General features: G+C 36.2%; 3 protein-coding genes and 1 long non-coding RNA gene across 14 annotated transcripts; 1 reads left to right on the forward strand and 3 right to left on the reverse strand.

Annotated features, from left to right (window-relative positions):
• Positions 1–7224: 7224 nt before the first annotated feature.
• CCDC18 (coiled-coil domain containing 18) lies at positions 7225–122458 on the reverse strand. 5 transcript variants are annotated; one of them, XM_019437954.2, is made up of 30 exons: positions 122330–122457; positions 121479–121659; positions 120131–120294; positions 119182–119311; positions 116064–116222; positions 109774–109880; positions 108466–108594; positions 96663–96759; positions 94750–94871; positions 93502–93793; positions 91401–91525; positions 90398–90558; positions 83797–84020; positions 80493–80603; positions 79772–79903; positions 72193–72327; positions 71951–72028; positions 67629–67745; positions 62024–62191; positions 59965–60107; positions 55149–55312; positions 54717–54930; positions 48182–48281; positions 42896–43012; positions 41516–41659; positions 39831–40034; positions 36526–36663; positions 34217–34417; positions 23885–24352; positions 7225–7563 (listed from the first exon to the last, which is right to left on the reverse strand). In XM_019437954.2, exons 3-30 carry the CDS (start codon positions 120262–120264, stop codon positions 7456–7458), a joined length of 4422 nt encoding a protein of 1473 aa, XP_019293499.2. In that variant the 5' UTR covers positions 120265–120294; positions 121479–121659; positions 122330–122457; the 3' UTR covers positions 7225–7455. The 5 variants fall into 5 exon arrangements, with proteins under 5 accessions (XP_019293499.2, XP_019293498.2, XP_019293495.2 ...); XM_019437953.2 differs by having other exon boundaries at positions 83797–84017; positions 119182–119356; XM_019437950.2 differs by having other exon boundaries at positions 119182–119356.
• Positions 122459–122717: 259 nt separating this feature from the next.
• Positions 122718–139794, forward strand: TMED5 (transmembrane p24 trafficking protein 5). Of its 2 annotated transcripts, XM_019437960.2 has the most exons (6): positions 122718–123139; positions 129329–129426; positions 135605–135788; position 137774; positions 137859–137912; positions 138512–138684. In XM_019437960.2, exons 1-6 carry the CDS (start codon positions 122951–122953, stop codon positions 138571–138573), a joined length of 588 nt encoding a protein of 195 aa, XP_019293505.1. In that variant the 5' UTR covers positions 122718–122950; the 3' UTR covers positions 138574–138684. The 2 variants fall into 2 exon arrangements, with proteins under 2 accessions (XP_019293505.1, XP_019293504.1); XM_019437959.2 differs by lacking the exons at position 137774; positions 137859–137912 and having other exon boundaries at positions 122734–123139; positions 138512–139794.
• Positions 139795–151230: 11436 nt separating this feature from the next.
• LOC128774173 (uncharacterized) lies at positions 151231–153939 on the reverse strand. The gene is made up of 2 exons (XR_008418597.1): positions 151808–153939; positions 151231–151439 (listed from the first exon to the last, which is right to left on the reverse strand). It is a non-coding gene; the product is annotated as an uncharacterized LOC128774173 (long non-coding RNA).
• Positions 153940–154965: 1026 nt separating this feature from the next.
• Positions 154966–232557, reverse strand: MTF2 (metal response element binding transcription factor 2). 6 transcript variants are annotated; one of them, XR_002076818.2, is made up of 16 exons: positions 232291–232557; positions 183351–183549; positions 183143–183224; positions 178372–178467; positions 178038–178138; positions 177499–177647; positions 175310–175405; positions 173904–173972; positions 172573–172696; positions 165425–165492; positions 163594–163764; positions 159629–159734; positions 159454–159506; positions 159238–159342; positions 157809–157881; positions 157509–157620 (listed from the first exon to the last, which is right to left on the reverse strand). XR_002076818.2 is itself a non-coding variant. In XM_019437946.2 (15 exons), the coding sequence occupies exons 1-15, from the start codon at positions 232293–232295 to the stop codon at positions 157263–157265; spliced, it is 1782 nt and encodes a 593-aa protein (XP_019293491.1). In that variant the 5' UTR covers positions 232296–232556; the 3' UTR covers positions 154966–157262. The 6 variants fall into 6 exon arrangements, 5 of the variants coding, with proteins under 5 accessions (XP_019293491.1, XP_019293494.1, XP_053748363.1 ...); XM_019437946.2 differs by lacking the exon at positions 157809–157881 and having other exon boundaries at positions 154966–157620; positions 232291–232556; XM_019437949.2 differs by lacking the exons at positions 157809–157881; positions 232291–232557 and having other exon boundaries at positions 154966–157620; positions 183351–183452; positions 183533–183545.
• Positions 232558–288358: the final 55801 nt, after the last annotated feature.

Genomic DNA, 288358 nt, shown 5'->3' on the forward strand with positions numbered 1-288358 from the left:
GGAGACAGAAAGGGACCCAAAATACAAGTAGACAGATTACCAAGAGGGAAATCTAGCTGTCACTGACTGAGATGACTGAGGTAAAGTGAGTGCAGATTTAGATTTTTATTTTCATTTATTTGTTTTTTAGGGTGACATCACAAATTTGATTTCCTTTTATTATCCCTTCCTATTATTTAATCTTTTCCCCTTCCTTCCTTTCTCTTTTTCTTTCTGTTCTTTTCCTCTTTTCTTTCTTTCTTTCTTTCTTTCTTTTTCTTTGTTTCTGTTTCTTTCTTTCTCTGTCTTCCTCCCTCCCTCCCTCCCTCCCTCCCTCTTCTTTCCTTCCTTCCTTCCTTCCCTTTCCTTTCCTTTCCTCCCTCCTTTCTTTTCTTTCTTCTTTTCTCCCTTCTTTCCTTCCTCCCTCCCTCCCTCTCTCTCTTTTTAAAAATAATTATCAAGCTAGTTAACATACAGTGTACAGTGTATTCTTGACTTTGGGAGTAGATTCCCATGATTCATCACTCATGTACAGTACCCAGTGCTCATCCCAAAAAGTACCCTTCTCAATGCCCATCCCCATTTTCCCCATCCCCCTAACCCTGCACCCTCATTAACCCTCATTTTGTTCTCTGTATTTAAGAGTCTTTTGTGATTTGCCTCCCTCTCTATTTGCAACTTATTTTTCCTTTCCTTCCCCTATGGTCTTCTGTTAAGTTTCTCAAACTCCACATATGAGTGAAAACATATGATAGCTGTCTTTTTCTGACTGACTTCTTTCACTTAGCATAATACCCTCCAGTTCTATCCATGTAGTTGCAAATGGAAAGATTTCATTATTTTTCATCACTAATATTCCATTGTATATATACCACATCTTTATCCTTTCATCAGTTGATGGACATTTGGGCTCTTTACATACTTTGGCTATTGTTGATAGGACTGCTGTAAACATTGGGGTACATGTGCCCCTATGAATCAGCACTCCTGTATCCTTTGGATAAATTCATAGTCATGCTATTGCTGGGTTGTAGGGTAGTTCTATTTTTAATTTTTTGAGGAACCTCCACACTGTTTTCAAGAGCTGCCATACAAGTTTGCATTCCCACCAACAGTGCAGAAGGTTTCCCCTTTCTCCACATCCTCGCCAGCTTCTGTTGTTTCCTGAGTTGTTAATTTTAGCCACTCTGACTGGTGTGAGGTGGTATCTCAATGTGTTTTTTTTTTAATGTTTATTTATTTTTGACACAGATAGAGAGACAGAGTATGAGTGGGGGAAAGGCAGAGAGAGAGGGAGACTCAGAATCCGAAGCAGGTTCCAGGCTCTGCGCTGCCAGCACAGAGCCCGACGCGGGGCTCAAACTCACAGACTGTGAGATCATGACCCAAGCCAAAGTCGGAAGCTCAACCTACTGAGCCACCCAGGCTCCCCAATGTGGTTTTGATTTGTATTTCCCTAGTGAGGAGTGACATTGAGCATCTTTTCATGTGTCTTTGGGCCATCTAGATGTCTTCTTTAGAAAATTGTCTATTCATGTCTTCTGCCCATTTCTTCACTGGATTATTTGTTTTTTGGGTGTGGAGGTTGGTAAATTCTTTATAGATTTTGGATACTAACCTTTTATCTGATATGTCATTTGCAAATATCTTCTATTCCGATGATTGCCTTTTAGTTTTGTTAATAGTTTCCTTTGCTGTGCAGAAGCTTTTTATCTTAATGAAGTTGTAATACTTCATTTTTGCTTTCACTTCCCTTGCCTTTGGAGACATGTCAAGAAGTTGTTGCAGCCAAGGTCGAAGAGGTTGTTGCCTGTTTTTTTCTCTAGGATTTTGATGGTTTCCTGTCTCACCTGTAGGTGTTTCATCCATTTTGAATTTATTTTTGTGTATGGTGTAAGAAATTGGTCCAGTTTCATTCTTCTGCATGTTGCTGTCCAGTTCTCCCAGCACCATTTGCTAAAGAGACTCTGTTTTTTTGCATTGGATGCTCTTTCCTGCTTTGTCAAAGATTAGTTGGCCATACATTTGTGGGTCCAATTCTGGGTTCTCTATTCCACTGGTCTATGTGTCTGTTTTTGTGCCAATACCATACTGTCTTGATGATTACAACTTTGTAGTAGAGTAGAGGCTAACGTCTGGGATTGTGATGCCTCCCGGTTTGGTTTTCTTTTTCAATATTACTTTGGCTATTCTGGGTCTTTTGTGGTTCCATGCAAATTTTAGGATTGTTAGTTCTAGCTTTGAGAAGAATGCCAGTGCAATTTTGATTGGGATTGCATTGAATGTGTAGATGGCTTTGGGTAGTATTGACATTTTAACAATATTTGTTCTTCTAATCCATGAGTGTGGAATGTTTTTCCATTTCTTTGTGTCTTCTTCAGTTTCTTTCATAAGCTTACAATAGTTTTCAGCATACAGATCTTTTATCTCTTGGGTTAGTTTATTCCAAGGTGTCTTATGGTTCTTGGTGCAATTGTAAATGGGAATGATTCCTTCATAACTATTTCTGCTGCTTCATTATTGGTGTGTAGAAATGCAACTGATTTCTGTACATTGCTTTTGTATCCTGTATCTTTGCCGAATTCACATATCCATTCTAGCTTGTTTTTTGTTTTTGTTTTTGTTTTTGTGGAGCTTTTGTGTTTTCCATGTACAGCATCATGTCATCTGTGAAAAGTGGAAGTTTGACTTCTTTGCCAATTTGTATGCCTTTTATTTCATTTTGTTGTCTGATTCCTGAGGCTAGGACTTCCAATACTATGTTGAATAACAGTGGTGAAAGTGGACATTACTCTCATGTTCTGATATCAGGGAAAACCTCTCAGTTTTTCCCCACTGAGGATGATTTTAGCCCTGAACTTTTCATATGTGACTTTTATGATGTTAAAGTATGTTCCTTCTATCCCGACTTTCTTGAGGGTTTTTATTAAGAAAGGATTCTGTTTTTTGTCAATGCTTTTTCTGCATCTATTGAAGGATTGTATGGTTCTTATCCTTTCTTCTACTAACGCGATGTATCATGTTGATTGATTTACAAATATTGAACCAGCCCTGTAGCCTAGGAATGAATCCGACTTAATCATGGTGAATAATTCTTTTAATATACTGTTGAATTCAATTTGCTAGTATCTTGTTGAGAATTTTTGCATCCATGTTCATTAGGGACATTGGCCTGTAATTCCCTTTTTTAGTGGGGTCTTTGTCTGGTTTGGGAATCAAGGTAATGCTGGCTTCATAGAATGACTCCAGAAGCTTTCCTTCCATTTCTATTTTTTGGAATAACTTGAGACGAATAGGTATTAACTATGTTAATACCTATAATCAGAAGCATTATAGAAGCCATTTGGCCCAGGACTCTTATTTGTTGGGAGATTTTGGATAACCGTTCAACTTCTTCATTGGTTATGGGTCTGTTCAAATTTTCTATTTCTTCCCATTTGAGTTTTGGTAGTGTGTGGTGTCTAGGAATTTTTCCATTTTCTTCTAGATTGTCCAGTTTATTGGCATATAATTTTTCGTAGTATTCTCTAATAATTGTATTTCTGTGGTGTTGGTTGTGATGTCTTCTCTTTCATTCATGATTTTATCTATTTGGGTCCTCTCTCTTCTTTTTGAGAAGTCTGGCTAGGGGGTTATCAATTTTGTTTATTCTTTCAAAAAACCAGCACTTAGATTCATTGATCTGTTCTGTTTGTTTGTTTTGTTTTCTATGTTGTTTATTTCTGCTCTAATCTTTATTATTTCTCTTCTTCTGCTGTCTTTTGGCTTTCTTTGCCACTGTCTTTCTAGTTCCTTTAGGTGTGAGGTTAGGTTCTGTATTTGGGGTCTTTCTTGCTTTATGAGATAGGCCTGGATTGCAGTGTATTTGCTCTTAGGACTGCCTTTGCTGCATCCTATAGGGTTTTGACCGTCATGTTTTCATTTTCATTTGCTTTCATATATTTTTAAATCTCTTCAATTTCCTGGTTGACCCATTCATTTCTTAGTAGGATGTTCTTTAACCTCCATGTACTTGGAAGCTTTCTAAATTTTTTTCTTGTTGTTGATTTCAAGTTTCATAGCGTTGTGATCTGAAAATATGCATGGTATGATCTCAATCCTTTTATATTTGTTGAGGGCTGTTTTGTGACCCAGTATGTGATCTAGTTTGGAGAATGTTCCACGTGCACTCAAGAAGAATGTGTATTCTGCTGCTTTTGGATGAAAAGTTCTGAATATATGTTAAGTCCATCTGGTGCAGTGTCATTCAAGGCCATTGTTTCCTTATTTATTTTCTGCCTAGATCATCTGTCCATTGCTGTAATTGAAAATATTAAAGTCACCTACAAATACGATATTATTATAAGTAAGTTTGCTTATGTTTGTGATTAATTGATTTATATATTTGGGTGCTTTCATGTTGAAGGCATAAACATTTATAATTGTTAGCTCTTCCTGATGTATAGACCCCTTATTGATATAATGCCCTTCTTCATCTCTTGTTACAGCCTTTGTTTTAAAATCTAGTTTGTCTGACATAAGTATGGCTACTCCAGTTTTCTTCTGACATCCAGTAGCATTATAAATCATTCTGCATCCCCACTTTCAATCTGCAGGTGTCTTTAGGTCTAAAATTTCTCCTGTAGGCAGCATATTGATGGATCTTGGTTTTTTATCCATTCTGATACCCTGTCTTTTGATTGGGGCATTTAGTCCATTTACATTCAGAGTGATTACTGAAAGATATGGACCTAGTGTCATTGTGTTTTCTGTAGGTTTTGTGCTTGTGGTGATGTCTCTGGTCATTTGTAGTCTTTGCTGCTTTCCACTCAGAATCCTCCTTTGTATCTCCTGCATAGCTGGTTTAGTCATCATAAACTCCTTCAGTTTTCATTTTTCTGGGAAAGCCTTTATCTCTCTTTCTATTCTGAATGACAACCTTGCTGGGTAAAGGATTCTTGGCCGTGTATTTTTCCTATTCAGCACATGGAATATTTCCTGCCACTAGATTGAGTTTTTAAATGTATGGGCAGGGAATTGTAGAAGTTCTTTTCTGTTGGCAGCCATTCTCTAAGTTTTCATTTTAATTCCAGTTAGCATACAGTGTTATATTGTTGTAGACTTTGACTCTGGAGTTCTCTCTTGTCCAGCAAGAGAGTGGATGCAGAATTGAATATGAGAGAGGCTAATGTCTGGGAGAAGACAAGAACCCCGAGCAAGGGTCTTTTCTCCATATTTATTAGGATCAGAAGGCTTACATATGTGATGGATGTGCAGAAAGAGACAATAAGACAGTGATCATTAACTCATGTGTGTGAGAGAAAAGAGGTTTCAATGTGGTGTTAGGGGTTAGGGTCAAGACAAATCAAAATCTCAGTGCCAGCAGTTGGGGTTTACTGCAGGCACCAGGCACCATGTCTGTTGATCTTAACTTTTCTAGGTGCTAAGACAGAGTATGCTACCTCAGGGTTAACAAGGCATATTTCTTGCTAATTAGCTCTGCATGCTTTCGCCCTGTAGAAGCTTTCTGTTTTGTTTTACTTAATGATTAATCTTGGGTGCTTTTGCCCTGTTGTGGCGGCTTTCTGCCTCTACCTATTCTCAGATGCTTTCATCCTGTGTAAGTGGCTTTCCACTCTATGCTTCATTCTATCCTGGGTGCTTTTGCCCTTTGGCGGCTTTCTGCCCTAAACCTTGTTAACCCTTGGTGCAAGCTCAGAGAATTCTTAAATTTATTCCCCACATTATATTATGTCATAGGTTCTGGGTCTGGAGTTCCCTCTTGTCCAGCAAGAGAGTGGACACAGGATTAAAATGCAAGAGAGGCTAATGTCCGGGAGGAGACAAAAGCTCTGAGTAAGGGTCCTTGCTCAGTTTTTATTAGGATCAGAAGGCTTACAAGCGTGATGGACATGCACACAGAAACAATGAAACCATGAACATTAACTCATGGGTGTGGGGGAAAGGGGGTTTTTGAAGATACACAGTGTTAGGGATTTGGGTCAGTACAAAACTAAATCCTGGTACTGGGCAGATGGTTGTTTATAGCAGGCATGAGGTACCACCTCTGTTTACCTAAACTTGTCTAGGGGACAAGAAAGACAGAGCATACTACCTCAGGGTCAACAACGCACTTTTCTTTTGCTAATTAGCTCTACTCCAGGCAACTTGGTGCGGTCTATAGCGCTGTTTACCTGTTTACCTATTTTGGTCCTTCCTGTGAAAGCAGCTTTCTGCTATTGTACTAAGTTAGGGGGCGCTTCCGCCTTGAATACCTAATCTTGTAAGTTTTCATCCTAAGATTTCCTATTCCTATACCTTTGTCCTATACTGGGGACCTTTGCCCTGTTTACCTAATCTTGGATGCATTCATCCTGTGGCTATTTCTTTATGCCTTGTTAACCCACTGGTGCAAGCTTAGGGAATTCCTAAGCTTATTCCCCACAATATTAGTTTCAGGTGTACAATATAGTGATTCAACAGTTCTATGCAACATCCAGTGCTCAACACAAATGCTCTCCTTATTCCTCATCACCTATTTAACCCATCATCCTACCCACCTCCCCTCTGCTAACCATCACTTCTCTATAATTAAGTCTGTTTATTGATTTTTTTTCCCTCTATTTGTCCCTTTGCTGCTTTGTTTCTCAAATTCCACATATATCTGAAATCACGGTATTTGTCTTTCTCTGACTTATTTTGCTTACCATTGTACTCTCTAGTTCCGTTCATGTCATTGCAAATGGCAAAATTTCATTCTTTTATTTTTTTTTTAACGTTTATTTATTTTTGAGACAGAGAGAGACAGAGCATGAACGGGGGAGGGGCAGAGAGAGAGGGAGACACAGAATCGGAAGCAGGCTCCAGGCTCTGAGCCATCAGCCCAGAGCCCGACGCGGGGCTCGAACTCACGGACTGCGAGATCGTGACCTGAGCTGAAGTCGGACGCTTAACCGACTGAGCCACCCAGGTGCCCCGAAATTTCATTCTTCTAAATGGTTGAATAATATTCCATTGTATATATGTACACATCAACTTTATCCATTCACCAATTGATGGACACTTGGCAGTCATTCTCTTTGAAGCATGAGGTGAAATCATATGTTCACTATGTGTATCTGTGTGTGGGTGTTTTAACAGACTTATGAGAAGTAGTGAAGATTTGACCCAGATAGAAATAAATATTAATACCAAGAAGGATTTTTATGTAATGGTGTACAATCACAAATGTGTATGTTAAGATATTTTACAAAGAGATGTTCAAAATTCAGTGGGTTAAATAGATAGAATTTTATTTTTCTCTCATGTAATAGCCAAGGAGAATGCCCCAGATCACTTAGACACCTATGTTGCTTCTATTATTTTTGTTTTTGTTTTTGTTTTTGCCATTCCCAATGGTATTTTCTTCACATGCATGGTTGAAGTTGGGATGCAGGCAATTTTGGCTGTAGGGAAAGGGAAAGACCTCAGAAGAGCACATATGTAATACTTAAGTGTTCAAGACTGAAGGTGGTACACATCATTTTGCTTGTATTCTTCTGGTGAGAATTTACTCATTGGATATACTGGGAAATACAGTGACTGCCCATGGGCCCAGCTAAAACTCTGTAATTACAGGAAAAGGAAAATAATTTATTTTAGTGAAGAACCAGTAGTCCTCACCACAACATGGTTGTATGCTTTTCTCTAACAATATATGACTTAAATATAAGGAGAAAAAGGGCAGTTAATAAATTCAGTAGTTTTTCCATGTAACTAAAAGACCAAAAACTTCAGGATATTGGCAATGGAGTGATTTGAAGTGATACTCCATCATATCTAAGCTGAAGAAGAAAATGAATAATCACAGCAGCCAACAGTTAGCATTTACTGAGCACTTACTCTGTGCCAGGTATTATTCTAATGTACTGACTTGTTTAATACTCATAACGATTTGAGGTAGGTAACATTATTCTACTTTATAATTGAGGAAACAAATACACAGAGAGATTAAGTAATTTGCCTCAAGTGACAAAGTGAATTGGTGACAGAGCCAGGCTCTGAATGGCTGTTAAAAGCTATTTCTGCATCTTTTGAGACAACTGTGGTTTTTTTCCCTTTATTTTGCTTATTCTATGAATTACATTATTTTTAAGTAAGCCGGTCCAGACTTACTGGCATAAGAGTCATTCGGTAATTATGTAACCTTCTTATATCTCTGGGTTTTGCTTGCTAATATTTCATTGAGAATTTCTGTGTCTATGTCAGAGGTCCACAAACTTTAAAGGCCAAATAGTAAATATTTTAGACTTTGTGGCCTATCATATAGTCTTTGTCACAACTATTTAGTTCTGCCTCTATAATGTAAAAAAAGCCATAGGCAATATATAATTAAACTGTTTTCAATCACAGGGATAGGAAAGCCACATTTGGTTTGAGGGCTTATAATTTTCTGACCTACAGTCTACACTCACAAGGGTATCTTCTTTTCATGTACTGTTCTTGTTAAATTTTGGTATCATTGTTATGGTGGCCTCACAAAGTAATCTGCAAATTTTCCTCTCCTCCATTGTCAGAGTTTCAGGGGTTCTTAAGATTCCTTAATCATATTTTAAAATGTCTGTAGGATCTATTGTCATATCCAGCCCCTCTTTCATTCATTCAAAATATTGGTTATTTCTATTCTGTCTTGATAAGCCTTCCTAGATCAATGAATTTTATTATTTTCAATGAATCAACTTTTAGCTGTATTTTCTCTGCTTTTTTCCATATTACTGATTTTTGTTCATTTTTTCCCCTTCTATTTACTTTAGGTTTAATTTGCTCTTTTTTGTCCTCTAACTTCTTGAGGTGGTAATTTAGACCACTGATTTTAAACCCTTTTTCTTTACAGATTATTTATAAATTAATTACAAAGTGTTTAAAGCTATAAATTTCCCTCTAATTAAGCTGCTTTAGCTGCATCTCACAAATTTTAACTTTTGTGTCTTTATTACAAAAGAGAATACCTAAATTCTCTTTTTATACATTCTTTGACCCAAGAATTATGGGCAAGATTAATTTCCACATAATTTTCTAGATTTTCTAGATGTGTTGTTATGGAAATTTAAGAACCCTGTGGTCAGAGAGCATACTCTGTAGAATTTCAGTCTTCTGAAATTTATTGAGACCTAAGTTGTGGCCCAGCATATGATCTATCAACATTTCATGTACACTTGAAAGGAATGTGTAATTTGCAGCCGCTAGGAGTGGTATTCTTTAAATTCAGTTAAGTTAGTTGATGGTTTTGTTCAAGTATGTATCATTTTTTTTGTCTCTTATTCTTTAAGTTATTGGAAAATGGAGGTTAAACTCCGTGATTGTAGATTTTTCTGTTTCTCCCTTTAGTTTTGTTAGTTTTTACTACATGTGTTCTGAAGATTATTTGGTGTGCCTTTAGGAGTATGTCTTCCTACTGAAAGGGTCCTTTTACCATTATGAAACATCATTCTTTATCTTCACCAATACTTCTTTTTTTGAAGTCTGTCAGAAAGTGCCTGCTGTTTGCCTGGTGCTTTTTTTTTTTTTTTAAATCCTTTTTACTTTCAATCAGTATCGTCTTTGTATTTAAAGTGTGTCTCACTGTTTCTGGTCAGAAATCAGTCTTCTTTTGGATCTTTGCTTCTTAGACTTTTTTCTGTGTTTGCTTTCAAGATTTTCTTTGTTTCTTTAGTGTTCAGGAGTTTTCACTACTGTATACCTAAGTATGATGTTCTTTGTATTTATTCTGCTTAGGGTTTGCTGAACTTAGAGGGCCCATAGGTTGTCCATTTATTTTTCCACACCAAATTTGATACATTTTGTCATACTTTTCTAAAATTTTTTCCTGTCCTGTTTGCTCTTTACTTCTTTTTTAAAATTTATATTTATTGTAGAGAGAACGTGAGCAGGGGAGAGGGGCAGCGAGGGAGAGACAGAGAATCCCAAGCAGGCTCCACACTCAGTGTGGAGAAGGATGCAGGGCTCAATCCCACAACCTTGGGATCATGACCTGAGCTGAAATCAAGAGTTAGATGCTCAAATGACTGAGCCACTCAGATGCCCGTCTTTCTTTTCTTCTTAATAATGACTCACATTGTCTTGGTTGTTCTGTTAATACTTATTCAACCATGTTTCTCTGTTAGAGTTGACATTTTCTATTAATATGGTTTCAAGCTGATTTTCATTTCCAATAAACTGTTATAATTGTGGAGGACATGAGGGCAAGACCAATACCAATTATTCTATCATGGCTGGATGTATAAGATTTCTACTCAAAGTCCACATTCTCAACCACATTAGTAAATTACCTCTATGAGAGGATTCCATATTATAGAAAAAAACGTTAAATGGAAATATGTTCTTAATGTGGAAAAATATCAACAGGGATTAGAGAATGAGAGAGCTGAAAGAGATTGTTAGAGAGTGGGAGGTGAAACACATGATAACAAGATCCTACAGGTATGGATGGCTGAAATAGAATAGTCTAGTAATAGTCTGTATTTTGTAGAAAGGGAAAAGAATGACCTGATAGCCACCAGGTCATCTTTGATGGCAAGAACTAGGTGAATGATGATGGAAAATAAGCAAACACCTAACAAAAAAAGAAAAACAGGAAAGCAGGACAGGTAAATTTTGAGAAACTATCATGAGTTTGGTTTTGGATAAATTTAAGATTTTCTAAAAATTTTTTTTGATGTTTTATTTCTTTCTTTATTTTTTGAGAGTGAGAGACAGAGCATGAGCAGAGGAGGGACAGAAAGGGAGACACAGAATCCAAAGCAGGCTACAGGCTCTGAGCTTCAGCACAGAGCCTGACACAGGGCTCAAACCCACAAGCTGTGTGTGATCATGACCTGAGCTGAAGTTGGATGCTCAACTGCCTGAGCTACCCAGGCGGCCCTAAAGTTTTGTTAGGAGAAAAAAAAAAAAAAATCTATAGGATATCCAGGGAACTGTCTGAGTAGGCAATTGAAAATACAGATCTGTTGCAAGGAAAAGATGGAGATACAGATCTGGAAGTTATTACCATAAAGATTATTATTGAAGCAATAGTACTGGATGAACTAATCTAAGAAGAACAAATACCTGTAGAAGAGAGATCTAAGGTAGAAACTAACCTAGGGAATCCCAATATGTTATAGGTAGGCAGACAAGAATACTAAGAATGGATGTTCAAAGAAGTAAAAGGCAATATAAAGAGGCAATGTGCTTTAGCAGTTTAGGGCATGGACTCTTGAGTCAGTTCAAATCCCAGCTATTATACTTATAAAGCTACATGACCATGAGAAAAATTATTTAACCCATCCGTGCCTGTTTTCTATAAAATACAGTGATAAATACTGGCACCTTCCTAATGAGAAACGATCACAATAGCTCTAGAGGCTCATTCTGCCTCCAATCTCCTGTCCTCTCAAACTTTTAGTAGCAGAAAAGGCAGCTGGATCAACAAATTTGAGCTAGCTTAAGAGAGGAACAGAAAGGTTCCCCCTCTCTAACAAGGCTACTCCATCTACAAATAAGTTTCCATTAGTGCACAGCTACATAAATATTCCCTATCTCAGCCCAATAATAAATATGTAGACTCTTATGGAGGCAGGGTTCCTTTCCACTGGAACTTTGAACACAGTATATGCAGACTATGCCTAAGCTGTGTAGGACCAGAGAGTTTGAGGGATTGTGTGCCCTCTACTACTGCCCTCTCTGTAAACTTTTCCTCAATAAACTATCTTACATCTATCTCATGTGGTACTACAGTATTGTGTTGCATGACCTCCTTGAAAGATATTTCCTCATAGATTGTTGCTATCCTTTTTCTTCTTTACAAATATAATAATACTTGTAAAGTGTCTACAACATTGCCTGGCATATGCATAATAGTATGTATTATGTAAAGATCAGCTATTTGTTTCTAAAAGGAGAATCAGGAAAGACTGGCAGTGTTCTGGAGTCAAAGAGATAACAATACAAAATATCAAAATAAAGAATGAAAATAGGACACTGGGTATGGCAACAGAGTAGTAAAAGTCAGATTGTATTAGTTTAAGGATTGGGTTGGAAGTAAAGAGTAAAACAGTGAATACAAACTATTTTTTCTAAGAAATTTGGTGGCAAAAAAAAGATAAAGTACATTGGTTAGCACTTTTTTTGCTTGCAAGCGACAGAAATCCAATTTGAACTAGCTTTATAAAAGGGCTTACTATAAGAATATTTTGATGTCTCAATAATGTGGCTGAGTCTCAAAATCATGTGAAACCAAGATCTTCAGTTATTCTTTTTCTTGTTCCTTTTGGTAGGTTTGTTTCATTTTTCCTCCTCTTTTCTCCAGACTAGTTGCATTGCTGCTTTGGCCCACGTGGTAGGAAAGATGGCTATAAAGAGCTCGGGAGTCTTGTATTTTATCGTTCAGGCATGCAGTGGAATTTGTTTGCAGTTTCAGCTTCAAAATTCTTTTTTTTTTTAAATTTTATTTATTTTGAGAGAGAGGGAGAGAGACAGACAGACAGATAGGCAGACAGACAATGAACAGGGGAGGGGCAGAGAGAGAAAGGGAGACAGAGACTCCCAAGCAGGCTCTGCACTGTCAGAGCAAAGCCCACTGTGGGGCATGATCTCACAAAGTGTGAGATCATGACCTGAGACGAAATCAAGATTCAGAGGCTTAACCAAATGAGCCACCTAGGCGTTCCTCAGCTTCAAAATTCTTAAGGAAGGACCCTGACCCTGCTTAAACTAAGTAGCCAGGGATGAATGAATCAACAGTATCCAGGGATACATAAAGGAAATTGAGGGAGATTGGACCTGATGATCTCCTATGAAATAAGTGGCTAACTTATTTCTTTAGAGTATAGGAGATGTAGTAAAGGGGGTAGTTGAAAATATAAATATTAATATACCTGTCAAGACGAAGAGGAAGGAAGGTAGGAGGAAAAGGTTAAAGTTTGTCAAAAATAAGAGTCCAGCTCAGACTGGAAACTAAATTAATGAAGGTGTCAGATGTACAACGTGACTACACAGTAATGCTCACTAGTCCATGAACAAGAGTTCATAAGGCACATGGTAGAAACTTGGGGGAAAGGGAAATAAGGGTGCTGGCTAAAAAGACTGAATTAGTAATTTAACTCTTAGAGTCAAATCACTAGTAGGTAGAAGTAACAAGATAAACTTTATTCGATTCCTGACAATTACAAATTCTCAATTAGTGTTATTCAAGTGGTACTGTCAACGTTAATGGCTTTAATGTTTACCTGTTAGAATGTGTCCTTAGAAAAGAATATGGGTTAATTTTTTCTAACATTCTAAGGATAAAAATATTTGGTCTAATCTTGAGAGGTTTTTAAATTTGAGGGTTTAAATATGTCATCTTAATTTTGCTCCATTATTTTTATTCTACCATAAAGCTGGCCGTGTATAAATAGGGTCACTAACCCCAACTCCATCTCACGAGACTTAGAAAATCAGTTTATTTGGAACACATTCTTGTGTCATTATGTTAAATAATTCCACTTGTAAAACAGGAATAATAATAGTATATACCTCATAAAATAAGATTATGTGAATTTAATGAGTTGACAAATAGAAAGTGCCTAGAATAGTGACTAATAAATGGCAAATACTCAACAAAAGCCAGTCTTATTAGTACAATTATGAACCTGTGGCAGAAGGACTTTTTAATTCATATTACTTATTTGGAAAATAAAGTTGATTAAGTGTCCAACTCTTGATCTCAGGGTCATTGATCTCAGGTCTTGATCTCAGGGTCATTAGTTCAAGCCCCACCTGGGCTCCACCCTGGATGTGGAGCCTATTAAATAAACAAATAAATAAATAAAACAAAAATAAAGTATTACTAGAACAATAAGCAAATAATATGGTAATCTAAATTGAAAATATAAATGACTTAATGTCCTTATTAAGCATTTTAGCAGTGATTTTTACATAAAAAACAAAGACAAGGAAAGTAGCAAGTTTAAACCAAAAATGAGTAATGAATTAACTTCCGCAAAAAGAAAAAGCTTTCGAAGAACTTTCTTTAAATATACTGAAATATAAATTTATTCAAAAGCAATAAAATAACAGCTTCTATGAAGTATGAGCTACATGTAATAAATACAGTACCAAAAATCTCATTTTTCATCATATCAACATCTTTTAATTACAACTTTTCTCCCTGGAATATTAAAAAAAAAAAAGATTAGTTTTTGAAATATTCTTATATTAATTTAGTATTAATGTCCACTATAATAATCAGGAACATAATTTAAAGCAAGAGTGGGAAATGCTTACTCAATTAAACATGAATCAGAAAAAGTAAAAAATGGACCACATGAAATGTAAAAAGCAAATAATTCTGGTTGGGGGGGCATTGGGAGGGAGTGCAAAGTTTAAATTGATTTAAAAAACAAAAACAGAGGACACAATAAAAATAAAATATTTAGACACTGGTGTCACATTATGGTTTGAGGGCACAGTAAGGAAGATAGAGGAAGGGCTGCATGAAAAAAGTCAGTGAAAAAGAGGGAAGAGAAAAAAAAGCAAAAAAGGAAAATGACAAGAGAAATATTTGCATCAAAAAAGAGCACAACATACAGAAGTAGAAAAATACTGGGAAAAGGCCCAGAAGATTCTAAAAATACAAGTCAAATACTCTTGTCACACCTTGGTCTTTACTTAGGCCAGGGATTTGAAAATGTTATTACGTCTCTAGTATTGCCTGTAATCTTGCTTCACCTTGCTTTTATCCATCCCTGTTTTCCCGATAGCTGACTTTCTCAATTTTTGTTTTTCATCTTATTGCATGGCATATGGACCATATTTGCAAATGACTTTTCCTTTTTGGAAATAAGATGATTATAAACAATACTTCTTACAACTTCATAATAAGCTGTGAATTACCTAATTAATCAGTATTCACAGCACAGTATTCCACTGTTCAGATCTAAAACAGGAGTTTTTAACTTGGTATCTGTGAACTCCTTGATAATATGTTCAAAATTTTGTGTATGTGTAATTTTTTGTGTGACTTATGAAGGTTTTGTCACCAGAAAACTGCTGTGCTAGAGGCTTTATGGTGAATGAACTGCCAACATAGTTAACTGTTAGGAAAATCAGTATTTGGGCTATAACATAAGTAAAAGAGATAACTAACACTTATTAAGTACTTCTCACATAGTCATTTCTAGTTTTTTTCTGCTGTATCAATGGACTTTAAAACTGCACTCTCTGGAGCACAGCTGGATTAAGGCCAACTGATGCCCTCAACACAACCCAACAATGATGCCCCGTCTCACCTTTTTATTGCTTAGAATAAAGAGCTTAAGGATTCTTCACACAAATCAGAGCATGACTTAAATGCCAGCTGGTGTTACTCTCTACAAAAGCGAAACTCACACCATAAGTCAGAAACAAATGTAATTTCTTGATGACACCTTCAAACCAAATTTAAACCTAAGGCACTCACTATACCAAAGAAAAAGATAGTTTAACAGTGCACACACATTAAACTGCAACATGGCAGATAAAGACAATTACAAAACAATCTACTACACTCAAGTGTGGCAGTGAAAGAGTTAAGGGCATGATAGCTAGGGCAAAACACTGTGGTACTCCCTTTCCCTTGGTGCCCTAATCTCAGGCTTATGTTCCTTAAAGATTAATCCAGGCCTGCTCTGAACTCTTTGCATAAGCAGACATGTAAGAGGGTGAGCAAGTAACTGGGCAAAGGTCAGCCACAATCCACTTTTAATCAGATAAATTAGCTTTGTATCTGATTGACATATTTGGGTTTCTTTATAACATTCTGTTTAACAGTTTCGTTGGCTTAAAAAAAGGTTAAAATTTCTGCTTTTATACCAGAGACAAATGCAGTGTTCTACTTTAGTGTGGGTGAGGTGAGCTAAGGACAAGAAATAGCCTGTAGATCAAGGTTCTACAACCCAATTTAAAATATGTCAAGTTTTACAAATTTTACACTTATTAATGCAATGTACATGTAAATGATCATGAAGTTAGACAATAAAACCATAGTAAGTCAAAGTTTCTTTCAATAGTAGCAGTCCTTGCTCTGAATTTTCTCACCTTCCATTAAAAGAAAAAAAAAAAAGGAGTCCCTACAGAGAAAGTATTGGGAAGATGTCTTCAGGTATCTTTCCCTTAAGTTTAAGGTATAACGACAAGTGATGGCCATCTAAGAACTGAGTAAAACCCACAGATGAGCATTTGTCAAGCATTTGTCCCAGCATGGGTCCCACAGAAGTACAGAATAGAGTTCTGAGCAACCCAAAGAACCAGCCCCTTCTTTTCAAGACAAAATTAAACCAACACAGGTAATGCAATTGAGTCTCATGAGCTATGAGGCCCAGGTGAGATTATGTTAAGGCTACCGACTATGGTTAATGCATTTAAAACTCAGTAGAGCATCACTAGCAATGAACAAAGCTATAATGTGAACAGAATTTAACTTTGGCTGGATTTTCTTAAAAAACTGGCTATAGTATTTTGCATATTTTATTTTATTAGTATTTTGCATGTTTTAATTTGGCTCTGAGCTTCCATTAAAACAGAATAGGCAAAATGAATTATTCAAAGGCATCTATTTATTCCAATGACCTATAGACTAAGATATTCTATCAATCAGTTGTATAGTAACTTTTAAGTCCTAACCTCTTAATCTCTAATTTACTAAGCAGTTGCAAGACCAAACTATGTAATTAAACAGTACTGAAGACAATAGAAACACAACTATGAAATTAGTATATCAACAGTGGTTAAGAACAAAGCCTCATCTATATAATGGGGATAATAATAGTACCCCCTAGCACCTAGCCACCAATTGGGTGGCTCAACTGATTAAGAGTCAGATTCTTGATTTTGGCTCAGCTGATGATCTCACAGTTCTGGAGTTTGAGCCCCATGTCCAGCATTGGGCTCCACACTGACAGTGTGGAGCCTGCTTGGGATTTTCTCTCTCCCTCTCTGCCCGTTCCCCCACTCTCTCTCTCAAAAATAAATAAATTTTTTTAAAAAATTAAAAAAATAATAGTACCCCCTACAATAGAAGAAGTGTTTGGTACTATTTGGGTAATAATAGTACCAATCAATAAAGATTAAATGAGCCAATTTATGTAAAGCAAATAGTACCTGCATATAGTACTAATGCTTGTGTATTACTATGATTACAATTTGTCACTGTACTAATCAAGTTTATTCTAAATAAATCAAGGTCTATTTGACCAGAAATAGACTGTTGCACATCTAGGACTCGAAGGGCCACTGGAGTGGAGCAGAGTTCTTAAAAAAGGAAGCAGTGTTTCCCACTAGGGAACATTATGAAAACTCATGACAGTTCTTTTTGGTTGTCACTATGATGGGAAGAAAGGGACATCGTCTTGCTGGCATGTAATAAGGACAAAAGATGCCAGATATACTTACTTGCAGGGCCATTTCAACCAACAAAACCATCTGCCTGGTAATCCTGCTAGACTTCCCTAGTCCATTTATATTTTCCCATTCTCCAAGATAACTATTTCATATACCTTTCCTGTTCTTAAACCTCCAATACCTTACCCTGCCATAACTCATAACCTCACTAAGAAAACCTTCACTAAGAAAATACAGGCAATCAATCAATAAAGAAATTGCTCCCTTCTCACCAAATCTTTCCATGTGTTTCTGTACGCATATATTTTGCTTTCTTTCCCACTACAGTGGATGAACTCTTATCCAAGGCCAATTCTTCTCTGCTGGAGTCTATCTCCTTCAGCCTACCTTAAGAATTTTACTCCTTCCACTCTGTGTCTTGAATTATCAGCTTCCCTGTCTACCAGATCATTCCCACCAGTCAAATGCTGTTTATCTCATATTCTAAAAGCAAACAAAACAAAAAACTCTTTCTTGACTATTTCCCTCATTTTACATCAAAAGAGTTGCCTGTTTTTGGTGTTTGCATTTCTTCTCCTATTCTCCGCTGATCACACTCTAATCAGGCTTTATCCCCACTATTACCATGAAGCTGTTCTCATAAATGTCATCAACAGCCTGCATTTTACCAAATATATCAACTATTATTCCTCACTTTATTTAGCAATGTTTGATATCAGTCTCTTTTCTGAAACATGTGATGTTATGTTTTCCTTATTTTTTCTCCTGTCTCACTGTTTAAATCTCAGCTTTATTGGATACTCAACTTCTTGAATGCTAAAAGTAACTTAGCTTTACTAAATTAGGCTTAATTTCGGGGCTTCTTTTTTCTACTCCCACTCATTCCCTTGACTTAACAAGCATTATGGCTTTAACAACCATCTACATGCTGAGCTAAAAATTTAACTTTAGTCTCATTAGCCCAATCATTCATTTGTCACCTTCAGTTCGACATCTAATAGAAACCTCAAATTTAATATATCTAAAGTCAAACTTTTGATCTAAGAGGTTTCCAAATCTGCTCATCAACTAGTATTCGCCAACTCAGTGAAAGCTCACTTACTCTGGCCAAAATCTTTGCAGTCTTCTGGACTCTTATTTCACTCAAAACCTACATTAAATCCTGTTGGCTCTACCTTCAGAATATATCCAGATATGGAACCATTCGCAACACTTCCACATCTATCCTCCTGCCTACCCCAAATTGTCTCTTGCCTGGATTATTACAAGATCCACCTATACAAGATCCACCTACAGATACAAGACTATCCGCCTAGATAGTCTCTGCTCTTGTTCCTTTATCATCCATTCTTCATAAAACAGCCAGAGTGACCCTTTAAAAACATAAATCAAATAACTGCCATTTCCCTATGCAGAACCCTCCAATGGTTTCCCATCACACTTCAAATAAAATCCAAAGTTCTTGCAGGAGCTACAAGACTATTAGAGCACCCTCACCCCCCACCTTACAACCCAACCCCTAACTAACATCATCTATCTCCTACTACTTTCCCTTTTGTTTACACCAAACCAGCAATATCCCTCCTAGCTGGTTTTTGTACATGCCAGACACGCTACCACCTCAGGACTTTAGTACCTGCTGTTCCCTTTCCTCCACTGCCCTTCCTCCAGATATTGGGATTTCTTACTTCCTACTTATTATAGGACTCTGATTAAATGTCACTTTAAAAAAAAAAAAAAGCTTATTTATTTTGAGAGAGCGAGTGAGCACGCAAGCGGGGAAGGGACAGAGGAGAGGGAGAGAATCCCAGGTAGGCTCCACGCCATCAACACAGAAGCCATAGTGGGGCTCAAATTCACGAACTGTGAGATCATGACCTGAGCCGAAATTAAGAGGTGGATGCTTAATCAACTGAGCCACCCAGGCGCCCCCAAATGTCACCTTCTTGAGAGGCCTTCCCTGACCACCTTATCTAAAACAGTACTCCCATCACATTGTATGCTCTTATTTCCACCTAGCATTAGAGCATGTATCTATTTACTTGTTTACTGAAAGTTTCCCCACAAAAATGTAAACTCTGTTTGGACAGGGTCTTGGCCAGTTTTGCTTATTTCTATAATTCCAGTGCCTGGTATATAATAGATGCTCAATAAATAATCAAATGGCTGAATAAAGGATATAAAGTAAACACAAATGTAGTTTTAAAAGGCTAGACGAAAACTAATTTCATCAGGCATTATACACAATTGCCTTGTTTACTATACCATCAGACTTGCTATATACTTGAGGTTTCATGTGAAAATTTTATTTTACCAATAAGAATATTATTTATATCGCTTTCTGCTTATAAGTAGTAAATTAAGCTCCTTTCAAAGTAGAGAAATGAAAAGAAGCTCTAATAGTTTTTGTCTTAGATCCATTCTAAAAATGCTTAAAAAAATTTTTAGGCCACCAATTCTATTTTGAAAGTGAAGCCAATGGGCATTTGAAAAAAGCTGGATTTCTCTGGAAGAGATTCTTTATTTCTATATGCAAGTTATAGATCAAATGCTTATAAAAATTTTGAGTGTCTGCAGGGTCTGTGTAGTAGGGATATAATTACCTATTCAGTATGATATACACAGAATAATGGAAGTAGATAAATTATGTAAATGAGATACTCTGCCACTGTGGAAGTCTATGACTAAAACAAAGGTCCCCTTAATAATTTTTACTAGAATGTTTCCAGAAGTCTAGAAACACAACTAATTTTGGAACTCCAAAAACATTTTCTAGTATTGCTGACCCTTGAATAACATGGGCTGACCTTTGAATAACACAGGTTTGAAATGCATAGGTCCACTTATATGGCTAATTTTTTTCAATAAATATATTGAAAAATTTTTTGGAGACATGCAACAATTTGAAAAAAACTTATGGAAGAGCCTCACAGCCTAGAAATATCAAAAAATTAAGAGAAAGGTATGTCATAAATGCATAAAACATATGAAGACACTAGTCTATTTTTCATTTACTACCATAACATACACACAAATCTATTATAAAAAGTTAAGGTTTATCAAAACGTATGCACACACAGATTGTATATGGTGCCATCTGCCGTTGAAATGTAAACAAATGTAAAGATGTGGTATTAAATAACTATAAAATTAAATGTAGTACTGTAATAATTTCGTAGCCACCACCTGTGGCTATTGTGGTGAGTTCAAGTGTTGTATTGCTTAAAACACTGTGTGACGTTTATCATCTCCATGTGAGCAGTTCATCTCTCCACTAAATTGTGTATCACAATAAAAAAGTGACCTCTTGCAGTTCTCACATATTTTTCATGGTGTTTAGTGCAATACCATACACTTTGAATAACATCACGGAACCCATATGAGGTGCAGCTAGTGATGTTGGAAGAGCTCCCAAGAAGCAGAGAAAAGTCATGACATTACAAGATAAAATTGAACTGCTTGGTATGCACTGGAGACTGAAGTCTGCAGCTGTGGCTGCCTGCCATTTCAAGATAAATGAATCCAGTGTAAGGACCATTGTGAAAAAAGAAAAGGAAATTTGTGAAACCATAGCTGCAGTTACGCTAGCAGGTATGAAAACCTTGTACTTTTTATCTTGTGTTTTTGAAAATGCAACTTTTATTTGAGTGTAAGATTGCTCTAAGAAAGACATGCCTGTAGACTCTACTATGATTTGAGAAAAAGCAAAGTCATTATATGACAACATAGGACAAAGGAAAGATAAGGATCTAAAGCTGGAGAATTTAATGTCAGCAAAGGATGGTTTGTTAATTTTAGAAATAGGTTTTGCTGAAAAAATGTTGAGGTACAGCCACAGCAATTTCTTACTTGACACATCTCCAAAGGCAAGAAAATTAAAAGCAAAAATGAACTATTGAAACCTCACCAAGATAAAAAGCATCTGCGCTGCAAAGGAAACAATCAACAAAACTAAAAGGCAACTGATGGAATGGGAAAAGATATTTGCAAATGACGTATCGGATAAAGGCCTAGTATCCAAAACCTATAAAGAACTCACCAAACTCCACACCCAAAAAAACCCAAACAATCCAGTGAAGAAATGGGCAGAAGACACGAATAGACACTTTTCTAAAGAAGACATCTAGATGGCCCAAAGACGCATGAAAAGATGCTCAATGTCACTCCTCATCAGGGAAATACAAATCAAAACCACACTGAGATACCACCTCATGCTGGTCAGAGTGGCTAAAATGAACAACTCAGGAGACTATAGATGCTGGAGAGGATGTGGAGAAAAGGGAACCCTCTTGCACTGTTGGTGGGAATGCCAACTGGTGCAGCAGCTCTGGAAAACTGTGGAGGTTCCCCCAAAAATTAAAAATAGAACTACCCTATGACCCAGTAATAGGACTGCTAGGAATTTGCCCAAGGGATACAGGAGTGCTGATGCATAGGGGCACTTGTACCCCAATGTTTATAGCAGTGCTTTCAACAATTGCCAAATTATGGAAAGAGCCCAAATGTCCATCAATTGACGAATGGATAAAGAAGATGTGTTTTATATATACAATGGACTACTGCTTGGAAATGAGAAAGAATGAAATCTGGCCATTTGCAGCAATGTGGATGGAACTGGAGGGTATTATGCTAAGTGAAATAAGTCAGGCAGAGAAAGATACCATATGTTTTCACTCATATGTGGATCTTGGGAAACAACAGAAGACCATGGCAGAGAGGAAGGGGGGGAAGAAAAAGTTACAGAAAGGGAGGGAGGCAGGCAAACCATAAGAGATTCTTGGATACTGAGAACAAACTGAGGGTTGATGGGGGGTTGGGGGAGAAGGGAAAGTGGGTGATGGGCATTGAGGAAGGCACTTGTTGGGATGAGCACTGGGTGTTGTATGGAAACCAACTTGACAAATTATATTAAAAAAATTTTTTAAATTTGCAATTCAAGAAAATCCTAATTTAAACTCTATGGTAAACCTGTAACATCAACTATTAAAGAGTACATTGTTTAAAAAAAAAAATGTTGAGCTAACAGAGAAGCAGCTTCTGCTGACCAAGAAACAGCAGACAGTTCCCAGACACCATTACGAAAATCACTGAGGAGAAAGGGTATCTGCCTGAATGGGTTTTTAATACAGACAAAAATGCCTCCAAAGACATTTAGTTTTATGACCTAGACCTTCTAGGGTATGGACACTGAAATTAAAGCAAATGGTTGAAGAACAATTGGTATTGTCTAAAATATTTTGAAAGAAATGCAAAAGCAAAAAAAAAAAAAAAAAAAATCACCCAGAAATGCTGATGTATTTTCATGAAGTTACACGAAATGTGCCTGCCTCTCCTGCCTCCCCTTCCACCTCCTCCACCCCTCTGCCTCTGCCATCCTTCAGACAGCAATAATAATAATGGCTGCATAGTTAATAAATCGAACTGTTGTGTATGTGTATTTTCATGTTAAATAATAATGTATGACAAGAACTGTGAGAGATGTTTCTGTGTCATCATCACCATCATCTAAGTACTGACCATGTAGAACATCATGTGCAAGATGTATATGGAAGTAGGCAAACTATCCTTACATAGGTATAAGGTAAGTAGTATTTAATATAAACTTAATAATGTGGTAGTTTTCTGTTTTATAACTTTGCTTTCAAATAACATTCCCATAGGGTGTGTCCCTCTCTCTAGTAAATGAAGAAGGTGCAGAGCAGCCCATCATCACAGGTAAGTAGTTTTTAAAAAAAATAGAACACTGTTTCCAACAGTATATAATGAATATGGCTAGAATGAAATTTTATAATGATTCATTAGTGTGGAGGCTAGGCTACCATAAAGCATTCATATTGCTTCTGCTTCCTTATCAATGTATGAATTATTAACCTATAAATAAAGATGAATTTTTTTCATATTATCTTTTCATTTTTTATATTTAGTGTTAGTTATACATATATAACACCAACAGTGTTTTGTATAAGACAATATTGATGTGGGTACTGACAGATAATTCATCTTGTAAAACATGATATAACTTACATTATCAGTAAATACAATACAGTACTATAAATGTATTTTCCCTTATGATTTTCTTAACATTTTCTCTAGCTTTATTGTATACATATAACATACAAAATATGTGTTAAACTGTTTAGGTTATGAGTAAGGCTTCCAGTAAACCAGCTATTACCAGTTAAGTTTGGGGGGAGTCAAAAGTTATATATGAATTTTTAGCTGCACTGGGGTGTCAGTGCCCCTAACCCCTGCACTGTTCAAGGGTCAAGTTTATTCTAGAGTTCAAAATACTTTCCTAATATGAAATAGACTTAGTACTTTAATGAAATATAAAGATTATATTTAATCATATGTATAGGCTATTTTAATCAAAATTAATTTTCAATGCTAAATTTTCAACCCTACTTACAATGGAATTTTTTGAACTTTCAGTATTTACGTATCACTTAATGGCATGCTTCATTTAAATACATGGATTTTTTTTTACAAACAATAAAATGATATTCATTGGAGACAAATTATTATAACTTCTAATGAAAGACATACATACCTGAGGTATACCAGCACCTGTTTGCATAGAAGACTTTTTTAATAGTCTCACTTCTTTGTTTATATATCTTAGCATTCCACTAAGAGTACTGAAGTCATTACTTTCAGAACTATCATCTTCTATGTCATATGTGAGAGGTTTAAATGAGTCTGGCTGGGTATAAGTCAGATCCTTCTGGCTTTCTTCTAATGTTGACGACTGTTCTAATTGCATTTTTTTTAAGTCTTGTAGTAATTCTTCAGAAAGATCTTCATTACTACCAGTTTTGACACTAAGGTCACTGGCACTAATTGAGCGACGTAGTTTTCTACACTTGAAAAAAGCTGCATGAGAATGTTTAGCAAATTTTGGATCTTGAATGGCAGGCATAATTTCTGTTGCAGATGTAAGCAGGGCTGGTAGAAACTTGATGTCTTCTGCCCTTTCACGTCCAGAAATTTTGGCTTGTAATCTGGTTAATTCTGATTCCTGTAGAAAAATACGTACACAGTAGGTGTTCAATACATTTTTGTTAAATGAATAAATTACTTAAATGATCTCTAAGAATCTATGATTTTTTAAGTCAACCTTCTGCCCAGAACACAAATTCCTTTCATAACAAACCATGAGAGTTTTCCAAACTCTGTTTAAACCCTTCATTTTGGGAAAATTACCTATGCTCACTTGAAATATGTTAAAACTACACTAAGAAACTCCATGAAAACTAGATTTTCCTTATACAAATGTTATAGTAACAGTATAGGGAACAGACACACAGTAACAGGGAAAATATAAAGGAAAAGGAATCCAATTGTATCACTAAAGAAAGCAGCAAACTGTGAGAAGAGAGGGACAGAAAAGAACTACAATAACAAAATGGTGCTAAGTACATACTTATCAATAATTACTTTGAATGTAAATGGAATAAATGCTCCAATCAAAAGCCAGAGTGAAGACTGACACAGAATGGATAAAAAAGCAAGACCTATCTGTATAAGCTGCCTAAAAGATACTCATTTCAGACCAAACAACACATAAAGGTTGAAAGTGAAGGGAGGGAAAAGCATTTATAATGCAAATGTAAATGAAAAGAAAGCCAGGGGAGCAATACTTCTATGGGAAAAGACAGACTGTAAAACAATGACCATAACAAGAGACAAACAAAGGACACTACATAATCATAAAGGAAACAATCCAACAAGAAGATATAACAACTGTAAGTATTTATGTACCCAATGTGATAGCACCCAAATCCATAAAGTAGTTACTAACAAGCATAAAGGTAGTAACTGATAGTAATATAGTAAAAGACTTAAATTTTTTTTTTAATATTTTATTTATTTTTGAAAGAGAGAGAGAAACGGTGCGAGTGGGGGAGGGGGCGGGGAGAGAGGGAGACAGAATCCAAAGCAGGATTCAGGCTCTGAGCTGGCAGCACAGAGCCCAAAATGGGGCTCGAACCCACAAATGGTGAGATCATGACCTGAGCCGAAGTCAGACACTCAACCAAATGAGCCACCCAGGAACCCCAGTAGAGGACTTTAATACCCACTTACATCAATGGATAGATCATTCAAACAGAAAATCAACAAGGAAGCTAGTTTTGAATGATACAGTGGACCAGGTGGATCTAAGATATATTCAGAACATCCCATTCTAAAATAGGATACACAATTTTTTTTTTAATTTTTTAATGTTTATTTATTTTTGAGAGAGAGAGACAGAGCATGAGTGGGGAGGGGCAGAGAGGAGACACAGAATCTAAAGCAGGCTCCAGGCTCTGAGCTGTCACTACAGAGCTTAATGTGGGGCTCGAACCCATGAACCATGAGATTATGACCTGAGCCGACATAGACACTTAACTGACTGAGCCACCCAGGTGCTCCAGGATGCATTCTTTTAGGTGCACAGGGAGCATTCTCCAGAATAGATCACATTAGGCCACAAAACAAGTCTCAAAAGATTGAAAATGACTGAAGTCATACCATGGATCTTTTCTGAACACAATGCTATGAAACTAGAAGTCAAACCATAAGAAAATCTGGAAAGAACACAAATACATGGAGGTTAAATAACATGCTATTAAACAATGAATGGGGGAACCAAGAAATCCAGAAGAAATTCTAAAAAAATGGGGAAAAATGAAAACGAAAACACAGTGGTCCAAAATCTTTGGGATACAGCAAAAGCAGTTCTCAAAATGAAGTTATAGCAATAAGGGCTTACCTCAAGAAGCAAGAAAAATCTCAAATAAACAATCTGCTTACATCTAAAGGAGCTAGAAAAAAAAAGAACAAAACCCAAAGCCAACAGAAGGAAGAAAATAATAAAGATTAAAACAGAAATAAATAGAAACAAAAAAAATTGGAAGTGATCAATGAAACAGGAGCTGGTTCTTTGAAAAGATCAACAAAATTGATAAACCTTTCAACAGACCAATAAAAAAAAAATTGAGAGGGAGAGAGAGGATTCAAATAAACAACATCAGAAATGAAAGAGAAGAAAGAACAGCTGACACCATAGAAATACAAAGGATTATAAGAGAATATTATGAAAAATCATATGCCAACAAACTGGACAACCTAGAAGAAATGGAGAACTTCCTAGAAACACATAACCTCCCAAAACTCAATCTATAAGAAATAGAAAATTTGAGCAGACTGATTACCAGTAATCCAATAACTCCAAAAGTCCAGGACAAGATGGCTTCACAGGTGAATTCCACCAAACATTTAAAGAAGAGTTAACACCTCTTCTTCTCAAACTATTCCAAAAAATACAAAAGGAAGGAAAACTTCCAAATTCATTCTATGAAGCCAGCACTACCCTGATACCAAAACCAGACAAAGACACTACAACAAAAGAGAAATATAGGTCCATATCAATGATGAACTTAAGATGCAAAAATCCTCAACAAAATATTAAATACAAACTGAATCTAACAATACATTAAAAAAAAGCATTCACCACGATAAAGTTGGATTTATTCCAGGGATGCAAGGGTGGTTTGTTATTCACAAATCAATGTGATACATATCAACTCTAGAAAGGATAAGAACCATATGATCATTTCAAGAGACAAGGAAAAAGCATTTGACAAAGTACAACATCCATTCATGACAGAAACTCTTAACAAAGTAGGTTTAGAGGGAACATAGCTCAACATAATAAGGGCGATACATCAAAAACTCAAAGCTAACATCATACTCCATGGTGAAAAACTGCCAACGTGTCCCCTAAGACCAGGAACAAGACAAGATGTCCACTCTCAACACCTTTATTCAACACAGTATTGGAAGTCATAGTCATAGTAATGAGATGAGGAATAAAAGTCATCCAAATTAGTAAGAAAGAAGTAACTTTAACTATTTGCACATAACAAGATACTATATGTAGAAAACGTTAAAGACCATGAAAAACCTACTAAAATTGCTAAATGAATTCAGTAAGGTCATAGAATACAAAAGTCAATATTCAGGAATCCACTGCATTGCTACACTACTAATAAAGTAGCAGAAAGAGAAATTAAGAGAACAGTTCCACTTAGAATTGTACGAAAAATAATGAAATGCCTAGGAATAAACTTATCCAAGGAGGTAAAAGACCTGGACTCTGAAAACTATAAATACTGATGAAAGAAAATGAAAATGACACAAAGAAATGGAAATATATTCCATACTCATGGATTAAAAGAATAACTATTGCTAAAATGTCCACACAATCCAAAGATATCTACAGATTTTATGCAATCCTATGAAAATATCAACAGCATTTTTCACTGAACTACAACAAATAATCCTAAAATTTGTATGGAATCAGTAAAGACCTTGAAGAGCCAAAGAAATATGGAAAAAGAACAATAAAACTGGAAGTCTCATAATCTCAGATTTCAAGACACACTACAAAGCTGTAGTATTCAAAACAAGTATGGTACTGGCACACACACACACACACACACACACACACACACACAAACCAAACCCATAGATCAAGTGAACAGAACAGAGAGCCCAGAAATATATCCAAGGTGCCTGGGTAGCTCAGTTGGTTAAGTATCTGATTCTTGGTTTCAGCTCAGGTCATGATCTCGTGGTTCGTGGGCTTGAGCCCAGCTTCGGGCTCCACGCTGGGCATGGAGCCTGCTTTAGGGATTCTCACTCTCAATCTCTCTACTCCTCCCCTGCTCACACTGTCTCTGGAAGGAAGGAAAGCAGGAAGGCAGGCAGAAATATACCCACAATTATATGGTCAATTAATCTTCAGATGAAAGAGGCAAGAATATGCAATGGGAAAAAGACAGTCTCTTCAACACACAGTGCTGGGATAACTGGACAGCTACATGCAGAAGAATGAAATTGGACTACTTTATAATACCATACACAAATATAAACTTAAAATGGATTAAAGACCTAAATGTGAAACCATAAAAATTCTAGAGGAGAGCACAGGCAGTAATCTTATGACATCAGTTGTGGCACTATTTTTCTAGATATGTCTCCTGAGGCAAGGGAAACAAAAGCAAAAATAAACTATTGGAACCTCATCAAAATAATAAGCTTCTGCACAGTTAAGGAAACAATCAACAAAACTAAAGGGCAACCTATGAGATGGGAGAAGATACTTACAAATGATATATCTGACAAAGGGTTAGTATCCAAAATATATAAAGAACTTATACAACACCAAAAAAACAAATAATCCAATTTAAAAATGGGTGGAAGACATTAACAGACATTTCTCCAAAGAGGACATAGAGATGGCTAACAGACACACTGAAAGATGCTCAACATAAATAACCATCAGGGAAATGCAAATCAAAACCACAATGCAGTATCAGCTCACAATTATGAGAGTGGCTAAAATCAACAGCACAGTAAACAAGTGTTGGCAAGGATGTGGAGAAAAAGGAACCCTCTTGCATTGTTTTTAGGAATGCAAACCAGTGCAGCCACTGTGGAAACAATATGGAGGTTCCTCAAAAAGCCAAAAATAGAACTACACTATGATCCAGCAACTGCACTACTGGGTATTTATCCAAGAATACAAAAACATTAATTCAAAGGGATATATGAACCCCTCTGTTTATTGGAGCATTATTTAAAATAGCCAAAATAAGGAAGCAGCCCAAATGTCCATTGACAGATTAATGGATAAAGATGTGGTATATAGGGGCGCCTGGGTGGCGCAGTCAGCTAAGCGTCTGACTTCAGCCAGGTCACGATCTCGCGGTCCGTGAGTTCGAGCCCCGCGTCAGGCTCTGGGCTGATGGCTTGGAGCCTGGAGCCTGTTTCCGATTCTGTGTCTCCCTCTCTCTGCCCCTCCCCCGTTCATGCTCTGTCTCTCTCTGTCCCAAAAATAAAAAACAAACAAACAAACAAAAAAAAACGTTGAAAAAAAAAAAAAAGATGTGGTATATATTTACAATGGAATACTATTCAGCCATAAATAAGAATGAGATCTTGCCATTTGCAGTGACATAAATGGAGCTAAAGAGTATAATGCTAAGTGAAATAAGTCAGTTAGACAAAGATAAATACCATATGATTACACTCATGTGGAATTTAAGAAACAAACAAGGGGTGCCTGGGTGGCTCAGTTAGTTAAGTGTCCGACTCTTGATTTTGACTCCGGTCATGATCTCATGCTTTGTAAGATCAAGTCCCCATCTGCTGACAGTGCAGAGCCTGCTTGGGATTCTCTCTCTCCCTCTCTCTTTGCACCCGCCCCCCACTCATGCATGTGCAAGCTCTTTCTCTCTCAAAATAAGTAAACGTTTTTTAAAAAAAGAAACTAACAAATAAAATGAGCGAAGGAAAAAAAACAGAAGAGACAGAGATAAACCCAGAAAGACTCTTAACTACAGAGAACAAACTGATGGTTACCAGAGGGGAGGTGGGTGGGTAGATAGGTAAAATAGGTGATGGTGATTAAATATGCTCATCACTTGTAATGAGCACAGGGTAATGAATGGAAGTGTTGAATCACTACATTGTATACCTGAAACTAATATGACACTGTATGTTAACTATACTGGAATTTAAAATAAAATTAAAAAAACATTAAAAATAAAAAATATAAAAATATATATATTCCATGTAAATGGATATCAAAATCCTAGAGTAGCTCTACTCACATCAGAAAAAACAATATTTAAGCCAAAACTGTAACAAGAGACAAAGAATGTCATTATGTAATGATAAAAGGGTCAATCTGAAAGAATATATTACATAAATATTTATGGTCCTAAAAAACATAGAAGCACCTAAATATATAAAGCTAATATTGACAGACCTGAAGGGAGAAAAAGACAGAAATATAATAATAGTAGAAGACTTAAATACCCCATTGTCATCAATGGATAGATAGATCAAGGCAGAAAAATCAATAAGGAAAAACGACTTGAACTACACATAACACCAAATGGACTTAACAGACATTTGTAGAACATTCCATACAAGGCCTATACACATTCTTCTCAAACATACAAGGAACATTCTCCAAGGGAGACCATGTGGTAGGCCACAATACAAGTCTTACAAGAAAATTGACAATTTACAATTATGTCAGGATTAAAAAAATATGCTACTGAATAGCCAAGAGGCCAGAAAAATTAGAAAAAATTATGTTGAGACAAATGAAAATGGAAATACAACATACCAAAAATTATGGGATACAAAATATGGTATCCCATATGGGATACAGAAAAAATATTTTTAAGAGGTAAGTTAATAGTAATAAACATCTACATTAGGAAACAAGATCTCAAATAACCTAACTTCACACTTTAAGGAAATAGAAAAATAACAAATTAAAGCCCAAAATTAAGAAAAGGGGAAATAACAAAGATCAGAGCAGAAATAGAAACTAAAAAGACAACAGAAAAGATCAATGAAACTGAAAAGAGAGGGCTTTTAAAGTGGTAAAAAATATATATACAAATCTTTAGCTAGATTTACCAAGAAAAAAAGGCCCAAATTAATAAAATTTGAAATGAAAGAGGAGACATTTCAACTGCTACCAGAGAAACACAAAGGATCATTAGAGACTGATACAAAGACTTATATACCAACAAACTGGACAACCTAGAAGAAACAAATTCTACCAAGACAATATGAAGAGAATATCTGAACAAACCAATTAATAGTAAGGAAATTGGATCAGTAATCAAAAACTTCCAAAGAAACAAAAGTCCAGGACCAGATGACTTCACTGGCGGATTCTATCAAACATTAAGGAAGAATTAATTCCAACCCTTCTTAAACTCTTCTAAAAAACAGAAGAGGGAACCCTTCCAAACTCATTTTATGAAGCCAGTGTTACCCTGATGGGAAGCCACAAGAAAAGTGGCCAGTATGCTTGATGAACATAGATACAAAATTCCTCAACAAAATAGCAGAAAAGCCAAATTCCACAATACATTATTAAAAGGATCATACACCATGATCACATGGGATTAATTCCATAGATGCAAGAATGGTTCACTATTTACAAAAAAAATAAAATATAAATCAGTGTGATACACCACATTAACAAAATGAAGGATAAAAATCTTTAAATCATCTCAGTAGATGCAGAGAAAGCATCTGACACAATTCAACATCCTGTAAGACCAGCAGCAAGAAAAGAATACCCACTCACCACTTTTATTCTACACAGTACTGGAAGTCCTACCCAGAGCAATTAGTCAAGAAAAAGACACAAAAGTACCCAAGTTGGAAAGAAGTAAAGCTGTCTATATTTGTAGATGACATGATAATATATACAGAAAACACTAAAAACTATCAAAAAATTGTTAGAATAAATGAATTCAGTGAAGTTGCAGGATACAAAATAAATATACTACCCAAAGCAATCTACAGATTCAATTCAATCCCCATTAAAATTCCATCAAAAAGGCATTATTCAAAGAAATATCAACAAACAATCCTAAAATCTGTATGAAACCGAAAAAGACCCCAAATATCTAAAGTAATCTTCAGAAAAAAGAAGGAAGCCGGAAGCATCACATTATCTCATTACAAACTACAGTAATAAAAACAATGTGGTACTGGTACAGAAATGGACACATAGATCAAGGAACAGACCAGATAGTCCAGGAATAAGTCCATGCATATATAGCAAATTAATTTGTGACAAAGAAGCCAAGAATATACAATGGGGAAAGGATAGTATCTGTATAAATGGTGCTGGGAAAACTGGACAGATAGAAAACGATGAAACTGTATCACTATCTTATACCATACACAAAAATCAACTCTACATGGATGAAAGACTTAAATTTATGATCTGAAACCATAAATCTTCCAGAAGAAAACAGAGGGCTAAGGCACCTGACATCAAGTTGGCAATAAATTTTTGGATATGACATAAAAGCAAGGGCACTGAAGGATGTGGAGAAACAGGAACCCTCTTGCACTGTTGGTGGGAATGCAAATTGGTGCAGCCGCTCTGGAAAGCAGTGTGGAGGTTCCTCAGAAAATTAAAAATAGACCTACCCTATGACCCAGCAATAGCACTGCTAGGAATTTATCCAAGGGATACAGGAGTACTGATGCATAGGGGCACCTGTACCCCAATGTTTATAGCGGCACTCTCAACAATAGCCAAATTATGGAAAGAGCCTAAATGTCCATCAACTGATGAATGGATAAAGAAATTGTGGTTTATATACACAATGGAATACTACGTGGCAATGAGAAAAAATGAAATATGGCCTTTTGTAGCAACATGGATGGAACTGGAGAGTGTGATGCTAAGTGACATAAGCCATACAGAGAAAGACAGATACCATATGGTTTCACTCTTATGTGGATCCTGAGAAACATAACAGAAACCCATGGGGGAGGGGAAGGAAAAAAAAAAAAAAAAAAAAAAAAGAGGTTAGAGTGGGAGAGAGCCAAAGCATTAGAGACTGTTAAAAACTGAGAACAAACTGAGGGTTGATGGGGGGTGGGAGGGAGGGCAGGGTGGGTGATGGGTATTGAGGAGGGCACCTTTTGGGATGAGCACTGGGTGTTGTATGGAAACCAATTTGACAGTAAATTTCATATATTAAAAAATAAAAAAAATAAAAAAAATAAAAAAAATAAAAAAAAAAGCAAGGGCACTGAAATCAAATATAAGCAACTAAAAAGCTTCTGCACAGCAGTGTAAACTATCAATAAAATGAAAAGGCAGCCTACAGAATGGGAGAAAATATTTGCAAATCATGTATGTGAATGCCTGAGATAAAGAAAGAACTCCTATAACTCAAACCCAAACAATCCAAATTAAAAATCGGCAGAGAAACTGAACACATTTTTCCAAAGAACACATACAAATAGGCAAAGGGTATGTGAAAAGGTGCTCAACATCACTAGTCATCAGGGAAATGCAAATCGAAACCACAATGAGATATTACATCATACTTGTCTGAATGGCTAGTATCAAAACAAAACAAAACAAACCCAAGAGATAACAAGTATTGGTGTGGGTGTGCAGATAGGGAACCCTTGTCCACTGTTGGTGGAATGTAAATTGCACAGCCACTATGGAAAACAGTATGGAGGTTCCTCAAAAATTAAAAACAGAAATACCACATGATCCTGCAACACCAGTTTGGGGTATATACTCAAAAGGAATTAATACAGGATATCAAAAAGATACATGTATTCCCAAGTTCAGTGATGGCATTATTTCCAACAGCCAAGATAAGCAAAAAACCAAAGTGTTTATCAATAGATAAATGTATAAAGAAGATATGGTATCTATATACATACAATGAATATTATTCAGCCATGAGAAAGGACGTCTTGCTATTTGTGACAACATGAAAAGACCCTGAGAGCATTATGTTAAGTGAAATAAAACAGAGAAAGACAAATAGTTCATGGAATCATTTTATATGTACAGTTAAAAAAAAAAAGTCAAATTCATAAAAACAGCAGGTAGAAAAGGGTTTGCTGGGCAGTGAGGGAAAGAGAGGTTAGTAAAACAGTAAAACCTTTTAGCTAAAAGACAATAAGGTTTGAAGACATAATGCATAACATGTTGACTACAGTTGGTAATACTGTATTATATGACTGAAATTTGCTAGGAGAGTAGAACATAAATGTTCTTACCAAAAAAAATAGAAATAAATTTTTAAAAATTTAAGTTTGTGTTTGAACATTTATAAATTATTTCTCCTATAGTAATCTGATAATCATCATATTCATAATCCCTACATCCAATGTCTTCTAAATAAGATGCTTTTTATTCAAACTGGTCAGCATTTGGTCATATTTTCCTTTATAAACTACAAGGATGGGGAAAATAAGTCATAAATTCACTTTTTCATTGATGTGTTTTATGTACTTTTATACGTTTACTTACTTTAATAAGTAATGCTTCATTTGTAGCTTCAATTACTTCATTCCTGTCTTGGACTTGTTGATGCAAGTTGCTTACGGTATCCTGAGCTTCTTCTAATTCCAGTTTTGCCTTCTCTAACTGTTCATTTAGTTGCTGAACAGAAGTCTTTTGAGAGTCAGCAGAAATCTTCCACTTTGCATGGTTCTCTTGATGTGAAATCATCTACACAGCCCCAAAATTGAAAAAGAAAAGAATTAAGTAGGGTAGAGTTGGTTTCAAATTCTAATACTTTCCACTTCCACTTATACTAAAGTAAATTCTGTTTATAGGAACAAACATCTGATTTCTCAACAAATACCCCATGAGAGGAAAAAAGGGGGAGAAGAAACCTATAGTCTTAAATTTACCTAAGAACAGTGAACCAAAGACCATGGTCTGTTTTTTGATCCTGATTTGAACCAATTAACTATATAGACATTTTTGAGACAACTGGGAAAATCTGAACAATGAGCGGGTATTTGATAATATTAACGGATGATTGTCAATTTTTAGGTGTGATAATAGTATTGTGGCTAGGTTTCTTAAAAATAGACCTTATCTTTTAGAGACACCTATTGAAATGTTTATTGATGAAATAATGATGTCTGAGATTTGCTTCAAAAGAGAATGAGATGTGGAGGAAAGGGAGTGAGGTTAAAGATACAGTGATCATATTTCCCAGTTTGCTTAGGACTGACTGAGTTTTATGCCTGGTGTCCTGGTGTAGTTGCACCCCTTTTCATTCTCAAAAGTGTTCCCTTTTAAAAAGAAATGGTCAATATACTTATAGATGAAATCGCATTAGCCACAAGTTGATAATTGCTAAAGTTGAATAATAAATATAGGAGGATTTATACCATTCTTTCAAAATTTTCCAAAATAAAAACTTAAAAAAAATCTAATTCTTATCAAAAATATCAGGGGTTTTGCAATTAAATGATTTTGTGACAATTCTGAAACCTGTAATATTTTAAATGCTGTTAAAAATTATTGATCCTTTATACTGGTACTTTAATGACATACTCCTTCATTTTTATAATCAAACAACATATATGCTTTAAAAATAAATCTCTGTCAAGTGTCAAAGAGAATGAAAACATTACAAATTCTTATTTTTATATCATACGTATAAAACATTAGTAGCAAATATTAAATAGCAATAGTAGAACCAATTTTTACAATTCATTTTTTGTATTCCCTGCTTATAATTAATTTCAGAGGGCTTACAAAACTTAAAGTAAAAAACTGGATAATAAATAAAAGTAGAACAGAGACCACATAATAAAAGTGTAAAGAGTAGTTGCTGGTAAACAGTTGAGCTGGACTAGTTATTACCGAAGGTCACTTAGTTGAGTAACTAATATTTATTAAATAATTATGCTGAATCCAACAGGATTCCATTTGTCTCTAAAGACCAAGGGTTGGAATCCCTTAGCCTGGGACTAGATTCAGTTTGCAAATGTGTTTTGTTTGGCAGACACCATGTTTTTAAAGAGATCTGAATCTAAACCCTTTAAGCAAGACGTGGCGACTTCAAGCTCCACCAATCCCTCACAAAGATGGTCCCAAACTCCTCTGAAAGGAGTTTAATATGAATGTATTTGTAATCCTTGTTATATAGAAAAATGCTTTACTAGAACTCCGTAAGTTATTTAGGTCTAAAATACACATTTTGTATATCCTCAAATGTAGTTTTTAAATAGACAAGAAATGCTATTCTAATTGATAACAGTGCTCATTTGTATAAAGGTTCAGGACATACTAGTAGATAAAAAGTATGAGGTTCTAATTTTGCCTTTCTAATTTACTATCACAACAAATGTTGGACATTGCAAAGCATTACAGATTCATATCACATGAAACTGCTTATGTTGTTTGCTAAATATCTCCAGTTTGCTTTTTCCAGTTAGTTTTGGCAAGTGCTATATTATAACTGATTATGATGAAGATGATGATGAGACAGGCTCTGGTCTAAGAACTTTAACTATATTCATTTAATCCTCAACACAGTTCTATGAGGTACATTACATTATTATACCCATTTCAGAGAGGTTAATTGCTCAAGGTCACGTAAGTGCTAAGTGATGAGCTAAGATTTGGAACCAGGCTGCCTGGCTAAAGAACTTAAGCTCTTAACTCCACAGTGTATGTGAAGTTATATTAAGCTACCAGAAATGAAGACCACAATGAATTATTCTATAATGAATACTCAGAAGTTAGACTTCTACTTTTGTTCAGATAGGTCAACCCACTTTAGCAGACAATACTAGAACGAATTACATCTTCTTTACCTCCAGATGATAAGCTTCTTTGAGAGAGTCTACTTCTGCTGACAATTTCTTGATTTCTGCTTGCATTCTTGCTTCTAAATGAGCTTCACGTACTTGAGAAGCCCCTAATTCTTCAGCTAAATGGTTTCCATGAGCTTCCTTAAAAATGACATATTAAGGAAAAGTTATTTAACTTGTTTATTTGGTTATTAAAACTAAACCAATAGTGTGTACCTGTGGAAGTACTTCACTCTTTTATAATACTATATAAACACTCAGATACAAAGTTAACTTATTAAATGGTATACTTTAAAATCTAGACATTTAAGAGACTATAAATGGGACTGTATTAGTGTATTGTTTATCATAATGTAATAGAAGTTCACTAACCAGTGTATTCTGTAAAGCAAATTAATAACCACAGCATGCTGAACTTTGGCAGGTAACAGTTTACTCTAAGGTCTGCCTATGCATTTTGTTCACCAGATGCACTGTTTGCTTATCAAGAGTCAGTTGTGTACTTATCCAAACCTATTTATGCTAGTTTTGCTTAGGATTCTAATTATGCAATTTTAATATATATTATGTATGAACACTGAGGAAATACACAAGCAAAAAGAAAGTTTTTATTTAAAAGAAAGTTCTATGCTTTGAGACAGGTCAATGAATGAGTCACAAACATTTTTTACCCAATTAGAAGCAGTCAAAATAGTTGTAAAATATTATGGGAAACTCCACGTAAAATATGAGATGTTATACTCTAACTGCTTTACAAATGTCTTTTAATTCTTCTTCTCCTTTAAAGAAACCAAAATTGGAAACAATAGATGATCAAATAGGAATATGGTTAATGAAAAATGGCTAGGTGGAATTCTAAGCAAAGACCCTGCCCACACATAAAAAAAAAAAAGATTTTGTCCTAACTTAAAAGATCTACAATATCTAAAAGAATATATATTTAGAGTTCTGAGTTGAAGTATTTTAAACTGTCAATTTAACAAATCAAAACTACAATGAGATATCACCTCACACCTGTCAAAATGGCTAAAACCGACAACACAGGAAACAACAGATGTTCGGGAGGATACAGAGTAAAGGGAAACCCTCTTGTACTGTTGATGGGAATGCAAACTGGTACAGCCACTCTGGAAAACAGTATGGAGGTTCCTTAAAAAGTTAAAAATAGAACTACCCTATGATCCAGCAATTGCACTACTAGGTATTTATCCAAAGGATAAAAAAAATTTCAAAAAAAATTTTTTAATGTTTATATTTGAGAGAGAGAGAGTGAGCGAGCACAAGAGGCAGAGTGGCAGAGAGAGGGAGACACAGAGCCTGATGCAGGGCTCAAATCCAACAACAGTGAGATCATGACTTGAGCCAAAGTTGGATGCTCAACCGACTGAGCCACCCAGGAGCCCCTAAAAATATTAATTCAAATGGATACATGCATCCTGATGTTTATAGCAGCATTATCAACAATAGGTAAATTATGGGAAGAGCCCAAATGTCCACCAACTGATGAACTGATTAAAAAAGAAGTGGCATATCGGGTGCCTGCGTGGCTCAGTCATTTAAGCATCTGACTCTTGGTTTTGGCTCAAGTCATGATTTCACAGTTTGTGGGTTCGAGCCCCACATCAGGCTTTGCACCGGCCATGTGGAGCCTGCTTGGGATTTTCTCCCTCTCTCTTTGCCCCTCCCCTGCTCTGTCTCTGTCTCTCTCAAATTAAGTAAATAAAAACTTTTAAAAAAGTGGTGGTACACACACACACACAGTGGAATATTACTCAGCCATCAGAAAGAATGAAATCTTGCCACTTGCAGTGATGTGGATGGAGCTAGAAAGCATCATGCTAAGTAAGTCACAGAAAGACAAACACCATATGATTTCACTCAAATGTGGAATTTAAATAATAAACAAATACGGGAGGGAAAAAAGAGAAGCAAACCAAGAAACAGACTCTTAACTATAGACAAGAAACTGATGGCTACCAGAGGGAAGGTAGGCAGGGGAATGGGTGAAAAAGGTGATGGGGATGAAGGAGGGCACTTGTGATGAGCACTGGGTGTTGTATGTAAGTGATGAATCACTAAATTCTACACCTGAGACTAATATTACACTGTATGTTAACTAGCTGGAATTAAAAAAAACAAAAAAAAAACAAAAAAAAAAAACTTGAAAAATAAAATAAAAACTTGAAAAGAAACTGTCATTTTAAATAATTCCCCACTTTCATTCACTTTTTTGATTAACTGAGCTTACCTTATCACATCAAATCAATTGTACTATAGATACTACAGATAAAGACAAAGATGAGATAAAAGTAGAGAGCTCCCCTTTTCCTAGGAGACTCCCAAATGCCCAACATATTCTAATAAAAATTCCTTATATATTCTTTATTAGTCCAACCAGAAATGTGAATAAAAACATTAAGTTTACCAAAATTAAATGTAAAGACACTTTAATGTAATTCCTGTATTAGTAACCATAATAAAAAGCATAAAACAGGAACATTACTGAAATACCAATAAACACATTTTTCTCAAAGTCTAAGTAATTAACCCAAGCATAACAATCCAAGTATTAAAAAAAATTTTTTTTTTAATGTTTGTTTATTTTTGAGAGAGAGACAGAGTGAGAGTGGGGGAGGGGCGAGAGAGAGGAAGACACAGAATCCGAAGCAGGCTCCAGGCTCTGAGCTGTCAGCACAGAGTCCATTGCAGGGCTCAAACTCACCTACTGTGAGATCATGACCTGAGCTGAAGTTGGACACTTAACTGAATGAGCTACCCAGGCGCCCTCCAAGTATTCTTAAGCAAAGTTATTAACCTTCTACCAAATACAATTTATATTATAGTTCTTGTTATTAAAAGCACTTTCTCTCCATAAGGATTCTGAACTATAGGTTTCATAACAGTTATAAATTTAGATTGTCAGTTTCACTTATAAGAGTGGCTACAAATGTAAAAATTTTACTCAAAAAAGATTAGCTTTATTATTATTTTTTCAAATGATAGCTTAAACTCACTTGAAAATCTAAAAATACTTTGTAACTCAATTTATTGAAAACTAGTTTGGCTAAAACTCAGTTCTGAATCCTAGTTATATTACAAAGCTATGCTAAATATAACATTTTCCTTAAAATATTAGTAAAATACACATAAAATTTATCACTTTAACCAGTTTTAAGTGTCAAATTCAGTAGCATTAAGTACATTCAGTGTGTGCAACACAGTTACTATAATCTACAACTTAAAAAAAAGTAAATGTTAAAATTTTTTAAGATTTTTAGTAAGGTAAAATTATTTAGAATAGGGATTACTTTTTCTTTAGAGAGTTGCTTTACTTCCTCCAATTCACTTGAGAGCCTTTCTACTTCTCTCTGTGCTTGGACTTGTTGACGACGAGCCTCCACCAATTCTGTATGAGAATTCTGCATCTGCTCCCGAGTTAACCTCAATTCTTGCTCCAAATCTATGGCATCCTTGTACTGAGTTGCAATATACTGTTCCTGCTCTTTCATAACCTGAAATACACAAGATATTTGTAGCTTTCAAAATGAAATGATACAGATAACCTATTTCTTACTCTGATTTCTCTTTTAATAAGTGATTTCCCCATCCCAACTTGATCTCTATAAAATTTAACACACAATGAATATCAGTTTCTATGAAATTGATACTTAGAAAATGTTTTTCTTCCTTTTTCTTTTTTTAAAAAATTGTTTATTTATATATTTTTGAGAGAGACAGAGATAGCGCGAGTGGGGGAGAGGCAGATAGAGAGGGAGAGAGAGAATCCCAAGCAGACTCCACATCAGCCTGACAATGGGGGGCTTAAACCCACGAAACCATGAGATCATGACCTGAGCCGAATCTAAGAGTCGGATGCTTAACTGACTTAGCCACCCAGGTGCCTCTTCCTTTTTAATTATAAGAAAATGACAAAATACTATTAATAAATCTGGGATAAATGGTATATTTTGCATGACTAATATGTAAGCTGTATAATCCTTAATCATTATGAATATAACATGGCAGAATACGCAATAATATAAAGAAAAAAAAAGAAACTAATATGTGATATCCATTTCACAGATGGAGAATATATTGGCATGAATAACCAAAACCCACCATTAATCCATATGGGTTAAGGTCTTTTCTGTAAAAGTATCTGTCTGCAGACAGATAAACACAATGAAGATCTATATATGAAGTTTTAAAGTTGAGTATACTATTTAAAGGCAAAAAAAAGTAACACCCATGAGAGCTCTTAGAAGCAAATTCAGTTTTGGGATGCCTGGGTGGCTTAGTCAGCTGAGTGTCTGACTTTGACTCAGGTCGTGATTTCATGGTTGGTGAGTTTGAGCCCTGCACCAAACTTGCTGCTGTCAGCACAGAGTCCACTTTGGATCCTCTGTCCCCCTCACTCTCCACCCCTCTCCCATTCATGCGCACGCTCTTTCTCTCAAAAATAAACAAACATTTAAAAAACAAACAAATAAATTAAAAGAAGCAAATTCACTTTTTAAAAAGGCAAGTGGGTGGAATTCACCATTCAGCACACATCGAACTTCACCTGGCAACGAACTCAATGTGTTTAGTCTCAATAATGTACAATTATTATCTGTTCATTCATTCGCTGGATGGAGTTCCTCAAGGATAAATGAGTGTATCTTGATATCTGTATCTCCAGCTCTACTACACAGTAGGTTCTCAATAAATATTTGTTGACCAAGTGAACACATACTGTGAATTCATTATGTGAGAGATACTATGACAATGCCTATAGGCAATATAAATAGGATGATGCCCTTGCCTATAATTGGAACATCAGAATAAATATTTAAAAAAGATCAAAGAAACTAGTATCTGACACAAATAATTAGCCCCAAAATACTTATGGCACAGCTTCTATATATTAAAACCAACCAGTTTAAAACATAAAGATTTATATCGCTCTTCAGATAATATTAGTATGTTTCTTAGGAAGAGATAATTTGCTTACACTTTCCATTTCTTTCATCTTTTGTTGTGTTCGTTCATTTTCTTTTTTCAGTTGACTTATCTCCTGTTCATTTTGTAGTGTTATAAACTCTTTTTCTCGAAGCTGTTCTTTGGCATTTTGCAATTTTTCATTCAAACTTTCTATCTGAATTTTAAAAAGAGTAATGTTAATGTAACTAAGGAAAAATAATTTTTACTTTATTTATTTAAAAAAAAATTTTTTTTTAACTCTTATTTATTTTTGAGACAGAGAGAGACAGAGCATGAATGGGGGAGGGTCAGAGAGAGAGGGAGACACAGAATCTGAAACAGGCTCCAGGCTCTGAGCCGTCAGCACAGAGCCTGACGCGGGGCTTGAACTCACGAACCGCGAGATCATGACCTGAGACGAAGTCGGACGCTTAACCCACTGAGCCACCCAGGCGCCCCCAGGAAAAATAATTTTGAAATCATAATTGCAATCCAAGTAAGTCAAGCTTTAAACACATAAATCCAAAGTAGCCAATATAAAAATGTGTTTTTCTTAATGCCATTATAACTTAGACATTAACATCAGGATTCTTGTGCTTAATAAGAAGCTTCTTTGTATACCTGAAACACACAAGAGATGGAAGTCTCAATCACATTTGTGTAAGAAAGGAAAATTAGGGTACATTAAAGCAACAAGTGTTATATGGTCTTACAAATAGTTTTATAGGTAATACGTTTAAGAGGTAAAAAACTCTAGTTAGTGAAAATAAAATCCCCTTCCCACTGTGTTCCTTCCTTAAAGGTAACCAAAGAAGAGAATTACTTGCAAATCCTTCCAGAGATATTTTATACATATTCAAACACGCACACATGAGGATAAATACGTGGACATACTGATACGAGAAAACCTGTATTTGAAATAACATTAAGAGGGTCATCGGGCTAGGGAGTGAGGAAAATGAGGAAATGTTGGTCAAAGTGTACAAGATTTCAGTCATGCAGGATGAGTAAGTTCTGTAAATCTAATGTACAGCACAGTGATTATAATTAGTAATACTGTATTTGTATACTTGAAATTTGCCAAGAGAATAGATATTGAGCATTCCCAACAAAAATAAATAATTATAATAACTGAGGTGATGGACATGTTAATTATTACACAGAGTATATGTATAGGAAAACATGTTGTATACCTCAAATATATGCAATTTTTGTCATATGTCAATAAAGCTGGGGAAAAAGTTAAAATGAGAAAAATGAATTAAAGTAGTATGTACAAAATAATTAAAATTATGTAGTATTTTTATTGTATGTATTCTACTTAAAAGCCACATTATGTGAACAACAGATGCTTACAGTTATGGAGTTATTTTTTAAAACAATTTAAAATATGTAATTTTAACTAATTTACCTGTTTGTTGCATTCTTTAAGTTCCAATTCTGATTTCTCAAGAGTACCCTCTAATTTAATTATTTTCTGCTCCATTTCTCCCCTGTGCTCACGAATAGTCATATCCAAATGTGTAACCTAAATACAAAAGTAGCCTGCATCAATAATTTATTTGTTTTTATTGCTAAGTAGCATTCTATGGTATTCCATGGTGGTACCATCATTTATTTAACCATTCACTTACTGATGGGCATTTCAATTATTTTCTATTTTGGGCTGTTACTAATAAAGGCACTGTGAACATTTGTGTATATAGGTTTTTTGTGAACACATGTTTTCATTTCTCTGAGACAAATGCCTAAGAATGTAACTGTTGGGTTGTAAGGTAAGAACATGTTTAGTACTGTAAAAAAACCTGCTATCTAGACTGTATCCAGAGAGGCTGTACCATTTTACATTACAACCAGCAATGAATAAGTGATCCAGTTTCTCTTCATTGTCACCAGCTTGGTGTTATCCCTACTTTTTATTTTAGCCATTTGGCAAAGAGTGTGGCGATATCACATTGTGATTTCAACAAAATGAACATCAATGTCTTTTCATGTCTTTGGCTTATTGTTTTTAAAATTTTTATGCTTATTTATTTCTTTTTTGAGAGAGGGAGGGGCAGAGAGAATCCCAAGCAGGTTCTGCACTGTCAGCGCAGAGACAGATGCAGGACTCAGACTCATGAAACCTGAGATCATGAGCTGAGCTGAAACCAAGAGTCGGACATTCAACTGACACCACCCAGGCACCGCAGGCTTATTTTTTAAAATTGGATTGTTTACTTTTTTACCACTGAGCTTTGAGATGAGAGTATATATCCTATGTATGAGTCCTTTGTCAGATATGTGATTTACAAATATTCTTTTCCTGTCTATTCCTTATCACCCTCTTAACAAGGTCTTCTGCAGAATAAATTTTTAATTTTGAAAAAAAAACATTAAACTATTACTCAATTATTCTAATGTGAAAAACTGTGTGCTTGGAATGTGTTTTAAAATTGTTTACATGGGGCGCCTGGGTGGCTCAGTCGGTTAAGCGTCTGACTTCGGCTCAGGTCATGATCTCACGGTCCGTGAGTTCGAGCCCCGCGTCGTGCTCTGTGCTGACAGCTCAGAGCCTGGAGCCTGCTTCAGATTCTGTGTCTCCCTCTCTCTCTGACCCTCCCCCGTTCATGCTCTGTCTCTCCCTGTCTCAAAAATAAATAAACATTAAAAAAAAAATTAAAAAAAAATTGTTTACAGTGGGGGGGGGCACGTGGATGGTTCAGTTCATTAAGCAACCAACTTCGGCTCAGGTCACGATCTCATGGTTTGTGAGATCGTGCCACACATCAGGCTTTTTGCTGATGGCTCAAAGCCTGGAGCCTGCTTCAGATTCTGTGTCTCCCACTCTCTTTATCCCTCCCCTGCTCATGCTCTCTCTCTCTCAAAATTAAATAAACATTAAAAAAATTTTTTTAACTCTTTATAGTGGGTGTAACTGAAACATAAACTCAGCTCAAATTATTTAAAAAAAAATTTTTTTTTAACGTTTATTTATTTTTGAGACAGAGAGAAACAGAGCATGAACGGGGGAGGGTCAGAGAGAGAGGGAGACACAGAATCTGAAACAGGCTCCAGGCTCCGAGCTGTCAGCACAGAGCCCGACGCGGGGCTTGAACTCACGGACCGGTGAGACCATGACCTGAGCTGAAGTCGGACGCCTAACCGACTGAGCCACCCAAGCGCCCCAATCAAATTTTTTTTAAAAATGAGAAAAATATTCATTGCTTATGAATACCGAATCTTGAGTTTCATATATATTATACAAACTTAAAAAAATTCAACTATGTTCATAAATGACAAATAAAATGATTTAGACTTCATTTTATGCGAGATAAAAGCTGCTAAATACAACATAACAAAAATTGTGGAATGCAGCAAAAGAAGTGCTTGGAGGAAAATGTAGAGCACTGAGTGCATATATTAGAAAAGAAGAAAGATCTAAAATCAATCATTTAAGTTTCCAATTTGGGAAACTAGGAAAAGCAGAGCAAATTAAATCCAAAGTAAGCAGAAGAAAAGAAATAATAAAAATTAAAGCAGACATCAGTAAAATTAGAATTAGGAAATCAACAGAGAAAATCAACAAAACCAAAAGCTGAGTTGTGAAAAGATCAATAAAATCAATATGCCTCCAGCCAGGATAACTAAGAAAAAAAGAAAGATGACACAAATTACTAATATCACAAATGAAAGAGAACACATTACTGTAACTCTCATGGACATTAAAAGGATAATAAGGAATATTACAACAACTCTCTGACCACAAATTTAATAAAAATAGATGAAACAGACCAATTACTTGGAAGACAGAATCTGCCAAAACTCAAACAAGAAGAGATAATCTGAATAAGCCTATATCTATTAAAGAAATTAATGATTAATAACTTTCCCATACAGAAAGCAGCAGGTCCTGGTGGGTTCACTGGTGAATTCTACTGAACATCTAAGAAAGAAATTATACCAATTTTCTACAGTCCGATTCAGAAGACAGAAGCAGAGGAAATAATTCTGAACTCATTCTATGAGGCCAGTATTACCCTAATACCCAAACCAGACAAAGACATTTTAACACACATTCAACACATGGTAAAAACCCTCAGTGAACTAGAAACGAAGGAAAATTTCATTAACTTAATAAAGAATATTTACAGAAAAACAACAGCTAGAATCATACTTAATGGTGAGAAATTCAAAGCCTTCCCACTAAGATCAGATACAAGGTGAGGATATTCATTCTCACTAATGCTTTTCACTATTGTTCTAGCAGTCCTAGCTAATGCAGTAAGATAAGAAAAAGAAATAAAAGATTTATATATATTAGCAAGGAATATAAAACTGTGTTTGTTTATAGATGACATAATCATCTAGGGAGAAAATCTGAAAGATTTGACAAAAAAATTCCTAGAACCAATAAGTGATTATAGCAGAGTTGTAGGATATAAGGAATACACAAAAGTCAATCACTTTCCTATTTGCTAGCAATGAACAAGAGGAATGTGAAACTAAAAACATAATATGATTTACATTAACACCCCCAAAAATAAAATACTTAGGTATAAATCTAGCAAAATATATACAAGGTCTATTAAGAGAAAACTACAAAACTCCAATGAAAGAAATCAAAGAATTAAATAAATAGACAGTCCATGTTCATGGATAGGAAGACTCAATATTGTCAAGATTCAAGATGTCAGTTCTTCGCAACTAAATCTATATATTCAGGGCAATTCCAATAAAAATTCTACCAAGTTATTTTGAAGATACTGACAAACTGATTCTAAAGCTTACATGGAGAGTAAACAGATCCCAAATATCCAACATAATATCAAAGAAGAACAAAGCTGGAAGACTGACATTACCTGACTTCACGACACTATAAACAGTCTGTGGTACTAGCAAAAAAACAAGTGAATAGATAATCATACAGAATAAAGTCCAGAAACTAACTCACATAAATATGTTAACTGATCTTTGACAAAGGAGCAAAGCCAATACAATGGAGAAAAGATAGTCTTTTCAACAAATGGTGCTGGAATAACTGGACAACCACATGGAAAAAATAAATAAATCTAGACCACACCATTCACAAAAATTAATTCAAAATGGATCACAGACCTAAATGTAATCTGCAAAACTATAAAAATTCTAAAAGATAACATAGGGAAAAACCTAGATGACCTTGGGTTTGGTGATGATTTTTAATATATGAAATCAATGGCACAATTCATGAAAGAAGCAATTAATCAGCTGGACTTCACTAAAATTTAAAAGTTCTGCTCTGTGAAAACCAATGCAAAAGATTGTGAACAAAAGCCACAATTATCAAGGACTAATATTCAAAATATACAAAGAACTCTTAAAATTCAACAATAAGAGAACTCAATTAAAAAATGGGACAAAGACCATAACAGACACCTCACCAAAGAAGATATACAAATAGAAAATAAGCACAGGAAAATATCCTCTACATCATACGTCATCTGAGAAATGTAAATTAATAAGGAGATACCACCACACACCTATTAGAATGGCCAAAATCCAAAACACTGACACAAAATGCTAGCAACAGGAATTGACGTTCATTGCTGATAACAATGCAAAATGGTACAAGCCACTTTGGAGCACAGTTTGGAAGTGTCTTATAAAACTAAACACACTCACCATATGGTCCATCAATCACACCCCTTGGTAATTACCAAAAGGAGTTGAAAACTTATGTCCATACAAAAACCTGCACACAGATGTTTATGGCAGCTTTATTTGTAATTGTCAAAACTTGAAAGCAACCAAGATGTCTTTCAGTAGGAAAGACATTCAGTGAATGGATAAGTAAACTATAGTACATATCTAGACAATGGAATATTATTCAGTGCTAAAAGCAGTGAGCTATCAAGCAATGAAAAGCTGTGGAGGAACCTTAAATAAATATTACTAAGTGAAAGAAGCCAATATGAAAAGACTATGTACTCTATGATTTCAACTATATGACTGGAAAAGGCAAAATGATGGAGACAATAAAAAGATCAGTGGCTGCTAGGGTCAGGGGAAGAGTAGGAAAGATGACTAGAGCACAGAGGATTTTTAGGGCAGTGAAAATACGCTGGATGATACCATAATGATGGATACATGTCATTAAACATTTGTACAAACCCATAGAATGTACAACACCAATAGTGAACTCTAATATAAATTATGGAGCTTGGGTAATTATAACGTGTATGTTCACCAACTATAACAAATGTACCATTCAGGTGGGAAATGTTGATAATGGGGAAGGCTGTGAATTTATGGAAGCAAGGGATATATGGGAAATCTCTGTGCCTTCTGCTCAATTTTCATTGTGAACCTGTAACTGTTATAAGAAACAAAGTCTTAAAAAAAGATGTTAAATAATGCCCTTTGAATATTTTTGTTTCTCCAACAAACACTAGCTGAGCAAGTAACTCCTTTAATCACATGTTCTTCTGATATGCAGCAATGTAAGAGATCAAAAGGTTTGGATACTAAGCTAATCCTCATTCTCAAAAAACTACTTCTATAAAAAAAGCAAGATGAAGAAAGAAAGATGACATTTTCTAATTTTAAAAATATTAATGTGCATAGAAAAACATATATGCTTAAAAATGTCTATTTTACCAAAAAGTGGTGACCTCTGAAACCCTGTGTGATTGTACTGTAACAGAAAATTTCATCAAATATAATTAAGAAAACCAACTTGAGCTGCTCTTTGCTTTAGTTCCCAATTTCTCTCCTTAAGTGCCTGGTCCATTTCAAGGAGTTCTTGCTTTTTATCTTCAATCTCCATCTTGCATTCTCTGCAATTTATCAAAGGAAAAAGATCAAAGCAAATAGTAGGAATATTATAGTTTTAAAAAATTAAGTCAATTGGGTTAACATTTCCTCTAAGTGACAAGTAATAAAATATATGCAATTATTTCTGATTGAAAGGGCTCAAATTAAAGAAATAATGTATAAAGAAAATGATTGATATCAATACAATTACTTTTAATAGAGTATTCTCAAAAGGCAAAAGTTAACTAAAATACTACTATTGTAGACAATTGAAGCTAAATGTTAAAGTACTCCCAGGGTGCAAGACTGAATCAGTATTAAGAATTTTAAAAATATGTCCATATTTTTCATTTATAGATCAAGGGAGCATTTGAAAGTCTTTTCTATATAATAGCTGTGAGTTTATTACAATTGAATGAGGCATTTATCTTGTGGTTGGTATCTCTGATATCTACAACTCAGTTCAGAAATACTTTTAATAAATTCTACCTCTCCTAAAACCTTATTTCTAATTTTATATTATAAATACTTACTACTGATACAACTTTAAGACTGCTACCACTCAGATCGGAGAATGCGAAGAATTTCTTTTTAATTTTTTTTAACATTTATTTATTTTTGAGAGAGAGAGAGAGAGAGCGAGCAGGGGAGGGGCAGAGAGAGAGGGAGACAGAGAAACCGAAGCAGGCTCTAGGCTCTGTCAGCACAGAGCCCAATGCAGGGCTTGAACTCACAAACCCTGAGATCATGACCCGAGCCAAAGTTGGAGGCCCAACTGACTGAGCCACCCAGGTGCCCCAAAGAATTTTAATCTGGAACTCTATGTTCTGATATGACAAAAGCTAAAAATGTTGATCTTGAAAATCATCATATGGTTTTCCAGTCTTAAATATAAACAATATTGAATAAAAGTACTGATTTTAAAAGCAGATTCAAAACTTCTTTAATGAGCCATTTACTATTCTCTTAAAAGTCTCAAGAGTTATGAAATATAAGGCTACATTAAGTTATTATGAAATAAATTCTAAAGATAATGCTGTTGTGTAAGTGAATAGGTGAGCTTCCAAAAATTCAGCTATTAGTTAAAATTTAAGATTTCATGGGGCACATGGGTGGCTTAGTTGGTTAAGCGTCCAACTCTTGGTTTCAGCTCAGGTCATGATCTCATGATTTGTGGGTTCGAGCCCTGTGTTGGGCTCTGCACGGACAGAGTGCAGCCTGCTTGTGTTTCTGTGTCTCCCTCTTTCTCTGCCTCTCTCCTGCCTGTACACATACTCACACTCTCTCTCTCCCTCTCAAAATAAATAAATAAAACTTAAAAAAAAAAAAAAAGAGATTTCATTTTTACTTTTTTAATTCATTTATTCATGTTACCATTTAGCAAATATTTACTGGAAGCTTCCTATGTATCAAGGCTCTATGTACGGTGAATTTAATAGTCAACAAGGTAGATGTCCTTCATCACATGGAGTATACATACTAATAGGTCAGGAAAGAAGACAGAGTATAAATAATGAACAACAAGAAAAATGTAAAGTGCTATGTCAGAGCACTAAATACAGTGATGTGATAGTGACTGGGTGGCTACTTGAGAGTAAGTGGTCAGAGAAGGGCCCTCTGAGGTAATGTGAAGGGCAAGAAGTTGGCCATTCAACCATTATTTCAGGCCAAAGAAACAGCTACAGCAAAGTCATAAGGTAGGAAATATGTACCGTTTTAAGTACAACAAGAAGGCCAGGAGCAAGGGGAACAGTATGAAATGAGGCCAGAGAAATAGGCAAGAACCTTATCATGTAGGGCTTTGTATTCCATGATAAGGAGCTTGGATTTTTTTGTTTAAACTGTTGTAAAATACATATAAGATTTACCATTTTAAAATACAGCATCCCTTCTTGATAAAAACCCTCAAGAAAGCAGGGATAGGGGATCACACCTCAAGATCATAAAAGCCATATGTGAAAGATCCGCTGCTAATATCATCCTCAATGGGCAAAAGCTGAGAGTTTTCCCCCTAAGGTCAGGAACAGGACAGGGATGTCCATTCTCACCACTGTTATTCAACATAGTATCGGAAGTCTTAGCCTCAGCAATCAGACAATACAAAGATATAAAAGGCATCCAAACTGGCCAGGAGGAGGTCAAACTTTCACTCTTTGCAGATGACATGATACTCTTTATGGAAAACCGAAAAGATGCCACCAAAAAACTGCTAGAACTGATCCACGAACTCAGCAAAGTGGTAAGATATAAAATCAATGTACAGTAATCGGTTACATTCCTATATACCAATAATTAATGAAGTAACAAAAAGAGAAATCAAGGAATTGATCCCATTTATAACCGCACCAAAAAGTATAAAATACCTAGGAATAAACATAACCAAAGAGGTTAAAAATCTATTCACTGAAAACTATAGAAAGCTTATGAAAGAAATTGAAGAAGACACAAAAAAATGAAAAAATATTCCATGCTCATGGATTGGAAGAACAAACATTGTTAAAATGTCGATACTACCCAAAGCAATCTAGTTATTAAATGCAATCCCTATCAAAATAACACCAGCATTCTTCACAGAGCGAGAACAAACAGCCCTAAAATTTATATGGAACCAGAAAAGACCCCGAATAGCCAAAGCAATCTTGAAAAAGAAAACCAAAGCTGGAGGCATCACAATCTCGGACTTCAAGACGTATTACAAAGCTGTAATCATCAAGACAGTTTGGTACTGGCACAAAACCAGACAGTCAGATCAATGGAACAGAACAGAGAACCCAGAAATGGACCCACAAACATAGGGCCAACTAATCTTTAACAAAGCAGGAAAGAATATCCAGTGGAATAAAGACAGTCTCTTCAGCAAGTGGTGCTGGGAAAACTAGACAGCGACATGCAGAAAAATGAACCTGGACCACTTTCTTACACCATACACAAAAATAAACTCAAAATGGATGAAAGACCTAAATGTAAGACAGGAAGCCATCAAAATCCTCAAGAAGAAAGCAGGTAAAAACTTCTTTGACCTTGGACGCAGCAACTTCTTACTCAATACGTCTCCGGAGGCAAGGGAGACAAAAGCAAAGATGAACTATTGGGACCTCATCAAAATAAAAAGCTTCTGCACAGTGAAGGAAACAATCAGCAAAACTAAAAGGCAACCGAATGAATGGGAGAAGATATTTGCAAACGACATATCAGATAAAGGATTAGCATCCAAAATCTATAAAGAACTTCTCTAACTCAACACCCAAAAAACAAATAATCCAGTAAAGAAATGGGCAAAAGACATGAATAGACACTTCTTCAAAGAAGACATCTAGATGGCTAACCGACACATGAAAAATCCTCATATCACTCATCATCGGGGAAATACAAATCAAAACCACGAGACAGCACCTCACACCTGTCAGACTGGCTAAAATTAACAACTCAGGCAACAACAGATATTGGCGAGGATGCTGAAAAAGAGCATCTCTTTTGCACTGCTGATGGGAATGCAAAGTGGTGCAGCCACTCTGGAAAACACTATGGAGGCTCCTCAAAAAATTAAAAATAGAACTACCCTACGACCCAGCAATTGCACTACTAGGTCTTTACCCAAGGGATTCAGGTGTGCTGTTTCAAAGGGGAACATGCACCCTAATGTTTATAGTAGTACTATCGACAATAGCCAAAGCATAGAAAGAGCCCAACTGCCCATCAACAGATGAATGGATAAAGAAGATGTGGTATATGTATACAATGGAGTATTACTTGGCAATCAAAAAGAATGAAATCTTGCCATTTGCAGCTACGTGGATGGAACTAGAGGGTATTATGCCAAGCAAAATTAGAGAAAGACAAATATCATATGACTTCACTCATATGAGGACTTTAAGATACCAAACAGATGAACATAAGGGAAGGGAAGCAAAAATAATATAAAAACAGGGAGGGGGACAAAACATAAAAGAGTCTTAAATATAGAGAACAAACAGAGGGTTGCTGGAGGGGTTGTGGGAGGGGGGATGGGCTAAGTGGGTAAGGGGTATTAAGGAATCTACTCCTGAAATCATTGTTGCACTATATGCTAAGTAACTGGGATGTAAATTAAACAATAAATAAATTAATTTAAAAAAAGATTTACTATTTTAGCCACTTTAAAGTGTATAGTTCAGTTATACTAAGTAAATTCACAATGTTGTGTAACCATCACCACTGTCTATTTCCAGTACTTGTTCATCACTCCAAATGCAAATCTAATACTCATCTGCAGTTACTTACCAGTGTCCCACCCCTAGTTCTAACAACCATTAATCGGCTTTCTATCCTTAGGGATTTTCTAATTCTGGATATTCCATATAAATGGAATCAGACAACATGTGTCTGCTTTATTTCAAGGTTCAAGATGAACCTGTTTTCAAGGTTCACCTCTGTTGTAACACACATCAGTACTTTATTCCCTTTCATGGCTGAATAATATTCCCTATATGGATATATCTATCACATTATTCATCCATTCAACTACTGAAGGATATTTGGGTTATTTCCACTTAGCAGCTATTGTGAATAGAGCTTCTATGAACATTGGTGCACAATTATTTTGAACATCTGTTTTTAATTCTTTTGGGGTATAACTAGGAGTGGGATTAATGATTTATATGGTAATTCTATGTTCAACTTATTGTGGAATTGACAAATTGTTCTCCACAGGCACTGTACCATTTTAGTTTCCAACAGCAATGTATGAGGTTCCAATTTCTCTAAATACTTGCTAACACTTATTATTTTCAGTTTTGTTTTGTTTTTGTTTGTTTTTATCATGGTCATTAGAGTGGGTGTGAAGCAGCATCTCACTGTAGTTTTGATTTACATTTCCCAAGGAGCATGGATTTTATTCTGAATATGTTGGGAAGCCATTAGAAATATTTAAATAGGGAAAGCAATTTAGTTGAGAAGCAATATAATCTGATTTATGTTTTAAATAATAAACTTAAATCCATTTGTATTGTTTTAAATCATAAACTTAAATGGATTGGGGGAGTGTCAGGAATTTAAGCTGGGAGACCATCAGGGAAGCCACAGCAACAGACCAGGTGAGAGATGATAGTTTGTGCTAAGGTGGTAATAGAAAAGAGGCCAAGAAATCAATGGATTTCAAAATATGTTTTAGAAATAAAGTTGACATGAATTCCTAATAGACTGGATGGGGAAAAAAACAGAGGCAAAGAGAGAGGAATAATCTTATAGATTTCTTACTTGAGCAATTGCATGATTCTTAGATGGAAGGTGAACAGAGTTATGAAGAAAAAAAGAGTTCTGTTTTGGCCAAGTTTACGATGCCCCTTAAAAAAACATTTGAGTGGAGGTAACAAGTCATAGATATTTGAGTCTAGAGTTTAGGGAAGAGATCATCACTAGGGTTTGGAAGTCTGACACACAGTATTTAAAGCTGTATGAAATTTCCTAAGAGTGATTTTGTGGATGGAAAAGAAAAGGGGGCCCTGCACTGAGTAACAGGATACATCTAAGTTCCTAGGTCATCTTGCTGCTCTCTATCCTGTCATCCCACTTTTCACAATGTGGTTTGTAATTCCATTTTCCTTTCCAGAATCTATTTCCCACACCTTGGTTCTGGTTTGGTTCTCCACTCCCACTCACCATAGATGTGTGCTGGAACAGTATTTTATGCTACTACTGTTAATCCAAGAACTCAGATTTTAGAGTTGGTCAGACTTGTGTTTAACACCCTTTTCTGGACCTCATTATCCAGACTGTATTTTACTTAATTCTCCCAAGCCTCAGTTTTCTCAAGTGCAAATAGGTGGTAATATGTGTATAATAAGTTTGTTGTAAAGAAATGAGTAAAGTCATAAAAGAAGTCCCTTGCATGATTCTGGCACAAAATAAGGGCTTAATACAAATAAAACATTGTTTTGTTTTTCTTTAATTTTTTTTAACGTTTATTTATTTTTGAGATAGGGAGAGAGACAGAGCGTGAGCAGGGGAGGGGCAGAGAGACAGAGATGAAGACACAGAATCTGAAGCAGGCTCCAGGCTCTGAGCTGTTAAGCACAGAGTCCAACGTGGGGCTTGAACTCACGAGCTATGAGATCATGACTTGAACTGAAGTTGGATGCTTAACCAACTGAGCCACCCAGGTGCCCCCAAAGAAAATATTGTTATTAATATTATTTTGCTACTAACCACTGCTGTACACTGGTCCAATAATTTTTTACCACTATTTAATATAGGAGAGGGTCAGAATAAAATGGTCCAAAGACCAAGGATGGAAATACTAGTCAAGAGGAATGGCTGAATTACTTAGATGGAGCATGGGACAGGCTGAATAGGATGAGCCAAGGGCAGGTGAGAATTTTAGACATTTATAATTAAACAAACTTTACTGTATGACACAAGGAGTTAGAGTAACAAAGTAAAACACTTGTAATTGTGCTATCATTTCTTACTATTTAACTCACCTAAGTTCAGCTGTGAGATCCTTTATAGTAGTGTATTTCTCCTCTAATGATAATTGAGCCTTCTGTAGTACATCTCTCAATTCCTGAAGTTGTCTTAAAGTGCTTTTTAATTCTCCATGAGCATTTTGTAGTTCAGACTCTAATGCTTCCCGTTTCTGCAAAGCCTCTGTTAGTTCAGTTTCAGTGTGGTGCTGTAATTTTTCTAACTCCTTCACTGTTAGGAAAGACGAATTTTAGAACTATATATAAGCCATTTGTTATAAAAATTTGTAAATAATTACAATTAAGAATATACAATTTTATTCATCTACAAGAGGCAGAATACTGACCACTCATTGTTCCTTCCAGTCCCACTATCACAAATTTTCACTTTATTCCACTTCTTTAAATATAAACATACAGGCAGCTAAGCTCAGCTAACCTGTTGCTTACCAGAATTTGTCTTCTTATCTAGTTCTGTCTTTGTCTGTTCTAAGATCATGTCTAACTGAGAGAGGTGCATTGCTTTATTTTCTCCATCTCGTTTTAGGTGCATTATTTCTTTTTCCATTTTAGATAGATCTTCTTTGTACTGATCCATCTCAAGTTTTACTTGCCTAATTAAAAACAAAAAATGAAACAAGTAATAAATGATCATTTGGAAAGCTGAATAACTGAAACCAATTGACTTGTCTCTGACTGAACAAAATCTTCAAGTTATATAAGGACAAATATCAGCAAAACATCTATCTAGTCACAATCTTAGGTCACATATTATTAAAAATGCTCCAACTAGAAATGTGTAATTCTGCCCCAGTTATGTACCACTAAATATGACTGTATTACCTGGTACTATTTAGCAAGACAAGCCTTCTTTCCAATCTAACTACAGTTAGCTTGTGTAAAGCTCTGTATATGCTGAGAACCTCCATGGATAGGTGTCTCATTCACCTGGAATTTTTGTTACTGCATCACAGAAAATAAGGAAGCCAACCCATCAAAATATTCACCATAATGACTATATTAGTCATAGGAGAACCAAGTCAGTCACTTTTATTCAGAGTTTTATTATTTTATGTTATCTTTTTTAAGGACTAGAGATTCTCAGACTAGTACAACATTCTTGCTTTACAGATGAGGAAACTGGAAGCTGAGTGAATTGTCTGGGATAAGACAAATAGTTATTAATAGTGAGAGAATCAGGTTTACTAACTTTCCGTCAGTCCTGAGCTTATTCCAACATGGAAGCTCCTCTACCTACAGACAAATCAACATAGTGAGAAAAAGTTTTAAGTCCATATTTTGCTCATTCCAAAATGATATTCACTCATTAAAAAACTGTTAATGCCGTCCTCAATGGTGGGCAGAACTGACGCTCCTTTAATCAACATTTTTTGTTGGGTGTTTCTTTAGGTCTTTGATATTTTGTAAATTGAGTTTGCAAACAAGAACATTTCTTTTGTAAATGCAACTTAGACAAATTTGGATTTGTTCAAAGGGTTTTTAGTCTGATGTCTGTGAGTAAACTTAAGGAAAACTATAAAACTCCTGAAACAATATGTAAAATTACATATACATATGTTTATCTGTATATAGAAAATAATTCATAGCTTTATCATATCCTCAAATATGTCCATGGTCCAAAAAGTTAAGGAGCTGATTAGATAAGTGCATAATTACCCGTTTTCATATCTAAAATTTCAGGTAAGTGATATTTAGCTCAACTAATTCATTTCTTATATTAGAGGAGATATAAAACATAATTAGAAAATAATAATTGAAAGAGGTTGGCATATAGTACCAACAGTGAGAGCTTGTCAGCAAAGAAGTTGGGGGAAAATTATATTAAAAAATACAAGAACTCAGGGCACCTGGGTGGCTCAGTCAGTTGAGCGACCGACTGCAGCTCAGGTCATGATCTCACGGTTTGAGTTCGAGCCCTGCGTCTGGCTCTGTGCTGACAGCTCAGAGCCTGGAACCTGCTTCGGATTCTGTGTCTCCCTCTCTCTCTGCCCCTCCCCAACTCACGCTCTGTCTCTCTCTGTCTCAGAAATAAATAAACATTAAAAAAAAAAAATACAAGAACCCAAAAAGCACAGTAGTCTATAGACATTTAATAAGAAACAGAACTCTATATTCTTCAAGATTTTGTTGAGGTGCTACTATATTTCAGCATGGTATAATAATTGATGTAGGCAACAATAACCCTGAGATACCCAGAGAAGTTAAAAATGACAAGAAAATATATATTTTGGAAAATTTCTACCAAAAAGTGTTTTTTGTTTTGTTTTAAAGTTTCAGTACTTGGTGAAGATAAATTCCACTCCTATTTATTTATCAACACCTACTCATTCTTCCTTGATGCTAGGTGAATGAAGGATTAGTATAATATAATAAATATTTAAGGGTTAAAAAATTTTAATTATAGGGGTGCCTGAGTGGCTCAGTCAGTTAAGCATCCAACTTTGGCTCAGCTCATGATCTCACAGTCTGTGAGTTCGAGCACTACATCAGGCTGTCTGCATGCAGCCTGCTTAGGATCTTGTGTCCCCCACTCAGTCTGCCCCTCCCCTGCTTGTGCTCTCTCACTCTTTCTCTCTCAAATATAAAAACATTAAAAATTTTTAATTATAAATAATCCAATACTAAAAAGTTTTCTCTTTCAAAATTTTACAACAGGCTTTAAATCCACCAGTTTTTCCAGAAATACTTCACCTTCTTGATTGAAAGCAATCAAGTCTGAGACTGGAAATAGACTTTGTATATTAAAGTTCTATAAATTGTAGCTCCAGAAGTGAAAGAAACAAGTGGTACCAGAGAAAACAAAACCCGAAACCCTTCTCTTCCATGAGAAGAAGATATCATGGAGCTAGGGTATTTCTTTCTTATGAAGTTTAATCATTTTGCTCATAAGCTTCCTATGAGTATTTAGGATTTACTTTTCTTACTAAATGTGCCTATTAGCTATAATCAAGAGGTTTTGTCTAAAAGCCAAAGGGTGAGGGTAAGAATAGGAACAAGAAATTGCTTCAATTTTCTCATTGAAAGAGAAAGCAAGATCATCAGTGAGGGCAGGGATTGGTAAGGGGTTGTTGAGAATTTTGAAAGAAAATGACTAAGTGTCTTCTACAAAGTCAGTAATGTTTTGATTGCTAGGCAGCATGTCCCTTGAAATTATGAATTTAAAGTAAGATTGGCCAGCGTGCTTATATTTTTCTCCAGTTTCTGTAAAGATGCAAGCATGGAGTAGTGTGAGTTGGAACAACTTAACGGTATATAGACAAAGGAGTGAGAGGTAAGAGTTGCAAGCAGATGCAAATCATTGATTCTAATGACCTAACTTGAATTTAAGCTGGGTAGAGAAAGGAGAGGACATCAGGGAATGAGACAGTGGTGGAACTAATGAATTAGAGATCTTGTGTAGATCAAAGGATCATTGAATTTGGGGTATTAAAGGGAATGAGGTGATAATATAGGTATAGATGCCTAATATCCCGATCATGGAAAAACTGCAGATAATGGAAATGACAAGATCTAGAGTAAATCATGTGAGGGAGTGGCTGAGGTATGATAGAGCTCAAGATCATTAGAGGAGAGGAATTTTTAAAATGAGATGCTAATGTGTCAGAAGGATCAGCTAATAGATATTGAAATCATCAAGAATAATGACACAATTGGTGTTGGAGGGAGCAACAATACATCAGGTGGCCTGTAGGTGTCAGCGACAGTGAGGGATAATATCTTGTCTGGTGACCAGAGGTTTACAGAGTTGGTATACACTATTCCATATCTCAACCCTGTGGTATAGGAACTGTAGGAACTATTGGAACTTTAGAGGGTTGCAGGACAAGAAACAAGGTCCTCAGGGAAGAGGCATATTTCTGTTAAAGCAAAGAAATGGGAAATACAGAGAATGTTTTTCAGGAAGGACTGTGAGTTTCAGAGGACAAGTAGAAGTCTCTCAGAAATTGGGATAAGTTGAGAGAAGGAAACAGTATACATGGTGAAGTTTTGGGAATTAGTATGAGATGACTGTTGAGCTGGAAATACACAGCTTCTTGTGGTGTGTAGCATAAGCAAGGATAAAGTTATGATGTAACTATTCAAGTAGACGCTGGTGGTGAGGCTATTTTGTGAATAGACACCAATCAATGGAAGAAAGTAAGTCTGAAACTGTGATCTTAGTCTTAAACAAAGGGCAATTCTCTTGACCCTGCTGAGAGAGTTGACATCTAGAAAAGCAAGTTGCAGGGCGCCTGGGTGGCTCAGTCGGTTGAGTGTCTGACTTCAGCTCAGGTCATGATCTCGCAGTCTGTGAGTTCGAGCCCCGTGTTGGGCTCTGTGCTGACAGCTTGGAGCCTGGAGCCTGCTTCTGATTCCGTGTCTCCCTCTCTCTCTGCCCCACTCCTGCTCCCTCTGTCTCCTTCTGCCTCAGAAATAAATAAACACTTTAAAAAAAAGAAAGAAAGAAAGAAGGAAGAAAGAAAGAAAGAAAAGCAAGTTGCTGCTCAATGCACAAAGGCCTGATCTTTACTTCTGTCAGTGGGGGAGAGGGAACCTGGGGACATGGGGTTTTAGTTCAAGTGGCTAAGTTAATTCTTGAGTCCTGTTGGTAGCATGGCAGGTTAATTATGAGTGTATTATTGATTATGTAAACTCTTATTGACAAAGTAGAAGAGGTCTGGGGAAGCTGGGGAATGCTTTCAGCTCATGGGTCCCTTTCTTAATTAACTATTGATTCCTAGGCCTGGTTCAGCCAAATTAAATTGGAATCCTTAGAGGTGAGACGTAGGCATCAGTACTTTTTAAAGCTCCTCAGATAATTTTAAAGTTCAGTCAAGGTTCAGAACTACTGTTGTATTTACTGTGTCCCAGAAACAATTAGATCCTGTGAAAGTTTTCAGTGAGTACATCTTTGCCTACAACTTTCAATAGTATTCACAATTTAATACAACACAACAGTTGTTGAGTGCCTATGAGATGTACTGAACTATGCTAATTGCTGTAGGGATGACCCTGAAAGAAACCAGAAATTATCCAGTCCTTAAGGAACTTATAATACAACAGGAGGATAAAGAACAGTAAACTGTGGTACAAAAGAAGCATAAAGAAGGATATAAAGGTACAAACAAAATGCTACAGGAACACAGACTGTGAAGAAATTAAATCCTTAAGCAAAAGCTTCACTGAACATTATGTGATATTGAAATTCAGATAACTATCGATGTTGAAACAGGGAGAGAAAGAAAAACTAACATATTCATTTTACCTGGCAGTACCAGTAAGCTCAATGACTTTTTGCCTTTTCAAATCGGCTTCATGCGTGGCTGCTTCACATTTCTCCTCCATTTTTCTCAACTTTTCAGCTGAACTTTCCCTTTGTTTTTGAAGCTCTTGTTCCAGTTTTGATACCTTGTAAAACAATTTTCATTAAGTATTTTAAGTTCAGTCACAGCTTAACATTCTTTGGAAGAAAAATATATATTTATATAAATATGTGGTCTAGCCTATAATTCAGTTTCAAGATGTATTATAAAACTCAAAGTACACACCAGGAAATAATGTTCTGGAAATAAAAAAGCAAAACTAAACTTTGTATATTAAAGATATTTCATTCATATTACATATTTATAGAAGTAGTCACATCATAACACTAAAATAGGATTTATAAGAATTGAACAAAATAATGGTTAATTTTCCTCTTTTCATTATCCCTATTTGAAATGTTTCTTCTCTTGTCAAACTATGTTGCTTTCCTTCTTCACAAATTGGCTCATTTGGTGAAAGATTTCTAGATTCTCAACTGCCATCAAATGTTATCACTTGAATTTGCTTCTATTCATTATTTCTTATGTTCCCGTACAGTGAAGGAGGTATTCTTCCTCCTATATAACTCAAATTGCTTCACTGGTGTTCTGGAATCACTTTCTCAGGAAACTATCCACTTTCTCAGGAACTCATACTCTTGACTATCTCTGCTCTCTCCTCTGGGCTTCTTTGTATTAATTAGCATTTAAACACGTTCAAGACATTCCCATCACAAAAAAAACTATCCTTCAGGGGCACCTGGGTGGCTCAGTCAGTTAAGCTTTCAACTCTTGATTTTGACTCAGGTCATGATCTCACAGTTCATGAGTTCAAGCCCCACACTAGGCTCTGCACTGACAGCCCAGATTCTGTCTCCCTCTCTGTCCTTCCCCCACTTGCTCTCTATCTCTCAAAATAAATAAAAATAAACTTTTAAAAATTATTTAAAAAAACTCTCCTTCATATCTCTACCTCCCTCCAACTACCACTGCTCTTTCTTTCCTCCTCTTCAAAGCCCAATTTCTCAGTTTTCCATGCTTACTGTATCATCTTCTCATTTCTCATTCATTCCTCAACCTGAAGAAATCATTTTTTTTTCAACCCAAAGCAATCTAGCCATTCTACAGAAACCGTGCAATGTCACTAATAACATCCATGTTGGTAATTCCAGTAGACATTTCTCAACCATTATTTTATTTGATCTTGATTTCAACGGCCCATGACACCAATTATCATTCCTTATTTCATGAAATACTTACTTTGGTTTCTATGTACCATATCTCACAGAGATCTATCTAAGTCAATCTTCTCACCCATCATTCTGTATTTTCTCCCTAATTAATTTCAGCCACTCCATGTTTTCAAAGAACATTTACAAAACTGCTCTTCAAATTAATATCTGGCTAATGATTTTAATATCCTCTCGGCTCTTCTAAAACCTCTCACCAAATAATTAAATACAAATTCTAAGTCATTAATATCCACACTTCCAACTCAAGTTCCAAGAATAAAATTAAAATAGTAGCCAGGTAAAAAGTAAAGGGAACCATTGAAAACCCACCCACTCTCTGTTTTATTAAATAGCCCATTCATAAGCAGAAAGAATCTAAAGATGAGTAATAATCTGAAAGGATCCAACATGGAATCTATGCATAGTGGAACATGAATGAAAGGTAGAAAGAGAATACTTTATACAGTGGAAAATTTACCCCAAATACTAGAGAAATTTTTAGATTTTTTAGAAATTTAGATCACATGTCCTGATCCAAAAACAAGGTTGAATAAAAAAGTCTAAATTATAACTAAGTTCTCTGGATGGCAAAAATGTGCCTATGCTATTAGAAATGCAGGTCAGAATACACAGAAATAGAACTTTATTCATCTTACAATATTAATACAGAATATTTCTTATAATATGAAATCCTTGACGTAAATAGCAACCAATAAAACAAAAAAGCTATTATCAATTTTTAAAATTTATATTTTATACAAGTAAAACCATTTTGGCCAATAATATATACCTGTTTTTCAAGTTTAGTTTGAATGTCTTCTAGCTCTCCATTTCTAATTGTCTCTTGTTGTAACATTTGCTGCTGCTGCTGAAGAGTATGCTGTAGAATAACATTCTGTTCAGCAGTCTCTTGAAGACTGTGATTTTTTATCTTTAGTTCTTTTTGTAAACAGTATACCTAACAAATATATACATTTTTCATTAAAATGGCATGTTTCAAATAGAAAGCAATATAATGTCAAAGCTGTGTTCCTTATTATCTTCACTTGTCATGTGGGACAATTATATTTAAGTTTGTTATATGGAAGGGCAGGTTCATTTTTCTGATGGGAAGATGTTAGAAGGGCCTGCTTATAGAGCCGGCTCTTGGCTGGTATCTGGGAATGTGGCTTTTCAAACATTCCCTAAGTGATGACATTGTTTTGCTTGGCTCTGGCACTGAATCATGCTTTCCTCCTGGGAGTTCGTAATTTTAATACTTGTGACTGTCCTAGGTGACCAGCCCCCCATAAAAAAAACCCTGAACTTTAAGTCACAAACAGGCTTCTCTGGGCAGAAACACTGCCCACATATTACCATATTTCACTGCTACAGAAAGGAGCATGTTTTATGTGATCTCTCCCAGAGAAGGCAGAGAACACAGAAAGGTATGGATTTTTCCATACTCTGTCTGATGAATCTTTTCTCCTTACTGATAATAAACTATAGCCATAAAAGACCTGCATAAATGTTAGGTGCTATTTATTTATTGTATTATCGTTGCTACTATTGCTGTTGTTTGTAAAATGGTATCTCAGCAAAGCACTCAAATATTCATGCTCCAAAAAATACATAAGGAAATGACAGTATCAACTAAGAAATTGTATTCATTTACTCCACATATTTAGGACTTGAATATGCTGGTCCCTAAAACTGCTTTAAAAGATACCTTTAAAATTATCTGGAAGTACCTATTAAGAAAGGAAAAAAAAATTGCTTTGTCCTAGTAATCCAAATCCAATAAATATGCCAAATTATTTTTAAAATCATACTAATAATACAGCATATTTTAATATGTTTATAATATTCCTTACCTGTTCTCAAAAGTAAGAGGTTTAATAAATGATGATTTATCAATCTGATTTCAAATGATGCAACCATTTAATATCATAATTTAAAAGACAGTAGCAAATATAATATTTTGCAAAATGAAATTAAGTGAAAAAATAGAATTACGTTTCATTGACATAATTATGAAAAACATGCAAGTAACTAGAAAACTGAAAACTTAAGTATTAGAAAGTAGATTGTAGGTAAACCTTTAAAAGATTTCTTATTGTTGCTTACCCAAAACTATTTTTAACATGAAGGAAAATAAAAACCATTCCTTTAAAGCAAAAAAATCTTTCCAGTAAGTATTCCAGAAGAAAGGAATTTTAAACTTCTAAGAAATAGTGGAGGAAAACAATGATTTGGTCCTTTTTTCTAATTATCCAGCAATTGAACATTCAGCAGCATGATGAAGGGCTTAGGGACCAATATTCTTTGTTCATGATAAGAAACTCTTAAATGTCACATTTCTTCATTATCTAATGATACTGTAAACTTGGAGAACCTTATGCAACTAACCAATTTCTTATTCTGTTATTATAGTTCTTTATTATGATAATCTACTTAATTTTGTCTGTATGAAAATAATTTATTTAGGGCAAACATGTATCAGTATCACCTGTTTGTTTTACTAGCTAGCTCCCGAGAAAACTGCAGATCACATTTAGTGCAGTAGTTTATTTTCTATAGAACTGATTTGCCTGCAAGAGAAGTTTAAATAGTATTTTTTCTAAAACATCCTGTCTTAGACTTCTTTTTCTGGTCAGAGAAAAAAGTGGACAAGATGTTAAGACAAGACAAAGGTAAGATAAGACAAAACAGAAGAAAAGAAGGTAAATCTTAACCAAAACGCCAAGAAAGCCATACCACATAATAACAATAAAAATTTATTTCAGTAATCTGGCCACTGGAAAAATAATTTCAATTAAAAATATTGAATATCTGTTAGTTTTATCACAAATATCAATTCACAAAAATCAACCTGCATCTACCCAACTTAAAGTGGCATTTTATTGTACTACCCTTTAATTTCCATTTGACTTTAAAATATAAGAAATAGTTTTTCATTATATTTTCTGCTACATTATGATATTCGGAGAATCAAGTATTCCTAAAGGATTCACTATTTTATAACTGGGGGCAAGAAGAAAGTAGAATTTATACTTTAAAATCTACTTTACAATGAACTTTATCTAGATTAATCTATATCCAAAGGAAAAACACTCACAATTATTACTTAAAAATAAAACATAACCCAGGGGCGCCTGGGTGGCTCAGTAGGTTCAGCTTCCAATTTAGGCTCAGGTCGTAATCTCATGGTTTGTGAGTTCAGTCCCCCCATTGGGTGGTGCTCTCTGTTGTCAATGCAGACCCCACTCTAGATCCTCTTTTCCTCTCTCTCTGCCCCTTGTCCACTCACGCTCTCTCTCAAAAACAGATAATTTTAAAAAAATAAATAAAACATAACCCAGAAAAGTTACTGATATGATATGATGATGCCAAATCCTCAAAATTTAAGTCCATCAATGTGAGTAAAAATATCAATAAAATAACTGATTTTATTTGAAGAAATGCTATATGCAAAAATGTTTAGACTTACTCACATCTGTTTTGTGTTTACTTTCTCCTATCATATTAACAGTGTAATTCTGCATCAACACATATTTTTACCACTTTGTAAAGCATTTTAATATGGAATTAAAATCTTTTCAAAATGATTTAGAACCCCAAATTACTATTATTTTAATCATAAATGTACTTACTTCAATATCTGGAAAACAGTATATACCTGAGACAAAAATCTCAGAGGAATTTTTATTATCTTTCTGTGGTGGATAATCAACATTTAGTTTTTACAACTGGCTAACTTCTTCTCAATATGCTCTAGAGCCACTCAATTATTCAGCTAGTGTGTGATTTAAAGATTACTGATTTAATCTACAGATTAAAAAGATCTAAAAGATTAAAACACCTTTATAACATCACTATTATTAACAGAATGGACGTACTGTGAACCAAATCCAATTTTCTAAAACCTAGCTATATATGATGAAAATCTCACAATTCTGATAAATTACAGCTGACTCTTGAACAATATGAGTTTGAACTGCATAGGTCCACTTATGCAGCTGTTTTACAGTAGAGTTCTGCAAATATATTTTCTCTTTCTTATGATTTTCTTAATCACATTTTCTTTTCTCTATCCTACTTTACTGTAAGAATACAGTATATAATACATATAACATAGAAAATCTGTGTTGATCCCATGTTTATGCTATGGTAAGGCTTCTGGTCAACAGTAGGCTATTTGTAGTTAAGTTTTTGGGAAGTCAAAGGTTATATGAGGATCTTCAACTACATGGAGAGGGGATCAGTGCCTCTAACTTCTGCATTGTTCAAGGACAACTGTAATTAACTGTAATATTAACTAGAATGACATTAAAATTTGCTCTAAAGACAAATAACTCAAAAGTAAATAAATGTATGGGGTGGTACTTAAAAAAAACAAAGTAAATAGTAATTGGATTTTTTCCATGTTTTTTATCAGAAGGACTGAACGATAACCTGTTAAGTAAGCCAATTCATGTGCACTGAGGTAATAATTTAGCAGCAATAAAAGGTGAAAATCTTTCTAACTTACTTACTTATTCCCTAGTATAGTTGTACATATTTTACTACTTCTGATTTCTAATTCAGTTTGGAGCCTAGGTTTATATTGCCAGCCATTTTGAAAATAATTCTGTTCATTTTAGATAACTGTCTATTATCCACCCTACTCACTGATTCGGTTTCTGAGAACACAAAGTCTAAAGCTCAACAAATCCCCTTGTTACAAACACTGCCTGTCTCCAGATTCCATCTCTGTCAAGTCCATTTACACTGAAGTATAATGAAGGCTATCGAATAAATGTCTAAATAATGTTTTAAAGAAGTTCACAGTAAAATAAAAATAAATATATCTTTAATAAAATAAAATATTTCTATTTTAAGAAGTCAAAGTATCTATAGTTTAGGCAATTCAAATTCCGTATACTGCAGTGGAGAAATACATGCCTGTCTGTCAAAGATGCTATAAAAGCCTTCATGGAGGGGCATGGAAGGAAGAAGGCAGGACCATATGAAATATGAAGATTTCCTTTTTTAACCTCTAAACTTATATAATTATGTGATACACCTAAGTGTGGAGTGCTGGTCAACTATATACCTGTTTTTAGATCTGTGTCTGCTTTCCCCCTGCTCTGCTCCATGTTTTGCAGGAAATTCCCCTCTGGGTAATAGAAACATTTAGCCAATGTGAGGGACCTGTAGCAGTTCTCTTCCTCTACAGTATCAGCTTTAACTAGACAGACTCCTTCTTTGTGGCCCTAGCTCACTAGGCAGTCCTACTTCTGTACTATAGTCCACCATTTCTGCCTGATATTCCTCTATCCCTGATGATGGTAGTAGGTCCTTTCTCTTTTCTTTTTTTTTAAATGTTTATTTATTTTAGAGAGCGAGACAGAGAGAGAAAGAGGGAGGGAGGGAGAGAGATGAGCATGAGCAGGGGAGGGGCAGATAGAGGAGATACAGAATCTGAAGCAAGCCCCAGGCTCTGGGCTGTCAGTGCAGAGCCTGACACGGGGGCTCGAACTCATGAACTGTGAGATCATGACCCAAGCTGAAGTCAGACGCTTAATGCTTAAATGACTGAGCCACCAAGGCGCCCCATAGTAGGTCCTTTCTTACGATAATCTCTGAGTCACTTTACCATGCTTTGTTTGCTTCTCCCCTCTTCCATGATATATGTATCTAATTCTCTGCATAAAATTCTATTTTAATGATACACAAAGGATTCTGTTTTTCTGGCTGAAACTGGCTGAATATATTCTAGTCAACTTTGATGAGAATTTGTTGGGGACGATTATGAACATGAATTTAAGGTTCAAAGCTTATCTTTAATTTATATTTTAAAATATAACTTATTTAAATTTGTATTATAAATTCTAACAAAGAAATAAAGGAATTCTTCACTAAGATTATCCCCTTGAGCAAACATTTAGTGAGTACATATTATGTTGAAAGCAAAGTGGTAGACACTGAGGATATAGAGATGAATAAGATAACTTGAATCATCTATCCAGTATCTTAAAAACTCATCTCAATAGAGAAAGTCGAATTTCTAAACCTAATTTTTAACCCTTTAGACAACCAGAAGTAGCAAAATCAAAATGGAAGAAAATTTGAAGAATTTTATAATTCTAAATCTAAAATAATATTTTAAAGTTAATCATTTTAGAGTTAATCTGTGATATTAATAATAATTTAATCTTATGATTCCCTAAAAATAGATAAAAGAATCAGCATTTTAAGGTGTCATATTTTGTGTTGCAGTGAATTGTTTCATAAAGAATATAAAATTGGGATTTACATTTTAATGGAAAGATTTTTTCATCAGCTACATAAAGACATACTTTTAAACAATCTTAAAAATATCTCAAAAAGAAATCACTTGGAAAATATGCTATTTAACAAAAATGTTAATTTACCTCTTCAGATTTCTTCTTTAGCTGTTTTTCAAACTTTTCCTTATTTCCTTCCAATTGATTCAAATGCAAGGCAAGTTCTTCCTTACACATTTCTAGTGCTGAATCTAGTTGTCTGACCTAAGCAGGAAAAAAGCAAAAAAAAAAAAAAAAAAAGGAAAAGGAAAGTCAACTAATATTAATATTAATGAGCGTTTATTATGTGCTCAATATTTTACAGATTTATCTCCTCATGTTACCTAACTGCTTCAAACAGTGAATACACAGTCCAGCTTAGAATACAAAATGCTATCACAGAAAAGATTTATGTAGAAAACTAATTTTTCATTACAAATTTAGGAAACCAGAGACTGGAATCCTGAAGAACATATAGAACATGAACAAGTAAAGAAGGGCATTCCAGGAAGAGGGAATATTTTCAGAGACAAGACAATGAAAGGAAATGGTGCGAAGTTGGTAGTTTAGGGTATGAAGAGAATCAATTTATGGGAGATTAGATTGGAAAGACAGACTGGGGCCAATTGTCAAAAACCTGTAAGCCAAACACCCTAAAATATTTAATATTTACCTAAAAAGGTAAGCAATATTTAAGCCTATTCTTTAAGCTCCTTTGATCAAGAAAAATAGTAAAATGAGCATACACTGGTGTACTGTGCTAATAATGCATTGGTGTGAATATTCTGAATATGCTGAAGTCACTAAGAAATAAAAATGCTTTTGTTAGCTAGGGAAAAAAAAGAAACTTAGGAGATGGCTGCATTTGCTCTAAATCTGAAAATATTTTCAAAAAGGCAGCAATGTAACTTAGTTCAAGCGTTGACACAGCTGCAGATGCTTTACACTGCCTTAAAGAGTAAATGGGCAAAGAGCAACCCACTTTCAATAATTTTTTTTCACAAAAATTAGTTCAAGGGCCACAATTTGCACATGTGCTCCACAGCCCATCTGTCAATAAGATTCTTCTTTTGCTCCTTTCTTGGTGTAATTTTGAGCTTCTCAGGAGTGTTTTTTTCCCCCTCTAATACCAACAGCATTCTTGTAAGTCATCTTGAAGGTGTAAAAATAATCTTAAGAAAAAGAGAAAAATGCCTCTTCTGGCAGATACTATTTATTCTACATCATGAAATTATCCTCACAACTCTTATTTCTAAATAGAGAATCTTGAAAGACAGTTTTTGAAGATTGTCCCTATAGCCTGTGAATATAACCATTAATAGCTAAAAAGTTTATAATTTTGAAAGATTATCCTTGTTAACAAATTGTTGCCCTAGTAATAATTTTTAAATTAACATTTGTTTTATGAAAGGTATAAATACTTATCGGTTTTCTTTCTGAAGCATGAGAACGAGCACTGGTACTTGTATCATCTCCCATATGCAGAGAAAAAATAAAATCTATGACTCTGCAAGAATATCATACCTGATAATTAACAGTGTAAAAACTAATTCTGGCAAGATTTATCACTAGATGTTAAAACCATTGGTTATAAGGTTGTTGAGGAGCAGGACATTCATACTGCCTGAAAGAATCACCCCACATTTTGTTTATTAATTATATAGGAAAAAACTGTGTCCTTAACATGGTGAGATCTGGCAATAATTAGCTTAAAAAACATGTCAGTATTGTCAATGCCAATAATGGGGTGGTCTGACATGTGCTTCCAGATAGGAAGCAATAGAAGAGCACAATATAACTCATGTGGTATTCTAGCTGACCTACACTTTTCAGAAGATTCAGTATCAGGAAGAATAGAAGGAGTAAGTGAGTTTAAGGAAATCTAAAGTGCCAGATGTAACATGTAATTATAATTGAATCCTAGATTGGAAAAAGAAAAAGAACAAGCTGAAGTAGTGTTTCTCAAGGTTTTAATGGGCATACAAATCACCTGGGCACCCTACTCAAATACAGATTAAGATTCAGTAGAAGGGCCAGGATTAGGGTAAGACAGGAGACATGTGTTCAAAATTTAAGGAGGCACTAACTCTCAGGGTCATGCCAAGCACCAGCCCTCCACTTACATAACCCTGAGAGTAAGCATCTCGTTAAGTTGTGCACCAGAAGCAACTCACTTGCTTCACCTTAGTCCCAATTCTGTTCAGGAGGTCTGGGGCACAGATGAAATTCTGTTCACAAGTTCCTAGGTGATGTTGATGCTGCTGGTCCATAGACCATGCTTTGAGTAGAAGGCTATAAAGAACAATTTTAAATAATCAGAAAAATTTCAGTACAGACTATGTGTTGAATGATGTTGCTGATTAATTTTTACTTTCTCTGGTATATAAAAGTGCTGTACAGATGTAGGAGAAAGTTTCTGCTCAGAGGAGATGCAAGTTTAAATATTAAGGTGGAAGAGGGAGACAGAGGATCTGAAACAGGCCCTGTGCTGATAGCATACAGCCAAATGCGGGGCTCAAACCCACAAACCACCAGATCACAACCTGAGCCGAAGTTGGATGCTCAACCGACTAAGCCACCCAGGCGCCCCTCTAGTCTAACTTTCTTAAACAAAAGCAGCTAAGTTCTTTTTTTGTTGTTTATTTTTTTTCCAGTTCTGACTTTCCTTGGGAAGAAAAAAAATTCCAGAGTGGAATATAAAAGCAATCAAGAGAAAACAAATAAACAAAATCCCTAAATCTAATAAGCACCTTCTCAATTTTTTATTTAACAGCAGGTAACATAATTGCTTTAATTTATTGGTTTCTTGTTACCTATTCAGAATTTTCCCATCAATCTTCTAGTTCTCATTAATCATACTCTCATAGGTGATATAACTTTAAATTGATTCTTATAACTTTCCTACACTACAGGTAGAAAATTCATAATTCTATGATTTCATTAGTTACCTTTGTATTTCCTTTGTTAAACAGTTGGATTGATTGCATTTTTCAAGAATGTACTGATTATAAGAATATAACCTTCAATTGGTTACTTTAAAAACAAAATCCAAAATTTTTTATGCAAAGAACAAATTAATGTATGTACAGGCACATGGCCAAAAGTCAAAAAAGGAAGGTAGTAATGATATAATCAGTAAGAAGAGAACTAGATTTCAAATATCCTATTGTTGCTACAAATATCCAGTATGTCAAATTTGGTATAGTGATAGGAACATTGCTTCTATATTTTTTCCTCATTTTGACATTTGCCCGAATAACATCAAACCTATTAAAGCTATTAAGGGAATAAAACCCAATATGATAATTTATTCTCTTATTGATTTTAATATCTGGTTATTAACATATGGAAATAAATTACTAGATGATTGGCTAGATGTGTTAGGTCATTTAATTAAAAACAGAAGTGGCAATACAGATTTTATTTAATGAAATTATTTCATGCTTACAACTTTTTCATGTTAATGATCTTAGAGGTTACTTTTACATGAGGAAATGAATGGATATGGCATTATATGTTACAAGTTTTGGAGAATACTATATGAAAGTTATGGATAAACATACTATTGTGTTTACATGGGCATACTGGGTCACAAAATGGATTAAAAACAGAATACTGGTCAAAAATAACACTGGATTTTTAAAATATCCTTTATATTCAAGCCATATATGACAGAATAACATCAGCATGTTTGGACCTATTTTTAACACTAAAAATGCAAAGGAAAAATACGGAATATATAGTAATTACTTACCAAACTTGGAATAACTGAGTATACGCTAAGCATTATATGTACTTCATTTCATTTACTTTTCACATGTGACCCTCTTCCAGAATACTGTTATCCGTATTTTACAGATGAAAAAGTTAAAGTTCAAAGAGCTTTAATAACCCAGCGAGGGTTAAAGTCAACTACTAAGCATTCAAAATCAAGTCAATTTAGCTCCAAAGCCCATGCTTTTAACCGTGAAGACAGACTAGTCAAAAACTGTATTTTATCTAAAAATTCAAATTTTATCCCCTAATTAATCTTGTAGCAGAACTGGTAAAAAAGAAGCAAAACTGGACTACTTGTAGATTGATCTCCCTTCACTTTCTCTGTTAATTCTTTACTGGTAATGTTAATGAGCAGTACTGTTAAAATAAGTACTGTTAATAATAAGTACTGTTACAAAAGTAATCTTTCTTAAGGCAAAAAAAAGGGGGGGGGGTGTTAGAGAATCCACAAACAGATTACCAACAATCAAATAATTAAGATCATAATTCACACTGAAGAAAATATATTTACAGAAACTAAGTTCACTGAGTCAGGTAAAATCTTTACCTGCTAATTTTTATCTGAATAATTTTTACAATTTATAGAGAAAAGTAAAAAAGCTTACAGGAATGTCTCCATTTAAGAATAAAGTTTAAAAATTTAGCATACTAGCCTTGATTGTTTCTTCAGATACTTGGTTCTGTAATGCTCTCAAAGCTTCATCTTTCTTAATGTTTTCCTTTTCCATTTCCTGAAAACACACAGATTGGTAGCAAAAATATAAGTACATGTATAAATATTTTAATTTTAGCATTACTATTGGGCTGTTAAGCAATTGATTTAATTAGAATTAAAGGCAGGTTACAGAAACAAAGTATTAGCTTTTAAAGAACACTTTTACAAAGATGATTTTACCCCTTTGCTTTCCGTCAAGAGTCTGTCTAGTGATTCAAGATGATGTTGTTTACATATTATATCTTGCTGCAAAATGGACATAGTCTTTTCTTGTTCTTTAAACTGTTGGTCTTTTTTCTCTAGTTGAGATTCAAGCTAAATGTAAAAACAGGATCTATTAATTTCATATAATTTTTTAAAAATTAAGAAACATTTTAAATATATAGAAAAGAATACAATATTCATATGTTAAATTACTACTGAAATTACATAGATTTTTGCATTTTGCCGAATTTCCTTCAGTTTCTCTCCCTTGAGAGAAGAAATGAAATCACATGGCCAGGTCTTATTCCTCATCAATACAGCTGATTTCCTCCCTCATCAATACAGTTGGCCTTTGACCAACGTGGCCTTTGAACTGCACAGGTTGACTTATATGAGGATTTTTTATAGTATAGGACTATAAATGCATTTTTCCTCTTCCTTATGATTTTCTTAATAACATTTTCTTTTCTCTGGCTTGATTGTTAAGAATACATTATACAATACCTGTAACCTACAAGATATGAGTTAGCTGACTATTTTGTTTTCAGTAAGGTTTCTGGTCAAGATTAGGCTGTTAGCAGTCAAGTTTTGTGGGAGTCAAAAGTTGAATCCACATTTTTGACTGTGCAGGGGGTTGGTGCCCCTAACCCCTATGTTATTGGAAGGTCAACTCTACTACTGAAATTGGTCTATCACTCTCTGGTATGTTTCTCACAAATGTTTTTTGTGCTTTTACTACATATGTAGGTCTATGAACAATATGTAATGTATTTCTGTTTTGAAAATTTACATAAACAATATCAATACTTCTGCAAGTTTTAGCAACTTGGTTTTTTCACTCAATATTGTTTAGCTAATTATCCCTGGATATTTATCCATGCATGCATATGTGGATCTAGTTCATTGTTTTTGTTTTTTTTTTAAGTTTATTTACTTTGAGAAAGATAAAGTGTGTGCACACAAGGTTGGGAGAAGCAGAGAGGGAGGGAGAGAGAATCCCAAGCAGAATCCGTGCTGTCAGTGCAGAGCCTGATGTAGGGCCTGATCCCATGAACCGTGAGATCCTGACCTAAGGTGAAATCAAGAGTTGAAAGCTTACCCAAGTGAGCCACCCAGGCACCCCTAGTTCATTGCTTTTTATAATGGTACAGTACTCCACTGTAACAACAAACTACAGCTTGTCTTCTACTCAAGAACAGTCTGATATTCTATTTTTCACCATCACAACAATGTTACAAAACATCCTGTGTACATGTCTCTTTATGTACATGTATTAGTTTCTTTAGAATAGACCACCTAGAAGTGGACTTTCCACATTTCCAATTTCATTAGATATTTCTCTTCAAAGTGCATCTAAATTTATGTTTTGATTAGAAATACATAAGATTCTTGGGGTGCCTGGGTGGCTCAGTCAGTTGAGTGTCCAACTTTGGCTGAGGTCATGATCTCATGGCTAGTGAGTTCCAGCCCCACATTGGGCTCTGTGCTGACAGATCAGAGACTGGAGCCTGCTTCGGATTCTGTCTGTCTGTCTTTTTCTCTCTCTCTGCCCCTCCCCCACTCACACAGTGTCTCTCCCTCTATCTCAAAAATACACAAACATTTAAAAAAATTTAAAAAAAAAGAAACATGTAAGATTCTCACTCCCACAACTTCATCAATAATTGGTGTTATCAAACTTTCAAAAGACTTTTGTGAAGACAAAATAGGAGATTACTGATATGTGTATATGAATATATGTGTATATTACACACACATGTAAAAAATTATGTATGTGATATATACATATATATATAAACACATGTACACATATATAATGAAAACATGGCAGAACAAAGCTAAATACAAAATATAAAAACCAAGGAACTGTGAAAACATTCAAATGAAAATAATCAAACAACAAATTAGAGGGAGAACAAATAAAGATGGAAGAAAAGTGAACAGAGCCTAAAGGACCAGTTGGGACACCATCAAGTGGACCTAAACACAGATCATGGGAGGAGAAGAAAGAGAAAAAGGGACATTAAGAATATTTGAAGAAATAATGACTGAAAATGTCTAAATTTAATGAAAGATATGGATATAAACATCCAAAAATCTCAACTCCAAGAAAGAGGAACTCGAAGGGAACACCAAGACACATTATAATCAAACTCTCAAAAGACAAAGAATCTAGAAAGCAGCAAGAGATAAGTGAATAATCACATATAAAGGATCCACAATAACCTTACAAGCAGATCTCATCAGAAACTTTGGAAGCCCAAAGACAATATGTTGATATATTGAAAAAAAAAGAAACCAAAAAACAAAATGTCCACCAAGAATCCTATTATCTGGCAAAACTGTCCTTTTGAGGCAGAAATTAAGACATCCCCAGAGAAATAAATGCTGAGGGAGTTTGTGACCACTAGATACACCTCACCAGAAATGCTCAAGGGAGTTCTACAAAGTGAAATGAAAGGACACTAGACAGTAATTCAAAGCCATATGGAGAAATAAAAAATCTCAATAAAGATAACTGCATGGGCAATTATAAAAGCTAGTATTACTCCAACAATGGTTTATAATTGCATTTTTTGTTTTCTATAGAATTTAAGAGACTAATATATTTAAAGAAAAAAAAACAATTAGGGATGAGCCTGGGTGGCTCAGTCATTAAGCATCTGACTCTTGATTTCAACTCAGTCATGATCTCACAGTTTGTGAGTGTGAGCCCCGTGTTAATTCTGTGCTGACAGTGCGGAGCCTCTCTCTCTCTCTCCCTCTGTATCTGCCCCTCCCCAGCTCATACTCTTTCTCTCTCAGAAATAAGCTTTAAAAAATTATAAAAAAGGATTAAAAAAATTAGTGTAAAAACTAGTATAAGTTTGACTTGTAATTACAACTCTTCTACATAATTTAAATTTTTTTTTTAACGTTTATTTATTTTTGAGACAGAGAGAGACAGAGCATGAACGGGGGAGGGTCAGAGAGAGGGAGACACAGAATCTGAAACAGGCTCCAGGCTCTGAGCTGTCAGCACAGAGCCCGACACGGGGCTCGAACTCACAGACAGTGAGATCATGACCTGAGCCGAAGTCGGCTGCTTAACCAACTGAGCCACCCAGGCGCCCCTCTTCTACGTAATTTAAAAGACTAATGCATTTGAAAGAATCATTAGCTTATGTTTTAGGGTACACAATATGTAAAGAAGTAATTCTGTGACATCGACAATAGAAAGAGGTGAAAATGGAGCTGTAAAAGAACTGAGTTTGTGTATGTTACTTAAGTCAGGCTGGTATAAATTCAAATTAGAATAATGTAACTTTAGATTGTTAAATGTAATACTCATGACAACCACACCAAAAAAATAGCAATACAAAATTCAAAAAAGGAAATAAGAAAAGAATTTTAAAATTTCACTACAAAAAAATCAACTAAATTCAAAAATATACAGTAATGTAGGAAAGAAAGGACAAAATAACTATAAAGCATATAGAAAACAAATAACATGATGACAAAAGTAAAACACCCCCTATCAGTATTTACTTTAAATGTAAATGGATTAAACTCTCCAATCAAAAGACAGAGACTGGCAGAATGGATAATAACACGATCCAACTACAGCTGACCCTTGAACAATATAGGGTTAGGAGGCCTGCTCTCCTGTGCAGTAAAAAATGTGTGTATAATTTCTGGGTGACTGGGTGGCTCAGTCAGTTGAGCGTCCAACTTCTGCTCAGGTCATGATCTCATAGCTTTTGAGTTCGAGCCCTGCATTGGGCTCCATGCTGGCAGTTCAGAGCCTGGAGCCTGCTCGGATTCTGTCTCCCTCTCTCTCTGCCACTCCCCTGCTTGCACTCTTGTCTCCGTCTCAAAAATAAACATTAAAAAAAAAAAAAATCTGTGTATAACTTTTGACTCCATAAAAATGTAACTACTAATAGCCTACTGTTAATCAAAGCCTTACCAATAACGTAAACAGTTGATTAACACATATTTTGTGTGTTACATGTATCTTACATGTATCTTACATGTTACATGTATTCTTAAAGTAAGCCAGGGAAAAATGTTCTTAAAAAAATCATAAGGAAGCGAAATACATTTACAGTACTGCTATAAAAAAATCCACAAATAAATGGATCCATGCAGTTCAAACTCATGTTGTTCAAGGGTCAACTGTATATGCTGTCTACAAGAGACTCACTTAAGATCCAAAGATGCAAACATGTTAGAAGTGAAAGGATGGAAAAAGATACTCCATGCAAATAATAAAAGAGAGCAGGAGTACCTACACAAATATCAGACAAAATAGACTTTAAATCAGAAAAGGTTATAAGAGACAAAGAAAGACATTACATATTACTAAAAGATTCAAAACAGAGTGAGATATAACAACTATAAAATTTATTCATGTAATGACAGATCATTAAAATATATGAGGCAAAAATTGACAGAATTGAAGGGAAAAACAGAGTTCTAAAAAAATAGTTGGACTTCAATACCCCACTCACAATAATAGAAGACCAGACAGAACATTAATCAGGAAACAGGCTTTAACACAATAAACTAGATCTAATAGACATATACAGAACACTCTACCCCAAACCAGAATATACATTCTCCTCAAGTGTGCAGGGGACATTTTGCAGGATAGACCGTGTTAGGCCACAAATTGAAGTCTCAACAAATTTAAAAGGACAGATATCATACAAAGTATATTCTCCAACCCACAACTAGTTGAAATTAGAAGTGAATAATGAAAGGAAAATTTAAAAAGTCACAAAATTGTGGCATTAATTAAACAGATTTTTAAACAACGAATGAGTCAAAGAATTCACAAGAGAAATTAGAAGACACTTAGGAGACAAATGAAAACAAAAACACAACTTGCCAAAACTTAAGAGACCCAGCAAAAGTAGTGCTAATGGGTAAATTTATAGCTATAAATGTTTACATTAAAAATCAAAAAAGATTTCAAGTCAATAACTTAACTTCAAAACATAAGGAATCAGAAAAAGAATAAACTAAACCCAAAGCTACTTGAAGGAAGGAAATAATAAAGATTACAGTAAAGATCAACAAAATGGAGAACAGAAAAAGAATAAAGAATATCAAAACGAAAAGTTGGTTCTTGGGAAAAGTAAACAAAGTTGACAAATCTTTAGCTGAGTAGATTAAAAAACAGAGAGTCCAAATTACCAAAATCAGAAACGAAAGTGGGGATGTTACTGCCAATTATACAGAAAGAAAAAAGATCATGAGAGAGTGTTATGAATAATTGTATGCCCACAAATAGAATAATCTAGATGAAATGGACAAATTCCTAGAAATACAAAACCTACAAAGACTACACCATGCAAAAATAGGTAATCTGAATGATCTATATCTGGTAAAGAGGTTAAATCAGTAATCAAAAATCTCCCAACAAAGAAAAGCCCTGAACCTGATAGTTTCAATGAATTATTTCACCAGTGAAAATTTAAAGAATACCAATCTTTCTCAAACCCTTCCAAAAAAATTAAGGAAGAGAGAACACTCCTTAACTAATTCTGATACCAGTTTTAACCTGATACCAAAACCAGACAAAGACACTAAAGGAAAACTACAGACCAATATCCCTTATAATGCCAAAATCAACATAATACTAATAATCCAAATTCAGCAGTGTAGTAAAAAAAAAAAAAAAATCCCACTATGATCAAGTGGGATTTATTCCTGGAATGCAAGCATGGTTCAACATACACAAATCAATCAACAGGGGCACCTGGGTGGTTCAGTTGGTTGGGCGTCCAACTGGATTTTGGCTCAGGTTCATAAGATCAAGCCCCACGTCAGACTCTGTGCAGAAGACAGCACGAGGGCTGCTCAGGATTCTCTCTCTCTCTCTCTGCCCCTGCCCTGCTCATTGCTCTCTCTCTCTCTCTGAGAATAAATAAATAAACATTTTTAAAAATCAATGTAATGTACCATAGCAAAAAAATGAAGGAAAAAACCCCACACATGATCATCTCAATTGATGCAGGAAAAAAGTTGACAAAACTCAAAACCCTTTCATGAGAAAAACATTCAACAAACTAGGAATAAAAGACAGCTACCTTAATATAATAAAAGCCATTTATGGAAAACCCACAGCGGGGCACCCCTGGGTGGTTCAGTCAGTTAAGTGTCCGACTTCGGCTCAGGTCATGATATCATAGGTCGTGAGTTGGAGCCCTGCGTGGGGCTCTGTGATGACAGCTAATAGCCTGAAGCCTGCTTTGGATTCTGTGTCTCTGTCTCTCTCTCTCTGCCCCTCCCCCATTCTTGCACCCCCCCCCCCCCACTCTCTCTCTCTCTCTCAAAAATAAACAAACACTAAAAAAAGAAAAAGGAAAACCCACAGCTAACATCCTACTCAATTGGTGAAAGACTGAAAGCTTTTCCTCTAAGATCAGGAAAAAAACAAGGATGTCCCCTCTCACTTCGTTTTTGTTTTTTTGTTTTTATTTTATTTTTTTAACATTTATTTAATATTGAGATACAGAGCATGAGCATGGGAGCTGCAAAAGGAGAGACACAGAATCTGAAGCAGGCTCTAGGCTCTGAGTTGTCAGCACAGAGCCCGACACAGGGCTCAAACTCACAAACCGTGAGGTTGTGATCTGAGCCGAAGTCTGACACAACCAACTGAGCCACCCAGGCACCCTGCCCCCTCTCACTTCTATTCAACACAGTACTAGAAATTCTGGCCATAGCAATCAGCGTCCATTGACAGATAAATGGATAAGCAAAATGTGGTATTTACATACAATAGAATATTATTCTTATAAAGGAAACAAATTCTGCAGTATGCCACAACATGGATGAACCTCTAGGATATTATGCTAAGTGAATTAAGCCAGTCACAAAAAGACAAACACTGTATGATTTCACTTATATGAGATACTTAGGGTAGTCAAAATCATAGGGACAGAAGAAAATAGAATGACAGTAGCTAGGGGGTGAAAGGAGGGGAAAATGGGAGTTACTGTTTTAATGGGTATAGAGTTCCAGTTCTGACATCATTGCACAGGTCCCTTAGGCTCTGATCCTTTTTCCTGTTTCTCAGACTGAGTAATGTCTGTTGCTCTTTGTTTCAAGCTCACATTTTTTTTCTCTTATTAGTTCCATTCTACTATTAAGTCCATCAAATAATGTATTTTTTACTTAGTCTTATGTTTTTGGTCTCACAGCTTCTTCTTTAACTTGTTCTTACTCTAATTTCAACTCAACGGTAAGAGCACTTCTACTCTCAACCAGTCTTCAAGCTATTTTTATGTCTAGTATACCAGAGTCTACAAAATCACTCTTAATTTAATCATGCCAAAAAATAATTATTAAAACTGAAATGGCAAGAGTACTATACAAGAAAGCATTGTAAAATGATCTAGAAGTAATGGGATGCTAATTCTACTACTTGCCACTTACTTTTCTAGGTCTTTGTTTCCTTATCTATCAAAAAAAAAAAAAAGTTGAGCTAGTAATGTTAAGGTTCTTTTCAGCATTCATATTCTAAACATACATTATGTCTACATGGAAAAACATAATATCTTACTCTTTCAATCTGCTTTTCCATTTCTTTATGCTGTTCAAGATGAATTTTCTTGGCCTTTTCAAAAGCTAAACAAATTTTCTCATGCTCTGTATTGATATTGGTTTCTAGACTTCTTATCTTTTCATTCTTTTCCTAGAAATATAAAAACACTTTAAAAGAATGTAACTGACATTGAGGAGAGCACCTGTTGGGATGAGCACTGGGTGTTGTATGGAAACCAATGTGACAATAAATTTCATATTAAAAAATAAAGACTAGGAAAGACAAAAAAAATGTGAATATAACTGAGAACAAGTTTTACATAAAAACACTTAAGTAAAGCATTAAATCTGTCGTACTCTATTTTTTTAAGAATCACAATAGTGAATATGTCAAACATCAAAAATATCTAAACATATACATAAGACAAAATGGTTATTTTAAAAAATTGTGCCAAAATGAAAACCTTCAACTATTTTAAAATATTGAAAAGCATATCAAAGAAGTTCATTATTTCCTTCACTTCCACTAGAATAAAAATAAGAAATTACAGATAACAACTTGCTATATATAAGCCTATTGACTTAAAAATATGGAAACAAAAAAATAATCAGAAGAATTTACTAGAATTTATGCTTTCCTATTTGGTATACTGTATAACAACGAAAATAAAACAAACATGCTGTCACAAATCGAGTGCATTAAAGTCACAGTGAATTTGTAACCACACAGTAATATTTACCATAAGCTCCTGTTCCAGTTCTGCATTTTTTGCAGCAATAGAGGAATAAGCAACTATTTTTTCTTCCAGCTGTTTCTCTAGAGTTAAAAGTTGAGAACATTTCTTTGTCATCTGAAAACACATTGAAATAAACAAATTATTTTTAAAAATTACTTTTGAATATAAGCGGCAATTTAGAAGAAAAATGGTGAAGGAAAGACCAGGGACTGTTCCATCTATGTAATACATAAGTTATTTAATTCTGAGTCCTATGTCCAAATAGGATTACATCCTAACCCATTTCTTAAAAGTAGCATTTAAGATTGAAATTAGTATAAAAAAATGTTAATAGTAGCTATTTCTGGTGGTAGAATTATTAATGGCATTTTCTTCTTTGTCCTTTCTGTATTTCAACAAGACTGTGCTAATTTTGTAATTTAAAAAGTTATTAATCTCAGTACTAGGATATTTTATTTCATTTTTTTAATTTACATCCAAGTTAGTTAGCATATAGTGCAACAATGATTTCAGGAGTAGATTCCTCAATACCTCTTACCCATTGAGACCATCATCCCTCCCACAATCCCTCCAGTAACCCTCTGTTTGTTCTCCATATTTAAGAATCTCTTATGTTTTTGTCCCCTTCCCTGTTTTTATATTATTTTTGTTTCCCTTCTCTTATGTTCATCTGTTTTGCATCTTAAAGTCCTCATGTGAGTGAAGTCATATGATATTTTTCTTCCTCTAATTGACTAATTTTGCTTAACATAATACCCTCTAGTTCCATCCATGTAGTTGCAAATGGCAAGATTTCATTCTTTTTGATTGCCGAGTAATACTCCATTGTATACATATACATACCACATTTTCTTTATCCATTCATCTGTCAATGGATACTTGAGCTCTTTCCATACTTTGGCTATTGTTGATAGTGCTGCTATAAACATTGGGGTGCATGTGCCCCTTCAAAACAGCATACCTGTATCCCTTAGGTAAATTCCTAGCAGTGCAGTTGCTAGGTCGTAGGGTAGTTCTATTTTTAATTTTTTGAGGAGCCTCCATAGTGTTTTCCAGAGTGGCTGCACCAGTTTGCATTCCCACCAGCAGTGCAAAAGAGATCCTCTTTCTCTACATTCTCATCAACATCTGTTGTTGACTGACTTGTTAATGTTAACCATTCTGACAGGTGTGAGGTGGTATCTCATTGTGGTTTTGCTTTGTATCTCCCTGATGATGAGTAATGTTGAGCATTTTTTCATGTTTGGTTGGCCACCTGGATGTCTTCTTTGGAGAAGTGTCTATTCATGTCGTTTGCCCATTTCTTCACTGGATTCTTTATTTTTTGGTGTTGAGTTTGATAAGTTCTTTATAGATTTTGGATACTAACCCTTTATCTAACCTTTATGTCGTTTGCAAATATCTCCTCCCATTCTGTCGGTTGCCTTTTAGTTTTGCTGATTGTTTCCTTCACTGTGCAGAAGCTTTTTATTTTGATGAGATCCCAATAGTTCATTTTTGCTTTTGTTTCCCTTGCCTCTGGAGACATGTTAAGAAGTTGCTGCGGTCAAGATCGAAGAGGTTTTTGCCTGCTTTCTCCTCGAGGATTTTGATGGCTTCCTGTCTTACATTTAGGTCTTTCATCCATTTTGAGTTTATTTTTGTGTATGGTTGTAAGAAAGTGGTCCACGTTCATTTTTCTGCATGTCGCTGTCCAGTTTCCCAGCACCACTGGCTGAAGAGACTGTCTTTATTCTATTGGATATTCTTTCCTGCTTTGTCAAAGATTAGTTGGCCATACATTTGTGGGTCCATTTCTGGGTTCTCTATTCTGTTCCATTGATCTGAGTGTCTGTTCTTGTGCCAGTACCATACTGTCTTGATGATTACAGCTTTGTAGTACAGCTTGAAGTCCAGGAGTGTGATGCCTCCAGCTCTGGTTTTCTTTTTCAAGATTTCTTTGGCTATTCGGGGTCTTTTCTGGTTCCATACAAATTTTAGGATTGTTTGTTCTAGCTCTGTGAAGAACGCCAGTGTTATTTTGCTAGGTATTGCATTCAATATGTAGATTACTTTGGGTAGTACTGACATTTTAACAATATTTGTTCTTCCAATTCATGAGCATAGAATATTTTTTCCACTTTTTTGTGTCTTCTTCAATTTCTTTCATAAGCTTTCTATAGTTTTCAGTTTATAGATTTTTCACCTGTTTGGTTATTTTTATTCCTAGGTATTTTTTGGTTTTTGGTGCAATTGTAAATGGGATCAATTCCTTGATTTCTCTTTTTGTTGCTTCATTGTTGATGTACAGGAATGCAACCGATTTCTGTGCATTGATTTTATATCTTGCCACTTTGCTGAATTCATGGATCAGTTCTAGCACTTGTTTGGTGGAATCTTTTGGGTTTTCCATACGGAGTACCACGTCATCTGTGAAGAGTTAAAGTATGACCTCCTCCTGGCTGATTTGGATGCCTTTTATTTCTTTGTGTTGTCTAACTGCTGAAGCTAAGACTTCCAATACTATGTTGAATAACAGCAGTGAGAACGGACATTCCTCTCTTGTTCTTGACCTTAGGGGGAAAGCTCTGTTTTTCCCCATTGACGATGATATTAGCACTGGGTACTAGGATATTTTCTAAGTAAGCTAATGGCTACAATTTAGATTTACATGGACTAAATCTACTGAATCAGAATCACTGGAATGGTACCCAAAAATCTACATGTTTAACCAGCTTCCTAGGTGATTCTGCTGTTTGCTAACAATCAAAATCCTCTATTATCACTCCTTTTCTTCCAATTATATAATCCAAGTTCTTTACTTATAAATGTGTATTAGCCATATTAACCTAAATGTTCATTTTTTTTTTTTTTTTTGGGAGAGAGAGAGAGAGAACAAGCACAGCAGGGGAGGGGCAGACAGACAGACAGACAGAATCCAAAGCAGGCTCCAGGCTCTGAGCTGTCAGCACAGAGCCTGATGTGGGGCTCAAATTCACGAGCCACAATATCATGACCTAAGCTGAAGTTGGATGCTTAACCTGAGTCACCCAGGTGCCCCTGGCCATATTAACTTATACTTGGAAGAAATAACAGACTGCAATACAATACAAGTTCCACCATATCTGAGACCTGTCAGCCACTAGAGAGTAATTTCTTACTTTTAACAGAAGGTTTCCCAATATAATTTTAAAAGAATTTATAACTGATGTGGTACCATTAATTCCTTTTGATGTATAAATCTGGACTTACACATACAACTTTTATAAAACTCTACCTTTTTTTTGTCTCCAAAGTTAGTACATATAAACAGCTAATTCAAGCTTACTTCACTTTCAAGTTTGCTGGAGTTTGAAGCTTTCTCCAGCAGCTCCTCTTGTATCAGCTGAAACTGACTAGTTCTGTGGGCCATGTTAACCTTCAAATCAGAATTCTCAGCTTCTATTTGCATCAACTTAGTACGTAGTTCTTCTATTCCAGAAGCAAGTCTTTGCCTTTCTCTTTCATATTGCTTGTTCACAGTATGTTGATTTTGGTCTTTTATTCTTTCTGCTGACAAACATAAAAGGAAAATTCCTCTGTATAAAACTTACAGAAAAAAACCCTATTTCAATGTTGAAAGATTTAATCATAAATAAAGTTTAATTTCTTATCTAAAGAATACTAAAGGGAACAGAGAATGAGATGTACTTTAAGGAAGAGGTAATGAAGGAACATGGCAAGTAACATACTTTGTATTATGAAGTACATAACAAAGTAGGAATAACTTCTGAGTCACTCACTTTTCCAGACTATTCCTTAATACCAAAAAGAGTCCTTCTCCACCTATAAAAATCCCTGTATTTCAGATAGAAAACATTGCAAAAAAAAAAAAAAAAACAAAAACCATTGTTTAAAAAAATCATTGTTAAAAAATCATTATTTCCTTAAACTGAAGTTAATCATAAAATTTCTCTAGAGCATATTTTTATTTATTGTATATAGATGCAAGTTCAAAAGTTGAAAACTGGGAATCCTTCCTACTCTAAACTAGCTCATGAGAATTCAGTGATGCTTTTTTAAAACTACTGAGGGTTATCAAAGGTAGTTGTTTGAATATATACTTTTCTCCATTATAAATATATAAACCTACTCCCACCTAAAAGTAACTGAGCTTTCAGGAGTGCTTTAAAGAGGGATAATATATATGACTGCATGAGAACACACAGAGGTATGGAAGTAAGTGGAGATGCACTATGCCTTCTTCGAGGGCAGCACAAGTAGCCATTTCCTATCAGTTCTCCATATCCCTAATATTTCACTTTCTAGGCTATCATTAGTTCTATACTCTTTGATGTAAGAGAACTTATGACATATTTATCAACATCTCTAATAATTAGCATTCACTCTGCTAATAACACCATCACTCTCTTCCCTATTCTCTCTAATCACTTTGATAGCTAATTCTCTCTGCTGTCATTCCTCCTGCAAGAAACCAATCATATTTGAAGACAGACAATGATAAATTAAAGATACATATATTAACCAGTAGGGCAACCACTAAGAAAGTAAAGAAGTATAGTTAACTAATCAATAGCGAAGATTTAAAAAAAATAGAATACTAAAATATAATTGATCTAAAAGAAGGCAGGAAAGATGAATAAAGGCCATTAGAATAAATAATAAACAAATACCAAGATGATAAACTTAAACCCAAAAAAGACCAATAGTTGCATTAAATGTGTCTAAACATTCCACTGAATGAGCAAAAAATGTTAGAATATAAAAGCAAGAACCAATTATATGCTCTCTATCAGAAACTCACTTTATCTATAAAAAATGCAGACTAAAAGGATGAAAAAAGTCATACCAGGAAAACTCTAATCAAACACAGCTGGAGTGATGATCAGAAAGAAAATTAAGAAAACAATCCCATTTATAATTAACCCAAAAAGAATAAAATATCTAAGAATAAATTTGAGGAGGGGAAAGATTTGTACGCTAAACACTGTAAGACACTGATGAAAGAAACTGAAGACACAAATTAATAGATAGTTCATGTTCATGGACTGGAAAAATTAATACTGTGAAAATCTCCATACTACCTAAATCTAAAGATTTAATTCAACCCCCATCAAAATCCCAATGGCATTTTTTTTTATAGAACAAAAGACCAATCCTAAAATTTATATGGAACCACAAAAGACCCCAAATAGCTAAAGTAATCTTGAGAAAGTAAAACAAAGCTGAAGGCGTCACACTTCCTAATTTCAAACTGTATTATAAAACCATAGTAATCAAAACAGTATGGTACTGGCATTAAAAACAGACATATGGTGTGCTTGGGTAGCTCAGTCAGTTGTCCAGCTCTTGATTTCAGCTCAGGTCATGACCTCACGGTTCGTGGGATCAAGCCCTGAATTGAGCTCTGCACTGACAGCATGCAGCCTGCTTGGGATTCTCTCTCTTTCCCTCTTTCTCTGCCCTTCCCCTCCTCATTCTCTCCCTGCCTCCCTCCCTCCCTCTCTCTCAAAATAAAGGTAAATTAATTTACAACAAAGGAGTCAAGAACATACATAGGGAAAGGACAGTCTTTTTAATAAACAGTGTTGGGTTAACTGAACAGCCATATGCAAAAGAATGAAACTAGACCACTATCTTAAGTAGACAAAAATCAACTTAAAATGGTTTAAGACTTGAATATTAAACCTAAAACATAAAACTTCTGGAAGAAAACATAAGTAAAAAGCTCTTAGATCTATCAGTCCTGGTGATGGTAATTTTTGGATTCAACACCAAAAGCAAAAGCAAAAAAGTAAAAATAAACAAGTGGGACTATATCAAAGTAAAAAGCTTCTGTACCGCAAAAGAAACCATCAACAAAATGAAAAGACAACCTACAGAATGGGAGAAAATATTTGTAAATCTATATCTGATAAGGGATTAATATCCAAAATACATAAAAACTCATATAACCCAATAGCAAAAAAAAAAAACACAAAAAAACCCAATTAAAAATGGGCAGAAGATCTAAATAAGACTTTTTTCCAAAGAAGATATACAAATGGCCAATAAACACATGAAAAGATGTTCAACACCACTAATCATCAAAGAAATGCAAATCATAATCACCATGAGGTATCACTTCACACCTACAAAAATGGCTATCATCAAAAAGATGAGAAATAAGCGTTGGTGAAGATGTGGAGAAAAGGGAACCCTTGTGCCCTGTTGGTGAACATGTAAACTGGTAGAGCCACTATGGAAAACAATATGGAATTGCCTTTAAAAATTAAAAATAGAGCTACCACATATGCAGTAATTCCACTTCTGAATATTTACCTGAAGGAAATGAAATCACTATCTGCACTCATATGTACACTGCAGCATTATTTACAATAGCCAAGTCACGGAAGTAATCTAAGCATCCACTGACAGATGCATGGATAAATACAAGGTAGCATACACACACACACACACACACACACACACACACACACACACAGAGAAATACTATTTAGCCATAAAAAGGACTTTTTTTTTTAATGTTTATTTACTTTTGAGAGATAGGCAGAGCATGAGCAGGGGAGGGGCAGAGAGAGACAGAGACACAGAATCTGAAGCAGGCTCCAGGCTCTGAGCTGTCAGCACAGGGCCCAACATGGGGCTCGAACTCACAAACCATGAGATCATGACCTGAGCCGAAGTCAGATGCTCAACCAAGTGAGCCACCCAGGCGCCCCAAAAAGACATCTTTTTACTTGTGACAATATGGATGAACCTTGAGGACATTAGGTTAAATGAAAAGCCAGGCAGAGAAAGACAAATACTGTATGATCTCACCTATATGTGAAATATAAAAACAAACAAACAAATGAAACAAATGAAACAAACAAATGTGGTCAAAAGGTACAAACTTTCAGTTATAAGATAAACAACTCCTGGGTATAGATATAATATACAGCATGGTAACTAGAGTCAATAATATTATATATTTGAAACTTGTTGAGAGTAGATCGTAAAAATTTTTTTTTACGTTTATTCATTTTTGAAAGACAGAGAGAGAGCACAAGCAGGGGTGGGGCGGAGAGGGTGGGGGTACGCAGAATCTGAAGCAGGTTCCAGGCTCTGAGCTGTCAGCACAGAGCCTGACGTGGGGTTCGAACTCACGAACCATGAAATCATGACCTGAGCCGAAGTCGGATGCTCAACTGAGTGAGCCACCCAGGTACCCTGAGAGTAGATTTTAAAAACTCTCATCCCTCCCCAAAATTTGTTACTTATCTGTGATGACGGATGTTACATAGACTTATTATTGTGGTTATCATTTCAAAATATACACATATATCACATCATTATGACATACACCTAAAACTAATATGATATTATATGTCAATTATATACCAATAAAAAATTAGCTCAAGTAACTATATTAACACATTTTTTTAAATGTCTGTTTATATTTGAGAGAGACAGAGAGAGACAGTGTGTGAGCAGGGGTAGAGGAGGGGCAGAGAGAGGGAGACACAGAACTCGAAGCAGGCTCTAGGCTCTGGGCTATCAGCTCAGAGCCCGACCCGGGGCTCAAACTCAATGGATCGTGAGATTATGACCTGCAGAAGTCGGGCACTTAACCGACTGAGCCACCCAGGTGCCCCAGTTAGAGTAACTATATTAATTTTAGGTAAAGCAGAGTTCAGACTCACAGAACTAAAAGGATAAATTAACAAACTCACATACATATCTGAAGATTTCAAGATTTTTTTCTCAGTAATTGAACAAGTACACAGAAAATCACTAGGGGGAAAGAAGACTCAAGCTTCTATAAATAAGTTTAATATGATTGAAGTTCACTCTACTCAATAGTCCCCAGAATACACAATTTTTTCAAATGCATTTAAAACAATCATCAAGATAGTCCATATGCTGGCCAATAAACTAAATCTCAAAACATTTTTAAGAACTGAAATCAGGTTCATTCATGAATTAGGTTATTAGAAACAACTTAATGTCCACTACTAATAACAAAAGGACACCTGGAAAATTCTAAATATTTGGAAATAAATACACACAAGAGATATTATAAGATATTTTGAAGTGAATAAAATGAAAATGCAATATATAAAAATTAGTGGGATGCAGGTATAGCATTGCCTAAAGAGAAGTATTTTATACCCTTAAATACTTATATAAGGTTTAAAATCAATAATCTAAGCTTTCATTTTAAGAAAAGTTAAAGACAGAATTGAACCCAAAGAAAATTAAGGAGTATAAGGGATCCTTAGGAAAATGGCTTTTTTTGTATTTGGTTTTCAGTATAATTAACATAGCGTGTTATGTTAGCTTCAGGTGTACAATATGGTAATACAACATTTCTACACATTACTCAGGGCTCATCATGATAAGTGCACTCTTAATACCCTTTTATCTATTTTACTCTTTCTTCCACCCACTTCCAGTCTAGCAGCCACCAGTTTGTTCTCCATATTTAAGAGAGATTTTTTGGTCTGTTTTTCATTGTTCATTTGGTTTGTTTCTTAAATTCCACATATGAATAAAATCATATGGTATTTGTCTTTCTCTGTCTGATATACTTTATTTAGCATTGTATCCTCTAGGTCCATTCATGCTGTTGCAAAAGGCAAAGTTTCATTTCTTTTTATGGGTGAGTAATATTCCAGTGTGTGTAATATTCCACACACACATATATACACACCACATCTTCTTTACCCATTCTTCTATCAGTGGAAACTTAGGTTGCTTCCATATCTTGGCTATTGTAAGTAATGCCACAATAAACATAGGAGTGCATGTATCTTTTGAATTAATATTTTTGTTTTCTTTGGGTAAATACCCAGTAGTGGAATTACTGGATCATATGGTGATTTTTAATTTTTTTTTAAATACAATTTATTGCCAAGTTAGCTAACATACAGTGTATATACAGTGTGCTTTTGGTTTTGTTTTTGAGGAAACTCCATACTGTTTTCCACAGTGGCTACACCAGTTTGCACTCCCACCAACAGTGCACAAGCGTTGCTTTTTCTCTACATCTTTAACAACACTTGTTATTCCTTGTGTTTTAGGTTTTAGCCATTCTGATAGGTATGAGGTGATGTCTTAGGGAGGTTTTGATTTGCATCTCCCTGATGATCAGTGATGTTGAACACTTTTTTAATGTGTCTGTTGGTCATTTGTAAGTCTTCTGATGGAAATGTTAGATATTTTAATTGTGGTGATAGTTACAAGGGTATAAACATGAAAAAATATACATTTGACAAAACATTTCAAACTCTGTTATTTTAAATGGATGTATCCTACTAGTAAATTTTACTTCAGTAAACTACATTTTTTGATGTTTTTTTAAATTTGTTTTTGAGAGAGAGGGAGGAGTAGAGAGGGAGACAGAGAATCTCAAGCAGGCTCTGTACTGTTAGCAGAGAACCCAACATGGGGCTCAAACTCACAAATCGTAAGGTCATGGCCTGAGCCAAAATCAAGAGTTGGACGCTACCTGACTGAGCCACCCAGGGGTAGCTTTATCATTTTTAAAGAATAATGCAAAGTTCAACAATTTTGAAATTCTTGCCATCTTACCAACCCATAACTAGTAATAACAGATTACTGATAATACAAACTAAACATATGATAATCCATTTCTCTAAAAAACTATCATAAACAACTTAGAATTAAAGAATTTGATTTAGGGGCGCCTGGGTGGCTCAGTCGATTGAGTGTCCGACTTTGGCTCAGGTCATAATCTCACGGTTCATGAGTTCGAGCCCCACGACGGGCTCTGTGCTGACAGCATTAGAGCCTGGAGCCTGCTTCGGATTCTGTGTCTCCCTTTCTCTCTGCTCCTCCCCCGCTCATGCTCCATCTCTCTCCTTCAAAAATCAATTAAAAAAAAAAAATTAAAAAAAATTAAAAAAAGAATTTAACACACTCACCTAATTGATTACCTCCTAGTTTTACCGGTTCTGTCTCTACACTATTTAATTTGCCACTTTCTTGTTTGTCATTACAAGCAATAAGATTCTGAGATAACTGATTCGCGGCCAGGTTTGCCTGAAGCTTTTGAATTTCTGCCTCCTTTATTGCAAGTTTAATCCTGGAACAAAACAAAATACACCAAAAACTATTAGAAAGATCTATATAAATATCTCCCACCATTTTTACCTTTCAAGTTGGCAAAAATTTTAAAACTCTGATATTAGTTAACTCTTGGGCAGGATGTAGAAATTCTTATATACCACTGATGGGAATGTAAACTGGAGCAGCTACTTTAAAAACTTGATAGTACCTAGTAAAAGTAATAATGTACACATGCTATAACCCAGCACTTTCACTTTTAGGAATATACACTAGAGACACTCTGGCATATTGTATAAGGCAACACATAAAGGTATGTACTTTGCAGCACTGTTTGTAACAAAAGAAAACTACAGTTCTAGGTGACACAGTTCTAGGACAGACTCTCATACAGCTATTAAAACTACCTACACTAATCCACCCATTGATTGGTAACTCTAACTACCCACCTCAACATGTATGAATTTAAAAAATAATTCTGAGTAAAAAAGCAAAATTGCAAACAATATAAGCATATATATTTTGCATGTATGTGTGAATGTAAACATACACAAAATGGATGGAAGAATACGTACCCAGTTCATGATGGTGTATTCTTAAGAGGAGAATGAGACTAGTGGGAAAGATCAATGGGTATTATCCACCCTGTAATGTTTTATGTTTTACTTAAACACATTTGAAAAAAATATCACAGAATGTTAAGAAGAATCAAGTCTTAGTTGTGGAAATACAGTTGTTTGTTTTAATACTCGATGAATTTTTCTATATATTTTTCATCTTCTCAATTAAGGATTTTAATTTAACTGCCAATTTAAAAAAAAACACTGTATTTGCTACAACTTCAGCATCTGAAAGCCATACCTCAATTCTGAAATCAACATTTTATTTGCCTCACAGCAGCCAATGTAATTGTCTTCCTTGTTTGACAAACTACTCATCTGGTGCTTAGAAAGAGATGATTTAAAACCAAACACTTCTCTTTTTAACTGCAAATTTAAAAAGAGACATACATAAACTTACAATATCTATGATGCAATTGTTTTATTCAGAACTCCAATTTTGAAAAATTGTGTGAATTTAATAGAAACAACCTAATGTCTGTCAATAGGATAAATGTAAAAATACTTTATGAAATACTGAGATAACAGAAAAATCACAATAGTTAAAATAAACCTGCATTATATAAAACATTATGGAGGTATCACATAATATAACATTATGTGAAAAACAACAGAGGCACATGTAGTATTTTCCAAAACACTTTAGCTATATTTTTAATTTTTTTTAATGTTTATTTATTTTTGAGAGTGAGGGAGAGTGAGGGGGAGGGAGAGGGAGAAGGAGAGAGAGAGAGAGAGAGAGAGCACACAAGTGAGGGAGGGGCAAAGAGAGAGAAAGAGACAGAGACAGAGAATCTGAAGCAGGCTCTGCACTGTCAGCACAAAGCCCGATGTAAGGCTCAAACCCACGAGCCCTGAGATTATGACCTGAGCTGAAGTCAGACGCTCAACCAACTGAGCCACCCAGGTGCCCTTGCTGTATTTTTAAAAATAAAATAAAATAGGTAAGAGTCAAAGAAATAAAATTGGTAAGTCTACCACCCATCCAAATATATTTGAAACCGGGGCATTTGGGTGGCACAGTTGGTTAGGCATCCAACTCTTGATCTCGGCTGGGATCTCACCACTTGTGAGTTCAAGCCCTGTGTCAGGCTCTGCGTTGATGGTGTGGAGCCTGCTTGGGATTCCGTCTCTCCTTCTCTCTGACCCTCCCTCATTTGTGTTCTCTCTCTCTCAAAATAAATAAACTTAAAATTAAAAAAATATATACATATATACATATTTGAAATCAGCCATGACACATTTATATAGTTTTCTCCTGATCTCACCTTTATTTTACAATTATCAATAACAGATTTCTGACATAGTTATACTTACCTTCTTTCTAATCTCACTTATATATATAGTTATATATGTAACTGAAAGAGAAATGATGGCCATCTGCTATCATAAAAACATTTTAATAAGTACACGAAAAGTTGCTCAACATTATTAGTCATTAGAATAATGTAAATTACAACCATAATGTGATACCACATCACACCCACTAAGATGGCTATAAATCTAAAAGACAGACAGTAACAAATGTTGGGTAGGTTGTAGAAAAACAGGAACTCTCAGACATTCCTGGTGAGAATGTAAAATGGTATAGCCACTTTGGAAAACAGTTCAGTACCACTTTACCATATGACCCAGCAATTCCATTCCTAGGTATGTACTCAAGAGAAATGAAACTACGTCCACACACAGACTTGTATGCAAATGTTCGTAGCAGTATTGTTCATAATAGTCCAAACATGGAAGCAACCCAAATATCTATCTACTTATTGGTGAATAGTTAAATAAAATGTGGTGTATCCATACAATTGAATAACATTCAAAATAAAGTGATATGGAGTACTGATATATATCACAATGAATGATCCTCAAAAATTTTTAGAAAGCTAAAGACCATATATTGTACAATTTCATTTATATGAAAAATCCAAAAAAGACAAATCTCTAGAGGCAGAAAATACATTAGTGGTTCCCTAGGGGTGAGTGTGGTAAAGGAATCTTCTGAATGGTAAACTGAAAACTGGACTGCAGTGATTGTTCCAAAACTTGTAAGTTTACTAAAAATCACTGAATGGTACAATTAAAATGGGTGAATTCTGTGGTATACAAATATTACTTGAATAAAGCTGTTTTTTAAAAATCCTGTGCCATTCTTACATAGGGCGTCTGAGAGACTAAGAAAGGGTAGGAGCAGAAAAAGAAAAGGGATGAGGTAGAAAAGAAATTCATTACTGAAAGTATAGATATGTAAAAAAAAACCATAAAGTAAAAGCTAATAAAGCAACCACAAAATGATGATCTCTTATAAAGCACTTGAGTAAAGTTTCCTTTTCATCCATACTTACTGGCAACTGGGACATAACTTTTTCCAGACTTCTCAGTTCCACCCTTGAACTCTCTATTTCTTGCTGACACAAATCCAGTCGCTCATTCTGTGCTGCAACACGGACCTTTAATTCTCGGTTTTCATTCATTAGAGAAAATTTTTCTCTAAGTACTTCCTCTTTGTCTTCTAACTCACTCTCTAGCTTCAGAATACTTTGTTTAGATTCAGTTAGTTGTGCCATAACTTCTGAATTTTTCACTGCCATGATCCTTAATTTTTCTTTTCCATTGTTATTTTCTTCTTTTAACTGCCTATGAAGAAAAAAACATAAAAATGAAAACAAAATATATATTTATTTTCAGTAAATCCTAGTTAATCTCACTTTTAAAATATTTTAAAGCAGGGGGTGGGGAGGGGAAAAATGGGTGACGGGCACTGAGGAGGGCACTTGTTGGGATGAGAACTGGGTGTTGTATATAAGCGATGAATCACAGGACTCTATCCCCAAAACCAAGAGCACACTGTATACACTATATGTTAGCCAACTTGACAATAAATTATATTAAAAAACAAACAAATAAAAACATTTTAAAATTTTCAAAAAATAAAATATTTTAAAGCTTTAATTCTGAAATAATAATACCTGCTCACATTTACTGAGTACCTACTTTCTGCATGCCAGGCACTCACAACTTTATGTGGGTAGCACGATTATCACTCTCTGTTTATAGATAAGGAAACTAAGGTATATAAAGATTATAAAACTTTCCCAGTGTCTCATAGTAAGGAGGAAGGCATTATCCATTCCTCCATTATCTTTGAAGCACTTGTGCTCCCTTTATAAAAGTATAAGACAGGAAATCTAACTCCCACATCCTAATTCAACATATTGCAACTTCAAGAAAATTTTAGGTTATATAAGGAAAAATCATGAACTATTAGCCACAACTCTAAAAGATAGTAATCAACCATTAACAGATTACTAGGCAGTAATATTTTCACATATGTTTGTGTTCATCTTCTCTAAATATATGCAAAGCAAATATGTTGATCATATCACTCTATATTTGCAAGTATATTAATATCAACACGTTTTATTCATTAAAAATCCTAACATTATACCCAGAAAACAATTGCAGTCATAAAACCTAGCTTTCTATGTAATTTAAGGCCACAATTACAATATACAAAATATTCTATTTTAAAACGTTTCAGTTCTTTCTCCATTTCCACACAAAACTCCTTTTTCCATAACAAGATACTGTACCTTAATTTTTCTTTCAGAATTTCAAGGTCACTTTTATATACACCACACTTTTCCTGCAGCCTTTTATTTTCTTTTTCACAGCTAATTAGATTTTTCTCTAATATTTCTTCTTCAACTTGAACCTAAAACAATAATTTGTTTTAAGTGAACATACTACTGTAGTCATAAATTTTAGGTGTTTCAAACTAAAAAGTAGTGACTTCAGAAATAAGCAGGAGAGTAGAGTAAGTATTTCACACGTTTAAGTCCCCAGCCTTGCAGTGAAAGGAGCAAAGTGACGGGCAGTAACAAAGGACGAGGAGGGGGATGCCACCACCTGTCCAGAAATGGTTGAGAGCCTATGACAGAGGGGCAATGGCACTATTACCCGACAGGAAGCATTCTGGCCTCACGGGAGCAAAGCAAGCAATTTATGCAGGGATGCTGCATGAAGTTAACTAAAGGCTAACTATGCTGCAAATATTATGGAGAAATAACTTTTGAAATTTTAGCCACAAGATACTCCCACTGAAATTACAGTCCAAATCTAAACCAGATAAAAATCAAGCACTCAGGTGAGAGTGGTGGGAGTGACAGAATAGGCAGATCTGCCTCTGTTATTACATCGACCTAACTAGAGGTACCTGCTGAGTGTGGTTTGAACTGATAATCCCAAGGAGAAATGTGAAAAAAAATCATCTTAACATTTTTCTCTTTCCTCTATAAAGTCCTCCCTCTCCCTGAACATATTACCCCTGCTAGGTATTCTATCTCCCCCGACAAATTACCTTATTAAAAATCCCTCCTACAAAATTTCATTCCCACAGGGATCTTCTCCAAGGCCTTCAAAACAGTGATCTGATTAATTTACACTTAAGAACAGTATCTGACGGGATTTTAAGAATTTTTCATTGAAATATAGTTGACAAACAATGTCACATTAGTTTCAGGTGTACAATACAGTGATTCAGCAACTCTATGCATTATGCTGTGCTCACAAGTGTAGCTATCATCTGACGCTACATATACTATTATAATACAATTGACTATATTCCCTGTGCTGTACCTTGGATGCCTGTGACTTCCACATGCCATAACTGGAAGTCTGTATCTCCCACTCCCCTTCACCAATTTTGCCCAACACCTCATCAGTTCTTTGTATTTATGGGTCTGTTTCTGCTTTTTGTTTGTTTATCTTTTAGAGTCCACATATAAGTGAAATCATATGGTATTTCTTTCTTATTAAACTTTTAATAATAATATTTCTCCTACCCTTCTACCTTTCTTTGAACAGAATCATTAACTTTCTCTTTTTCAATTACTATCTCAAGATGGAATTCTCTCATGTTAGTATCTATCAACCAGACCTCTCTTCTGAGCTCAATGTCTGAATACTCAACATGTGGCCTTCCTCCAAACAGATTTTATTATCCATATGACTTGAAAATATTAAGTGAATGTAATAAAGTCACTATACTACCATGTAGAATCTGTTAAAGGAATTTTCCCTTTGAGAGGAAGGAGTAAGATCCTCTCAGGGTGGTAGGTCCAGGGAGACAACTGAAGGCTATACAATCTACTCTGTCTTCATTTTCATGGAGGTGATAGGAACAAATTTTCTGCTTCTACTTCTACAGCTCCAACCTCTGCTCACTCACCTCATCTTTCTCCGTATTCTTTTCTTTCTCTGTATTTTGTTCTTCCCCTTGTCTCCATTCTTTTCCCACTTTGATAAAAAAGTTTCTGCTCATTATAAGATTATGAACACCAGCCTTAGCCAATATTTACAATTCTTTATTCCAATGATTTTATTACAAGGTCATAAAAATTATTCCCCACTTTAACTATAAACAAATACATTCTATTTATGTCTATTTTTATTTTTAGAATATGGACAGTTCCAAAAAAACTGAATTTGCACAACTGCTTCTTACCTTTTCCAGTTTTTCAGCCACTTTTTCTTTATAATGTTGGAAAGCTTTACTCAGCTCTTCAGCATTATATAGTGCTTCATTCCTTTGTCGTTCAGCTCTAAAATTTAAAAAGGGAGAATAAAAGTAAAGAAGGCTCTGCATTTAACTAGTGAAACTCCAAAGTAACCTATATTTTATTATAAGAAATAATTAGAGACAAGCAGTACTAGAAAAGAGTATTAAGCTTAAACTGCAAAATGAAGAATAGAGACTACAATAATTTCCTCACTGTATCAATATGAAAAATAAAATATAAAGCACCACATAAACGTTGAAACATACATACATTCTTATGTGTCAGCAATTTTTTTCTCTATCTGGAAAAGATCAGGGAAGCAGCCTAGGCTGTATAAACTCAAAAATCAGAATTTCAAAATATTACAGAATCAATCCATGGTCTCGTATATTAAAAATATTCGGTAAATCCTGTGACCTTTGCAAAGGGCAAGTAAATTTTCAAGAAGGTATTTCAAAAGACAGTAGTAACTTCCAAAAGATGTAAAAATCTGAACAACAAAATCTACCCACTATGAAGCACTGTCTTAGTTGACCCTGACCTTTCCTCATACTTTTCACACTGAGTTGAGACAATTGGGCCAATGTAGTCAATTTCATAGCTACCTCTAAAAATTATTCTATTATTTAAACCTCTTCTCATCATATTCATTCCAATGTAAGGGTAGTTAGTGACTCTACTCTTATCAAGAGTGAATTTCTCTACACTCTAGACCTCAGCTCTTCCCCTTTCAGGGACTTAACTCTATCTTCTATACTTTCAGTCTCTTCTCTACTGGTTTACAAATTCAGTGGAAGTATCTCTTACTTTCTAAATATATGTAGTACTTAAGTTTGGATAGCAACTGTGGATATCAAAGTGTCTATCTGGTTCCAAAGTTTTAGATAAATGGTAATGGTTTAAATATTTTCTTAAATGTTTATTCATTTTTGAGAGACAGAGTGCAAGTGGGGAGGGGCAGAAAGAGGAGACAGAATCCAAAGCATGCTCTGAACTGTTGGCAGAGCCCGACGCAGGGCTTGCCGATGTCGGACACTTAACCGACTGAGCCACCCACGTGCCCTGGTAAGAGTTTAAATAATAAGGGATTTATCTAAAAATCTAAGAGAATATATTCCATTACATAGTTTGCATAAATAGAGCTCAGAGGGCAAAGGATACCTGTATTTCTCACTTAAACAAAACCCTCCACTGATATGCTTTCCTCTCTCGTCCTTGCTTTTAAGACAAACTTATCCACTTTTACACTTACCTACTCTTCCTCACCACCAATTAAAAAAAAGTAAGACAGATTTTAGCCATACAGAAAAGTATACATAAACATCCATGTACTCCCAATCAAGCTTTAATGAATCTTCTTTTTTTTGTTTCATGTAGCATTTTTTACTTTAAGCAAACAAAACATTATAGACATTACAGAGCTGAGGTCCCTGTGTCCCTTCCAAATCCCATTCCCCTGACTTCTTCCAAAGGTAACCGCAGTCTTTTTTTTTTATTACAAAACATTTTGTATGTTCACATGTTCACCTAAACCCACAAGTAATACATCCCAGTTCACTTATTCCAAGAGGCACATTATTTTCATCATTTTAACACCTCTAAAATTGGTATGTATTTTATAATTAATGGTATATAATAGTTTCATGGTGAAATTTTTCTTACTGATTACCTAAATAATGATGCACCTTAAGATCTGTGTAATCTTATATTCAATAAAACATCATAGTTTCTTCCCATGTTTTTATACTTTATATGATCACCCTATATATATTTATAGCATCACACTATATATATCCTTCTGCAGATTGCTTTTATTCAGTATCATTCAAGATCTATGTTCATCTTTATGACTATAGTTCATTTAAAAAAATTTTTTTAAATGTTTATTTATTTTTGAGAGAGACAGAGACAGAATGTGAGTGGGTTAAGGGCAGAGAGAGAGGGAAACACAGAATCTGAAGCAGACTCCAAACTCTGAGCTGTCAGCACAGAGCTCGATGTAGGGCTCAAACTCACAAGCCATGAGATCATGACCTGAGCCGAAGTCGGATGCTCAACCGACCGAGCCACCCAGGCACCCCGACTATAGTTCATTTTTTAAAATCTAGGGCATACTATTCTATTGCATGAAAATAGTATAATTTATTTTGTACATTTTTTATTTGATAGACATTGAGGTTGTTTCCAGCTAATACAAACATGTTGCAGTGAATATCCCAGTGCACAGCTTCTTGGCAGTATGTGGGAGAGTTTCTTTAAAATAAACAAGAGCTCTGTGCTGACAGCTCAGACCCTGGAGCCTGTTTCGGATTCTGTATCTCCCTCTCTCTCTGACCCTCCCCCGTTCATGCTCTGTCTCTCTGTGTCTCAAAAATAAGTAAACATTAAAAAAAAATGTGTTTATGTGCTCGCTTCGGCAGCACATATACTAAAAAAAAAATGTGTTTAAATAAACAAGAGCTGAACTGCTAAATATTTTCCAAAAGGTATTTCCAAGTTGAAGGTACAAGGTAGGAGCACCTTTAGCTTTATGAAATCTTTTTTATTAGTTTTTTTTAAGTTTTTTTTGTTGTTGTTGTTGTTTTTAAAACAACAAGTTTTTGTTGTTGTTTTGTTGTTTGTTAGTTTTTTTTTAAGTTGTTTTTTTAAGTTGTTTGAGAGAGAAAGACAGAGCACAGTGGGTGAGGGGCACAGAGAGAGGGAGACACAAAATCTGAAGGCGTCTCCAGGCTCTGAGCTGTCAGCACAGAATCCAAGGCAGGGCTAGCAACTCACAAACTGAGAGATTATGACCTGAGCCAAAGTCAGACACTTAACTGACTGAGTCACCCAGGCATCCCTAGTTTATTTATTTTTTGAGAGAGACAGCAAGCACGTGAGCAACCGTGTGTGGGGGAGGGGCAGAGAGCAAGGGATACAGAGAATCCCAAGCAGGCTTCACACTGTCAATGCCCGCGGACATTTTGAACTCACAAAATATGAGATCATAAACTGAGCAGAAATCAAGCATCTTGGATGCTTAACCAACTGAGCCACCCAAGCACCCCTGAAACCTTTTTTTAAAAAGTGGTACAGCAGCAATATCAATTTACATTCCCAACCAAAAATGTGTGTAAGAGTTTCTGCTGTACTACTACACCTTCACCCAGGCTTAGAGAAAACAGTATATAATAATAAAATAACCTACTTCAGCCTCTCAACAATCTATAATGAAGTACCAAAAATGAGGCAGTCACAGGTTAAGTAACTTGTCTAAGATCTCATAGATTACAGGGAATATAACCTGTTTCCAAAAACTCTTAAGCATTTTGCACTACTACCTCTGGCATGGCATTCAATCTAGCAGGCCGTAACACTACAGTGTTTGGGTTTAAATTCTAACTGTACCACTTTCTGTGTGTTCTCAATCTCTCTCAAATTCAGTTTCCTCATCTGTAAAATGAGGATGTTATCAATATTCTATGATTGTTTGAAACGTAAACGAGTTATACACTTAAAGCACTTAGAAAAGTATTTCCATATAGTGAATGCTAAGTTATTATAATTATCACCAAATTAAAAACTTATGCCCATCTAATAGTGTTAAGTGATTGTATTTTTACAACCTCATTGTAATTTTTTTTTTTATTTTTTAACATTTATTCATTTTGAGAGACAGAGAGAGACAGAGTGCAAGTGGGGGTAGGGCAGAGAGAGAGGGAGAGACAGAATCCGAAGAAGGCTCCAGGCTCTCAGCTGTCAGCACAGCACCAATGTGTGGCCCGAACTCACCAACTGCGAGATCATGACCTGAGCCAAAGTCTGACACTTAACCATTCCATACAGTTTTTGAAGTTTTATTCAAGGTAACTTAATGCAGGAGAGGGGTGGTGGGGAGAGGAGATATCCACCAGCAAAAATTCACATAGCACTGCAGCTATTCTCCACAAAGTCCAGACCTTAGCCTATAGGTTTAATAAAGCAAGGGGACACATGGAGTGGAGTGGGAAGAGCACTGCAGTGAGATCAAAGGGTTTGTGTGTATTTCAAAAGATTGCATGCACCTGACAGCTAACCTTTAATCAGACCTTGAGGCACTACCTGTGTGTCAGAAAGGGAAAAGACTATGTTATTTCTTACAGATTCCTGGGAGGCCAAAGCAAGCCTCTCCTCATCCCTACCTTGATGGGCATTTCTAAAAGGTATGTATATTAATCTCCAAGGGTCCCAGAACACATAAGCCCCAAGAGAGGTAATCCAGTGAACATGAACAAGATGGAAGGCCAAAGATAGAGTCAGTATTGTCAGTACTCCTACAAGTTCAAAGCTGGGATCTAATTATTAAAATCAATAATTAATTCTCCCAGCCACAGTTTTTGAACTTCTTTGTTTTTTAAATTTCAAACAGGTACTCCTTAATGCAGATTCGCCAATTTTTGATATTTTGCCACAACTGCCCATGTCTCTCACTTGAGAGATTTTTTTGTACTGAACTACATTCTAGAGTAATTAGTAACCTTCACCTTTATTTTATTTTAATATTTTTTTAATGTTTATTCACTTTTTGAGAGACAGAGAAGAGTGTGAGCAGGACAGGAGCAGAGAGAGAGAGGGAGACACAGAATCTGATGCAGGCTCCAGGCTCTGAGCTGTCAGCACAGAGCCGAATGCGGGGCTTGAATTCACGAACCGTGAGATCATGACCTGAGCCAAAGTCAGACACTTAGCTGACTGAGCCACCCAGGTGTCCCAGTAACCTTCACCTTTAATACTTTAGTATGTATCCTAAGAACACAGATAATGCCTCATATAACCATAACTATCAAATTCAAGAAATCTGAAACTGTTACAACACTATTATCTAATGTACAATTCACATGTAAGCTTTATCAATTATTCCAATAATGTTCTTTACAGACCTTTTTTTTCCTTCTGATCTAGGATCACATACTGCTTTTAGTTATCATATATCTTTAGTTTCTTTAATCTGTAATATCTCAGCTGTTTGTTAAGTCTTTCATGACACTGACTTTTTTTTTTTACAATAATAGCTTAAATTTATTGAACATCTATTATGTGCCGCAGAGAGTTTTAGCTGCTTTACATACCTAATCAAAGAGTCACAACTCATTAAACTGGACATTATCCTTATCTTATCTGTAACTAGGACCCAGAAAGATTACACAATATGTTCAAGGCATGCCCTCATAGTTACTAAGTAGTAAACCTAATGTATGAATCTAAGAAGGAGGTGGACTTAACCACTGGACTACTGATACAAAATTAGATGTCAAACAAGATACATAAAAAACGTGCGTTTAGAATCATGCTATGCATGGGGTGCCTGGGTGGCTCAGTCAGTTAAGCATCCAGCTTCTACTCAGGTCATGATCTCACAGTTCGTGGGTTCGAGCCCTGCATTGGGCTCTGTGCTGACAGCTCAGAGCCTGGAGCCTGCTTCAGATTGTGTGTCTTCCTTTCTCTCTGCCCCTCCTGTGCTCATGTTCCGTCTCTGTCTCTCAAAAATAAATAAACATTTTTTAAAAAATCATGCTATGCAAATAATTTTTTTCTTATAGGGAAATATGGGCATTTTCTGTTTAGTAGATAGTAAAAACATACACACACACACACACACACACACACACACACACACACACACAGGTTACTCAAAGGTCTACTCTGACACTGCTATTGAAGAGTCACACGGATGAGATCTTCAACAGCCAGAAGCTGATGGTCAATTCTGTGTTTTCTGTGAACCCCCGGATTCAATGACTCTACCTTCTTTTACTTCTCAATGTGATCAAGTATATAACCCATGACTAATACTGGCATAAATGTGCAGCAGCCACTCAAGCTATTTGGAAGTTGCTTATCACTACAACATGATTTTCTCATCCTGCTTCCCCTCTCTTTTCTCAACTACCTACTATTTCTTAAGCCTATGTACTTCACCGTGAGAGAAACACATCAAACTAGGGTTCTCTTCTGCTCTCCAGATGATGTGTACCCAGTGAGAAATTCAGTAAATCAGTTAATAAATGCTGCTAAATATTTGCTTAACCTTGTCTGTTTCCTCATGAGGAGATTCAGGCTATTCATTCTGGGGAGCACACTCCTCCATAAATGACATAGTACCCCTCTTATTATATACCACATATAAAAACACATGATGGCAGTCTGTCCAAAACCTTGGTGGGTTTTTTGTTTTGTTTTGTTCTGTTTTGTTTTTTTGGGAGACTGAGAGAGAGAGAGAGAGAGAGAGCGCCAGAGAGAGAGAAGGAGGGAGAATCTTAAGCAGGCTCCATGCCCAGCTCGGAGCCTGACTTGGTACTGGATCCAACCACACTGGGATCACGACCTGAGCCAAAATCAAGAGTTAGACGCTTAATCGACTTAACCACCCAGGCATCCCCACCTTAACTTACTGATTCTTCCATTATTTCCTCTGATTCGTAATGCTACCTCTTACATATCAAGTTTCTACTGTGTGTATGTTTGCTAAAAAGGGTCTGTTCTATACCACTGATATTTTTTGGTTTATTCCTATACCAACATCACATTGACTTAATTCATATAACTTCAGAAGTCCTGGTGTCTATAGGCATGCTCTCCACCTTGGTCTACAGCTTCAAAATTGCCTCCTTTATTCTTGGACCTCGGCTCTTCTGTATAATATTTACAGTCAGTTCATTAAGTTTTACCAAAAATCTGTTGGGATATTGATGGGAATTATATCAAATGTATCAATTATTTTGGGAAAAAGTGACACTTTTATATTATGGTTCCTTTCAGAAAAATGGTATCTACTTCATTTTAGTATACATGCTGCCAAAGTGAGCACTGGGGTATACTTCATTAGGTAGATCTTCTTTTAAGACTTGCAACCAAATTTTATAATTTTCTCCACTGGATTAATCATGTCTTTTATTCTGATGTTTTGACATCTGGAACTTCACTCACCCTAGGAAGACTGGCCCTCCCTCCCAAGGTTAGCCAATTCTTAGAGACAGTAAACTACTCACCTGGAAGTGTACCTTTCATAAACAAGCTAATCAATCCAGAGCCTCCTCCTCCCTCCTCTGTTTGGCTCTTACACTCAGGACCAATAATCCCCTACCCTACTTACCTCAGGACCAGGTACCACACAACTCAGGACAGCCTTACACTATAGCCCGCTGAGATTATTCATACTAGCCAATCCTAAACCTGCCTTCCCTGCTTTCACTGTGCCTTCCCACACAAACCACAAAAACATCTCTTTTCCTCCCAAATCCCTCAGTCTCCTGATCAACCCTGATGCTTTACATGGCCTGTCATGTCTCCTGTTTCTAGGGATTTGTGACTATAAAAATTCCTTCTGCATGACAGTCATTTCCATGTCTGTGTGTCTCACCATACTTGATGAAAGCAAATCTGAGCACATTTTTAAATCTTCATTAAGACTGTACATATTTTCTGTATATTTTTTCTTATTTAATAGTTTTTATTTTAATGTTTTACTAAGTGCAGAAGTCTTAAGTGAATGAGTTTTTATATATGTATACATCCACAAAATTACTATCCAGATCAAATACAGAATATTCAAGTACCCAAAAGACTCCCTCCAACATTCTTTACTCAAAAAGGTAAACACTACTTGGAGTTTTTAATACCATATATTAAAGAATATATGAATCAAGAATTTTACCTATTCTTGATTTCTTACGGAAATGTACTATATTCTTTTGCACCTGGCTTCTTTTGCTTACATTATCTATGATATATATTCACTTATGTTGTTAATAGTTTTAGTTGCTCTTTTCCATGTGTATATGTTCCATAATGTGAATATAACACAATTTATTTATTCTATTAACATTTAGCAATTATGAATGAAGCTACTTTGAACACTCTTGCACCTATCCTTTGATAGATACAGGCATTCATTTCTGATGCAGTAAATGCTAGATCACAGGGTGACTTATGTTAGCTTTAGCAGATAATGGCAAAGTTTTCCAAAGTGTTTCTACCAATTTACACTCTTAGAAATATATGAGAATTGTAGGGGCTCCACAAGTTTGCCAAAACTTGATATTGTGAGTCATTTTCATTTTAGCCACTGTGGGCCATAATGGGCCTTTTTCCTTTTGTCATCACCCTTGTTTTGTTTATTACTTTCTTGTAGGAAAATCTTTAGCTATTGATTCAATATCTCTAATAGCTATATTTCCATTCAAGTTTTCAATTTATTAAGTTAGTTCTGTTAAATTATATTTTGTTGAGAAATCATTTATTGAGTCCAAATTTTCATATTTATCATCCTAAAATGGTTCATAGTATTTGGTCTTCTTTCTTTCTTTTTTTTTTTAATGTTTATTTCTTGAGAGAGAGAGAGAGAGAGAGAGAGACAGAATGTGAGTGGGGGAGGGGCAGAGAGAAAGGGAGACACAGAATCCAAAGCAGGCTCCAGGCTCCAAGCTGTCAGCACAGAACCCAACACCGGGCTCAAACCCACAACCAGAAACCATGAGGTCATGACCTGAGCTGAAGTTGGACACCCAACCGACTGAGTCACCCAGGCACCCCTTTCTTAAATCATAGCTAAATCTATACTTTAGAAGTCCTTTTCAATCCCAATATTGTTTTTTGTGCTTTGTCTCCTTGATTAATTTTGTCTGATGCCCATTAGTTTGGTCATTATGAAAAGAACCAGATTTAGATTTTGTTGATTTTCTCTATGGTTTCCTTGTTTTCTATTCGATCATTTAATCCTATATTATTTCAATACTTCTATTTCCTATTTTTCTTTTGATGATTTCTTCAACTGTCCTTTTCCTGACTACATAAATTGGATGTTTTAGCTCATTCATTTTCATGCATATATTAATTTCAATATATGCACAGGAGACTAAAAATTTCCCTCTAAGAATATCTTTGGTGTCAGCCCACAAGCTGTGGTATTTTTTATATCGCTCTGTTCTAAAAGTTTTTTTTTTTTAATTTTTTAAAAATGTTTATTTATTTTTGAGAAAGAGAGACAAGAGTGTGAGTGGCGGAGGGACAGACAAAGAAGGAGACACAGAATCCAAAGCAGGCTCCAGGCTCTGAGCTGTCAGCATAGAGCCCAATGCAGGGCTTGGACTCACGAACCATGAGATCATGACCTGAGCCAAAATTGGACACTTAACTGACCGAACCACTGAAGCGCCTCAAAAGTTTTCTAATTTTTGTCCTAATTTCTTCAATGGTCCGTAAGTAGCAAGAAAGCTGGCTTTAAATTTCTAAAAATACATGATTTGGGGGTGGATTACATTCTAACTTAATTGTACTATATAGTCTGAGAAGGTAATATATACAACATCAATCTTTTGGTGTTTGTTGAAACTCATACTTTCTGGCATAGTGAGGTAAAGATTATAAATGTTCTAGAAGTGCTTGAAAGAATATGACTTTTCAAACTGTTGGGTATAGGGTTCCATAAATACATACATTAGATCAAGATTACTAGTTGTCATTCAACTCTTCAATTTCTTGCTTTCATGTTACTAATCTAATAATTCCTAGTAAATGTGTAAGAATGTTACCTGTATGATTAAAGGTTTGCTCATTACCATGTGAAATTTTATTTTCTTTATATATTTCTGGGCTTGACTATTAGATACATGTAAGTTTAGAATCTTTACAGGCTCCTGGTTAGATATTATTTAAACCTTATATAAGAGTCTTCTTTTTAAACTTTATTTTAGAGAGAGAGAGAGAGAAAGCAAGCAGGGGAGAGTGCAGAGGGAGAGAGAGAGAGAGAGAGAAAGAAAGAAAGAGAGAGAGAGAATCGTAAGCAGGCTCTACACTCAGCACAGAGCCTGATGTGGAGCTTGATATGATGACCTGGGATTATGACCTGAGCTGAAATCAGGAGTCTGACACTCAACCAACTGGGCCACCCATATAAGAGTCATTTTTATGCTCAACATCACTCATCACCAGGGAAATACAAATCAAAACCACAATGAGATACCACCTCACACTGGTCAGAATGGCTAAAATTAACAACACAGGAAAACAACAGATGATGGTGAGGATGCAAAGAAAAAGGAACCCTTTTACATTTTTGGTGGTAATGCAAACTGGTGCAGCCACTCTGGAAAAAGTATGGAGGTTCCTCAAAAAGGAAAAAACTAGAACTATCCTATAACCCAGCAACTGCACTACTATACTTAGTATAGGTAAATACTTTTACCCAAAGTATACAAAAATACAGATTCAAAGGGGTACATGCACCCTGATGTTTAAAGCTGCATCAACAATAGCCAAACTATGGAAAGAGTCCAAATGTCCATTGACTGGATGTCCATTGACTTTATCCGTGAATGGATAAAGAAGAGGTGTATATACATACAATGGAAAATTACTCAGCCATCAAAGATAATGAAATCTTGCCATTAGCACTGATATAGATGGAGCTAGAGTGTATTATGGTAAGCAAAATAAGTCAAAGAAAAATACAATATGATTTCACTCATATTGTAATTGGAATTGAAGAAACAAAACAGATGAACACAGAAAAAAAAGGAGGTAAACCATACAACAGATATTTAAGTATAGAGAACAAACTGAGGGTTGATGGAGGGAGGTGGCGGGGGTGGGGGGTGGGAAATGGGTTAAAAGAGTGATGGGTATTAAGGAGGGCACCTGTGATGAGCACAAGGTATTGTATGTAAGTGATGAATCACTAAATTCTACTAAAAATGAGTATTACACTGTATGTTAACTGGAATTTAAATAAAAACTTGAAAGAAAAAAATTTTTTGAAGACAAAAATGGAGATTATGATTTTTTCCTGTGTAAAAAGCTGTTATAATTATATTATTATATTGGAAAATATTATTAAACTAAAAAATGTTAAATGTTTATTAGTTTAAATGTTAATTGACATTGATAGTTAAGGGTTCCTTAGTCAAGACTACCTACAAAACTTTATATTAAGACATGCTTTATACAAAATCAGGGCACCTGGGTGGCTGAGTTGGTTAAGTATCTGGCTCTTGATTTCAGCTCAGGTCATGATCTCAATGTTTGTAGGTTCAAGCCCTGTGCCAGCAGGCTACACATTGATAGTGCAGAGCCTGCTTGGGAGTCTCTCTCTCTCTCTGTCCCTCCCCAATTTAGGTATGTGTGCACGCTCTCTCTCTCAAAATAAACTTAAAGAAAAAAAAAAAAAAGAAGACATGCTTTATACTTTCTTTTACTCACGAACATATTTACTCACGAATTTTATTTAGGAAATAATTTCAGAAAAAAGTAAATATCATTACATTGATAATCATTATCAGACTTCTAATCCCAATCCAGAATGCCAGTAACATGAAATTTTTAATGAAAAATGAAAAACTATTAATAGACAAAAAGAACATTAAATTTTTCTACTGCTAAGTTTCTGAAATATTTTCATTTTAAAAATTAGCTACAGGGGTGCCTAGGTGGCTCAGTCAGTTAAGCATCCGACTCTCAATTTCTGCTCAGGTCATGATCTCACAGGTTGTGAGTTTCAGCCCTGCAACGGGCTCTGTGCTGACAGTGCAGAACCTGCCTGGGATATTCTCTCTTTCTTTCTTTCTCTCTCTCTCTCTCCCCCCCCCCCCCCCCCGCCCCTCTCCTGCTCACTCTCTCGCTCTCAAAAATAAATAAATAATTTAAAAACAGATAATAAAAATTAGCTACAATTTAAAAAAGGTAATATATTCTTTTTCCCCCTACAAAAACAATTATCTGCTTTAAAACACATACCTCTTTCCTTGTTTACTTTGTTCAAGTAAGTCTACCTTTAACTTTATACATTCCTCTTGGGACTTCTGCAAACTCTGCTCCTTTTCAATCACCATTTTCTGGCTCTGCTCTAATTTATCTTCTGCCTCTCTATAAAATAAAGGAAAATAGTTTTTAAAGGCTATTAAAGAGATTATTCCAGGTATGCAAGAATAGCTCAACATTAGGAATTCTATCAGCTTAAATTAGCAAGGTAAGAGAAACCAAGATTTAGTAAGAAAGAGAAAAGGCATATTTATCACTTACCAACTAAGAGTTTTTACAAGGAATAAAATGATACATATACAGTCAGATACTAGAAGCATAACCATACAGTTCAAAAATTAGGTAAGAATGACTATTATTACCACTATATCCAATGATTTTTCAGATAGTTACTAAAAGAAAAATGAAAAAGTACTAAATAGAAATTTTGAAAAGGAAAGACAATATTTTCTTTTTCTGCTAATATTATTAGCTGCCTGGAAAATCCAGGAGAATCAAAATGCAAAATTATTAGGGTAAAATAATATGACAACTAGTCCAATTACAAAATAATTATATTACACAAAGAGCAACAGCCTTCCTATATACCATCAATTAACAGAACATGAACAAATTCACAACAACCAAAAATATAAAATATCTAGGAATAAAATTACAACAACATGTGATACAAGGAAAATTACAAAATTCTGATGGTCACAAAAGATGACTTTAGTGTACATCAGAATAACCTGCAGGACTTACTAAAACACATATTACTGGATCCCACCTCTCACAGTTTGTGATTCAGTAAGTCTGAGACAGAACCTGAGATCTACAATTCTAACAACTTCCCAGAAGATGCTAATACTGCTGGTCCCAGAAATACACTTTGGGAATCATCAAAATGGAATGATGTGCTATTTACTATGCATATATTTCTCATTTTATTCAAAGCAAAAGGGGATAAATTATAAAGTGCCTGATTCCTTGTATTTTATTCTTAAACTCCCATTGAAGCACCAGTATATACTACTATATAGGGCAAGAAATGAATTAGTGCATATTCAATAAAAGCATGTAAATAAGCATCTCAGCTCATTTTATGTCTTTTTTTAGCCCCCGTAAAACACATGCATCTTGGAGCCAAGAGGAGTTATGATGGACCACAGAACAGATTCCACAGGTCCTAAGATAGTCTCTAAACCACTAGAAATTTATGGGGTGGGGAACAAGATTTCACAAGATACATCAAAAAGCACAAGTAGGAAGTAAAAACTTTAAAGCCATAAAAAGTATATTTACCTCAAAACTTTATCTTGGGCTGAAACTTCTGCTTCCAAATTTATAATGTGTTCTTCCAAGATAGGCACACTTGCTGCCTGTTGTTGAACAGATTCAAGCATAGAAACCTAGAACAAAAAAGTAACCTTTAGCACATTTTCTTTCACAAAATAATCTACTTGATCCTTTGTTTCTTTTTCTGTTTGCGAGGGTGTTCAATATAAAGCCCCAATCATCGATCAAATGTGAAGCTCACCCTATCTCTTCCTTTGATCAACATTTACATGGGTGTGTCATCATCACAAGCCAATATCAGCATGTAAGCTCCAGCCATTACCCTCAACTTAATATCCCAAGATAATTGATTAACTATTTGGGGGGGAATAAAGAATCTCTACTGAAACCAACCAGGAAAATAAATTTCACATAAACAGAAAATTCAATATAAAAGATAAAATTATAAAAAAGTAAATAAGAAAATACTTACTGAACCATTTTACAATTTAAGACCTAATTTTAGAATACATCTTACTAGAGAAAACTTAGAAAATACAAAAAGCAAAGTAATCCTACAACCTGGAAGATAAAAAGAATACAGCAGGGTGGGAATCTACAACCTAAATGGTATCTGGAAAGAATATCAATAAGGGACCTAATTATCCCTGAAAAAAGGAAGCATGAGGTCCAGGAAAGAAAACCCAGAATACAGCTAAAAATGTGCTGGTAAGTCAACCCTCCTTTTCCCATTCCTTTCAAAACACCAACAGTCCAGTGATAGCCTACCAGGAAGAGAGAGAAAATTGATTATCTAAGACACTGAACAGGAAAGGTTTAGGACTATGTAGAACGATGAGCAGGGATGAAGTAGTTATAAACAAGCTGGTTGACATAAAACAGTTTCCAACTTCCTACATCATCTCATTTAGGGCTATCCCACAGGTGGGAAATCAAAGGATTCTTTGCTGGAAAAATTCAACAGCTCCAAAGAAAAAGGCCTCACATACTGATTTTGGGCAAAAGAGGCTGGGTATCTCCCTAGAAAAGATCCACCTCCCCAGGCATCACCAACATATGAAGTGCATTGGACAATAAACTTCACCTTTGTACAGAGAGCTTCCAAAGCGCATTTAAGTGCCTTTCTCTTAAATATAAAAAGGTAAAACATGAACATCTGAAAAAAAGGCTTCTAACGTAAAAAGTCAAAGGCCACAACAAAAGAAAAAGGCAACTGGCAGCAAGCAAGGCAAGTATGCACACACACATAGAAACACACATTAAATCTTAAGAAAGCTAAGTGAAGATACTGCATCAGGATGTTCTTCCAACCACCCCCCCCCCAAAAAAAAGATTAAGAGAATATGGAAAAGCTCTGGAAAATGAAAAAAAAAAAATCTGACAGCTAAAGTAAGATTCAATAAAGGTGTAGATGATAGCTTTGAGGAAATTTGAAAAGTATCATAAGAAGACAAGGAGATGGGAAACATGAGAAAAGACCTTAAAAGATTCAGAGGACCAATTGAGGTAATCCAATATTCACCTAATAGGAAAAATAAAAGAGAACAGAAGGAAGAAAAGCAGATAGGTGTAAATGGGCCTTAACACACAAAGGTAGACAAATAAGGATAGTAGCAGACCTATCTACTGAAACTTGGCAGGCCAGAAAGGAATGGCATGAAATCTTCAATGTGATGAACAGGAAAAATATGCAGCCGAGAATCCTTTATCCAGCAAGTCTGTCATTCAGACTAGGAGAGATAAAGGTTTTCCCAAACAAACAAAACTTAAGGAATTCATTACCACTAAACCAGCCCTACAAGAGATTCTAAGGGGGACTCTGTGAGTGAAATGTTGCAAGGACCACAAAGTACCAGAGACATCACTACAAACATGAAACCTACAGATAACACAATGACACTAAACCCATATCTTTCAATAATAACACTAAATGTAAATGGACTAAAAGCTCCAACCAAAAGACATAGAGTATCAGAATGGATAAAAAAAACAAGACCCATCTATTTGCTGTCTACAAGAGACTGATTTTAGACCTGAGGACATCTTCAGATTGAAAGTGAGGAGATGGAGAACTATCTATCACGCTACTGGAAGTCAAAAGAAAGCTGGAGTAGCCATACTTGTATCAGGCAAACTAGACTTTAAATTAAAGGCTGTAACAAGAGATGAAGGGCAATATATAATTACAGTGTCTATCCATCAGGAAGAGCTAACAATTATAAATGTCTATGCACCAAATTCAGCAGCACACAAATATATAAAACAATTACTCACAAACATAAGCAACCTTATTGATAAGAATGTGGTAATTGCAGGGGACTTTAATATTCCACTTACAACGATGGATAGATCATCTGGACAGAGAATCAGTAAAGAAACAATGGCCCTGAACAATACATTGGACCAGATCGACTTGACAGATATTTAGAACTCTGCATCCCCAAACAACAGAATATACTTTCTTCTCAAGTACATGCAGAACATTCTAAGACAGATCACATACTGGGTCACAAAACAGCCCTTAATATGTATAAAAGAATTGAGATCATACCATGCACACTTTCAGACCACAATGCTATGAAACTTGAAATCAACCACAGGAAAAAGTCTGGAAAACCTCCAAAAGCATGGAGGTTAAAGAACACCCTACTAAAGAATAAACTGGTCAACCAGGCAATTAGAGAAGAAATTTAAAAATATATGGAAATAAATGAAAATACAACAATCCAAACACCTTGGGATGCAGCAAAGGCAGTCCTGAGAGGAAAATACATTGCAATCCAGGCCTATCTCAAGAAACAAGAAAAATCCCAAATACAAATTCTAACAGCACACCTAAAGGAACTAGAAGGAAAACAGCAAAGACACCCCAAACCCAGCAGAAGAAGAGAAATAATAAAGATCAGAGCAGAAATAAACAACATAGAACCTCCCAAAAAAAACCAAAAACAAAACAAAACAAAAAACAGTAGAGCAGATAAATGAAACCAAGAGTTGGTTTTTTGAAAAAATAAACAAAATTGATAAACCTCTAGCCAGGCTTCTCAGAAAGAAAAGAGAGAGGACCCAAATAGATAAAATCATGAATGAAAATTGAATTATTACAACCAATCCCTCAGAAATACAAGCAATTATCAGGGAATACTATGAAAAATTATATGCCAACAAAATGGACAACCTGGAAGAAATGGACAAATTCCTAAACTCCTACATACTTCCAAAACTCAAATGGAAAGAAATGGAAAATTTGAACAGACCCATAATCAGCTAAGAAATTGAAATCAGTTATCAAAAATCTCCCAACAAATAATCATGGACCAGATGGCTTCCCAGGAGAATTCTACCAGACATTTAAAGCGGAGTTAATACCTATCCTTCTCAAGCTGTTCCAAAAAACAGAAATGGAAGGAAAACTTCTGGACTCATTCTATGAAGCCAGCATGACCTCGATTCCTAAACTAGACAGAGACCCCACAAAAAAGGAGAATTACAGGCCAATATCCCTGATGAACATGGATGCAAAAATTCTCAACAAGATACTAGCAAGTCGAATTCAACAGCATACAAAAACAATCATTAAGCATGATCAAGTGGGATTCATTTCTGGGCTGCAGGGCTGGTTCAATATTTGCAAATCAATCAGTGTGATATATCACATTAATAAAAGAAAGGATAAGAACCATACAATCTTGTCAATAGATGCAGAAAAAGCAGTTGACAAAATACAGCATCCTTTCTTAATAAAAACCCTCGAGAAACTCAGGATAGAAGGAACAAATCTAAACACCATAAAAGCCATATATGACAACAGCTAAATCATCCTCAATGGGGAAAAACCAAGAGCTTTCCCCCTGAGATCAGGAACACGACAGGGATTTCCACCCTCACCGCTGTTGTTTAACATAGTGTTGGAAGTCCTAGCATCAGCAGTCAGACAACAAAATGAAATCAAAGGCATCAAAAGTAGCAAAGATGAAGTCAAACTTTCACAATTTGCAGACGACATGATACTCTACATGGAAAATCCAACAGACTCCACCAAAAGTCTGCTAGAACTGATACATGAATTCAGCAAAGTCACAGGGCACAAAATCAATGTACAGAAATTTTTATACACCAATAATGAAGCAAAAGAAAGAGAAATCAAGAAACGGATCCCATTCACAATTGCATCAAGAACCATAAAATGCGTAGGAATAAACCTAGCCAAAGATTTAAAATATATGTATGCTGAAAACTATAGAAAGCTTATGAAGGAAATTGAAGAAGACACAAAGAAATGGAAACACATTCCATGCTCATGGATTGGAAGAATATTGTTAAAATGTCTATACTACCCAAAGTAATCTACACATTCAATGCAATCCCAATCAAAATTGCACCAGCATTCCTCTCAAAGCTAGAACAAGCAATCCTAAGATTTGTATGGAACCACAAAAGACCCCGAATAGCCAAAGTAATACTGAACAAGAAAACCGAAACAGGAGACATCACAATCCCAGATTTTAATTTCTGCTACAAAGCTGTAATCATCAAGAAAGCACTGTATTGTCACAAAAACAGACACATAGACCAATGGAATGGAATAGAGACCACAGAATTGGACCAACAAATGTATGGCCAACTAATCTTTGACAAAGCTGGAAAGAGTATCCAATGGAAAAAAGACAGTCTCTTTAACAAATGGTGCTGGGAGAACTGGACAGCAACATGCAGAAAAATGAAACTAGACTACTTCCTTACACTATTCACAAAAATAAACTCAAAATGGATAAAGGACCTGAATGTGAGACAGGAAACCATCAAAACCCTAGAGGAGAAAGCAGGAAAAAACCTCTCTGACCTCAGCCGCAGGAATTTCTTACTTGACTCATCTCCAAAGGCAAGGGAATTAAAAACAAAAATGAACTACTGGGACCTCATCAAGATAAAAACTTCTGCACTGCAAAGGAAACAGTCAACAAAGCTAAAAGGCAACCAACAGAATGGGAAAAGATATTTGCAAATGACATATCGGATAAAGGCCTAGTATCCAAAATCTGTAAAGAACTCACCAAACTCCACACCCGAAAAACAAATAATCCAGTGAAGAAATGGGAAGAAGACATGAATAGACACTTTTCTAAAGAAGACATCCAGATGGCCCAAAGACACATGAAAAGATGCTCAATGTCACTCCTCATCAGGGAAACACAAATCAAAACCACACTAAGATACCACCTCATGCCAGTCCGAGTGGCTAAAATGAACAAATCAGGAGACTACAGATGCTGAAGAGGTTGGGGAAAAACGGGAACCCTCTTGCACTGTTGGTGGGAATGCAAACTGGTGCAGCTGCTCTGGAAAACAGTGTGGAGGTTCCTCAAAAAATTAAAAATAGATCTACCCTATGACCCAGCAATAGCATTGCTAGGAATTTACCCAAGGGATACAGGAGTACGGATGCATAGGGGCACTTGTACCCCAATGTTTATAGCAGCGCTTTCAATAATAGCCAAATTATGGAAAGAGCCCAAATGTCCATCAACTGACGAATGGATAAAGATGTGTTTTATCTATACAATAGACTACTACTTGGAAATGAGAAAGAATGAAATCTGGCCATTTGCAGCAACGTGGATGGAACTGGAGGGTATTATGCTAAGTGAAGTAAGTCAGGCAGAAAAGACAGTTACCATATGTTTTCACTCATATGTGGATCCTGAGAAACTTAACAGAGAACCATGGGGGAGGGGAAGGGAGGAAAAAAAAGTTACAGAGAGGGAGGGAAGAAACCATAAGAGACTCTTGGATACTGAGAACAAACGGAGGGTTGATGGGGGTTGGGGAGAGGGAAAGTGGTGATAGGCATTGAGGAGACCACCTGTTGGGATGAGCACTGGGTGTTGTATGGAAACCAATCCAACAATAAATTATATTTAATATAAAAAATAATAAAAATAAAAATAAACATTTAAAAATAAATAAAAATAAAAATTTTTAAATAAAAAATACAAAGGAAGATAAATAAGTTGTATTTCCTTCATACAAGAAATAAAACTACATAAATTGATAATCTTAAGATTTTAAGAAGCTATGACTTATGTAAATGTACACACTATACAAGCTACCCTAAATCATTTTCAGATATTAAATTCATATAAAATTGATTTCATAACATGTTGATACTATATTATCATAACAAAAGTTATTATACATAACACATTAAGGCAAAACATGGAATATTTTTCCAATTATAAATCTTAAAATGATTCCAGTTAATTTCTACTTGCATAGTCACACTTCAAGAAACATACTTTTGCTCTTGACTGTGTTAATTCAAAGTGGACAGATTCCATTTTAGTCATTAAAGAATGATTCTGTGAGACCAAACAAGCATTTTGTTGCCTAAGTTTGTTAAGTTTTTCTCGAAGACTTCTGATCTCCTGATCCATGGAGGTAGATGAAAAAGACATCTGAAAAATGAAAAAGAGCAAGCTATGTTGCATTATTTCATTATATGTAATTAATGGAAAACTGTAAACAATTATCAGTAAAATGTCTACATAGCTCAGAAAATGAGTTAAGATGTTTAGTAAGCGTGGTTGAGGACGTGTGGGACAGTAAGCGCTCTCCTCCACTGTGGTGAACACATACATAAATAAGTATAGTTTAGAAAACAATGGTACACTTTGGGAAAGTTCTTAGTATTACCAGTAAAGTTCAACATACTAAGACTCAACAATATTACCCCTGGGTATAAATTTAAAACTTTTGCAGCTGGGGGTGCCTGGGTGGCTCAGTAGGTTAAGTGGCCGACTTCGGCTCAGGTCTCACTGCTCTTGAGTTCCAGCCCTGCGTCAGGCTTTGTGCTGACACCTCAGAGCCTGGAGCCTGCTTTGGATTCTGTGTCTCCCTCTGTCTCTGCTCCTCCCCTACTCACAGTCTGTCTCTCTCAAAAATAAATAAACATTAAAAAAAATTTTTTTACACCTGAAAATATAAAAATATTCATACTAAATTTCCCCATAAGAGACAATAAATGGAAAAAAACCAAATGACTGTCAACAATAAAATGGAAAATGGATAAATTCTTTAAACCAACTCTTCATTTCGGCTAGGGTCATGATCCCAGGGTCATGGGATTGAGCCCTGTTTTGGGCGCTAGACCGAGCATGGAGCCTGCTTAAAATTCTCTCTCTCCCTCTGCCCTTCTCCCACCTTGTGCTCTCTCCCTCTAAAATAAAAAATAAATTAAAAAAATAAAAATAAAAAAGTAAACTATACACAAATTTTTATTATACTCTTAAATATATATTTTATAATAAATTAATTTTCTAGAAGGTTGAGGTTTTCAAGACATAATTTTTTTTTGAAAAAGTAATATACTTATGCAATCCAAAAGTCAAAACTATACAAAACATACAGAAGCCTCATTCCCATTTTTAGTAGATAGGTAACCATTTTTATAAGTTTCTTATTTATAAAACACCAATCACACAGCAAAAAAAAAAAAAAAAAAAAAAAAAATAGGGAACTGCTTATACAGTTATTAACTACAGAGTTACTAAGTTATGGTCTTAACTAAGCCCAGTCTTCTAGTGTTTCCACATTCATTTGCAAGCAATACAAATTACCCACTCCCACACTGACTTATGCAAAATGTAGCATTCTAATTAGGTCATTCTGTACCTTGCATTTTTTAAACTATATATCCTGCCAATCTCTCCACAATTAATATAGTTGGAAAGTCTATTCTTTTATTCTCTCCCCCACCTCAGCTGCAGTTTCCATTGCATGTTTATTCAACTAATCCCCTATTACTGGACACTTGAGGTATTTCTAATCTTCTGCTATAACAATGTTTCATTTTGTACTTATGCAGGCATACCTGTCAGGTATTTTTCTAGAAATGGGATTTCCACATCAAGAGTAAACGTATTTGTGATTTTGGGAAACATTACCGAATGCCCCTCCACAGGGGCTATATCATTTTGCATTCCTACCAGCAATGTATGAGAACACCTATCTCCTTCTAATTTCACCACAAAACACGGTATCAAACATCTGGATGTTTTAACAATCTGATAGGTTAAGAACTGGTACCTTAGTTTCACTGTGAATTCCTTTTATTATGAATGAGAATGAACACCTTTTTATTTGTTTGAAGATCATTTTAATTTCCTTTTTCACACATATCTATTGCCCATTTTTCTATCGGGTTATCTTTTCTTCTTTCTAGAAGCTCTTCCCATATTAAAGAGATTACCCCTTTGTCTTTAACAGGCATTACCAATATTTTCCCCCTCCAATTTATCATCTGTCTTTTGATTTTGCTTAAGGTAAAACACAATGATTTCAAATAAAGCATATATGTAACAAAACTGATCAGCAATTTGAGTTAGGATAGAGGTCAATTTTCCAGAATGTAAAAAAAAATTTTTTTGCCCCCAGAATTACATAATCTTTGTAGACATGGAATTTGAATTTATTTTCTAAATTGCTGGCTCACACTGCTTCATTAAGTAGCTTCCTTACAAAAAGAAAACCTCTTGGGGCACACTGGGTAGCTCAGTCAGTTAAACATCTGACTTTTGATTTCAGCTCAGGTCATGATCTCATGGTTCATGAGTTTGAGCCCCACATGGGGCTCCACGCTGACAGTGTGGAGCCTGCTTAGGATTCTTTCTCTTTCCCTCTCTCTCTGCCTCTCCCCCACTTGTGCGTGTGCATGTTCTCTCTCTCTCAAAATATCTAAATAAACTTAAAAAAAAAAGAAAAAACATCTCAATTGTTAGCTTTCTGAAGTGGGAAGACAAATTTTTATTCGAAAAGATGATGAAGTGCATATGCAACTGTATCTATATATGCATGCTGGCTGTGAGGCAATAGAGCATAGGAAGAGAGTGGAATGGGAGATTAAAGGGTTGAGTAAGGAAGAAAGGTAAACACAGTGAGATGGACAATATGATTGAATACGAAATATGGAGAGAGAGAGAGTTCCAGACTAGTAAAGATGTCGAAGAGCATCCACAAAATTCAGGGATAATGAAGAGAACAATACCATGTTATCATATAGCACCTGATTCAGGCTAAATATGGTAAATATACCTTAACCACTGAATAAATAACTGATTACCTATTCCGTACATGGGATAGTGCCAAAAATCACAGGAGTTACAATTTACTTAGGAAAGCAAGCCATTTAATTGCAAAAAGGTAATAAATATAGAAGTTTAAAAATAGAGCAACACACCAAAGCAACTATTTTCTTGTTAGGACACAAAAAGAACCATAACATTTAAATTCAATGAGTCTTAAGCATGATGATAAAAGACTATGGAAAACATAAGACATTTAAAGAAAAAACTTTAGATCTTTAGACAGATCTAAAACCAAAACTACTTTTATGTAGACAGGTCTAAAAACAATAACCTTATCTCTTGGTTTTTTTTCAAAATCAGTACGGCCACTGGGCATTTTACAAACTTTTTTATAAGGTGTGTGATTCAGAAGTCCAAGCTGGTTAGGCAGAGAAAGATCTTCCAGGATGAGTTTTTCAGACCTTGAGAGATTAGAGGTATAATCAGAATTTTCACTTGGACTAACACTAGAGAAAAAAGAAAAATACATTTTAATTCCTAGATGATTTAAGTATTCACTCCAATTTCTATACATCAAATAAGAAAACAGAAAGAAAAGCACCTGAAGTGCTGCTGGAAATCACATTCAGTTCTGAACTTAAGGCACTGTCACAACTAAATTTCTTAATAAAGTGTAATTAGTTTTAAACTAGAGGCTCTATACGCTAGAATTACTTAAGATTCAAAAAAAGAGTCAAAATAATAAAAGATTAACCCCGAAACATATATTTTATACTGAGTCCTAATATAGTAAAAGTATCAACTTAATGTACAAACACTTCCCTAATATTTCTGCTTTTTCCTGGATGAGCACTGGGTGTTGTATGGAAACCAATTTGACAATAAATTTCATATATTGAAAAAAAAACCAAAAAACCAAGGGTTACATTAAAAATTACAGAAAATTGGGGTGCCTGGGTGGATCAGTCGGTTAAGTGTCTGACTTCGGCTCAGGTCATGCTCTCGCAATCTGTGAGTTCCAGACCTGTGTCAGGCTCTGTGCTGACAACTTAGAGCCTGGAGCCTGCTTCAGATTCTGTGTCTCCCTCTCTCTCTGCCCCTCCCCTGCTCTTGCTCTGTCTCTCTCTCTCTCTCTCAAAAATAAATATTTTTTAAAAATTACAGAAAAATTATTTCCTATTGTAAATATTATTAGAAGCAAAATATATAATAATGAAATTCATACATTTTACATTCATAAAGTCATATTCTAAAGTCTACATATGATTTTACTTACTTACCTGGATAACTCTTCCCCTAAACTCTGCAAACTCCATTCCGTTATCTTCAGTTCATGTCTTAAAGAAGCAACATTTGCAAGCAAACTTTCTTCTTCATGGTCTTTATTACAGTAGTCTGATGAACTAGATTCCATTTCTTAAAAAATGAAATGAATTTCTTGTACCTTGATGGAAAGAATCTGTGGTGTCAGTCAAAATACTCTCACAATAATAGAATTTAACTCATTATTTTTCTGTTTTCTCAAATGATGTGCAATCTTTCATAGTAATTTAAAACAAAACAAAACAAAACCCCAGTAACAAGGAATTTCTCTGCACTGTAAAGCCATGCAAATGGAAAGTTCAACAGAATTTCAGTGAGTCAATTTTTTATTATATACCGGGTCTAGTTATTCTAGTCCCCCTTCTCCAAGCACATTTAATCTTTCTAACAATTGTGTGCATTAAGTACTTTTATTCTACGTTAAAGATGAACTAAGAATATGACAAATTAAATAATTTACTCAAGGTCATACAAACTGTCAATGGTAGAAACAAGATTTGAACCGAAGTCATCAGGATCCAAAGACCTTTTAATTATGTTGCACTGTAATTTCTAACTTATTATAAATCAATTTCAATATGAGCTGTTTGAACTTACATGCTCAAGTTACAAGGTCCGGAAACCTGATAAAAATGGTATCATTATAATCATTCATATTTTCTTAAAAGCAATTTATTACCAAGTAAAGTTTAACTCCTTCTCCTATTTAAAATGGTTATAAGGTTTAAAAAACACACACAGTCACATCACAACCATAAGGATCAAAATGGCATTTAGCAAGTTAACTCATAGAAATACATGAAGAAAAGCTTTTCTTTCTTCAACTGATGACGATCTCTGGAGTTGTGAAATTCTCTACTAAATAACCTTTGCAAATAAAAAATCGTAACTAAGGGCCACATTTTGTTATTAATAATTAATACATAAAATCATTGCTTCAAAGTATATATTAGTAACTAATATAATAAAAACTAAGGCTTTAAAATCTTTACTACTCCTGTAGATCTTTCTGCATCTTAAAATTACATTCTTCTTTCAAATCCCATTTACCTTTGTCATTGTAGCATCTCTCTCTCATTACCCTTCTAGAATTCTGACCACATCCCAAGCTCCAAAAGGCTAGGAGTCCTGTGTATTATGTTCAGGACTGTAAGGCACTTGCAGAAGTTCAGTATGTTCGGTGAATAAATGATGACTCCCTAATTGCCCTTCTTTCCTTTCATTGAGCCAAAATAGTTTGGTAAATTTACTTCCCACTCAAAATTTCTCAGATGTAAGGAGGAAGATTAAAAAGAAAACCCTCACCTTATTGTAAGAAACTGTGGCAGGAAATTAAATGAGACGCTATGTCATCGCAGAGAAGATGTTTCTTTTTTCCCCTTTCGTTTGCACAAATTTGTTTCTGCTTAAGTGAGAAGACTCTCCCATACAAAAGTCAGTGGATCAGGTCCCCATTGTGCTCTATCTTTTCAACATCTCTAGCCTCCTACAGGATGGTGAAGGAAAAAAGGGTACAGACAATTTGGGTAAATTCTAAAATGCCATTCAATATTACGTTTCAACTAAATCAGGTTTTGGGTCCAACATCTGTGTATTTTAATGTAACAATTCCCTAACACTTCAGTACCAACGAATATATTTGCTTTTTAACTTTTTTTCTTATTAGAGCATTTACTGTCAAAGATTTTTTTTCTTCCCTCCAACTTACAGTAGTTATAAAAGTCTATTCTCACACACGTGGCAAAGTATTTTTGGCCCTAATAACGTGTTTGTAGCTTTACGCACGCATACCCATCAACACCGAAGAACAAGGTGTTCTTTACAAACTTTGCAAGTAATAGGATGGGTTGTAGTCTTAAAAGATTCCTCATTTGGCAAGGAGATCAGAGATTTATGTTGTATTGTCCTGTTATCAACTACTCTCAATTTGACAGAATTAATCCTACATTCATCTGGAAGCAGCAGAGAAAAACTAACCCTAACCCTCCCCGATTTCTCAAGTAAAACACAACCCTGCAGAGCAGTCAGCGCAGTAAGGGTGAAAACGAAGCGCTTTCGAGGGTGCTGGGAGGGAAAGGAACGTAACTCCAGGTAGGCCTGTTTCTACCCTCCAAGGAGCAGTCACCACCCAAGCCGTAGTTGGGAGACAGACCCACCTGACAACAGCGCACACCGCGCTCTCATCCGCGTTCGGAAGCCTAAGACCCTCTACAGAGCTCGGGGCGTGTAAGCAACAAACACTTCACGCGGAGAACAAACGAACCACAGCCGCACGGAGTTCGAACCGCCGCGGGAGCCGTTGGGGACACGCCTCCCGGGCCTCAGACCCGCCCCCTGCGCAGGCTCTGCGTGAGGTGACGCCACGACGCGGGGTCGGTCGGGGATAGTGATCTGCGAGCGCATCCAAGCCCGCTCGCTCCTAACTACATTTCCCACAATTACTTCTAAGACGCCCATTGGTGTGGGGGAAGCCATGGGAACCTGCCGCTCGAGTGTGAGGCGGGGCGCGCTCACGCCGGGCTTGAGGGGGCCGAGGCCGAGGCGGGTGCGGAAAAGGACTGCTGGCCCCGCCCCTCGGTCCCTACCCTTTGGAGGCCGGTGTTTCCCGCTCTGAGGGATCCTGTGCCGCCGTCGTGGCCACCACCTGGGGTTGCTTCAGGCTTCAGGCTTCAGGTTTCCCTGCCAACCACGAGGAGTCCAGGGAGGAAAAGCGGAGCCTAGGTGCCAGTAACGCACACCTCCCGCGTCTCTTCTAGCCCAAGATCGCCCCGGCAGGGATGGGCGTCAAGATCTGGCTGCCCTTCCCGGTGCTCCTCCTGGCCATTCTGTACCCAGTGCTGCTGCCGGTGGCTGCCGCCTTCACTCCCTCCTTAGACAGCGACTTCACGTTTACCCTTCCGGCCGGCCAGAAGGAGTGTTTCTACCAGCCCATGCCCCTGAAGGCCTCGCTGGAGATTGAGTACCAAGTAAGTGCGGAGAGTGAGCCAGCCTCCTTTATCCTAGCTACACCGTCTTCGCCTCTCACCCTCTTAGAAACTTCTTGTGGACTGCCGGGGTGGTGAACAGGGGAGGGCCGCCTGGGTGGCCTGCCAGCTCGGCGCAGGCGCACGAGGCTTGGTTCTCCTGGGGCCGGGGACCGAGAAGTTAGGCGGGACCTGGAATTCACTACCCGCCTTCTCCTCTTTCCTCTGGTCGGAAAGAGGCCAATACTGGTGATCTCGGTGGTTTCCCTCTTTGTTTCATAATTCACCCATCGCCTTGCTAACCAGCACATGCTCCGAATACTGGGAATTTCGCAATACAGGACTGATAACACGTTCTTCTTCGTCATTGGAGGAGATGATGACACTTGTTTTGTTACCCCCACCACGCTCACCCAATTCCGGTATTATAAATGTTCACTGTCATTGCTTCAGCTAAGGATTTTTGAATTGTGAACATGTGATTATCACTAAATCCGATTTTGGAATATTTTGAAAGGAGCTATTGATGTATTTAAGGGTACATTTCCTTCTCAGATATTTATTTTTAAGCCAGGTAATATCTAATTGTATATTAAAACTTTATAACCTTTTGTTCAGTATTGTAAGCATTTCTCCCATTGTTTTCTTTTTAGTATCTGCATAATAATATGTAGGGATTTGCCTTAATTGATGTAGTCATCGTGGTAGAGGATAATTTCTTAGAAGAAATCTTGTTAGTTCAACACAGCTAATTTTGATGTTTCTAGATAGCACTGCAAAAAAAGATGCATTGGTGTGGTTCGCCTTTTAATTTTTCACAAATTACTTAATTTATAATAAGATGTTAATTTTTTTAAGTTGATGTAAAGAATCTTTTCAACAACAGTTACTGTCACGTATAGAGCAAAATAAAAAGTTATGTAGAACTTATATCGGAAGGAACTTTAGAATTAAATTATAGATACTTAAGGAAAGCAATAGCGCAGTATCTAAGGTTACATAGTGAGCAAAACTGAGACTAGAACGCAACATCTATTGATTACCAGTGTGGTTCAAAAGTTCATTTACCATGTGCCAGTAATTGGCGAGGGTCGGGGGTGGGGGGATGTGGGAGGAGTGTGGACGAGAAGACCCACGATGACACGGACAAAAAAAAAAAAAGTTCCTGTTTTCAGGGATCTTATTATTTAAGGGACACTGGCCAATAAATAGGTAATTTCAATAAAGTATTGTTAAGTGCTGTAGAGAAGAGCCACTTCTCTGGGGTTTCAGAAAAGAATTCTGGAGAAAATAAATTTGAATCTAAAAAGATGCTTAAGTGAGACAAGAATGCAAGGAAGGAGGGGCAATTCAGGAAAAGGAACAAAACGAATAGTATATGCATAGTATGTTTTGTTGGTGGGCAGTATGTGGACACAAGTGCTGGGTCTTTATTAGACTTTAAAACTGTAAAGTCTAGGGTGCAAGTAGAAGGAAAGAGATTGGAGGTGTCAGAAGGCTGGATGGATCAGGATCATGAATCTTAACCCAACGCGGGCCATGAAGCCATACAGGCATGGCTTTGCCCTTGTTCTGTACAAGGGCCATTGAAGATACAAGCAGCATGGTAACAGTCAAAACTGTTTTTCAGATAGGTCACTGGGTACAGTGTGGAAGATGGATTTAAGGAGGGCGAAATTAGAGGCAAGGAAACCAACGGGGGGTTAGTGAAATAATCCAGGTAAGAAAACAATTTGTCTTATTCAAAAATTCCTTAGTATTAATCCAGGTATTAGGGAGGAAATGTATATTAACTACTGACCTCTTGTGATTATCATATAAGACTTCTAGAGATAAAATGCCTGGTTTGAAATCTTGACTCTGTCACTTAGTACCTATGTGATTTTGAACAAGTTACTTAACCTCTCACTTGTAAAATAGAGATAATAGTAATTACCTCATAGAGTTGATTTGAAAAAAAATGTAAATAATTGTTCATAGGTCATTCCTGACACATAGTAAATAGGCACTGAATGTTAGTTTTTTTCTACATTTACACTTCCTGAGTTAAATAGCTAGCTTCATTTAGCTTTACACTTTCCATCTTTAGTCACTCTTAAAGGGACTGTTCCCCCACTGCATTCCCCCTAAACAATATAGTTGTTCTTGGGTAGGGGGGGGGAGGAAAATCATTTAATGTCTGTAGTCCTAGACAATGTTGGAGGACTTTCTAGGATAAGGGATAATCTTCAACTTTTTGTGTGCATTTTCCAACTCCATGATTAATATTCCAATAACAATAAGCTACTGCTTTTTGTTTTCATTTTTAAAATATCAGAGAACAGACATTGCAGACATTGCCTTTGGGTTACTGTGACATATTGAAAAATTTTAACCATTTCTTACTTTTCAAGGTTAAGAGGATACTTCTAAAATAATTGACCACACCCACATTATATTATTAAGTTCTTAAAAACTTTTTAATGATTTTTTTAAGCTTATTTATTTTATATAAAGTACCAGTGTGAGAGGGGGAGAGAGAGAATCCCAAGCAGGCTCTTCACTGTCAGCACGGAGCCCCACAAGGGGCTCAAACCCACAAACCGTGAGATCATGACCCCAGCCAAAGTCAGATGCTTAACTGAATAAGCCACCCAGGACACCCCAGTTCTTTAAAAAAAAAAAAAAAAAAATTATGTTTATTTATTTTTGAGAGAGAGAGAGACACAGAGTGTGAGCAGGGGACGGTCAGAGAAAAAGGGAGGCACAGAATCCAAAGCAGGCTCCAGGCTCTGAGCTGTCAGCACAGAACCCAACACGGGCCTCGAACTCACAAACTGTGAGATAATGGCCTGAGCCGACGTTGGCGGCTTAACCGACTGAGCCACCCAGGCGCCCCAAGGACACCCCAGTTCTTAAAATTTTTAAATGTCAATACACATATCTTATGACTAAAATAGATCATTCATTTAACTTTTTAAATCATTGCTGAGTGCTTAATTTGTGTGAGCACTATGCTAAGCGCTATGGATACAATGATGAGTAAAAAAATAGTGCATGTTCTCATACTCATACAATCTAGTGTGGAAACAGGAATCAAATTGTTACATAAGTGTAAATTGTAACTCTAATGAAGGTAAGTATATACAGCTATGAGAGTATTTAATGGGAGGACTTAATTTCATCTGGAAATTGAGAGAAGACATTCCAGCTTTTTCTTTTTCTTTCTTTTTCTTTCTTTCTTTCTCTCTTTGTTTCTTTCTTTCTTTCTTTTCTTTCTTTTTTTTTTTTGAGAGAGAGAGAGTGCGCGCACGCAAGTTGAGGAGGGGCAGAGAGAGAATGAGACACAGAATCCAAACAGGGCTCCAGGCTCTGAGCTGTCAGCACAGAGTCCCACCCGGGGCTTCAACGCAGGGCTCCACCCCACAAACCATGAGAGCATGACCTGAGCTGAAGTCGGATGCTTAACCAACTGAGCCACCCCGGCTCCTCCGGAGAAGACATTTTAGAAGTAGAGTTCAGATCTATAGAAAAATCAGTTTTATTAGGCATAAAAGGAGTGAGCGGAACAAGGCGATTGGTAAAAAGAATACATGTGCCACGTATTGAGGAAGAAAACAGAAGAAAGCCTTCCTTATAGGAACCGAATGACTGTTAAAGCAACAGCACAGACTAGGGAAAGTGGCACTAATCTTTCAGTGAAATCATCAGGAAGTTTAGTTTCAGATTATTATTTTTTTAAATAAATATTTTACATCTTAAAATTGTATTTTATGTATTTTTAAGTATATTCTGTATTCTTAAATATCATTTTAAACAATTTCATTAAGCCTGACAGTCACTACCAATAATCTCTTTTAAACTTTGTTTTACTGAAATCTTTGTTTAGTTTTGTTAGATCTCTTATTTTCTGATTTAATGGGTATCTTTTTTTAGTTTTTTAGAGGATGATTCTTTGAATAATTCTTTTAAAATACTTTAAGTCCTTGGACATCTAAAAATGTACTTACTTTTTGCTTTCACTTTATCAAATTTTTTTTTTAATTGGGATCATTCAAGACATGGCTTCATTATGGTTTTTTGCATCTAGTATTATAGATAAGAATTCTGATGCCAATCTCAATTTTAAAGTTTATTTATTTTTGAGAGAGAGAGTTAGCATGAGAGAACGAGTGTGAGAGGGTCAGACAGAGAGAATCCCAGGCAGCCTCTGTGTTGACGAGGGGCTCAGTCTCACAACCATCAGATCATGACCTGAGTGGAAATCAAGAGTTAGACGCTTAACAGAATGAGCCATCCAGGTGCCCCCATCCCCCAGTTCTTCTTATTTTGCAGTTCTCTACTACTTATCATTGGAAGTTTCTAGATTGTTCTTTTTAAATCCTTTGGGAAAGTCAGTAGGATTTTTACTCTTTTTTTCATTTATCCTGCTTCACCTCTATTAGTCCCTTCCAGTCTACAAAGATTTTTATCTTTTGAAGCAAAAATTTTTGTTCTGTTATTTAATGATTTCCTCCCTTCATTTCTCTTGGTTGTCTTCTTTGAAATGCTTGTTAGATATTTGAAATCTTTAGCTCTGTTCTTCATGAATGATCTTAAAATTTCCCTCATACTTTTCATCTCTATTTTTTCACCTTGTTCTGAGAATTCCGTGGTTCCTTCCAGTTTGCTGATTTTTAGTCTCTATCCATATTTATTCTGCTATCATAGCATTTGTTAAATAAATTTTGGCAACATTTTTTAATCTTTTTAAGAGCTTATTTTTCATACTAGGAACCTCATTTTTTATGGGTTACACATTCCTGAATTTCTCTGAGGATGTATATTCATATGAGGAAACATTTTAAAGTCTGTGTATATTAACTATTTTTTCAGAACTTAATCCTCTCAGAAAAACCAATAACATGAAAAATGGGGCATTGATTTCTTTTTTTTTTTTTTTAAGTTTATTTATTTTGAGAGAGAGATATTGAGAGTGCAAGATGGGGAGGGGCAGAGAGAGGGAGAAAGAATCCCATGCTGTCAGCACAGAGCCTGATGCGGGGCTCAAACCCACCAACTGGGAGATCATGACCTAAGCTGAAATCGAGTCAGATGCTTAACTGACTGAGCCACCCAGGTCCTCCGTGGGGCACTGATTTCAACAAATGTGTCTCTAGTCTGTTTCAGTGAGAATGTTGAGATTGATAGCTATTGGTTTCCAGTGTTGTTATGGAATATTTATATCATTATATATATTCTTCATTTTATTGGGATGTAAAGAAGAAAAAGAATTCTGTATATTTAGCTAGCCATTTGAAACTACTACTGTTGATCAGTAAGTAGAGCACAGGAATAGGTAATTTTTTATATCATTCCATTAAAGCCACCAGAAAAAATAATAAACAAAATAGAGTGAAATAAGAAAAAGATTAGCTATTGGAGGCAGATTGCTGAGTTCAAGTTTTGACCATGCCATTCATTTGCTGTATCACCTTGGGGAAATTATTTCTGTATGCCTCACTTTTTTGTTTGTTTGTTTTCTGTTTGTTGGGTTGATTGGTTCTTCTATTTATGTCTTGATGATAATAATAAGACCTGCTTCTTAGAATTGTTGTGAGGAAATTAAACCACATGAAGCACTTAAAACAATGTGTGGCATACACTCTAATTGTTAGCTATCATCGTCATCAGGACATTTTGGGATTGTAAAGGAACAGATTGTGTTCTTTGACCAGTAAACAAACAACCTAGTTGGAATATTCAGTTCATATTGGGGAATAATAGGTGAATACACTTAAGTCAGTTGGGGTCAGATCATGGAAGTTTTGAGTTCTGTGCTAAGAAATAGCTAATTATTATTTTATTGAAGATAAACAGAAAAGTTACATAAGTGTGCCCTAAATTACCTAGGTAAGGTCTATCATTTGAACTCCCTTCGTGTTTCTTTCCACTCTACAGGGCCTCTCAACCAAGGCACCATTTTAGGAAGATTATTTCAGTAATATTTATAAGGCCTAAATTTAGATGCTGGCAACATGAATTGGTAAGAAAGTTCCAAAAATGAATGGAATTGAATGGATGGTCTTTCTGCTCTTTCCTAGCCCTTACATGCATCTTGTTGACTTTCTTACCTCTCTAGGTTTAGAAAGAAAATCATTTCATCACATGATCTACTTCATATATTTTTTATTCTATATATAATGTGTTCTTCTCTTTTGTGCTTTTCTACAGGTCTTAGATGGAGCGGGATTAGATATTGATTTCCATCTTGCCTCTCCACAAGGAAGAACCTTAGTTTTTGAACAAAGAAAATCAGATGGAGTTCACACGTAAGTAGTAATCCCTTAGTTGAGTTTCTTGGGCTGAATAATACCAATGGGCTATCTGCAAGGCAGGGAAATTTAGCACATTTGATGATACTAAACATTAGTATTAAATGATTCCATATGAACATTTTAAGCAGTCTTTGAGAGTGGTCTAGTATAAACTAAAATGTCTTCCTTTAACTTTTTTCCCTTTTTTTAGGCATATTGTATTAATCCTAACTAATTTCTTTCTTTGCTTTGGTTAAATAGGATGAATGTGCCCTAGGTGTTGAATTCAGTCTGTTGTGGAATTTTAAACCTGTTTTTCTAGCTAGCACAACCTTTCCATTTTAAGTTACTGTTTAGGTATATAGTTTTGGGTTTGTTTTTTTTTTTTTATAGTTTTTAGGCTATAGTTTTTTTTTTAGCTGTTGGCTATATCATATTTGTCCACTGTTCCTTTGCTTAAAAAAACAAGTACAGTGATGCCTGGGTGGCTCAGTCAGTTAAGCATCCAGCTCTTATGATCTCACAGTCATGAGAACGAGCCCCTCATCAGGCTCTGCACTGGCAGCATGGAGCCTGCTTAAGATTCTGCCCCTCCCCTGCTTGTACTCAGTCTCTTCCTCTTTCTCTCAAAAAAAAAAAGTATAGTATGTCTTTGTACGTATGTGTTGTATATGTATGCCTCTTACTAAGGCCTCATTCTTCTTAGATAATTAGAAGATATGATAATAAAAGATCTGACCATAGGAAGCCAGAAAGGAAGAAAATAACTTGTTACAAATTTAGAGTTTAACAAAAGGCTATATATGCTCTCTTACATCTCACTTCTCTTTGTTCATATCTTGTGTGTTTCCCTCTTCCATTCTATTATTCTACTGCAGCACTTTGTTTACTCATTGCATTAAAACTAAATTGTGAGTTTGCAGTTAGAAGAAAAGCAAGTACAGTCTAATGTTTGCCATAAACTAGGCTTTGCATTTTATATGCTTCTAAATTAATCATTCTAGCTCATTATGAGAGATTCCTTGATTCCTCAATTCTCATTTTACAGACAAGGAGGCTCAGAGAAGTTAATTAAGTCTGCAGGGATACACATTTATTAAGAGGAAGCAGGATAGGGGCCCCTGGGTTGCTCAGTATGTTCAGCATCTGACACTCGATTTCGGTTCAGGTCATGATCTCACATTTCTCGTGGAATCAAGCCTGAAGTCTAGCTCTGTGATGGCAGTGCGTATCCTGCTTGGGATTCTCTCTCTCCCTCTCTGCCCCTTCCCTGTTCAAGTGCTGTATGCCCACACACTTGCAGGGCTCTCTCTCTCTCAAAATAAGTAAAAACTTAAAAAAATATATTAAGAAGTTAATATAACTAAAGATAAACTTTTGTTTAAATCTAATTTTTAGAAGGTAGGTTTGAAATTTGGTGTAGTGATTAAGAGTGAGTTGTACAGCCTGGTTTTAAATACTGGTTTCACTGTTCACTAGCTGTGTAACTTTCGTTAACTTACTCTAGTGCTCTATGCCTCAATTTCTTTTTTTTTTTTATTTTAACTTGTTTTACTTTTTATTTTTTTAAGTTTTCATCCAAATTAGCATATAGTGCAACAATGATTTCAGGAGTAGATTCTTTAGTGCCCCTTACCCATTTAGCCCATCCCCCTCCCACAACCCCTCGTGTAACCCTCAGTTTGTTCTCCATATTTATGAGTCTCTTCTGTTTTGTCCCCCTCCCTGTTTTTATATTATTTTTGTTTCCCTTATGTTCATGTTTTGTCTCTTAAAGTCCTCATGAATGAAGTCATACAATTTTTGTCTTTCTCTAATTTCACTTAGCATAATACCCTCCAGTTCCATCCACATAGTCGTAAATGGCAATATTTCATTCTTTTTGATTGCCGAGTAATACTCCAGTGTGTGTGTGTGTGTGTGTGTGTGTGTGTGTGTGTGTGTGTGTGTGTGTGTATCTCACATCTTCTTTATCCATTCATCCATCGATGAACATTTGGGCTCTTTTCATACTTTGGCTATTGTTGATAGTGCTGCTATAAACATGGGGTGCATGTGTCCCTTCGAAACAGCACACCTGTATCCCTTGGATAAATGCCTAGTAGTGCAATTGCTGGGTCATAGGGTAGTTCTATTTTTAGTTTTTTGAGGAATCTCCATACTGTTTTCCAGAGTGGCTGCACCAGCTTGCATTCCCATCAGTTTCTTTATTGCTAGAATGATCATGATAAATGTTAAGTTGGTAAAACGACAGAAAAAGTAATAACATGTACCTCAGAGGACTGTGGTGAATAAAAAAAAATTAATACATATAAAGTGCTTAGAACAGTGGCCTGGCATATCTAAAGAACTCAATAAATGTGAACTTTTATAAACTCAGTCTTTTCTCCCAATGGTTTAATGAGAGGTAATTCTGTACAAGAAAGCAAGATACCTTTTCTTCCTAACAGTTCATTTTAATTTATTCCTAAAGGAAAGGAGGAAATTGGAGGAAAAAAATGGCAGAAATTCTACATATTTTCTATAGTCTCAAATTTAAAGATAAGTTACACTTTTAGTTTCTGTTCATAACTATCAAAGAAAAAGCATAGTTCCCAGTTTATCAATCTAAACTGACTTTTTAAATTACTATTTCTGTATTAATGGTTTATACAAAGATTTTTCCTGAGCTCTGCATAGGTAAAGTGCCATTTTAAAAAGCATTTTAGAGGCACCTGGGTGGCTCAGTCAGTTGAGTGTCTGACTTTGGCTCAGGTCATGATCTCACAGTTTGTAGGTTCAAGCCCCACGTCAGGCTCTGTGCTGACAGCTCAGATCCTGGAGCCTGCTTCAGATTCTCTGTCTTCCTCTCCAGTTATACTCTTATGTCTCTCTCTCTTTCAAAAATAAAGATTTAAAAAATTTAAAAAATAAATCAGTTTTGGGGCGCCTGGGTGGCTCAGTTAAGCGGCCGACTTCGGCTCAGGTCATGATATCGCGGTCTGTGAGATGGAGCCCCGCGTCAGGCTCTGTGCTGACAGCTCAGAGCCTGGAGCCTGTTTCAGATTCTGTGTCTCCCTCTCTCTGACCCTCCCCCGTTCATGCTCTCTCTCTCTGTCTCAAAAATAAATAAACGTTAAAAAAAAAATAAAGCAGTTTAATAAAATTTAAAAATTTAATAAAAAATTAAAACTTTAAAATTTAGAAATATATATAAAAATCTAAAAATTAAATAAAAATAAAAAATAAGAGTATTGTTATTGAAAAGAGTATTATAGTTGAGATATTCTTCCCCCTCATTCATTCATAGACGTATTTAGTATTTACTATCAATTACCACATACACTGGTTAACAAAGACGAATAATTGGGGGCTCCTGGGTGGCTTAGTCGGTTGAGCGTCCGACTTCGGCCCAGGTCATGATCTCACAGCTCGTGAGTTTGAGCCCCGCGTCGGTCTCTGTGCTGACAGCTCAGAGTCTGGAGGCTGCTTTAGACTCTGTGTCTCCCTCACTCTCTGCCCCTAACCCACTCGCATTCTGTCTCTGTCTCTCTCAAAAATAAACATTAAAAAATTAAAAAAAAATACGAATAATTGTAATAGCTAGTACTTGCATAGTGCTATGTGCCAGAAATATTCTAAGCATTGTATAGTAGAAAGCAAGAATTGTTTGTTTTGGGTTTTTTTTGGAACACTGCTTTTTTTCTTTTATTAGAGTTTATTCATTTGTTTTGAGAGAGAGAAAGAGAGCACAAGTGGGAAAGGAACAGAGAGGAGAGAAAATTCCAAGCAGGCTTCTTGCCATCAGCACAGGGCCCAACATGGGGCTCAAACACACCAACCATGGGATCATGATCTGAGCTGAGATCAAGAGTCAGACACTTAACTGACAGCCACCCAGATGCCCAGAAAGCAAGAATTTGATCTATCCTGCCTCCTCTAATTTTTTTTTTTTTTTCCTCTAATTTTTTTTTAATGTTTACTCATTTTGAGAAAGAGAGAGCAGGGGGGAGGGGCAGAGAGACGGAGAGAGGATCCCAAGCAGGCTCCACACTGCTAGCACAGAGCCCATGAGATCATGACCTGAGCTGAAATCAAGAGTTGGACGCTCAACCAACTGAGCCACCCAGGTGCCCCTAGCTATATTAACTTTTTTAAGGCAACTAAAATAGCTGTTATGACACTGAAATAGTTTTTTTGTTAAATCCTTAAAACAAATACTGTCCTTCCAGAAGGCAGGGTTAGGAAAAATGTCTCCAGAGCTACAAACACCTTAAGTAACAGCTATTGGCTGGCACTTTTGGGAATGAGAAATTTTGTGTGTGTGTGTATGTATTTTTCTAGACAACTGAATTAATACCACCCTAACTTACATGAGAACTTACTAATTTTGGATGACTTATGTTCTTTATTCTAATTGGAAGGAAAATTAACTGCATTTCTTATTTGGTAATATTTTGTATCATTTGTAGTAATAAAGTTCCTTTCTACTAAAAGTAATTAACACAGATTTAGAAAGAGATTAGTATAGGAATGACTATAAAGTAGTAAACATCTTTTTTTTTCATACACATGCATAAGTTCATACATGTCAGTGCTTCTCAAACGTTTTTCATTTTTACCCTTGTCCCCATGCACCCTTTCTAGACTTTTATGCCTCATCATCCCGTGAAATTTTAGAACCAATTTTTTTACCTGTGTCTTTATCTGTACATGTAAAAAGAGTAGGTACAGAAAGCTTCCCCTTTTTATCCATTTCAGGGTTAAAAGTGGCTAAATAAAGTTGAGTTAAATAAAATAAAGACTAAACAAAATTAAGAGTTACACTAAAAAGTGATTAACATTGAATTATACTTTACAAATAGTCATAACATTTTTTTCCTTTTAAAATTGTTCCCCACTGTATTTGCCAGTATTCTTCAAGCTTCTTCCAAAGGTTAAATACATCCTCAAAGACAAAGGTTTGTCATGGCTGAGGAGATCGCAAAGAATGCAGACAGGCTCTGAACAGTATTACAGAAAAGAAAGATCAATTAACTCGAGAGTCAAAACCAAACTTCGTCTATGCGTATGACAGGCTTATGTGATCATAGGCAAGTATTTTATGTGAACCTTATTTTACTTACCTTGAAGAGGTCAATTATGCCTAACTTCCAAATATGATGGTAAGGATTAAAAGAGATAGAATATGTGAAAGCAGTGTGCATTTTTTATTGGGGGGTAGATAAGCATTTAGTATTTTTTATGTATAGTATATATGTTAAAATCCAGTCAAATTACTGAGTACTTATCTCTTATGCTTCAAGTTGGAAACAGGTGGAAGAGATGGGGACTGACTTAAAAAGAGGAGAACCACATGCTGTAGTGACAAGGCTATAGAGAATGATACACGTACCTCAGTTTAAGCAATCCATTGTATTGGAAATAAGAAAATTTCAGAATCATTTAAACCAACCTTCCATGAACCAGTCCCAACAAAAACTAAAACTCAGTTTCAGTGGTTTTTGTGGCCGGCACTAGTAAATGTCATTAGCCTATGCAGTATTTTTCTTGTTAAAGTTAAAAAAAAAAATAGGAAGCCACTTTGCTAAAGTAACTGTGCCCAGGCCAATTATCTTGAATGTGAAGCTAATGAGACCAAGATTAAAAGTATAAGTCAGATGTGAGTGGCATTTACACAGTAAAGGGTAATGCCACTGACAGTAAAGCTCTGGTTGTTGGCTACTGACCTCATCCTAACCTTTGTAAAGTATGTTATAAAAACATTCTTAATCTGTAGGAGGCCTGGAAGAAAAGCATTTGGAACAACCCATCACTACTTTTGAAAACAAAACTCACGTTAGAGTTATCTCAATTGAAGGGGAGGTTTGTGGTCTTATTTGCATACAAATTGACTCATAAGTTACTTTTAATAGTGTGTAAATATTAAAGATCATTTTGAGGTATCATGTATCTATGTTTTTAATCTTATCCTTTTCCAAAAATTAGGTCAAGACCTTTTACCATAATTTCCTGAGCCAATGCCAAGCACATGGATATTAACAAGTTACCTCTTTCCCAAGAAATTATAAATTATCTTTCAATACTAAGCTGTCAGCAAACTGTCCAATTACTAACATAAACCATGTTATTTCTTTTTCTATCTCTAGGAATTTTTTCTTTGATCCTAAATAGAAGTACAGATAACTGAAGACATACACTTTTTTTAACACAGGATAGAGACTGAAGACGGTGACTACATGTTCTGCTTTGATAATACATTCAGCACCATTTCTGAGAAGGTGATTTTCTTTGAATTAATCCTGGATAATATGGGAGAACAGATGCAAGAACAAGAGGACTGGAAGAAATATATTACTGGCACAGACATGTTGGATATGAAACTGGAAGATATCCTGGTCAGTATGATCTTTTAATAAATAAAAATTATCCACAGGCCTGACTATGTGATAGGCACAGAAATAAGCATTTTCTCTGCATCATCTCAGGTAATCTTTACTTATGAACTCTGAGGACTATTTATCTCCATCTTTCCAATGAGGAAATTGTGCTTTAGGGAGCTTAAGTAATCTTTCTTTCATATAACTAGAGAGGAGGGAAATAGAATTTGAACATAAGCTCTTAACTCTGAAACTCTCTTAGAATATTCACAAACAGAAGAATGTAATGATCTATAGTGTACTTGCACATAGAATAAAAGTGAGTAATTTGTAAACCCTTAAGATGTAGAGGCATTTTCCTCACAGCATGGTTTTTATAACATGAAATTTGATATTACTTGGTTAATTTGGGAACACTGTTTAAATTACTCAGACCAGGCCTAGCAGTCACCAGAAACTAGGACTACATTCAGGAGTAAAAACTCTTAGAATATGGCTTCTTTGTTTGAATTTCTTTATACTTTTATCATTAACATGCATAGTGAAATGTACATGTTACTATTTGTTAATAATAGTACTAGCGATAGGGGGAATAGGTCAGTACCTTCAGCCACAGATAGATGTAATCAAATCATAGAATTTACTGAGTGATATTTGTAAATAACATATATAGCTGTATGATAGAAACTCCTGCAGGAAAACTAACATGGTTTTGCAAATTGAAACTGTGTAACCTCTAATACTTTTATAACCTCTTTTTTTTCTTCTTATAATACGGTATTTTGATCACTTGAGGTTTATTAGGAAAGCAACTATCAAATTATAGAAGAGACCTATTATATGTAGATCAGTTAGCTTACGAAGTTGGAAAATTAAACAATCGTGTATGTGTGACTCTTAGTAACTGAGCTCTCAGAGCCTTGGTTTTCTCACTTGCCAAATGGAGAGAATACCTCTAGAGTTGTTGTGAGGATGAAATATGATCTAGCATGTATAGAAGTGCTTTAAATGGTGTCTGGTACAAAAAAATGTTAGTTTTCTTAGCTCTTCCACGAGTGTTACTAAGAATACAAACTGAAAGGATTAAGTTTGATTGGTATGAATTTTTACCATAACAGTTTTTTATCTCACCATTTCCCATAGATATATATTTAAAATCTCAATCATATTAACTTATTGTTCCATTTTTATTTTGCCAACAAGAACAGTAGTACTTACATTATTATTAGTACTTCACTGCATTCTCAGGAGATTGAATTCATTCACATGGTTAAACAAAATGACCAGCAAGTTCAGACTTAAATATGGTTTAAGTACTTGTAAGTCCTTTTTAAAGAAAAATAAAATGTCTTTCAGCTTTACTTCCCCAAAATTTAGTTTCATAACAGCAAACTTTAATAAATAATTTTGTGTTTGAGTATCATTTCTATAACATTGAAAAGAATTATGCATGATCTTTTTATTTGGGGATCTGAATTCTTTATTTTTCTAGACAATATTTGCATTACTAGGTTACCATTCTTTACAAATAGGCCTAAATGATAAATACTACACTTTGTAGTTTTGTAGGTTTAGCAGAAGAGTCTGAAATTTTGAGTATAGTTTTTGCTTAAATGAGGACCTTAAGCAAAATAACTATCCAGGAAAGTCTGTTTCTAGTATTTTCTTATTTTTGCCGTAAGTACAGTTGACTGTTGAACAATCTGCAATTGAACTGTGCCATCTACTTACACACAGATTTTCTTTAGTAAGTGGAATGTAGTACTGTATATGCATTTTCTCTTATGATTTTCTGAGTAACGTTTTCTTCTCTCTAGCTTACTTTATTATAAAAATACAGTATATAATACATATAACAAAAAGTGTGCTGATTGTTTAGGTTATCAGTAAGGCTTCTGGTCAACAGTTGGCTATTAGTGGTTAAGTTTTTAGGAAATCTAAAGATTTACATGGAATTTTAACTGTGCAGGGCATTGGCATCTCTAACCCCCATGTTGTTCAAGGGTCAACTATGACATCATTTCAAACCTCAATTTTATCTTCTATTCATATAGCCCTTTTATAGTTTTCAAATCACTTCTCACCAAGACCCTACTATAAAAATACGTTTTTCAGAAGATGTACAATTTAGAGTGCATCTTAGTAATAAGCTTTTACAAATGTGATCTTGGAACATTTTTTAAAAAATAGATTTGCTTATACTTTGGGATGTATAATATACATATCAAAAATTGGAATATTTTCTAATTTCACTACATTTTCTGAGATAAAAACACTGGGTGTTTTGCTAGACACTACACTGGGCCAGACTAACATTCAAAGAAGAAAATATAAACCCACAGTGCATTATATAAAGACAAATACCTGAACACTGTTATCAGTTAGGTTTTTTAAAAACTTAGTTTATTTTCTTATGGTTGTGAGGGCTGAGAAAGAGGTAATGTATGTAAAACCCCTGGTACTATACCATCCATTCAAATAGATTTTCACATTATTTATTTTCAATTTACAGTAGCTTTGCTCCTCTGTTAAATAACTATTTATAAAAAAATAATTTAAATAAACCAGGAGAACTGTTACATAAACTTACAGAGATCTTTAGGTAATCCAAGTAGCACCTGTCCCTTAATTGTTTGGATATAAAACTAATATGAATGTCAGGGTACTGTGAATCACATGTTTAAATTGGCTTAAATTTACTGAGCATTCTTTTATAGTAAAATTATTTTATTTATCTCCAGGAATCCATCAACAGTATCAAGGCCAGACTAAGCAAAAGCGGTCACATCCAGACTCTGCTTAGAGCATTTGAAGCTCGTGATCGAAATATCCAAGAAAGCAACTTTGATAGAGTCAATTTCTGGTCTATGGTTAACTTAGTGGTAATGGTGGTAGTGTCAGCCATTCAAGTTTATATGCTGAAGAGTCTATTTGAAGATAAGAGGAAAAGTAGAACTTAAAACTTTAAACTAGACTACTTAACATAAAAAAGAGAGATGGAAAAATGTAATATACCTTACAGTTAAAGTCCAAGACCATTAATAGTCTTTTCAAAAAAGATTTTCAGGTATTACCACAAGCGTGAAGCAAGTATAATTTTAATGTGAAAGGAAAGTCTTCACTTTCATCTGTGCAAGTAGTCTTATTGCTTCAGTTGTACTTAAATATATAACAAATATTTTGCAGAGTATAGGTATAATTGAATGAAGCCATATTAATAACAGCATTTTCCTAAGTTTGAAAAACTTTTGCAAATGTCATAGGTGATTTAAATAAATGAGCTTTGGGCCCAAATGCAACACCAAACAATGTTTTTAAAAGATTCTCTTACCTAGAAGTTTCTTTGTAAATTTGGCAAATACAAATTAATACAGGTTTTCAATATATTGAAGTTTCTTTGTAAATGTGGCAATTATAAATTAACTGTGTAAGTTTCCAGTATATTAAGTTATAAATCATCTGAGAATTACCTAATCATAGATTGGAATAATCTTTAGAAAACAAAAACTCAACTTTTCTTTTTACATATGTATCTCTCCTATAATGTAAATAGACACATAGCTGTGAAAAACAGATTTGTGAGACTTTTATAACCAAATATATTTCAATTTAAAATATTAACAAAAAGTATTAGTTTTATAGACTTAGCTTACAGTCCCCAAAGGCCAATATTTTCATAATTCTTAAATTGCTCAGTCATTATTAAAATTTGGAAAAATTTTCTCCTTGAAATGAAATAGCTCAGTCTCCATAGGGACACATTTTGTCTAGTCCTTAACTAAGATCTAGAATTTTGAAATTAAATGTGACAAAAAATACTTTTATATTACCTATCAGCAGTGTTATGTTAATTTTAACATGATTATTGACTTGGATAATACATTATTACCAACAGTTGTGAAGGAAAATATTGCTTTAAAAATCTGGGCCTAACATAAATAAAGATCTCTTCTTCTGAGTTCTTAAAATCAACAACAAAAAAAATAACAAAATCAATAAAGAAGAATTTGAGTAAGCTTGAGAACATCTGATCAAAATTAAGTTCACTTAAATAAACTAAGTATCTAGAATCTGATTGGTTCACTAATGACCAATTATTTAATGACCTAAATAATAATCAGACTAAATGCTAGTTAATTGTAGAAACTATACTTGGCCATGGCTTTTATTGTTTTACAGTTGTTTTATTGTTTTGAATTGTCTTTTATAAGTATTCAGGTATATTTTATGAAACAAACTCTACTGTAAGATTTAGCACTGGGTAAACATATTACAACTTTTATTATAACTTTCATTAAATTACTTTTCTGATCACTTTATTTATTGACATTCAAGTAAGGATTGAAAGCCTACAGAATCCCAAATTTAGAGTTGATATGTGAATAACTTTATATAAAGTCTCTGACATCCTTGCTTATTGGGTCTATGGAGTCTTACTCGTATACTAGTAATTTAGCTACATTAAGTAGAATTTTTAGGTTTTATCGATTTGTAATACTGGTTAAGACAAATATGAGTTAGAAACAATCAGCTTACAAGTTTGAATATAGCACCCCTCTGTACATTAGTACTGCTTGAATTCTTAAGCAATGATATCAAGAGAATGGTTTATTAATTTACAGTCAGAATGGTACAAAAAGATTTATTTCCCTCCTTCTTATGCCTTTGGGAGAACAAAGGTTAGATATCCGTACTCTGAAGCTTTTTAAAAATGAGGATTGATTACCTTAACTGACCCAAGGAAATGCTTTTATGTGTCCAGGAGTAGCACCTGAAATACAGGCAAAACAAGGGCCAATAATTGCCTATGAAGTCCCATTCCCCCCTTCTGTTAAACTCAAAATGAGAAGCAAACTTACCATACTATACCTAATAAAACAGTGCAGATATAAACTACTGCATCTTTTCTATAAAACTGTGATTAAGAATTCTACCTCTGGCTGGCTACCGTACTGTACTGATTCCTTACTTAACAATGAATTTGTTACATCATCTACGTATGATTCATGCCACTGATTTTAAACCTGTGATTCAGTAACTTCTTACCTTATAATGGCCTTATTTGGAAAACAAAGAATTTAGGAATACTGAGGACAATTTTATTTTTATAGGCACAAAATGAAGAGTGGGATTAAGAATGTTACTTGTATTAACCAAAAAAAGTATAATCAGTGAACAAAGAACTAAATTCTTTGGCATACAGATTATCTGCCTCGTGTGGTTTTTTAAATGTCAGTATTAAATTTTGAAATTAAAATTATGCTAAAATTAAGCTATCACATAATGGCTGATTTTGTCTTTGGTGTTTAGTTACATAAACTCTTAAAATACTGTAATATTTAAGGCCTAGAGTTTTATTCTCATTTGCATTTGGGTCATTAATGATATGCTATTCTTTCAAGGTATAGAAGGTAAAGAAGTGGTTGAAATAGGAAGGAAATAAATTACAAATTGAAATGTAATTTTGTTAAGTAGGTTTATCCTTCTTAAGCATTGTTATTATGTCTTAAAATTAACAAAAATTGAGTACCTATAATTGTATGCCTCCCTAAATAAAAATTCTTTATCTGAAATTTAAAAAATGATTCAGCATGTAATAGCTTTTCATCTGAAGTGTAATACATAATCATTGTTGCTCAAATTGCTTTATAGTTGTTAACAGCCTTATTAAAAGAGCAATGAATACTATGCTGAATATACATAATAAAAATTACAGTCAAAGGAAATTTTACTTATCTGTCATTGTCAATGCTAAGCCTTAAAACCTTCATTGATCTCATACTTGGCCTTGTGTGCTCTCCCTTCCATTTGAAAACCCATAGTTCTCTGCACTTCCTATTATATGTCATTCTGCCTTGCATTGGATTTCCATTTATATGTGTTCTTATTCATCTGTTGCCCAAACATGCATTGTAACTATAAGGTGCTCAAAATACAGAGGGGGGAAAAAAGAGCCAAAGGTCATCACTTCTGAAAGTTTGGAATGCTACATAAGCACCCAAGGTGCTTGTTCCACTCCTCTAACCCAACCCCAGAAATTGATTGCTTAGGTCTATAATAGGGCTCAAGAATCTTAATTTTTAACCAACACAACTTGGGATTGTGGTATCCATTATCCCTGGACCATTTGCTAACTGAGGGATCTTGAGAAATCAAACTTCCTTTGAGTCTATTTCTTTGTCTATAGAAACATTTTAGGTAGCATCTTAAATCTTGGTTAAAATCACATAAGAGTCCAATGCTTGGTGGAAATTAGTTTGTTATTGGTATTTCCTTACCATCCAGACAAGACACTCTTCCCCTCCAAGCTGATAGAATTCCTTAGGCACCTTTCTGCTTCTGCACTGCCATCACTTTCAGGTGTCTGGGTTTCTGGAAGGTTTGTGTCATTACAAACTAGAGCTAGACTACACTTTACTGTATGTCTGGGAAAAGGGCATAGAATAAAGAATCCACACCTAAGACGATGTTACATGAAAGATAGAACACTGAGATGGGACTCTGTATCCTGTATCTGAAAGAAAAAAGCAAGAAAATGCCAAGCAGGGAAAAATTTAGAGGTCTTCAATGACCATGAGTCAACAGCAAAATGAAGAATCTGTTACCAACACTCCCACTCCTGGAAGTTCTCAAGTGGCAATAATGATCAGATGTCAAAGGGTTCATTTCTACACTGGATAACAAGTGGAAGGAGGGACTAATAAACCTAATGTTTCTACCCTACCTTTACTTCAATTCCAAAAGGACTAGTACTGCTAGGGCAAAGCTGAAAGAAAAGGCAACAGCTTAAAAAGACACATTTTGTTCTATTTTGCTGGATTTTGCTTGGTATTCAAAACCAAATTGGAAACAAAAAAACAATACTGCTGACAATCACACTCCAAAGGAAATCACGTTTAGGTATAAATCTTAGCAAATCCTGTACAAGATCTGTATGCTGAAAATTATCAAAAGTTGATGAAAGATCAAAGACCCAAACAAGTAGAGAGATGTACCATGCTCCATGGATTGGAAGGCTCAAAACAGTAAAATGGTCAATTCTTCCCTAAATCTGTAAATTTAACATTCCTATCAAAATCCAGCAAGGTTTTTTTTGTAGACAGAGAGAAGCTTACTCTAAAACATATGGAAAGGCAAAAAACTAAGACCAGGATGAAAGGACTAAGATAATTTTTTAGAAAAATAAAGAAAAAATGAATCAAGAATTAAGTCTACAGTAATCAACACTGTGTGATACTGGTGGAGGGGTAGACACATAATGGAACAGAGATTCCAGAAATACACCAAACAAGTCCAACTGATTTTCAATAAAGATGCAAAAGCAATACAGAAAGACAGCCTTGTGAACAAATAGTGCTACAGCAATTGGAACAGACAGGTGAAAACATGAATTTAAATGTAAAAACCTATAAAGCTTTTCAAAAAACTGAGAAAATCTTCAGGACCTAGAGCTGGACAAAATTTTCACCCTTGACACCAAATGCATGACTCATATAAGGAAAAACTGATAAGCCAGACCTCATCAAAAGTAAAAACTTTTGCTACACTAAAGATCCTGTTGTGGGGTTGGAAAAAGTAAACTGCTCCCTATCTGAAAACAGACTAGATTATACAGCTGACCCTGTGCAGCCCAAACTCATCTTGTTCAAGGGTCAAATGCATAAAAACTTCTCAAAGCTAAAAAAAAAAAAAAAAAAAAAAAAAAAAAAAAATTGGTTATAAAGTGGGCAAACAACCTGAAGAAATATGTGGATGGCATCATTAGCCATTAGGGAAATTCAAGTTAAAATCATGAGGTATCACTACCCAAATGGCTAAAATAAATTACCAACAGCTGAAACTAATGTAACACTTTGTGTCAACTTTTGTTTTCTAAAAGTTACCAAATGCTGGCAAGGATGCAAGAAAAATTAGATCATTCATACACTGCTGGTGGGATATAAAATGGTAGTCACTAGAAAATATTTTAGCAGTTTCTTATAAAATTAAACATGCACTTACCATGCAACCCAGCATTTATACTCTTGAATACGTGAACCTCAGAAATAAAAATGTTCATATAAAAAGCTGTACACAAATTATATATATATAGCAGCTTCATATTTAACAACCTCAAACTAGAAATAACCTACATGCCCTTCAAAGAGTGAATGATTTAACTTTGCTACATCCATACCATGGGATAAAGGAACAACTATTGATACATATAACAATCCGGATGGACCTCAAGAGAATTATGGTTAGTGGAGCAAAAAAACAAACAATCTTAAAAGGTTACATACCTTATGATTGCTTTAAATGTAATATTCTTAAAAAAAAAAAAAATAGAGATGGAAAACAGATTAGTGGTTGCCAGGTGTTAGGAATGGAGGGAAGAAAGGGAATGTGGCTATAAAGGCAGTCTGTGGTGAAACAATTCTGTATCTCGATTGTGGTAGTTACCCAGATCTGTGTATGATAAAATAACATGCAACTATATAACCACACAAATGAATGCTTTTAAAATTGGTGAAATCTTGGGGCACCTGGGTGGCTCAGTCGGTTAAGCGTCCGACTTCAGCTCAGGTCACGATCTCGCGGTCCGTGAGTTTGAGCCCCATGTTGGGCTCTGTGCTGACTGCTCAGAGCCTGGAGCCTGTTTCATATTCTGTGTCTCCCTCTCTCTCTGACCCTCCCCCGTTCATGCTCTGTCTCTCTCTGTCTCAAAAATAAATAAACGTTTAAAAAAAATGTAAAAAAAAAAAATTGGTGAAATCTGAATAAACTCTGGATTGTAACATCAATTTTTTAGATTTGATACTGTATTATATCCAAGAAGTTACCATTAAGAGAAACTGAGGAGTACACAGGGACTCTGTGCCTGTGTGTGGGTGTGTGTCTGTGTGTGTGTAGCAATTTGTGAATATAGATTTCAAAATAAAAATTTAAAACAACAATGGCACAGATGAATATTATACCGGAAACAGACATTATTAGTGTGTTGGTATATGTACATATTTCTGAATGAAGCCGGAAATGAGTGAAATAACTTAATTCCTTTTAAAGAAAATCAAAATATTCTCAGTTAAAAACAGATTGTCATTTTAAGTATTACTTCAATTCGTAAGAATTATTAGTAGAAAGGGGAAACACCATATTATCTCAGGGAGCTTAAGAAACTGAACCAGATTGTTTTTACATGAAATATAAAAGAAAACTCAACCTTTTTCTTTTGGAATTCTATATTCTACAATACTGTCCACAGGTTATACTACAATAAAGTGGTGATCAGAATACCACCATGGGAAAACACCTATTTCCCAAATGTTGCAGAATAAGCATTCAGTGAATCTCAACAGAGAAGCTATCCTTGACTTTTTCAAATGCTGACTTTTCAGTGGACAATCAGGGCATACAGGTATAAAGGAAAATTCTGAACAAAGAATGATTGATTCCTTCACCCATAAAGGTCTTTTTGCTGTAAAGGATCTCAGAATTAAGGCATATATGGTACATATGACTGAAAAGCAACTTAAGTATAATACAAACTATTGTAAAATTCTTAAATGCCAAAGGGACATAAATTTAAAAACAAATGTGCTAGCAATTACTACTTCACTATCCTTTGGACATACAACAAAGGAGAAAAGGATGAACAAAGACCAATTTAGACAGGGCAACAGGGAAAGATGAGAAAACATGCAGACGGCCCATATCAAAGGAGTATTTGACTTCTGGCACCCAAGGGAAGATCAGGATGCAATACTTTTATATCCTCAAAGCACGTAATACAAGTTACAATTATCACAGTATTATAGAGCAAGGCTTAATATTTTAAAATAAGAAAAATTTGAGTATTAGTATGTCCCATACTTTGGATAACACAAAAGCAGAGAGTCTGCCCTTTAAGACTTAGTTGACAGTATAAATGGAGAGAAAGACTAGTATTCAGGACTCATTAACTATTCATTTTTCTAAGTCAGCTTTGTCATTCGTTGCTCCAGAGTTTAGCCAGATCCCTCAAACTCAGGTTGTGTCCTTATATGCTCTCTCTACATGTCTCTTTCAAAGCACTGACCACAATGTATCGTAATATACAAACCCCTGCTAGACTCATCCCTGAAGGCTGAGAATATGTCTGTTCTATCCACTGCACCCAGCACGATGCCTAGAACACAGTATTTGTTAGCGCAAAGATGAGGCCCAGTTTCTTAAGTGAAAAGTGAAGTTACAAAATAACATGAATGATCTTTGAGTAAAAATAAGTAAATAAAAAGTCTAGAAGTTTAAGGCCATATTTATATACCATTATCTCTGGACTGTAGAATGGAAGGATTTTCATAAAGTCTCCTATTGTACGAATTTTTTACTAAAATATTTTTATATCATAGTTAGAAAATAGTAAAACTTTTTTTTTGGGGGGGAGGGGGAACAACAGAGTTGATTAAAGATTTCCTCCCGTTTTTCTCATCTCTTACATCCACCCTTCTATATCAATGCCTTTTTCTTCTAAACCACACCTTCATTCTTTTAGGACTGCTTCACTAATTCTTTTTGGTTTAAACTGAGATACAACTTGGGTTAAACAGAAAAGCAATACTTGAGAAACAAATTAGCATTATTTACTCCAAGCCAGATTTAGATATGGAAAAGTAGTTTTCCCTCAGGTGAGAATAACTTCTATCACAGGAAAATCCACAATTGGAGACTACTGCAGGTTACTTATAAAAGAGATGAATTACTTGTTGATTGTGATATTTAATTAGTTTTCAAAGTTCCCTATTACTGGGCTATAACAAAATACTTGTCATTTTCTAAACCTAAATTTAAACTTCTCAATACCAAAGACAAAATAGTGTAATTTTTCAAAAAAGTCAATTTCAGTAACTTCTTGAAATATTTTAATGCTGTTTTTTAGTTTTAACCAATAAAATCACCTGATACTTTATCACTGAGTATCTTAGAAATATCTTTATTAGCATTAAATTTTTCAACAGTATTTGCCTCATTCGCTTTAAAAATCAAACTATTTGCACATTAGTTTTTTTTTCAATATTCTTTTCAGAAAATATTTCCTATTATGATTTTTATTACAAGCTGCTTTTTATGCAACACCACTTTGGAGCACAAAATGGACTTTTGAATCCACAAAATAGTGTCCACCTAGAAAAAGCCCCACAAAGTTGTCTCTTGGAAACACTTCTAAGTGCTTTTGCTTCAAAATAAAACAATGATTTCCCACTATAAATACAGGTATTACTTTCTTCAACAAAACACTTGTTCAGCTGACACCTTAAATCTCTCAACTAATTATTTCTTGACTATGACAGCATGTCATTGAAAATTTTCTACACCTGCCACACCACCACCATAAAGAAACTTGAGTGTCTTAGGTCTTTGCTTAAAAGAATGATGATGAGCAAGTTTTTAATAATAAAGAACATAATAAGCTTCTGGGAAATGCCCAGCAGAAGCAGTAGCAATGAACACTATTCTTGCTCAATAATACAGTCCTAGTCTACTTCTTTACTTCTAACGTTACTTCCAAGCATGAACTGTTTATTCCAACCAAGCTTATCTTCCTTCTTTACCGTTTTCTGAGCAGGCCTGCCCCTCTTCTGTTCCATTTAATAACATCATTAGCATCCCAGGTTCTCAAAACTTAAAAGACACCTTACTTGCTCAATCATCAACTGTCCCCTCAGCTCCCTAATCACACAGACATATTACTACCATTTCCACTGCTTCTGCTACCTCAGATTTACCTAGATGTAAATCTAGGCCTGGCACTCACGCATTTTCCTCTAAATCATCCTACATACCAAAGCCAAATTAATCTCACAAGACGCCATAGCATGGCAGTCCTATCACAGCAGGCCCATCAGAATCCCTGATCTTGTCCAGCCTCAACCACACCACGTACTTCCCTTTTCTGTGCATCAGCTTCATGACGTTGCTTCCACTTTCTGCACTCTGGAATGCGCTATTATTATTATGCTCCCTTCTCTACAGATTCCTAATATTCGTGTTCCAGTTTAAAGTCTTTCATTAAGTCTTCCCTAATAATAACCTTCTCTCAAATGTCCTCCACGGCCAGGCCCTAGACAAAAGTAATCTCTCCCTTCTCAAATCCTCTTGCCATTCTGACCCCTTTAAATAGCTAAACATACACATTCTTACATTCTCAGCAAAGAGAACACTAGGGGATGATAGTAACTATCTACCTCACATTTTCCTCCCAGTAGTCTCTTGGAAAACAACAGACACTAAATATCAAGAGATATGTTCAATCTCAACTCCAGGCCTATTCTTACTCTGCTCCTTCATTTTGAACTGAGCTTTTCTCTTCCTTTAGTCTGTATTTAAGCTAACCCATTCTTCAAAGTACATATATTGCAGTCCAAATCAATTTCATTTCTATGGTGATATAGCACCTATTTGGATACCAGCAGTCACGTTTTCCACTGTTGCTTAATTCTTATGTTTATGACCTACCTCAACACTGTGCCATTCTCTAAACTATAGCTCTTGAATTCACCCCTCAACCAAAGTCCATCTTGAATTTATTTAATGCTGTTTCTTATCCTATCCTATTTTTGCCAGTCAAACCCAATCCTCCTTCAAACCAAATCCAAATGACATTCTGTTCAATAAGAAGTCTTTCTCTAATGCTGCTTCAGGTTCCTACGGAACTTGGACAAATATTCCATAGTACTTAACACATCTCAACTTAAATTTAGTTATGTCTGTGCCCTTCATAATTTAAGAATTAAGACAGGGCTCCTAATATTTCACCTCTCTTCACAACAACTACTAGGTATTCAAAGAAGAGCTGTTGCATTTGAGTAAACAGCACAAAATGGTTTGAAACACAATTTTTAGTAACTGAACCATATACCATCCCAAAAAAAACCCTGTAATAGTGAAGTGGGTTGAATTGTTATATCTCCACCAACATCCAAGTCCTAACTCAAGTACCTGTCAATGGACCTTATTTAGAAACAGGGTGTTTGCAGATGTAATTAAGTTAAAGATCTTGAGATGACATGATCCTGGATTTAAGGTGGCCCCTTAATTCAATGACTGCTGTCTTTATAAAGAGAGATTTGACAAAGGGTAAAGCTATAAAATTGAAGGCAGGAAATGGAGTAATGTGTCTACAGCCAAGGATTGCTGGCTGCTACCAGAAGGAATCAACCTTGCCACCACCCTGATTTCATGCTCTAGCCTCTAGAACTGTGAGAGATAAACTCCTGTTGCTTTATGCTACCAAGCCTGTGGTAAATTGTTTTGACAGCCCTAGGAAACTAATACAAACACCTCCATAGTACAGCATTTTAAACATCCAGAAAACTTAAGGTTTTGTGGGGTTTTTTGTTTTCTTGTTTTTTTAATTTTCAAAGATAAGAGCAGGGGTGGCTCAGTAGGTTGAGCTCAGGTCTGACTCTTGATTTGGGTTGAGGTCATGAGCTCACGCTTCATGAACTCGAGGCCCATGTCAGGGTCTGTGCAGACAGTGCAAAGCCTGCTCGATATTCTATCTCCATTTCTCTCTGCTCCTCCTCTGCTTGCTCTCTCACTCTCTCAAAATAAATAAATGTTTTCTTTAAAAAAGAGAAGAGTAATAAGGAGATTCTTAGGAAATAAACAGATGATTTTATTTAACTAAAACTATACCTAAATTTATGAAATGATTTTATTTATAAATAAGTAGTGGCTTACCTTAAACTGAGTTCAGTGCTACTTCTCAATATAAAATGCCCTCCTTGTGTTAAGGATATAATTTTAAAAGATGTAAAACCAAAATTATACCCACTTGCTATAATAAAAAAAACCATGCTACTTCTAAGGCAAATAATCACAGTGAATAGATGAAATTCTGTTTTATCATGGTATTTTCACTGCAATATAAATCTTAATGGGGAAGGTTCGTATTTTCAGCCTAACTTGGTATTAAGTATGGATCAATATTTTGTTCATTCTCTATTAAAAAATTTAACCCAGCACTTCCTTTTTTAATTCTTATGCCATGTTTCTAAGTTTCCAACTTTTACTTTTTTAACTCAGTCTGCTTAAGGAACACAGGAATAATTTCAACGAGCCTAACCAAATAGAAAGCCCTCGGATTCCAAATCTATATACATACCTTATGTATTTTGCTAATTTTGCTTATCTAAGACACTAGCATTTTCCATTAGCAGATAAAATATTATAATAATAGGCCAACAAAACACACATTTTCTCTAGAAAAGGCCCCAAAATGTAAACTGTATCTTAAAGAATATGAGCCTTAGGACACCTGGGTGGATCATTGGGTAGTTAAGTGCCTGACTTTGGCTCAGGGCATGATCTCATGGTTAGTGAGTTCGAGCCCCACCTTGGGCTCTGTGCTGACAGCTCAGAGCCTGAAGCCTGCTTTGGATTCTGTGTCTCCCTCTCTCTCTCTGCCCTCCCCCCCCCTCCCCCCCCTCCCCCCCCCCCAGTGCTCTCATGCTCGCTCTCTCTCTCTAAAAAACATAAACATTAAAAAAAAAGAACATGAGCCTTTATATTACATACTACTTTTTAAGTAAAAACTGAATTTTAAAATATTTTCAAAGTTTGAAAATCATTTAAAAGTAATTTTTAAAAATTCAAGAACTTAATCCTACTATAACATTTGGAATTATACTTTCCACACAAAGACAATAACAAGCACAGGTAACTTAAAATTTTACACATTGTCCTAACTTTAGCCAAGATCATAAAAGAAACCAAATTTAGCCAACATACAAACATTATTTATATGAATTTAGTAAAACAACCATTTTCTTAGAAATTATGATCCCCCGCAGTCATTTTTAGCACTTAAAGTACTAAAAAGTTAAATTACTAATATCAACTCTTATACCCATTTAACTTATAAAGTCATGGAAATTAGCAGTTCATTATTGCTCTGACTGAAATACCATCTCCTCTCTATTCCTTTAAGCTACCTTTAGGACTATTAAATATGTGCATATAATGAAAACATGTCAATTTGATATTCTTATATGACAAGTCCACACTAGACAAGACACTCTTCCCTTTTCCGTAATGCAGATATGGCATGAGCCAATGAAATCTAACACCATACTGGAGAGGAAACGCCTACCGGCTCATCTATGACTTACAGAGGCACAATTTTGGTTCCTATGTCCCTGTTTGTCACGAAATGTCTTCCAGAATGTAAGAGCAGATTTATGACCAGTCTATTGATATTTTCTGTATTGTAATTTTGCTTTCATCTTACTCCAATTACTAGGTAATAGAAAACAATGGTACTACTTTTTCCAAGAAGTTTTTGCTGTCAACGTAATCTGAAGATCGATTGGAGAGGCACAAAATAATCAACCTACTCTAGCCTACATTGCAGCCTTATCTCACTCAGCTATCAGATTTCTAAAAATCCTATACACATTATAAAACTGGAAGAAAAATGAGAAAAATTTTGTGTAATGAATATTTTTTTAAAAAATGTTTAATGTTTATTTTTGAGGGAGACAGAGCATGAGTGGGGTGGGGCAGAGAGGGAGAGGGAGACACAATCTGAAACAGGCTCCAGGCTCTGAGCTGTCAGCACACAGCACAACGCGAGGCTTGAACTTGAGAATGGCGAGATCATGACCTAGGCTGAAGTTGGACACAACCGACTGAGCCATCCAGATGCCCCTGTGTAATAAATATTAAAAAAAAAAAAAAAAAAACAGCTACTTTTTCAGAGGAAATCACTCTCAAAAACTCACTCAAGAATCTAAAAAAAAAAAAAAAAAAAAAAAATCAGAACTGTAGGTAAATAAGGTTTAAATTTTTCCCGGGGTGCTTGGGTGGCTCAGTTGGTTGAGCGTTCAGCTCTTGATTTTGGCTTAGGTCATGATCTCATCATGGTCTGTGGCATAGAACCCTGCATCAGGCTCTGAGCTATCAACACAGATTGGGATTCCCTCTCTCTCCTCTCTGCCTCCCTGCAGCTCACATACATGCATGCATGCTCTCTTAGAAGTTTTTTTAAAAAATAAATAAAATAAAATTTTATTTACCTGGTTATCTCTTTGTTCCAAAAAACCTTGGTTAAATTATTTCCACTCTACAGCAAATTAAAATGTTTTGAAGCTACGTGGGAGAAAAGAAAGGAGAAAAGCTGTTCAATGCACTGTAAATAAATGAGGTTTCTTAACACGGGCACTGCCACAGAAGATACGTGTAAAGCAGACAAGTATAATAATAAAAGCACCACCTAGCCTAAGGTTTTATGAATAAGGACACATTCCCCTACCCAAATCTAAACACCTGAGAGTACCGCCATATTATAGCAACATACAATAAATGTTCACAATCTCTCAGTAATTAGAAAAAGGTTAACATACTAAAGATAGTGTTTTAAAAACATTAATTACTTAATACAGTCTAGAAAAATCTTTAATAAAGTAGCATTTTAAATATTTCTGGTCTCATTTAATGGTTTAAAAGTTGCTTATAAACTACAGTTTATAAAGAGGTATCAAGAATGAATTTCTAATGACATAATTCTTCACTGGAAAATTTACATCCAAAGATAAATAATAACACAGAAAGACTAAGATACTAGGTTATGCAAAATTATAATATAAAAAATATGGACTTGTTATAGATTTGCTCTTGCATTCTGGAAAAGATTTGGTGATAAAGGAATACAGGAACCAAACTATGCCTCCACAAATCTTGTATGAGCTAATAGGCTTTCCCTTCCAAAACCCTCTCCAATAAGCTTCATCTCCTTGAACTTCCATTTCTCCTCAAGGAAAAGTTTAACTTCAGAGCCATCTAAGCAAGCTTTATATATTTGCAAAAGAGACCCAAATTCTCAGAAAATCTTGTTTTTGTCTCAAATTCTATATAGGCAAAATTTCTTTACATTCCACTAATTCTGCATTCTAGGAAATCCTGTATAGGACAAATTTCCTTACATTCCACTAATAGCATTAGTTATAATATATAAGAGGTCAATTATCAGTCAAAACAACATTAATTATAATCCTTCACTAAGTATATATTCATTTATACTAGATGGTATTAACATTTAACTTAAATTTGCAACCTCACTGAGTAACTTTTAATGTAATTTACTTACATAAATTGCTATGTACCTAAAGTCACATATGCAAATTAACTTATAGAAAACATTATAACAGTAATCAAATTTTAAAAAGACATTCAAAAAGATTTCTCTGGCAAAAGTAAAACGTGAAAACTTGATTTCTTAAAAGAACGGTTTTTGGTGAGCTTACTGTTAACTTCTGCTTGATATGAAAAACATACTTTTGATTAGCTGCTAGATATTCATTCAGGTATCGTCAACATTTTTTCTTTTCAGCACTTGACATAATTAATGATGGGTTGACTAAACTTGGTAGAAATCAATCAAATGTAAACTAGTCTTACTTAATTTCCCAAACCTAGGCCCCACACAAAAGCACTAAGGATCAAACATCCACATCCACAAGGGAGTCAGTGGAAGCTAACAGGCAGGTGTACACTACGTCTCACACTATAACTTCAAGAGTAAACAAAGCCCTCCAACACAGTCATTTGCCACAGTTTTGTAGTACCAATCCAGCAGATATTTTTCATGTGTTACATGAACTCCGTGTCAGTGTCACTCCTGTGAAACGTAAGAAAACTCAATGAAAGTAATTAAATACTTAAGGAATAAGATTTTTGTGGGTAGAGTGGAGTTCTGAAGGGCCACAAACCATGACCTAAATTTCGTTTGCCTCCCATTAACCAATTCATGTTAGTTTTGAGACTGTATCACCTTCACTTGTGAAAGCGTGGAAAGAAAAAGAAAAAACTGAATATCTTTTGGTAAACACAAGGAACAAAAGTTAGACTAATGATTTTGAACAGGATATATTTTTGTTTTATCCAATAAATACATCTTATCATTTATGAAGATTTGGTTCATTTGTTTGCTTAAATCCAGTAGAATTTTCTTGAATGAGACATCACATTCCTTGAAGATGTTGCAAAAGTGAGGAATTATTACTAAGCATCCAATTTCAATACTCATTATCTCCAACAGAGAAAATGCCAGAGGAGTAAGCTACAAGGGATTTTGTTGGGTAGAAGTAAGCGAGGGGGAGAAAAATAAAGTGAGCTAGTTAATTTGCAATCTTATTCTAACTTTAAATATATAGATATTATAATATTTTGATCTAGCTATTACCCCAAGACATTTTGATATAACTTAAGAATTACAAATACTGTACTTATTCCCAATCTATTTGTTATTCAGAGACCCAATCAGTTTGTTTTCATAGCTTCTCCCAGCTCTAAATTTTTTTAAGTCTGACATGTGGTTTCTTAACTGCTAGTAATTAGAAAAGAATCCACGATTAGATAAAATTCTCACTTTACATTTTACTGTCAAGTTTTTATTTTCTTGAGGAAAGAAGATGACTGATCAACTACCACAGGAAAAACCAAAGGAGACTTTTGGGAGTGTATATTCACAGAAGTACTCAAATATAATTTAAACAGGAAATCTTCCCCACATTAAAGGGCATTTTTAAACTATTTCCCAAAGCTGTATGGACATCTTGCTTTGCCATCACATCCTCACTCAAACAACTCTAGAACATTATGCAACAGTCTGCTATAACTATGCAAGTCAGATCATGCTCCAACCAAAACCTAATGGCCCAAAAGAATTAGTTCTACCCCCAACACTGAGAACAGAAATCTTCTGAATATATACATAATAGAAACTAAACATGTACAGTTGGACATAACTTGCAAAATATAAGAGAGACCCTCAACTCACACATCAGTTAACATTCACTTGTTAAACATTTAGTAACAAAATATGACTAGCAACATCTGACTACATTAGAATTTATAGAATAACTCTGATAAGCTCATATTCTGATCTAGTTAGATCATATTAAAATCCATACTTATCATTTATTATCAGAGTATTTATAAAAATGTATTTGTTTTGAATAAAAATGTAATTAAAATGAGTAAGGCATACTATATTTATATCTTTTATCGCTATAGCCTAGGAGCAAAGCTTTTTAGGAAAAAAAAGAATCCTTTGATGTGAACCTTAACACCTTCTATATAAGGGGGGAAAAACATAGTTGAAAAGTCTGAATTTTCTTGAATTTTAAGGACAAGGCAGATAGAGGGAGATATATTGTCTTTCAAGTAGGAAGTATACAAGCTGGCTAAACAGTTTATTTTTTAAAGGATCCTTTTAGATGAACATGCAATAATTATTATTTGAGGGACAAGAGGAAAATGAAAGCCAAGTTTCATAAAGATTAATTCAAGTGAACATATTTACAGTGGAAGTGGAACAATCCTTAGCTCCCTGGCTAAATAAAAGCAGTCATCTACTGCATCAGTGTGTATTTTCAAGCAAATACAGAAGCAAAACTCATTAGCTCTTTAAAAAATACACACATTTAATGTTGGTCTGTTTTAATTCTAAGTAAAGCAATTCCAAAAATACAAACTGAACATCAGAGCCATGTGAACCACCATGATAAAATAAAACATTCACAATAATTACGTCTAAAGACAGTTCAGCTTAATAAATCATCTTCCATGTATACTAAAGAAAGAGTTACTAAAAATACTGCTGGTGTTCAGTTAGAATTAAAGGACTTTGGGGAAAATGAAATAATATGATACAGGTGGAGTGAATAAGGTTACACGGGATTTACATTTTCCATTACCCCTAGATATAAACAAACATTCAAAATCAACACAAACTCTGTGTGTTATTCAAAATATTGCAGCTGCAGGAAAGGCAACTTTAAATTAATAGCTAGGGGAAAATCAAGTTTTGGTGGAGGTAAACAGAAGTGACAGTTTTTAATTTGCACTTTTGTAAAGCTCATTTATACCTGGCCAACCAGGAACCAAATGCAGGACAACGAAGTTCTCTGCTTCTTTTGGCTATAATGTGACAAGAAAAGGTCATCTTTTGAAGATGTTTAAAGAAATAAAGCAACTTTCTTTATAAACAGTCAAATAATCAATCAATGGAATAAATAAGTACTAACCCACATTTTTACCGCTCTGTAACCACTACACTTTACATATTTTTCATTTTGGCGGCAAATTCCCCAATTTTTAGGCTAAAATCCACCAATCACTTTTAAGAGTAAAATGAACAGCCACCAAAATAAGAATATTCTTCTGTTTACTCTTTGGCTAAAAAAGAAAACAAACAAACAAAACAAAACAAAAAGAAACAGAAGACAACTCTAACACTGGTGATAAAAGAAACTGTTTTTTTACATGTAAAATAAAGTTATCAATTTAAATCTTGGTACATTTTATAAAAACAAGAGGTAATGTTGTAATAAAACAGCAGTAGCCTTGTCAGGCAACATACTGTTTGTTAACCCTGTGCAATAAAATACTTTGTTCATACTACACTTATTCAACATGACTAACAGTTACTACAGACATTTCAGGAATCTTCACGGGACTCCTATAGACTTACTGTTAAAACTGAGAGACATTTACAATCATAATGTGCCATGAAAACTTGAAAATGTTACTTCTAGTAGGAGATAATGTTCATATTATTTGAATTGGTTTTAGGTACTGAACAGCTGAGTTACAAGGACTGAAAGTGAAAAGCATTCTAAAAGCCCATGAACACTGTTGTTCACACCCTTCTTCAGAACACACTAAACTTTAAACTTGTTTGACACATTTCTCTTCATACATAGCAAGCAACAGCACCCAATAAAAGCCTGAGAAGAAATGCTGCTGTGTAAATACTGCAACTATTCCTGAAAAAAGAATTATGGGATATATACTCCAAAGCTGCCCATTCCCATAATTTGTATTGCATAGGTCACATAATCACACACATATATATACACACATGTGTACATATATGCACATGCAAAGAATATATTAAGACGACAATGAAGTCTAGTCACAGAGCAATTTACAGGCTCAATATATTTTTTACACTTTGCGTGAAAGAAAATTTCAATATTTTACAGTCTTTTAGTAGGCATTATATACACTGCACTTTATGAAATCTGAAAGGTATTGAAATAAATTTTTTCCAACATTTTGGTAACAAAACAGACAACGTTTCTCCATATACTTGTGCTATCTATCTACATGATCTGTTTGATCTGATAACCACTAATCACAAAAACTGACTCAATGGAATAATTAGAAAAATTATCTAACACCATGCATGGATTTGAATCATTTTTAATATCCTATCCTAGAAACATTCTACAAATCTTAAGATTTAAAAAATTAAGTCTCTGTTCTGATTTTTAAAAGATATCTTTTTTATGACAATATCCATAACATTGACAGGTACATGTTAAGGCTAGTATCATCTCCTTTTGTGAATTTTTTTGACTTTTTTTTTTTTTTTTAAGAAAGATAGTAAAAGCCAGACTCCTTTAGGACTTTGAACTGTACCTACAGAGAATGAGAGTGCAGTGAACATAATGTTCAGTCCTACAGTCAGGATGCAGTTGCTCCTTCCCATTCCACAAGATACTGCACCTTTCCATCAAGTGTCACCCGACGAGCCAGTACTCGGTATTTTTCACCACATGCTATTCTACCTGCAGCACCAAAATAACTGGTAATGGAGTTTTTTAGATGATTGAGTTGCAACTCCTGATCTGCTAAGTTATTCAAAATCTCTGTGTTGAGTTCATCAAATTGGTAATCTTCTTTGCCTTCATCATCTTTTACAATTTCTGAGTTCTGAGTCTGGAGTGCTCTTCTTGGAAGACGACCCCTTCTTCTCCGTAAATGTGGTATTGCAGCAGGCCAAGATCTTCCTGTACGAGTTCTTTTTCTGGAGTCAGATAATCTACGGAACGAAAAAAAAAAAAAAAAAGGCCATAATTGTCTACTGAGTTTATAAGGCATCCTTTGCCCAAACAATGTGTTCTCAGATTTTTTTTCTATCACACTACTCTAAGTATATACCCTTGGTGACATAAACATCAGCCAAACCAAAACAATACATGCTATTTTTATAAATGGATTATCACTCGCCTTCATTAGACTCCATCACCTTCTTGGGGCTGACCTTTGAAGAGCTTTTCTTCCTTAACAATGTATTATTAAGCTTAAAAGAATCAGAGGAAGTTTTTAATTACGAGGCCAATGAGACAAATTCTTACCAAGAAGAGGCCCTATTCATTAGTCAGATATTGTCAACAGTCTTATCATTAAAAAGAAGAAAGTTCATTCACTCATTCAATGCAGCAAATACTTAATAAGTACCTCCTATATATACAACATTGTTCCATGGGCTTAAATAGATGGTAAAACTAGAATAAATGTTCTCTTATTACCAGTTCTAGGCATAGTGAACTAATGTAATGAACTGGAATAAGCACAAAGTACAAATCAGGGTACCTTGAATCTACCTCTGTGATACTGGCCAAATTCAAATCTCTTATCCTCTGTATTCTCTTCTGTGAAGAGATTAAGTGAAGAGGTTGAACTAGATAATTTTTGAGGTCCTTTTCAGCTCAGGAATTCAATGATTTTATAATCTTTTAACAAGGGAGAATACAGCCTAAGTTAAATTCAAAGACTTTATAATCATACTGCCTGACTCAACATCCCAGTTCTGTTATGCTTGTTAATGACCATGCTTGTTTCTTAAAACCTGTTAGTTTCAGTTTCTTTATCTTTAAAATGGGAATAACAGATCTACGACTCAAAAGACTGTTTTAAGAATTTAAAAAGGCAATGTATGTGGAAAGTTTAGCACAATGCTTGGTGAAAGGCCAAACACAGTTCAATTATTCACAATCCATTAAAAAATGAGTTACATTTTAAGCTTTTTAATACTCTGAATTTTGTACAATTTACACAGCAGTTTTTGAAGTGTTAACAAAAATTAAACTAAGGGAAGTATAAAACTTGCAAGCTCATAGCTCTGACCCCAAGGAAACTAATTTTTCATTCCTGATACATCATGCTTTGGGAAAGGCATCATTCTGAAGAATTAGGTTAAATAAAATATTAGAGAAGTCTGCTACTGATAGAAATCCTGAGTTTAAAATCTTCTTAGTAACAAAAGGATTTACATGTCTGACTCAGATATTAAGAAAAAAAGTACTCCTAAAGATAAAAATTCCTAAAGATAAAAAATTTTAGATAAAAATATTATCTAAATATTAGAAGCATAAAAAGGTCTCAAGGAAAAGAGCACAGCCTATTAACACCAGTATACCTCTTCTGTGCACAGAGCAAAATCTCCTAATAAATTTTTAATGTTTGAGCTCTGAAAAGCAGAAATTTCAGATGAATATTAATAACAACCTAAAGAATTTACATATAGATGCTTCTCAAAAGCTGAAAGGCATATTTACATCACTTTCAATTGCTAAAAATTTATTTAATCATTACTTTACAAAGAAAAAGAATCTAGAAGAAAATCAGTTAAGAAATAAGAATATAAAATATCTACCCATAATGCCTGGAAATGCTAGACGAGGTAGTTTCTTTTGTACTGGAAGCACCCGTGAAATCCACATCTGAGGTATTGGATGAATGTGCAGTTCCCTCAGTTCTCCTAAGACAAAAGAATTTAAATGGTATAACGACTATATTACATAACAATAGAAATATTCATTTCCCCCCAAAAGAAAATTCCTAGAATAGGAGAAAATAACTTTCTATTTACCCTATAGAACAAGGTAAATCCAAGGTAGGATTCTCTGAAATTGATTCCTTATCCTGGAAAATAAAAAATAACATACTTAAAGCATGGCTCTAAAGTAAACTAAAAAGATACTCATTTCTCAGTTAATTTCAAGCATCCGTCCTCTTTGAGAGTATATACCAACACATCCTCTTACCAAAGGTGGCTCAGCAGTTTTCTGAATCATTTTTCTTGTATATGGGCCAGGTGGACGACCTACTGATTTTTTCTTTCCTTTTTTTTCTATGCCATTGCTTACTTCCCTGAAACATAAAATCATTATGTATTTAATCTCTGCATAAAGAAAAACAAAAAGACAATGGACAATATATACTGGCTTAGCTCCACTTATGTAATAATTAGGTTACACTTATTTTTATACTAATGGTAACAAAAACCAAAAAAATTAAATGTAAGTTGAATCTACCAATTTAGTCAAGTGCATACAGAGAACACATTCCAATTTAAATAAACATTTCTTGACTCAGATATTATTTACATATGAAAAGTTTAAGGAAAAAACTTTTCTCTTTATTACAATTGTGAAAAATATATACAACCTCAAAGTTAATAAACAAAAACAAAAACAGACTACTATACTGGAAGGAAGATTTCCAAATCCCCAAGAGTTCCATTATTTAGTCCAGGTTGTTACTATGTAGGCCCTTAAGGGAGTATTTTAAGAATTTACTACTAAAAGTAATTATGAATTTAGTCATTACCCACATGGAGCCAGGAAGTATCTATATTAAAATATAGTAGCTATAAATACAGGTTGCCTTTAGAAATAAATATATATATTCTTGAATGATATCAATCATAAAGAGAATGAAACCCAGGGTGGAAGAGTGTAGAAGGAATCCTTTATATTAGGCAGGGAGTCATTCAAAAGGTACAATTAGAAAGATCTAGAAAACCAGTTTTTGAGACATAAAAGCAAATATCAAGCAAGAAGGGGGAAAATAGCAAGTCAAGGACATCTCTAATTAATAGAAGGGAATAAGAAAAGGGCAAATATCAATATAGAGAACATCTACTTCATTCATTCAACAAACATTATCTACCATATAAAAAAAGGGGGGGGGGCTATAATAGAAATAGAAATAATATAAATAGAATAATAGAAATAATAGAAACAAAGATCTTCCCTGTACTAAGGGGTCCATAATACAGTCAGAAAGTGATAAAGATGCATACAAAAAGGCTGATAAAAAGAGTTAAGTGCTATAAGAAAGTTACCCAGGAAATTTAAATTTCCTGTGTTTTTACACAGACAAGGAATAACACCATAGAATAGGCTAGAAAGAGGTGAATGGAGCAAACTAGAAAAGAAACTACTCCAGACACCAAACTAAAGTTGGGCAATAAAGGTAGAAGTACAAGGAAGGAGAAAGTAGGGGAGCTAGAGGAATAAAGCATAACTAGAACTAAAATCAAAAGTCTCAAGGATAAAATAGATGGAAGTATAGTTGTTTTTTTTTTTTTAAGATGATCAACATTTATACAGGATCCCTGGATTAAACAAAGTATTTTCAGATTAAAAGGACCAATTCATACATAGGACCCAGAAGGAATAGAGAATGCCTTGAAAGAAAGTTGAACCATTTCCCGGTAGCATCAAATGAACTAGCTAACACAGATGGAGTGTCTTATTAATGTGATAGGAATGAGAAAATTTGTGTAAACCTTTTTCTAATCCATAATATGGGCAACTGATAGCAAAGGATTAATGATAAAATCTGAAAGTGATAGGAGTAAATACGCTTTGCTTTAGGGAAAAAAAACAACAACAACCTAAAAGCATTATCTACTTTATTACACATTCAAATGGATATGAAACACTGTTAACCCTGGGTTATTACTTTTTCTTACTCTCCAGGTACTCTCATACCTTTTATTTACTCCTTAAATTTCCCTCTCTGCACAACCCTCAGCCATCTTTATACCTCAATATTTCACTGAGAAAACAGAAGCTACCAAACAATAACTTCAGTCATCTTCCAAATGCCAAATCTACAGCAGAACTACTATCTGTACCTATTTTCACCCAATTTCAACAAAAGGGTTCTAGAAGTCCTCCTATCAAATATCAAAGGCCACTCCCATGTTTAAGTTCTAAATCCCTTCCCTTTTGGATTCTCAAGGACTTTACAATATTTTCAGTTACCTGTCCCTCTCTCCTGTACCAATCTCTTTTCCACTGGATCATTCCTAGTAGCACATAAAAACAGGTTCCAATTAATTTTCTATTTAAAAGTCATCACTTGAGTACTTCCTTTCCTCTTCAGCTTCCATTTGTCTACCTCTCTTCAAAGTAAAACTACTTCTGAGTGTTCTCACACAAACATTTTCCACTTTCTCCCTTCTTATTCAGAGTTCTTAATTTCCCATTTCCCCCTTTTCCTTTATTATCATTATTATTATATGAATCTGCCTATGTCCTTTATTTGTAGAAAAAGCCCAGTTTTGACATTTTAATTGAGCAGTGCTGGATTCAATCATACTTCAACCCATTTCAGTCTGACTTCTATCTTTACCTCTCCAAAAAAACCTGTTTTTGTCAAGGCCATTAATAACAGAATGTTATCTTATCCAACAATCATTTTCCTTTCACCTTAAATCCATCTCTCAACAGCATTCAATACTGTTTAATATGCTCATCTTTCTGAAACACCCCCCTTCTCTTGATTTTCAGGGCACTAAACTTTCCTAGTTTCCTCCTATCTCATTGATCATTCTTTTTTAGCCTCCTGTTTCTTTCACCTCTTCCAAATCTCTAAATGATAACAGGGCATTACTCTGGGCCTCATTCTCTCCCCCACCAACTCCTTGCTTCCTAGGTAATTTCATTCATTCTCATAGCCTTTAAATCAGCTTCCAAATTTGTATCATGTGTCCTAACCCTTCCTGAGCTCCTGACACACCCAGCTGTCTATATCTAACATCATCATCATTTAGATATTCCTTGTAAAAATCTCAAACTCAATTAGTATGACACAGAAGAAGCTTCGTTCACCTTGCCAAAATCTGTTCTTGTAGGTCTTGACACCAGACATCACCACCCACCAGCTGCTCAAGCCAGAAATCTGGGCTTTGTGTAACTTGATTTCTCCCTTTCTTTCATAAGTTTAAATCATTAGCTAACCTAATGAATTTTGCCTCCAATAGAAGTCTTAAATCTATTTTGTCTCCATTTGACTGAAACCACTACCCAGGCAATCTCTTACACCTAGATGACTGCAAGAGTCCTCATTTTTGTTTGCTTCTGTTCTTACCTCTATACCTATCCACTCTCCAAAAGCACACAAAGAAGTATTTTTAAAGGATAATTCAATCTGCTTACATCTTTAAATAGCTCCCCATGTTTCTTAAAAAACTCCTCAAAGACCTACACAACTCTACATGATCACGCCCCATCCAAACTTTCCAACACCTGATGCTAGTCTCTAGCCCTCATTCATACGTCACTAGTCTGTGAATTCCTAGAACATACCTCACATCCTTCATACTCATTATTTCCACCACCTGCAGTATTCTTCCCTTTGTTCTTTCACATTGGTAGGTTAGTCTCATTCTTTGAGTTTCAGCTTAAATATCATCTTAGATAGGTCTTTAAGATTCCTTCTTAAAAGTAAACCACTTCACCTCTAACCATCCCAGTACAGCCTAAATCCAAATGCTATGTCCTACATGGCACCAGAATGACCTGTAATTATTTATCACCTTTCTTCACCACTATACTGTAAACCCCATCAAGGCAGAAGGAAAGTCTGTTTTGTTTGTTATTGCATCCCCAGCACTTAGACAGTTAAGTTGCTTGATAAATGGAATTAATAAATGGATAAATGAATGAATGAAAAATGAACAAACGAACAAGCCAGTACTTAAGCTGTCTGCTAAACAAAACCAATAGGCTTATTCCTAGAAAGCCTAATATCTAAAATAAATAAATAAACATCTAACATTAACTCTTTGTACCTTGTCTAAGCAAGAAATTATAAACAGGAAAACAAATCAGGGTAACTGCCACTTATACTTTCATATATACTAATGAGACTAAATAACACATTTTTAGTTACAAATAAGCTAAAGAGAAAAACTAAGCCACAGATCAACTTTTACCTTGAATCAGATATAGGTTTGGATGCCTTTCTGCCTTTAATTTTAAATTCATGGGATGTTCCTTCAGGTTCTTTCTCTGCTTTGAAAGCCACATTTGGTGGCACAGGAGGAACACGAATTCGCAACCCAAACAAATGCTTCTTCTTCTTTATTTCTTTCCCAGACATAAACCTAAATTTTTAAAAAAATTAACTAAAAATTTAAAAACTGAACACATATACATGTCAGACCCTAACTCACAACTTTCAGATATAAAGCCTTTATAGATGAAAGTCCACCCAACACTACAAAACTCGCTCTTTCCCTTTGCTTTCCTGGATTCTCATCTGCTCCCAGAGTCAATCCACAGTAGGATACAATGGCGAAGGAGGTCGGGGGGAAGGATAGGATCAGAAGGAAGGGAGAAGAGCACACATCCACTTTTCTTTTTAAAACGTGGCATCTATGCTTCAGATTCTGTGTCTCTTTCTCTCTGTCTTTCCCCTGCTTGTGCTCTCTCTCTCTCAAAAATAAACAAACATTAAAAAATTTTTTTTAAATAATAAAACATGGCATCTAACTTTTTAAAGGAAGAAGAGTAGAGAGTGGTGTATTTTTAGTCCCAATATGTGTTTTCCATATTTCATTGTCCTGTTTAAAAGATCTCAAAAATGGTTTAGGAAAAGAAGAATTCTATTTCAGAGTGAATCTGTGAGGGGAGAAACCCTGGTCAGAAAGTAACAGGTGTTAGCACTGGAAAAGAGAACCCAATATGAGAGGTCCAGAAAATAAAAGGAGTGTCTAGTGTGTCATATTTAGAATTGGAAATAATCTGGAACAGAAAAATGTTATTTCGGTGTGGGTTTGGGCCTCTAAAACATGTGCTCCTAACTCTTTTCCAAAGTCCTTAAGGCTCCTTAATCCAAAACACCCCCACCTACCTTACTTCTACTATACCCTGCCTACCTTCCAGAACCACTACCAAACACTTGGAATGTTCTTCCACTTCCATGCATGTTTGAGAAAGGGAAGCTCCCATTTCTATCATAATAAGAACAGATGTATTTCTGGTACCCTAAACTGGATTACAGAATTCACATCCCATAAAGTATTTTTACCAGTACTGTAACTGCTCAGGCACTTTATGGCTTTTTAAATTGACCTAAAGATTTAGCTGCTAGTAATTGTAACATTTTTAAGGAGGAAATTCTGTCAAGTTCAAAAAAAGCAACTTGTTACAAACAAAAATTTTATAAGATTGCTGAACAGTTGGTAAGAGCCAGCATATACACTTAAAAAATTATTTCTATTGCAATTTTTAAATATTTTTAAGAAATGTAGATATGCTTTTTATTTCTTAAAAAAAGAAAGGTCTATACAAGGATATATCCAACAATAATCAATTATCAAAAAATTAAGACTACTAATACTATTTTTCTGCAACTGATGGCAATAACTTATCTTAAAACCATAGAAGATCTCAATCATTTTAAAACCAATATTTTCTATAATATTTTCCACTATCTTTTGCATTTTCCCACCAGCTAAGATATTATTTTATTTTCAGGGGACTGTATTATAAAAACAAGTCATTACTGAATATGTTTTTCAGTGGAACAAGCCAAAAGCCCCTGAGATATTGGTATGCCTGCCTCCCATCCACCATTCCCAGAGGATTGCTCTTCCCTTCTCCAACCCTTGAGAATCACTATTTTGCTCAACTGAAATTAAAATTTAAAAGTTTAAAATGGTTTGTACTAAACATCAACCCCACAATTCTTAAACAATGCCATTATTCCTTATACTTACTACAAGTCTCCCTCATAGGGATACATAAAATAAATCAACTTACATGGTCTTGTAATCATTTAATGCCTCCAGAACATGCTCATATCTTTCAGATTTTGGTGTGTCTGCCAGCTGTGAAGTATCAAGAAACAATTTAAAGCACTATAATTTCATTAGTTAGTAATATACAGGTGCTAGATAGAGGCAATGTGATACAGAAGAAAAGAGTACTGACTGATAGAAGATCTAAGTTCTAATTCCAGGTCCTCAGTGACTAGCTGCGTGATCTAAAGCTATTTAACCTCTTCTTGTTTTCTTATCTATAAAAAGAGGAGTAGGAGCGCCTGAGTGGCTCAATCAGTTAAGCGTCCAACTTCGGCTCAGGTCACGATCTCGCCGTTTGTGAGTTCGAGCCCCCCACTGGGTCCTGTGATGACAGCTCAGAGCCTGAAGCCTGCTTCAGATTCTATGTCTCCCTCTCTCTCTGCCCCTCCCCTGCTTGCTTTCTGTTTCTCTCTTGAAAATAAACATTAAACAAAAAAAAAAAATTTTATATATATATATAACAGAGGTATAAAAATCCTATTACGAGTAATTTTATAAATCAAATGACATGTCTGAAAAAAACTGTTAAAACACTACAAAAATGGGATTTTATTAGTTACTAAATTTATTTTAATTCTATAATCCGAGGAAATAATACATAGAATGAATGACTTTAATATCAACCATATATTGGTTCTAATAGATATTCTAATAGGTATCAATTGCTTCTAATAGATATTAGTAGGAAAAGAGGATAAAAAATGAGAAACATAACATTTTATTTCCCAATACTTCTAATATTAGCAGAAACCCATAATCTCTGTAATTTTGAAAAATTCTGTGAAACTGGGGGAGGGGAGTTATTTTCATAAAGGTTATATACTTTGGCCATCCCTAAAACCCAAAATGTCTCAGCAATTTATCATCAGAAATCATTTTAAAATCTAAATATTCAATTCTAGAAAATATTATTTTGTTTCAAAAGAGCTCCCTTAAAAGTCATTTCTGCATCTTCTTCCAAGTTTAAAGACGGGGGCCCAATAACAAAAAAAACTACATTATAGAAGGACCATTCTCAATTAAAGCCACAAAAACTAAAAAAAAAAATTCCAGAATATCATAGTTGACTTTTTACTACCAGTATGGTCTTTACCAATTTAAACTTCCAAACCTCAGAACTGCTTCAAGTAAAGAGAAAACGAATCTGCTAAATAGAATGTTGGAGGCAGAAGAGAGAGTCATCTACTCCAACTCCCTTTATTTTACAGATTAGTTAACAGATATAAAGGTTAAATGAAGTGCTCAAATTCACATGGCTGATTAGTGAGAGAGCCAGAATCTGAACCCAAGTGACAAAAGTCCACTCATTCAACATTCACTGAGAGCCCATACTGTGCTGATGCATTGGGTGCTTTTAGAAAAAAAAGAAAAGAAATGGGACAGTTTGGTGTTCATGCCTCTATACCATACCACTTCCTCTTATCGTAATTTCTGTAGTGTCCAATGATAGAGAATTTCTATTAAAGAAAAATAACAGAATCAGACCTTAAAGCTGGAAAGACACTTTAGATGTCCATCTAATTCAAGGTTCCATCAATACTGCAATCCCTTTTATAGTACTGACATTCATTCAACCTTGGTTTAAATATTACCATTGATGAAAGCTGCTGAGGCACCTATGAGGGAGCCCATTCCATAGGTGGACAACACCTTCCTTCCTGGAACTCTTCTATTCCCTCTTTTACAAGACAGTTCTTCAAATATTTGGCAGCAGCTTGTCATGTCTAAGTATAAGATTATGTCTAAGTGTAAGATTATGTTAAAAGTTTTTAGCAGCCACATCACATGATTATCTCATATTAAGCTCTGGGTAACTAATTTCATCCTCTTCCTCATCTCTACTTCACCACCCCAACTGTAAAATCTTATCAGATAAACTGATCAAATCAAGTGCTCCCTATCATATGCTACTTCTTCTGAACTGGATGTTTGTGTATTTAAGCCTTAAAAGCAAAACTTTGTGACTGCTGTTACTTTGATTTTGTTTTCAGGTCTGTGTTAGAGATCATCTTTCCTCTTGTTCTGTCATCCTTGAATTGGAAGGTAGACACAAAGACAGAACCCTGTGACTCTCCATTAGAATCTCCCTCAAGAATATTTCCAAGCCACTGACTGCTTTTGTTTCTATTAATCAATTAGTATCATATACGTTTAATTTTTAATTTTAACCACTTCGAATTTCATTATCTAATCTGAAATTGAGTTACACAATGTCTATAACATACCCATACCCATTTGACACACCAGTGTGGCTAACCATATCAAAAAAAGAAACATTATAGTAAAAGAGTGTTTTTCCTTATTGCTTTAAAAAATTTTTTTTGATGTTTATTTATTTTTGAGAGAGAGAGAGAGAGAGAGGCAGAGCGTGAGCAGGGGAGGAGCAGAGAGAGACAGAGAGAGAAAGAGAGAGAGAGAGGGAGGGAGGGAAGGAGACACAGAATATGAAGCTGGCTCCAGACTCAGCTGTCAGCACAGAGACCAATGCAGGACTAGAATTCACAATCCATGAGATCATGACCTGAGCTGAAGTTAGATGCTTAACCAACTAAGCCACCTAGGCACCCTGCCTTACTGCTTTTTAAATCCTCACAAACCACACATCTGAAAAATGTGCTTTATATTTATGCTGACAACAACAAAACTGACTAATTTCTCAAATCTACTTCTCTTTCACTTTTTGAAAAGCACAATGAATGAACTCTCTTCTTTGTTTTGGTACTCACTCTCTATGATGTCTCAGAAATTTTATCTGTAAGTTCCTTTAGCACTCTAAAACTATTTTGCATAGAACTATATATATTTCAACTTGCATTATGGGGTCATGGGATCCTTTTCTGGACGCCTGGGTGGCTCAGTTGATTGAGCGTCCAACTCTTGATTTCAGCTTGGGTCATGATTGTGAAATCTAGCCCCGTGGCTAGGCATGGAGCCTGCTTAAGATTCTCTCTCTCCCCCTCCTCCCTCCCTCTCTCTCTCTCCCTCTCTCTCTCTCAAAAAAAAAAGGGGGGGGGCAGAGATACATTTGTTTATTTTGAAGACTAATAAGTACAGATACTATAGTTTAAATCAAGTAATCTGTATTAAAAGAACATCATATTCCAGGTTTGCGATCTGTTCATGAGGTTTATAATATAAACATAGTAACCATTTTTGTTCCTTTTATCACAGACACTAACCTCATACTAGGCTTTAACTTTCAGGGTTGTAAATTTCTGTACAGACATAAATACTATTATGCATAGTTATAACTCTTCCCTTCGGTAAAATACATTTTCAATCACCAGTATTGAATTCCATGCTGCTTAGACTTAAGTATGTCAAACAGCTTAAGTAATTTGTTTGCCAACCTAGTTTTTTAAAATTTAAGACCACGGTTAACAGAAAAGTAGGCTGCCCTTACAGAACTAGGATTTTTGATCACATTAGGAATTAAAGACAAATAATAAGCAGATTCCAAAAGCTATGAATATCTCATTTTAACTCCCAAAAGCAATCCAGTACAATTCCTCATTCTAAATAAAAAAAGCCTTAAGCAACCTTTATTTGGGATCTCAAATATTGTATTACGTATTTTTACTCTCAAAGCAAACATTACAAAACAGTGGACTCTCAAATAGCTACATTCGGTCATATGATTGATAATCATTAAGGCACAAAGTCTCAAAGATGTATAAAAAATCACATTAAGGAAACATGATACAGAACTATCATTATGATCCAATATGTTCTAAAAGTTTCAGCTTCTCTTTTCAATCCTGAAATAACCAACTAAGGAAAAAACATGATACATAAATGTTAAATTTGCCTTTCAGTATAAAAGGATATACTCTCCCCCCAAAATTAATTCTTCTCCAAAAGAAGTTTGGTATTTTTGAAACTTCTTTTTGTTATAAAAGAAGTCATAGTTCCTTTATAACCACAACAACAACAAAAAGAAGTACAAAACACTCAACAGATATCACCGATTCAATTAAGACTGCTTCAGAACTGGCAACTGAAGAAAGTATTTATTAGGCTTCCAAAACAGCACAGAAATATTACTATGTGGCGAGAGTCATCATATGTAATATATAAAATTAAGTCCTAATTCAGCTCAGGAATGTCAAATATAAGTGCCTCCCTGTTACTAGTGTGTCCATATATATTCCTAAACAAAATGTCATACAAATCTCAATCAACTTCTCGAGTCATCACAAGTCTTTTTTCTTTTACCTAGATGGAGGAAGTAAAATTACAGCTATTTTTCTGTTTTGTTTCAATTTTGAGGAGAAACTTCTAGAGCAACTGTCAATATAACATAATCTAGAGTATGTATAAGAACTAATGTTCAAAATGACTCGAGTACTCAACCAACCATTTACTTAACATACAGTATTTTCTCATGTTTTAAAAGTAATTAATGCTATTTTATAAAAAGGTTTTTAACATAAATATAAACAAAAAGGAAGACTCAATTCGCAATTTGATTTCAGTTAACCAAAGATTTACTATTTTAATAATCCAGAATAATCCGTTATTTGTATTATTTTTGTTTCTATTATCACAAATATTTAATAAGGCAAACTAAATGAAAATTATTGAGTAAATGTTCAAGCTGGCATCAATGTTATGGTCTTGGCATCAATGTTATGGTCTCTATTATTAAAATTTCACTCTCAAAACCAATTATAATGACAGTATAAAGATCTAAAAGATTAACACAAAATTAAAGGCTGAACTTCCATCTGTATATACCGCAGGATGGAATGAGTAATCGAAGTCTGAATATTTTCTTTTTTTTAATGCAGAGAAAAAGCAACGAGAAATGATTAGAAAGCCACTTGTTAATAAATGTGATGGCTCCAAAAAATGTAAACACTCTTCAGAACAGTAAAACTTTTCTGTCGTCAAGTTTTATTAGAGTATACGGTTGTTCTTCTTAATTATTTTTGAAAGATTTTATTTTTAAGTATCTATACCCAACATGGGGCTCAAACTTACAACCTCAAGATCAAGAGTTGCATGCTCTAATGACTGAGGCAGCCAGTCACCCCCGTTTCCTCTTAATTTTTAAATTTTGCAAAGACTAAATTTTCCATATTCACAAAGAATAAGAAATCAAAATTTCTTATTTCTAAGACGTTACCCCGTAAAAGCTACAGAAAATGAGAACATGTATCTACTAATGAAATAAATTTTTTTTATGTGTCAGAACTGAACCACCTGAGCTAGAACTGAGATACCTGAAATTCATAAACTGAACTCATTTCTTAAAAATAGACTAGGGACACGTGGGTGGCTCAGTCGGTTAAGCATCCAACTCATGATTTCAGCTCAGGTCATGATCTCATGGTTGTTAGATCAAGCCAAGCTACAGGCTCCATGTTGAACATGGAGCCTGCTTGGGATTCTTTCTCTCTGTCAAATTAAAAAAAAAAAAAAAAAAAATTTAAATATGCTAATTGTGATTTTTACTCTCTATTTTCAGCCTCTTGAATAAAATCTATGTATCATTTTTTATTCTAATAAAAGCATCTGAAATAAAGTAACTTGAGTTTTTATGTGTGCCCACTGTCTACACGAAGTAACCACTACAGAATTTAATATGATACATAAAATGCACTAAGACTATAGATGTGTCTGCATAAGAAGTGCTGAAAAGAACCATGGCTAGAAAGAAAGCATTTTAAAAGAATGTATTAAAGCTTTACATATTAAGATGACTATAATGAACACTACAGCTGTTAGTGCCTTATACTTGTTTTTCTTTTATTACTAATCAGTTTATTAAAATTTATCAAATTTGTAAGTCACTCCTTTTCTCTCAAATTTCACCCAGAAAAAAGCATGTAACAGAAAACAGAGCATTATATTCCAACTTCTAATACTCAAAACATCTTGGCTCCATTGATTTAAATGGTATCTCTGATTTTTAAAATCTAAGCATTCTGCAGGTATTTGTTTCAATATTTTATGCAGCTAGCTGACCTACCAACTTTTAAATAAATGTGCATTATGCTCTCCTTTATGCCTCATAAAACCCCCCAAAACAACCCAAAAAACCCTGATATTCTACTTGTCATCAACCTTTTATAAACTGCCTCATGTCTAAAGTTACAAAGCAGAAATTCTTCCTAAACTTCAAGTTACTTTACACAATTTTTACCTCAAAAAGTAATGTGTGACTAAAATTTACACATCTAATTCCACATATTATAAAACAAGATTTTTATTTAAGCTAAGAGTAGTTAGTATCTATATCTATATGTGTATATAGATATAGATTTATTTTCTCTTAATTTGGCTTCATGCCCAGCACAGAGCCCAACATAGGGCTTGAACTCATGACCCTGAGCTGAGATCAAGAGTTGGACACTTAACCAACTGAGCCACCCAGGTGCCCCAATATCCTTATTTTAATAATTCTAAATAACTGCTAAAAACAAGGTAACTATTATTTTACTTTCTTCTTCATGCTTGCCTACTGTTTCAAAATCTTCTTCAATGAACATACGTTAACTTTTACACTGTTTTTTAAAAAGACTCTGTAAATCAGTATGAGTGGTTAGGCTTTGCAAATGAAAGGCAAAATGAGATGTCAGAATGAGGAGGATAATCTCCAACTCAGCTTTACCCTCTAATTCATTATTCTAACACTATTACTGGGTCCCCTCTCTCCCATTCCTGAAAGTCAAAGATATATAAGGGAGTACCAACAAGAGAGGAAAGAATGTTAGTTACATCTCTAAGTTTATAGAAACTTTAAAAAACCTTAAGTTTTTAAGGAGGAACCATTAGATACACAATAAGGATTTCTCCCTCCCTTATATCTTTACAATGATTCTCACTTCAGAAAAGAAAGAATCAAGTAATTTACTTCCTCCGTCTACATTTTTCCCTGAATAAACAGGCAACAGGAGGATGAGAGGGCTAGTCTTCATATCCTCAAAGTTATTTCTCCCTGAACTAAAAATAAAACTCTACTTTAGATGTGTGACTTATACATGTATCTTGGCTGCTTTTCACAAAAACAAAACAAAACAAAACAAAACAAAACAAAACAAAAACAAAACAAAACAAAAAAGATATCAAGTAGCTAACGAAGTTAGCCCTAAGACCACTTACCTCTCCAGGATGCAATCTATCCCAGTTTTCATTAATATATGTCATGAGCTCAAGTTCAGAATCAAAGTATTTCTTCTTGTGAATAACACTTAGGTTGTAAAGGCATAGGTGTGCTATATCTACCCTGGAATCCAAAAATAATCAAAATATACAAAAACATGCTTTTGATTATTGTTAAAAAATCGTATTTTTACAAATAAAAACAGCAATTAAAAAATCCAAAGTGAAGTATTTAGGTAAGCAGAGGGTCAATACCATAAATCATATTCACAATGTAATAAGTCATTACATACGAAAATAACAGGGAAACATTAAATATTTACTTATAGTGAGTAGTCAGTATAAAGTAAAAGATATCTGAATAATCTCTTTCATTCAAAGAGGCTGTAACTTTAAGAAAACTTACAATAAAAATTTTCCATTTCACTTACATATAAGCCATAGCAAAGATCATACTTTAACAGACTTTATCTGATTCATGAGTTAAATCTTATCTTTTCCTAAAATACATAAAGCATTCAATGAAAGTTTCTAAGTACTTACTATAAGCATTTTGTCAGTAAATCTCCAAAATTCATCACACTTTTCCCACGCCCAAAAATTACACTACAGCAGAAACTGGCATATTTGGTATAAGACCTCTCTCATCTGAAGTCCCAAAAGAATTAAAAACATAAATAAGAATTTTAGGGGCGCCTGGGTGGCTCAGTTGGTTAAGCGGTCGACTTCAGCTCAGGTCATGATCTCACGGTTTCTGAGTTCGAGCCCCGCGTCAGGCTCTGTGCTGACAGCTCAGAGCCTGGAGCCTGCTTCAGATTCTGTGTCTCCCTCACTCTGACCCTCCCCCGTTCATGCTCCGTCTCTCTCTGTCTCTAAATAAACGTTAAAAAAAAAAATTTTTTTTTAATAAAAAAAAATAAATAAGAATTTTAAAAATCTAAAAGATATGTACAGTTACATTTTATGGATCAGAAAATAAATGGCCTTATCATTTCAGCAATAAGACTAGACAATCTTTAGTGAAGATGACCTCAGGTTTAAGGATAAATAAAAGAACTAAAGCTAGGCATAAAGAAAAACAATTTTTATTTAAACCAAGTTAATATATACAGAGCATTTCACCCTATTAAGTTTAAGAATATGGCCCCTTCTGTGCTGACAGCTCAGAGCCTGGAGCCTGTTTCAGATTCTGTGTCTCCCTCTCTCTGACCCTCCCCCATTCATGCTCTGTCTCCCTCTGTCTCAAAAATAAATAAAGGTTAAAAAAAAATTAAAAAAAAAAAAAAGAACATGGCCCTTTTTTGTTCCTTAACAGAAATATCCATACTTACCACTGTAATGGTAGACGTTTGAGGTATTCTGGTCCAGAACTGCAGACAGAGCAAATAAACGTATAAAACCTAAGGAAAAAAGAAAAGTTGTATGCTAAGTAATCAAGGGTACACATATTCAACAATTAAAGCTAATATTCAGCAAGTACATATCCTACAATAGATGACTGATACACAAAGCAAAACCTAATTTGAATTAAGACACTGTGATTTAAAAAAATTCTTTTCCAGTAACAACAAATAATGAAATAGTTCATATATAGGAGGCAGAAGTATTTTTTTTTAAATTACAGAGGAGACATTCAGTTCACACACAGATTCATATACACATAGAGTTTTCTAATGGCTTGTGTGTAACATGAATTGTGATGACAGCCCTCACATACAATGTTGTATTCAATGCTCAAAACAATCTGGTAAAATAAAAGGAGAGAAGTTGATCTTCCTAAATTCTAAAAGATAGTAAGCAACATAAGTCAACATTTAAACCCAGGTTTTTTATGCCAAATTCAGAGCTCTGTCTTTCATTTTTCTTCCTAGAGCCATTCCATATTCTGCCATTCCATATTCTCCTAACCCAGAAAGCACATTAGGTCTGCTTTTGGAAATTCTTTAGAACACAGACGCATATTTTGTGTATCAAGGTTCTATGGCCTTTTCCAACTTTCGGTCACAGGATCCCTCTGAGGTTCTTTAAAGGAAGGTACCAATGGAAATAGTTTAGAGCATGTGGGACAAAAGGAGCAAATATAATCACTGATCAAATACTTCAAAGTGTTCCGGAATAACATCTAAAAGCACAAGAATTATGTGTATTTTAAAATTATGCATAATTTGGGCGCCTGGGTGGTTCACTCAGTTGAGAGTCCAACTCTTGATTTCAGCTCAGGTCATGATTCCAGGGTCATGAGATCGAGCCCCACATTGGGCTTTGCGCTGAGTGTGAAGCCTGCTTAAGATTTTCTCTCTCTCTCTCCCTCTGACCCCTCATGCGTGCTCCCCCTCTCTCTCTCAAAATAAGATAAAATCATGCATAATTTAAATATATTACTCAATATTTTCCCAGTAAGGTGACTCCTTCACAAATCACTGTTGTAATTCCTTTTAGAAATCTGAAACAGGGGTACCTGGGTGGCTCAGCTGGTTAAGGCATCTGACTCTTGATTTTGGCTCAGGTCATGATTTCACGATTTGTGGGTTCGGTCCTGACATAGGGTTCTGTGCTGACCCTGCAAAGCCTGCTTGGGGTCCCCCTCCCCCCATCCCTCCTCTGTTTGCACTCTGTCTCTCTCAAAATAAATATAGTTTAAAAAAATTATTTAAAAAAAAATCTGCAACAGCAAACATAACTACAGTACAAAAGCTAAAAAATATATCGATTGGTAAAGTTCAAGTGCCCTTCTCACCTGTCTCCAAATAGCATTGGCTTTTGAAGGCATTGCACACAAGCCTCATGAAACCACTGCTTACATTTGCAGCATTGTAGCATCTTTAAATACCAGCTATAAGAAAAAAGTTAAGATTAAAATTGCTATGTTTGCAGGTAAAGTTTTAAAACCAAAACCCAAAGTGGCATTATACAAAATACTGTTATGATTACACTATGGCATATCTGCTAAATTTAGTGTTAAATTTTTTCTTTCCCAAAAAGGTTACTGATTTCATCCCTCCTCTCTCTTTCATTCATGAGAACTTACGAACTCTTTAAAGATACATCTACTATTTCATCAATAAGTGCCTGGTTCCTACACTAGTAAAGAATCTCTGTCAAATAAAAAAACCTGAGATTTTTTTTTCACATCAACTCTCTACACCCTAAGAGAAAACAGTTTCAGAGGTTACTGATGTGTACAGCTGTTTGCCCCATAAACCAAACAGCCATAAGCAGCTTTATATCTTCACACTGTTTCCATTATTGTCCATTATAATGAAAAGGAATGGAATATAGCAACTTAATAAATTTGGCTAACATAATTACAAATCTAATCAAAGACTCTAACAGGTGTACAGGCTTTGTAACAGGTTTTGTTCAGTTTCAGATAGCTGAAGAAGCTAAAATTGAATCACTAGCTAAGGATATCCTTTTTTCAGTTAGTACATGGTTTTGCTATGGATATCCTTACGTGCCACCCAAATAATGCCTTTCTTCCAATAATTCTTTTGCTCAACAAGTGAGCCCCACATTAATTGTAAGCCATATTATACACAAAGGCAAGAAGACTGATACTAAGGTCATTCATTCATCAAAAGACTAATAAATACTAATTATGTTCCAAGTACTTAGCTAGATCCTCTATTAAAGTTAAGAGTGGCTAGCAGTGTCAAACATAGTTCATGTAGTCATGGTACTTAAAGAACAATGAATGATCCACCTTATAAAATGTCTATGATGATTTCCACCTATTTTGAGTAATACTTCAAATTAAATGGTAGGAATAAATGAATAAAGGAAAAGATCAATCTCTATGCCTCTTCACTGTATCTCTTTTATAAGTGATTAAGGAAACAAGACAATGTTTTTTAAATCTGCAAGCAACCAAAAGCTAAGAAATGTTATAAAAATGTCAAATCACAAATAAATAATTCCATCAAGAGATATGGCAGAATGAAGAACTAAAAATTCGTTAATTTACATATTCATTTATTCATGTTTCATCATTGAACAACTTATGTCCCAGTCATAAGTAAAGTAAACTTTATAGACATTTTCAGTACACAGATTTGAACAGATAATATTTTAATGAATCATGTCCCAGCATTCTCCTAAACAGCACCCTTGTCTTAAGAGAAACACTGAATCTGAGAGGAAGAAAGACACCAGAAACCAATAATTACAATTTAAAGAGTGAAATATAAAATGCTTCACTAGTGGTTTTTAAATGTAGTACAAATACATGATGCACAACTTGCCTTAATACGAGCTTGTACAAAAAAGAATTAGAGGTATTAGTTGACCACCACAAAACCAAAATGATCCCAAAAACATAATGGGACAATCTGAGAGGTAGTAAATACAATCTCTCCCTGCAACAACAGGAGCATCAGTTCTGAACTCTAAGAGCCCAATTATAATCTGTGAGCCTATTCCTGGAAACAATGCATTTTCTAATCATAACACCATATTTCAAGAGTAATACTCAAAAACTGGAGAACAACAAAGACAGAGGTTAGAAATCATGTCATAAAGAATGTCCGGTAGTAACGGAGAGTTTGACCTGGAAAAAAAAACACTACTGGTATGAGTCATGGTAGCAGGAAATATGATTGCTGGACTGAAATATTTTAAGAGTTACCTCCTAAGAAAGAGAAGATGTATTTGTTTAGTTACAAAGAGCAGAACTAGGAGCAGTGTTCAGAAGTTAAAGGTAAATTTGTAAACGTTCTTAGTTAGAACTATGATTCACTTATTTAGGTAACACTTAATGATAAAGATGAATATTACCTACAGCTTCTAATTTTCTCCCCTAATTTTCTTTATTGATACTTCCAAGCATTTACAATTCACTATCATTCCCACACCACAATCAATAACAAAAATAAAGTACATAATACAAACAGAAATCACTTAAAGGCCATGAAATTACTATTTACTTACTCTCCAGGGCCTCCACAGTAGCAATAACATTGTTGGACATTGGTCTTATGACCTGCATCCCATTCAAGGTCTGCCACACTGTAGGGTAATGTCTGCTTCATGACTTGCAATGCTTTGGCATTTGGTCCTTTCTTAAGCGCACCACCCCTCTATATTAGAGGGAAAAAGTTATTTAAACAAGTGCAGGATAAAATTCTAAACATAATTCTTTAACATAAAATGCTTTTGAAACTTCTGAAGAAATTTCCATTCTAAATTTCTTACCATCTCACAAACTGTTTGACTAGTAATAATCCTTATTTATTTTGTTGTTTTTCAAACTATTGCCCCAATTCCAAGACCACTCACTATCAGAAAATAAGTGCAAGGATAGTAGCAAGTCACTTAAGCATCATTAGTCAAACAATAAGCATCACCTCGTTCTACCCGGCACTGATTGCTCACTGCAGTCAAATAAACTTTCAACATACACAATCATTACGCTGAGAGTACCTTACAAATTCCATTTAGGGCTTTAGCCCAAAACACTTAAAAGATACCTTTGTTGTTGTTGCAAAAACACACTGTCGACAGAGCCATTTTTCATCTGAATCAATCACACTGGAATCAATATGAGGTGTGTGACACAACTGATGATATCCTTAATATCAAAAAAAGCATAAAGCAAATTCTATTTTATTAATAAATACTACAACACAATTTCAAGAAGGCATTTTAGTATTCTCTTCTCCATTAATATACTTATAACTGAATAAATTTATGATAACAGCTTCAAATTACCAATGTAAAAAGTACTTTTAATCATTAATCTTCAACAGGAGCATTAAGTATGTAATAAAACTTTTCCACAAGATTATAAGAAATCAATTTTACCTTGGCCACATTTATCACATATAACCATTTCATTGGGAGCTTCTGAATACTCTTCTTGACATATTGTACAGACCATTTCCCCACTTCCAGTGGCTCCTGCAATGTTTAAAATATGCATTAAAAGACAGTCATAATAAAGAAGTTATTTCATACAACACAACTACTTTTTATGACTCAGTAGATACCCCATATTGGCAGTGTTTACTCACTAGAACATAATGATTTCTACTCAAGGCAAAATACTCTCTACAAAAGGCTATCTCCCACCTTTAACTTAAGATGCCTAACTACCTACATTGATAATTTAACCTGCTTTTACAGCAGAGGGCATAATAAATTATGCGCTCTCAGGCAAGATCCCTTATCATTCACTTCTAACATTCCCACTCCCCTGGGGAACAAGGAGATGGGATGTTTTGTGGACATTAGAACTAATCTCCAGAATACGCATATACTTATATACATGTATTTGCTCACCCTACAATGTCTACCATCATGATACTGAAGAAAAAGGGCAAAGAAGATATGTCAATGACCTCTTTCTCTTTGGATGCAGAACATTTCTTTTTACTTACTAATTTATGAAAGAAGCTGAATCCCAATTATTTAATCTCCAGCTTCTAAAATCTAGAAATATGGTGTCCAATAAAGTATCCTAACAAAATCCCAGTGCAACAAAAGTTAAGGAGTTCCACAGTTATTAACTATATTTTTTGCCTGAATAGGTAAATTATTTCTTCTTTAGGCATTTTTACTCTAAAAACAATTTTATTCCACAAAATTTAGAAACAATTTTAACACTCTAACAGCATTATTCCCAATATTCTCTTCTTGTCAATTTCACAGTTAAACTACATGGTTTATTCACATGCCAACAATAATAAAAATTTACTATTTTCTATGGGCCAAGTACTGTTAGGCTCTTGACATATATTATGTTGTTTAATTCTACAACTTATTAGGTAAGTAAGCTATTTATAGAGAGGAATTGAGGCTCAGAAAGATAAAGTAACTAACCCAAAGACCCTGAGAAAGTATCAAGGCCAGGATTTAAATACAGATATGCCAGAGTCTATATTCTCTCCACTGTGAGAGGATTCCTTTCATCAGTATTCTGTAATATTTTTTCTATCAAAAGTATTGTTCACACTGCTGTTAATAACTTCTAATAGCTGCATAATATTCCACTGAGTGGAAAAAACCAAATTTACTTTATTACGACTCTACTCTTAGGTGTATGTTAGCAAATTGTTTGTTTGCATTTTTCCAGACTTATTTTACTGTCTTGTCCTCTCTCCCCACCTCTCCCAGGCTTTGTTTACTTCCTTCTACACTTGGCAGGACATGGCCTCCATAGCTTCCGAGTTTATGGCTCCGGTCAGGAGAGCAACCGGACTGAGCCTGACACCACTCAGTCCAAATCTGCCATTCCCTAGAAAAGGACCAAAGACTCCAGATTTTGTCTTAGATATATCAAATTTTCTGTTATTAAAATAAAAATAAAACTACAGTAAATATTTTCCGCCTACCTTTTTTAATTTTGAATCATTTCTTTTGAATAAACTGCTAGAACTGAGTCTGCAGTACTGAATAAAGAATATAAAGCATTCTTATGCATTCAATGCAACAGTTAAAGTCATACCCAAAATAAAAATGTACACTGCCATCAGTAGTTTATTATTTTCACAGAAACCATAATAGTGTTAGGTGTTAAAATTAAAAATCCTTTTAAAGTTACTTACTTTAACCTATCTCCCTTTTGTAATGCACATTTGAGACTAACATGACTGACTATACATTTTTCCTTATTTACATAAACTTTTTAAAAGAATCTTATTAGATGGGTGAAATTACTCCAATTTATTAAGTTATTTTGGGAGGCCTGGGTGACTCAGTCAGTTAAGTGTCTGACTCTGGATTTTGGCTATTATGATTTCACAGTTCATGAGTTTGAGCCGTGCGTTGGACTCTGCACTGACAGCACCAAGCTTGCTTGGGATTCTCTCTCTCCTTCTATCCCTGCCCCTGCTTTCTCCCTCAAAATAAACACATTTTTATTTAAATTATGAAGTTAGTTTGGTATATATCTATTATTAGCAAGTTTTTTGTAGGCAGAAAATTACTAAAGCTACTCTCCACATTGAATCTGCCATAATGCAGTTTTCAGATTCATTTGTTCATTCTACACTTGCTCCAATTACATTTGTGCTACTTTCTGGTTGCTATAAAGAGTTAAATAGCCAAGGAGCAATCCTTTTCTCATTTTAATTCTAAGGATAATAAAAAGAAACCAGGGAGCAAAAACAATCACAGACCATTAAACTGATATACAGATGTTGGACATGCACCTCCATCACTTTCACAACTTTTTATATGTACTACTGGCTTTCTTCTTCCTATCTGGAAGGAAGGAATGGATAGAGAGAGGGAGGGAGGGGGGAGGGATGGAAGAAAGAGACAGACAGAAAGACAAACAGCTCTATACTTAACCTGAAGGAACACTGAAAAATTGAAAGGGACACAGAAATAAGAGACAAGCATAAAACATGTTTCACTTTAGTGCACCTGGGTGGCTCGAGAGTCTTAACTTTGGCACAGGTCACGATCTCACGGTTTGTGAGTTCAAGTCCCACACCTATGCTGACAGCTCAGAGCCTGAAGCCTGCTTCGGATTCTGTCTCCCTCTCTCTCTGCCCCTCCCCCCTCGCGCTCTCTTTCTCTGAAAGTAAATAAACATTAAAAGCAACAACAAAAAACCCCACTTCAGGGGTGCCTGGGTGATTCAGTTGGTTAAGTGTCCGACTCTCAGTTTCAGCTCAGGTCATGATCTTGTGGTTTCATGAGTTTGAGCCCCGCTTCAGGCTCTACACTGACAGTGCTGAGCCTGCTTGAGATTCTCTCTCTCCCTCTCTCCGCCCCTCCCCCACTCACACTGTCTCTGTGTCTCTCAAAATAAATACATACATACATACATACCAATTTCAGTTCTACCATAGAGAAAGACCCATGTTTACAAACTAAGAAAGTAAAGATAATTAGGTATGTAGGGTAACAAGATCTGCTCATTATTACTACTGTTGGAGACTCCCTATTTTTCTCCTACCCATTTTCTCACTGACTCCTCAATTGTAGATGCAAAACATAATTTCAGTACTTTAATCAGTCCCAAGAACTGTAAAAAGTTTCTCTTGGAAAGACATCTTACTAGACTAAGAACTATTGAGTTCCCCACCTAAGCCCTGAGTACTAATTATGTAGATGGTAATTAGAACATTTCTAATTCCTTTACCAAAACTTTATTCTTTAAAAAAAATTAAGAATGAAATCAAGAAACAGAACACAGTAGCAGCACATGGGTGACTCAGTCAGTTAAGCATCCAAGTCTTAATTTCAGCTCAGGTCATGATCTCACGGTTCATGAGTTTGAGCCCCACATCAGCTCCACTTCAGCCCTTGTCCTCACTGACAGTGCAAAGCCTGCTTGGGATTCTCTCTCTGCCCCTCCCCACCCCCAAAATAAATAAACTTAAACACACACACACACACACACACACACACACACACACACACACACAGTAGTAACCTACCATAGAGTTGCACTTGAGACTCAAATTCAAAACCCAATCACTAAATATTTTAGAAAGGTATCCATCCTTTAGGGAAAGTAAATTTAGATCTCCTTTCTATGAGATATGAAACACAGGTCTTAGTGCGAGCCTATTAACTCAATAAAAAAAAAAGTGGGGCTTTAGTGTGCAGCTAAAATACTCAGATTTTAATATTCATATTTTTGTAAATCACTTTTCATGAGAGATACCTAAAAAATATCTTTAACAGATTCAAAGAGCGCACAGCAATTATAGGAATTATTACAATAACAAAATGGAAAACACTACAAGAAACCTACCTATAACCAAACCAAAGCATACCTGTATTCATTTTAATTTGCACGCAAATATAGCCTCATTTTCCTATCTAAACATAAAAACCATAAATGGTCATTTCAAGTCATTCTTATTAATGAGCATTTCTAATACTTTAAACCTGTTTAATATATGCTAATTTCCCCAAAAGCATATGGCAAATAGTATGTTCTCAATAAATATTAGCTCTCTACATTACTTTTTTTTTTTAATGTTTACATATTTTTGAGAGAGAGAGCGTGAGCAGGGAAGGGGCAGAGAGAGAGAAAGGAAGAGATACAGAATGCAAAGCAGGCTCCAGGCTCCAAGCTGTCAGCACACAGCCTGAGGTGGGGCTCAAACTTCCAAACTGTGAGATCATGAGCTGAGCTGAAGTTTGACACTTAAACTGACTGAGCCACCCAGGCAGCGCTCTCTACATTACTTTTACTAATAAAATCAAGTGGCAGTTAAGTTGAAGCCCAAAATGTTACTCATATTAGTGGCTAAAAATTTTTATTCAAAGCTATTAGACACACCCTAACAGTTTACAGATGTGCAATCATTGATGCATCTGTTCTTTAGCCTACCTCTACCCTAACAAGAATAATTCCTTTTCTTCCAGAGTCTGCGACATAGAGTATAACATCTTGAGAAGTATAAAGAATACATCTCCCCAAAAGTGATTGCCGTATCTTAATAGACTGTACTCAACAGAAAACACTTAGAAAATAATAAGCGAAAGAAAGAAAGAAAGAAAGAAAGAAAGAAAGAAAGAAAGAAAGAAAGAAAGAAAGAAAGAAAATTACAGGCTAAAGAAAATCAATTTTTCAGTGTAAATCACGTTCAAGAGAAATAGTAGCACCTGCCTGTTTGAATGTCCTTCCAGAGAACCCAGGATTTAGAACTGTCTTCAAATATGATGAAGCAGCTCTGTTTCAATATGTTTATCTGAAATGCAGAGGAATATTTATGGTGATTTGTTTTTAAGTCAAAAACATGAAGTTAAATTTAAATTCAAAATTATTAAAAGTTTACTGTAAAAAAAACAGTAAAAGATATATAAAGATAACTTGCCTTTTTGATAGTTCCAAGATAAAACAAGCCATCTGACCATCTAGCTAGGACATCCTGACCCTCTTCAAATTTACATGCTGGCTTTTTGACTTTATGTCCATCCTGTAAAGACAGCTTGGTCAAGGATGTTGGGGTCTTTTGGTTTCGACGTAAAGGAGACCGCTTGTGGACCAGTGAATTACCTGCCCCTGTAGAGTCTCTGTTTAGGAAATAAAAGACCACATACAAGATCAACTTACTTGTAGAGCTTATTTACAGACCAATGATATGTTCTATATATTAATCAAACACTTTTATTAAAAACCTTAAATTGAGGGAAATTATAACAAGTACCTCAAATCACAAATACTCTCCAGGAACCAATAAGTTTAAAAGGAATGATAGCTGTGTTCAATATTCATTCAGTGCCTATCCTTAGTGAGGCAAGGATTCAGCAATCACTCCGAGACCACACATATTCAAGGTACCGTGAAGTGGGTAGGCCATGGTCATGAGCAAAGGATGCCTTAAATCTCAACACTGGTTAAAATAAACTAAAAGAAGTTACATGGCACAATTTCATAAGCACTTGAAAAAGAATAAAAATGATTATGCCACATGTAGTTAAAACACACTAACCAGTGACTTTGGGGCAGCTGGGTATATTAAACTCACTGGCGGAGTAGTCATGACCTCCTTACAGGGAACCACTACTGAATTATGTCTTGTTTACTGATGCAAATGTGTCACAGACCTTCAAATATACAGACTATGAGTTTAAAAAAAAATGAGAACCACCAATTTCACAAAATCATACTCAAATGAGAGGTAACATCATTTACATTTTTTAAACAAAAGACCCCAAAATTATGTATTCCAAAATTACATTATAATTTATATTTTAGCTATTTCATAAACAGCATATCCACAGTATAACCACTATCAACTTTTCTCAAAGGTCACAAAGCAATATTTGTTTGGTTTCACTTTCTCAATTTAGAGGTTTTACTAGATGCATACATACAACAATGTATAAAACTAGACAGGCAATAATTCAAAACTAGATAGTATAAAAGTGAAGCAAAAATAAAACAAGTGGGGAAGAAAAAATATGTTTCAATACCCAGGAATTGGGACTACCTAATTTCAATACCTAAGAATATACAAATTCTAGGAAATTCTGTCATCAGCTATAATACAGATGAACCTTGAAGACATTATGCTAAACAAAATACGCCAAACAAAAAACAAATACCGTATAATCCCACTTATAAGATGTAACTAGTGGGGCACCTGAGTGGCTCAGTCGGTTAAGCGTCCGACTTCGTCTCAGGTCACAATCTCGCAGTTCGTGAGTTCGAGCCCCGCATCGGGCTCTGTGCTGACAGCTCAGAGCCTGGAGCCTGCTTTGGATTCTGTGTCTCCCTCTCTCTGCTCCTCCCCCACTCATGCTCGCTCTTGCTCTCTCTCTCAGAAATAAAGAAACTTTAAAAAAAAGATGTAAATAGAGTATCAAATTCAGAGAGACAGAGTAAAATGGTGGTTGCCTAAGGCTAGGAGGTCAGCATATGGAGTCAGTGTTAAAAAGGGTATATACAGAGTTTCAGTTTGAAAAATATACATTTTTTTCTTCAAGTTTTTATTTAAATTCCAATTATTTAAATACACAGTATAATCTTAGTTTCAGGTACAGAATTTAGTAATTCATCACTTAACATGTAACACCTAGTGCTTTACAAGTTCCCTCCATGATACCTATTATTTAACACATCCCCTCCCAGCTACTTGCCCTCCAGTAATGAAAGACACACTACATTTTAAAGATATCCAAAGGAATAAGATCTCCCCAAATTTGCTGAAAACCATTAATATACATATCCAAGAAGTTCAACAAGCTCCAAGTAGGACACATGCAAAGATCTACACTGGGATTTAACAGTAAAAATGCTGAAAGACAGAAAGAAAAATAACTCATTGTGTACAAGGTAACCCCAATAATATTAACTTCTCGTCAGAAACCATGAAGACCAGGGGCGCCTGGGTGGCTCAGTCAGTTGACCTCAACTCAGGTCATGATCTCGCAGTCCATAGGTTAGAGCCCAGCCATCAGGCTCTGTGCTGACAGCTCAGAACCTGGAGCCTGCTTCAGATTCTGTGTCTCCACCCTCCCCCCCCACCCCGCATCTCTCCCACTTGTGCTCTCTCTCTCAAAAATAAATATTAAAAAAACATTTTAATATAAAAAAAAATAATGAAGGCCAGAAGGCAGTGAGATCCTATATTCAAAATGCTGAAAGAAAAAACTGTCAACCAAGAATCTTAATATACAACAAAACTGCCTTTCAAAAATGAAGGCAAAATAAAGATACTTCAGATAAACAAAAACTGAGAGAATTTGTTGCTAGCAGAGCCACCTTACAAGAAATAACTAAACAAGTTCTTAAGGTTGAAAGCAACTCCTGCACACCCAACTCTAAGGACTGCAAGAATTTATCCTACATCAACTGATTGCAAATCAAACACTTTAATTAAGCTAAGTCCTTACTAGACTGGTGGGCTTCCATCCCACGAAATTTTAGTTAACAGCTAAATATCCTAATCAACTGGCTTCAATCTGCTTCTCCCGCTGTCTAGGAAAAAAAAAAAAAAGGCAGAAGCAGCCCTGGCAGAGTTTGAAGCTGCTTCCTTGAATTTGCAATTCAATGTGATATTTCACCACAGAGCTTGGCAAAAGGAGGGCTTAAACCTCTGTTCTTAGATTTACACTCTAATGCTCTTTACGCAACCATTTTACCTACGCTCATAAACCGCTATTTTCCACTAACCATAAAGATATCAGCACTCTATCTCCTATTCAGTTCCAGAGCTGGCATAGTAGGAACCGCCCTTAGCCTTCTAATTTGAGCCAAACTCAGCCAACCCGGCACTCTACTAGGAGACAATCAAATCTATAATGTAATTGTCACTGCCCATGAATTTGTAGTAATCTTTTTTATGGTAATACCAATCATGATCAGAGGCTTTGGGAACTGATTACTGCCATTAATAACTGGAGCACGTGATACAGCATTCCCTCGAATAAATAAGCTTCTGACTTCTTCCCCCATCCTTCCTGCTCTTACTCGCACCAATAGTAGAGGCCGGCGCAGGGACTGGTTGAACCGTATATCCTCCTCTAGCTGGCAACCTAGCCCATGCAGGAGCATCCGTGGACCTAACCATTTTTTCCTTGCATCTTGCAGGTGTTTTTTTGAATTTTAGGTGCTATTAACTTCATTACTACAATCATTAACATAAAACCCCCTATCGTATCTCAATACCACATATGTTTGTCTGATCCGTCCTAATTACTGCTGTCCTGTTATTCCTCTCACTACCAGCATTAGCAGCTGGAATTACTATACTACTGACAGACCAAAACCTTAAATACTACTTTCTTCGATCCTGCTGGGGGAGGAGATCCCATCTTATATCAACACTTATTCTGATTCTTTGGACACCCAGACGTCTATATTCTAATTCTGCCAGACTTTGGAATAATTTGACATATTGTTACTTATCATTCAGGCAAAAAGGAGCCCTTTGGCTATATCGGAATAATCTGAGCAATAACATCCATTGGTTTCCTAGGTTTCATTGTATGTATGAGCCCATCATATGTTCACTGTGGAAAGAGACGTTAACACATGAGCATACTTTACATCAGCCACTGTAATTACAACAACAACCAAGAATACTTGTAAAGGTAATTAACCAATTATAAAAGACACTATAAATGCATATTTCTTCTACCTCAGGTATATGAAACAATATGTGTGTATAACTGTATTGTTAGGTCTATAACATATAGAAAATGTAATATATTTGACAATAATAGCACAAAGGAAGTGGTGCAAACAAAACTTTATTAAAGAGAAGAAATGACACCAAGATGGTAACATCAACTCATAAGAACAAATGAAGAAAACCAAAAATGGTAAGTAAATGTAAATGAAGTATATAACTTCAAAGACATATCTGCCATATACCCAAGTTAGCTACTGTTTCAAGTAAAAATTATGTTCTATGAAAAAGCTGCTAGTTCAGTGGGCAACTCAATGACATAAATACCTTATGTATACCTCCTATTTCATCACACATAGCATTAAAAATCTGAACTTAAAGGTAAAATTTAGTGAAAACAATTTTTACTGTTTGATCAAGAATGTCCTTTAGTGAAATATGGTTTTCTCTGTGTGTGTGTTTACTGTTAGTTCTTAACAATGAATACTGCCTTGTTTCATACTAAGGAACACAGCAGTCTGACCAAATATTGTTTTCACACCATCTGTACAGATGTCAACACAGTGAGAAAGGTAAATAATATCTAAGTATTATGAAAATTATTTTAACCTTGCAGACTCCTGCAAGGATCCACAGATCACATAGTGAGAACCATGTTCTAAATAAATAAATATTGCCATATATTATTGCCATTGACTGTGAGCAAAAGGCATTTAGTGTCATGATTAAGGAGTTAAAACGTTGGTGCGCCTGGATGGCTCAGTCGGTTAAGCCTCCGGCTCAGTCGGTTAAGCCTCCAGCTCTAGGTTTCTGCTCAGGTCATGATCTCATGGTTCATGAGTTCAAGCCCAACATCGAGCTCCGCTCTGAAGAGGCTGCTTGGGATTCTCTCTCTCCCTTCTCTCTCTCTGCCCCTACCCTGCTTGCACTGTCTCTTTCAAATAAACTGTAAAAAAAGGGGGGAGGGGTTTAAAACGCTTAAACGTCTGACAAGATGAGGGCTAGAGAGAAGTAAAAATGGAGAATGAATCACTGCCATTAATCTTACCAACTGGAGTGCTCAATGCCAGGCTGAGAATCTTCTTTCTCCAAACACTAAAACAATTTAATGCCTTCAAATCATAATATGAAAATGACTCTATCAGCAGGCAACTTTCTGGAAAACTATAAATCCAGTGGTCACTTGAGGCATTTTGCTTTCCTTAAGTTAAAGAAACTAACCAAAGCCTGAGCGACATAATTATTTATAGATGAAAGATGACTTCAAAAGAATGCCAAGGTGGCTGATGGGACCTAGAATCTTAGAATTCTAGACTGGAAAATGTACAAAAATCAAAACTGCATACAGTCCCACATAGGTTTTGTGTGCTGTGCTATTGCTTCAACAAATTCTTTTTCACAATGGTCTCTCATCTGGCTCTCTTAAAGTGTTGTAAGGGAAAAGAGAACTAAAATTCCCTTTATTCCTTGTGCTCCCTGCTCCCTTCCACCACTTCCTCCTACTTTGTTCCTCCCATTCACAGTCAAACCTCTGGAGGAAAGTTATACACTCTTAACTCTCTCTACTGTAGTCTTGCCCTCTTACTCTTCAGCCCACTGCAACACACATCACCATTCCCTCATCTAAACATTCCACCAAAAACAGGGAATGTGTCTGTTTTATTACTCTTATTCACAGTTGCATCCTCAAGGCTCTGCAACGGGCATGATATATATAAGGCAGAGAGGTTATATGGAATTTATACAGTTTTAAGCTCAATTCAAGGAAAATCTATACTTAAAGAGTTACATTTCTAAAAATGTGTACACAAATAATCTCAGTTTTGTTCTAAATAAACAAGAGAATCTAATTCACATACTATGGCAAATACACACCAATCTTTTTTTACTCATATAAACATGAAGAATATAAGTCATATATAAAACTGCATTAATAGGTATTTATAAAAAGTATTACCCTCTTTTTTAATCTTCAGCCCAAAGAAACTTTACAAAAAAATAAAGCAAGAAAGTAAAGCAAATGATCCATAATAGCACAACTGAAACATAACTAGGATAGACATTGTACATTTATCCTCCCAAAGGTTATTTCCCTCATTATTGTCACTGATTACACCCTTCCTCTCTAGAATGTGACCTTTATTAGAAGCCATTTTTCTAATTTTAGAATTTATTATTTCCTTTCTGATTATAAAGGTAAACATAAGATGGTAAAATAAATAATACACAAAGAGTGAAAAGTGAAAATTCCCTATGCTACTTCCTCCCACAAAAGAACTGTTATTCTCTTAACTTTTCACACACACACACACACACACACACACACACACACACACACACACCACATATATAGACATAATTCATATAATGTTTTAATAAAAAGTGGAATATTATGTAACCTCTATAACTTTTCTTACACAATAATGTATCATGGCCAACACAATGTCCATCTGTGAAAGTATAAAACAAAAGTATGTAAGGGGTGCCTGGGTGGCTCAGTCAGTTAAACATCTGACTTCAGCTCAGGTCATGATCTCACAGTTCGTGAGTTCAAGCCCCGCGTCAAGCTCTGTGCTGACAGCTCAGAGCCTGGAGCCTGCTTTGGATTCTGTGTCTCCCTCTGTCTGCCCCTCCCCCACTTGCACTCTGTCTCTCAAATAAATAAACATTTAAAAAAAAAGTATGTAAGATAATTTTTTTTTCAAACGCTAAGCTACTTTCCAAATACTACTAAACTGAGGAACATTTAGTATGTTTCCAATGTTTTACTATTACAAGCAATATAAAGCTCATCCATTTACATTTTATTTTTTAAGCGTTCCCATTACTACATGGGATAAACTCATAAAGAATAATTACTATATCAGGGTGCCTCAGTGGCTCAGTTGGTTAAGTGTCTGACTTCGGCTCAGGTCATGGTCTTGTAGTTTGTTGAGTTCAAGCCCCACGTTGGGCTGACTGCTGTCAGTGTGGAGCCTGCTTTGGATCCTCTATCGCCCCTCTCTCTGCTCACCCCCACTCTCAAAAATAAACAAACATTTAAGAAAAATCTTTAATTAAAAAAAAGAATACTTGCTACTATATCAAAGTACATACACATTTTTCCTTTTTGCTGTAGAAAATTACAAACATATGCAAAAGCAGACAAAACAAGTGAAAGAGACCATCAGGTAGTCACCATCCAGTTTCAATTACCATCTCATGGCCAATACTATTTCATTTAAACACCCCATTCCCCAACCTACATTATGTATATATTTTAACTGATATTATCAAATGAATCTCCAAAAAAGGTACTAATTAACACTCACTGACACTACCAGGACAGTACTTGAAGGCCCACACCTTCACCAACAGTATTATGCTTTTGCTATTTGACAACACACACACATACACACACACACACACACAATATTTCAATCTACAGTTCTATTATTATTACATAAGTATTTTTTTCCAGGTTTGCTCATTTTTATGGGTTCTGGAAACAGCAGATATTCTCTGTCCTTTTTTAAAACTGAAATGTTCATCTTTTTCATAATGACTTAAGAGCATCTTATATATTATGAATAACACTTTGTTACACATGTTGGAAATAGTTTTCCCAGCTCATACATTATAAAAGTGCCATGACAAAGACTTTTTTTTAAAAGTAGGATCCATGCCCAACATGGAGCCCAATGGAGGGCTTGAACTCACGACCCTGAGATCAAGACCTCGGCTGAGATCAAGAGTTAGACGCTTAACTGACTGAGCCACATAGGTGTCCCAACAAAGACTTCTTGATTAGGGAATAAGTACGTGTGGATGATCAGTTGACTCTGGTCAGTAGCTACAAAGCTGTAACTTTTCTCTTGCATCCAGGCTAGGCTACCTTGCGTGTTTAAGAAGTCAGAACAGAGAAAATTTAAGCGAAAAAAATAAAGGAGTTGGTTTGCATGCCCTTTTCTTAAGCTCTGTACTCCGAACATCTGCTGCTGGGTTATGTAAGGTGCTGTGTTCTTCCCAACACCCATCACACCTGCAGTCCATGCCTTTTCATTTTACAGGATGTTAAGAGTGTCTATAATACTGTTGCTTCTCCCAGATGGAGTTAGTACAACTTAAATTTCACTGTATTTGGCAGACAATCTTTAGTGTATAAATTCAGTGCAGTTCTAATTAATCGCAGCAAGATTTTCTGAAGTCAAATGTTTTATAAAATTTGTAAAAAGAAAAAAAAAAACTAAAAATCCATAGATTAGTTAAGTCAACTTTAAAAAAAAATTTCAAATATTTACTCCTTTTTGAGAGAGACAGAGCACCAGTGGGGGAAGGAGAGGGGGAGGGAGAGGGAGGGAGGGAGGGAGACAGGGAGACAGGGAGACAGGGAGACAGAGAGACAGAGAGACAGAGAGACAGAGAATATGAATCCGAAACAGGCTCCAGGCTCTGAGTTGTCAGCACAGAGCCCGACATGGGGCTTGAACTCACGAACTGGGAGATCATGACCCAAGCCAAAGTCAGAGCTTAATCGACTGAGCCACCCAGGCGGCCAAAGTCAACTTTTAAAAGGAAAAACAAAGAAGGGAAGACTTGCCCTACCAGATACTGTGACATATTCCAGAGAAAATTGTTCTGAACAGGTAAGGAACACATAAGAACATCATTACAACAGAATAGGCATCTCCAAAACAGTTTCACTTATGGGAAGTGGATGGATATATGACAAAAATGACACCACAAATCAGTACAGAAAGAACATATTATGTAGTAAAGAGTATTGGGGAAACTGATTCACTTAAATGGAGAAGTTGCACTCCTAATTCACAATACACAAAAAGGTGAATTACAGATGGATTAAAGACATAAAAATAAAAGGTAGAAATTGAAATATAACTAGAAAACATAGAATATCATTATAATCTTGGAAGTAAAGCACACATACATGGAAATATCCTGCAAATATGTTGTTGAGAACAGAAACAGAACAAAATTTATACCACAATGATCATTTATGCAAAGTGAAAACACAAATATATAATACCATGTATTTTACAAGGACATATATTAAATACTTTCAAGTCAGTATGTTAAGACAATTGGTAAATGAGAGTGTATATCTGAGGACTGGGGAAACTAGACATATCCTGACCACAAACTTGGGATGATGTAGTATACTTTTTTCTATGTTACTAAGATCTGACCCAATACATCAGCTCTTCACAATACACAATATAGATGACAAAGTAGCAGAAATCAAGTCACATTTCAAGAATGGTCACAACCATGATCACTATTTGCTATATGCTTCTACTATTTGACAACACACACACATAGAGTATTTCTATCCATAATACTATTTAGAGAAGCATTTTTCCTTCACTGCTACAGATATCCATCCTGAGAGAGACTGCCTGAACAATGAAGTTTCCTCCCTTGAAACCAAATGGGAGACCAAGGGTCAAGCTGCTTCTTCTTTCTTGGTTTACTACTCCCACAATAAATAACACCCTAACTCAAGAACTTGGGAACTGGATGCATAATTCAAATAATGTGGCCTTTTTTCTTCCCCAATTTATTCCCCCAGCTAACAAGAAAACTATCTGAATATTATATGGGAGACCAAGGACAGTTGATTTCATCTGTCTGCAATAATCTCTGAGGATTTATATGAAGCCACTATTAAAAAACATGGGTTAAGAACTTGATACAGTATAATTTCTCAATAAATGGTAGAAGAAATATCAAGAAATTCAACTCCCTTTCAGGTTCATTATTTTTCCTTCAATAAATATTTAATAAGTATCTGTTCTAGGCCTGGTGAATAAGACAGTCAAGGTCCCTATGTTCAGGGCCCAAGATTTTGGTAGGAAAGATTCAGCTAGACCTTCCTTCTTAAGGCCCCTTTCCTGATTCAACCCAACCCACCAAGTTCAGGCTAGATGCTCTCTTGGGGTATGCAATAGTTCTCCCATATTATACTTCTCACACTGTGCTTCATTTGCCTACTTATCTTCATCTATTCCCCACTCTCTAAACAGTTTATACTCTGAAAAGGAAAAAAAACTGTTCCATTTTGCTTCCTATTACTTTCCCAGAACTTTGCAAAGTGCCCAGAATGTATTAGGAACACAATAAATAATCAGTATATACCAGTAATAACTGGCAATTTAATTAAAGGCAATCTCTAAAGAATCAAACACCACTATTCCATCACAGGACTTGTCTCCCAGGAGGAACTTTCATCCCTCTACTGTGCTGCTGAATTTCTCTCCGCTTCTCTGATAACCCAATCAGCCACGATTGATCCACCACAACCATGTCTCTAGTAACCCTGCCACTACTCTTCAGCCCACACAGTTCCACTTGGCAGCAAAGGAAGTAAAGGAAGGAAAACCTAGTCCCACTTCGCACTGCCACCCTCCACTGGAGGACTCCTCTCTCTCTGACTCACCCCAATCCACAAAGTCCAAAGAGTATGCAATTGCAGGAAATGACAGGCACTACTAAGAGAGAAAAAAAATAAAATACCTAATTCTACTGCTATCCTAATCTTTTATCTGTCACAGGTCCTGACTAATCTCATCTCTTAAAAAGCAAAAGCTGCTATCTATCCCAGACTCTTTCCCACAATTTCTTCCCTTCTCTGAGAAAAAAAGCACAACATGTGTGAGTGAATCACCTGTGAACGATATAATGTAACTACACAACAGTGCCACTTTTGGTGGCAAATTTTTCACAAAGATACAGTCAAATTCATGAGGCCACGCAGGGCCAAAGTAGGGCCCAGATACAAGCAGAAGTCAATCTACTGAAGCTTGGCTCTGCATTAAAGCTATGGGGTAAGCATTCTCTTTTATCTCTTGAGGAAGGTATAAGTAAAACGAAGCTTGGGGCTGGCTGAATTCTTTCCGTTTGAGGTTTCCTTGAAAGTAGAACATCAAAGGGGACCAGGGTCAGACCTAGAGAATAAAAATCATAAAGCAGGCAGCTTAATGGCTGGCTCTACTCTAATCCTTAGATTCATAAATTATAAAAAAAAATAATAATAATAACACTACATACTTTTTAAAAATCATGTACATAGAAAGGTTTAAAACAAAACGCAACAGTTGCCCACCCATCCCTTTCCATATCCCAATCCTGTTCTGCAGAGGCAGGTGCTTTCTTAACTCTCTCAGCTATTTCTTCTAGAAAATACCTCTATATTTCTAAATAATGTGTTATATTTCTTTTTAATTCATCTATTTCAGATCTTTTTATAAAAAATTATAATTACCAACTTCCATCCTGTACAATCTTACTGCACTAATTTCATTAAATCAATAATGTGTTTTAAGTAATTAAAAACTGTAAACATTAATCACTGCAAAGCTAAATGGCATACTCTTGTTAAACAACTTTTCTTATTCACTTTTTATTTTTCCTGGAATTGCTTATTAATGCATTCCTTTATCTCTTCTCTGTTTCAAATTGTCAAGAATTCTAAACCTTTCTTTTCTCCACAGGTAACTCTTGCTTCTACAGCTCTCCATATTCCTGCACCACTCTGCACGGATTACCCCCTAGGCCTTATCATCCTCCAAGTTTCTCTTCTTACTCTATTTTCTAGATTGTACATTCTTTTGCTGAAGCAATGGCTTGCAATTAAAAGATGTAAACACGTACATTTTCTGAGCCTTTAAGTATCTAAACCTATCTCAATCCTAAATTCAAAACAGACTGACAATTTCCTGGATATGGAATTTGATGTTGAAAGTATTTTCCCTAAGAAGTTTGAGGATATTCCTATACTACATTTAGCACTCAGCACTGATAATGAAAAATCTGATACCACTCTGATTTTTACTCTGTAGGTACTCCAATCTGATACACTCTGATTTTTATTCCTTGGGTACCCCCTCATTTCGTTTTTAGGATCTTCCTTTATCCTTGATGTCTTCAAATTTCATAAGGATGTGTCTAGATGGAAGGTTTTCTTTCAGTCATACTTGTTCAGCTCTCAGTAAATCCCGTCCATTATCTATTTCTTTAGGAATCATTTCTCCTGTTTATTTTGGGCTCTACTTTTATGCAGGAGACTTTCCTCAACTATTTAGTGATCCTTAGCTGTCCACTGATACTTAACATTTTAAGTTATAAAAATGTACACAGGAACTCTTTATATGTGATGCCAGATTTTATACAGTGCTGAACTTTGTCTTGGGGTGATTAGGTGGCAAGGCAACACTTAGGTTGAAAACTTCTAAATGCCAACATATAGAAGTCTTTCCTTGGGGACTTATCAATGTAACTATTTTCTCCACATTCTTTACCTGAAGAGCAAACAAGTGGATGTGGATGGGTAATGTTCCACCTGCTTAAGACACAAACACCTCACTCCTACTATCTGCAGATGTTATCCTCTCATCCCTCACCTTGCTGGATCCTTGGTCTGCGTTACTACTAGTGGCTCAAAATTAGCAGATGGACAACATTGACAAGAAACACATAACAGTACAAGGTTATATTATGAAACCATCACAATGGGTAATAAATATTAGAAACACTGCAAGTAAGTTAAACTACAAGACTATGAACTGCCTGACTTCAATCCTAATTTCCACTTATAATGGCTTATATGCAAAAATGTAGCCTTATAAACAACTTACATAGTTTTGTCTCCCAACCTGATGTTAATACTTGAAAACTAGTATCTCAGAATAAATATATTTTTTAATTAACCGGAACATTTTAACCAAAACAGTCTGTTGCCCAAACCACTTTAACAAGACTCCCATGAAAATTAAGGAAAATAAGACGATCTTATTTAAATTCTATGGCTGTGGTTACCCAACAAATATTTGTTGAATATCTGTTATCTACCAGGTACTATGCTGGGTGTTCAGAGAACCAGAAACAGGCTCCAGGCTCTGAGCTGTCAGCAGAGCCCAAGACGGGGCTTGAACCCACATACCATGAGATCATGACCTGATGCTCAACTGACTGAGCCACCCAGGCACCTAAAACAAACTCTTAACTACAAAGAACAAACTGAAGGTTGCCAGAGGTGAGGAGGGAAGGGATGGGTTAAATAGGTGATAGGGATTGAGGAGAGCACTTCTGATGAGCATCAGGTGATGTATGAAATTGTTGAAACACTATAATGTACATCTGAAACTAACATAACACTATGTTAACTGAAATTAAAATAAAAACTTTAAAAAAAAAAGAATCTGTACTCTGTTGCTTTTGGGTGGAATGTCAGGCTTGGATGCAATGTATGCTAAATCCATCTGGTCTAAAGTGTCATATAAGGCCAATTTTCCTTATTTTTTTCTGTCTGATCTAACCATTGATAAAAGTGGGGTATTAAAGTCCCCTACTATTACTACAATTTCTCTCTCTCTCTTTAGGTCATGAATATAACTGGGTGCTTCTATCTGAATGCATACAAATTTACAAATATTACAGCCTTTAGTTTTATTGACCCCTTTATCAATATGTAATGCTCTTCTGTGCCTCTTACTACATTATAGTCTCTTTTCAGACCACAACAGTATGAAACTAGAAATTAATTATAAGACGAAAACTGGAAAGTTCACAATTATATCAAGATTAAGCAACATGCTACTGAACAAACACACTAAAAAAGAAAAAAAAATACCTGGAGACAAATGAAAATGGAAATACAACATACCAGAACTTAGAGGAGATACAGCAAAAGCCGTTTTTTTTAATTTATTTTAATGTTTATTTATTTTTGAGAGAGAGAGAGAGCACAAGCAGGGGAGGGGCAGAGAGAAAGGCAGACACAGAATCTGAAGCAGGCTCCAGGCTCTGAGCTGTCAGCACAGAGCCTGACGCAGGGCTCAAACTCATGAACCGCAAGATCATGACCTGAGCTGAAGTCGGACACTTAATTGAGTGAGCCACCCAGGCTCCCCACAAAAGCAGTTTTAAGATGTAAGTTCGAAGGTGATAAATGCCTACATCAAAAATCAAGAAAAATCTCAAATAACCACCTAGTGCTTTAAACCTCAGAAACCTAGGGGAAAAAATCTAACAAAGTTCAAAATTTAAAAAAGGAAAAAAATGGATCAGAGTGGAAGTAAATGAAATAGAGGCTAAAAAGATAATAAAAAAACTCAATGAAACTAAGAGCTGGTTCTCTGAGAAGATAAACAAAATTGACAAATCTGACTAGACTCACCAAGAAAGAACTAAAATCACAAGTGGTGAAATAAGTCAGAGAAAGACAAAATACCCTATCATTTCACTTATATGTGGATCTAAAAACAAAATGAACAAATAAAAGGAGAAACAAACCCATAAATACAGAAAACTGATGGTAGCCAGAGGGGAGGGACGTGGGGGATGTACAAAAAGGGTGAAGGGAAGTGGGAAATACAGGTTTAACAGTTATGACCTAAGCAAGCCGTGGAGATAAAAAGTAGAGAATAGGGAATAGCGTCAATGGCATTGTAATAGTGTTGTACAGTGACAGCTACAACTTGTGGTGAGCACAGCATAATGTATACACTTGTGGAATCACTGTTGTACACCCGAAACTAATGTGATATATTATGTGTCGAAACTAATGTAATATTATGTGTCAACTACACAATAAAAAACCATAAAATAAAATCAGAAATGAAAAAGAAGACATTAAAACTAGTATCACAGAAATGCAAAGAATCCTAAGAGGCAACCATACATAATTATAAACCAACACACTGGACAACCCAGAAAAAATAAACTCCTAGAAACATACAACCTACCAAAACTGAATCACATGGGGGCACCTGGGTGGCTCAGTCGGTTAAGCATCCGACTTCGGCTCAGGTCATGATCTCACAGTTCGTGAGTTCGGGCCCCGCATCGGGCTCTGTGCTGACAGATTAGAGCCTGGAGCCTGCTTCAAATTCTGTCTCCCTCTCTCTCTGCTCCTCCCCCGCTCATGCTCTGTCTCTCTCTCCTTCAAAAATAAATAAAAACATTAAAAAAAAACTGAATCACAAAGAATTAGAAAATCTAAACATAACAATTAACAGTAGGGAGATGGAATCAGTAATCAAAAACTCCCAACAGGGGCACCTGGGTGGCTCAGTTGGTTAAGAGACATAGGCTCAGGTCATGATCTCACAGTTTGTGAGTTTGAGCCTCATGTTGGGCTCTGCACTGGCAGCCCAGAGCTTGGAGCCTGCTTAGGATTCTGTGTCTCCCTCTCTGCCCCTTCCACATTCACACTCTCTCTCTCCAAAAAATAAACATTAAAAAAAAAAAAATTAAAAAACAGAAACAAAAAAACTTCCCAACAAACAAGTCCAAAACCAGATGTCATCAATGGTGAATTCTACCAAACATCCAAAGAAGAATCTTCTCAAACTCTTCCAAAAAATAGAAAAAAGTGAACACTTCCAAACTCATTTACAAGGCCAGTACTACCCTGATACCAAAACCAGACAAGGATGCCACAACCAAAGAACATTACAGGGCAATATTCTTGATGAACACTGATGCAAAATTCCTTAACAAAGTATTAGTAAACTGAATCCAACAATACATTAAAGGAATTATATACCATGATTATGTGGGATTTATTCCACAGATACTCAACATCCACAAAAATCAATGGCTACAACACATTTACAAAAAGAAGACGAAAATCATATGATCATCACAACAGATGCAGAAAAAGCACTTGAAAAAAGTCAACATTCATTTATGATAAAACTCCCAACAAAGTGGGTATAGAGGGAACGCACTTCAACATAATAAAGACCATATATGACAAGCCCAGAGCTAACATATTCAGCAGTGAAAAGCTGATAATTTTTCCTCTAAGATCAGGGATGCCCTCTTTAACCAATCTTATTCAACATAGTATTGGAAGCAATATCTGCAGCACTTAGGCAAGGAAAGAAATAAAAGGCATTCAAATTAGACAGGAAAAAGTAAACCTGTTACTATTTGCAGACAACATGATACTATACATAGAAGATCCACCAGACTCCACCAAAAAACTGTTAGAACTGATAAATGAATTCAGTAAAGGTAGAGAATACAAAATCAATATATGAAAATCCTCACATTTCAATACACTAATAACAAACTATCAGAAAGAAAAATTAACAATTCCATTTACAACTGCATCAAAAAAATAATTCCTAGGAATAAATTTTAACCAAAAAGCTGAAATAGCCATACACTGAAAACTATAAGACATCAATGAAACAAAGTGAAGAAGACACAAATAAAGCTGTTTCATAAAGATGGATTAAAACAATACTGTTAAAATGTCCCTACTACCCAAAGCAATCTACACATTCAATGCAACCCCTATCAAAATAACAATGGCATTCTTCACAGAAATACAACCAACCATCCTAAAACTTGCATGAAACCACAAAAAGCTGGAATAGCCAAAGTAATCCTGAGAAAAATAAAAAAGTTGGAAACCTTATACTTCCTGATTTCAAACTGTACCACAAAGCTATAGTAATCAAAAGACTATGGTATTGGCATAAAGAGATGCATACATCAATGGAACAGAACAGAGCTCAGAAAAAAACCCACACATATTTAGTCAACTAATTTATGACAAAGGAATCAAGAATATATCATGGAGAAAAACAATCTCTTAAATAAATGGTGTTGGAAAAACTGGACAGCCACATGAAAAAGAATGAATTTGGACCACTATCTTACACCATTCACAAAAATTAACTTAAAAATGGATTAAAGACATGGGGCGCCTGGGTGGCTCAATCAGTTAAGCATCTGACTTCAGCTCAGGTCATGATCTGGCTCAATCAGTTAAGCATCTGACTTCAGCTCAGGTCATGATCTCCTGGTTTGTAGGTTTGAGCCCGGCAACAGGCTCTGTGTGGACAGCTCAGATCCTGGAGCCTCCTTCGGATTGTGTCTCCCTTTCTCTCTGCCCCTCCCCAGCTCACACTCTGTCTCTCTCTCCCTCAAAAATAAAATAAAAAATTTTTAAAAATGGATTACAGATGTGAACATAATATCTGAAACCACAAAACTCCTAGAAGAAACCATAGGCAATAAGCTTCTTGCTATCAGTCTTGGTGAGGAGTTTTTTGGATCTGACACCAAAGCCAAAGGCAACAAAAGCAAAAATAAACAAGTGGGACTATATCAAAACTAAGCTTCTGCAGAGTAAAAGAAATCATCAACAAAACTGAATGGGGCAAAGTATTTTCAAATCATGTATGTGATAAGGGGTTAATATGCAAAATATGTTAAAAACCCATACAACTCAAGAAAAAATAATCTAATTAATAAATAGGGGGGTGGGGGCCACCTGGGTGGCTCAGTCAGTTGAGCACTGGGCTGATCTTCCAACTCTTGATTTTGGCTCTGCTCCTAGGATTGAGCCCTGCATCTGGCTCCAAGTTGAGCCTGCTTAAGATTCTCTCTCTCCCTCGGCCCCTCTCCCCAGCTCATGCTCTCTCTCTTTCTTCCTAAAAGAAAAAAAGAAATAAGCAGAGAATCTGAATAGACATTTCTCCAAAGATATACAGGTGGTGAACAGGCACCTAAAAAGATGCTCAACATCACTAATAATCGTGGAAATGCAAATCAAAACCACAATGAGGTATCACCCCACATCTGTCAAAATGGCTATTGTCAAAAAGACAACAACAAGTGCTGACAAGGATGTAGAGAAAAGGGAACTTTTGTGCACTGCTGCTGAGAATGTAAATTGCTGCAGACACTATGAAAAACAGTGGAGGTTGCTCAAAAATTTTTTTTAAAAATTATCATACAATCCAGCAATTCCAATTCTGAGTATTTATCCAGAGAAACCAAACACACTAGAAGAGACATATACAACCCATGTTCATTGCAATATTATTTACAATAACCAAGATATGGAAACAACCTAGGTGTCCAACAATGGATAAATGGATAAAGAAAATGTAGCATATATATATATATATATATATATATATATATATACACACACACACACACATATAATTGAAATTACTCGGCCAGAAAAAAGAATGAAATCTTGCCATCTGTGACAACATGGATGGACTGTGAGAGCATTATACTACGTAAAATAAGTCAGACTGAAAAAGACAAATACCACACAATCTCACTTATATGTAGAGTCTAATAAAACCACAACAACAAAAAAACCCAAAGCTCACAGACAAAAAAGACTGGTGGCTGCCAGAGGCAAGGGACGAGTGGGGGGGGGGGGGGGAGTGAAACGGGTGAAGGAAAAAGACAAACTTATAAATAAGTCATAGGGATGTAATGTACACCATGGTGACTATAGCTAATCATACTGTGTTGCATATTTGAAAACTGCTAAGAAAGTAAATCTTAAAAGTTCTTATCACAAGGGAAAAAAACCGTTGTAACTATGTATGGTAAAAGATGTTAACTAAACTCATGGTGAAGATTATTTTGCAATATATAAAAATATTGAATCATTATGTTGTATACCTTAAACTAAATAATGTTATAGGTCAATTATAGCTCAATTTTACAAAAGGCATTGTAGTGAATACAGGGTCACATCAGGGGCTGAAATAAGAAAAATCCTAGATGTCATTTTTATTTCACCAGTTAGACTAAGGTTTCAACTAGTAAAAGGTGGAGCACAGATCCTGGGGGAAAAAAAGAAAAGAAAAGAAAAAAAAGGCTGAAAGTTAATAAATTCAGGATCTACCTCATGTTGAGGCAGGAGGAAAATATACCCAAGGAAAGTAAAAGAAAAATTAAAAAACAGAGGGGTGCCTGGGTGGCTCAGTCAATTAAATCTCCAACTCTTGATACTGGCTCAGGTTGTGATCTCGTGGTCATGGGATTGAGTTCTGTCGAGCTCCACACTGGGCCTAGATCCTGCTTAGGATTCTCTTTCCCTCTCTCTGCTCCGTCCCCAAACGTATGTGCTCTCTCAAAATAAATAAACATTTAAAAATGCATATATATTATATATATATATATATGTATTATATATATATTACATATATATAATACATATATCAAAATATGAAGCACCTGGGTGGCTCAGTTGGCTGAGCATCCAACCTTGGCTCAGCTCATGGTCTTGCAGTTCGTGGGTTTGAGCCCCACATCAGGCTCCATTCTGACAGTGCAGAGCCTTGCTTGGGATCCTCTGTCCCCTCTCTGTCCCTCCCTGCTTGTGCTCTCTCAAAAATAAACATTAAAAAAAAAATATATATATATATATGTATATATATATGTGTGTGTGTGTGTGTGTGTATATATATATATATATATATATATATATGTAAAAAAAGATATCAATGAAAGAAAAACATACACCAGAAAACCAACGGCATTAAAAATTTGTCCTTTGAAAAGCCTGATAAAACTAGCAAATATCTGGGGAAGATAATCAGGAAACCTAGAAAGTAGTTTGATAAAAAAAGATACAACCCTCAGAAATATCAAGTTTGGGGCGCCCGGGTGGCTCAGTCAGTTAAGCATCTGACTAAGGCTCAGGTCATGATCTCATGGTGGGTTATGATCTCCCGGTTGGTGAATTTGAACCCCACGTCAGGCTTTGCACTGACAGTGCCAAGCCTACTTCAGATTCTGTCTCCCTCTCTCTCTGCCCCTCCCCCACTCTCATGCTGCTCTCTTTCTCTCAAAAGTAAACATTAAAAAATATTTTAAAACAGAAAAAAGGAAAGAAAATCAGGCTTGGAAGTAAAAATCTTAAAAGTCATAAACATAGTGATGGTATTTAGAGCCCTGGATAGAAGAGAAATGGGATGAGGACTTTATTATAGTAAGAAAGTAGAGTGAAGATTTCTTTGTTCCTTCTCATGCTAAAACAAAGAGAAAAGAAAAACTTAAAATACCATCTTAAATCACACTAGAGTACACATGAAACTTAAACCACAATATATGCAAAGGGAAAGCAGCTTAAAGAATAATAAACACTGGTAAAATGAGGAAGATTAAACTTAAGCACCCAGCAGAAAAAAACAAGAAGCAACCCACTTGTCCCACAGTACAAAAGACTGAAGAACTGGTGGCACCAGACTCAAAAAAAAAAAACAGAGGTCAAGTAAGCTCGAAAAACAGAGTGATATGTAGAAGTCTGTAAAAAAGGGCAGTTGGATCACTAGTCACATCTTTTATCTGTACATCCGATCAGAAGATGGAAAGTTTGTTCAAGGAACTTAATCAAGGGAAACACAAAGCAGAGAGTGAATATGTGAAGTGCCTACTGAAAATGGGGTGAGTTCTCCTTATAAGTATATTCAAGCCAATCAATGAAAAAGAAATGAATGAATTTTTAAAAATCATTTTGCAACATCTAATGAATAAATGGATCTATGCATTGAGTATCAATGGCTTCTAGGAACATAAGAGAAACAACCACTATACGCTTCTTGGTGGGAGAACACACCACACATATGAAGTAGTCTTGATCGCCCCCCCTCAAAAAAGCAATCTGGAATTGAATAAGCTTCCATATCTGCCACCAATTTATAGAAAATGCAGGAAATGATGTTCAACTGCACAACTGGGATGTAATCAGCAAAATCCAAGCTGGGAAATCTATATGTCAAACAACCTGGTTTCTTCCACAATAATCGGCACCAAAAAAAAAAAAAAAAAAAAAAAAAAAAAGGAGGAAAGTAAGAAAAAGACTTAAAACATACATTTAAAATTTTTTTTTAATGTTTATTTTTGAGAAAGAGACAGAGCACAAGCGGGGTAGGGGTAGAAAGAGAGGGAGACACAAAATCTGAAACTGGCTCCAGGCTCTGAGCTGTCAGCACAGAGCCTGACACGGGGCTTGAACCCGCAAACTGTGAGATCATGACCTGAGCCAAAGTCAGACACTTAACCAACTGAGCCACCCAGGCACCCCCAAAAACATACATTTTTTTTTTTAATTTTTTTTTTTTTAACGTTTATTTATTTTTGAGACAGAGAGAGACAGAGCATGAACAGGGGAGGGGCAGAGAGAGAGGGAGACACAGAATCTGAAACAGGCTCCAGGCTCTGAGCTGTCAGCACAGAGCCCGATGCGGGGCTCGAACTCACGGACCATGAGATCATGACCTGAGCCGAAGTCGGACGCTTAATCGACCAACCCACCCAGGCGCCCCTAAAAACATACATTTTTAAAAGATGCTCAACACCCTTAATCATCAGGGGAATGCAAATCAAAACTACAATGAGACATCACCTTAACATCTGTCAAAATGGCTAAAATCAAGACAAAAGGCTCCTGGGTGGCTCAATTTGTTGAGCATCTGACTCTTCATCTCTGCTCAGGTCAAGATCTCATGGTTTGTGGGATTGAGCCCCTTGTAGGGCTCTGTGCTGACAGCACAAAACCTACTTAGGATTTCCCCACACACACACTCTCTGCCTCTCCCTGCTCACACACATGCACTCTCTCTCTCTCTAAGTAAATAAACATTAAAAAAAAAAAAAAAAGACAAGAAATAAGTGTTGTTGTGACTGTGGAGAAAAGGAGCCCTCCTGCACTGCTGATGGCAACATAAATCAGTGTAGTCACTGTGGGAAACAATATGGAGGTTCCTCAAAAAATTTAAAAAATACCATGTGATCCACTAATTTCACCACTGGGTATTTGCCCAAAGAAAATGAAAACACTAATTCAAAAAGAGATTTGTGCCCCTATGTTTATTGCAGCATTATCTGCAATAACCAAGATATGGAAGCAACCCAAATGTCCATCAACAGATGAATGGATAAAGTAGAAGTGGTATACATACACAATGAAATATTACTCAGCCATAAAAACAGTTGAGACTGTGCCATGTGAGGTGACCAGAGGGTCTTTTACTCAGTGATTTCACTGAGTAGTGAAACAGTCACTGAGAGTCAGACAGACAAACACCATATGATTTCACTCGAAACTGGAATCTAAACAAAAAAACAAAAACAAAAGAAAAAGAAAAAACAAACACACAAAAAGAATCAGACCTATTGACACAGAAAAAATGGATAGCTGCCAGAGGGGAAGGGTGGGGGTTGGGCAAAATGGGTACAGGGAAGTGAGCAATATAGGCTTTCAGTTATGGAATGAGTTAAGTCATGGGAATAAAAGGCACAACATAAGGACTGTAGTGAACAATACTATAATAGCTAATAACAATGGTAGCTACACTTGTGGTGACCATACCACAATATATAAACTTGTCTAATCACTAGGTTAAACACCTGAAACTAATGTTAACACTGTGTATCAAGTATACTAAAATTTTTAAGTGAAAAAAAAATTTTTTAATTAACAATATTAAAACTATAATCTTTAAGATACACACTTACATAGAAAAGACTATAAAGATGGAGCACCTGGGTAGCTTAGTTGGTTAAACGTACAACTCTTGATTTCAGCTCAGGTCATGAGCTCACAGTTTTGAGACTGAGCCCCACATCAGGCTCTGCCCTGGGCATGGAGGCTCCTTAAGATTCTCCCTCTGCCCACCCCCTGACTGGTGCGAGTGCTTGCTTGCAGTCTATCTCAAAAAAAAAGAAAAAGAAAAACAAAAACAAAAACAAAAACAAAGAAAAAAAAGAAAGGCTATAAAGAAAGGAAAGTAATCATCCTAAAAGTCAGAATGGAGTTTACCTTTGAGGAAACAAAAGAGTTGAAATTTAGGCTTCTGGGTTGGCTAGCAATGTTGTGTTTCTTGACCCCTAGGTTGGTTACAAAGGCTTTCACCTTATAATAATTTATTCACCTATAAATTTATCTCATGCAGTCGATATCTGTGCTTTGTCCTACTTTTTAAAAAGTTTTAAAGGAATTAGCACATTTTATTTTTTCAGTTTAAAAAAATTGTATTAATGTACAATGTTATGTTGGTTTCAAGTACACAACAAAGAATTCAACAACTCTACACATTACGCAATGCTTAACCTGTGATTACTAAAAAAATTTTTATAACACTGTAATATCCTCGAAATCTGAGAAAATATTGCATCCATCCATTAAGATACTCTACAAGAGAATAGTAACAAGCTCTTTGGAGTAAAATTATAGACAAAATAAAAAATTCAAAAGAACAAAAACCAGGGCACCTGGATGGCTCAGATAGTTAAGTGCCTGACTCTTGGTTTTGGCTCAGATCATGATGTCACAGTTCATGAGCTTGAGCCCTGTGCTGGACTCTGTGCTGACAGTACGGAGCCTGCTTGCAATTCTCTCTCCCTCCTGCTCTCTCTCTCTCTCAAAATAAATAAACTTAAAAAAAAAAAAAAAAAAAAAGGATAAAAACCAAAGACAGATAATAACAGAATAAGTAAAATCAGGGGAAATCTAAGTAACTAGTAAAAGAAATCTAAGTAACTAGTAAGATTTCTAGTAAGAAATCTAAGTAACTAGTAAAAGGACAATAAAGAGTAAACAGAAAAAAAAAAAAAAAAAGATAAGTAGAAATTTGTCCAAGAAAAAGTAGAGGGGCTCCTGGGTGGCTCAGTCAGTTGAGCACCCACCTCTTAATTTCAGCTCAGGTCACGATCCCTGTATTGCAGGATCAAGCTCCACATTGGCTCCATGCTGAGTGTGGAACCTGCTTGAGATTTTGTCCCTTTCCCTCTGCCCTTCTCCACAACTCACACCCTCTCTCTAAAAACAAAATCTTCAAAAAGAAAGAAAGGAAAAAGAAAATAAAAAGGAGAAAAAATCCCAGAATTGAAGGACAGGAGTCACCAGACTGAAATAGCCAGGTGTCTAGTAAATTGAATGAAAAAGACTCATACAAAAAAAAATCAAGGATAAAAATAAGACACTATGCTTACAAAGGGGAAAAAAAAAAAGGCAATTTACAAAGACTCGAGAATTATAATGACAATTATTATTACAGCAACATTAGAAGCTAGAAGGTAGTGAAACTTCATTTAAAATTCTGAGTAAAAAAATAAACTGAGTGAAAATCAACTTTATAACCAACCAAATTGTTGATCATGAGTTACAGTAAAATAAGGACATTTTCCTTAAAGTTTTATCACCCAAACACACTTTCTTTGGGCCTGATAGAAGAGAGAGGCAATAAACCAAATAAAAGGCAGACATGGGATGCAAAGGAGTCAGTCAACACAGGGGAGATACAAAGGGAATTCCCAGGATGATTGTGAAAAGCAAGTCCCAAGACTAAATCTATCCAGTTAAGTCTAGAAAGCAAGTCCAGATTAGAGAAGAACTCCAGAAAAGCTCCAGGAGAGTCTCTAAGAAAAATAAATGTAACTGATAAATTACAGGACAGATGGAGAGTGGATGGAAAAGTACACTGCAAGACATTTTACAGAAGAGTAGAAAGATGTGTGAAAATTTCAATGTTCAAAGAAAACCAAGCACATTTTATTTTTTTAATGAGGCAAAAAATTTTTAAATGTTTACTTCTGGGGTGCCTGGGTGGCTCAGTCAATTAAGCACCCAACTCTTGATTTCAGCTCAGGTCGCGATCTCACAGTTGGTGAGATTGAGCCCTGTGTCAGACTCCAGCACAGAGCCTGCTTGGGATTCTCTCTGCCCCTCCACCATTCGTGCTCTCTCTCTCTCTCTCAAAAATAAACATTAAAAAAAAAAGGGGGGGGGGCATCTCTGTGGCTCAGTTAGGCATCCAACTTCAGCTCAGGTCATGATCTCGTGATTCGTGAGTTGGAGCCCCTAGTCAGGTGGGCTCTGTGCTGACAGCTCAGAGCCTACAGCTTGCTTCAGATTCTGGGTCTCCCTCTCTCTCTGTCCCTACCCTGCTCACACTCTGTCTGTCTCTCTCAAAAATAAATAAACATTAAAAAAATAAAATAAAAAGAAAAGAAAAAGAAATGTTTATTTTGGGGAGAGAGAGAGAGAGAGAGAGAGAGAGAGAGAGAGAGAGAGAGAGCGCACCTGCATGCAAGCTGGGGAAGGACAGAGAGACAGGGAGACAGAGGATCAGAAGCAGGCTCTGCGCTGACAGCAGAGAGCCCAATGTGGTAAGGCTTAACTCACCAATCATGAGATCATGACCTGAGCCGAAGTTGGACGCTTAATCAACTGAGCCACTCAAGAGACCATGAGGCAAATTTTAAATCCGGTTGTGTAATAAAGAGATGTAATCCTACAAATAACAGCTAAAAACACTGTTCTAAGAACCCTGAGTGTAATAACTCCTTTAACTCTCACCATTATTTTGCCATATCATATTCTGTGTGGCTCATACTCGATGTTTATATAATCATACAAAGGAAATTTTCTGTATAAGCACATCAAAAGAATAGAAAAGGCTATGAGAGAAATTACTCATTTAACATTATAGAAAAAAAGTCTAAAACTGATGACCAAACACAGCAATATTTTACTTAGACATATAAAGAAACAACTAAGAGTTAAGAAGTAGTTGCCTCTAAGAAAGGTAGAGGAAACTGATTTAAAAAAAAAAAAAACAAACCTATCTTTTTGGAATTTTATAACTAGAGCTTGATGTTTCACACTCTTAGAAAGTAGCATTTTAATTAAAAATAAATAAATAAATAAATAAATAAATAGGTAAGTAAGTAAATAAATAATAACTACTAAGTGAAAAGGTGCTCTAATACCAGGTAAACTACAGGGTTTTTCACAGAACTACCTTGGAGCCTTTTATACGTTAAGACACACTTCATAGTTTTTTCCTAACATTAAACCACCAAGAACTCTCCACTTCCTCCCCCTGAATCAGCTCAAGAAACTGCACTTCGGGGGCACTTGAGTGGCTCACTCCATTGAGCATCCAACTCTGGCTCAGGTCATGATCTCATGGTTTTTGAGTTCAAGCCCCACATCGGGCTCTCTGCTGTCAGTGCAGAGCCTGCAAATCCTCTATCCGAGGTTCTCTCTCTGCACCTCCCCAACTCATGCTCTCTCTCTGAAAAATAAACACTTGAAAAAAAAAAAAAAAAGAAACTACAATGTTAAGGCAGTGGTTCTCAAATGTAATCAAGTCCATAGACCAATGCCAATCTATAGCAAAGTAAGAAAACCAAGGACAATGTACTGAGTTTTAATAGAGTTAAAATTAATCAACTTAAGCCATTCCGTATTTGAGAGCATGCCCTTCTTACAGTCTTAATACCTTTCTTTAGTGAAATGAAGGTAGTAACTGGCAATTTTTTAAAACATTCTTTCTTTCCAGAATAAAAAGCTGGCAACCCTATGTCAGTCCACTATCCCCATTCTGCCAATAACAGCCAATGATTCATGAAAATCAAATCAGAGAATCTTTGGAAAAACCTTATTGGAATGATAGGCAAAAAAAAAAAAAAAAAAAAAAAAAAATCCTCTGAGGGAAGAAGTCACCACAGAAATAGAAAGATAACCCAGAAAAAAGAGTGTCATAAAAAAACAAGGAAAGACAATTAAGAAAAAGGAGGTAGAAATACATAAAATGTACCTAATAGGTTAAGTAAAATGAGTAATAAGAACTGTTTACTGAAGTTAATAATTCCAAAGTCATCTATGAACAGAGTTCAAATGCCAGACCACATGGCATTTAGAAGAAAAGACTAATAGGCTGAGTTAAACTTACTTTTTCTAAAATTTTAGCTCCTCAAAGAAGTCAAAGGAGGTTTTAGAGTTGCAAAAATCTGAACATTAATACAATACGGTTGGTTACAAGAATGAAGAAGTTGTTGAAACTAATGAAAAATAACCCAGCCATAAACATTCATAATCTAAGAAACCTACTCTTACTTGCATACACTGATGATTAAGTCTGAATCTTCTGTGTAAAACATATTAATGGCAGAATCAAACAATCTTTTAGAAGTTTATTACCTAAGTAACTCCATGTTAACAAATGGGATTTGCATTTCAAATTACAACTGGAAGAAAATACCTTGCTTTTCACTAGATCTCTAAAACTTTTCATAATGTCTGACACAAAGTAGGTACTTAATTATTCTTGAATAAATCAATGAAATCCTAAATTTCCATCAAGCAAAATGAATGCAGATGCTATGTGTCCTATGGGTGCACATATTCTGCTACACACAGCTCCAAATTTGTTCATGTATTTAAATGCAGAAATAAAAAGCCAAAAAGTCTTCTAAAATTGTACTGAATTTCATTTCACTTGAACATTGAAACTAAAAGCAGAGGCAAACAAGCAGAGTCTCCACCCATACCTCAAGTTCAGCCTGAGACCTCTAGAATTAAAAGCAGTTTAGCCACCTAACAGGTCAGGTAATGACTAAGATGTTTAGTTTCAGTAAGTGTAGCTTTGGCTCTTTTCACAAAATTATATAAAACATCTTAAAACTTAGTATAAAATATCAGCTTTATAGAACATTTCTGTATATTTAGGCCTTTGCAACAAGTATACAGTATTTTTGTGATCACAAAGATTTTTATGAACTATAAAAAAAGAGTTAACTTTTTAAAAATTGTAAATGACACTGCTGAATATAACATATCAAGTATTTTCAGAATGGCAAAGAATACCAAGCATTTAGAGACGGTATTAGATTTCTGGAATGTGCTGGATTAAAAAGATGACTGGTTAATAAATAAGCCTTTCAACACAATATCCGGTCATCTAAACTTATTGTGCAAATGGAAAATAGAATGTCTCCACAATGACAATTTAATACTAGCTAATAATGCAAGTTTGTAGATTCCTGATGATATATTAGTTGTGAGAGGACTAGTTATCTTGCATATACAATAGATAGCAAAATAACTACAGATTTAAAATACCAAAAACCAACAATGCTAATAATATACATAAAAACCATAGATAACTGCCCAAGTATTCACATCTATAACTGGTTAAGGTTGATTACAATACACAAATGGCACTACACTAACAATTCAGGAGAAAATGAACTGAATGGAAAGTTCAGAATTTTATTATAATCCTACAAAGTATGGGGCACCTGGGTGGCTTAGTCAGTTAAGTGTCTGACTTCAGCTCAGGTCATGATCTCGCAGTTTGTGAGTTCGAGCCCCCCATGGCATGGGGCTCTGTGCTGACAACTTGGAGCCTAGAGCCTGCATCGGATTCTGTTCTCCCTCTCTCTCTGCCCCTCCCCCACCCACTTTCTGTCTGTCTCTCTCAAAAATAAACATCAAAAAAAATTTCTTTTGAATAATCCTGCAGAATTTGGTACTTAAGACCAGGGAGGAAGAAATAATAAAACTGAGGTATCCTTACTTACTATGACAATGGGCACTAATATTGCCCCATTCCAATTTCTAAAAGTATGAACTGGATCTTGGGGAGTAGAGTTGACACATTAAAAGGGCTTAAAAACTTCACCTTACTATAGTGTTTAACTTTCTCAACAGCATTCCTATCTCATTTTCTCCTAATAACAATGTGAGAAGATAGGAAGGAGAGAATACTATTCCCTTTAATAAATAAGATAGTAACTGAGAAGTAAAATCATTGTCTTGAAGTTCTAAAACAAGTCAGGAAATCCTGGATTACATCCCAAAACTCTTTACTCTTAACATATGGTAAACTCTAGCAGGCCACATTGTCTTTTAGACAAAGTTATTCTTGGTATTTGTTATTTGGGATCTCAATTATTAACCAGTCATAAAATACAGTGGTAAGGCCAAAAATATTTTCAGATTTAACTAGTGGTAAAAGGAGATTCATTGCCACTATCAAGCCTCTCGTCCATAGTATATTTAGCTACAAGGTTTTTTACAGGCCTAGTTTAAGTCTACCAGTAATAAAATGCATTTCTAGAGATGGTTCAACTTGGTTAACTTTCCTAGGAATAGCTGGCTGCCCCTGATTTTGACACAAAAATTCAAGGACCACTGTCTCTAGCTTACTTTTTCAAAGCTCTGAATTTAAGTCTCATACAGATAAATATAAAAGGACTCAATAAATACCTCAAACACCAACAAAACTAAAACATTTGAGGTATTTACTAGGCTGGACATGGCTGGAGCTAGAGAGGATAATGCTAAGCAAATACGTCAATCAGAGAAAGACAAATACCATATTCCATTCATATGTAGAATTTAAGAAACAAACGAGCAAAGTAAAGGAGAGAGAGAGAGAGAGAGAGACAAACCAAGAAACTACTGAGAACAAAATGATGGTTACCAGAGGGGAGGTGGGTAGGGGAATGGGTTAAATAGGTGAAGGGGTTAAGGTGTGCACTTGTCTTGTGACAAACACTGGGTAATGTACAGAACTACTGAATCACCATATTATATACCTAAAACTAATATAATACTGTATGTTAACTATACTGGAATTAATATACTGGAATTAATATAAAAGAGTAAAATTTTTTAATTAAAAATAAATTTTCCATAATGAATTTTTTAAAATATTGCTTACTAGGCTGAAAAGGCTACAAATAAAGCATAAATAAAGTTAGTTTCTTCCTCTGGTAGGAGTTATTACATATTTCTACCTCAAGATCTAGTCATACAAAGCTCCTTTCAGTTCTTCAAAAACCAAGACCTTTCCCACCCAAGACATCCATACATACTGTACCTAGTACAAAACTGCCCTCCCCACTTCGCCATTCTTTGCATAGCTGATTCTTCTAAGTAACTGTATCAAAGTAGCTGCACTTTACAGTATTCTCTGACAGAACTTTTGTTCTTTAAAGCACTTATAACCTTTGTTACCCATTCTTAATTTTGAAAATTTCCAAATATAATTAAAAGAAAATAATAACCATCTGGGTGCCTCAGCTGGTTAAGCATCCGACGTTGGCTCAGGTCACAATCTCAAGGTTCATGAGTCCGATCCCTGCATTGGGCTCCGTGCTGACAGTGCAGAGCCTGCTGGGGATTCTCTCTTCCCTTCTCTCTGCCCCTCCCCCCACCAAAACAAGTAAATAAACCTAAAAAAGAAAACTGTCAACATACTCTTCACCTAGATTCACCAATTAGTGTTTCACATTCTCTCTCCCCCTCCCCCATGCACACATTTCTTGCTGATCCATTTGAAAGATACAGACATCATGGCACTCCACCTGTAAGTATCAGCATATACCCACTCAGAAAAATAAACTTTCTCCTGTACAGTCACAAGATTATTATCATACCAAGCAAATTTAACATTAGTATTAGTGCCTAATAATATATAGTCCAAATTCTCTATTTGAAACAAAAATGTTCTTCAAAGTTTTTCAAAGTCTAGAATCCTTTCATAATTCACACACTGCATTTGTCATGTTCCTTCTGTCTCCTTTAATCTCAACTGTATCCTTGTTTTAAAAGGATATTTTTTGAAGTCAACCGTCTTGACTTCCAAGCTGAATGGTACATGCTACACATTCTGAATCTGCCTTATTGTTTCCTCATGATTAAAGTCAGATTAAACAATTCTAGCAAAAACACTATACAGGTGATGCTGTGTTTACTTGTTTTGTGTTGAGGGTGTGTGATTCCTCCAAAATACCACATACAAGGGCAGTATAAATGGCTATGTTATTCAACAATGTATTTCTAGCATCTAAGACTATGTCCCACATAGGAGGTCCTCCATAATACTTGTTTAATAAGAAAACGAATTCTCCATAACATATAGTACCAATATTTCCTTCAAGATGGATAACCAATTGATATTTATTATTGATTTTAACTTATGATTAAGAGATAATGTTGTTAGGATCCAAAACTATACTATGAAATTGTTTTGAAATTTAGTATGAATGTATTTTCAGTACTGGGTAAGTGCTTTTTTGTTTTGTTTCAAGTTTTCCTTTAAATTCTAGATAATTGGGGCGCCTGGGTGGCTCAGTCGGTTAAGCATCTGACTTCGGCTCAGGTCATGATCTCACGGTCCGTGAGTTCGAGCCCCACGTCGGGCTCTGTGCTGACAGCTCAGAGCCTGGAGCCTGCTTCGGATTCTGTGTCTCCCTCTCTCTCTGACCCTCCCCCGTTCATGCTCTGTCTCTCTCTGTCTCAAAAATAAATAAAACATTAAAAAAATAAAAAATAAATAAATAAAAAAAATAAATTCTAGATAATTAACACAGAGTGTAATATTAGTTTCCGGAGTAGAATTTAGTGATTCATCATTTACATATAACACACAGTGCTCATTACAATGCCCTCCTCAATACCTAGCACGCATTTAACCCATCCCCCAAACCCACCTCCCCTTCAGGAACCCTCAGTTTGTTCTCCATAGTTGAGTCTGTTTTACAGTTTGCCTTTTTTTTCTCCCACATTCATCTATTTTGTTTCTTAAATTCCACATGACTGAAATCATGTTATTTGTCTTTCTCCAACTTGCTTTCCTTAACATAATATATTCTAGCTCCATTCATGTTGTTGCAAATGGCAAGAATTCATTTTATGTTTGTTTATTTATTTCTATTGATAGAGAGGGAGAGTGGAGGAGGGTCAGAGACAAAGGGGAGAGAGAATCACAACCAGGTTCCAAGCTGTCAGTACAGAGCCCAACTCAAGGCTCAATCTCACCAAACATGACCTGAGCCAAAATCAAGAGTCAGACGCTTAACCAAATAAACCACCCAGGTATCCCAAGATTTCATTCTTTTTGATAGCTGAGTAACATTCTATTGTATATATGTACCACATCTTCTTTATCCATTCATCAGTCAGTGGACATTTGGACTGTTTCCTTTATTTGACTATTGTTGAGAATGCTGCTATAAAGATTGGGGTGTTTGTGCCCTTCAAATCAGTATTTTTGAATCCCCTGGGCAAATACCTAGTAGTTCAACTGCTGGATCATAGAGTAGCTCTTTTTATAACTTGAGTAACCTCCTCCACACTGTTTTCCTGAGTGGCTGCACCAGTTTCCATTCCCAGCAGTGCAAGAGGGTTCCTCTTTCTCCACATCCTCGCCAACACCTGTTGTTTCCTGTGTTGTTTATTTTAGCCATTCTGACAGGTGTGAGGTGATGTCTTATTGTAGTTTTGATCTTTATTTTTATTTCCCTGATGATGAATGATGTTGAGCATCTTTTCATGTGTCTGTTAGTCATCTGGATGTCTTCTTTGGAAAAATGTCTATTCATGTCTTCTACCCATTTAACTGGATTATTCCTTTTTGGGTGTTGAGTCTGGTAAGTTCTTTATAGATTTTGAATACTACCCCTTTATCAGATAAGTCATTTGCAAATTATCTTCTCCCATTCCAAAGGTTGCATTTTAGTTTTGTTGATTGCTTCTATTAGGTGAGCGCTCTTAACCAGAGGTGCATAAAATACTATCTTTCTAATGGAGAATTTGTGACTTGCTATCAAAAAGCCGTCAGGGGCGCCTGCGTGGCTCAGGTCATGATCTCCCAGTTTTGAGTTCTAGCTCTGTCATTGGGCTCTGTGCTGACAGCTCAGAGCCTGGAGCTTGCTTCAGATTCTGTGTCTTTCTCTCTCTCTGCCCCTCCCCTGCTCATGCTCTGTCTCTCTCAAAAATAAACAAACATTTAAAAAAAAAAAATGTCTTCAGTCAATAAAGGCATTCAACCACTCATAAAGGAATCTTAATGTTGAGGACAGGAGGAAATGACACTCTCTCTTCACAGTGAAAATTGGTGTATTTTGTTTCTATATGTTTAAAGCATCTTAGTATTAGAAAACTCATTCTAAAAATATTTTTTTAACATTTATTTTTTAAGAGACAGAGTATGAGCAGTAGAGGGGCAGAGAGAGAGGGAGTCACAGATTTGGAAGCAAGCTCCAGGCTCTGAGCGGTCAGCAAAGAACCCAACGCGGGGGCTCAAACTCACAAACGCAAGATCATGACCTGAGCTGGCTGGATGCTTAACCGACTGAGCCACCCAGGTGCCCCTAGAAAACTCATTCTAAAACAAAACAAAACAAAACCTCTCCAGGAATAGTAAAGTTGTACACATCAGTCACTCCTCAAAGAGCTGGAAGTTCAAAATGATTAAGACCTAATCTCCTGGTCTCTGGGAACTTGAAATCAGGAGAAAGTAGACACAAAATTTTCAAAAAGCTTAAGTGTTAACACCTAGACATACATGCAAAGTTATGATATGCATGATAAAACGTTTTCTTAAAAAAAATTAATCACTTTCGTTATATACAAACCTTCAGAAAGACAAACTTGGTGGAAGATCTATTGGGGCACTCAACTTCTTCACTCACAAGGTAGGGTCTCATTTCAGAAAGGACAGAAGCTATAAAAACATGAAATTCCTCATCTGTCTCCCCACCCCTGCTTCCCCTAAACCTATCCACAAAAGCATGTACCTAATTTGCTCCTCTAAAGAAGACATGCCTCTTCTTTCCAGTACTGGAGAGAAATCTCACTTCAAGAATCTCACATTATCAATTACTGTATCTCCTTTCCTTTATTTTTTTTCTTTAATTTTAAATCTTAACTTTCCTTGATGCAAACATGCCATAACCAAAATCAAATTAAAAACAAAAACGGTTCTTACAAATTATTTAATTTTTCTCATCCTTTCACCAATAAACTTAAAAAAGCACATTCCATTAAATCCATTATAAGTTGACTATCCTGATTAGTGTTAACAACTGCATCAAAGACCTCCAAATGACCAAATAAAGACAATGCTCTAGTTTTAGTATTCACTGTACCCAATCTTTGTGTAATAACTAACAGTCATGACCTTTTACTCGAAATTTACTTCCTCTGGTTTCTGTGATAGCTATTCACCTGTAATTACTTCTCCCAACTCTCTGATGTTTCCGTACTGACTCTTCCTCTGCCAACCCTCTAAATGTTGGAGTTGTCTAGGGATCCCTCCTCTTGTCCTACATGTTCTGCTTGTCTTAAACAGTCATGTTCTCCTAATGTTCAGTTAATTTTTATATGTTAACAATTTCTAAATCTCCAGCCCCATCCTATCTCACAAGCTTCAGACCCTGATAGCCAACTGCCCACTAAACATCTCAACCTGGATTCCCCCAGCACCTTTAACTTAACAAAACTGACATTTTCTTCAAATTCCTTCCCTTTTTCTAGTTAATGCCACTACTAAATTAATGCCATTACTGTCTGACCAGCTCTTAATCCAGAAATGTAATCCTTGATTCCTCCCTTTTCCCTGACCTTCCAAATATTCACCAATTCCTGCTAATTATATCTTAAAGATTACCTCTCAAACATCTCCACTGCCTTATTTCAGATCATTATCAGCTCTTGCCTGCACTATTACCATATAGTCTCCTAACTGATGTTCTTGCCACTGACCACATCCTTTAAATAATGCACTTTCAGTTTGCACTATGGAAAATGTGTTTTAATCACGCTTTTGCTTAAATAGCTCCAATTGGTTGGTCCTACTACTTAGACAAGTCATTAACTAAAGGATAATTTTCACATTTTTAACTCTATGAAATGTAGACCTGTATTATAATTGGCAGTATCTTAAAAGCACCAACTAGCCAAGCAGCAGGAGCAAAGCACTCATTACTACACTAAAAGCACCAGCATCAAAATTTAGATAATGGGTGCTGGAGCCAACGGGAGGAAATATTTAAGAAAATACTGAGGGGAGGGGCGCCTGGGTGGCTCAGTCGGTTAAGCGTCCGACTTCAGCTCAGGTCACGATCTCGCGGTCCGCGAGTTCGAGCCCCGCGTCGGGCTCTGGACTGATGGCTCAGAGCCTGGAGCCTGCTTCTGATTCTGTGTCTCCCTCTCTCTCTGCCCCTCCCCCGTTCATGCTCTGTCTCTCTCTGTCTCAAAAATAAATAAACGTTAAAAAAAAATTAAAAAAAAAAAAAAAGAAAAAAAAAAGAAAATACTGAGGGGGCGCCTGGGTAGCTCAGTCGGCTGAGCGTCCGACTTCAGCTCAGGTCATGATCTCACCGTTCATGAGTTCAAGCCCTGCGTCGGGCTCTGTGCTGACAGCTCGGAGCTGGAGCCTGCCTCAGATTCTGTGTCTCCCTCTCTCTTCCCCTTCCCCACTCATGCTCCGTCTCTGTCTCTCAAAGATGAATAAATGCTAAAAAAATAAAAAAATAAAAACTTCCCCTCTTTTTCGAAAAGAAAAGAGAAAAGAAAATAAAAGAAAATACTGAGACATCTTTTATTCCTACAGAAACCATGGGGTACCTGGGTGGCTCAGTTGGTTGAGCATCTGACTTCGCCTCAGGTCATGATCTTGTGGTTTGGGAGTTCAAGCACCACGTTGGGCTCACTGCTGTCAGCAAAGAACCTGCTTCAGACCTTCTGTCCCCCTCTGCCCCTCCCCCACTCGTGCTCTCTCTCAAAAATAAATAAAAATTTTTAAAAAAATGTTTATTCCTACAGAAACCAAATGATTGTCAAGAGAAAGTGAGGTACACAGTAAATGAGACATGTTCATCTGGTTTCCCACAGTGAGAATCGAGGGTAGACCTGCTGTAGTTAACTATAAATCTGCAATAGAGCCCAGCACCAATTTTTATACAATTACTTTAATTCCCACACAGATTAGCTCAAGAAATACTGTCACCAATACTCACGATGACACAAAATTGACACCATGAGGAAACTGTGCTACAAAACTGAAAAAGTGATTCAGAATCCACACACACGCGAAACTACTAGAAGAAACCAGCAAAGCTGGAATACAAATTAATATACAACAATCAAATGCATTTCTAAATACTACCAATGAATAATCTGAAAATGAAATTAAGAAAAAAATTCATTTGCAATATCACCAAAAAAGAACAAAATACTTAGGAACGTATTTAACAACAACAAAAAAAGTAAACATTGTACAATGAAAATTACGTAACAAAGAGTAAGCAATTAAATACAACCTATGTAATTGGAAAAACGTCTCAGGTTTCTGGATGTTAAACATTGTTAAGATGGCAAAATTTCCCAAATCAATCTATAGATTCATTATAGTATCTGTCAAAATCGCAGCTGCCTTTTTTTTTTTTTCAAAAACTGACAGATTGCTCCTAAAATTCATATAGAAAAACAGGAAACCCAGAATACACAAATAACCTTAAAAAAGAAGAAAACCAAAGGACTCAGACTTCCCTGTTTCAAAAGTTAATACAAAGTAACAGTAACCAAGACATGATGCAGGTGTAAAGGACACATAAAAGGAATAAAACTGAAAATCCGGAAACAAATCCTTACATTTATGTTCAACTGACCTTTAAAAAGACTGTCAAAACAGTTCAATAGGAAAGAAAAGTCTTTTTAACAAATGGTTCAGAGAAATTGGTATTCACATCTAAAAAAAAATTAAAAATGAAGCTGGACACCTACCTCACATACAAAAAATGAAATGGATCACAAACTAAATATAAGAGCTAAAACTATATAATTCTTAGAAAGATACACAGAAGTAAAAAAAAAAAAAAAAAGAAAAATACACAAGAGTAAATCTGTCACTCTGTGTTAGGCAACATTTTCTTAAGTATGACATAAAAGGCACAAGCAAAACAAGAAAAAGAGATATATAAGACTTCATCAGAATTAAAGATATTTATGTTTCAAAGGACATCATCAAGTGAAAGAACAACCTAAAAGAGCAGGAGAAATTGCAAATAACACACCCAAAAAGGGACTTATCACCATGACACATAAAGAACGCTTACAACTCAATAATGAAAACATAAATAATCCAATTTTTTTTATTTTTTGAGAGAGAGATGGTGAAAGGGGGACAGAGGATTGGAAGCAGGATCTGCGTTGATAGCAGAGAGCCCAATGTGGGGCTCGAACTCATGTATCATGAGATCATGACCTGAGCTGGTCCAACACTCAACCAACTGAGCCACCCAGGAGCCCCAATAATCCAATTTTTTAAATAGGCAAAGACCTTAATCAACTGTTCTCCAAAGGTGTACAAAAGGCCAATTACTACATGGGAAAGATGCTCAACATCATTAGTCATCAGGGTAATGAATATCAAAACCACAATGAGGTACCACTGCACACCCTAGGATGGTTATAAGCAAAGAGACAGACAAGTATTGGTAAGGATGTAGAAAAACTAGAACCCTCGTAGTTGTTGGTGAAACTGTAAAAGGGTGCAGGCAGGCTCTTTGAAAAAAATCTGGCAATTTCTCAAAATGTTAAACACGGAGGTGTCATGTGACCAGCGATTCCACTCCTAGATTTGTATCCAAAACAAATGGAAACACATGTCCACACAAACCCTGTAAATGAACATTCAAAGCAGCACTATTTATACCAGCCAAAAAGTAGAAACAACCCAAATGTCCATCAACTGATGGATGGATTAACAAAATGAATATATGTCCATACAATGAAATATATTTTGGCCATGAAAAAAGAATGAAATACTGATACATGCTGCAACATGGATATAGATGAAAACATTGTGTTAAGTGAAAGAAGCCAGACACAAAAGGCCACATATTATATGATTCTGTTTATGTGAAATGTCCACTGGCAAAATATAACCAGGAAGTAGTGGTTGCCAGGGACTGGAGGGAGAGAAGGGGGAAATGGGGAATGAATGCTAAGTGGTATGAAATTTCTTAGGGGGTAAAAAAATGTTCTAAAATTAGACAGTAGTGATGATTACATATTTGGGGGGGGGGGAGGAGTAATCATTAAATTGTATACCTTAAAAGGGTGAATTATAATGGCATATGAAATACCTCAATAAAAGTTTTATTTTTTTTAGTGACTCAAAAGAAGACTTTTAACAAGAAGTCATCTTAAGAATACCTTAACCCAATGTATTTCAATTATACTTTCCTTTTTATAAGAATGACATATTAAAAAGCTGCCTTACAAGTGGCATAAAATAAAAACTTTACATGGTAAGTAGTGTTCCACTTTAATTAGCAGGGTTCTTTATTTCTTAGTAATACAACAAATAGTATATCTTGCAACTGATGGCATCTGTATTTGATATGATATAGTGTTTCCCATAAAGCTGTAATGAGTACCTTGGCAGGAAATGTTTTTCATTTTATGTTATTATTTTAATGTAAATATTAAGAATATATTCAACCGTAAACTGATGGGTTACTGCTTAGAATGAAGCTAAGTGCATTAAAGTTAACACATATTAAAAAAATAAATAACAGAGATGATAATCCAATATGGCAAGAAATAATGCTGGCAACAAAATTACTTAAGTTAGGAAATATATAGGTCAAGAATATAATCTAAAACCCTTCAAAATATGAAATGCTTTCACAAGCTAACCTCTCTCATACAATCTCATTCTCACTCCCCAATACTCCAATCACAATTAATTATTTCTCATTATTCCTGAAGGATGAGGTCGTCAAGAAACAGATCATAAAGGGCTTTATCTGTAATGACTGGAATTTATAAACAAGTACTTCTCAATCTTTTTTTCCACTTTGGCCCCAACCTCCTAAAAATCTCCATTAATAACAGCAACTTAACAGGGCATTAGTTCTCTTTGGTTTTGTTGCGGCAGTTTTAGTAGATTCCACATGTGAGATCATACAGTATTTGTTGCTCTGTCCGACTTACTTCACCTAGCATGATGCTTTCAAGATCCATCCATGTTACTGCAAGTGGTAAGATTTCATTCTTTTTTATGGCTAAATAATATTGCTCTGTACACTTATACCACATTTCTTTATCCACTGACCCATCAGTGAACAACTAGGTTGTTTCCCTATGTTGGGTATTGCAAAAAATGCTGTAATGAACATGTGGATGCACATATTTTTTTGAGTTAAGTGTTTTCCGTTTCTTTAAATAAATACCCAGAAGTGGAATTGCTGGATCATTTGGTAGTTCTATGTTTAATTTTTTGAGGAACTCCATACTGTTTTCCATGGTAAGTGAACCAATTTACATTTCCATCAACGGTACACAACGGTTCCCTTCCCCCCACACCCTCACCAACATTTGTTATTTCTTGTCTTTGATAACAGCCATTGCAAAAGGTGTGAGGAAAAATTACTTTTAATTAATAATAATAAAAGAAAACTTCCCAAGGCCAAAAGGAAATAGGAATCTTCAAAACAACTATATTTCCAAAATATTGATTTTTAAAAACCTTAAATTCACAGGAAATTGCATAACACTAAAAACACAAGAGCACAAGCTTCCAAAGAGAAAATTCAAGTTACCTACAAAAAATCAGACTTATGGAGCACCTGGGTGGCTCAGCCGGTTAAGCATCCGACTTCAGCTAGGGTCATGATCTCACAGTTCAAGAGTTCAAGCCCCACATTGGGCTTTGCGTTGACAGCACAGAACCTGCTTTAGATCCTCTGTCTCCCTCTCTCTGCACCCCCCTCAAAAATAACAAACATTAAAAAAAAAAAAAAAAAAACCAGACTTATAATTCTATGACTTCTTAAAAGCAACACTGGATTCTAGAAGACAATAGAGTAATGCCTCAAAATTGTGAAACACTTCATGCAAACTAGAATCCTATACCAACCAAATTAAATTTTTAAAAAGGAAAGCATTTAAAATAAGTTTTAAGATGTCAAGCCAAAACTTGAGGGTTTGGCTCTAGCAAAATGACGAAGTACCCTCTAAGAAAGTAAAAAACATGGGATGCAGGAAATAGTGTATCCAACACAAGAGATTAACATAGGGAAGTCTTAGATGACAGCTATGGAAAAGACCTAGAGAGCAACCAATCTGGATTAAAAGGAGAAAGAAGACTCCCAGTGAGAGATGTTTGAGGGAAAAGAAGGATTTAACAAAACTAGACAGTGTAAGACAGTAGAAAAATGTATAGACGAGACAAAAGCAGAGATAAAGTATTACAAGAAAGCAACTGCAATCATGGTACTATCTGGCTCTGTAATATACTACTTGGAGAATAATATTAACTTGGTCAAAATAATAAAAAAGCTATTTATTAATTTTCAACCTTTAGAAACAACCTATAAACAAAGCATGGAAAATTACAGTTAAGAATTTTAAGGGGCACCTGGGTGGCTCAGTAAAGCATCCAACTCTTGATTTTGGCTCAGGTCACGATCTCACAGTTTTTTAGCTCGAGCCTTGCATCGGGCTCTGTGCTGGCAACAGGGAGCCTGCTTCAGATTCTGTCTCCCTCTCTGCCCTTCCACCACTGTCTCTCAAAATGTTTAAAAAAAAAAAAAAAAAGAACAGAATGTTCAAAGTTATCAAATTTTAAAATATACAAGCAAAGTACAGATGACAAAAATTGAGAGATGGAAGGAGGAAGAGAAATGAAGGCAAAGGCAGGGACTTTAATACTCACCTTATAAAGGGGAGAAATAAAATCTAGAGTTGATGGAATAAGAAAAAAAAACCTAAGTTTAAAGTTATAAAAGTAACCAATAGAAAAGCCAAAAATTGGAAAGGGGAAAAGAGATATAGGGCATATTTAACAGAATCTTTATCACAGCAAGAAAGCCTTTACATGGCAAGATGTCTAAAATGAATAACAGTAGTGTAAAGGTATTATTTAATATTATAGAGGTAATGACCAGAACAAAGGAACATAACACTTAAAAATTAAAGTACAGGTGCCTGGGTGCTCAGTCGGTTAGGCACCTACTCTTGATTTCAACTCAGAGCTTGGATCTTGCCATTTGTGGGACTGAGCCCCAAGTCGGGCTCCACACTGACAGCATGGAGCCTGCTTGGGATTTTCTCTCTTCCTCACTCTCTGCCTCTCCACCACTCACACTCTGTCCCTCTCTCTCAAAATAAACAAATAAAATTTTTTAAAAAATTAAAGTAATGACTCTTTCTCAAAGCAGGACTCAGGAGGCCTGAAGTCTAGCTGTTCCTTTTAAGCCATTCCCCTTCTGTATTCTTCGGTATTTTTAGTCAAATACATGCATTATTAAAGGAAATTTTCAAGTGTTTAACATAAATTAAAACTACCATTAGAAATAAGATAATGAGAGGTGCCTGGTGGCTCAGTTGGTTAAGTACTCAACTCTTGATTTTGGTTCAAGTCATGATCTCACAGTTCAGTTTGTGAATTCAAACCTCACACTGACAGCAGAAAGTCTGCCTGGGATTCTCGCTCTCCTTCTCTCTCTCTCTCTCTCTCTCTCTCTCTCTCTCTCTGCCCTTCCCCCGCTTGCGTGCGTGTGCACGTATGTGTGCGTGTATGTTCTCTCTCTCTCAAAATAAATAAATTAAAAAAAAAGAAAGAAGACAATGAAACAGGCATTTTTGGTAGCTGTCTGGGTGACATAGATTACCTTTTAAATTTTAATATTTAAATTTTCTACAGAGTGTATGTATATAAAAAAATACATCTTATTGATAAAGCTGTGAATGGGAGCCTAGTAAGTTGAAACTTTTCTCAAAAGTGATGTGTCTTCTGATGTGAAGACAGATTCATTTATAATTAAGTTGGTAGATGTGAAGCTAGAACTGGAAGCAGGTCATGTCTGAGAGACACAAATTTTTTCTATGAAGAGACAAAAAATCTGCTTAAGAAGAGGCCAGGAATGCTAAACATCATGTAATGCATGAAACAATCCTAACTCCCTAAAGAAACAGTAGACTACAGTAGCAATCTAAAGGTATGGTCCCTAGGAATCTACAAAGTCTACAAGGTCAAGCTAGTTTTAAAATAATATTAAGAAATTTTATTTGCCTTTTTCACCCTCATTCTCCCCATAAGTTTAGAGTGGGATTTTCCAGAGACTAAATAATATCTGATGATTTCACTCTAAAGACTAAAGGTATGTGAACATGTGTATTCTTGTTTTTATATTTTCTCAGTTTCAATTTCTAATACAGTACATATTGAGAGAGATAACCCACATAAAAGTTCTTGGGATCCTCAATAGTTAAGAATGTAAAGGGGTCCTGAGTCCAGAAAGTTTGAGAATCACTGCACCAGGACATACTGTAAGACAAACCTAAACATTTTTTTAAGTTTATTTATTTTTGAGAAAGAGAGACGAGCCTGAGAGAGCAGGGGAGGGGCAGAGAGAGGGAGACAGAGGATCTAGAGAGCCCAACACGGGGCTCCACTCTAACTCACAAACCACAACATGACCTGAACCCAAGTCAGATGCTTCACTGACTAAGCCACTCAGGCAGCCCCTAAACATTTTTTAATGTTTGCAAATAGCCACTTTTGTTTGCTCCTCTCTAACGAGCAGCAATAAAACTCTTAAAACTAAAACTTCAAATAGCTTCATATTCTTCAGCCTGTTTTTGAGAAACAAAAATCTGAAAGATGGATTTAGACAACTGTCAAAAGTGGAAAAGATTGTGAAAGTTAGAGAAAAATAGAAAAAGGGAAACTCAGAAGAAACTCAACTGTGAGAAGGATTCCATCCTCCCTAACAATTCTCATCATTAACCTAAGGGAAAAACACTGCCCATTAACTTTGATTACAATCTAGAATCCTTATTTTAGTTTTATAAAGCACCTGAAAAGTCATTTACTTTCATGATAATGAAAAAAAATCCCTCTTTATAACATCCCTAAAATGATCATCTAGCCTCTTTTTAAACACTTCCCTGAACAGAGAATTTTTCTCTCACAACACCTAAATGCAATTTTTTATTTTATTTTTTTTTAATTAACATCCAAATTAGTTAGCATATAGTGCAACAACGATTTCAGAAGTAGATTCCTTAGTGCCCTTACCCATTTAGCTCATCCCCTCCGACAACCCCTCCAGTAACCCTGTTTGTTCTCCAAATTTGAGTCTCTTCTGTTTTGTCCCCCTCCCTGTTTTTATATCATTTTTGTTTCCCTTCCCTTACGTTCATCTGTTTTGTCTCTTAAAGTCCTCATATGAGTGAAGTCATATGATTTTTGTCTTTCTCTGACTAATTTCACTTGGCATAATACCCTCCAGTTCCATCCACATAGTCGCAAATGGCAAGATTTCATTCTTTTTGATTGCCAAGTAATACTCCATTATATATACATATACAACATCTTTATCCATTCATCCATCGATGGACATTTGGGCTCTTTCCATACTTTGGCTATTGTTGATAGTGCTGCTATGAACATGCGGGTGCATGTGTCCCTTTGAGACAGCACACCTGTATCCCTTGGATAAATGCCTAGTAGTGCAATTGCTGGGTCGTAGGGTAGTTCTTTTTTAGTTTTTTGAGGAACCTCCATACTGTTTTCCAGCCTAAATGCAATTTTATACAACCTTTAACAGTCCACAAGTTACCCAGACTACAAAGTTCCACTAACTACTTTATTAGCCACCAATTTAAAATATCTTAAGAGTGTGATGAGAACAGTACTAAAATATTTCTCTTTTTCATTTCAAGTATGAAAAATATGCCTATTATTAACTAGTCTTCCCTTTGTACAGCTCTTAGTGATGTTTTAGCAAGAACTGGTAAATTTCTAATCTTGACCCTAGAACAAAATTTAGCATTTCTTAACCCTGGCTACAAAACAAAATCAAGAAAAAAAATTTTTTAAACACAAAAATATATAAAACCCACCCTGAACCTGGAGTTTGGAATCTCTAGGGTATGAGTTCTAATAAACTGGTTTGGCTGGTTTGGGTTTGGGTTTTTCAGCTCTAGAGGTCAATTCTGGTACTTATCAAACATCAATTAGAACTATTAGGACAGATCAGCAATTCATCAAACATCCCAGGGTGTTTTCAGTGCATAGATTCATCATAGGTGGGCGGGTCTCTTGTTCTATGTAACAAACAACTCTCCTGCAAAATTATTTTCAAATAAATATTATACAATTATATTATACCTAGAGTTTATTAAGTATTTTCTTCTTTATTTTCCTTCTTAACCCTGCAGCAATCCTGTGAGCAATACGGGCAAGTAACATCTCCATTTAATAGGTAAAAAAAAAAAACTAAAGCTGCTGCAGAGTTACCAGATTAAAAGCATATCCTGGGGCGCCCGAGTGGCTCACTCAGTTAAGCGACCTTGATCTCAACTCAGGTCTTAATCTCAGGGTCATGAGTTGAAGCCCCATATTGGGCTCCGTGCTGGGTGTGAAGCCTACTTTAAAAAAAAAAAAAAAAAAGTATATCCTTATCTTCTGAGTATATATTCAGTACTCTCTCCACTAGACTACTGTCTTCCCATTTCACCAATCCCCCAGCACAACCAAAAAAGTTCTTGAGAGTTTTTTCTGAAATATAAACTTTACTAGCAAGGATGGAGAAAACCCAAAACTCATATTTGGATTGTTTTTATCACCTGGCTGACTGAAACCAAACAAATTCAACCCATTCTTGCGATGCATGTCCTGGTCCAATTTTTTCCCCTTATTTTTAACTTAACTTTTTTAGTTTGAGATAACTGTAAATTGACACACAGCTGTGAGAAAAAATACATTCCGTGCAACTTATACCCAGTTTGCCCAAACAATAGCATCTTTAAAAATCTCAGAATACCAGGGGCGCCTGGGTGGCTCAGTCGGTAAGCCTCCGACTTCGGCTCACATCACATCAGTGAGTTCGATCCCCACGTCAGGCTCTGTGCTGACAGCTCAAAGCCTGAAGCCTGCTTCGGATTCTATGTCTCACTCTCTATCTGCTCCTCCCCCACTCACACTCTGTCTCTCTCTCTCTCTCTCTCACAAATAAACATTAAAAAACAAATCTCAGAATATCAGAACCAAAATATTAACATCAAATCAGTCAAGACACTAGTATTTCCATCATCACAAGGATCCCTCGCATTGCCCTGTTCCCCTAATTTTTAAATTCCTGATCTTAGGCATTATTTGGAAGTATATAATCATTAAGCCCTTACTCAATTTTATCCATTCGAAATACCAGAAATATCTTCGGAAGCCATGAAAAAAAACTTTATCTCACAAAGTACTGGTGGTCAGGATTGTTACAACACAAGATTTTTAGGCTACTACTATAACAATATCCCTTGCAGAATGGAATTTTCAAGGTAAGACCCCAGTTGTAGCTTTATGAAGCAAAATTTTTAAAAAATTTTAACTGACATGCATACTTCTTTTTAATTGTAATTTTTTTTAAGAGAACAAACATGAGCGGGGGAGGGGCAGGAAAGGGGAGGGAGAGAAAGAACGAGAGAGAGAGAGAGAGAGAGAGAGAGAGAGAGAGAGAGAAAATCATAAGCAGGTGCCACACTCAGTGCGGAGCCCATCACAGGGCTCGATCCCACAACCCTGGGATAAGGACCTGAGCTGAAATCAAGAGTCAGACATTCAACCAACTGAGCCACTCAGGCGCCCCCTGACATGCACACTTAATGATTCCATTTATATGAAGTTCTAGACAAAATAAATCTAAAGTGAAAAAAAATCAGAAATTGTTGCGGCAGAAAATAACTAAAAAAGACTACATGTGAGATTTCTGGGAAAAAAGAAATATTCTATACCCTGATAAGGGTATAGGTTACACAGGTATATCCATTTGTCAAAACTGTACTGGCATTAGGCAGTATTTTCTTAGATATGACATCAAAAGCACAAGCAAAACAAGAAAAAGGGATAAATTAGATTTCATCAAAACTAAAGACTTTTGTGCTTCAAAGTACACCATCAAGTGAAAGAACAACTCAAAGAAAAGGAGAAAATAATTGCAAATCACACACCCAAAAAGGGACTTATCACCAAAACACAAAAAGAACACTTAGAATTCAGTAGTGAAAACATAAATAATCCAATTTTTTTAAATGGGCAGAGGACCTTAATCAACAGTTCTCCAAAGGTGTACAAAAGGCCAATTACTACATGGAAAAGATGCTCAACATCATTAGTCATCAGGGTAATGCATACCAAAACCACAATGAGGTACCACTGCACACACACCAGGATGGTTAGAAGCAAAGAGACAGACAAGTATTGGTAAGGATGTAGAGAAACAGGAACCCTCATAGTTGTTGGTAAACTGTAAAAGGGTATAGGCAGAGTCTTTGGAAAACAGCTTGACAATTTCTCAAAATGTTAAACACGGAAGTGTCACGTGACCCAGCGATTCCACCCCTGGATTTGTATCCAAGACAAATGGAAACACATGTCCACACAAACCCTGTAAATGAACATTCAAAGCAGCACTGTGTAGCAGCACTACAGCCAAAAAGTAGAAACAACCCAAATGTCCATCAATTGATGCATGTATCAACAAAATGAATATATATCCATACAATGAAATATATTTTGGCCATAAAAAGGAATGAAGTACTGATACATGCTGCAACATGGCTGTAGCCGAAAACACTGTGTTAAGTGAAAGAAGCCAGACATTAAAGGCCACATATTATATGATTCTGTTAATGTGCAATGTCCAGGACAGGCAAAATATAAACACAGAAAATAGATTAGTGGTTGCCAGGGGTAGTAGGAGGGAATAATGGAAAGTGACTACTTATGGTCACACATTTCCTTTCAGGGCTGATGAAAATGTTCTGAAATTAGACAATGGTGATGGCTGCACAACTCTATGAATATACTGAAAAATCAGTTAATTGTACCTTAAAAGGGTACATGTGAATTACATACATATAAATACAATATATGCATAACTCAATAAAGCTATTACTTAGAAAGTATACAGTTAATATATGTAAATTTCACCTTTAAAAAGCTTCTTAAAATAATTATGGAGTGGAGTGTGCATAGAAGTATAGATGAAACAAGCATGGATACAAAAAAATTTATTATAGTATTCTGTTCACTTTGTATGTTTCTACATTTTCCTTAATAAAAAGCTTTAACTGATGTATAAAAAGTTTTTAAAAAATAAAGTAAACTGTATTTTTATTTCCTTTGTTTGACAAAGGAAATAGAATCGAGAAGTTGCTACCTTCTTCATTCTTTTGCAGATAGGACCGAAGACTCCATGTGAGACAAAAATGAAAAGTACTTCATCTTAAAAATGTACAAAGAGAATTTCAATCCTAAGTTTCAAAACAGTTCCTTACTCTTGAGTTCCTGTGGTTTTCACGGTTAATACATGAGACAATTCCTAATAAATGGGTGTAGTAACTCCTAATACTATGCTATCCAGTACAGCAGCCACTAGCTACATACAGCCATTTAAAACTTAGTTTTAATGAATTAAATTATAAATTCAGTATTCCGTCACACCAGTTATATTTCTAGTGTTCAACATCTACACGTGGCTATTGGCTACCATAGTGGATAGAGCAGATACAGATCATTGCCATCAGTGGAGAAAGTTCTATTGAACAGCACTACATGAATACGTAAAAAATATCCACAAGGAAACTTCCACATTCCAACTTAAGGTTGTTATACTGCATTTTACTGCAATAACCAAATCCTGAAAAACAAGGAAAACAAAGCATAAAAATATCAACCAAAGAATATCATTCATGGAAGTTTACACTAAAACAGCAGTTAAATTTCACTTTCAGAACCACCCAGCTACAGATGTTGGCCATGACAACTCCTCAGAGGCAAATTTCCCCATCTGTTAAAATAGATTATTACTATACTGCCAGTTTCCTAAAGTCAGATATAAAGATTATGCTGAAATACGAATAAAGCAAATTACCCTTCCAGTCAAGGATCTAATGAAAGGTGTAATCAATGACATCAAAGAATTTATGATCCATAGCAAAATACACAGAATAAAATTCCCTTCCAAACTGAGCTTTGAGGCAAACATCATAATTAAAAGGATTATTAAATATATTTTGTTTCATCCAGAAAAGAAGTTTAACCAGATGATTTCTGTACTTCTCGTTCTACAAATGTGTGCACATTTCATCCTGATTAGGTATAGATTTCCGTTAATGCCCACTAACATGAATATGCAGTATCAGGAAACAGGTGCACTCTTAATTCAAATATTTGAGAATATTTTTAGTACTTTACAAAAAAGTGGTGAGCAAACTTAAAATGTGAATTGGAATGTTTTTATATTTAGGACCCAAAAACACAAAAACAAAATTTCACTTTGTATTCCTTCTCAAGCTATCACTGCAAATGGTTGGAGTGTGAATAACATTCTAAATATCAAGAACAGAATACTTTTTTTTAAGAAATTTAAAATCAAAATCAACTCTTTCCTTGCCAAGACTACTGGGCACCTAAAGCTCTTAGTCAAAATGGCTCCGTGTAAAGCATTTTCAAGCCTTTGAAAAGGTCACTTAAGAATGCAAGTACATTTTACTTTATCCTCATAAAATTCTTTTAAATTCAGTCTTTGCAGTCCACTGCTCCCCTCCCAAAAGGAATTCTCAAGACAGAATGAAAACCTGTAAATTGAAACCAGCCTGTAGGCAAGGTATACAGAAGAGTCACATGGAATCAATATGAAGGAGAAAGTTACTACTACCGGAGCATCTGGAGTCAAATTAAATCAAGCACTAATTACATATTTCTAGTTCTGTACTGACCTCACATGGAGCTTTCTTACATTATACACAGGCATACCTAGGTCTGCATATCTGAATTTGTAAGTGGTTCTATCTTTAACCAAAGTTAAATGTTTCAAAGCACAGAATAACATACCATATCCCCTTCCCCATTGTTCACGAACCCTCTTCTCTGTTCGTCAAATCACCCCGATAAATCCATCTGTTCCCTCTAGTTGCTTCCAAAGAAAAATTCTAGCAACCAAAGGCACCAGATTGTAAAACACACACTCAGAGTTAAGAGTTCTGGCACTACCAAAATATGTTAAGAAATCTTGGCAAATTAGTTAAAATCCCTTGAACCGTATTACCTCAGTTGTAAACATGAATAATATATATCTACCTCCGAGCAGGGATAGGAGTTAGAATTTATTGTGTGCTCCAAATATAAGGTGTCTTTCCCCCATCTCACACTTTCCCTCCTACTTCTCCCCTTTAAAGCTTTCAGGGTTTGCTTCCAGCCTCCACTTAATTCCTTATCCTCGTTACTCCATCCTGCTCTTCTTACTCTAGCCCCTTACTCCAATTCCATACAATTCCACCACCCTCTCGTTCCAAGCTGCTACTTCCCTTTGCGCCCCCTAAGGTCCCAGGCAGCCCCTTCATTCAGCTCCCCACGTCTCCCACAGTCCGCATTTCCTAACGGCTCCTCCCCTCGGTTCCCCACCCCCTCATCACCAGGTTCATCCTGCCCCTCCAACCGTCTCCCGCCCCCAGGTTCCTTCCTTCCCCTCCAAACACAGCTTCCCCGTCTCAACGTTTCATCTTGGTCCTCCAACCGACTTCCCCAATGCCTTGTTCGCTCCCTATTTTCTCCAACACCCAACTGAACACTCCATTCTATCCATTCTTTTCAACGTATACATAAACGCAAGGGACCCAAATACACACACTAGAGATCCCACCCCCACCTCGATCCTCCATCTTTCCCTTTTATACTTGCTTCCTTTCTTCCTTTTCCCCCCGCCCCCACCTCCTCCGGAAGAGCCTGGTTCCCAGGCCAAGGTCTCTCACCTCATTCGGTCACTTCAGTGGTGCCAACCGCTTCATACAGGAAAAAACAACCAATCACGTCCCCTTGGGCGCTTCCCCTGCGAGTCCAAGTACTTACTGGGCACCCGCCCCACCGGGCACCCCGCACATGCACACGCACAAACCGAGGTCCTGGGGACGAGGGTTGAGAAGAGTGAGCCTTCTCACACCGGCCTCAAACACAGACCACTTCGCTACAGCCCTTCGCCATTTTGGTTTCCCGCGGACTGCCGGTGCATTCTGGGAGCGCGGAGCGACTCTGGTGCCGAATGGCAGCTCTCCAGGGCTGCGAGGGGGCGGGGACTGTGCGGTGAGCGCGGAAGAACACCGTGCCCTGCGTCCCTGGCCGAAGCTGAACAAAGAAGGACTCTTTAACGTAGCAGTGGGGCTAAGTCCTTCCGCCGCCGGCGCTAACACAATAGTAATCGCTGCGCTCCTGGCCGTCGGCTGTGTTAAGTGTGCCTCTCTTATAAAGAAGAGCGTCGTGTCCAGTCTCCACCGTGCGTGGGTGTTTTTTTTTTTTTCCCTGAAAAATGCGACAGTGATCTCTACATCTTGCCTTGCCAATTTCCTTTCATTACCTTAGATAAGACACGTTTCTTCTATCTTCACTTGAAGCCTGCTGTTCGAATTTCCTTCAGCGAGGAAACCCTGGATGTCAGGATTAAATTTTGCTTGGCGATGCTTGTACAGTCCCAAATTCCTTATCGGGAGCTCCTTGTGTAGAAGATTTTCGAACTTTTTTTTTTCCTAGACGTTGAAAGGTTTTTCGGTGTATCTGCTTTGCAATCATTCCTAATTATGATGAAATCTGAGAATATCCTGTACAAAGTGATTTATTTTAGGAATACAGAACTTTTTTACACTAGGGCAGATCCATAGCCTGCCAGTATCCTGCTGCCGACCGGAGTCCCAAGTGACAAACTGGAAGTGTGCATGCTTGTCTCTGAGTTACGCTTACATACAACCTAGCTCCCCTTAGTAGCCACCTGGGTACCTTTGTAGCTTTGTCAAAATAATTTAAAAATCATTTTATATTTTTGTCTCATTATATAACAGGAGTAAAATACAAGGACAAATTAATATATATTTTTTCCTCTCTGAAAAAGTACCTCTTGGGCCTAAACTCACTTAGCTCATATTTCAAAAGGGATTCCCTCAGCCCATAATCTCAGGATTTGGCTAATAAATATTTAGTCTATCCACACCATTCAGTAGCCACACCTTCCATACCTTTGCTTCTCCTAAGTAATAATACTAATTGAATTTAAGTCTGTCTTGCTATGGCCTCTATCAGCTACCTTTCAAGTTTCACTTTCTCTGAATTCTATTATAAAGTAGTCTCTCATAAATTCCTCTTCCATGCCCTTAACACTTTTAGTTGAGAAGAGTTTTGAATTTAAAAAAGTAGATACACTCCCAAAACGGATAAAGATATTACACCAACAGGTGTATTTATTAGGTGCAGCAAAGCCTAATCATAGAACATCAATTCTGAAGAACATTTTGGTGTAAGCTCTCCCCAATGTCTCTCTCAAGGGGTCAACAAATCACAGATTTAACATCCTCAGTAGTAATTCAATAGCTCAGAGACAGTCATTTCAATTTCATAAATGCTAATAATTAGAAAATTCTTCCATCTATAAATGTGCTATGCCTTCCTATGAAATTCCCATTTACTAGTTTAACTTTGGCCTCTTTAGCCAAAAGTATGCTAATCCTTTATACATGACAGAGGCAATAATGACAAAAAAATGGCAAAAAAAAAAAAAGCATATCATTTTCCTATGTAAATGCACAGGTACAAAAGTGCATTAATGTAATTTAACAAAACCAGGTTCAGAGAATCAAGGGCACTAAGGGAGCCACAGTAAAATATAAAGAACACCTATAACTGGGGTCTTAGAAATTTCTGTTAACTAACAAACGTGCAATAAATTAAGACTTTACATAGATGTATTATCTAGGTTTACATGTGAGGACAAGGTGAGCCTAGGATCCCCCTCTGCCATCTTCCCCAGAAGTCTTGGATTAAGACTTTTTTTTTTTTAAAGGAAGTAGGAACATTTTTTTTATTTTTATTTTTTTTTAACATTTATTTATTATTGAGAGACAGAGAGAGACAGAGCGTGAGCAGGGGAGGGGCCGAGAGATGGGGAGACACAGAATCCAAAGCAGACTCCAGGCTCTGAGCTGTCAGCACACAGCCCGACGCGGGGCTCGAACTCACAGACCGTGAGATCATGACCTGAGCCAAAGTCGGACGTTTAACCGACGAGCCACCAAGGTGCCCCAGGGACATTTTTTTAAATGTTTGTTTATTGTGAGAGACAGAGAAAGAGGAGAAACAGAGACAGAGAGAGGGAGAACAAGCACATGCGCGCCCACATGGGGAGGAGGGCGGAGAGAAAATCCCAGGCAGGCTGAACCAGGGCTTGATTTCACCAACCAGTGAGATCATGACCTGAGCTGAGATCAAGAGTCAGATGCTTAACTGACTGAGCCACCTAGGTACCCCAGATTAGGACTTTAAAAAGAAATGTCAAGTACCTCAGAAGTACACAGCAACGTACCTTTTGCTGTTATTTATTTATGTAATAGTCATTACATAATAGTCATGATCTAGTAGTCATTAGGATTGTTCTGGTTCTCCTTTCTTCCAGACACAGCAAAATTGCACTCTTTTCCATCCTCGAAGTTAGGTATGGCCATGTAACTCACTTTTACCAATGAAATGGGAGAAGTGATCCGTATCACTTCCTGGCAAAAGTTTTAAGAGGCAGAGGCACATCCCCTTCCCCTCTGCTGTGGTGATGATGGAACCATGTGTTGAAATAGAACAACTGTCATTTCAGGTTCCTAAATAACTACAATAAGCAGAAAGTAGATGTGCAACCATCACCACAATACAGTTTTAAAACATTTCTACTACCCCCAAAATGTTCATTATGCCCATTTGTAATCAATCCCACTGGGAACCCCAGGCAATGTTATCTGCCTCTATATATCCGTCTTTTCTGGCCACTTTATATAAATGGACTCCTACAATATAGTCTTTTGATATGGCTTGTTATACTCATCACGATGTTTTTGAAGTTCATGCATGTTGTACCACGTGTCTGTGGTTCTTCCCTTTATATTGCTGAATAGTACTCCATTGTATGAATGTACCATGATCATGGTATGAATGTAACTGTCACCAGATGCACATTTGGATTATTTGCAATTTTTAGCTATTATGAGTAATGCTGCTATGACAATGTGTGTACATCTTTGTGTAGATACTTGTTTTTATTTTTCGTGGATAGATTCCTAGAAGTAGAATTGCTGCACTGTATAGTACATTTGTGTTTAACTTTTTAAGATACTGCAGAACTGTTTTCCAAAATGTGAACAATGTGTGAAGGTTTCAACTTCTCCACATCCTCACTAATACTTGATATGGTCTATCTTTTTTTTTTTAAATGAAGATTAAGTACTGTAATTGTACTATCTTCAACCTAGCAAAACCTTTCCCCAAATGTATAATTCTCCTGCCTCTTACGAAATTCCTTCATCATTTTTTACAGACTCTGTCGTCTTTTTGCTAACAGAACTCAGAGCCCTCTCCCCCCCTCTCTCTCTGTCCCTTCTCTACTACCTAAATGCTGAATGAATGTCATCTTGTTTTTTTAGTCATGTTTCTATTTATACAAAGAATCAAAGAACTATTGGCTCCAGTGGGAGTGAAGTGGTTTCTCATTTTGGTTTCAATTTTTATTTCCCTAATGGTTAATGATGTTGAGCATCTTTTCATGTGCTTATTAGCTAGCAATTCTTATATCTTTGGTGATGCATACATTCATATATTTTACACATTTTTTAGCCGGGCTGTTTGTCTTCTTATTATCAAGTTACAATAAATCTTTATATATCCTGGATACAAGTCTTTTACCAGACACATTATTTGAAATTATTTGCTCCCACTCTGTGGCTTGTCTTTTCATTTTCTTAATGGTGTCTTTTAAAGCTCAAAAGATTTTTTATTTTTATTAAATGCAATTTTTTGAATGCCATATGCTTTAGATGTTATATCTGAGAACTCTTTGCCTGACACAAGAACATAAACATTTTCTATTATGGCTTTTTTCTAGAAGTTTTATAAGTTAACTCTTACATAGTGTATGATTCATTTGAGTTAATTTTGGGGTACACTATGAGGTATGGGCCTATATTCATATTTTCGCATACACATACTCAATTGGAGAAATGAAATTTTGTTGTGTGAAGCCACTGTGATTTGGAATTGTCTTCTACCCAGGATATTTTAGTCTATTCTGACTGAAACAACCTAGATATGTTAATATGGAACAGAAGTCAGTAATAGCATTAAACTCTCTAACATATGAGAACCAAAAATAAAAAATGTGAAAATTTGAGCAGAAAGTTCAAATTTAGGGAATTCTCAATATTTAATAATGAAAAGTCACAGGAAATGTTATAAAATACAATATTTATAAACCTACAAGCTCCCAATCATTAGCCATTATTCTCTCATCGAAAAGGGCTAGAATTTTTAACATTGTTTATGGTGCAGAGGTAGGAACAGAAATCATCAGATGAGTCAGAGAGGTCAAAGAAAAACATTCTGTGTCCTTGTAGTTTGCTTTTATAAGTCTGGAAAGGGAAACAGAAGTGACACAACAAAAGAAAAATGAATGTTCCATAATAATCAAATCAAAAGGATTTATTAAAATCTCTCCTTTTTATACAAAGCTTTAGTGTCCGTATATAGCAAGAACACTGCTTTTAAATCCAGTTATTTGTTGTAAAAGTGTATACAGTTGACTCTTAAACAATGCATGGTTTAGAGATACCAACCCATCCCCATCCCACACAGTGGGAAATTCATGTATAACTTTTGATTCCCAAAATACTTAACTATTGTTCTTGCTTCTGCAGCACACATACCAGAAAACTTAATTACTATTAGCTCACTGCTAATGGGAACCCTTACCAATAACATAAACAGTTGATTAAAACATACACGTTATGTGTAGTATATACTGTATTGTTACAATAAAGTAAGCTAGAGAAAAGAAAATGTTATTAAGAAAATTATAAGAGAAAATATATTTACAGTACTGTATTGTAGTTATCAAAAAAATCTACATATAAGTGGATCTGTGCAGTTCAACCTGTGTTGTTCAAGGGTCAACTGTATAGCAAACTTAGACCCCTCATATAATACACCTTAGCATATGATGTGCCCATTATCAATTTTTTGCCTATCACTTCCAAATTCACTCGTCATCACCTGCTTTGTGAAAAGGGACATGGGCCCTTTAAATATTTTTTTCTTCACCAGCTAGCAGTACATTAAGTGTCATCAAAGGTGAATGCTGAAGAGACCATGCGTTCGTTATAAAGCAGTTTTCCTTCTTTTTTTAAAGTGCATTCTCTGCAGCCTCCTGCAGTGTGCACAGCTTCCCCAGAACTGGGATCCTGTAGAACATACACCTTCCTCAGACTTGTCAAATCATCTTTTCTCTATCCCAACCCCAGAAGAATTTGCATGTGCTGCCATTAAGTGATATTTGTGCTGTCTTGGCAGTCAAAAATTTAAGGCGAGTGATTGAAAAGTGTATGTGCAGTCAAAATAAATCACTCAAGAGTCATAAGAGCTAGGTTCCAATTCCCATTTGCACATACCTTGCTTATAACACAAGCTGTGGAAAATTAAATTACCAAAATTTGGAGGAGGGGGATGAGAGAGAGAGAGAGAGAGAGGAAGGGAGTGAGGGAGGAAAATTGAGAGACAGAATTATATCCAATGGTAAGAAAGATTAACCTTCTTATCTATGTTTACACTGTTATTTGGCCCACTGAACATTCAAAGATGTGGACAAGGTAAAAGAGACAGCATGAGGTAAGAGGAAGAGAAACTGAAATAGGAATCCCGGAAGACCACAGACCTCAGTCGCTAGCCAGCCTGTCACTTTATTAGCTGAGTGATCTTGAGCAAGCTCACTGAACTCTCACACAGTCTGAGTTTGTGTGTGTGTGTGTGAGCTCAGTGGGGAAGCTTAGAATATCAACATTAAGGCTTCATCAAATGGACTAAATAAAACAGTTGTGTAAAAGTGCTTTATTTTTTCTCTTACAGCAAGTATTACATGTTTGACTCCCCTGATTCAACTTCAAGCTCTTTGAGGGTTGGAGGGCATTATTCTTCTTTATTTCCCTGTTCCTAGAAACACCTGGACCACAGGATAGCCCTTACATTAAATAAATTAAAAATGGATATATATTTAACAATGTTAAAGATGTTCTTCTGTATGGGGAGAACTATGCTGTATACTCAGGACAAGATACAAGCATCAATAATACATTATTCACAAAGCAGGCTGGAAGGCTTAGGGTCTGGAGATAGTGATATTAATAAGCAATTAAAACAAAATGCAAATCTATAATATGTGAAAAGGTGTGATGTATCCTAAGAATGAGAACAAATTTAATGGAACTAATGTGAAAGATATAATCAAGGATAGAAAGATGGTTGGGTCTTATTGTGAGAAATCTCATATGAAAAGTGGTATATTGGGCAAGACTTTTTTGATTGCAAGGGTTACAATTGCAACTTGAACAAGCTTTGGAAGGGCAGAACCCCTTTGGTCTTGCCTGGAAACAGAAACTAGAAAGATATCAAGATCTTTCTGGAAACAGAAACTAGAAAAATATAAGGATCTTTCATCTCAATCTCTCTCAGTCTCTCCCTTTCCCCTTTTCTTACTCTCCATCTCTCCCTCTCTTGTTTCTGCTCCTCTTTGAATGGTATTTTCACTTTCTTCTTCTGCAGATGGCTTTTTCCATTTAGTAGGAAATAGGGTATTAAGCAAGGCTACATATTACTATAGTAACCAGTTAAGAAAAGGGAATTTTCTCCCTCTAAGGCCTTCCCCCATCCTTATTCCCCACCTTTACAGTTCTAGCCAGAAGAAGAAGAAGAAGAAGAAGAAGAAGAAGAAGAAGAAGAAGAAGAAGAAGAAGGAGGAGGGGGGGGAGGAAGACAGGAAGGAAGGAAGAAAGGAAGGAAGGAAGAAAAGAAAGAAAGAAAGAAAGAAAGAAAGAAAGAAAGAAAGAAAAGAAAGAAAGGAGGAAAAGGAAAGAAAAGAAAAAAGAAAAAAATCCCAGGGAAGTATTCTGATGGGCTAGACTTGGGTCACATACCCAAACTGGACCAAATATTACAGGCAAGAAGATGAATTATTACACTCAACAGAAACTGAATCAGTGCCCATCCCTGCAGCCAAAGAAGTGAAGGGTTTTTTTTGTCAGCTGCCACCACAAGAAGCACATAACTGGAGTGGGAGAAAAGGTGCTTCCCCAAAGAAAGAGTTGTTATTCTGGGCTGCCAAAATACTTTAAGTCTACTAACATGCAATGAAGTTTGTACTTCCATTATAACAACGGAAGCAGTAATGATAATATTGATAATAACATTTGTTGAATGTTTACCCTTTGCCAAGATGTGTGAAAAGTACTTTACAAATATTATTTAATTTTCCCAAGAGAAAGGAGTGGGCTGGTATTAGATGGAAAACTAAACACCTAATCAAGCCTTAGTACTCCAATCCAGTCTGCTTCATTAGTATTCTTCCCTGACTCTCCTATACCAGGAATGAGGGATTGGCACAAATAAAAATTATAACTGAAGGAAAATAAAATTATATAATCTTGGGTAATCAATTTAATTTCTCAAAATTTTTGTATTAACCTGGAGTGCTTGCAGGATTGCTGATAGGAAGACAGGAGTGTTTGTATGGAAATGTAGAGTTAATGGTTAGCTCTAAGTGGTAAGATTTTTTTTCTTCTTTGTGCTTGTCTCTATTTCCTACTTTTCCTACTCTTCTAATATTTGAAATGTTATTTAAAACTCATACAGTGCAGCAATATAGGATTTTGGTCATGTGACCCATGAGAAAATTTAGATGCTGTCAGTTTGGGGCATTGGAAAGCTCCAAGGCATTCAAAACCTGGGCTCCTTGGGGAGCTCTCCAGGGTACTGGACTGCCTCTCCTGAAATTCTGACCAGTGAACCAGATCCTTGTATTTCTCTTCTGACCCATTTGCCCTTGGTCTACATTGAATCTTGCCCTTCTGATTAACTGGCTGTCTCAATTCTGTATTAATTGGCAACTTAGTTCTCTGAGTGAGTTCCCAATAGGCTTTAACTGTTAATTTTATGCTGATGCCTACAAAATTTATAGCAGTAATTTTCTTCCCACCTAAACTCATCTGTCTCATTTCTACTACTATTAGTCTTCACTAATTTGTTTGAAAAATAATGTGGAGTGTAAACAGATATGTAAAATGCAAAATTATAAAACTTCCAGAAGATAATATAGAAGAAAATCTAGGTGACTTGGGTATGGCAATTCATTATTAGGTTCAACACCAGAACCATGTTCCATGAATTAAGAACACTGTAAGTTGAACTTCGTGAAAATGATTTTTGCTTTATGAACAACATGACTTAGATAATGAAAAGAAAGACAAGGATTGGGAGATAATGTTTGCAAAAATCCATATTCAGGGGACTGTGTGGCTCAGTTGGTTAAATGTTCAACTTTGGCTCAGGTCATGATCTCACAGCTTGTGAGTTCAAACCCCATGTTGGGCTCTTTGCTGGCAGCTTAGAACCTGGAGCCTGCTTTGGATTCTGTGTCTCCTTTTATCTCTGCCCCTCCCCTGCTCAACTTCTGCTTCTCTTTCTCTCAAAAATAGAGAAACATTAAAAAAAATTTTTTTTAACCCATAATCAGAATCCAGTAAAGGGGTGCCTCAGTGGTTCAGTTGGTTAAGCATCCAACTCTTGACCTCATGGTTCATGAGTTCAAGCCCCATGTTGGGCTATGTGCTGACAACACAGAAGTTGCTTGGGATTCTCTCTCTCATTCTCTCTCTGCTCCTACCCCCCCTTCAAAATAAATAAATAAACTTAAAAAAAGAATTCAGTAAAGTTGCAGGATAGAAAATTAATACACCAAAATCTGTTCCATTTCTATACAACAATAGTGAGGTGACAGAAAGAGAAATTAAAAAAAAAAAAACCTCATTTATTATTGCACCAAAAAGAGTAAAATACCTAGGAATACAAAACTATACTCCAAAAACTATAAAACACTGATGAAAACATTGAAGACAATACAAACAAATAGAAAGATATACCATGCTCATGGATTGCAAGAATTAATATTGTTAAAATATCCATACTACACAAAGCAATATACAGATTCAATGCAATCCCTACCAAAGTACCAATAGCAATTTTCACTAAACTAGAACAAATAATACTAAAATTTGTATGGAACCATGAAAGACCCCAAATAGTCAAAGCAATCTCGAGAAAGAACGAAACTAGAGGTATCACAATCCCAGATTTCAAGATATACTATAAAACTATAGTAATCAAAACAGTATGGTGCCAGCACAGAAATAGACACATAGATCAATAGAACAGGATAGAGATCCCAGAAATAAATCCATGCATATTTAGTCAGTTAATCTGTGACAAAGGATGGGACACCAGGGTGGCTCAGTCAGTTGAGTGTCTGACTCTTGATCTTGGCTCAGGTCTTGATCTCAGAGTCATGAGTTTGAGCCACGCACTAAGCTCTGTGGTGGGTATGAAAGCTACTTAAAAATAATTTTTAAAAAATCAATGACAAAGGAGGCAAAAAATACACAATGAAGAAAAGACAGTTTCTTCAATAAACAGTGTTGCCAAAACGGGCAGCCACATGCAAAAGGATGAAACTGGACCGCTTTCTTACACCATACACACAAAAAAATTCAAAATGGATTAAAGACCTAAATGTGAAACATGAAAGTATAAAACTAGAAGAAAATAGGCAGTAATCTCTTGGCATTGGTCTTAGCAACATATTTATGGGTATGTCTCCTCAGGTAAGGGAAACAAAAGCAAAACAAACTATTGGGACTACATCAAAATAAAAAGCTTTTGCACAGGCAAGGAAACCATCCACCAAATGAAGAAACAACCTACTTAATGGGAGAAGATAATTGCAAATGGTATATTTGATAAGGGGTTAATATCCACAAAATATAAAGAACTTACACAACTGGACGCCAAGAAAACCCAAATAATCCAATTTTTTTTTTTTCAATGTTTTTTTTTATTTTATTTTTGGGACAGAGAGAGACAGAGCATGAACGGGGGAGGGGCAGAGAGAGAGGGAGACACAGAATCGGAAACAGGCTCCAGGCTCCGAGCCATCAGCCCAGAGCCTGACGCGGGGCTCGAACTCACGGACCGCGAGATCGTGACCTGGCTGAAGTCGGACGCTTAACCGACTGCGCCACCCAGGCGCCCCCCAAATAATCCAATTTAAAAATGGACAGAGGACCTGAATAGACATTTTTCCAAAGAATACATACAGATGACCAACAGATACATGAAAAGATGCTCAACATTGCTAATCACCAAGGAAATGCAAATCAAAACCACAAGATAATATCTCACACTGGTCAAAATGGCTAGTATCAAAAGATAGGAAACACAAGTGCTGACAAAGTTGTGGAAAAAGAGAACCCTTGTGCACTGTTGGTAGGAATGTAAATTGGTGCAGTCACTGTGGAGAACAATATGAAGTTTTCTCAAAAAATTAGTAATAGACATACCATATAATCTAATAATTCCATTATTGGATATTTACCCAAAGAAAAGAAAATGAAAACACTAATTCAAAAAGATACATGCACCCTTACATTTACTGCAGCATTATTTATAGTATCCAAGATATGGAAGCAACCTAGGTGTTTATTGGCAGGTGAATGAATACAGAAGATGTGGTGTATACACACACACACGTGCACGTGCAATGGAATATTACTCAGCCATAAAAACTAATGAGATCTTGCCATTTGCAACAACATGGCTGGTCCTGCAGGGTATTATGTCAAGTGAAATAAGTCAGACACAGCAAATACCATATGATTTCACTTATATGTGGAATCTAGAAAAAACAAAACAAACAAAAGAAACAGACTCATAAATTCAGAGAGCAAGCTGGTTATTGCCAGAGGAAAAGAGGATGGGGGTATAGGTGAGATAGGTGAAGGGTATTAAGAGATACAAACTTCCAGTTGTAATATAAATAAGTCACAGACATGAAAAGTACTGCATAAGGAATATAGTGAATAATATTGTAATGTTGTACATTGACAGATGGTAATCACACTTATCATGGTGAGCATTGCATAATGTATAGAATTATCGAATCATTCTGTTGTGCACTTGAAACTAATATAACATTGTAAGTCAACTACACTTAAATAATGAAATATTTTTAAAACTTTAATTATGATGATCTTTAGAAACACATGAATCTTATAAATGAATAGCATCAATTATGTCTAAAAACGATTCTCTTCTATAATCCATGTGCTTTTCCCTTACTCTTTTTTTAAGCTGTTGGGAAGTGTTATGATTATGTAGAAGAACTTCATTAAACTTTCTAAAATGAGTTTTCAAACAATCTTTTGTAGTTTCAATTGCATCATTTGGTACCTATTATACTGAGGCTGCTATTAAAATTTCTGAAATATTATAAAATAAGCATTAAAAATTTAAAATTTTTGAAATATTATAAACTATAAAGATTTCCCATATCATGTTTATACTTTTCAGGTTTATTTATAATACCCAAGAAGTTCTGGTTTTACATTGTTCAGTTTTGGGGTGCCTAGTTGGCTCAGTTGGTTGAGCGTCCAACTCTTGGTTTTCGCTCAGGTCAGGCTCAGGTGATGATCTCACACTTCATGAGCTCGAGCCCCATATCGAGATCTGTGCTGACAGTGTGGAGCCTGCTTGGGATTCTCTCTCTCTCTCCCTTTCTCTCTGCCCCTCCCCTACTCATACTCTCTCTTTCAAAATAAATAAAAATAAACTGAAAAAAATAAATTGTTCAGTTTTGTTTTTGAATCTTAAGTCTTTGAAAAATTTTTTAAAAGTTATACTATACTATACTATGATTTAAAAGAAACAGAATATGAATGGAAAGGGAGACCATGGATATCAGTCAATAGTCATAGTTGAAAAATTTGGGGAAGTCTAAGTATGTAACTTTCTAAAATTGAACTTAGTAGTCTCAATTGATTTTACTGAAATTTTTTGTTATGTAAATGATGATAATTTCTACCTATATCTCATTCTTACTTCTCAAGCTTTTACTTTGACTATGTAGTGAAATCAGTATAGTGAACTCAGTTAATGAGTATATTAGATTTCACAATAATGTGAAAATTACTGGGCTGAATTTTGTTTTAGAGCACCAATTGTTGTGGTATTTACTTCTGTTTGAATTAACTATAGTGTCTAATGTCAAAACAATACATTGGAACCAGTAGTTAGGGTAAAAATTATCCATGTACAGATGGTGGCAAAAGAGTTATCAGTTAAACTCCAGATGTAAAAATACCTTAAGTATGTATTCAGAGTTGTGAATGGAATAAGGATTCTCACAGTATTAATGTACCGTCAATAAGCTGTGCAAATAAAGAGAGTGAAACACAATCTGTTCTATACATTTTCACAATCTTAACTGCTGTAACACGAGAAATGGTTTCTTAAGGGTAGAAACCCTCAACTGCTTTTATTTTTTTTATTTTTATTTTTTTTTACATTTATTTTTTATTTATTTATTTATTTATTTTTTAATTTTTTTTAATATATGAAATTTACTGTCAAATTGGTTTCCATACAACACCCAGTGCTCATCCCAAAAGGTGCCCTCCTCAATACCCATCACCCACCCTGCCCTCCCTCCCACCCCCCATCAACCCTCAGTTTGTTCTCAGTTTTTAACAGTCTCTTATGCTTTGGCTCTCTCCCACTCTAACCTCTTTTTTTTTTTTTTTTTTCCTTCCCCTCCCCCATGGGTTTCTGTTATGTTTCTCAGGATCCACATAAGAGTGAAACCATATGGTATCTGTCTTTCTCTGTATGGCTTATTTCACTTAGCATCACACTCTCCAGTTCCATCCACGTTGCTACAAAAGGCCATATTTCATTTTTTCTCATTGCCACGTAGTATTCCATTGTGTATATAAACCACAATTTCTTTATCCATTCATCAGTTGATGGACATTTAGGCTCTTTCCATCATTTGGCTATTGTTGAGAGTGCCGCTATAAACATTGGGGTACAGGTGCCCCTATGCATCAGTACTCCTGTATCCCTTGGATAAATTCCTAGCAGTGCTATTGCTGGGTCATAGGGTAGGTCTATTTTTAATTTTCTGAGGAACCTCCACACTGCTTTCCAGAGCGGCTGCACCAATTTGCATTCCCACCAACAGTGCAAGAGGGTTCCTGTTTCTCCACATCCTCTCCAGCATCTATAGTCTCCTGATTTCTTCATTTTGGCCACTCTGACTGGCGTGAGGTGGTATCTGAGTGTGGTTTTGATTTGTATTTCCCTGATAAGGAGCGACGTTGAACATCTTTTCATGTGCCTGTTGGCCATCCGGATGTCTTCTTTAGAGAAGTGTCTATTCATGTTTTCTGCCCATTTCTTCACTGGGTTATTTGTTTTTCGGGTGTGGAGTTTGATGAGCTCTTTATAGATTTTGGATACTAGCCCTTTGTCCGATGTGTCATTTGCAAATATCTTTTCCCATTCCGTTGGTTGCCTTTTAGTTTTGTTGGTTGTTTCCTTTGCTGTGCAGAAGCTTTTTATCTTCATAAGGTCCCAGTAATTCACTTTTGCTTTTAATTCCCTTGCCTTTGGGGATGTGCCGAGTAAGAGATTGCTACGGCTGAGGTCAGAGAGGTCTTTTCCTGCTTTCTCCTCTAAGGTTTTGATGGTTTCCTGTCTCACATTCAGGTCCTTTATCCATTTTGAGTTTATTTTTGTGAATGGTGTGAGAAAGTGGTCTAGTTTCAACCTTCTGCATGTTGCTGTCCAGTTCTCCCAGCACCATTTGTTAAAGAGACTGTCTTTTTTCCATTGGATGTTCTTTCCTGCTTTGTCAAAGATGAGTTGGCCATACGTTTGTGGGTCTAGTTCTGGGGTTTCTATTCTATTCCATTGGTCTATGTGTCTGTTTTTATGCCAATACCATGCTGTCTTGATGATGACAGCTTTGTAGTAGAGGCTAAAGTCTGGGATTGTGATGCCTCCTGCTTTGGTCTTCTTCTTCAAAATTACTTTGGCTATTCGGGGCCTTTTGTGGTTCCATATGAATTTTAGGATTGCTTGTTCTAGTTTCGAGAAGAATGCTGGTGCAATTTTGATTGGGATTGCATTGAATGTGTAGATAGCTTTGGGTAGTATTGACATTTTGACAATATTTATTCTTCCAATCCATGAGCAGGGAATGTCTTTCCATCTCTTTATATCTTCTTCAATTACCTGCATAAGCTTTCTATAGTTTTCAGCATACAGATCTTTTACATCTTTGGTTAGATTTATTCCTAGGTATTTTATGCTTCTTGGTGCAATTGTGAATGGGATCAGTTTCTTCATTTGTCTTTCTGTTGCTTCATTGTTAGTGTATAAGAATGCAACTAAAAAAGAGGTTAGAGTGGGAGAGAGCCAAAGCATTAGAGACTGTTAAAAACTGAGAACAAACTGAGGGTTGATGGGGGGTGGGAGGGAGGGTAGGGTGGGAGGGAGGGCAGGGTGGGTGATGGGTATTGAGGAGGGCACCTTTTGGGATGAGCACTGGGTGTTGTATGGAAACCAATTTGACAGTAAATTTCATATATTAAAAAATAAAAAAAAATAAAAAAAAAAAGAATGCAACTGATTTCTGCACATTGATTTTGTATCCTGCAACTTTGCTGAATTCATGTATCAGTTCTAGCAGACTTTTGGTGGAGTCTATCGGATTTTCCATGTATAATATCATGTCATCTGCAAAAAGCGAAAGCTTGACTTCATCTTTGCCAATTTTGATGCCTTTGATTTCCTTTTGTTGTCTGATTGCTGATGCTAGAACTTCCAGCACTATATTAAACAGCAGCGGTGACAGTGGGCATCCCTGTCGTGTTCCTGATCTCAGGGAAAAAGCTCTCAGTTTTTCCCCGTTGAGGATGATGTTAGCTGTGGGCTTTTCATAAATGGCCTTTATGATCTTTAAGTATGTTCCTTCTATCCCGACTTTCTCAAGGGTTTTTATTAAGAAAGGGTGCTGGATTTTGTCAAAGGCCTTTTCTGCATCGATTGACAGGATCATATGGTTCTTCTCTTTTTTTTTGTTAATGTGATGTATCACGTTGATCGATTTGCGAATGTTGAACCAGCCCTGCATCCCAGGAATGAATCCCACTTGATCATGGTGAATAATTCTTTTTATATGCTGTTGAATTCGATTTGCTAGTATCTTATTAAGAATTTTTGCATCCATATTCATCAGGGATATTGGCCTGTAGTTCTCTTTTTTTACTGGGTCTCTGTCTGGTTTAGGAATCAAAGTAATACTGGCTTCATAGAATGAGTCTGGAAGTTTTCCTTCCCTTTCTATTTCTTGGAATAGCTTGAGAAGGATAGGTATTATCTCTGCTTTAAATGTCTGGTAGAACTCCCCTGGGAAGCCATCTGGTCCTGGACTCTTATTTGTTGGGAGATTTTTGATAACCGATTCAATTTCTTCGCTGGTTATGGGTCTGTTCAAGCTTTCTATTTCCTCCTGATTGAGTTTTGGAAGAGTGTGGGTGTTTAGAAATTTGTCCATTTCTTCCAGGTTGTCCAATTTGCTGGCATATAATTTTTCATAGTATTCCCTGATAATTGTTTGTATCTCTGAGGGATTGGTTGTAATCATTCCATTTTCATTCATGATTTTATCTATTTGGGTCATCTCCCTTTTCTTTTTGAGAAGCCTGGCTAGAGGTTTGTCAATTTTGTTTATTTTTTCAAAAAACCAACTCTTGGTTTCGTTGATCTGCTCTACAGTTTTTTTAGATTCTATATTGTTTATTTCTGCTCTGATCTTTATTATTTCTCTTCTTCTGCTGGGTTTAGGCTGCCTTTGCTGTTCTGCTTCTATTTCCTTTAGGTGTGCTGTTAGATTTTGTATTTGGGATTTTTCTTGTTTCTTGAGATAGGCCTGGATTGCAATGTATTTTCCTCTCAGGACTGCCTTCGCTGCATCCCAAAGCGTTTGGATTGTTGTATTTTCATTTTCGTTTGTTTCCATATATGTTTTAATTTCTTCTTTAATTGCCTGGTTGACCCACTCATTCGTTAGTAGGGTGTTCTTTAACCTCCATGCTTTTGGAGGTTTTCCAGACTTTTTCCTGTGGTTGATTTCAAGCTTCATAGCATTGTGGTCTGAAAGTATGCATGGTATAATTTCAATTCTTGTAAACTTATGAAGGGCTGTTTTGTGACCCAGTATATGATCTATCTTGGAGAATGTTCCATGTGCACTCGAGAAGAAAGTATATTCTGTTGCTTTGGGATGCAGAGTTCTAAATATATCTGTCAAGTCCATCTGATCCAATGTATCATTCAGGGCCCTTGTTTCTTTATTGACTGTGTGTCTAGATGATCTATCCATTTCTGTAAGTGGGGTGTTAAAGTCCCCTGCAATGACCACATTCTTATCAATAAGGTTGCTTATGTTTATGAGTAATTGTTTTATATATCTGGGGGCTCGGGTATTTGGCGCATAGACATTTATAATAGTTAGCTCTTCCTGGTGGATAGACCCTGTGATTATTATATAATGGCCTTCTTCATCTCTTGTTACAGCCTTTAATTTAAAGTCTAGTTTGTCTGATATAAGTATGGCTACTCCAGCTTTCTTTTGGCTTCCAGTAGCATGATAAATAGTTCTCCATCCCCTCACTCTCAATCTAAAGGTGTCCTCAGATCTAAAATGAGTCTCTTGTAGACAGCAAATAGATGGGTCTTGTTTTTTTATCCATTCTGATACCCTATGTCTTTTAGTTGGCGCATTTAATCCATTTACATTCAGTGTTATTATAGAAAGATATGGGTTTAGAGTCATTGTGATGTCTGTATGTTTTATGCTTGTAGTGATGTCTCTGGTACTTTGTCTCACAGGATCCCCCTTAGGATCTCTTGTAGGGCTGGTTTCGTGGTGACAAATTCCTTCAGTTTTTGTTTGTTTGGGAAGACCTTTATCTCTCCTTCTATTCTAAATGACAGACTTGCTGGATAAAGGATTCTCGGCTGCATATTTTTTCTGTTTAGCACACTGTAGATATCGTGCCAAGCCTTTCTGGGCTGCCAAGTTTCAAAGGAGAGATCAGTCACGAGTCTTATAGGTCTCCCTTTATATGTGAGGGCACGTTTATCCCTTGCTGCTTTCAGAATTTTCTCTTTATCCTTGTATTTTGCCAGTTTCACTATGATATGTTGTGCAGAAGATCGATTCAAGTTACGTCTGAAGGGAGTTCTCTGTGCCTCTTGGATTTCAATGCCTTTTTCCTTCCCCAGTTCAGGGAAGTTCTCAGCTATAATTTGTTCAAGTACCCCTTCAGCACCCTTCCCTCTCTCTTCCTCCTCTGGGATACCAATTATGCGTATATTATTTTTTTTTAGTGTATCACTTAGTTCTCTAATTTTCCCCTCATACTCCTGGATTTTTTTATCTCTCTTTCTTTCAGCTTCCTCTTTCTCCATAACTTTATCTTCTAGTTCACCTATTCTCTCCTCTGCCTCTTCAAGCCGAGCCATCGTGGATTCCATTTTGTTTTGCAATTCGTTTAAAGCGTTTTTCAACTCCTCGTGACTGTTCCTTAGTCCCTCGATCTTTGTGGCAAGAGATTCTCTGCTGTCCTGTATACTGTTTTCAAGCCCAGCGATTAATTTTATGACTATTATTCTAAATTCACTTTCTGTTATATTATTTAAATCCTTTTTGATCAGTTCATTAGCTGTTGTTATTTCCTGGAGATTCTTCTGAGGGGAATTCTTCCGTTTGGTCATTTTGGAGAGTCCCTGGCGTGGTGAGGACCTGCAGTGCACTTCCCCTGTGCTGTGGTGTATAACTGGAGTTAGTGGGCGGGGCCGCAGTCCGACCCGATGTCTGCCCCCAGCCCACTGCTGGGGCCACAGTCAGACTGGTGTGTGCCTTCTCTTCCCCTCTCCTAGGGGCGGGATTCACTGTGGGGTGGCGTGTCCCGTCTGGGCTACTTGCACACTGCCAGGCTTGTGTTGCTGGGGATCTGGCGTATTAGCTGGGGTGGGTAGGCAAGGTGCACGGGGGCTGGAGGGGCAGGCTTAGCTCGCTTCTCCTTAGGTGATCTGCTTCAGGAGGAGCCCTGTGGCAGCAGGAGGGAGTCAGATCCGATGCCGGAGGTTTGGCTCCGCAGAAGCACAGAGTTGGGTGTTTGCGCAGAGCGAGCAAGTTCTCTGGCAGGAACTGGTTCCCTTTGGGATTTTGGCTGGGGGATGGGCGGGGGAGATGGCGCTGGCGCCTTTGTTCCCCGCCAAGCTGAGCTCTGCCATCCGGGGGCTCAGCAGCTCTCCCTCCCTTTGTCCTCCAGCCTTCCCGCTGTCCGAGCAGAGCTATTAACTTATGACCTCCCAGACGCTAAGTCGCGCTTGCTGTCGGAACACAGTCTGTCCGGCCCCTCCGCTTTTGCCAGCCAGACTCGGGGGCTCTGCTTGGCCGGCGAGCCGCCCCTCCGCCCCGGCTTCCTCCCGCCAGTCCGTGGAGCGCGCACCGCCTCGCTGCCCTTCCTACCCTCTTCCGTGGGCCTCTAGTCTGCGCTTGACTCCGGAGACTCCCTTCTGCTAATCCTTTGGCGGTTTTCTGGGTTCTTTAGGCAGGTGTAGGTGGAATCTAAGTGATCGGCAGGACGTGCTGTGAGCCCCGCGTCCTCCTACGCCGCCATCTTCCGGATGACCCTCAACTGCTTTTAGACCACAAAAGTCCATCAAGTTTACAGCTAGAGGCTTCTATCCATCAGAATATTTGGTACTCTTATGGACAATAGTCTCACAGTTTAAGTTAATAGATTTTGTATACTTAGAAGTAAAGTGCTTTTAAGTCATGACATGACTTTAAATTTGGCTTTAAAATTAAGCCTTTTATTAAAAAGAACTTTTGGCCTTTTATTTCTAAGGACTTCTACAAAAGGGTTCTTTTGTTAACATATAACACATTACCATTGTAATATAATGTTGATGTTTCCTCTATATCTTCATGAAAGCAAAAAAAAAAAAGTTTTTGTACAAGTCAATAGTTGTCTCTAACACATATTTTTTCCAATTACAAAGTATTAGTATTATTTCTGGAAAAATATAGGAAAGTACAAAGCACGAAATAAAAAGTATTCATAATCCACATAGATAAAAACACCATTAGTACTTCGGTATTCACAGTCCCATATAAAATATTTCCTTTTAAAAGGAAGAAAGAAATATGACATCCATGGTTCATTTGAATTTTTTTTCTTGGGGCGCCTGGGTGGCTCAGTCGGTTAAGCGTCCGACTTCGGCTCAGGTCATGATCTCACGGTCCGTGAGTTCGAGCCCCGCGTCGGGCTCTGTGCTGACAGCTCAGAGCCTGGAGCCTGCTTCAGATTCTGTGTCTCCCTCTCTCTCTGGCCCTCCCCCGTTCATGCTCTGTCTCTCTCTGTCTCAAAAATAAATAAACGTTAAAAAAAATTTTTTTTTAAATATAAAAAAAAATAAATAAAGTTTTTTTCTTTACATCTATTTATTTTTGAGAGACAGAGACAGAGCACAAGTTAGGGAGGGGCAGAGAGAGGAGACACAGAATCCGAAGCAGGCTCCAGGCTCTAAGCTCTCAGCACAGAGCCCAATGCAGGGTTTGAACTCACAAACCGTGAGATCACGACCTGAGCTGAAGTCAGACGCTTAACCCACTGAGCCACCCAGGCACCCCCATCAATGGTTCATTTAAATTGGAAGTGGGAAATGCGAGAAATGTGGTTAGATATATTTGTGAATATTTTCTTTTCTAATACCTATTGTGGAGATACTGATAAATAGCTCCATGAAATCAGAAGTGAAGACAGGGTGGGATATATCTGTAATTTCATTCTCAAGAAAACTTCAAAAAATATTTACATATGACTAATTATAAAATATCACCATAAAGAATAAGAGATGAATAAACTCATTGTTGAGATATATCTCTAATGTGAGGAAGAACATCAGGAAGTACAACAAAACCCATAGAATTGTACAACACAAAGAGACCCCTAATGTAAACTATGGACTTTAGTAAATAATAATGTATCAATGTTGGTTCATCAATTTTAACAAATGTACTACACCAATGCAAGATGCTAATAATAGGAGAATCTAAGGGGTGGGGGAAAGGGGTATATGGAAACTCTCTGTACTTTCCACTCCATTTTTCTATAAACCAAAAACTGCTCTAAAAAATAAAGTCCATTGATTTTTTAATGAAAAAAGAAGTAAAATAAAATAATACAAATCTTCAAACCTCAATACTTTTCTGATGGATTTTCCACCTGTATGTTTGCTGATTCTTCTTCCTCTGCTGAGTCCTTAACTAGTAACCATGACACGCCTTCCTCAGTCCTCTTTTTCTTCTCTCGTCTACTCTTCCTAAGTTAGTTCATCCACTTCCATGCCTTCAACTGTTACTTATCATCTATCACTTATCACTTAGTTCCTTCCTTTCTTCCACTGAAGATACCTACTCTCCATGTTCCCATCTTGGCTATACCTCTACCATTTTCTACCTTACTTCCATTTTCTATTTCAAGAACATCAGATAAATATGCTGTATTTTTACTTCCCAATCTGTCTGAATGCCCTTGCCCTTCATTTCATCTTTCCATATCTTACTCATTCTTTTTTTTATGTTTATTTTTGAAAGAGAGTATGCACGTATGAGCACGGGTGAGGGGCAGAGAGAGAGGGGGACTGAGGATCCCAGGCAGGCTCTGTGCTGACAGCATAGAGCCTGATGAGGGGCTCAAACCCACAAACTGTGAGATCATGACCTGAGCCAAAGTCGTAAGTTTAATTGACTGGGCCACCCACGTGCCCCTCCATATCTTATTCAATCTTTAAGCAAATGTCCCAGAGCAAATGTCATTAGTTTTGTGAAGCTTCTCCTGACTCAACAGTTGCATTAATTCACCATTTGCTTATAATCACAATCGGGGCTTTAAAAAAGGAAAAAAAAACACCACACAGTCTGGCTTATATTGTCATTAGTTGCATGTTTTGCTTACTTCCTTCACTAATCTGTGACTTATGGGGGGGGCGGGGGTAGAAAATATGTACTACTCAATTTTGCATTGTCCTGTTAACAAGTATGGTACTAGGAGCATAGACAATAATAAACACTTCAGTTCATGATAATCAAGCTCTGAACTAGACCCTAACTTACTCTTCTGCTTTCACAAAATACCTGTTAAACTGAGTGGAAACACTGATGGGGTTTGTTGTCTACAAGAAACAAGATTTCAGTCCTGAAATCTTAAAATTTACATTTTCAGGGCGCCTGGGTGGCTCAGTTGGTTGAGCATCCGACTTTGGCTCAGGTCATGATCTCGCAGTTGGTGAGTTCAGGCCCAGTGTTGCGCTCTGTGCTGACAGCTTAGAGCCTGGAGCCTGTTTTGGATTCTGTGACTCCCTCTCTCTGCCCCTTCCCCGCTCATGCTGTGTTTATTCAAAGATGAATAAACGTTAACAAAAAATTTTTTTAAATAAATAAAATTTACATTTTCATGTTAATAGGCTTTTTCCTTTTTTTTTTTTTTTTGAGAGAGAGAGAGAGAGAGAGTCAGGGGTTGGGGTAGGCAGAGAGAGAATCCCAAGCAGGCTGTCAGCACAGAACCTGACGCTGGGCTCAATCCCACAAACCATTAGATCACGACCTGAGCCAAAATCAAGAGTCCAACACTTAACTGACTGAGCCACCCAGGCACCCCATGAAATAGGCTTTTAGTGTTGATAGTAATGTATCTCTTGCTAGGTCATTAAGAAGCATCCACTTAAAGGGGCGCCTGGGTGGCTCCGTCGGTTAGGCGTCCGACGTCGGCTCAGGTCATGATCTCACGGTCTGTGAGTTCGAGCCCTGCATCGGGCTCTGGGCTGACGGCTCAGAGCCTGAAGCCTGCTTCAGATTCTGTGTCTCCCTCTCTCTCTGCCCCTCCCCTGTTCATGCTCTGTCTCGCTCTGTCTCAAAAATAAATAAACATTAAAAAAAAAGGCATCCACTTGAAAAAAATATGTATATGTAATATATATATATATTTATATATTATATATAATATAAACATAAATATAATAATAATATAATATAATAATAAATGCTAAGAAGCATCCACTTAAAAAATATATATAAATATATATAATATATAATCAATATAAATGTAATCAATAATAATATAAATAATATAATATAATAATAAAATAATAAAGACAAATCTAAATGTATATTATATAATATATAAATATAAAATATAAATATTATATATATGAAATAATTTATAAAATAGAGAATTATACTTTAAAAAGCCTGTTCAAATGGGGGTGTGTAGGTGGCTCAGTTGGTTAAGCATCCAACTTTTAATCTCAGCTCAGGTCTTGATCTGGGCTCTGCATTGGCCTGTGCACTGGGCATGAAACCTACTTAAACAAAACAAAACAAAACAAAAACCTGTTGAAATGGACAAAGACTGATCATATAGTTTTAAAATATCATCAAAAGAAACTGAGTCTCAAACGATCTAGAAAAAGTGAAGTTGGTGGTTTCGTTGGTGTTTTCCTAGAGCTTTTCAAGGGAAGGGTATCTGGATAACACAATATGAGTGTTTCACTTGGCATGAAAGTTACAGTCTCATATGAAACATCAAATATTCACAAGATCATGAAAGAAGTATATGATGACATGGGTATGTTTTGGGTTCTGTTTTTTTGTTTTGTTTTGTTTTTTGTTTTTTGCAAGAGTAGGACTTTCATCATACCTTGAGTTTCTGGTCACTAACACACACAGAGATACAACTGAATATGCTATACTGATAATCAGCCAAATATATTTATTAATTTAGACTAGAAGAATAACACTTTACCATAGTTACTTAGTATATTTGGAGGTAGACACGGAAACTGTTAGAACAAACATAGAGTACAAAACCAATTGCTTAAAATGCAAATAGATGTTAATCGAGGAGGACTGAAGTATAACTTGAAGATCAGTGCCTGATGCAGAGATATGAAAATACAGAATATGGTCAGGAGCAAATACAAATCCCTGTCTCCCTTTCTTCTTCTTTCTTCCAACGAAGGTTAACTTAGTGCTTTTTCTGTGCCAGGAATAGTGCTAGAAGCTGGAGATACAGAAATCAAAATGCCTTTATGAATCCCACCCTCAGAGTTAAGTGAAGCAAAAAAATAAGTAAACAATTGCAATAGAAATTAAATACTATAATAGAAATAGGAACAGGATTATGTGAAGAGGAAGAGCCTTTAAGTTTGTGCAAGAAGAGAGTAAGAGCAAAGTGAAATTAGTGTATGGGGGAGGGGGTTCTACCTCCAACGAAATAAAATAGTGAGGGTGACGGACGGCAACCATACAATACCCCTCTAATAAAGTGTTGTGCAGTGAATAGTGAGTGGGTTTGTCTAACTGGAACAAGGAGTTTGTGTTGGGAATAGGAGAATATAAATTTAGAGATAGAGGCAAGCAAAGGAAAGTTTGTGACTTGGGAGTAAGGGCCTGGGAGACTTGAACTTTTCATTCATCTGTTACTACTGTAAAAATGGGCATTTCCTTGTTTACACGGTGAGCTCCTCCTCATCCTTAAAAGATCAGTTCAGATGTTCTAGATATTCGTCCCGTTAGTGCTGACGTCGAAAGCTCCTTCTATGCTTTACTTTACTCCTATTTCCATATTTCACTTGCTCACGTTGTGACTTATTTAGCTATTGATTTATCTGTTTCTTCCTTTTAGTCTGGGGTCTTTGAAAAGAAAGGACTATGTCTTTTCCCTCTGTGTCTTATTATGGAGCAGGCTCGCATTATAAATAGGTGATGAATCAACAATTAGAAGAACAGCATTAGCTTTCTTCTTCTTTTTTTTTTTAACAGAATTTCTTTTTTGCCTTTTCAGTGAAATGCTTTTTCATTAGAGTTAGTCTACATATACTCACAGAGAAGCAGGAAAACATAATGTGGATTGTTACATGTTTCTTTCTTAGAATACTGTTTTTCCTTCCCTGCTTCTATAACTATAGGAAACCCAGGACTTGTATTCTAGAGTGTCCTGAAGATCATCCTTCCTTAGTCCCCACCAACTTTATTTAATTCTGAAGTATGAAGGCATCTTCAGACTTATCCTTAATATTAAGGCATAGAGGTACTTTGTGATTCAGACTGATGTCCTAGTCTTCTTTTCATTTGGACTATTCACAAGTCAACTGTGATTTATTTTAATGGTAAATATTAGTTGCAACAGAAAGACACAATTGAATAAAGTTACTATAATGGTTTTTGCCAAAGATTAAATCCTTTCTCCCCTGTCTACTATAGACAGATACACCTGGCAGCTTCAGAAGCTGGATTTCCCCGGTCTTTATCAGCATGTCTGTTATTTCCCGCTTATTTTGGGGAAAAGGTCCTCTGCTTAATAGCCCTCAGGAAGACAACATTTTCATGAAATTGACCAATGCTGATTCCAGAAGTTGGAGTCACATTCTTCCATGGAGAACACTCTGTCCAGGTCTAACTGTCCTCTATGTATTAAAGTGTTTTAGTGCTAAGAACTTTTTTTTAATTTTTAATTCCCAGGGCGCCTGGCTAGCTCCATCAGTGAAGCGTGTGACTCTTGATCTCAGGGTTGTGAGTTCGAGCCCCACACTGGATGTAGAGATTACCTAAAAATAAAATCTTAAATAACAATAATAATGATACTATAATTCCTTTGAAATTAATGATTCAAGTATGACGTGTATTGGATTTATACTTGCTTACCACACTATAGACCACTTAACGACAAGCACTGTCAACTAAAATACCTTGGGCAGGGTAAGACCTAACAAATACTTCTTCAATTACGTTCATTGAAACCAGGGTTGGCTACATAATTTGCAAAGCCCAATGGAGAAAAAATGAAAATACCAGGTTCCCTTAAAAGTACTAAAATGTGATGTTTATGGCAATATTATTCATAATAGCCAAAAAATGGAAACAATACACATGTCCATCAACTGATAAATGAATGAACAAAGGTGGTATATTCATACATGGTATATTATTTGGCCATAAAAAGGAATGCTACAATGTGAATGAACCTTGAAAGAAATATGCTAAGTAAAAGAAGCAACCAATAACAAAAAGATCATATATTATATGATTCCATTCATTTGACATATCCAAAACAGGGAAATCTATGGAGATGGAAAATAGATTAGTAATTGCCTAGGGCTGAATAGGGGAGAGGGAGTTGCAGGGGAAAAGGGATGGGTTTTCTTTTTGAAGAGATGGTGATGTCCTAAAATTGACTATGGTAATGACTATACTCAACTGTGAATGTATAAAAAACCATTGAATTGGACATTTCAAACAGGCGAATTATATGGCACATGAACTATATCTTAATAAAACTGTTTTAAAAAGGTACTAAAATATAAAGTGTTTTCCTTTCTTCCGAAATCTCTTTCTGGACTTGCACTGATGCTGTTTATTTGATATTTAATGTTATTCTAAATTTTAAAAATATAAAATTTAAAATTATTAGCATGAATTTTAATGCTCACTTTTGTATTATGCAATACCGGTTTCAAATGTAAATATAAGAGCATTTAACTCATGCAGAGTTACCAAAATTACATGATTTATATATTATAGTTCATAGATGTGCATGTATTCTGTTCTTACCAGAAAAATGAAAACACTGTACAAAACAAACTCAATTGTTTTTATTTCCCTTCTTGTTATTCACATTATTATATTAGCACTGTCTTCAGCTTACTGATGAGTGAGGAAGAACTGAAAGGAAAAGAACCATAGGTTGTTCTCTTTCTCTTTCCTTCTATGTCATCACTTTCAGCATAAGTAGTTGGCTAACACAGGGAAGTAGCATGAGTAAGAAAGGATACGATGGAGTTCCTAAGTCATTTTTGTTTCTAAGGATGCCATTGCTTGCTTTCTGCCTTCAGAGCAAGTTCTGGTTTGAATGGAATAGATGGCTGCTCAGGCTCCAGTTTGTGTTGGATGTAACATGCTTACCTTGTACTTGCTTTGCATCTTACTGCACTCCCAGGCTTTGTGGATCTCCACTGGAATTCTGTGTTCATAGAGTCCAATATAGAAAGTTATATGCAAACTCAGCAGCAAAGAATGGAGGACATTCTTATCTCTGTCCATGCCACATTATGCCACCAGACTTTACTTACAAAATACAAGTTCAAAGATAAAATAATTAGAAATTTCCAGATGGAGACAGCAGAGCATTAAACCAAATTGGGGGCACTTCTGAGCATGAGCCCTGAGTAACTGCACAGGTTGTACGCCCATGAAGCTGACTCTGATTGAAATAGTCTACTTCTAAATGATTTTAGATACATATTTGGATAAGCGATGCATCTGAGGACATAAAATCTCCTGAATTCTAGTGTTTTTTTTTTTCTCAACTGAGTGACTTTGAGCAAATGATATTTTAATCTGCAGGCTCTCAGAATTTAATTGGATGGTTTCATCTTTCCTTTATTCTGTCTTGACCTAAAAAAGCTAGAAGAGTGAATTAACTACATCCTTTTGCTCAGTTTTTCCAGATTCAGTTTAAAGAAAAGTTTGGTAAAAATGTATGCCATGCTTACTTGGATATTTAAGCATGAGTCTGACTGGGGAACAGATTGCCCTGTACAAAAGGTTTTAACTCCCAAGAGAGGGCTGTGGTTGATTGAAGGAACAAGGGTAGGGGTGAGAAGTTGGACATTGTGGGGAACATGGTTATGGTTTGTCGGGGCAGGTATCATGGTTCATTGGGGCATGTATCTAGTCTGGATGTGCATCAGATAAGCCAGGAGAGGTCTAAGAAAGAGCTCATCAACCCTCAACCCTCTCCAGAATAAATACATAAAAAGGTAGTTTGTAGATTAAAATTGCGGATGTTCAATGATAAATTTTAAATAGCTTTTTATGCATAGATAATTTAATGGCTTCAATAAGGCCATTAATAGATAAATGTCATCTATACAAATTGCCTAATAGAAATATCCAAGTAAGGTATTTATAATGCCATTTAACCAGAAAAATACTTTCATCAGCGTTCATGTAACTAAAGCACAGAACACTTTCAGGTTATTTTATAACTGTTACAATAATAGGAACTCAAAATGTTTACTGAATGTAAAATTAAATGAAAAATAATCCTGTTTTGAAAAAAAAATTGTTTAAGCCTACGTGATGGGCCCCTAAGGTGTCATTGAATGCAGTAAATTCCACTATCCATGATTTTATTAGTAAGAAATACCTATTAATCGACACTTCCCTTTTTAAAAAATTTTTTTAATGTTTATTTACTTTTGAAGGAGAGAGAAACAGAGTGTGAGTGGGGAGGGGCAGAGAGAGAAGAAGACACAGAATACAAAGCAGGCTCCAGGCTCTAAACTGTCAGCACAGAGCTCAACACAGGGCTCAAACCCACGGACCACAAGATCATGACCTGAGCCGAAGTCAGACCCTTAAAGGACTGAGCCACCCAGGTGCCCTTGACACTTCCCTTTTTAACCTACTATGTAATGATTATGGAGTTTCATATATAGCCCTGGGACTGAAGCAGTAATTCAAAATCTTTAAATGGTGACATTACATTCAATTTTATTTTAATAACATTACATTTCAGCGCTTTGGAGATTTTTTAAAATTTTCTAATAAAACTAAATTTATTCAACACCCTCATGAAAGCCTTGATTATAAGTATCCAACAGTAGAAAAAGTAGAAAACAGATTTGTAGATTTCTAATATATTAATACAAAGTACACGACTACATACAGTACATCCTACAGGCAAAGAGGTAGAAGGGGAAAAAGAAGCCTGTGGTTGAGGTCTAGTAATAAATAAATACAGAAGTAGAGATGATCCATAATATAGTATATTCTACCACCAATACTGCAGCCAAAATGTACAAAAAATTTTTTTCAAAACAAATCAGGAGAAAGATGATAATGGCTGGGACTCTTGTAATACACCTCAAAGGCTATGGGAGAGCCAACCCAACGCACTGTGTCGTCTGTGTATATGGTGGCTTGTGATTTTTGCCATAAGGAAGAAATATAAAAATTTAAGTTTGGATTAAAAACTATAAAACTACAGGGTGTCCGTAAAAAGTGGTTCACTTCTTATTGTTATTTATACTATGCAATTTTACAAATCCAGTTTTAAACATAAGCACTGTGTCATTTTATTATAAGGTAGGCAAATGATCTCCCTCATTATGAAAAGTCTGAACTGGTGATAAGTTTTATCTGAATATTTAGAAAAAAGGCGATGAGAGTGCTTTGGTCTGGGTTCAAGTAAGAGGCTTTCGAAGGAAGATTTTAGAACTGAAGAGCTCTGAGTGCTTTGAAGATTTAATTCCCAGAACTGGTATTTATAGTGCATGTGGTGTTTGATTATCAATATACACTATTCTCTGACCAAATGTAAGTATTTTATTTACTTAGTTTCTAGAGTAAGATTCCCAGACTCTTCTATATACCATCAAAGACATATTTCTGCTTCTTAAAAAAAACCCTTATTTTCATCTTGTCAAATAAATCTGATGAATTTATTATTTTTCTAGATGCCTGCCCTTTTAAGGTTATACAATTCACTTTTGTGTCACAAGCCCTGCTATCAAAACAACATCCTTTAAAAAAACAAAACAAAACTGCATGATGCAAGTGTAAATTTTATCCCTATGCAGATGGTTGATATACTGCCTTTTGGTAAAAGGAGGTGCAGGTAGGGAAAACACAATCCCAGACCAATTTTCATGGCATTGTTCAAGTATAGAGGGCCCACCTGGGATCATCTTCGACATTAAGAATACTCAGTGGGTGAATAGATGCACCAATCCAACCTTTTAAAATAACGATGCAGTCGGTTAAGCATCTGACTCTTGATTTCAGCTCAGGATGTGATCTCACAGTTTATGAGATGAAGCCCCACATGTGCTATCAGAGCAGAGCCTGCTTGGGATTCTCTCCTCTCTCTGCCCTTCCCCTGCTTGTTCTCTCTCAAAATAAATAAGCAAACTTTAAAATAAAATAATGATGCATTTAGCTGTTTTTTTAAGTTAAAACATTTTTTTAATATTCATTTTTGAGAGAGAGAGAGAGAATAAGCAGAGGAGGGGCAGAAAAAGATGGAGATAGAGAATTCAGAGCTGTCAACGCAAAGCCCGACTTGTGGCTCAAACTCACAAACCAGGAGATCATAACCTGAGCTAAAGTCAGATGCCTAACTGACTGAGCTGCCCAGGCACGCCTAGCTTTTGTTTTTTGTTTTTTGGTTTTTTTTTACTATATAACTAATGCCAGAAAGAAAAAAATTTTAAACTTCCCTTTTGATTAAACTTCCTGGGCATAAAACTATGGAAATCAAAGCTTTTCCTATACCCACTTTCCATTTCCTTTATTTGATTTACATAAATTCCCATGGTATTGGAGTCCTTATCCAGGGTACACCTTTATCATGGATGACATTAATCCAAGCTATATCTAAAAGATTCTTTATTTAAAGAAAATAAGTCTGTGTTAGTAATCTAAGAATCTGTAAATGATCATTGCCAGCATTGACCATCTGTGAACTGGGAAGCTGCCTTGGGAAAAATGTTGCTTCTTTTTATATCAAGCAGGCAGATAGATCAAGGAAATGCTCCTGCTGCAATGTTTCTTGACTAAAGCAGGGCAGTTGACAGAAATTTCCCTTGGTCCCCTTTAAGATGTTAAAGTGTAGGCAGCATGATGGTATTACAAGTGTCTTCACAGTTGACAGGACATTGTACCCAAAGGGTATTCTCTACCAGTCTGGAGGGAATTTTCTAGTAGAGTATCCTGAGCCAGTTCTTTGAGTTGCCTAACTCAAGATTTATAGCAATGATTTAGATCATGATTTTATTTTATTTTAAAGTTTTTTTTTAATGTTTAATGTTTATTTATTTTTGAGAGAGAGAGAGAAACAGAGTATGAGTGGGGGAGGGGCAGAGAGAGAGGGAGACACAGAATCCGAAGCAGGCCCCAGGCTCTCATCTGTCAGCACAGAGCCTGACGCGGGGCTCGAACTCACGAATTGTGAGATCATGACCTGAGCGAAGTCGGACGCTTAACAAACTGAGCCAACCAGGCGCCCCTTAAAGGGATTTTTTAAAGCATAGCTCCACTCCAAATATTTACAGAAGACAAATATATAAAATAGATGGAAACAGAATGGCTTTGGTGAAGGCGAGAAGTAAACAAAGACACTTCCACACCCCTATAGGTCTTTCCAGAGCTCAGTTAATTAACCTAGATTAATAATGAGTTTTTTGGAACTCACTCTGTGCCAGTCATTGTGCTAAGAACTCTGTAATATATTATCTCATATAACCATCACCCCACCTTTCTATGTGAAAGAATCTCTTATTAGCTCCATTTTACAGACAAAGAAACTAAAAGTCAGAGCTGCTATTAACTGTTAAGTTAATTAATGGTCACACAGTGCTAAATAATGGAGCTGAGTCTTGACACCAGGTTTCCTGACTCCAAAGCTCAGGCTTTAACTGCCATAGTATTTGGCCTATGAATGCATGCATGTTACAGGTGTCAAACACTGGGCAAGTACAGGGAGGTGAGAGGAACAATACTGGCAAAGTGCTCACTCAAAACAACCCAAATCCCAAAGCACCCCATCTAGCCAAAGTACACTGGATTGATCTAGATCTGCTTTCCTATCTCTTACCTCCATCTTCATTCTCCTCTGCCTGTCTTCCTTTCCCAACTATTCATCTGTGGCTTCTCTTACTTAGTCTGCAGCATCCCTTGATCAAATTTGGCACCTTGTGGTTAAACACAGGCTTTGCCCTATGATTTTCCCATTGCTTCTCTGATTGAATCTGACACTTACTTCTGCTTTTTAGGAGCCCAGACATCTGTTTTCAGTTTTATGATGCCCCAGGTGTAGCCACCAAAACGCCAGATGTGGGGAAACTGTTGGTACTGGGAAAATTAAGAGAGTGAAGATCAAATGCATTCTGTTTCTTTTATTTAGAACAAAAACACAAGTCACTTGCATTTTGTGGTGAAAACAAGTGCTCAGGTTCCCACACTTACATGTGAACTTCTTTCCTAAAAATTATTGCCTTGAGCAAAAGTGTTTCAACATTGGTTTGAAAAGAAAAAAGTTATTTGTTCCATACTAGTCATTAAAGAAATACTTGTAAAAAATGTGAGAGGCTTAACTGCATCTCTCTCTCTCTCTCTCTCTCTCTCTCTCTCTCTCTCTCTCTCTATTGCCTAGTAAACACCTCAAATGCAATAGGCAATTAATATTTGTGTAGCACTGAATGTATAGAAGGACTCTTTCTATAACCATCAACAAAAACGCATGTAAAGAAAAATATTTGGTCTTTCAAAGAGAATTAGGAAAAATATTTTCACTCTGATTCTTGCAAAGTTCTCTCCATGATGTGATCCAAATGAACTATGGGTATGAGTTCAAAGAATCTGGGTTGCTGCAGGAGACTGGCCTTAGCTCTTTTCGTTTCAGCCTCCTAGAAAGGAGGCCTGCAGGGGGCTGAGAAGATGAGGTGCCCACACTGCACCTGCCTGCATCTTACCCAGACCTCACTGTCACTCAAAACTTTCTGTCAAGGGATAGTGTTCTTCTGAGCTTCTTTGGCCCTTGTGTCCACCATGACATCAAATATTCCTATAATTCCCTAGGCCCAGGGACGTGCCTGCCTCTCTGGACAGATGTTAGAGTAAAGAAACAATGCCCATTTGCTTGCCAAAACCCCAGCTTTGATACTTTCTGTTGGGGTTTCAGTTGCATAATCAGTAACATTTTCTAGGGCCTGGAGCTAAGTAAGAGAAAGATGTAAGAAGTGGGCAGTTGGAGATCAAAACATCACCTCAATTACTGACAAAGGCTGATTGGAGGATGTAGTTTAGCAGCAGAACTGGACAAACTGCCTTCCCCACTCACAGGCAGTACCAGCTGACCCTATGCTATCCCTGTAAAATTCACAGCATAGAGGAACAGCCCAGAAGGTATGTTCTCAGCAGAAAGGTAGATTTCAAAGAGAATCAAGGAAGGAGCATGCTCATCTTCTTCAAATTTACCAATCAGTAATTCACTCCACACTCTATGGGGTGGTGTGGAAGGAAATATGATCTGAGGTAAGAATATATACGGACCCTTGGCAGTGGCCCATGGTCTGATCATCTAGTCAGGAATATAGAAAGAAAGGGACTAGACGATTGGAGGCAAAGAACAGAGGCATGTGGCAAGTCATAGGGAATAGGCACTGAGCGAGAGGATTTTTGATTCATTTGTTAATGCCTGCTGCAAGCATCCAACACAAGTGCTGAACAAAGTAAACAAAATTTCTCAGCTACTAGTTGATATTAGCCAGCATTGCCATTGTCAACCCTGGAACAGACATGATGGAAACATGAAACAGACTGTCTATGGTGACAGAGATAGAGGCTATGAATTGGCCCAAAAGCATGGACTTCCACTTCCTAGGACCAGTCTAACTATTGCTACCTCTGAATGTCAGCAGCATAGACCAACACTGGGGTCTGCATATGGAACTATTCTTCAGAGACCAGCTTAAGTGTCTTTTCTATCCTGGAAGAGCCAGTAATTCGTCATCACAGGTAACAATATTTATTCCAAGTATGAGTTTGCCTTTCCTGTTCACAGATCCACAACCAACACCATTTTCTGAAAGCTTATGGGAAGCTTGATCCACAGACAGGAAATCCCACTCAACATGGCCTCTGACCAGGGGATCCATTTCATGGGGGAGAAGATGTGAGAATGAGTCCATGACTCCATTTTCTGTTTGAATAGTATAGTCAGAAAATAACTTGGGTTTTCCATTTGGCCTTTGGCATTACCTGAGTAGAGATTATGGAGTTGTTAACATTTTTTTCTTATATACTGTTACTTATAGGCTGAATTGTGTCACCTGCAAAATTCATGCAGTGAAATCCTAAGCTCCAGTAAGAAACCTTTAAAGAGGTAATTAAAGTAAAATGAGGTCATTAGGATGGCCCTAATCCATTATGACTGATGTTCTTATAAAAAGAGATTAGGACACAGACAGAAAGCCACGTTAAGACACAGTGAGAAGACAGCCTTCTACAAACCAAAGAGAGAGGTCCCAGAATGAAATCAACTCTGCTAACGTCTTAATCTGGGACTTGTAGCCCCTAGAACTGTGAGAAAATAAATTTCTGTTGTTTAAGCCACCCAGTCTGTGGCATTTGTTATGGCATCTCTAACGAGCTATTCTAAGTTAATAATAACTAACATTTATAGTAGTTACCTTTATGGTTTATAAAGCACTTTCAGTTACATATCTTATTTGAATCTCATAACAACTCTGAGGTGGTTATAAATTTCAGTTGGGAAATTGAGGACGTGGGAGTCCCTAAGATCACATAGTAAATGACAAAACTAGGTCTTGAAGCTAAGTTTTGTTTTGTTTTGTTTTTAAATAGGCTCATGCCCAGCATAGAACCCAAAGTGGGGTTTAAACTCATAACCATGAGATCAATACCTGAACTGAGATCAAGAGTCACATGCTTAACCAACTGAGCCATCCAGGTGTCACTTGAACCTAAGCAATCCGACTCCATCTCCTCTCCATCCAGCGGGACCTTCTCTTTTTAAAAATCATCAGTGTCCACATTCCTTACTTAGAATGGCATACCATGCCCTTCACATTCCAGTGTGTCCTAGCTTTCCCGTTCCACCTACTGTCATTCACCTCCTCCAGCCTCATGCTTTATCAATACGGAATCACCCCCCTCATTAAACACACCTTGCTCTCTCATTGCCATTGTGTGAACTGTTTCTCCAGCTGTGACACCTTTGATGCTTTCCCAACTTGACAAATTAACAACACATAATTCAAAACCCAGCCTAATAGCACCTTCTCTGTGACCGCCTCCCTCCCCCCACTCTTGGCTATCTCTCTTCTGTGCTCCCATATTTTGCATACTTATCTACAATTGCATTTATCTCATGAGACTGGGAAGCAAATTAGAGTGAAAAGGGCCAGTGTTTTGGAGCTAGGCAGACATAGGGTCAACTTCTGACACTGCCATGTTTCATTCAGTCAAATAGCTTTTATTGAATATAAATTACATGAAAGGCATTGAGCCATGTTCTAGGAGTACAAAGAGGACAAAGCTTGCTCACCCTGGAAGAAATTCAATCCCAATATAATCTAGTTGAGGATTCAAACAGTAAATTACAATTTAGAGAGACAAATGCATGGCTAGAGATATGTCCAGGGAGCACTGGACAAAGCATTGGCCCTTCTTTAGGTCAAGGAAAGGTTTTTGAAGGACAAACAGGAATTCGATGATGGCAGGTAGAAAATTTCAGGCAGAGGAATTAAATATACCAATGAGTGAGAAACCAGCAAGGTAACTCTCCAAAGCCTTGGTCTCTTCATCTCTCACTGGGGAGATGTACACTGACCTCTTATGGTTGGTGATAGGATTAAATGACACAACATATATAAATCATCCAGTAAAGTGCCTGACATTGAGTAAGTGCTCAAATATTAAGACTATTATTTTGTTCCAGTTATTTCTGCTTCTGTCTCTCCTGCTTGGCCATGGAAGCTTTTTGAGGGTCAGGAACAGTCTTGTTCATCCTTGTATCTTTAACTTCTGACACTGTGTCTGGCATATATGTGCTAAATATATACTAGTTGAATAAGCTTATGAATGCATGAAGGACTGAGTATGTGTTTCAGGATCTCATCTATTCTAAGACAAAGGTAAGCAGTTTAAGAAAAAAAAAACCAACTATAGCTGCCATTTTAAAATCTTCAGACTTTTCAGGACACCTGGATGGCTCAGTCGGTTAAGTGTCTAACTTAGGCTCAGGTCATGATCTCGCGGTTCGTGGGTTTGAGCCCTGTGTCAGGCTCTGTGCTGCCAGCTCGGAGCCTAGAGCCTGTTTCAGATTCTGTGTCTTCTCCCTCTGTCTCTGCTTCTCCCTTGTGCATGTGTGCTTGCTCTCTCTCTTAAAAATAAACAAACATTAAAAAAAACCTTCAGACTTCAAAATTTCCCCTTTTTCAATTAACAGAATAATTTTTTATGTCTCCTGATTTATCAGAAATTACCAAAAACTGTTTTAAAAAAATTCAAAGAGCAGCAGATCTAGGATAAGTCGATTTTGATATGAAAAAAGAGGAGTAATAAATACTAGTATAAATCCATGAGGTTCCTGGCTGGCTCAGTTAATAGAGCATGCGACTCTTGATCTCGAGGTTGTAAGTTTGAGCCCTACTTTAGGTGTGGAGAGTACTTAAAATAAAATCTTAAAAAAAAAATCCAAATCCCCTGATCTTATTTCCTTCAACAGTTATTAATACTTATGGAGGATTAAAACATCTATTTCACTGAGAAGTTGGTTGGTGATAGAAGGCTGGGAGACCAATGTCTCAGGAACTCTTTGTTTCCCCTTGGCAAGTCCTAAGAGAGGATCTTGGGAACGTGGTGAAAACATTGCTTTAATACATTTTGTAAATACCATGTGTGTAACTAGAAGCTTCTAGGTCTTTGTTACAATCATTCTTTTTAGCATCAGAAAATGATAAGATAAATAGACATCAGTCTCCAAGGTCAGATTCTCTTGAAACAATCCCAAGCTATTAACTGAAAGAGTAATTAAATTGTAATTGAAGCACACTTTAAATAGCTTAACAAATCTTTGTCCAGTCAAGCATCCCTAGAGGAGATGCTGTACTTCTGCATTAATCTTAAAGGTACTCCAGCTGTATGTGTAATCTAAATTTATGCTCCAAATTATCAAACCCAGATTCTACTTTCCGCTGTCCAATCTATTTTCTTCAGTTTGTATGCAGATTCTGCCAAGCAGGTGGTCTGTAGCTTGCAACTGACAACACTTACCAGCTGTTAAATTTACACATTGCTCTAATTTAAATGCTTAATTGCTCTCAGTGCACTCAATTTACAGCTCATAAACCCCTCCCAAATGCCCCCCAAACCTCTCTGCCTATGATGGGTTCAAAGTTAAATGAACCACAGTGTTCCTTGGTGGAAACATGAAATATCTGATTAATCTTACACTGTTTAAATGTTTATAATTATTTGTCAGAAAAAAATTTCTGAGTGTTTTCTGTAAGTTAGTTTTGGAGAGAAGTAGAAGGTTGGGTTCAGCAACTGCCAGTTTACCTACTAGTCCCTTAACATCCTTGCTCTTTGAAACCGGAACATAAGGATGGTACCTGCCCTTATCTTTATATAGTGTCTAGGATGACCAGGGAGGATCATGGAAATATTAAACACTTTGTAGACAGTGACTACATCATTGAAAACTATTCCAATGTCAATGGCATCTAACAAAGGTAAAGAAAACAGGTGCTGTGTCTGGTGGGAGCATCTGTGAAGGCTTATCTACGATCTACCTGCTCCCTTTCCTGGGAAACTGAATGCTGACCTTCAGAGTTATTTCATCCTAAGATTTTATGAATGAGGATACAGAGCCCAGAAAGTTCAAATGGTTTGCCCAGCTAGTGAGTGATGAAGAGCAGGACTGGAATCTCAGGTCTTTGCTGCCTCAGGCAGTATCTTGGCCCCTTGACCACCCAGCCTCTTTGTCCCCCAATTTTTTACCATCAACTGCAGCAAGGAGAGAGGACAGAATGGAAAGTAAGCCTTTTGAAAACCTTGCATAAGATACAGAAATGGATTTTTGTCTGTTTTTAAATGTTTTTATTAGTTTTGAGAGAGAGAGAGACACAGAGCATGAACGGGGGAGGGGCAAAGAGACACAGAATATGAAGCGGGCTTCAGGCTCCCAAGCTGTCAGCACAGAGCCTGATGCGGAGCTCGAACTCAAAAACCTTGAGATCATGACGTGAGCTGAAGTCAGTTGCTTAAACGACTGAAACACTCAGGTGTCCCTGCAAATGGATTTTTTTCAACCAACAATACCCAGGTACTATCTGCTTTAAGCCAAACCACATTTGAAAATAGAGATTTATACTAGGCTAAATTATGGAGTGCTTATCGACTTAATTTAAAAGGATTCACGGGGTGCCTGAGTGGCTCAGTTAGTTAAGCCTCCAACTTCAACCCAGGTCATGATATTTAGGTTCATGGGTTCGAGCCCTGCATCAGGCTCTGTGCTGACAGCTCAGAGCCTGAAGTCTGCTTCAAATTCTGTGTCTTCCTCTTTCTTTATCCCTCCCCTGCTTGCACTCTGTCTCTCTCTCTCAAAAATAAATAAATGTTAAAAAAGGATTCACTATTGGACTGCCTTAAAATCTGGGTTTCATACTGGATTTTAAAGTGGCTTATGCTGGCCCCAAGAACACATCTATGATGTAAAATAATATGTAAAAATAATATGTAAAATTTATGCATTCAACCAATTAGCAAGTGGTGTTTATAAAGTACCTAACTGTGCCAGGTGCTATATGATTTTTTTAAATAATAAGTACAATATAAGCAGTCTTCCCTACTGAGAAGGAGCTTGTATCTTAGTTGTGGGCACAAGACAAGCAAATGAAACAACCTGAAAATTTAAAAGTATATAATGAAGCTAAAATGTACAGTACGGAAAATTTGCAGGATATGGTTAATTAAAAAGGCAAGTGAAAAAATTTATGACACGCACACATCTTTGTACTAATTTTATTTGTATACTTTTGTATATTCATGATCCATCAACGCAAATGAGAAACTATGACCAGTCATTTGGCAAGTTTGTAAGAGTTTTGACGCCCCCTAGTGGCCAGTAATAATAGTAGGGAAAGTCTGAATTTACTGTTTGCAACAACTTTTGATGCTGTAAACAATGGGGAAAATTTTAATTTAAAACTACTTTTCAAAGTTTTCTTTGAATAACAGAGGCCACATAGTATAGTGGTTAACACATAATCTCTGGAGGTACACTGCCTCAATTTAAGCACCAGCTTTGCCACTTACTTGAGCCTCGGCAGGCAAATGAGCCTTAATCTTTCCAGGTGTCTACAAAATGGGAATAATAATAGTACTGTATTCATGATTGTTATGATAATTAACTTAGCTAATATTTGTAAAGCACTTAGAATAGTGCCTATCACACAATAAGCATAATATAAATGTTTGCTAAATAAAATAAAACAAATCACAACAATGACAATAAAGATCATCCTTATATATAAGTTTACAATAATTTATATTTTTGCTAACTTGGGAAAACTATTTAACTTCTCTGGGCTTAAGTTCCTTTAATAGTAAATAATTAGGGGCGCCTGGGTGGCCCAGTTGGTTGAGCGTCCGACTTTGGCTCAGGTCATGATCTCGCGGTTTGTGAGTTGGAGCCCCGCATCGGGCTCTGTGCTGACAGCTCGGAGCCTGGAGTCTGCTTCCGATTCTGAGTCTCCTTCTCTCTCTGTCCATCCCCCACTTGTGCTCTGTCTCTCTCTCTCAAAAATAAACAAATAAATGTAAAAAAATTTAATAATAGTAAATAATTATATGCCAAGAAAAATTTTAAAATGGACTATGTACATATGTATTTAAGACTCTTAGAGTTTTATCAACATCCCCCACCAGAGACAACATTTGTTACAACTGATGAATCCGTTGACACAACATTATCACCCGAAGTCCATAGTTGACATTATGATTCACTCTTGATGTTGTACATTTTATGGGTTTGGACAAATGTTTTCCAGAAGGTCATATAGTTGAAATCATAGAGTAAGTAGCTTTTTCAGATGGTCTTCTTTCACTTAGTAATATGCATTTAAAGTTCTTCCATATCTTTTCATAGCTTGTTTTTCTTTAGTGCTGAATAATATCCCATTGTCTGGATGTAACACAGTTTATTTTTCCATTCACCTACTGAAGGACATCTTGGTTGCTTCCAAGTTTTGGCAATTGTGAATAAAGCTGCTGTAAATACACATGTTCATATTTTTGTGGACATATATTTTTAACTCCTTTGGGTAAATACCAAGGACCATGATTGCTGGATCATATAAGAGTATGTTAAGAGCATAACAGTATATGCCAAACTGTCTTCCAAAGTGGCTGTACCATTTTGCATTCCCATTAGCAATGAATGAGAGTTCCTGTTCCAATCCTTTCCAGAATTTGGTGTTGTCAGTGTTGTGAATTTTGGCCATCATGATAGGTATGTATCTCATTGTTGATATTTTCATATCACTGATGATATACAATGTAGAGCATCTTTTCATGTTTATTTGCCATCTGCATATCTTCTTTGGTCAGGTGTGACTATATTTTTAAGATTTAATTTAATTTAATTTAATTTAATTTAATTTAATTTAATTTAATTTAATTTTAGAGAGAAAGCATGAGTGGGGAAGAGGGACAGAAGGAGAGAAAGGGGGGGGGGAGAGAAAGAGAATCATTTTTTAAAAGTTTTTTATTTATTTTTCAGAGAGAGACAGAGTGCGAGCAGGGAGGAACAAAGAGGGAGGCACAGAATCCGAAGCAGGCTCCAGGCTCTGAGCTAACAGCATAGAGCCTGACGCAGGGCTCGAACCGAAGAACCATGAGATCATGACCTGAGCCAGAGTCAGATGCTTAACCAACTGAGCCACCCAAGTGCCCCGAAAAAGAGAGAGAATCTTAAGCAGGCTCCACACTCAGCGTGGAGCCTGACACAGGGTTCAATCCCACAACCCTGAGATCATGATCTGAGCTGAAATCAAGAGCTGGATACTCAACCAACTGACTGAGCCACAAAGGTGCCTCAATGTGTGACTTTCTTTTTTTGGACAGCTTTAGATTTATAGAAAAATTGACAACATAATCCATAGAATTGCCATATACCCTACACCCAGTTTCTCCTATTATTACCATATAATATCCATATTGTACATTTGTTACAATCTATGAACCAACATTGATACATTATTATTAACGAAAGTTCATAGTTTATTCATGCTGCCTTAGTTCTTACCTAATGTCCTTTCACTACACTAGGATCTCATTCAGGATACCACATTACATTTATGTTTACAGGTCTCATTAGGCTCCTTTTGACTATGACAATTTTTCAGACTTCCTTTGTTTTTGACGGCCTTGACAATTTTGAGGAGGACTGGTCAAATATTTTGCAGAATGTCCTTCAATTGGAACTTGACATTTTTCTCATGATTATATTGGAGTTACGGGATTTGGAGAGGAAAATCACAGAGGCAAAGTGCCATTTTCATCACATCATATCAAGGGTGTATAGTATCATCATGGTTTATGACTGTTGGTGTTGACATTGATCACCTGGCTGATGTAGTTTTTGTCAGGTTTCTCTACCGTATGGTTATTGTTTTCCTCCCTTTCCATAATCTTTGAAGGGAAGTCATTATATGCAGCCCTCATTTAGGGAGTAGAGATTTATGCTCCCTCTCCTTGAGGGCAGACAGTCTATGTAAATTATTTGAAATTCTTCTGCATGGACAATTTGTCTCTTCTCCTTCATTTATTAATTTATATAATTATGTATATCAGTATTGACTCATAAATATTTATTTTATTCTTTGGATTATTATTTAATATTACTTTCATCTATCTATTTATTTGCCAAATTTTTTCCACCTTTGGTTACAGGAAATTCTTTCAGTTGGCTCCTCTGCCCCTTTTTAAAATCATATACTTACTGGGGCACCTGGGTGGCTCAGTCAGTTAAGCGTCAGACTTTGACTCAGGTCGTGATCTCATCGTTGGTGAGTTCAAGCCCCGCGTTGGGCTCTGTGCTGACAGCTCAGAGCCTGGAGCCTGCTTCGGATTCTGTGTCTCCCTCTCTCTCTGCCCCTCCCCAACTTGTGCTCTGTCTCTCTATGTCTCTCAAAAAATAAATAAATGTAAAAAAAAAAAATTTTTTAAATAAAATAAAATAAAATCATATACTTACTTTTTGGCATTACAACATGCTCCAGGCTCACCCTGTATATTTCTTGCCCTAGTCCTCAAATCAGTCATTTCTTCAAAGAGCCCTAGTTCCTTTCACTGGAGAATGATATTAGAAACCAAGATCTGGGTGTTAGGTGTGTTCACGTTAAGGGTGTCATTTCTTTTAGGACCTCTCAGTTAACAGGTCAAAGAAATATATGTATAGTTATCTATATATATATATATGTATATATGTTTGTATGTGTATATATGTATACATATATACATATATACACATACAAACATATATATGTATGTGTATATGTGTGTATGTATATATATATATACATACACACATATAATACACGCACACATATAATACACGCATGTATATATATACATACACGCACACATATAATAGGCATACAATATATGCATCTATATTAGCTAAACCTAAGTTCCTACTGATGTCTTCAACTCTAGTACATTACCACATGGATTATTCTAGCCTCCTGGTCTTGCTTATCTAGAAGTTCTCACTCCAACAAGTTACTTAGCCCCCACCACCTGCCATCCCTTTACTCAACTGTCTAGTTCCAGTATACATGTATAGAAGTATTGTTACCCCATATTCCCAAGTAAAACAACTTTATCAAATAGATAGTGTTCCTTTATGCAATTTCTTTTGCTTTCAGTCTTATAGATTCCATTCATTTCCCACTTTACTTAAGGTCAGCACCACTTCCCCCATCTCCTTCAGTGAAGTTGTTTCAGAACATTGTTAACACAGGGACATCATGGTCTGCTTTACTTCCTGGAGTCCTCTGACCTCCTGAATGATTTTATGTTAATCCTCCTACATTAACCTTCACTCTTTGTGACATATAGTTCTACAGGTTTTGATAAATGCACAATATGCATCTACCATTAAAGTATCCTAACAAGAGTTTCACCTCCCTAAATGTCCCCTGTGCTTCACACCCCCACCCTTCCACCCCGAAGCCCTGACAACCACTGTTTTTGTCTCTATAGTTTTGCCTTCTCCTGAATGTCCTATAATTGGAGTCATACAGTGTGTAACCATTTTAGACTGCCTCTTTCCTTTAGTAATATGCATTTAAGATTCCTCCTTGTTGGGGTGCCTGGCTCAATCAGTTGAGCATCTGACTTTGGTTCAGGTCACGATCTCATGATTCATGAGTTCAAGCCCCACGTGGGGCTCTGTGCTGACAGCTCAGAGCTTGAAACCTGCTTCGGATTCTGTGTCTCCCTCTCTGCCCCTCTCCTGCTCATGTTCTGTCTCCCTCTCTCTCATATAAATAAATATTTTTTTTAAAAAAGATTCATCCTAGTCTTTTTGTGGCTTGGTAGTTTATTTCTTTTTATCTGTGAGTAATATCCCCTTGGATAGATGTACAATTTACCCAGTCAGGCAGAGTTTTAATAATTGAAAATGCAAAGATAAAGAAAAAAATCATTTTTAAGCCAGAGAATCTCACTGTCTTTGTAGTTGGTGGCACATAAATAAATTACAGCATGGTAAGAGCTATGTTATGTGTATAAGCAAAGTGCTATGGGCACCCAGAGGAGAAAGTGGATGTCTACAGGGAATGCAGTGAAGTGTAGGTACAGTGAAAAGTTGGCATTTGTCTTAGGCCTTGAAGAAAAAGTAGGCATTTGAGGGTGAGAAAGGAGAAGGAAGATGATTGGTGAAAAGAACCTGCCAGCAAGTATTGCAAAAACGTGAGAGAGATGGTCCTAGGTCCTGGAAACAAGTGTATTTTTTCTAATCTGTATGCATGACCCCAGAGTTGGATTTGCAGATCAGAGAAATGGCTTTGTGGTGCCCCTTCCCTTGGATAATAGCAATGATAATGGCTCTAAGTTAATGAGCACCTACTACCATGTGCTAGGCACAGTGGTAGGCACTTTACACATATTTTTCCCTCACAGAACTGGACTTGTGTGTAACATATATGCAAAGATATGGAAGGATTCCTTCATTCGTTCTGTTGGAAGTTGATTCTACTGACGGTGATTGCTTTCAAGGTGTGTATGGGTGACCTTAGAGATACTGTCTTACGTGTGCAAAGAAAGACGGCCCTTTGAGTCTCTTCTTCTCTAGGCCCCTTTAAAAAAGCAATCACATTACCAACTGCTGTGTTCTGTGGGGGTGCCCACCTCTTCTGTCTGATTCAGGGATCAGGCCTCCAGATCATCTCGTCTTCTTATCTCTCAGATTTTATATTTACCTAAACGATTCCAGAAATGAGTGATAATAGGAACTGGGATCAGAATTGGAAGACATCACGCTTTTCTTTCAAGAAAGTAGTAAAACGGGGGGCGCCTGGGTGGCTCAGTGGGTTAAGCGGCCGACTTCGGCTCAAGTCATGATCTCGCGGTCCGTGAGTTTGAGCCCCGCATCGGGCTCTGTGCTGACAGCTCAGAGCCTGGAGCCTGTTTCAGATTTTGTATCTCCCTCTCTCTGACCCTCCCCTGTTCATGCTCTGTCTCTCCCTGTCTCAAAAATAAATAAAACGTTAAAAAAATTTTTGTTTAAATAATAAAAAAAAAGAAAGTAGTAAAGTGAGGTCAGCTTTCTGTGGACTCTGCTCCATGTAAGTTTCCTTAAGAAAGTCAAGAAAAATCTGTTGATCTGTTTTGCGCTGCCTGCTTCTTACTCAGAGAGTTCAGAACTGAACTTTCCCCCCTCCTGTTGACTCTATGATATGTGGCAAGACCTTGAGATTGGGCCAATGTTCCAGGGAGGCCATCAGAACAGCACTGTTCTGGAATAGAGTTCTCTAGGGCAAAGAACTACAAAAATGTGAAACTGGAAGAATAAGAGCTGCCTCAGTTCCAGCTCTGTTTGATCCTCATGACTTTTGGCACTGGAAGATGATATGTCAGTTTGTACCAAAAAACAAATTACCAGTTTGGGATAATCTTTGACGAAGACTTGGCAATCCTATTGATGCTGCAGATCTTTTATGTGGTTCAGCCAATGCAATCGGCCAAGGAAAGTGTACTAAGTGACACATCACAGAGCTAAAAATAAAGTGGCAGTTAATTTGAAACCCACAACTAGATGACAAAAATGGAACCAACCGAGTGACTCATAATTAATATTATTTCCAACATTTTAAATACTGATGATTGGGTTTCTTGCATTCATTTCCCATGACGCAAACGTCTCCAAACACTAAACTTAAATTTCTTGCAGAATAAAATTTCAAGATCTAAGGAACTATGAAGTCACAATTGCACACATATCGATATGTGCCTTTATCCACATTTGTTTAGTTAGTATTTGGCTTATAGTCCTTATAAATGTATCAGTATTATGATCACACCTTTCCATTTAGGTAAAAAGTTACTTTAGTCAAGTTAAACTGGAGGTGTGTAAACCAGTTCTGCTCCTCAACTGAAGCATCCCAAAGGTAGGTATATGTTTTAAGAGTACTTGTATTCTCCATGCAACAGATACTTCCAGTTGTCCTCTGATAATCATGGTAACTCCCTGCTCCTCAGGTTTTTTTTTAAGTTTTTATTTAAATTCCAGTTAGTTAACATGCAGTGTAATATTAATTTCAGGTATAAAATATGGTGATTTAGCACTTCCATATTTCACCTGGTGCTCATCACGAAAAGTGCCCTCTTTAATTCCCATCACCTATGTAACCCATCCCCCCACCCACATCCCCTCTGGTAATCATATTTATTCTCTATAGTTAAGAGTCTGTTTCTTGGTTTCTCTCTCCCTCTCTCTGTCTCTGTCTCTCTCTCTCTCCCTTTTTTCTTGCTTTGTTCATTGTTTTATTTCTTAAATTCCACATATAAGTGAAATCATATGGTATTTGTCTTTCTCTGACAGACTTATTTCACTTAACATATACCCTCTAGCTCCATCCATGTCATTGCAAATGGCAAGATTTCATTCTTTTTGTGGCTGAATAAATATAAATATATATAAATATAATACACACACACATACATATACATAACACACAACATCTTTATCCATTCACCAATTTTTTAAAACTTCATAGCCTTTTTTTAAGTTTATTTTTATTTATTTTGAGAGAGAGAGAGAGAGAGAGAGTGCAAGTGGGGGAAGGGCAGAGAGAACAGACAGAATGCCAAGCAGGCTCTGTGCTGTCAGTGCAGAACCTGATGTGGAGCTTGAACTCAACGAATTGTAAGATAATGACCTGAGCTGAGGTCAAGAGTCGGAAGCTTAACTGACTAAGCCACCCAGCTGTCCCTATCCATTCATCAACTGATGGACCCTTGTTCTGCTCCCCAGTTTTTAAGTGGGTCATATGGCCACTTAAAATAAAGACCACATTTCCTTAGCCTGCCTTGTAGATAGATAGGTATGGCCTGATAATTAAGTTCAGACAAATGATATGTAAGTGTCATATAGCAGTCTCCAGGAACCTTCCTTAATTTAGCTTTCTTCTCCATTCCTTCCTTCTTCCTCCTGGCTGGATGGTGAGCAGATATCTTGCACCATAAAGTGAAGCCAGGCCTGGAAGAACAATTTCATAGAGCAAATCACCATGCTAGTTCTGGCCTGCCTCACTCTGGACTTTCATGTGGGATAAACTTCTATCTTTTTCAAGCAACTGTCACTAGCAACTGAACATAATTCTAACTGTTAAACCCTAAAATCTCTAGAATACTCTAGCATATCACCACCAAGGTGGAATGTATAGTAATAAAAGTTTATTGAGTAAATGCTGCAAGTATTAGAGTATACATTATTTTTGTTGGCCCAGAAGTTCATGGGGTGAAATAGGAAAACAGCAAGGTCATCCCAAGGCCATAGGGAAATGACCAGGAGACTAGCCATTGTCAGACAAGTAAGGAAGAGATAGTCAAAGCTAAGGCCCAGCAAAAGAAGACACAACCCAGTCTGGGGGGCCTGGAGGTAAGAGGAGATTGTGAATATCTATCTCTGGCCTAAAGGATAATGAACAAGTAGCTCAGGGTCTATGCCAGAGGTTGTCTACTATGGACAAGTTTGCTCTTCAGGGGACATTGGCAATATCTGGAGACATTTTGGGTTGTCACAACCGGTTGGGGGAGGGGTAGTGTTGTGGGCACCTAGTGCGTAGTGACCACAGATGCTGCTAAAAATTCTACTATGCGCAGACAGCCCCCATAACAGAAATAATTATCCAGTCCCATATGTCAGTAGAGCTTAGGTGAAGAAATCCAGGTCTGCTGCCTAGCTGTGAGGTTGGACCCCCAACTCCAGCTACTCTTGGAGTTCAGGCCAGAGGCCAAATGGATCATTTAGCCAGCCTGGATAACAGCTTGGAAAAAGACAATCCAGACTTTCGTGTTCAGCATCATTAAGCAGACTTTGTGACCAAGCTGAGTTCCTACCGATTGCTCCCAGAATATTAAATAGCTTATACCTCAAAGTTCCTCTCACCACCCAAAGATAATCATGTCCTACGTAAGGCTGAGACTGTGACATGCTCACAAGCCATTAAGGAGAGTATGGGATATAAAACAGGTATGTATGGGGGGTTCTGATATCTCAGATGGAGAAGCCCCCTCCCATTCCAAATGTGGGGAGAGAAATGAAACTGGCAAGCAGCTTCTCCTTTTGTGTGTATCATCTGTGTCCTAAATACGGGAATGTCTCCACATTCCCAAAGCCAGGGCTTGTGCAAGAAATCCATGCCAGAGTGGCTGAGAGGGCAGATCTATTCTTGATTCTGCAGTTGATTTGCTGTTTGAACTGAAATAACCCTCTGACTTTTCCAGGCACCAGTTTTCTTTATAGTGTGAAAGTCAAAATAATCATTAGCTGGAGGGGAGGCCTGAGGGAAAGAGAGAGGAAGAGCAAGTTGATTGAAACCTCTGGCTGTTAGGCACTATCTGCATAAATCAGCTCACTTAAACCTCAGAATATCCCTGTTGGTTATAGGATGACAGTACTGTGGAAATAAAGTCCTATTTATATTCCTGCATCTATGTTAGCATCCATACATCTGCTTCTCATATTAATTGGATTATAATTACTTTTGTTCCTCAGAAATTTATTTGCTCAACTGCATTAAATATTAATTGAATGCTTATTATGCACAAAGCACTATGCTTGGTGTTATGGCCCCTGCCCACAAAAGGCTTTTATTCCTGTGGGGAAGCAGATAGTCACACAAATAAATTATAATACAAGGTAGAAAAGTCACAACACCATAAAAGAGACATAAACAAAGCACTATGGGTCCATAGGGAGTGGAATAATCAATTTTGTTGGAAGAAGTAAGTTCAGTCATTCATTATTTTGTTTACAATATATTATTGAACCTCTGATATACGCCAAGGCCGTCTGCTAAGTTATGGAAATTCAAATATGAGTGAGACCAAAAAGCTTAACTGAGTGGGTAAGAGATGTACTATCGAGAAGTGGCATTTGAGCAACATTATGTTAAAAGTTGTTCATAGTCCCTCCAAAGGTCACGTATGTGGGTGCGGGGAGGGAGCATAACTCAGGGCACCAAATCGGATTCCACATAGTTCCCAATCACTGCTCAAATCCCAATTCCCACCCATAACCACACCTGTTACACTTTAATTTAGGAGGTGGCTCCCCCACCAAGTCTGCTCTGTAATGTATATCCTCCATGAGGAGTTTTTTCAATGGATGTGCAATCTTTCTCCCATTAGCAATTATCCACATTATTTCTGCTTGGAAACTATTATTAAAATGATACAACAAACATCGTTATACATGTGTCTTTGTGTGTTCATCTACGGACTAAAGCTTTAAATTGAGGTTGTAATAAACAAATTTCAAAGACAAGTCACCATTTGACAGGATCTCAGATTCCGAGGGACACGTAGGGTGTGTGATAGAGCACTGAGTCCCCAAGAGAAAAAGGCAGAAAGAGAAAATGGAAGGCTCTCAAGACAAACTTCACCTGTCTCATAATTTTGTGTAAAAGCAGGTCTGTCCATAACCTCAAACTGGGGTTTGCCAAGTGGGTCTTTACCCCTTTTAGTATCCTGCCTCAATGAGATTCATTTCTATCTGGCTGTGCTGAGCATTATACTAGCATGAACTAACAGACGAGCAGAAGTGGCAACAAATATTCAAGATAAACTTAAGATCCATTAACTTTTATCCTGTGATTGAAAGAGAGGGGGCCTGTTCAATTTTCGCTTCTGAAGGTAAGTGCTTTGAGAACCTCAGGTCTGATGCAATCGTCAGAACCTGTGTGGGAATACAGATCATGCTACTCTGGTGGTTCTAGTTTGCTGAAGGGTGTGGTGAGGATGCTAGTACAGTTTAGAGAGGAGAGAAAGGAAGCCCCCCCCACCCCCAACCCACCTGCTCAAAAAATCCCCTCTTAAATTCCTGTCAGGAGAGTCAACAAATGATTCAATCTTTAAAAAAACAAATGAAACTAGATATAATTCACATACCATAAAATTCACCAAAGAATGTACAATTTAGTAGCTTTTTGGTATATTTACAAGGTTGTACAATCATTGCTACCATCTAATTCCAGAATGCTTTCATACTGCAAAAAGAAACACCATATCCATCAGCAGGCTCTGTCCAAGTCCCCTCCCCCAGCCCCTAATCTACTTTAAGTCACTGCAGTTTTGCCTATACTGGACATTTCATATAAGTGGAATGATACAATATGGGGTTTTATGTGACTAACTTCTTCCAGTTGGCATAACCTTTTCATTATTGCTGAGAGGTTTTAATGAAATAAACTGATGGAATGAATAGCTTAAACATTTTTTTTCCTGCAACTCCAAATTCACATTCTTGCACTTTCAGTTTCTAGGCCTAGGGTTTATCTTTTTTTTTTTTTAAATCATTTCTTTTGAGGGGTGCATGGGTGGCTTAGTCAGTTGAGCATCTGACTCTTGATTTTGGCTCAGGTCATGATCCCAGAGTTGTGGGATCGAGTACCACATCGAGCCCTGCATTGAGCCCTGCATGGAACCCCCATGTCAGGCCCTGAGCTGAGCATGGAGCCTGCTTAAGATTTTGTCTCTCTGCCCCTCTCCCCCACTCGCATGCTCTCCCTTTCTCTCTTTCTCAAATAAAAATTAAAAAATAAATTTTTTTGAATGTAGTGCTGATGCTCTGAAAAATCTATGGAGAGGAAAGATGTGAATGTGACCTTGTGCCATGTCTCTACTTTCCAGAGTCATTTTAGATTCAGAACTGATTATATATTATCTCTAACCAGCACAGTGATTCAGTTCTTTGGAAGAATAGAATTTTAATATCTCTTTCTGTTAATATCTTTCATTTTTAATGCCTTGTAGATTAGTCTTAGAATCCACAAAATCTATGGTAAAACTTCTTTGGTCATGAAATTCGTGGCCAGATCCAGTAAATACTCTACACCTCTTTTCAGCACTCAGAACTTAAGCAATTACATGACTGATACTGTCTGAGTTACACAATTATCCAGGGATGTATGTCTGCTTTGTTCATTGCTATATATTTCCCCAGTTTCTCGCACAATAGGTTGGTAGCATAGAAAGTGCTCAATAAATGTCTGTTGAATAAATAAATGGAAATGAAGCATTTAAGAAATCCCTGCTTGTGAAAAAAAAAAGAAAAAAAATCCCTACTCATGTATTGCCTAATTTAAGATTTGGTCTAATTTCACTCTGGGTGAGAGTTTCTAACAATACACATAAGAAAGCACTGGGAATTGGGAGACTGGCCTGATCAGACTTGGATCCCAGGCCTGTCAAGGGAGGGCAGTATTAGGACTTGAGTGGGAGCATATCTGTGAAGGAAGAGGAGTGCAGTTACCAAAAGAACAGGACACAAGGAACTGGGGAAACAAAACCAACAGCTGTCTACATGGTTGTCCATGAACTCATCATAAACTACTAATCACATTACATATTCCAGAAAGAACCCTTAGAATAAGAAAGAAGGAAAAAGCACTAGGTATTCTGGAAAGGGGCTGAGAGAGGTCGGAGGAAGGAGAGGAAGGCAGAATGAGTGAGGCAGAGAGCACTAGCAGATGAGGATGGAGAGGGAGGTTAGCAGCAGACTAGGCAGGTGCAACAGGCTGGGCTGCAAAGCCACGATTTTATTCTCAGTGTGGTAGAAGTTACAGGACCCATTTGTGTGTTTATTTATTTTTTTTTAAAATTTTTTTAACGTTTATTTATTTTTGAGACAGAGAGAGACAGAGCATGAACAGGGGAGGGGCAGAGAGAGAGGGAGACACAGAATCAGAAGCAGGCTCCAGGCTCTGAGCCATCAGCCCAGAGCCCGACGCGGGGCTCTAACTCACGGACCGTGAGATCGTGACCTGAGCTGAAGTCGGACGCTTAACCGACTGAGCCACCCAGGCGCCCCTATTTTTTATGTATTTAAAACATTTTTTAATGTTTATTTTTGACACAGACTGTGAGTGGGGGAGGGGCAGAGAGAGGGAGACACAGAATCTGAAGCAGGCTCCAGTCTCTAAACTGTCAGCACAGAGCCCGACACAGGGCTCGAACCCACGAACTGTGAGATCATGACCTGAGCTGAAGTCAGACACTTAACCAACTGAGCCACCCACGAGTCCCTATTTATTTATTTTAGAGAGAGAAAGAGAGAGAGTGCGAATAGGGGAGAGGGGCAGAGGGAGAGAGAGAACCTTAAACAGGCTTCACACTTAGTGAAGATCTGAGCCGAAATCAAGAGTCCTCCACTCAACTGACTGAGCCACCCAGGCAGCACCCATTTACGTGTTTAAAAATCATTCTGGCAGCCATGTGGAGAATGAAACACAGAGAGGTGGCAGAAGGGGAAGTCTGGAAATCAGTTAGGAGCTTACTGCCAACCAGGCAAGTGGTGCTGATGACTGGGACTGGGCTGGTAGCAGGCAAGGTAGCGAGATCTGTTAGATTACCTAGACATTAAGTGACTGTGTACACAAACAATTAACTTCGATTGGGATACATGCTACAAAAGAGATGAATAAGGTAACTTGGCCTGGTCTGGAGGGCAGGAGAGCAATCAGGTGAAGTTTCTTTGAGCAAATGACATTCCAACTGGAACTGGAAAGCTAGTAAGTGGAGAGGGAGAGAAGAAAAGTTTCTAGCAAAGGAACGTGGGCGGGAAGGCTTGAGGCCAGGAAGAGCTCACTACAGGAACCAAAAGGCAGCCACTGTGGCTGGAGCAGAGAGAAGGAGGAGCAGTTACATGAGATGAAGTTGGCGGGGTCAGCAGGAGCCAGATCTTGTAGGGTCTTCTAAGCCTTAAACGCCTGTTAAGACTGGCACAAGGAAGCCATAGAAGGGTTTTAAGCCTGAGGGGAACATTATTGGTTCCTTCTGTTAACATATATTTATTAAACATCATCAACATGACCATCACCTACACAGTCAGATTCACAGCTTAGAGAGAGTAGTTTTATTTTTTTAATGTTTATTTATTTTGAGAGAGAGAGAGACAGACAGAATGAGCAGGGGGGGGGGGCAGAGAGAGAGGGAGACAGAGAAATAATCCCAAGCAGGCTCTCTACTGACAGCAGAGAGCCCGAGGAAGGGCTGGAACCCACAAACTGAGAGATCATGACCTGAGCTGAAGTCTAACACTTAACCGACTGAGCCATCCAGGTGCCCCTAGAAAGTGTACTTTAATTGCAATATGGGAAGTGAATAAGAGGAAGCAAGAGTGAGTGCAGAGGACTGAGTGGTGGATTTTTGAAGTAGACCGTATAAGATGGTGGTGGTTTGTACATGGAGGTGGCAGTGGGCATAGAAGGAGGTGGATGATGTGGGGATTGGCAGGTTGGGAGGAGTAGGGGTGTAGGAGAGGCTCAGAGATTGGGCACTGCACAATAGGCATTGGCGGATGGGGTTTAGCAAAGGGTTGGGACATTGTATTAGATTCCAAGGAGCACCTAGTCGGTCCCCTGCTTCTTATCCTGTAGCATCTTAGAATGTCCTTAGAGGATTGTGATAATTTTTGCAGAATGACTAGCAGGAAATAGATGGCATGCTCAACTTGGAGTACTTCTAAGTGAGCTTGTTTACAAAAGGTTGCTTACAAGGATGGGGGGCAGAGTGTAGAAGAATTGCAAAGGATAACCCTAGGCCCCAAATAGATGTGGTAAGTTACCAGAACCTAGTTGGGAGAAAGTCATATAGAGAAGGTCACTTTGACCTATGATCTTTGGTTAGGGGATTCACAGAGAAGAAGCCAGGTGAGTAGAAATTCTCCCTGACTTGCTCTTCTCCCTCTCACCAGTCCACTTGCCCGGGATCCCCATTGGCCAACCCCAACCAGATGCCAAAGGGCTTGGAAAATCTGCAGTGTATTCAGGTCAGCCTCCAGGTGTAGGGTGAAGGGTGAAGAATGGATCTGGAAGGGCAAACATAAGTCCATGCTGGAACCCAGTCAATTACATTAACAACTCAAATTCTCACCTCTTGGCCTGTACTGGAATAGGATTTCAGACATTTTAAGTGGGAAATGAAAATAGAAGAAGAAAAATGTTCTCAACTGTTGGAGGAAGTCCCTCCACATATCCTTATCTATTACTTGGGATATTTAGTTGCAAATTCCGATGAAAATACCCTTTGGGGATCTGCAGCTTTGCCAATCTTTCTTTCAGCAAGATCTTCAAAAATACAGTTTGAGAAGTAAAGGATTTTGCAGTGAAGTTCAAAGAAATTCAGTTTGCATCCTGCACAAGTGTGAATTGTTTTCTGCAACCTAGGCAACTCCTTGGAGCTTAAATGCATCAGAAGCAGGGAATCCTGGCCAGATAACAAAATTATTTTGCCACTTCATGAATCTGATCTACCCAGGCTTTCTGCCTTTGTTTTTCCTATTACCCAAGTTATAGCAAATTTGTTTTTTTTAGGCACATTGTCTTTTTAAGATCCATGACAAATCATGGAAAAGTCATCTATTGCTTCAAAGTCAGTTGGTCAGCACATTTTCTATCCATGACCGGTAAAACAGGTTAGCCAGGTATCTTATTTCTTTGCCCTCTAAAATGTTATGATCTTGGAACAGGCTTTTAATATTTTTCTTAATGGCTCCAGTTTTCACTGCAAGTTAACAATGATTATTTGTGGTCTGACAGTTCCCTTGGCATTATACCAAAAACAGAAGCAAGAAAGCACATTCTCCGCCAGGGAGGCTTAACGTCTAAGCCAGACATTCAGCTGTGAATCCAAATTTCCTTCTTTTCTATACTTCTTCTTTCTCTTGAGTAAAAAAATGTCATCTGGCAGGTTCTTTGGTTTTCTAGTTCCAGAAAACTATTTGAGCCCAGCAATTTCCAAAAATGTCATAGCATTTTCAAGTCAGTATAAATGTCAATCTGTTTTCTTAAAGAGAATATTTGTCTCCACGTTAAAAGAAAAGGAAGTATTTCTTTTCTCTACTTAGAGAGTTAGTTATCCAATATTGTCTTGGGTCAGAAATGCAGCCTGAGACTAGTAATGTAAATTGGTCAATAGCAAGTTGTGAGGCGCATATAAAACAGACTAGAATGCTGTCCCTCTCTTGCTCTTCCTCCTCCATCTCTGTCCCTGCCACCCCAGCCCCACCCATAACAATCCTCCAGTGTGAGAAAGGAGGAAAAAGTAGTGACCAGAGGGCAAGGTGAAGGCTGTGTGAAGAGCTCAGGAAAGCTGGGTTTCTGAACACTTTAACAAGTTCAATAACAATAAAAATGGTTCAATTAAAAGCCTTAGAACGAAAGACAGCTTAATTTTACCTTTTAAGTTTTTTTTTTTAATGTTTCTTTATTTATTTTGAGAGAGATGGGTAGGGGGAAGGGCAAAAAGAGAGGGAGAGAGAATCTCACCTAAGCAGGCTCCACACTGACAGCACAGAGCCTGATGTGGGGCTCAATCTCACAAACTGTGAGATCATGACCTGAGCCCAAATCAAGAGTCAGATGCTTAACAGACTGAGCCACCCAGGTGCCCCTACCTTTTAGTTTTAAAAATTAAGACCAGTGGACAGAATATTCTATTTAACAAAAATAAAAATTAATTTTAAAAGTCCAGGGCTAAAGTATGATCATTTAAGAATGAGAGATGTGGGGCGCCTGGGTGGCTCAGTTGGTTAAGCGTCCGACTGCAGCTCAGGTCATGATCTCGCGGTCCGTGAGTTCGAGCCCCGCGTCAGGCTCTGTGCTGACAGCTCAGAGCCTGGAGCCTGCTTCTGATTCTGTGTCTCCCTCTCTCTCTGCCCCTCCCCCGTTCATGCTCTGTCTCTCTCTGTCTCAAAAATGAATAAACGTTAAAAAAAATAAATAAATAAGGATGAGAGATGATTAAGAAAGACAGGAGAATGAAAAGGTGGAGAGAGAGAAATGACCCCAATGATTGTCAAATTCCTGAGAAGCACAAATATGATGTATTCATAGTAGTGCTAGTATATTAACAGTAGTCTTTTTTTTGCATTAAAATTTTTAAATTTATAATTTATTAAATATAACTTATGTTTACCTATTAACAGCTAATTTTGAGTATTTTTAAAGCAAATAATTAAAATTTTTTAATGTTTATTTATTTTTGAGAGAGAGAGAAAGAGAGAGACAGAGAGCACAAGCTGGGGAGGGGCAGAGAGAGAGGGAGACACAGAATCTGAAGCAGGCTCCAGGCTCCGAGCTGTCAGCACAAAGCTCAATGCAGGGCTTGAACCCACGAGCCAGGAGATCATGATTTGAGCCGAAGTTGGATGCTTAACCAACTGAGAAACCCAGGTACCCCTAAAGCAAATGATTTTTAAAATTGTAAAATTTTTAATAAAAACTTAATGTAGGTAGGGTCTATAACATGATGAATTGATACACATAGTGAAATAACTACAGTCACATTAGTCAACATGTCATCTCCTCACATAGTTTCTGTTTTTGTGTGTGTAATGAGTGTACCTGAAATCTACACTCTTAGTGTATTTTCAGTGTTCAGTACAGTATTAAGTACACTTGACCCTTGAACAACATGAGTTTGAACCGTATGGGTTCATGAAGGTTTTTTTTTACAGTACAGTCCTACTATAAATGTATTTTCTCTTCCTTATGATTTTCTTACGATTTTATTTTCTCCAGCTTACTTTACTGTAAGAATACAGTATGTGATATATATAACATACAAAACAGGAGTTAATTGACTATACTATCTGCAAGTCTTCTGGTCAACAGTAGGCTATTGATAGTCAAGTTTGGGGGGGAGTCAAAAATTATATGTGGGGAAGATGAATGCAGGCTTGGGGAAATAGATAAAGGGGATTAAGAGGTACAAACTTCCAGTTATAAACTAAAGTCACTGGGATGAAAAATACAGCATAGGGAATATAGTCAATAATATTGTAATACACTTATCATGGTGAGTATTTCTTAATGTATATAATTGTTGATTCACTATGTTGTACACCTGAAACTAATTTTTTATGACAACTATATTCAATTAAAAATTTTAAAAATGAAAAATAAAAAATAAATACATGCAGATTTCGACTTTGTGGGGGCTGATATCCCCCATGTTGTTCAAGAGTCAACTGTATACTTAATCATTCTTACTTTAGTTCATTAGACTTATTCATACTACACAACTGTTAATTTGTATTCTTTAACCGACACCTTCCAAACCCACTCCATCGCCTACCCCTATCAAATCCTGGTAATTCTACTCTCAGCTTTTATGAGTTCAATCTTCTTTTTAGATTCCACACATAAGTGACATCATACAGTATTTGTCTTTCTCTGTCTGGCTTATTTCACTTAGCAAAATGCCCCCCAGGTTTATCTTGATAGGACCTCACCGTCTGCTCATACACTCCTTTCCAGTTTTCCAGCTGGTTAAAAACCCATCTCTACAGTCCCAGAGGCTTCCAGTTTCTAACCTGATCTCTAAAATCTACATCACCCTAACTTCTATTGGCCTGGTTTATAATGAATAATTCCTTGCTTTGAGTTGGCCTCTAATATTTGTGGGCA

The sequence above is a fragment of the Panthera pardus genome, unplaced genomic scaffold (assembly GCF_024362965.1).
Source record: "Panthera pardus isolate Hobbes unplaced genomic scaffold, ASM2436296v1 HiC_scaffold_11, whole genome shotgun sequence".
In the NCBI taxonomy this organism is placed as follows: Eukaryota; Metazoa; Chordata; class Mammalia; order Carnivora; family Felidae; genus Panthera; species Panthera pardus.

Bases quoted from the DNA above. Each gene is read 5' to 3' on its own strand.
- MTF2 (XM_019437946.2), bottom strand. The intron at 183,225-183,350 runs GCAAGTTATCTT...TCTGCATTTCAG, and splicing joins ATCTTGGAACTATCAAAAAG to ATAAACATATTGAAACAGAG. The intron at 175,406-177,498 runs GTAAGTAAATAG...TTTTTCTTATAG, and splicing joins TACTGTGGAGGCCCTGGAGA to CTGGTATTTAAAGATGCTAC.
- TMED5 (XM_019437959.2), top strand. From the start codon at position 122,951: ATGGGCGTCAAGATCTGGCTGCCCTTCCCGGTGCTCCTCCTGGCCATT. The intron at 123,140-129,328 runs GTAAGTGCGGAG...GCTTTTCTACAG, and splicing joins CGCTGGAGATTGAGTACCAA to GTCTTAGATGGAGCGGGATT. The intron at 135,789-138,511 runs GTCAGTATGATC...ATTTATCTCCAG, and splicing joins TGAAACTGGAAGATATCCTG to GAATCCATCAACAGTATCAA.
- CCDC18 (XM_019437950.2), bottom strand. From the start codon at position 120,264: ATGGAATCTAGTTCATCAGACTACTGTAATAAAGACCATGAAGAAGAA. The intron at 62,192-67,628 runs GTAAATTAACAT...TATATTTGTTAG, and splicing joins TAAAGAAGAAATCTGAAGAG to GTATACTGTTTACAAAAAGA. The intron at 43,013-48,181 runs GTTGGTTTTCTT...TTTTGTATTTAG, and splicing joins TAAAGCAAAGAGCAGCTCAA to GTTACACATTTGGATATGAC.